The sequence below is a fragment of the Helicoverpa armigera genome, chromosome 4 (assembly GCF_030705265.1).
Source record: "Helicoverpa armigera isolate CAAS_96S chromosome 4, ASM3070526v1, whole genome shotgun sequence".
NCBI lineage: Eukaryota > Metazoa > Arthropoda > Insecta > Lepidoptera > Noctuidae > Helicoverpa > Helicoverpa armigera.
The window spans coordinates 3,851,076-4,063,107 of record NC_087123.1 but is presented as its reverse complement, the minus strand read 5'-3'; the positions used below and the strand labels follow the sequence as shown (position 1 = coordinate 4,063,107).

Here is a 212,032-nt window from a genome sequence, read left to right as displayed (position 1 = left end):
TTAGCTACGTTCCTTTTCACGCTTGTGAAACATCGATTTCTCAACGCTGTCAAAAAAGTTGCAAAACAGTGCGCCAAGTTTGAATTTAATTTACATATCGCACTAGTTACAACAGTGATTTGGCGATAAAGAAAAATACAACAAACCTACACAATTACAGTTTTCAAGGTTTGTGAATGGTAATGAGTGGTAATGTAAATTATCATTACAGCTTAATGAAATGAATTGAAAAATAAATGCAATTTAATTGCAGACAGAGCATTTAATTTTGTTATACAAAAATAAAAATACCTGTTCTGATGCATCATTTCAGGTTAGTATAGTTTTCTTTCAATTTTGGTAGTGTTTATCAACTGTTTAGTTGTCAATGTCGGGTACCAAGTAGAATTGCAATTTTCTCCATAATCATTTTCATTCGCGATGGTAGAGCCTATAAGTTTCATTAACATCCGTTCCGTCATTGAAACATGATTGAGGGACAAACATCCGAAGCCAGAAACTTTCAGTTTCGTGGGATCTATGGATAGAAACGCTAATTGATTGCCATCTGCTAATCAAAGCTATCAGTCCCGAATATGTATATACCCATTATATACCAGTACCGGGCTTATTAGCGATAACTGGCGATATCCGTTTTTGTTTTGTCAAATGAAATCCTTGTCAATTATTAGAATTAGCATTTCATGCTGTTATCTATTCTGAGAATGTGCTGTTTGTAGATAATCCATTTCCTGAAATAGGTACTCCAATTAAAATTCCCCTATCGATTGTTCAACTGATATGATTGGTAATAAGGCTGAAGCTAAGGCTCAGTATAAATAAGAAACACAACATTATTATTAAATAAAAATTTAATAGATCATTTATAATACATAGGCATATTGTCTTTAGATGTAAACAAAACAAATATAAATCGCGAACAATCATTAAACGCGACAAGAGCAGGCGTGGAATGGTTATAAATACTAAAAGCATATTACTATAAAGAAAAAATAAAATATAAATCACATAGCTCAACAAATATACAAAAAAAATGGGCCATATATTACTAACATGAGAATGAAAGAAGTTGTTATAAAATGCGGTTTTGTTCTTAGTTGTACAATTTATATTAAGAACGAAATAGCGCGGCACCCACTCAACAGCGAGTGAAATGCAGCTGCATTACAAACGGTCTATCTATTAATTTAAAAGATCACGTGCATGTCATTGACTTGACTGCAGCCTAGCGAGACACTATGACATCTATGAGCGTTACGGTACATAATATTACTGTAAAATATTGACGAGTCGCTGACACGAGCGTATGCGCACTACGTGTGCATGCGTGTGATTCACAAAATCAGATACAACACAAAATAATCAACTGATATTAGAGCCATGGTGACAATTCTAATAAGTCTTTAACTAAATTCTATACTCCATAAAAACGATGTAAGTTCATTGGCATTACCAAGTAAAGAATAGCTGTAAAATATTTATTTTAAAGTGTTATTCTAATTTTAATTGTTTATCTAGTTGTGTGTAGGCACGCACACAGTTTATACGAGTATATTGTGCGGAAATATTATTGGCAGATGTCCAGATCACTAGACAGTTGTCAGTTAGTGTTTACGCTCAGCGAGCCGTGCTGATATGTATTATAATTATACTCGCCGTGGACCGCGATCGACGTATTAAATGTCGCACAGGATTTGATAGCTATTTAAAATGTCGGTCAAAAGATATATGCAATCAAGTATGTATATGAATGTTACAAGTTAACGTTTGACTATTTTTAAAATCTCAGTTTGTATTCTAAAAAATCCATGGTTAGCATAAACATAGAAGCTATATAGGAATGTACAAAACGGATGGCTATGTATTTTATTTATCAGTCCCAAATTGATTTGAATTTTTCTGCTCTAATTTTTTATACATAGAAGATATTTTCTTTAATATATATCAAAATATACAAACGATATCTAAAACTATATGTACACAAAAAGTTACAAAAATAAACAAAACAACGAACATAAATAATAATAAATCAGATTGCACGCACCTGACGAGATTAATAAAATTATCTAAATACTTAAAAGTAAAACTTGTATTCTAAATAGTAAATAGAGACTGTTATTACCTGTTGATGGACGAGATATGCTCTTATTTCAATTAGAAAAGGTCGAAATGTGCAGCGTGTCAGATGGTATCAGCTGTCGCATTCCGCGCGGCGTCATAAATCACGTTCAACCCGATTTCAGTTTAGCAGCTTTACTTGTTGGCAGCTTGACAATATTTAATGTCCGATTTGTTTGTGTTTAGCGTACGTGAAGACTTATGACATCAAAGGGGTGTTTATCGCACCATCCATCAATATCTCGGTATTAACAGTTTTGTGCATTACACATAAATGTCATCAGGCATATTGTTCTAGCTAGATGGTTTAATTAACTAAGCCTGATCAAGTCAAATTGATATAAATCTATAACCCAAATGAATAAATAGTTGAAGTTTCAGCTCCACATGGCATCGCTCGACACTCGCGGTACGAATGCTCGCGACTAGAGATCCAAACAGTCGACTAACTAATCTCCGACAACTATCGTTATCGACACACAAAAGCGACCGAGCGCAACTCTACGCGTAACTACTCCCTTACGAAATAAAAAGTAAGCACTGAGAATGACGGCGTAAAATAACGAATACTGTTATTGCCCAAGAGCTGGTACACATTTTTGGATAGGTAGTTGAGGCAAGATTTGAACTTATCCTGCTCTTATTCTGTACTCCAACACAAACCTCGCTGCCTAGGTTTAATCAACCAAAGACTTTCAAATTGCCTCAAATGCATTTTTTCATTATATTTTTCTTTTCAATCGACTTTTTTCAAGTACTAATAGACTAATTTAAATTTTACTTAAATTGCAAATGACATAAACGTTTAATTTTGAATTTTCCTTGAATTTTCTTTGAAAATAGACTTAAACTTTTTATTCAAGAGATACAGGACAAGTTTTCACCTCCCCTCAAAACCTACTCAAAAATGTGTGCCGTCTCTCTGGCTATTAATACTAAGTAGTGTAGGCCGTACTCGGTGGCGGTGAGCTGAGCTGCGTTCAGACAGGGGTGCCGAAGTCGGGGTCGCCGTCGCCGGCCAGCAGGCGCGGCGGGAACTTGCCGCGCTCTGCAGCCCCGTTCGTAAGCGCCGCGGTCTCCGTCACCCGCCGCGCTGACCCTATCCTGTAAATGTCGAATATGGTTACACGCCGTCCGAAATAACGTGAAGATTGAAGCTAGAAAATTAGTTATGGATCAAAGTCAGCTTCCATCTCCCGAGCCTTTTCCCAACTACATATGTTGGGGTCGGCCTCCAGTCTAACCAGATTCAGCTGAGAGCTATGGATCAAAGTGTATTATAGAATTTGGACCTGACCTTGGTTTTAAACATGGTGCTAATTCTCTACCTAAATGATATTCGGAAAGATCAAAGACTGACGATGTTAAATCTTCGTATAGATCAACACCCATGTTTCGGGAATGTTTGGTAGAGCACGCGGAGTTATAAACCTCATGTTTTAATCTATGGAGACCATACTGGAGTCTATAACTAATTTAGAGAAAGTAAACCCAAAACTATCAATCTTTTAGTTGGCAATATAGCAGGTCCGTCATACTTAATCATATATTTGATTATGATCCACAGCTTCATAAATCGCTGCAACACCCGCGTACTCTCCACTAATCATTTAACGGTCATATTTGTGTCACCGTTACGACCGGTCACCAACCCGTATGAACTACTTCGATGCATAGCGCCGATACAGTTTAAAATTATATTTACATGCATATGTAAATATGCTAATCATCTCTAAAATTTCCGGATTATTGTAATATGCAATTTTACACGCTGTAGTGCCGTTTTCTCTCAACTTTAAGGTTTTAAGAGAGACATAAATAACAATAAAAATAGATTTGATATTTCAACATTTGCGGTTCACAGTGGCATCGAGCACAGATCTTACCATTACTTAATAATGCGCTGTAATATTCAAGGTGCTATATTCATCATTTTTATGACATCAGCTTACTATTGTCACAGCAGTGGTATAATTACCTAAATCCTTTGGACTCTCTTCTGAGGGGTTTCACGTCTCCGTTCGGCTTGCTAGGCTTGGACTCCTTGGTATCGATATCGATAAGCGGCGCCTGTGCAATCTGCGGTATTTGCTGCGGCGCGGGAGTCGGCGCTAGAGGTGACTCGCCCGCTGAACATTACCATTTTTAGTTTAGAATAATAGGAAATAATTTCTATATAAAAAATAAACAAACGTAATAAGTCGAACCATTGAAAATCTGATATAAACTCACCAACACATTTTTTTCTGTCTAAAAACTACAAACACAAAAATAATTAAAATTACTAGTTCTGCATGCATTTTAAATAAAAAAAATATATATAATTATCTTCACACCAGAGGGCAGATTATCGCAGGGCGCCTCAGCAAGAGGTTCGTCGGACGAGGGAGCTTCCAGTTCCACGGGTCTGTATGCGCCCTTAGTGCGCCAGTCCTATAACAAATCACTACACTTAGGGCGATACCATAAATCCTGATTATGATTTCACCGATTAATACAGTAATTAATATAATTTACGGCTAGACGTGTGTGATATGAATATGAATGTATGCAAGATAACGTCACTGGCGATTCTCCAGATGACTGTAGCCAAGGCCTACGAGTAAACACGGGACCAACAAGATGCTGTTACTACCGACAAACCAGACGACTTACTTACCAAGGTTCTGAGTTTTCAATATTACAGTCTAATTAGGAGTAATGAAATTTACACAAATTCTTGCTTTCAAAATGCACCTTTGCCAATTCCGCGTTAAATCTTGCCAAAGGAAAATTTTGCGGATACGTAGCGTAATCATTTCACGGATATTAAATTAATAATTATTTATATGAATATGCATTTCATACCGTTTGCTTCAAGCCTATTTGTTTGTTATGAAATAATTGTCTATTTCTAAAGACAACCATTTCTGCACCCGCATTATAGTTTTTTGTTGGGAGGGGCAAAATTATTCGCCGCGACTCTGTAAACATTAGACGAGTAACTTTCAAACCTTCGCAATTTTCTAGTGTAAAATATTGGTTGGTTGGATGCACCGGTTGGTCTGAGTGTATTAAGCTGCGTCTACGCTGGAAGAGACGAGCACGAGCGGAGCGCGAGCCGAACACAATTCGTCTAGTGTGGACCAACTTACAAGCCTCTAACGAGCGCGCTGCGAGCATTTCGTTCGTGCTCGGCTGCGTTAGCCTATTGTCGGTTTTGCCCTTGTGACGCCCTTTATGAAAAGGGCTTGGTTGGCTGCAACAGCAGCAGCTACTGCAATATTATTAATATCGTCCATATTCGCCAAGAGCCGCGAACTCACTGCGGAAAACTACGTTTGAGAACAGTGATCGTTGTAGGTTCGTTGTACGTCCACACTTGACGCCGCGAACGACGACTCCGCTTGTGCTTCGCTCGTGCTCGGTTCGTCTAGCGTAGACCCGCCTTTATACGGCTAAAATAGGAAGAGTGGCAAGTTAGTAGTGCATGTATGTCCGCGGTGCGTACCTGCGGCTTGCGCTTCTTCTTGAGCGCGTTGGGACGCGCGTGCACGGGCGTGGAGGCGGCCGAGTCGCCCGACGACGCCTCGCGCGCCGCCCGCGCCGTCCGCGCGCTGCCCGACCACTACGCAACAGCGATACCATACCAACTTTATACCAATGCATTTTTAATATTTAGTTTACTTTTAAAGTATTTGTTATTATATGTAGATGCAAAAGAAAACCTAGGAATAAGTTCTTGGAACCAACAAATCTAAGTAACGCAATGTTTTCGATATGTATGACCTTTGAAAATGATGTGTCAATTTTAAAGATGAAACCTGATTGATGTGGACGGAAAATGGATGGAACCTAATTTATATGGATGTTTTGATTCTCTTAGGTAAAATATAATTTAACAAGGTAAATTATAAATGTCTGGAGGTACATCAAAATGTATGGATGTATGTAATGGATGGAAAGTAAAGTCTGTATAAAAATATTTTAACTTGATTAATGATTCTGAAGTTTTTGTGGGATAACATGAATGAGATACAACATAACAACATGAGAAAGGATACACCTGAATAAAATAATACCTACAGATAATATTAAATGATTATTACCTCAAGCCTTGCTTCGATCTTGATGGAGTCGTCGTCCATATCCAGTATGTTCAGGTTGTTGTTAATGTTGTTGTAGTCGGGATAGTTGGCGGGCGGCGGCGGTGCCACGCGGTATGGCTCCGACTCGCACTCGCTGCCCGAACCCGCTTCTGATGTGCGTCTGCGTAGAACAGTATAAGGATATCTTAAGTAAGACGTATAATTTTGTAGAAATAACTAAAAAAAAAGTATAAGGATTGGTCTCAATCTGGAATGTTCTATGAGAGCGATTTGTGGGATATAAGCCTATTTACGACATAATATACCGTTGTGGTCTTATTGATATATGTACTTAATGATGATTTATACATAATGATGGAATTGTTTCTGAACCGTTTTTGCAATTACCAACGTAAACTACATTTTCTGAAGTTAGAAAAGCCTCGGAATATTATGATCTGCTTTTCGTTAGATAATACAGATATGAAGGAAGAGTGACTTGCGAAAACAGTTCTCTATTTGCAACCTAAAATAGTCGATTATACGGTCGTTTTATAGCATAATAAAGACGAAGCCAGCTTCCTTCAGATGTTTTAAATATGTTACTGTCACAAATATCGAATGCCAAAGAGATGACTGTTATTCATTGTACCTATATATTTGACGTTCATAATGGTAGTCGTATTAAATTCGTGTCCTATGTGACGGGCGCCATTTTTTGGGCAACTTTCCAGTATTTCACGTGAGAAATGTAAGATGAAAAACAATCACAGTTTTTCATTATGTGGTGGGTCCACACGATACAGACTTTAGGTTGTGCTAATATCTGTACGAACTTAAAGCCTGAGTAACATGGAAAGTAAAGTCTGTAAAAATCTGAAGTCCGAAAGAAAATATGATGACAAGATGTTTGTGCAGACAAAACACTATGAAAGTCTGTGTGAAGTTGGTATCGTGTGGAACCACTATTAAGCTATGTTGTAACGTGACTTATCTTACTTACAAACCCTGTATGTATAGTAAAGATCATCTTCATTTACATACTGTTAGAGACTTCCTATCCTTTTCCTATTTGTATTTCTTTTAAATTTTCTTTTATAGTTGTCTATATAGCATGTAATTAGAGTGACGTCACACGTCACCAAGAATGGCGTCAAGTGTCGGTTACAAGAGCCGCTATCGACGAGTGTCGGCAGACGACGTGTCAAACTTGTTACGTTGCCAAAAATATAGGCGGACAACTGTTCAACATAGCTACTATGATTATTATCAGTGGGCGCTTCTAGTGTTGCTTCTAATCTGTAATGTTACTCGTGGATACACTGTATTTTATTACGTAGTTTAGGGTATTTGTTTTAAATATTTCGTTCTCATAATTACTTCGAAAAACTTTGCCTAGCCTAAATAGCCAGTTTCTTATTATGACAGAAAGGTTTCTGCTGGCCCAATTTTAACAAAATTGAGCTTACAGTTTTAGCGTGAGGAGGTGACAAATAGTTTACTACTGTGTCTCTAAATAAAATGGGATAAACGCTAAGAAGAAGAAGTGTCTCTACCTGACCATGGGGTTTTGGTGACATGTAACATATTATTTCAAATACTTAGCAAGTTAAATGAGACGGGTATCACACAAATTAATATATAAAGCACCTTCTCATTTATTGCAACCACAGTCAAAGCACCAGTAATTTAATTTATATTTATTTGGATTCATATTGAACTTTACCGCTAATTTTCTGAGACTAATCGCAAACTGAGATTTATTGCCCATAAGCAGGAACTAATCCTTTCATCTTACAAGATTCATTGCCTTTTCCCTGAAACTTAGCCAACAACTAAATAGTAACCAAATATTTAAAACCTTGTCGCAACGTTACGTTATTGCTACAATTTTATGATATTCCGTTGTTAGTAATATGTTATTTCATTTACTTCATATTTAGTTGTAATGTATTTTAACGGTTAGTCCATAAGTACAATTAGGAACGCCTACTAAAGCGTCGATTGCAATGTGTTCCGGCAGTTTTAGGGAGACATATTGATATTAGATTTTGTTTGTGTGAAATATAACACATGTTTATCATTTTTGGTTAGTCATCATTTAATACAGGCGGGAAGTAAGTACCTACATAAGGGTCACTGAGGTAGGAAAGACGAGCGGGGATGTCATAAGGCAGGCAGGAGGAGTAACGTACGGTAGGCGTGATCGGTTACTTAAACTAACGCGACGTTCGCGTTCCTTATCAAATCAAGACGAATCTGTCAAAGATCTTGACAGATTGATGATTTCGTTTTAAAAAAAAATGGGCGGATTTTGAAGACGGCGTATGAGGACGGAGCTGGTAACGTTCTTCGGCCCCCGAACACCCGCATTTTACCGTGCTGCTTTCTTAGTATTTTTGCGTTATGACATCTGCTATGAGGGAGTATATAGCGTAGTAAATAAGGTAGTGTAAAGGGGAGTACTTACGGGTAGTACATGAGGAGAACATAGAGGCATCTATAGGGGAAGTACATAAGGGTGTAGGTATACAGCGACACAAGAAAGAAAAACATCGAAGACATACCTGTTGTAGTCAGGCGTACGCGGCGCGGTGGGCGTGGCGCCCGAGCCGTCGCCCTCCGCGCCGAACACAGACCCGTCCTCAGGATACAGCGGGAACCTAACCGAACATACATTCTTTACTGTATCTTGGTATACATAGTGTTAGGAAAATTATTTATGCACACACACACGCTCACATCACTGCACATGCGCGCATCGCACGGATCATCAATTGTGTTTTGCTTAGACAACTGCCCTAGAGGTTGCCGGGTGTATACGTGCTCAAAATATAGCTCATGCGAAAATAATGCGCAATTGCTTCTTTACGTGCGACCATACTTATATTACACATTTCTATGTGTAGGAGGAGGTTTTTTGCAATTTTGTTTGCTGTCGATACTACTAAGATATTATTTACGTTAACTCCGAATTCTCAATAAACACATTCGAAAGTTCATTATTCGAGTAAATGGCAAGGCATGGATACCAACCAAGAGTTAATCTCCTCTATTCCATTCTACTTGTTCCAGTTGCAGTATTCTCACCTATAATTGTCTTCAGACAGCCTGTCGTCGTCGTCGGTGGCGATGAACTGCACACACAGCGCGCAGTCGCCCTTCACGCTCTGCAGCGCCTGCACGGCTTCCTTGTGACAAGCCTGGAACAAAGTATAATCAGACTAGTCACTAATGTATCACCGGTGAGGTTAATGAGATTGGCGTGATGATAGCTTAGATGTTTTTTTTTGTAAATCATAGCGATTGACTGTTGAAAAATCTTGTACAAGCCGGATTTTAGAGTTCATAAGTAGGTGTAAGAATATACATCTAAAACTTTAAAACTTTCTTTGAGAACATTGATAAGTTTCTGAAAATCTTACACAGTAGTCTAATCTTACGTCTTCAGTTAATTTGCAGGCAGTTAAAAAGACGTGCTTTGAATTAATCAATTTTTATGTAACAACAACCATTCACATGTACTGACCACTTTGTCTAAAAACTGTTGCTTTACAGTACATGCCGAATTTCAACCTTATTGTATTTGTCTCTCAGAAAACTAGCTTAAGGAATGTGAGTCGTACATGGCATTGGTACATCTTCAAAAATCGTATACATGTATGTACTTCCTAAGTTAAGCCTTATATTGCTGGCTATTATTTAACGATGGTTATGGATCATATCAAGCTAGTAGTAAAAGCAACAATTACCTGTGTGAGATCAACATCATTGATGGCGAGTATGGCATCACCGACATACAGCTCGCCGGTGAGCGCGGCCGGCCCGCCCGCCTCTAGCTCAGAGATCAGGATCGGGACCCCGTGCTCGCGACCACCCTGAGGATAATAGTACATGTATTTATTATAGGATTTGTACAAGAACTAATAATAATAGTTAAATTTCAGAACTTTGCCACTATGTTACAAAAAGAACAGGACCTCTGACAAGAATGAGTAATGTCAAGTTATGCTGTGGGGAACTTGTCTGTGGCAAATAAATAAATAGTGGGAGAAGCCCTCATACGTACAATGGGGCCGAATAGGCTATGAAAAAATATTACCTACTTAATGTCATGGCACACATGAACAACACGGCAAAGCGTAGATGCAGCATGACACTTGTTAGGTAACTGCAAGCTCACCAAGCCGTTATTTTTTTATGTTGACAATAGTTGACATTATAAAATGTTTATTTTTTATTATTTTTATTCAAAATCAAGTAACAAGTTAATCGCTGTTTTGGAGCAGCACCGTGCCGTGGCGTCTACGTTTGCCTCAATCTTTATTCATAAAACTTACAGTAACAGAAATCCCGAGCCCCAAATGCGGTGATCGTCGCACGCGCACCGTCCGTGCCAGCGCGCAGTTGGGCGCGGCGGGCGCGGCGGCCGGCGCCGGGCGCCCGCAGCCCCGCGCTGCGCCCGCGCCGCGACACACGCGAACCAACGTCTTGTGGCGCTGTACTAAGATCTCTGCCTCCACCTGGGAATTAATATAATTTACGTTTATTTAATGAGCACTTCCAAGTTTGTAGGTATGTACTTTCTAAGTATATCTCAGACACCAATGACTGTGTTTCGAATGGCATGTTAAACTGTAGGTCCTGGTTGTCATTGAACATCCTTGGCATTCGTTTCGGGTAGTCAGAAGCCAGTAAGTCTGACGCCAGTCTAACCAAGGGGTATCATGTTACCCGGGTAACTGGGTTGAGCAGATCAAATAGGCAGTCGCTCTGTGTAAAATACTGGTACTCAGCTGAATCCGGATAGTCTGGAAGCCGACCCCAACATAGTTGGAAAAGGCGCGGGAGATGATGAAGTTTATTTAATAAGCACTCATACTATCTCTAGTTTACTTCATGATGGCTGACAGAAAGAAATGGAAGCGAAAAACGTATTGCGCGAACCCCAACTAACTTGAGAACAAGACAGGAAAAAAATACGTTGTCCTAATACATATACTGTCATGAAGGTTTTACTTTTACATAGAAACTGTCCTGCATCCAGTTAGTCTTGCTTGAGGGAACAATTTCCTCATGACACAAGTTATAAAATATACAAGTTATAAATAATATTATGCGAAATAATCATACAAGTATGCTCAACGTAGCCAGCCACAGATGAGACGAATACATCCACTACAGACAAAATTGCGAGAAATATGTCGCGACGCAAACACAGCGTCTTTGTAACATGCTTGCGTGTTGAAGTAGTTATTCTTACTAATTTTATATATTCGAAATGTATGTACTCTCTTTCGTTGTTTCGCCGTCGCGTTTTTTATATGTCCTTTGTCTTAAAATTATATCTCTAGTCAAAATAACGATAAATCGGAGACGGCCCAAAATTAAAAACGGCTTGGGTCGGCTCTACCTGTGAGAGAGATAAGGCCAAAATATCAAATGACCAAACAGTAATCCCTACAAAATGTATATTTCAAATCTTTGTTTTGCTAGAGTAGACGTAATTAAGTATGAAACTGTACCTGAGCCCAGAGTGAATCTCTCAGTTCAGCGCGCATATCTCTGCCGAGTAGCTGCAACTGCTGTATCCTGCCGGCCAGCTCTTTGTCCAAGTACTTTGTGGCCAATCTGGAAAATACACATTTTTATTGTTACACGCTTTTTATTAGCTTCACCTGTATGTTTGTTTGTAACCGACTTCTTTGGGCGCGATTTTGACCCACTTTAAACGGCCAGATTTCGTTCAAACTTTGTAGATTTATTGAGGACCGATGACAATACACTAATTTAATAAAATTATTCCATTTTTAACCGACTTCCCAAAAAGGAGGAGGTTACACATACACATCGATTACTCCGAGGTTTATAGACCGATTTACGTGATTCTTTTTTTGTTCGACTAGGAATAGCTGGCAGTTGGTCCCATATTCATCAGGTCAGGATCTGATGATGGAAACCCTGAGAAATCGAGGGCAACCTTCAAAACTTGTAGGCATACATAGGGTAAAAACTTGACACTTAGGTGTACGCCTAAAAGCACTATTCAACTGTGAAGATTTAGAGCTGACCTGATGATGGAGACCAGAGAGGGTCGAGGGAACTCGACAACTGAATATGTAAACTACCTCGTGTTTGGGCTTAGATTATTCGTATTGACAAGACCTATGCAACAGTGAAGGTTTGGAGCTGACCTGATGATGGAGACCAGAGAAAGTCGAGGGAACTCGACAACTGAATATGTAAACTACCTCGTGTTTGGGCTTAGATTATTCGTATTGACAAGACCTATGCAACAGTGAAGGTTTGGAGCTGACCTGATGATGGAGACCAGATAAAGTCGAGGGAACTCGACAACTGAACATGTAAAATACCTCGTTTGGACTTATATTCTTTGTATTGATGAGAACTTCCCACTTGTATGGATAGTGACAACTATTCGTATCACTGAAAAGCTTTAAATAAATAACCTTTTTACAAAAAAATTAAACCGACTTCCCAAAACACTAAAAAGCAAAAAAAAAACTAATTTAGGTGCACCGGCCTAGAAGTCGGTGGCAAAATTAACTTAGTAACATCCATTAGACACCGACTTCTAGGCTTTTCAATTTGCAAAATATGATTTTTGTTAATTTATATAATTTTCATCTATAGTCGATAAGGTAAGAAAATTAATTAAAATTTTCTAGAATTTTTCTCTACAGTCGATAAGGCAGGACTCGATGTTAATTTTTATTTCCAATAATTATCTTTAGCCGTTTTCTCTAATATTGACAATTTTTTGTATACTAAAGAGAATTTTAATTCTACAAAACAAATAATAGTTTTGAAACAAACTAAAAAGTAGAAAATAAATAATAGTTTTAAAAACTAAAAACGCTTTTTATAGAAAGCGAACTAAAATTAGAAAATAATTGTAATGGATTTAAATTAAGAAAACAGTGTTTAAAATTTCAATGAATATAAATTAATAATAGTGTGAATACAAAAAAAAATATTTAAAAAAAGCGTGGGGTGCTTTTTAAGATATTATCGAAATGACAATCACTGTACTCATATCTGTCAATAAAATATTTAGAACTATTGACACCATGCACCCCACGCTTTTTTTTAAATATATTTTTTTGTATTCACACTATTATTAATTTATATTCATTGAAATTTTTAACACTGTTTTCTTAATTTAAATCCATTACAATTTATTTTCTAATTTTTAGTTCGCTTTTCTATAAAAAGCGTGTTTTTTAGTTTTTTTTAAACTATTATTTATTAATTAATCCATTTGTAAAGCAGTGGAAAATACGACTTCCCTTTTTAAAGATCTGTAAGATATGAACCTAATTGCCTTATTAGGAAACGTTTATAATAAGCCTTTGTTCTCCATAAGCTCCCATAATGTATTTGATGTGACTACAGTTACATTTTGGGTAAAGGGCTCATAACACTGGACATCTATAAGTTGTTTATAAAACTGACTGATAGTTTCAGTTGCCCACTGCTAAACTGTTTTATCATACTGTGCCATTCCACGACTCGCTATACTCTTCACGTTAAACCATAAAAGCAAGGTAATTGACACTGACCCTGCGGACACTCGTAAAGTTGTTGTTGTTGGTTATTCTCCGTTATAGTACCTTTTATTAACATTCACGGTATAGGACCTCTGAACATGACCTGTATGGATTTAGCTGGCGGATGAGTTCGAAAGACTTCTTGTCCAATGTGTAAATCATCAAATGACTCCTCCCGCTGTGGGTTAGCAGCGGTGAGGGAGTGTCAAGGTGCGTACGGATAGCGCGTTCCTGTGTTACGCGTAGTTGGGAAACACTGTCCACGCGTACATTGGATACGCGTACAGCTCCTGTACGGACCGCCGCGAACCTGTACGCGAGGTCAATCGATCCTGAGCGCTCCGCGAGCCCCAGTCATTCGCCATGACTCCGACAAGAACACGCGTGTTTATTCATTTTGCCGTCCAAATATAGCGTAGCCGGCCGCGTGCGTCCTCTTTGACGCGCGACCAAAAACCGACTGACGGTGGCTCGCGCTGCGAGTTAGCTCGCGCGGTACGCGTACCCCAAGAGTGAACGCGTAGCTGCAGGTATGGACTAGGCGTTCCGGATACGCGTAAACTGAGTACGCGTACCAGGGTACGCGCAATCCGTACGCACCTTTATACTTTTACTGACTAAAACCCATCGTGTTCCTTTGTGGGCCTTTTATGTACCAGGGCCGCGGTAACTCTTTCGGAAAATCCCGCAGCCCTGTCTGTCCTTGGCCCTGATGGGCCAAATGAAGCACTAAAGTAATGCTTACCTAGCTCCAAAGAGTTCGGAGTGTAACGCGAGCACAGTTTCCCGGAGCGCGGCGTTCTCTCTGGCTAGCTGTGCGGCTTCGGACCGCGCTCGCGCCGTGTCCGTCACGTTGCCGGCCGCGTCGCCGCCCTCCTGGCATCCCCCTGCACATTCACACACTGCTTTCAACTTTACAACTTCACACACAGCCAATTACTTGTATCTTACTGAAATTTTGGGAGCTAGAACGGGGCATATCTCAGTTTGAGATTTTTCATTTGGCGCGTTTGAGATAGAATCAATTTAAAATTTTGCCATATCTTGCAATCAATACTTTACAAATATCATGACTTGTACAGGAACAGTCATACTGAAAAATTGAAAGATTAATAATTCAAAATAGTATTAATGACGTTACATACATAGAGCATTAAGCAGAGGCACGACATCGCCGTATCAGTGTCGCAAGAGAATATTATTATCAAGCAGTAATAGTATTTCAATCTAGGACGATGCACCACTCTAATCAATATCTGCAATTGTTCGCCGATTGCACGTAAGTATGATGTAAGCCATTTCCGTAATTGATGACTCTAATACGAGTCTATTGGGTAACCGAAAATTCTTCCACTGCGACCGGTGACATTTATTATTACATGGTCTAAAACCTTTGTTTCAAAGAACCTTCATTCATATCTGAGTTACAAATGCCAACACATCTTACCAGCTGACGCAGCTCGTGCTTGCACCAGTTCTGCCCTCATGTCAACGAGCTCAGCCTGCAAATAGAGAAAAAAAATCATTAAATCCCCGACGGTTAAAGCTCCCAAACAAATGGACGGCATCGTATATCAACAATAAGTAGTGTCGAATGTCATGGAAGTGATTCAGCACAATAGAATTTAATCTCCAGCCGAAATCAATGGCGGCGTAAATCCGAATTAGAGGAACACAGGGTGATGTCCTCGAGTCGACACGGGCACATAAATCGTTTGACTTGTGCACCCTCGCAGCGCGTGCCCTGCGGTTGCCTACCCTCATACACAGTTTACATGTCATCTGCCCGCCAATTCCACAATGATTTATTTTATTACTAACGTTGAACATAACATTTAAGTATTTAGGTCGTGGACTCGTGGTACACTTTATGATCTCATTGCTATTTCGAAGAATAGTTCACGATTCTTGATTATTCAATTGAACAACTCATCTATCTCTAGGTACGTGGTTGCGCACTTAAGGTGTCGATCATATTTATATTAAACGGTAAACAAGATCGGCAGATAGCAGCAAAAAGAATACAAACTACACAGAGTACACGACACGTGGGATTATAAATGGAGCTTGATTAGACCCGCCCCAACGCTTAACAAGGCCCTTACAAGGAAATATCTATTTAACTACATCATTTTATGTAAATGCAATGCTATTCAATTGTATCTATACAAATTATTCTAGTTAATTTTAGAAGTAAATTGAATCAAGGAATGCGGTTCCCAACATTACGAAGAATTGTCGCTCAGTTTTCTTTAAGAATATTAAAGAGTTTACTCTTTATCTCCGTAGTGCTGAATACTAATAAGAATGAGTGCTTACTAAGCCGGAAATGTATATCGTTGTACTGTTTTAGATAGTTGAGTACACGAGAGTCAAGATGATCTTGAGTGGATGTTGGGAGTTAGCGCCGAACTGCGCAAACGCAGCGCACCGTCAAGCCGCGCCACCTATGTAGAAGTCGACTTCATCAGACTAGCAAATATGAACAGAATATGCTCGTCCTAATCTAGAACTTATAATACCGTTACAATCGTAAAATGCCTATGACCTAAAAGCCGTGAGCCTATTACCTAATACCAAAGATATGTTATTAATTTGCCCTTGAATAGTTCACGACTTTACTATTATCTAAAAGTCTGAGCTTAAGCTTTAGTAGTTAATTTAAATCACGTCAATTGTAAATCCTGGACCTTGATTTATTATCGAGTCATTATCAAAAGGGTACCATTACACGAACGGGACTCAAAGCGGCCCACCTGTAAAATAATAATAGCGAAGGCGGTCATTAGCTCTCAAGATAATCAACAGAACGCAAGTAGGGAATTTATATCATTTTATGATCGATAACATAATTAATGTAATAATTGCCATCACTTTCCGATTTCGATATGTTAATTATAAAGTAAAATTTGAATTTTATTGAAATGTTACTTGATTTGGAAGAAGTGTTCAAAGAAATTGGAACTGTTACATAAAACTTCGGACCAGCAGAGGGACACATTTTGCGTTTTTTACTTCTTGTGGCTTGTTTTAACCTTTTCATACAAATGAAGCTTACTTTTCTTTGAAATATAATTTTGAATAAATTGACGTGGTTATTAAACTATCCTTCTTTCTTTCCTTCGTATTTATGCAGAATCAAAAAAATACTTGAAACTGATTGCAGGCTCTAAGCTAATATCTGAATGGTTCTATATTGAAAGCTATAACAATACATCTTGATGTCAGCTAACACAGGAAAACGGTAAGAGTAGCGACTATTTAATCACAACTATAAAATTTCAACTCCTCTCTTGCAAAATTGTTATTTCAAAACACAGTTGTCAAAACATAAAGTTTCTAGTCATACGCGCAGTCTTGGTAGTTTTACGTGTCCTATCGACAACGGTTCTCATCGAGACTTTCAGCACCACACCCTTTGCAATTATCCTTGGCACACAAAGATATTGTGACGTCGTTATATGCACATACATGCAACAACCATAAACAACCTACTTGAATGCCTATGTGAAGGAACAGCCGTAGTAAATGCACAACAAAATATGCAGGCTTGCACTCTCAATATTTAACCGACATTGTTTGGGATGAGTATGTCTCGCACTATACACCAATAAACACGACCTACGCTGATTTCAAGATCATTATCGCCTGAACATTAAGTGGGCGTTTGTTGATGTTAAAAGCGATCGTGAATATTATAACACCAATGAGAATTCTAACGTCTTTAACATATACGATATAGTATAAAAACCATTATACTAAATGCACAGTTAAGTTGTATTGCGAGACAATGAATACGATTCATTAGGGCCGCAATAAAACGCGAGTATCTAAGAACGGATGGCCCTCGGCAATTTAAATACCAACTTCAACGACAACGTACCCAACTACTTTCATCTCTTCCCTAATTAAGTTGCGAGTTATTGCGATATGTCTGGTCTCTGGCAATAAAGCGTTTCCAGCGGCAGAGTTGTGAGCAGCATAAACTCGGATAGTTTAAGGTGCAATGCAAGTAAAGCGATTGACGCTGCGTTTGAGTAGACTGTTTTACGCGGTGTGGGCGCCGATCTCAGATAACGACTAACAAACGAAAGATTGATTCACCGCTGTTTGATATCATTGCACGCATCTCAGAGATACACGAATGATTTGATCGCGGTGCGCACGCGCCTGCCGCCGGCGCTCCACGAAAAGCGACACATACAAGTAGATCTGACAATTCATGCAAAGCAAGTACAATAAATCTCCCAATCTGTGTGTCGACACATTTACGTCTGTGGAGATGAAATCTGAGTCTCATGAATAACAGCACATGCCATCGCATTTTAGTACTATACGAGTTAACATGAAAGTTCTCGTATCTTGTCTGACATGTTTAGGGGACCACACGAGTTGATATACAACTATGATTGAATTAGCCTCGCAATGCGATCGCGTCTTGCTCTGCTACATTGCGTATGGGCAGATACTTAAATTCAATTAGAACATTATAAAGGACGATACTAACAACTAGGAAATGTATATATAAATAAATTAGATTTTATTTTGTTAGCGACATTAGAGTACTGAAGGACGACGTATGTATAGGAAAGATTTGGAAAAGATAACACATTATTTCAACTTCAAATAAAAATTGCGTTACATATTAAATTCATAGATACAAAAATCAAAATCGATATTTTTTAATTCTACAAAAGCATGAGAATGTATGGATGGAAATAATTTGGAATACAATCCAGTTTGAACTGCACAATAGCTCTTTCCTGTAAGTCTACATGAGGTCATTGTTTCGTCTGTCTTGAGCGCCCTACATGCATTGTTTATGTGTCTGACAAATACTTGCACCGTGTGCAACTCTTCATTTACATGCGTCCCGGTCGTGCTTGCAGTCGCATCACGCCGGGACACAACTGTCCTCTAACTTTTCACTCATTGTCAGTCAATATGCAAATTCCCCCACTACCGTTCGATTGTACAAACTACAGGCTGGAATCTGGAATTACCAGAGAATAAACATTCTAAGCAGGTAAAAATGTCACGCTTGTTCAAATTTAATGCTTGTTCAAGTTTATGTAAAATTTTCATGTGGGTTAGCATAGGCACCCATAGTTCACACATAGGCTAAGGCGAACAAGATCACCCGATAGCGGTACACACGCCCACACTGCAATGATACTTGATGCTTGTGCAACTGATCTCCAAACTTACATTAGAATCTTAACTTGTAATGCAGCATCGAGTGCATTACCATAAAAATTATTCTAAACCGATCGATTAGAGGGCTTTATGAATGATACAAGATCAACCAGATGTGCTTACATTTGAACAATGGTGAGAGTACGAGGTGCAAAGGTGATGGATCGCCACCCAGGAAATGGATGTTATCAAGCATGAGTAGTGGATGAGTGCGCGGCGGGGAGCTCGCTTCGACCCATTTGCTCTATCTCCACCAAAGAGTTATTACCGCTTTTCACTTTGTCCTATTGACGGTTTCCAATAGCCAACGGCGGAAAAAAAAAACAAATTCATCTATATCTATCAATAAAGTGGAAGCTCCATCAAGACAACAAAAAAATGACACAAGATGTAGTTACACAAACATTCAGGTCGTATTGGCGAATTGTCCAACGCATGTCGTAGTAGCAATGTTGAGACACAAGGAGTCACAAATCAACATACGGGTAATGACAATGGAGACAGTGAAGTAACAGTTCGTAGCGCTTAACAAATGATCCTCGGTGTAATCACAGTGACAAGTGTTGGCCTCGGCTGTTGGAGGCTGTCCAAACCATTTTATCTTATTTCACATTACAGTTTAGATACGCAGGTAATTACTGAACTAGGATAAATGAACAGGTTAACTATTTCTTTTTATTTTTGTTAACTATCTTGTTGACGAATGAATTGAATCCCGGAATGAGTGCATGGTGAAGCCATTTTAAGTGTTTAATTTTACTCCTACATCGTTGGAAACTAATGATATCAGAAAAAGCAGAAGATAAAGAACGTGAAGATGCCTAATACATTTCCTATTAAAGAATTGAAGAACAGTACATAAACATTAATTCTCACTATCTAAATAATTATACGTGTACACGATGGTTGTAATCGCATCCAGATATTTTATTCTCAGAGTACACTGATAGGTATGTAAAATTAAATGAAACAATATGCAATATGCATGCTGAAGCTCATTCGTGTGATTTGATCGTGATCGCACCTGGCGAGCAAGCGCAGGCATTCATTTCCCGCGCGCCAGGCGCGTCGTGTTGTCTACGACAATTTCGCGACACACGTTTCTCAGAAACGAATCAATGCACCTCATGCGCTGCAACCCAATGGCGATATGCTAATCCCAATGTTCTTATCATGTCCGGTCTACTATTACTTTTGTATGACACCAGCATTACGATTGCGTAAATTTCAATTAAAATAATCATCACCATAACTTTTCATAAACTAAATTAAAAATCTCTATTACTTAAGATTGATTAACAAGTGACATAAGAGAATAATATTCTTGTTTGTAACCATGTCTAATAGCACATGAAATTGAATATCCCATAAAACAAGTTATGAATTGCATAAGGTGCTTAGCACATATAATATGCCGTATGCACATTAATGTTAATACAAATGAATTAATAACCGAAAACAGTTATCAAGAGTCGTAGCAAAGACGTACATAATATTATAATATAATATTCAGGTGATTAAGACAAAAGTAGTGATTTAAGAGATAATCATAATGACAAATTGTAGGTTGTATACGCACATACGTACGTGGTATTAAATATCCAAATGGTTGAATGCAATTTGTTTTGGATAGAGTAAGTCATGACCATGAGTAATAATGAGTATGTTATAAAGTCACATATTTCAAGATACAAGACACCTGAGCGCAGCTATTTAAGGCTTTAGTAATTTTGTATCTGTTAAAATAAACCGCACTGATAGTGACTACAAGTGAGATAATATTTAATGTTTTACTAAAAGATAAACATTTTTGTGTAATTCACACACAATTTCGAGCTGATTAAGAATTCAATGACAAGGTCATGAGATTCCTGAAGAGTTCAGTTTCCAACGTCATTATGAAAGCGGATACGGTAATATAATATTATACTACATCGTATGTTTTGTAAAGCATTATACTTACAACACGAAATTTTGTATGACTCCTTACGCGATGTTTAATTAATAACGGGTTCCAATTGAGAATTTCAAATAAAGTTACCTCAGAAACTGCAATAGCCTAAAATACAAAAAAAAACCCTCAAACAAAAAAAAATGCTTAATTACAGGCAACACAGATAGATTCATAAGAAAATGCGTAAGACAAAAAGCTTTTATACTATATTCTCTTTACTTCCCTTAAGGAGTGCGCCTATGAGGTCAATATTTTACAATGGCTATATTATTGAACGAGACGACAACAAGTGTACCAATAGTAGATTGTTAATAAAATTTATTATGTTAATAAACAAGACTCCCAGACCCATAAAAACAACAAACAATAAAAGCGATTTTAAGCTATAAACGTATGCAGTGGTTTATGAGTGTTCCACTGAGCAGTAAAATTGGCATCAAGTCATCGACGAAGGGTGCATAAGCTAAAGGGCATGAATCATGCGACTTGGATTCGAAGAATGCATTGCGATCTAGTACACTGGGCTATTTGTGTAACATCTATTTATATATACTGCAATTTGAACTGCAATCCTTTAGATACTTTTATTAGTTTTGAATGACTTTCCCATCGCAAGCAATTTTGTAGCGCAATACTCAACCACATCAAGGGCGACGAGAGTAATGTTCAATGAATCTATTGAAGGCTAGGGAACAGGTTTGCGAGGCTAGCCCCGTGTTTGCGGTCACGACGTCCGCCGAGGATGGTGGCACGCTCGAGCGGACCACAAAGTGGACCGCAGGAGCATCCCGCCGCGCGGCCTCATAGGATTGCCCTGCCCGCATCACCACCATTAAACCTCAAAACATGGAAACTTAAAGCTGCATAAGTTGTGCATCGTATCAAGTAACGACCTGAATAGGGAGAGGAAACACAATAGCATTTATGAATGACGCGACGCTTTCGAGATAAGCATCCGAGAACAAAGCTGCCGAGGACGTTACGCCAGACGATTTAAGTCTATTGAATAGTCACGAACGCTACACATAATAAATTCCAGTAAAAGCTTTGGATTTGCGAAAACATTTAGCAATATGTTAAAATGCACGAAAACCCCACGATTTCATTAGCGTGGGGCAAATGGTAACTCTGAGAACGGATGATATGTTCCAAATTAATATTCTCTTTCACACGAAGGCGTTGGCGCGACAACAGATTACAAAATAAATAGAAATAACAATAAACACCTTTCTGTAGAGACAAAAATGCAAATCATATGCGGTTTAGTACGTATAGCGATGCTCAAGCTAACTTACCAATAAATTACAGTTCCAGTCACGACATTTATTCAAATGAATCTATCTTTAGATAACGAATCGTTTTTGTATCGTATTATTTATTTTATTGCTGCATTGCTTTTTGTATAATTTGATGTGTTATTTTACAAGTGGTTAGCATGCGAACGATAACACATATTTATTACGACGTCGTGTGAAAGAAACAAATTATTTAAAGTTCATTTGCTGGTAAACGAAATATTGCTTCACGCTAATCAAACAGCCATTTCTCTGAGTGAGGTAATTGTGAAAATAATAGTGATTGCCATTGACCTGTGTGGGACGATGTGTGCGAAGTCATTACTCATTTACGTCCCTCATACTAATTGCGTTGTGTTTCACATCGACGCCAATAATCACTTATGAAAAATAATTTATTACATAGACTTGAGGATTGATTGAATATCCTTGAAAGTATCTATCATGAACATAAGAGAAAACGGCAACTTGCTGTGTAATTAATCTCATTAATTATTGTAGGCCCACAGTGAATCTTCGCCAGCGCAGATTTATAAAATGCAAAATTGTGAAGTCGGGTTGTATAAGGTTTTCCACAAGACATGAAAATCTGAACGAAGTCTAAATTCTATAATGAAATAAAATATTTTAAGATTACGAGCCCATTCGCGTTCCTTTGATTTTAATGAGAATTGTTCATACTACTGTTAAAAATCGCATAAAAATCGAATTAAAATTGTTAGCGAATAGGTACAGAAACACACACCCAAGTAATTTGCGAGACAGAGCTTCCAACATTATGAGGTAATAAAAGAGCATAAAAGCCCATTAGCTGTTAACGTAAAGCGATGTAGAGGAAGCACACGCTCGCTGACACATGCGTGCAGTGCGCGGAGTGCGCCCAATGTTTACGTTTGCCACTTATACTCAGCCAATATATTGTCATAATTTACACCTAAGCCCAAAAATCAATAGGTTCCAACCACATCAAATAACGATGGTTCCCAGTCCATTTATTTCATACACTACAGTAATTTAAATACATATATTCACTTTAACGTGAAACTTCAAAAGTTTATAATAAACATTTTATAGCATGGCATAAATCACCAGCGAAGTTAAAACTAATAAACATGAAATATTTAACGAAGTAGTACAAACACGTCAATCAAAGAGATAGTCGCATAGACGGTGCCACTGGAGCAGTAACAAAAGGAAAGCTTCGAGATTTCCTTTTTACAGCCGGATGCCCCATCTCAGGGAATTGAGATTGCCAATAGCACAATCCCTGCTAGTTGTGGAGATCTGTAAGACTAGGGCTTGTAATTGCTTGGTGTCGTTAAATTTTGCATTTACGTTTAACGTCGATAGTTATTACTCGATCGAGAATTATTACGACGAGTTACTAGAACTCGTCAACCCGCTGCACGTGTGTAGGTAAGTAGGCATTGGAACCTAATTAAACGTTGGTTATAGTTTATTCTCCGGCCTGCGGCGAGCGATTCCCACGAACCGCAGAAAGGCAGACCTGTCGCATTATCATATTAAAGGTAAATCGTGTACAGGCGTGACGGAATACCCATTTCTGCAAAACTCGTACGCTACTGCGACGCGTTCAAGTGATGTTTTATGTGAAGTCGGACCTTGGCCAGCTTACTTCATGTCCGATGTCATCCTTTCAATGTAAGCAAATAGTCATGTTTATTTTTCATCTGCAACACTATAAATTGCAACTTATTAACATATCGTTTCTAAGGTAGACACTAACAACTATGTTATAAACTTGAACGTCTGAAGTAACCATGATTGAGACTGTACTAAGTATATTGAACGTGTGAAACGACGATTTCATTGAACAGTATGAACAGCAGTACATTACATCAACACCCCATAAGATGCCTGTTGCTTCCTAGTGAGTATCAAAGGATAACGAATGTGAGAAAGTAATGTTAAACATTGTAACTATATCCTGAAGCAATAAAGTGAAGTGCAGTATCAGTCAGGAATTCCATCACATTTTATGGGAACGATAAAATCATAGCATTTTAATAACATTATGGTTATTGCGAGGTATTATATTGACTCTTTATTGTATTAGATCAGGTTGTAACTTCAAGTGCAGTGCTATCATAAAACCGTAATCACATATGTGTGCTTTAAATACAGAATTCGACGTGAAGTCTTCTCTATCTTCTATTTATATCGCCATTTGTTACGGTCAGCGGTCATTTTCTTCACATTTAATTTGATTAACATCATTTTTAGTCATTGACAACTTCTGGGACTTCTGGGCAATCTGTCCATCTTTCATTCGATCTACCTCTTCATTCCCATCAAGAACATATAGGTACACTTAGCACATACCACGCCCAATGCTTTCTTAAACTTCTCATTTTTTCTGTTACATAATTCAATAACGATCCAGCTGCATCGACTGCATTGCTTGTTTAATAGAGTTATTGCAAAATGTGTTAGGTATAAAATCATCATAACGAACTTGTTCAACGCATTGAAAATAAGTATTATCTTGTAAAATCACATCTACGTCGAGATACCACCAATAAATCAGTGCTGATTGAAATAAATGGCTAGCTAACTATGAAGCATTAAATCTGTTCGATGTATTCGCAGTCAACAAGTACGAGTATATTCTCATTTTGGCAGTGGCGGCCCTAGGGGTGTGCGAACTGTGCCTTCGCACAGGGCCTCGCGCTTGGGGGGGCCTCGCGCTACAACCCACACTAATATAAAAAAAAATAATGAAAAAATATATATCTGGTCCAAGAAGGTCTTTATTTCTAATTCATTCTGCATTTACTTAAACAATCAATTTTAAAAAATTCGCGCTCGCTGCGCTCGCGCCTGTTCACTTGGTATTACCTTTCCTTCTATCTTGATTAAAGTACTTTTATGTCCCAAAATTCAAAAATTTTCGCGCTCGCTACGCTCGCGACTTCACCTTCCACTGTTGTTTGTTATACAACTTTAGGTGCTTTAGTGACCCAAAGGTCAAAATTTTTGCTCGCTACTACGCTCGGGTGCTTTACTTTCCATTTGTTTTATTTTTTTCATCCTTTTTTAGCCGAACCTAGAAGGTAGCGCCGCTTTTAAGTCCTTGAAGCGGGACTGAGAGGGGTGTCACCCCTCTCTTGTATTTTTGTCTTTACCTGATTACCTAATTCCTCAAAGTTAAAAAGAAATCCGCTCGCGGTTTTTTATTCATTTCTAATTTATTCTGCGCTTACTTTTTTAGTCCTCAATCTAACAAAAAGCTAGAGCACCGAAGTAGCAAAATAACTGACGCTCGCTTCAGTCACGGTTTCTTTTTATTTGTGCTTAATTCTGAGTTTTTGAGAGTCCTCAAACAAATAATTAGAAAATGCACTTTACGGTGCATATTTCTAAGCTGTTTAGGCGCTATTTGCAAGCGTTGGACTTTTGTATCCCAAAACTCAAAAAATTTCGCGCTCGCTGCGCTCGCAGCTGGTTCACTTTATAGTGGTTTTTTTTCGAACTTGTTTGAGTACTGTTGTGGTGAAAAACTCAAAAATTTCGCGCTTGCGCCTTTCACTTTGCATTGTTTTATTTTCTTATTTTTTTTGGAATCTTTGCGTCCCAAAAATCTAAAATTTCGCGCTCGCTACACTCGCGGCTCCTTCACTTTACGGTCATTTTTTTTCAAACTTGTTTGGGTACTGTTGTGTTCCAAAACTCAAAAATTTCACGCTCGCTACGCTCGCGGCCTAATTAACCGGTTTTTGAAGACATGTTTGGGTTAATTTGTGTCCCAAACTTCTACACGATTTTTTTTACTCTGTGACGATATTTTGTCGTTTTTTTGGGGGGTGCTCAATAGGTAGTTCGCCCCGGGTGCCACCCGATGCTACGCCGCCACTGGTTGGGGTCGGCTTCCAGAATAACCGGATTCAGCTGAGTACCAGTGCTTTACAAGAAGCGACTGCCCTATCTAACCTCCTCAACCCAGTTACCCGGGCAACCCGATACCCCTTGGTGAGACTGGTGTCAGACTTACTGGATTCTGACTACCCGTAACGACTGCCAAGGATGATTGATGATCCTTTAAATATAAACTGTAGTAAAAATAAAATTTTATTAATTTGTTTAACTTGAGCTTTTCTCCTCAAACATGACGTTTAGCTAAATCAAAACACCAGCCTACTCTCGCAACACATACTTTTCACGTAGGACAAAGGGCCTCGCATAGACCTGCCGCACGTAGCCTCGCAATGGCTAGGGCCGCCGCTGCATTTTGGAATAGACAACTTAATGTGGTGTCAGTTGTCGACAGCCGACATTACAGTCCTGATTTTCATAATACATTATACAAGAACCTTGTTTAAATTTAACGTGACCCTATTATAAAGGACAAGCAAAAAGATTTATAAGCGGTTACAGAAAAGGAGATGAAGTTTGATCAAAGTAATAATTTACGCGTGTATTACCAATCGGGGTAGGTAAGCAAAGCACCAGCTTTCTAGAGCGTGACTTGTAAATCTACAAAACAGAATCGCTGCAAGCTAGGTAGGTAGGAAACATCGATACATTTCGCCAATGAGGAGCAAGTGGAGTGGCGATGACCGCAGCTTCTATGTACTTACAGTGATTCACATCATCACTGCGTTTCGTTTGCTTTATATTAAATACAAATAACGAGAATGATTTTCGGAACGAAAACAGCCTATACAATTTAATTGGCTCGTTAAGCTTAGTTGTTCCTTCCCGCCTATGTGTCAACGGAGCAATTTAGGATTGCACAAATCTACTAATTGGACATATGAATGAACATGATTATTATAGGCCTACAGTATCACACTTCAAAAACAAGGACTAGTACTAATAAAGCAAACTGTTAAACGTGAGTCACTTGGTTACAGACAATGCAACTCTACGATGGTATCATGAAAAGTAATTTAGCGGTTAAGTACATATATCGGCCTTTACTGTATGGCATGTATTCAATTTGAACGATGAATTAAGGGGCGTGCTATGCAAGTCTCCACAATTTCAAAGACATAATGAGTAATGAATAAAGATATGTATACAATCGCCTGTAAAGGACAGTTGACCACCCGTGTAGCTTCCCCCTCTTGCCTCCCGAGAGCAGACGGCTCAAAACCCACATAACCTGTCACGAGCCGGCTGTGGTCAGCAGTGGATGGACACGCTTCGCGGTAATCGAAAATTATTAATGCTTAATTACTGTATGAGCACAATCGCGCCACTCGCACTCCGGCGCCGCTTGTTATCATTTATTGAGTCCTAACCCGTTTTCTTCGCATATTGATTTAATGTAATGACTTTATATGGCAACACGGGTGTTCTGTTACGAGGTATCTTTAATGTATTCGCAATTATATGTCGCCACCGCGGCGTTATTTAAACCCTAATGTAAATGATATAAAGAATGGCAAACCTCTTATCAGCTTTTTATTAAAGCAAACAAGTTGCGATATTTCGGTGCGGTAAAACGGTTTCCTTAAAGCAATTCTGTTCGCAAAATATGATGGTGCACTTGATATCAATATACATATTCAAACAATTTCACGACTGTTTACAAAGTAAAATATAGATGTCCCACCCAAAGCTTCAATAAATGTAAGTACCAGAATTCCAGTAAATTCAAAATGAATATGAAAAGACACATTTCTCTGTAAAGTACCGCTTCCTACCAGAATATTTTGTTAGACTATTGGTATTCATGAATATGCTAATTTCTATAGAAAATACTGTTGGTTTGAAAATGCAGCTAAGGACCAGATAATCCAACACTTTGTAAACGCAGTCTCCGCAGGATTCAGTATTGCCAAGATATAATGATTTACATAGGTAAGGTACACCTATAATAAAACAATGTATTTTCTTTCGTAGTAATACAGAATATGTAGAAAATTAATGAAACAAGATAGCTTCGATAATGTCATACTCGTAAATATTGAAATAATAATTTATGAAACGCAATCGGGAAAAGAGTCATGGAGTGGGGATTTATTTTTGCTATTATTTATAATTACTAGGAAATATTTATTGAACCAAGCGCCCAACACTTTAGCCACTGATATGGCGCCTGCGCAGTTAAAATGAAACACCTGCGGCCTGCGGGTACATAGTGCGTGTAACCTACTATGTTCGCTATCACACGGGCTGATAGCAAACATTAATCGACTCGACACCCATTCAAGGGAAAGTCTATTTATGTAACTAAACGTAGCAATAGAACCAATATTGATTAAGATGATCGATGAAGATTTGGATTCCTCGAGTACACGGCGTGACGCAATGTAGACAAGTGTTTAAAACACACGAGTAGTGTGCGTACTTACAACATGCGACATAATTTCTCTATAAAGCGCCGATCATAAAGAGCGTCTTCTTCTTTTAATTAACTTCGTATCAATGGGTTCATTTACAAGTATTTAATAATACAAGATTTATGAGCGGTGGGAGATGAACTTTCTCACGCATTTTGCCGACCAGATTCAGCGCACCTTATTTTATGGCAGCTGATCATTTCAACTTAATTCTTAGAAAGCTCTTTTCTCGTGTAATTTATGTTTGTAGGTTGTTCCATATAATTGTATAGCATCTGCAACTAGCGTCGCATACCTGGCGGTTAATGATGTTGTCATGATTGGATAGATTTCATCAATTAACTTTTCATTCTAGTTCACTAATTCATTGGTAATTTTCGCCATTAAATTATAGATTAACACATCCTTTTAAATCCACAATATCAGTTATTGCTGTCCACAACTATGGTTACAATCCGTATGAAGAACAAAAGATTGTTTAACAACACGATTGACATTGTGGAAAGTCGCTGAAAACTGTAATAATGAAAGGCTTTAGTGTGAGGGCGGGCGGGGAGGTGCGCGTACGCACGAGGCGTGTTCGGCGGCTCGGCGCGGGAGCCGTCCGCCAGAGTCGTTGCGGAAGCTGCGGCAAGCGCACCTGTTGCACGAGGCGCTTGCTCGCGACAACACACGCTCAGCATACGCAAAATACACGTGTGCAAACTCGCGGCTCCATGCCCTGTGACATGACTATCAGTGAGAGTTCAGTGACAGTGCCCACAGTAACGCCCTAGAGGACGCGTCTACAATCTGGAGCAACCCTAGGTCGGTAGCGCAACGTTTTATCTTTCTTATCACATTATCGCTTGTTTTGATTGCACACGCAATATCCTGTGCGAATATCTTGTTCGCGTTAGTTTTATAGTGCATCCTTTTAATTATAACTCAACATCTGTCTTTGGGAATGTTGCGTGTTTAATTCATGTTTTGCTTTTATCGGTGTTTCGCTTATATGACAGTAATTAACTTACAATAAATATTTATAGAACAACCATAAAATAAGCACTAAAGGCTTATTTAGAGCCTTTCGCTATCAAAATTACATAAGAAAGTACTATAACAGGAATTATTGTTGTTGGATAATCAGTTTTTCCGTTCGAAAGCTCATACATTTTCGAGAACCCGAAAAAGTTTACGAATTAATATAAAATAATATTATTTTCTCATTATGAGTATTATCAATATGGATAGATCACAAAAGCACTCTTTTTCTAGTTTCAATAACATTTTCAATTCATAATAGTCGCTCAAACATAAATTTTGTAGAATGAAAATAATAATTTGATGCAGACGCGAGTTGAGGTCAATTCCCTTAAGATTAGTAATTAAGAATTTGTAATTTATTTACCTAATTTGAAATCACAATTCACAACAGTCGAACAATAGAATCGGAGCATGCAATTGGTATCGAGCCAGACATGAATAATAATTTAGTACAAACAAGTCAACGAAACGTATGTTTAGGTTCGGTAGGAGGTCCGCCGAACCTAGGCGCAGAGACATAACGCGCGTTATCATCAATATCGCCATCGGAGACTGGTTCCTACGACCGCTACACGCTGTTATGCCGTGTGCGAACATCGCTCTGGTCACATTTCGTTCATTTATATGTTTCCTAGTTGATACATCGACCTACATAAAACAACATAAAATTGAACGTGCACCGAGCCCGTAAATAAGATTCAAAGAAGCCAACTTTTTTCATTAACAGCTTTTTAATGTAAAACTTGATGCGATTAAAATGTTTTCACGCTTCTTCATCGTTAGGATTGATCACGTAAATCGTTGAGCTTATTAAGTGACATTAGCATTTAAAGGACCTTTAGAGCCCAGAAGCGATTATATAAAAGTAGTTTATTCCCTTGTGGGGTAATGTGAACGAACCTACAGGAGGAACGGCAGCATAAATCAAAGCATTACAACCTCGACTTTAGTTAACTAGCAAGGCGCTGTACTTGGATATCATAATCGTTGGCCAGACATAACTAACGTTAATTACTAGGAGATGTAGCCACTGGCTCCTGAAAGCTACTCGGGCGCCTGAGGCTATCATTGCATAACGACGTGGGAAGAGCGATCAAGTGAAGGGCACCATAAGAGTAAATATTGCACCGATGATTTCATATCGGTCAAGGAAACTTTAAGGAAAACCGCAAAAATAACAAAAAATATTTTTGCATTAATTCAATCAGAGAAACGTATTAAGATTTGTTTAAAAAAAATATCGTTTGAATATTATAATTTTGATTTTGATCAGAATGTTGTATGCTAATTTTAGACTCCTCATTAAAATGTTGTCCTGCTAAGCGAGTAGCCGAGGGATTCACAATATGATTTAGAAATGTCAGGGTAATTGGATTTATCGTACCGACGGACGGGTTTCGCCTTAACCTTTTAGCGATAAAGCAGCTGCTTTTATTCATATTGATTCGCTGGTAAATGTCGAATCAGAGTGTACCTGCAGGCAATTAAGTGATCATCAAGGGCTTGCCTTGAGTGACCGTTAGGCAAGCCCTTTCGTTGGAGAGTGCGCATGAGTCGCTCATCTGTTACTATTTAGAACTACTCGGTCAAATATCCGCATCTACAATAACTTTCAATGCGATCGATACAGTTCTTAACGTAGGTATATGTCCAAGAGATTAGAAACCAAATATCAGGCAATCAGGAATGAGATTTACAACCATTCTTAATTATCAATTATCATATTTTATCGATCATAACTTTTCAAAAACCATTATGTTTTCAGTTTGTATAAATAAATTCAATGTAAGTACTCGGTACTGAACATAATTAAAGACTATAAAATTATCATTTTCATACGCGAAACGTATTCGTGTCAAGAGCCGAGAACTTAATGGACTTTCGCTTGTGAATAACAATAAGCAAAACCTACTAAAAGGACGTCAACTTTTCATTTTATACTGTTCAGACACTTTCGTCTTTCACTATCAAAACATCAATATATTTTTTTGCTTAACTTCAAAAACACTTTTTCAAATGAATAATTTTGACAAGGTCAATCAACTTTGCCACTCAGGTGTGTCCTCTTTGAAGAATTGATATATGTTTTCTGATAAGATTCAGACAATTAGGTAAACCCCTTTTTTTCAGGAAACATTTTAGTCTCTGAGGAAAACCAATTGAGTATACAGTAATCCATTTAGTAACTTGTATGTCATGTAACACTTTTCTTATCAGGACATCCTAAATATACCGGTCATATTTTTTACTCGTTTGGGAATGATAAAGATCTGACGTAACGTTTCTGAAAACTGCCTGTCCTGACCTAGGACAAATTAATACCTACAACTCTACAGACCCAATGAGGGTTTTCTAAAATGGCGTCCACCAGGTGGCGCACTGAGTCGTCAGGTCCAGGTAACTGTCAAAGTGCTTATATTTACTATGAATAGTGAACGATTTTAGTGGTTTTTTTATTTTATAATTAAAGCACTGCATTATTGTTTTACTATTGAGGTTGAGTAAATAAAAAAAACTAAATCATATTGTGTTAACAAATTTTTCAACTACCAGTGACTTTTGCACCCTCTCTCTTAGCTCAATTTTTAGTTCGGAAACCTTATTCTGACCGTAGTCCATAATAAAATCAATAACACTTCCAATATAACAGAATTTCAATAAACAATAAGTTCGGCACCTACAATTCCATACTATTTGACAGCTGTTTGGACCAGACGCATACGTGGCGCCACCCGGTGGCAGAAAAAATTTCAAAAACCCTCATTAGCAATAAAACATTGGTAATTACTTATTTTTACTATGCAAAACACCGTTGGTTAGTTATCGTTATTATCAGTGCAACTGTGGCTGGAGCATATAACTTATAAATAATAGGCATTAACTCAGAAGTCATTACACAAATTACATAACCTATCCTAAGTTGTTCGTTAGTACGCGCACTCGGCAGCGGCTATTTATTGTTAATGAATGCAGCAGAGCGCGTTAGTAGGGTGTACAATTAAATCGGGAGGTATGCATATCAACGTAAGCAAACAAGACAGAAGTCGGCGGTGCTCCCGGCCTCCCGACTCCCGAGCACCTTGTATTTGTTCCAAACAAATAAACCTCCCGGCACGTCCCCGACAAGTGTGCGATACATTAACACAAATAGGGACAAACGCCTACTTGTTACTTATACCTTAAACACTTCTAATATCGAAGCGGCAAAATCTATCATTTAAACCAGAAATCTTAACAGCACTCATCTCAATCAGATACTAAACAGACTAGTTGCGAAACAAAACAGTTTATTCCATGGAAACTAGAACTATGACGCGTATGTAAAGTTGTAGATAAATGATGACATGTTATAGGTATAGTTTTGCATCCTATATCTATGTGAAGACGAAACTTTGTTTTCTTAACCTCCATCCATACTTCCCGCGTGTATCAGTTGCGAGACGAGAGAGAAAGTACCAACGAAGATTTCGTAACTTCTGCTTTTGAAATAAGTAAGAAAAATCGAAAACTAAGTGTTATTTTGTTAAACAACAGTATATCCACAAAAGATATCAATACAGCCATCAATAAAAATGCTAACGCAATTTAGGCGCGATGTATAATGTATTACGTGAGAAGAGCATGAGTGAGTATTACATAAGACTGGAAAACATAATCATTGTGAATGGATATTTGAGAACTTGGAAATAGATTTGTAACGGCTGTAAACCAGCGATACATTTGAAGCATCATATTTTCTTCAATCTGAACAGATCGTATAATCAAGACAATATTGAACATTCAGACTGGTCGAGGGAGGTCCCGCTGTGCGAGTATCCTCATTTATTTGCATGTAGAGCGCAAAATGTCGCCGCGAGATAATTTCGCATAATATGTATTCAAAGCGAATCATCACCATGCTAATGTTGTAATTAAGATAGTATCGCGGCCAAGCCGGTTTGCAAACGCATAACTAACAAGACATGGATTAAGAAGTCGCTGTTTTTTTACTATTCATAATCTTGGCTTAACGGAAAATTGGCCTGGTAATCAGTTTTTTACCATTTTAAAGACTTATGAACATCTAAAACATCATCATCATCATTTTGTTTCCGTTTGTATTTCCATAAAGTTCATAAGAACCTAAAAGGATCCCGTTAATATTTTTGAAACCCATGATGATATTTTCCGACAGCAAAGTGGATAGCACATTCCAACAACATTAATCATAAAACTATCCTGATGGAAGCACTTACATTTAGAGCATTTTATCAGTTTCTAGTATCTTCAAAAGTTTATGGGGCATTGTTAAAGTTGTCTTCACCACAAAGCATTACCGTAAAGACATTGAACCGGGTTGAGTGCTGACCTTCTTGACATGCCTTACGCATACTAGCTACAACCTATGATTCAACATTTCTAAACAATTCGTTTTTGTTTGCATGAGCCATGTATCAGACTAACACTGTACCGTTTTTAAGTCTTTAGATTATTTTTTTATATAATATAATCCTTTTTCAGAAATGGTAGAAATGGTACATAAAAGATCAATCATGAATGTAACAATGCAGGAAAGGGAATTGATATTGTATTGATTAGGAAGACCTGTTTTACTAGACTGGTCAAGATAATATATCAAAGATTCTGGTTCAAGTCACGGTCCTATTAGGCAATGTGTATTGTCTCGGACAGAATACAGATACAGCTGATTGGAATCAGAGCTGGGAGCGGCACGCGCTCCGCCATGCGCCCGCCGCTGCCACTCGCTGGCGTGGCTACACTTGCGCCTGGGCACAGCGGCTTAAATATGCAGTCCCGATGTTGCACAAGACATTTGTAAGCCGCTCTCCCGGGACATTTAGCGGTATTAAACAATTTGATAACTAGATAAATTACACGCGCGCCTCAACTAAAATTATATCTCTTTCGTTTTATTTGTACTCAAAGATAAAACTTGATGAAACAAACACGGAATAAGGTGTCTAGAAAGTTAACTTTATCGCTGTTTTGAATATGTATGGCATTAAAACAAACACTAACTAACTATAAAACATCTGAATAATACGTCTACAATCATAAAATATGTGAGATACCTCTCGGCAGCTAAACTTGGAGGTATTTTTTTAAACTTCATTACCATGTCATGTCATTTAGATATCATATTAAAACAAAACAATTTCAACATCAATGATTATATCGTTAATATCGCCATAAAAAACAAGTAAACGGTAGCGGTCACGCAACAACATCGTTTTTCAATTTAACATCAGGTAAAATTTGAATAATTATGAAATTATCCAACAGCACCGCGGCGCCGCCACTTCAAAATGTATCTGTATAAAATAAAACAAAGATAAGAGCGGAACATTAGAGATAAATTGTACCGAAATTCCTGATAGGTTCGGAAAACGTGGACTGTGCCACCGATTGATTGGCAGCCGGTTTGCGCGAGTGGTCGCCGCGCCGTCTGCTGCGTCAGTAACCCACTTACGAACAACAGAAGCAGATGACACACTACACTCTAAGGACTTGCTGTAATGCGCACTACAAACGAACACCTACATCGTAAACTTTCCCAACTTTCTTCGTGTAGGCCTGTCAGGCTAGGTCAGCTATTTGTCATAATCTTTAAACCGCAACCAATGTTAGCACAAAGATTTCAAAATGACATCCATTTAGATACGGTGTCTGTAAACGACGCAACAATGTCAAGCCCAAGCTTCTTTAATTTTTGGAATGATTCACCAATGGGCAAGATTCTCGAATTGAGGACAGTGAAACGACCTAATGCGAGCTGATAACGTGCTCTAGGAGCACTCGTTGCTATCTCTAGGCACGTAAGCACAGTTATCCGTTGTTTCTGCAAGAGAACAAACATCGTGCTAAGGGCTCGGGGCTACCAACCGACAATGAAGACCAAATTATTTTAAGTTCATAGGTAAATAAACACATATCTCTCAATTCTTAAAGCAATGGACATTGTTTAAAATTGATACAAGCACCTATCATAATAAATCCTTATAATAACTATCACGGTTCTCCATGAGGAAGGGCCTTGCCTTCATAAAGCTATCATTTAATAATCTGTTTAATTAATTGAAACTACATAATTGGGACAGGCATAATTTAATGGTCAGAAGTAGTTATTATGTTGTTAAAATTGAATGACGAAGGAAATTTAACTGCAACAGCTCTCATTGAGGCATTTTTTGGTTCTTTAGTCTGTGATGATTCGGGCACAGAGGTTATTTATTTTAAATGGTGACTCATATGAAATTGCAACATAAAGGCAAATTTATAATGAGCTACCCGACGACATTCCACGAAGGCCGCGTAGTCGCAGACAGGTAAAGTTTGCTTGAGTAAGTCTGCGGGTCCGCGCCCAACAATGTGATCACGACGCGGTCGCAACCAGTAGTCACAGCTACTTTCGTAATGAATCGTATTGATAGAGTCATTTAACTGAATATTTATTATATGTAAATGCTAACAAGTCCGAAATGATTTATATCAATTAACATGCGTACTTATTTACCATCTGACATAAAGAATATAATTTATTAACACCTCGGGCAACCTAATCGGTACGCCCATTTCCTATTTAAACTAGAGGAAACTTGTCTTTAACTATAGTCTGATTTTTAATTCGAGTCAGTAAAATGACAGGGGCAACTGTCACTTTCACAAAAAAGGGTGACCCACTACAATAGTGATGTTCCACAATCGATCGACTTAGAAGTTTAGTCATGATTTTAGTCCTGCCAATAACAAAAAAAATATATAACAACAGTATTTTATGTAATATTTAATTACATGTTTTCAGTTTAATTTCCGTAAATTACATATTTATGTTAATATAAAGCCAATTTGATATTAATAAAAAAAATTAATGTATGTACAAATAAATAAATGAATGTAATCTAGACTAACTTTTAATTCTCGATTTAAAAATCTCGATTTTCCACATGACTATTTATTTGGGAGCCTATTTTTTTAAAACTGTGCAACACTGGAAATGTCATTTTACTGACTCGAATTAAAAATCAGACTATAAGTATGTTTTTGTTGCTTTGTTACTTTAGTTGGAATTTGATCTTTCTTAAAATGTTCATTTGTGTGGTTCCAATAAATTCTGAGGATTTAACTGTGTCTACTGATCTGTCATATATCTTGATTAATTTACCGACATTTATAAGATGAATATCATGGCGGCTTGGGCCTGTGTGAAAATTTACACATGTGATGCAACTATGTTATAAATAGAGCATTTAGTTTCTACAAAACTAATAACCCAGATTCAAGTCAATCGTTACTCATGTATTTGGCGGGGAGAACATTTAATTTACTAACACAGAATTGTAATGACAGAAAGCCAAAATAAAGTCGACAGTCATCGAGCAATCTCAGGTGGTCCACGAATTCATTATGACGTCCAACAACAAGCACGTATCACGGCGTACCAGATAAAAAGTAATAGGACATCCCCTTTCCCTACATTTTAAATTAAAAACGGAAGCAACGTGACTCGGCAAGAAAAGAATCAGATTAATTTCACCGCTCTCCCGCTTGACGCGGCCGATCCGTTCAAATGAATTGTTCCAAAACATGGGCGCGATTAAAGCATGGACACAAAAGGGGTAGAGAACGTTTCAACGAAATAAACGTGATCTCACCAGGAAGCTCGTCCACAATAGGACGAGAGAAGGACGAAAAGGCCAATGACTTTGTGAAAACAAATATATCTCTATTAATCCCATCTCACACGGTATTCTGTAAGCTTAAAAGCTAATTATGTCTGATACAAACCAGTATTTACATAAGAACATATCAGAAATAAGCATATAGGTACCTAATGTATTAACTTCTACTAAGAATATTTTTAGGAAATGACATTTATGAAATTTCATCAAAACTTAATATGTACCAATAAAAGCAATGAAAGCGTGTAGCACCTGGAAGTGCGTGCTGTAGCCGCGTTGGCTCGCCTCCAGTTCTACTGAACTTTGACAACGAGCTGCGGCGGTAAATTGCTGTAACACATCCGTCTGCCGCACTTATATACGCTACACAAAACTCTACTAACTGAAAATGCATTTCAGGAAATGTCATAAAACGACTCGCACGACTTTGAACGCCTTTTCGTCAACAGGATATCAACAATAAGCTTCGTATAATTAGGTAAACGAAATAATTTTCGTAATGTTTCTGCATTCTCAAGTCGCATGTTTCAAGTACTGCGAGGTCGTCGCACTCCACAAACGTGCATTCCTTTTCCCTTTCTGAATTTTGATTGCCACCAGGTATGTAACAGGAACAAAAATTTAATGACTGGGTTCCGTCAATCGGGATCTCATACAACAATGTTCTCATTCCAAGTTGTCGTGACAAGCTCAACAAGTATTGTGTTCATTTCGGGTGCGTGTGATTTCTTTATCGATTTTTAATCATGCGGGACGCCCTTTCATGAAGCTTCATTAAAAGAAATTGGTGTGTCGTCATTCACTCCATCATGATTTAGCTGTCATTGATCACGTCAGAATGAATACCCGATGCGCCACTAAATCTAGATAACCGTTAGGTGCAATTGCTTCGACATATGATCTAAAGTCAATTAATAACGATGCCGATCTATTTCTTTACTATGTTAGCCCATGACGAATTTGGACGGTTACCGAAAGTAATGTGTGAAAAATCGTGACGCTGTTTGGCATGATTTTATCGTATAAAAATATGAAATTAAGACATGATCGAATAAAAAATAGCCTCAAAGGTTTGTCGTTAAGTAATCCAACCACAACTCCATTCAACGTTTCTTCGATTCATTCAAACAAGACACATTCAAATGAGTGAACATCCTCTTTGCGCTACATATTATAAAGATACAATCGCATAGAACACATAAGTCAGACGTTATAATAGCGGACGTATAATGATTACGTAAGCACATCATGGTGCATACGGGAGGGCTGAGGCTGATGAAAGGCTGACCTTCGCAGTGTGGGCGTAGCTAGACAATGATAATCCGACAGACCGGGGTCCACGAACTATACCGGAATGCAAATAAATAGATGCACATGAACAGGACGAGCCGTACACCTGTCGCTGATCAGACAAATAAACAATGCACGTCATGCCGCGACCTACGGTAGCACGGATCTAACATTACACTACCATCAGCATAGGACACTTGCTAATGTTTAATACATCTCCACACATTGTCTTCGAAAAGCTTAATGCAAAGTTATAAAACTTCTATCATTCACATATATTTACAATGGTGTACGTAGCTTGAGTTATGAGTATGTTAGAGGTTACTGAACAAATAGACAAAACATTAATAAAATACCTCATTTGGCTTTGCAGTTGTCACAACAATGCATCTGGTTAACACTTAAACGTAAGTTACTGAGGACAATGCCTGCTTAGCAAAGTATAATGGATCTTGCTCCTTGGCAAAGAGCAATCTACAGTTGTTGCACAAGTTACTATTTATTAAGTTGATTCATAAAATGCATAAACAAGCAGAAATCAAAATAAGGATGTAATGAAATGGAGTGAAAAACTAAATGAACGAAAGGTGCTTCCTACAAGGTGGAAAAAGGAGTTACATAATTTCCAGGAGGAAATAATTTGTAAGAATCCAATAAAGAATCATTGTATACCTATAAAATGTTAACGACTTCTGTGATCATCTTGCGCGTGTCATAAAATAGATAAGTCTTAGTTCAATTTATTTTATTACTGCTACATACGCTACACAACATGAAGATAATTGCTTCTCAAGAATAACGAACTTACTGTAATTAAAGGATAATACACGTTTATCGATTAAGGTTTAGGGTAATCACGGTCCCTGGTTTAATCGATTCGTGTGCAGTTATAAGGTAAATAAACGTACCTTTGGGAAATTACTTTAGCGAAGTCGTAAGGTTATAAAGAACCGCTTTACTGATATCAATGACCCCGGCATGCGAGTGCCGCGGTGTTTGTTTAGCATTACAGAACATTTTCATACAAAGCCTTCACGACGGTATCTTAACGAGACAAGTTAAACAGATGTGAAATCGTAAATCATCTATGTTTTTATTTTCGCATATAAACTATGTCGAAATTACTTATATGAATATTTTTTACGCAATCATTTTACACAACTTATGAAATCCCACAAATGATGAACTTAGTTTCAAAACAAAAAGTCCTCCTACGCATGATTAAGTTTGTTGATGTAGTCCGTGTTACATCTGAGGGGCCATTTAATGGATTATCATCTCATTTGTAAAAACTTGGTGAAAGGTTTATGACATTCATAACTTTAAATTTGACGTATTTGGAATTTGTAGAATATGATAATTGAGAGAAATCTATAAAATCGCCTATTGTTACTTGCCTATTGAACACTATCGCAGGATTCAATTATAGAGGCCCCGAGACACACGTGACACGAGGCTACATAAAAAAACATGTCATGGTCTTTCACACAGCAATTCTCATACTCACTCACTCACTCTCTCATATTATCCTAATTGTAAAAAATCACATGATCATCATTCATTTTTAACTTTAGAAGTCCACTGCACGATAAAAGGCTGCATGTAGTGGTGTGCAAAGCAGCTAACGCAAAGTTCAGTCTATTTTCATTAACGGTTCCCTGTATTCCCAGTCGTTCCTCCAAATATTGACAAAGTCAACCAAAATCATTGTGTTCCGCAGACGGGGCGATGTTAAGAGTGGCAGTGGCGGCACTAGCGTGCCTCAGCATGGCGCGCACTTCGCCCAACGAGCACAGCTTGCGAGCGTACGCGTTAAGCACACAGAACCCCAAGGTAAATACAACCCTGTAAATACTAAACTACTTTACACAAAACATACTGACAGCAGAAGTCTCGTATCAAATAACGCAGGACCTAACAGGCAACTCAAAAGAAGACCCGCTTTTCGAATTTAGGAAGTTAGGGTATTCATCATCATCATAATTGCATCTTTATCGACCCATGGAGAGAAGAAATTTTTATCAATATAACTTTTCATTTCTTGTTTCAAATTCATTGCATGCATTGAAGAGAACTAACTCAAATTAACGTTGCTGATATTTAATGATTACACTATCTGTGGATCTTCTGCAGAAAATATTTCTGTTGGGCTATCTCGTTCGTTGCATTATCAAACATTACGTCTTTACAATAATAGAGCAAACGGAACATGACATTTGTCACCGCTACCTATTTAAATAAAAGCCCGGTATTTGTCTGTCGGTTGTACGAAACGTGGAAGTTGTGGATCAAATAAATTAATACTGTCAGGTTACTTAACTAGGCTAAACTTGTTAGGACTTTAGAAATAATTATAAGCATCAAGGAATTGAGCAAATTATGTGCTTGAATAAATAAAACATACAATCCGAAATTATCCCAACCACGACATTCTCTTTCTGCTATTCAATGCTTTAGAATTCTTGATCGAAGAAGAACGTAAGACAAAATTAACTAGTGAAATGGAACATCTAAAATAAAAGTATAGCGATACGCTAGCAAAACACAAAACAATGACACTGCGTGTCTGATATAATTAGGCGATCTGATTGATTCATGTCAGTCACAGAATCAGAGTTCAAACAACGAGCATGGAAAAATCGAGTCAGATTGAGCCATTGAAGGACTGGATGACGATGGTCGAATTCTGTTACGGAAATCAAAGATCCTATATACATCAAAGATACATATATGGAGTCCTTTTCAAGGCAGATCACATATCATAAGTGACCATTGAGACACATTTTAGTTCTTGATAATAATATGTTTTCCGACAGACATCAAAACTTATGGCGAGGGCTGCCGGAAATATCATGACGTTCTCGTAGATAACTTTCGATAAACTAGTTTATAAATAAATGTATGCCCATTAGAAGCTAAGCATTTATTTCGGTATTGCTTTTAGAGTAACATATTATGCAGACGTAGCTGAGAATATGCGTATAAATATACTCTTTCTTTGCAGGACATCACCAGTATACTATCTAGCATAGAAGAGAGACTGCGGGTTTTAGACACAATAACTGCTGTTCAAACTAAACAAGCACGAAGGCTTGATATCATACAGGATAAGCTCGGTGAATATGTTTTCTCTTTATCATTGATAATTTAGGATATTCTAATGGATAAGATTTTTTTTAAGAACTGTAATAAAACCTCTTTAATATCAACCCAATAATCGAATATTTGAAAAGGTTCGATACAATGCTTTCTAAAATGAACAAGTAAATTGCAACTGGTAACAAAGATACTGTACAACTAATTGTCTTCGGCCAGCACGAACAGTCTGAACTAGAACGGAGTATCACAACAATACATAGGTATTCTGTTCCGGGAAATTACTGAGTCACGTACTCGTACGTTAGTCTTATTATGTCATATCCTATTTACTACGGGCCAACTTTTGTATTATCTGCTGACCAACATTGCTCGCAATTGAATGAACAAGAGTTACGTACAATTAACTGCTAAAGGAACCGCTTTTGGATGCAACGGTATGAATAAATTAGCAAATGGACGTCGTACGCAGGCTGAATAGGATATTGCTAATATTCATGTATTTGCTTTCAGACCGCGTGGAAAATACATTGACTTTAAAATTAGAAAGAGCTCAATTAACAGCAGAAAGGCTTGAGCATAGGTTACATTTGCTGCAAACTAATGTCCAGGTTGGTTCGTTACTCCATAAGTTTTTTTTATATAATATGCTGTACTGTAATTATACAATTAACATATTTTTACCATTTCAGGCTACTATAAAAGAAAGCAGTGAAAAACTAGAACGTAGCCAAGCGAAAATGGCAGAATTAGCTCGTAATCTTACTAACCATATTATTACCCATAAGCATTTATTAGAAAAGGTATGTTTTACAGTTTTATAGTTCATGATTGTTTTATTATTTACGTAAACCCTGAATTAATTTATTTAAATTAATTTATCGATGGTGGAATTACGAGGTTATCAAAGTCATATATGTAAATTATTATTCTGAGCTATGCTAATAAATATTTTGCCATAATAGGGGAAGTCCCCGTAAGCATTTTAAATAACAATAAAACTGGCTTATTTTCCTTGAATTTTATTATTATTTAAATAATGATTTGCATTTTCCAGGTGAACGGTGCATACGCAGACACGTGGCACCGAAGCTTAGTGCTGGAGTCCTTAATGAGAGACGGGTTATCCCTCGTCAACGTAACGAGAAGGGAACTAGCTGACGGACTGAGATCCTTAGCTAGAAGACAACGTGAATCTAGAATCAGCACCGTGGACTTGGATGCAATCGTGACCAAACGTCTTAACGACAACTCCTATAAAATCGACCTCAAGGTATTTTTTCATACATTTTTAACACCTTGAACAACAAAAGCGCTATTCAGGCAGTTAATCCTTGACCGATATGCTCGTTGAACGTTCAAGGAAACCGAAACTAATAAGTACCTTTTTTCAGATGCAAGAACTTTTGGACGCACAAAAGCGTTTCGTGGATTCATGTCAGCAAGTACAACAAGACGACCCCAGGCAGGTGACGGATGTACTGAACAAACTAATCGATTCGTTAATTAAAATGTAAGTACGCCATGAATTATTTTCTAAGTTGACATGCCTTTGAGTACCTATGTCAATAACGGGATTTACTTATACAAAACTACTTCAAATATGTATTTTTTGATAAAAAATATCCAGAATTTTACAGACCTTCATAACTTTAACACTTATAAATGGATTCACTAAGATCATCTCTTATGTTTGTGTAGGAACTTTCTGAACTTCATTAGAACTATTGTCAGGTGTGTCTCGCAGTTTCACCCGCGTCCCGGGGTAACTTCTTCCCGTACCCGGATACTAGTCTTCTTCGCCTAGCCTACTGATATAATATATTTTATTAATTTTCAGAACATCATCAACATTCCATGAACTTAAAAAGATTCAGGATGACGTTAACAAGTATGACAACAGAGTCGTTAAAATCTTGAATGCCACACGAGTACCACAGGTATTATGTATTATTTTATGCAAAAATCATTTTAATTATGCTCAGAATTTATTATCGTCATAATAGGTAGTATTACTTATTATCATGCTAACATTACCTATAAACTATTAACAATGAAGTACCTACATGCTATTTAAACTTATTATACATCTGATTTACTATCAGGTTAGCTATCTTTAAAATAATAGGCATATGCACTTCTATTTCCTTTTTTTTCAATATTTCTTTTGCTATAAAAAAAAACGAGATTATTTCTAGATTAGTTTATAATAATATGTTTAATACTTTCAGACGGATTTGACCTGCCGACGTTTAGAGAGTGCTTTCCGCAATACGTCCCATACGATCCTAAAGGAGAACGAACTGAGGCAACTGACAGAAAAGTTCGTATCTCTGACCGACCGAGCTGATGCCACGCTGCAACGCTTGGAAGCTCATCTAAAGGACGACCCTGAGGAACCAGTGCCTCCTTCTGACGTCACTGCAGCTGCTGACAGGCTCCTGGAGAAACTTGCAGCCATAAAGTGAGCATGTCCAACAATATCGTTTAACTTATGTACTTTATATACGTACAATTAAACTTGTCAGTCATAAGCCGGTTTTTTGAAAGATTTTCAGCTTTTGGGTAAAATATAGCTAGTTCCACTAGACTCCTTACATTGTAACGTTTTTACGAATTACCAAAATAGGATATGTTTCTGATTGAGCAAGCGCAATATTTGAGCCTGAATATTTTCCCTGCATCTTGCAAAAGAAAAACAAATCAGTTAATGTAGAAACTGTTCATCTCGTATTCTGATGAGTAGCTAATCTTATTCACAATTCAGTAATGAAGAGTCTGACGAGGAGTACTGGGGAGAGGACGAGGCTTACTTCGACGACGGCGGAGGGGGCGACATCATGGGCGCAGACAAGGACATCCTGAGCGGCACCACCGCTCGCCGGGCGAGGACCACAACAGTGCGCACACCGCACCGGCGACATCCGCACAAACACCCGTACGACCGCGGCCCAGACATCGATAGCCCCAAACCCTCATTTTAAGTTTGATATATAAATTCCGTGAAAGCCTATCAGTCTTTTATTTATTAAACAAATCATGAGACCCGATCCTTCTGTATTTATTTGCATTTCAGATAATAATATTCTTGTTCTTCACTACCAATATGTTGATAATAAAGTAACAACTAAAAGAATCACCTACCACATATTATTATGCTTGTTTTACATCTTGTATTAACAATATTGCTCTGTAAACACAGGAGGTGTATAATGTAAAGCAATAAGATCTGTCATGGAGCTCAAATGTCATCAATAAAATGAATGTATGAATATTAAATGAAATGAATGTATGTAGGTATGTCAATCCTCATAAGTAAAATTCTGTAATTAAGACACCTTTGACATGCTCTAACTGGTGATAGACGAGTCATGGGAAAGGCATTGTCTTATTAGAGAATAATAGTTATTGACTTCAACTGTTATTCATAACAATAACTATGAGACAAGTTTCGTGGCAGATTGAGCTATGATGTCAACAATGCTGTGATGCAATAGAAGTGATATAGCATTTTTTTTGCACAATACTTACTAATTGGAAAATTCTCATATTGAAAGGTTCATGAATAATATTTATAGTTTTTTAATTAACTAGCTTCTGATAAAGCATTTGCAGAATAGTTTTTTGTTTCCAATATAATTATTATACATTACACAATATTAATATGTTGATAAGTAGTATTGTGTGATCAAATTTAACGTATCCAATTGGAAATACATGATGGACCTTTAGCCTGCCTAAGCCTGATATTTTTACCATTTTGATTTACTCTGTATCCCACGCTGTATAATAGTTAAAGAAGGTTTAGTTTTGTACAAACTTATTACAGGACATACCTCTATTTTGGCACTATTCTGAAATATTGTAAGTGCCTTGTGCGTGAGTTGTGCGAAGCATGAGCTGAGTGTGGCAATCTTCTGACGAGCACCAAACACCACTTCTGGCTCCTCCGCTTCCAGCTCTGCTGTAATTCAGATATACAAATCATTTACAAAAATCCCAAAATATATCTGGAATTAACTTTGGGTTAATACTCAATATTTATAATTTATTAGTCTATAGAAAAGACTGCATGTTTTATAATAGCATACAAGACAGCCCACCAACCTATATTTGTTTCTATCTTTGGTTTATACTAAGAAAAATCATTTCAACTTGAGAGATAGGTTAAATGATTCCTTCTAATCAGATTTAGCCAGAACCAAGTATTAAGGAACAATAGGTTTTGAGATAAAATATCAGTCATCTATTATCATTGTCATCACATTTTATACACAAGAAAACAAAGCAATGACAGAAATGCTGGCGAAGATCAAGTGGTACAGAAGAATTAACTTTAAAGTGCATTCTAAAATTGTGGATAATGATTGTCTTATAGTGCAAAGGGTGCAATTATTAATTACTGAGTTCGGGTGCTGCATAATTCCTGTGAAACTAATTAAATCTTCAACAGAAACAACAAATTAATAGCACCATTTAACCAATGGAAAAAAGACCAAGCCGGCACTACATAGGCGACAGAATATTTAAATAATATTGAACTTAGTTTAACTTACTTATAGAGGTGTCTAATTCCACACATGCTTTATCGAATTCCTTTTCTAATAAATCTAACCATCGAAAGCCTACTCCGGTAGTCGCCATTTTCACAATAATTTGTTGACATTTTACTGTCAGTTTGACACTTGCCCAAGCCAATCGTTCAGAAACCAAAAGAGTGATTTTTAGACATGAGTTAGTGAATGCCATAGACATAATATTAGTAAACAGGACTGCGCACCTATACCCAAAAAACGAGCCGAGTGAAACAGTTAGTACCGAGGCTGTTTGTCCCTTTCTAATAGGGTGACTATGAGATTAAGCTATGTGAGACTAATCCGAATTTGCTAAGATTATTAAACACAGATTGGTATTGAAGTTTTAACTTACTCAGTTTGTGACCTTAAGATACTAATATCTGCTTTTAAAAATTAGCGGGAATTAGCCGTATAAAAGCAGGGAGATTCGAAGTGAAGACTGATTTGTCTGTATTTTTGCTTCACATATAGACTGCTAAGCCATTTATGTCACCTTCCTTCATTTTTTGGGAAGCTATAACAATAGTACAACAGTTTTAAAATCCATCACCCATATTTTGACTCATTACAAGAATTCATGGGCACCCTAGTTGGTTGATTTACGAAAATGTTAATATTAGCTAACCTGTGCAACGATATACTGCAACCCCCATAGGATTCACTTTTACAAGTATAAACGCAACACTTTTCACTATTTTAATAGTTTAAATTGATTTAATACAAAAAATATAAACAAAATTTTAAATGCTGATTACGCGCCAAGAATGTTCAGGGTTACCGCTAGAAAATAAAAAAAAGCAAAATAAAAATTTATGTTGTTTATGTTTTAATAATAAATACGAATAAATTAATGCGATTGTTATTAATTTGTTGACTTACAATTGTTAAAATAAGATAAAAATATAAGTGATTCAATTGTTTTTTGGGAAGACAAAACTTTTGATCACAACATTTTTTTATGCTGGCAAGGTGTTAGAAAGAGACAAACAGCCTCCGTTCGAACTATCCCTCTTGGCTCGGATTTGCCTCTGTGTATTATGCAACCAATTTAGTACCTTATTGCGTTAGAATAGAGTTCATTTTCGTAAATATATATTTTGAGCGTGCGCAATCTTGTTTAGTAATATTATATCTATGGTGAATGCCCACTTGAGATCAAAACCGTATCTCAATCCTCCGAGCCTTTTTCCCAAATTATGTTGGGGTCGGCTTCCAGTCTAACCGGATGTAGCTGAGTACCAGTGCTTTACAAGAAGCGACTGCCCTGCCTGACCTCCTCAACCCAGTTACCCGGGCAACCCAATACCCTTTGGTTAGATCAAAACCGTATCTAAGACCTACAAATTCGTTAAATAAAGTCAAATCCCCGTCTACGACGACACGTTTCCTTTGGTAGAAGATGTGATTCCTTATAGATTACGATCACAGTCCCAATAATACCTATGTCATGTTTTAGCAGAAATGAATACCATCGTTTGCACGACCGCTAACCCGTCCCGGCTGCTAAGTGTTTCATTGATATAAGATAGATAAAAACAATACCTACTGGTTTCTGTTTTTTTTTTTTTCAGAATATATAGAAAATATTGATAATCTTGGCAGTAAAGTACGGTACACTTAACAGACACCGGAAAGTGCCCAAACCTGCTCAATACGTTCATCGGTTTTGTACACTCTCATAAGAAACAAACCCAGTTTAACTTGCCAAGAGCTCATTCATCACTTACATGTTATTCATTACCTGTACCTACGTCGTCACTTACCCCTTTCCAAATGAGCAAAAGACTTCATAAAAGCTTTTGAAGCAGTTAGGTACCTTATGATAGCTAAAGATAAATTAGGTAGGTACCTACCTACTTTATTTTCAGTAAAAGACCATAAGCTTTGTGGCAGTTTCTTTATTTTAATTATATCTATTTACAAATAAAAGAGTAGGTTCTTGCAATATTGTGCCACATAATAATCTTCCGCAGACTTCTGAATAGCAAAATAAATTAACTACTCATTAGGTACTTTAATACAGCAACATGGCAGAAAATATGTATCACTTGAATACGGATTTAGATACTTAAAAGCTAACATCAGTTGTAGCAGATACCTACCTAATAACACATAACGTGTTTCATTTTCTCACACTACATGATGAAAGCCTGTAAAATGACTAAAATCTTGGATATTTTACTATGTAAGGCCCTACGCACAATAATATTGTAGGTACCTACAATGTTACAAAAAACTGCATTTTTTTTTTCAACTTGCCCAATCTTTAACACACTTAACATGTATGTTGCACAATATAGTATTAGCACGCAATTTAACTGTCCGTCTAGAGTACTCTAAAGAAAGTAGGTATCCGCTGCGCATACGCGACGCGCCCGTAAAGTTTTCGTTGCACGCTTGCTCCGCCCCGCAGCCGCTCGCAATCCTGTAGGTCTATTTCTAGTGTGTTACAGGGCCCTTACTGATTACCTTTCAAATTCCAAATTCACGTTCACAAATCTATCTATCGAGGTATAATTATTAACTTAAAGGTATGTACTTAACATCAGCGATTATATTTGAACCTATTTACAAATAAGAATAAAGTTAAAATCCTACGGATCCCCTGAGGCTACTGAACACTGTATTTGGTTATGTACATTTATTACAAACTTCTAGGTAGGTAGGAAATGTGTTAAAGAAAAATAACCAGACTAACTATAGCTTAACAAAGTTAGTGACACTCATATGGACCCGTGGTGCGTGGGGGAGGTTACCGTCGATAGCGACGACACAGAGGGTTGTTCCCGATGCCTCCAAAATTTTGATCCAATGGGATCGATGTCAACTACTTATTATCTCCACTAACGTTGGTCGTCCCCCGCTAACGCATGCTATGAGAGTGTCACTTACGAATTTGCGAAACTATAATAAAAGTTAATTCCTAAAAAGTGTATTAGGTACCCTACTACCAAGCTACTAAAGAGATAAATGTCAGTACCTTAACATTTATGTGAATTCTGCTGTACGTGGCTATGCTGCTGATCACGCTAAATATCTCACTTGATGCTGTTATTAATTTTAAATTCTAGACAAGATTATTAAAATGCTTATAAAACAGTATAGGTACATCATTTTAATGATAATGTAGGTACCTATAGCCACTAGAAACTGGTAACTTTTCGAATAGGATCATTTAGCAAGTAATTAAAATAATTATAGATTTAGTTAGATGCACCCATACAGACAACGAGACTGAAATAGTGGCAACAAACATTATCTAATATGCACTTCATATAAAAACATATTTTGATACGATGTTCGCATCTATGATGACGTTTGTTAGAACATAGAGGTACCTACATATTTTTACGGGGCACTGACGAAGTAAACACATAACAATTATCTTAAAATTGTAATCTCCCATAATTACATACAAGTATGAATCCGAACAAATTGTCATGAGGCTATGACTCAGCAGTCAGCTACGAATATGATGATACTAGAAACATTTATGGATTGTGTAGAAGACGTAATCTAAGCTTTATACAAGGTAAAGGTTCTCCTTCTAGTTTGTAGCCGTCACCCGTATCGAAGCATCAGGGACCGCAGCCAAGTGCGGTGAAGCGAGAAGACGTAGCGCGATCTCGTACAATAATAATTAATATGCCCACATTGCCCACTACATTGAAGCATATGATTTTCTCACATACTTAGCTCTTGCAAGATTATAACGCATAAGCAGAATACACGTTTACATACCATATTATAGTATACAAATATTCTAACGCTTATAACTCGAGCCTCTAAAAATATAGTGACAGAGTACTAAATGCAATCCCACACAACATAAATTACAATATCTATATTTTTTACATTTTTACAATAATAAAATGGTTCAATGTTATCGTGTCTTTTACATTCTTTGTTAATCAAACACTAGGTGTTATGATCAAATACCAGTCAGGCCCAGCGTCCACCAAAGCGGTGGGCGACGGAGAAGTTTTTAAACAACCAATAGAATTTCGTTATCCAACCATCTTGTATTCCACTCAGAGTAGTTAACCCTGAGCGGAGAAAATCTTTCGATGTTTTGAGAACTTGTCAGCTCCACTCTGCTTTGGTGGAGTCTGGACCTTAAATTATACAATCAAAAGTTGTTGATTGTTGATTGAACTACCTTTAATTTTGAAAGTATATAAGCTTTTTAACAGAATTCGGTTAATAGTTGAATGCGTAAGTATAATTTCCACTTATTAAAATGTTTACAATGGAATAGAAACTGAAATCAGTCAGTTTTGCCTTAGTGTTTCGGTGCCATACGAAGCAAAACGACTATGGGCTCCTCTGTTTAGAAAGTTTTTGCGTTCTTCTTGGCTTAACACCATCAAGAGAAATAGGTATTGTTCGAGAAAAAATAATTGTCACTAGTAGATGAACCAGACTAGTTCTAGTGTTAAGCGAACTGTGTAATAAGAAGTACTTAACTTCTTACTTGCGTGACCACAGATCACCAAACTTGAAATATTTTATGACGGATACAATGTCCCACTGTTCATTGACAAACAATTAAGTACGCAAATGGTATCCTGCAGGTAAGTGGCACAACCTGAAAACTGCACATCAGTCAATCAATTTTGTATTTGTTGAATTAGAACACGAATAAGAGCGTTTTTATGTCGATGCAATGCGACAATCGAATTTGCTTTGGTCTCAGAACATAGTATAGTATATAGATTTATAAATTCTTCAATGATTCCAAAAAAGAATTCAGTTTTATATACAAAAATACAATAACATAATTTTATGTACTTTATACCCTTACAAAAATAATAAAATTTTACATTATTATGAACATATAAATAACTAAGTAGGCATAACATAAGTATGTAGTTATAAATACGTTCATTAAAACTATTTGAATTCAAGACGCCAAAAATTACATCAATGAACCTTTGCTGAACAACTCCAGTATGATACAGATAAATAAAATTAATCTAATCTATATATGTATTCAACTACAATAATAGCACAAGACGAAATATTTAATAAGTTTCAAAGTGCTGGAAATAATGATGAACAATAACAATATTATTTCAGCATATTGTTACATAATTAAAGAACAGAAAGCAGCTTTCCACCATATCTAATGTTTAGTTAATTATGTGTATTTACGAAGAATCATCTACAGCCTGGCAATCATTCAATCAGGATATTAGTAGTTGGGATTATAGTAGTTGGGAATAATTTTCGCATTGTGTAAGATTTAATTTAACAAGGAACAATAAAATTAGGCACATAGTTATGACCCACCACTGACAGTCTTGTCAACAATAATTACCTAATGCTTTGCTCCCGCGTGAACCATGGGAGTGTTTTTAAAGGGGCTTGCCAGGCTGTAGTAATAACTAATATTCTGTATGGCTTTCCTTTTTTTTGTAATTAATATATGTAGAAAGAAATTATAAATATAAAATTATACTAGTTTGTATAAACAAGTTTTTGTACTGTATTAATGATAGTGTTTAAATAAAGGTGTAGCTATTAGCTCTAAATTAGACTATTCCTGCCAAAACAATTTTAAATATTAGCTATGTGAACTTCGATGTTTACTTATAAAGGTGACACATTCAAAACAGAATTATTCTTTTGTCCTAGGCAGCTCATACAGTTTAAGTTAACAGTGGTTTCATATAAATTAAGTTGTAACTATTGGAACAGAGATTTAAGAAACCAAGCAGGCAATCCACTAGTCTGAAACCTAGGGCTGCCAGATGGCCGGGAAATCCGGGATTGTCCAGGAATTACTAGTCTTGTCCCGCATCCAGGAATTGCATCTTTTAGTCCCGGATTTTCGAATACCGTCATACACTAGCTTTCTTCATTTTGATAATAGTAGCAGGCCGCTTCCCTTCCTTTATTACCCCGCTGCATTACAATTCTTCGTTTTAAAGAGCCCAGATTTCGCAAGTCTTTTGAAAGGACTGCAAAAACAGTCTTCAAACATGCGAATATAAAGGCAAAAAATATAGATAGGTATTCTAATTTTTCATATTTTTTTCGTGATCCTCGAATTGTCCCGGAATCGAAATACCTGAATCTGGCAACCCTACTGAAACCACTCTTACTAAGCATTCAGAAATATATAATACATATAAAAATAATTACAAAAATCGAGTTTTATCGCGACAATTAGCTTGCGGTGCACATACAAACACTACATTTAAATCACTTCAGCTTAAGTAAAAAGCACTTTGTTCATAAATCATAACTTTTCATTAAGAAACAACGCACCCATTCTTGTCTGGTATATGTCCATCTGATCGCTCAATCTCTAATAATATAGCATGGAACATATCAGTTACCGACTGAAAAAGGAATTATGAATATTAATGCATAACACATGATTGCTAGATAGATACTGATTTAAAACAAAAAGTGATTAAAGGTTTAAGGGGTCACTTGAACTCTTGATAAGGGTACAAATTGCAAAGTTCTCACCTCATTCCTCTTAGCACTGGTCTCCACAAATGCAGCCTTCCACTTCTCGGCAAGTCTCTTGCCTTCCTCTGTACTAATTTTTCTTTCTAGATGAAGATCTGTTTTATTACCAACTAACACGATGGGGACACTGAAATTGCAAATTTTATATTTAAAAAATAATTCATTTTAAAATGAGGAAGTGCTAAAAAGCAAATCTACTCACTGTATTTTTCCAACCATGTCCAATAGTTTATCATAAATAATTTGTACTATTTGAAAACTTTTACTTGATGTAATGGAGTACACTAGTACATAACCATGAAAGTCCATACTGTATTGAAGAGGGAATATACTGTATTCATCTTGTCCAGCTGTGTCCACAAGCTTTACTTCATATTCAGTTGAATTCAGCCGGATAAACTTTGTGAATGCTTAAGGATAAAATACACATCATATTAATTGTAATACTTGCCTAAAGTAGGAACAGTTTGCTTAAAGTTTATTTCAATAAAAAAATAAATCAATTAAACGAATCCAACATCTCTTCCCTAACCTAAGTCTCAATATTGATATTTCTTAAGTCTAAATATCCAAGAACGAAATACCTATATGAACATTTTATCAAATAAGATTCATGAAAAAAAACATGTATAAATGCGACTTGACCATGTGGAGTATCGAACTTTCAGTACACAAAGATTGATCGTACAACGACCGTAGCGTGACAAAAACATGTTATCAATAAATGCTTTATAAATATACTTACTGTTTTCAATTGTAGGATCGTAGGAATCAACAAACTGACCTTCTACAAACTGTATAATTAAGGATGATTTACCTGAAAACGATATAATATTATTATAACGTCACTAACACTAAATAAGACGCACAAGTCTTTGAAACGATAACATTACCCACGGACCGGTATCCCATCATAGCAATCTTTCTTTGCTTAGACGGCATCTTTAAATTGTTGTGAATATGAACGTAATTGTTAAGATAGTTAGACGCAAGATATAATTAATAACACAATTTCAAGAAATTCATAATTCTCCTTCTCCAGGACTTTTTGCTTGACAGGAAGTCTGACATACAAACGTCAAATATCTTTTGGATTTGACATTTGTTGTCATGAGCAACCGAAGAAAAAAAAATTATACACCGAAAAAGAGAAAAGAAAAAATCTCTTTTCCTCGTTCTAGATTTCTTCGAAAGTAGTACCAAAATATTACAATCCATTTGATTATCTTTTTAAAAGTAATGTTCCATTTATTAAAATAACGATAAATCGCTGAGCTACCTCTCTCCCTCAATCTCAACAAGATTGATTTTGATTAAGATTTTGTTTGTTCTACTTCTTAGTATTTTAATGAAATTATGCGTTATTTTCGAAGATTTAGTCAACGTCAAGGTAGGAAATGTTCATTGTTTCAAGAGCGAGCGGTTTCAAGTTTTAAAGATTTAACTTTTCATTTTGCAGTCAAGTCACGTCAGTCAATGTCAAGTCAATTTCGTTGTGTTGTGATGTCATCAGATCAGTCATTGTTATTTTTGATCAAGTCCATAATATTTCTGTCTTCTTTCTATTTCTATTATCCATTACATTCTTTGCTGTCTATGGCAAAGATTTAGTGTGTTTTAAAACTTACATTAGAGGCGTATTGGTTGAAATTTTCAGTTTTTTGGCACTATCAAGTCAATGCAGGTATATAATGTTGTGAATCATTCATCCTGTGTTGAGTGACACTTGAAAGATAATAATTTTGTTGTCTTAATCACTGCTACTTACTTGTCTGATTCTTTGGTGTTGATTTAACTTTACAGTTTGCCTAAACATGTCTGTAAATATTCCTGAGTGCCCGCCGAGTCTAAAGTCAATCCAGCACTATTTAAAGACTGCTGCAGAGCATGATACTAGGGATCCAGTCGTAGCCTACTGGTGTAGACTCCATGCCTTGCAAGTAGGACTAAAAATCACAAACAAGAAGACACCTGAAGAGACAAAGCTGCTTATGGGTATGATATAATCTCTGTAATTGAATTGTATAAACTTATTTCTATTTTTTATACATAGTATAGAAAATCTTTTCTTATTGGATTATGTGTTGGATGTTTTACTTGTATTCCTTCCTTCAGCTTTAATGGACTGGTTAGAAGAATGCAAGAAAATCAATAAAGATAATGATGCAATCATAAATGAGGTAGCAGCACAGGCCCATCTTGAAAATTATGCACTCAAGCTGTTTTTGTATGCTGACAAACAAGACAGGGAACAAAATTACGGAAAGTATGTCACTTATTATTTTTTTAAACAAAATTTTTCCTCATCCAATTAACATGGTGATATTTTCCTGAATGAATTGAGGCAATTTGTTTAGTTAAACTAATTGGAACTAGTCTCATTTAATTCCAATACAATACCATTAATCTTAATTATACAATTGAATGATTGTTTATTATGATCAACAAATGTAATTTGAAGAAGTAATAAATGAGTTAAGTGAATTTATTGCTGTAATGTGAAGGGAACATTCTCTCAAAATGATTTTATGTTTCAGGAATATAGTAAAAGCTTTCTACACAGCTGGTATGATTTATGATGTTCTGACTACGTTTGGAGAGCTGACAGATGAAGCTGCTCAAAACAGGAAATATGCCAAGTGGAAGGCTGCTTACATTCATAACTGTCTCAAAAATGGAGAGACCCCAGTTCCAGGTGAAGATTTTTCTGTATTAAACAATACTTGGTGGGCTGTAATCCTTTCCGAAATGTAGAGATGATTGACAAGCTTGATTCTTGGAATGCTTTATCCATACATGTTGTTTTGTGCGATTGTATCAAGTGAACTAAAATATTACCAAGAGCGTCTATATTATCTGTGTGGGAAGTATATCCTGCTAATCAATATTATAAATGTGAAAGTTTCTGAGAATGTATGGATGTATGTTTGTTATTAGAGGCAAAAATCCCTGGATTGATTTGGTATGTAGTTAGGTGTTACCCTGGAATTAACACATAGGCTACTTTTTGTTGGTATCACACCCTGGATTAACAAATAGGCTACTTTTTATCAACACACGTTGCCAGCAGAAGTTAGTTATCTATTTGGGAAGTAGTTCACTATGTGGTGTAGCTAGAGCACTAAAATCTTTGTTCTCAATAATTGTCTATAGCAGGGGTGAGCAAGTTGATAAGACCCAAGATTTTCTGGTTATGAACATAACAAAATCTTGTGCTATCTACCAATTTCATACATCTTGAAATCTTAAATGAGTCACCATATTTCAGTGCCGTTCTATTCCACTGGCGTTTTATGAGCGTTGACGTCAATGTCTCTTTGTCGCTTGGCAAACATTAACCCTACGTCCACTGGACTGTTTACCGTTGTGCAGACACGACGTTGATATCGCGTTTAGTAGACCTTAATGCTTCACACCCGATGACACGACGTCGATGTAGACATTGGAGAGACACCGACTTTCGTCAAACTCCAGTGGTATAACAGCCTCATAGTGATAGGTCGTCTGTGATCAACCATTTGGCCACATCTCACATGGTTACAATCTAAATTGATAGTTATACATATTTGTCTCAATTTAACTATTTTATAATTTAACGATTTTAGGACCAATGCAATCAGAAGGTGATGAAAATGCAGAGGGCACTGCAAATGATGGTCAACCTGACGCCGCACCTGCGCCCACCGCTACGGATATGCCACAAGTGCCGGGATTCACTACAGTCACTCCAGCAACTCCACCTGTTGCGCCATCAAGTTTTAACAGTTTCCTACCTGATCCTAATGCGGCAATGAGAGCGGCATCGCAGCTTCCTCCAGTGCCATATACCCCAGATCCAAATCCTGGTGGCTTTGTGCCCTATGATCCATCTCAGCAACCACAGCCTGTGCAGCCCCCAGCCAACTTATATGGTGATAATAGAGTTGCACAGTTATCTCCAGATCAAATAGCTAAAGCTCAGAAATATTGTAAGTGGGCTAGCAGTGCCCTCAACTATGACGATATTAAAACAGCCATCGGCAATCTCAAGAATGCTCTAGAACTACTTCAAACTGGACGTGATCCTGCTTGAATTAGCAGTACATAATAATTATGTGATATTTACTGTATGTACATTTTTTATGTTTACTTTATGAAATAATGTTTATGGTGAATTTAAATGCTTATTATAGATAACATTATTTATATGTATACATCATATTATCATAATATTTTGTAGGCTTGCACGCGTTGATACCTGAATACAAGGCAGCTTTAAAAATTTGAATTTTTGTATTAATCCCGCTCCACAAAAAGATGCGGTAATATAACAGCAACAAAGCATTTGCATATAATGAATTTGAATTCGCTATTTTCGTATAAATTATTCAGGATCACAGTTGTGTAACACGCATTATGTTTCAGGATTATAGTTAGTTTAGTTTTAGTCACGTTTAGTTGGTATCGATTAGCATATCGATCCCAACAGTAAATCATTCGTGCATCCTTAATGTAATATCTGTCATGTGTCAAAGCTGTCATGCCAATGCAATGTAATGTCAGTTGTCAGTTTGGTGAACACCGTCGAACGTGCAAGAGTGTGAGTATTGATCTCTGTAATTTAATTGCTAATATATTGATTATAAAGTGTTTATTGTTTGATTTTTACCCTTTTCCCTTCTGAGTTCACATCTCAGAAGTGGGATAAAGGGTAAAAATCAAACAATAAACACTTTATAATCAATATATTAGCAATTAAATTACAGAGATCAATACTCACACTCTTGCACGTTCGACGGTGTTCACCAAACTGACAACTGACATTACATTGTATTGGCATGACAGCTTTGACACATGACAGATATTACATTAAGGATGCACGAATGATTTACTGTTGGGATCGATATGCTAATCGATACCAACTAAACGTGACTAAAACTAAACTAACTATAATCCTGAAACATAATGCGTGTTACAGTCGGCCATCCTCCGCAAGACGTGTCCTCACGTTAACTGACGTAAATATACAATTTGCTATGAAAGAACAGTTTAAACACTAAAGGGGAATCGATACATTATAATCGCAATTCTTTGACTATTGTATACATACGTCATCACTGCCGTAGTGCTGTGCAACAGTTGAATAAACGTAGATTAAATCTACGTTTGATTTACTACCGCGTTTGATGTCGTTCTTAGTGTGCAAGCATTAAAATTTCGAAAACACTTTCGATGTATATCACGCCCGTTAGTGGGACAAAACTGGTGTAGTGCTACCTGATACCTTGTTCACGAAATCCCAGTAGCAGTTCACAATACTGTTTCTGGGCCAGAAACCCGCGTGAAGTCCCATAAAGAACAAAGATTGGGGCTGACTTTACAACTCATAAAATAATAATTTACATTGGTTTTCGCTAATCAATTACATATTATATAGTCAAAGTAAGTATCAGGTGATAATAACTGGAACTCTCACTTGCATCCAGTTAGAATGAAAACCGACTCCAAAATCTCTTAATAGTTAAGGAAGATGATTTCCGATTCAAAAGTTACATAAACAAGAAGTTCAACATGTATGATGGATAAAATGAAATCAAATTAATTGGTTTTCTTTACTTAAAATGTATATTAGAAATAAGCACCAAGCAAGGTATAAAAAATACAAATAAAACCATGTTAATAAGTAATACTTTCCATTTATTCATTGACTATTACTCCACTTACATCACACTTCACGTAATAAATAGTAATAATTATCTATCTCATTTCTATTTTATGAACACAATATAAATAAATGTCGCATTTAAGTAACTTAGTTAAGAAGCTTTATTGTGTCACATGATTTTATAATAAATAAGTATACGTACTGCAGATATAATTATTAATTGAAACAAAATATTGTTATATATAAAAAAAGCTGTGTTATTGGTAGTGATTGAGCAAATAATATTAACCATGTATATTTTAAAGGTGCCTCATTAATTTTTATTTTTTTAAAGTGCATTAAATATTAACTATGAATATGCGCTGGCAGTTATTGTTATGAATCTACAAACATCACACACATACACACCACTCACACAATATAAAATGAACCTAGCATATATCGCTTAACTTAATATCACTTTTAGATACAAATTACACTCACTGAAGCCTATCTCACCTAGAAATAGAAATTAACTTGTTCAGGTTGGTTCTTCATGTGCATTGTCAGGGATTTATTACTAAAAGCTGATAAATTTAACGTAATTATTCGCAACTTTTGACTAGCATCATCACAGCTTAATTAATTACCCATCGAATTATATTTCTAAGATACCCAGTAAATTGATGAACGTCTCCTACCCTAAGACATTCGAAATTAATTCAGTAATAATTCAAAGTAAAATTAAAATTTTACTCTAAAATATGACGCTATTACAATACCTAAGCACAATGCCATTGCTTAGAAAAGAAACTTATTTCATAAAACTTATTCACGCTTGAGCCCATTCCCGTTCTGAGTAGCAGAAGCTCTCTCCAACTCTTCTCGGCGGCTAATTTGATACCTGTTGCAAAATTTACAGTTAATATCGGTGTTTAATTAAAGTCAAGTTCTTAATTGAGAATTGTACTATATTATCATTAAAACTAATTGATAAACATCACAGGTGGTTCGAACTAAAACGGAATTTAGCACATCTGAAAACTATGGGCCTTACCCTGCGATAAGATATTAATAGATAGCTTTGTGTGATTTTGAAATGTATCTTTGTTGGAGAGCAATCCTTTTACAGTTTTTTTTTAAATATGTTGTGAACCGATTCTAGATTTATGTGAATATCGTATGATGCTATCTCTAAAGCCATTTTGTAATTACAATATACCAATCGGCTGGAACGTGTTGGTATTATATGAGCGACACAACGGTTCGTCATCGCGGATTCCCTGGCCGATTGCCAATGTAATGCTAGTGTGCGAGAGCACTAATTTTATTTCGTAACTCTTGTTTATAACACATAAAAATTGGTCAAGGTGCACTACCCTTCGAGAAAATATTGAAGTAGATGGTACAGGCAAAATTTAAGATAGGTCTCCATAACAAGTTTAATCTAGTTAGCGAAAACTAGCTCATTCTTTTTTTATTGCCCGACATTGTTTGAACTGAAATTCTTTTATATTTCCAGGCAGTTCTTTGAAATTCATATGAATGTTTTATATCAATCGTACTATGCTATGACATGCATACGAAGAATATTCGGCTAAATTTGACCAGCATTGACGTCAATAATTACTACCCACGAGTATTGCTACAGCCAGATCTCAACGAATCTAGATTTTGTGAATGGGTTAGTTTTGAATCCAATCTTATTATCAAACAGCAATGACTTAGGCGTACGAGTAAATAATTGAAATATATTACCAAACAACAAGTCTTCCACTCAACATGAAGAAGAACACAAGTGCGGGGGCGCAGCGGTCGAAGGGATCGCCTACCATTACATGCGAATATGCTGCTAAAATCATCAATAAGACGAGGCCTATGTTAGCTGTATTCTTGATTTTATCTGAAATCATAAAACATTGTAAATATTCAAGTACCTATGGATGGAGGTCTTGAGGTATGTACCTATTTAATTTGATTAACTTTATTTGCGGTGGGACATTCGGCATTTAGCACAATAATTTTATTTGCTAGAAACGTGGTAACACAAGAAAGTTGAAGTTTTAAGCTTTGTCTGAAAAACTACTGATCAGGTTCATGCACATATTTTCACAAATACCTAGTTAGGGATGTTCTTTGAAGTAGAGCTACACATTGCTCTTTGTGTGCTGAAATACGGTATTGGGTCGCGTTATTTCTTTCAGCGTAGACGAGCTATAATTTAGACTATCTCTGGTTGTAAAAAATCTGAATTATGACATCTTTCAAATCGAAATATAAGTGATTGTTTAAACTTACGACTAGGTATAGCTGCTAGAGCTAATCCAAATAAGATTTCGAGGCCGCCGACAGCCCTCCTGTACCATTTCGAAGGTAGTTTGAAGTCTAATGTTTCCATCAATGGAAACACTTTTGCGTACCTCACATATTCTTTCCTCTGAAACAATAACATGGTTGTTAGATCAGATCAGTGCCTACGTGAAAACAAATTCCGTTAAACATACGCGAAAACGGAATGATTATAGCAGTCTTGATTCTTCGTTTGTGGTATGAACTACTTAACGCCTACGTCGGGGCACTAGAGGTAGTTCACTTGGGGAGGTGAAAATCAAGAAATGTCAAAAGTAAGATGGACTTACATAATACCTTATTCTCTTCAATTCATCTAACAAATAAAAATTCATGTTTCAAATAATAACTTTCAATATGACGTTAATTAGGTACCTTATCGCTATGTCAAGGCCAACATTTGTGATGCTGTACAATCCTGATCTTTTTACAATGTTGTTTAAATGTATCTGTCGACTACTGGATCGTTAATGTTTACATGATCACCAAAGCGAAAACTATTTCAAGGCAGTCTTTATTATAGATATCCCCGATATAACAAATTGCGTAAAATACGTAGGATATTGAATGAGTATGTCGATTCCAGACGGACGCTAGATCCGATCCACCAAGCTCATCTAGACATAAACATAGTTTTAACTATATTTTAGTGAGCTACATAGGCAGTCACCGACATTATTCTATTCTATGTGTCAACTCCACCTGCGCCGCGTTAATTAGACACCGCAAACTAGGTGATATGCAGATGTGGCCAACATTTTACAAAGATTTTTGGTTAAAGTGTAAGTTGGTAATGGAATATTATATTCATCAAGAACCGCACCAGAAATTAAGTTGAACAATATTTGGTGTGTACCTCATATGTGGGTACATAATGGGTAAATGGGCGTGTCCAATTTATTGATCTTTTGAGTGATAGGTATAGGTTGAAACTCCAGATAAGGCGTAAGTACCTAGGTATTTAGGTACCTACTCACAATAGGTACAGTTCAAGCCTGAACCTATCAAGCATTTATGTCCGGTAGTTCAGCAGTTTTGCAAAATTTAAATATTCTTAGTGTGGGAATTACAGGGCCTAGCATAAATTTTTACTTGGGTCACTATCTAAAAATTCACGAGAAGTGATTACCTATACCTATGTGCTGAAAAAAAATTGGAAGCGGAATGAATCTACATGGATTTTATGTTCTGTTCATAAAATTACTGCAGAACTCGCAGTACCTATGTATTCCTCAAAGAAGTTACATATTTATTCAATTGCCAACATTGTTGTAACAGGAGGATCGATTTGAAGGGATCTGAATACAAATTAGCAACATGCGCCAACAAATAATAAATAACAGATGATTAAGAATCGGCGCAGGGGGGATCCGCGGCTCGCGATCAAGTCACGCTGTGGGCTGTCGCAACGAGACGACTCTGTGGTGGTATTAGGCGGCAGGCCAAATACCAAAATAGCAAGCCACTCGCTCTGCTACAAAAATCTAAATGCACCTACCGACCTTATCGCCTGTTTGCTACAAAAAATAAAGCTATAAAATGCTTACCAAGTCTTTATGCAGTTCCTTCGATATAAATGGGGTTAGCTTTGTTATTCCAACAAATATAAAAAACACTCCCAAAAGGATTGACAAACTTCTTAACACGATAGAACCCATTTTTGACTAACACACTTCAGCGAATATATCAGCAGCACTTTTTAAATCACTAACATTATTATAAAATATGAAATATTCTAAAGATTTTTCGCACTTATATAATTATTTATAAGACATAATTTATATCTTTGTAACGAGTACTTTTGAAAATTATTATTCACAATATTCAATAGCGTACTTGCGTCGAAACCATAATTTAATTGAATTTTAAGTCAAGTATCAATAGGTCCAAAAATACAAGGAAGTTAGAAGCAAACACGTTTCGCGCCGGCGCGAAAAAATCCATACCGAACTTGGTTAATGTTACCAGAACTAAAAAATATCATTAGATCATTTATATTGCTTGTATCATTAAACCTGAATAGAGATTTTATTTTTATCAAGTAGGTACGTAATTTACGTTTATAACTAAATTATTATTGATTATATTTTAGGTGTTTAATTAATTCTTAAGTAAATGTTGATAAGCGGCGTTCAGAATATAGACGGATCGTGTCATGTCACAGCTCACGAATCACAAATCACGAATGAATGAGATCACTCACCACGCCTGAGATGAAGCTCATGGCTTGGTGAAAAAGCTTTGTAATGGGATTAAAGTCCAGTGAAAAATTCAGCTTTCAATATTTTTGAGATAAACTTAGGTACTTAATATGTATTTCATTGGAAGCATAGAGCAAAAACTTCCTAGTAGTCGAATAGCGCGACTGTTGTACCTACTCGGTTCCCGGGTCTGGCCGAAATAGCTTTGTGGGTTTTAAAAAACTTTCACAAAGCAGCCGGGTGGTGATTGATTAACCCATACATCCATCCGTGTGCACGTCGGTCATGCTCCTAATAGGCATCTCACCAGTCGTGTCAGATTGCTGTCCCAAGCGGTTAATAGAGATTACACCCATGTCTGCGCCAATAATTTACCTGGGGCCCGATTCTCCTAATTTTACTTAAGCGCCATTCGATTGACGTTCGACTCGATTCGACTGAGATCCAATCCCGACTCGATTACGATTGAAGCGTATGTGGCATTCCGCTATTTTTTCTTTGAAATAAACGTTTTTATCCTTTTTTGTCATTCAATAATGAATAATTTTGTCTGCAAATGATTTACGATTGCAAAATGATTGTACAGCAAACTACCGTATAGACCAAAATCATCAAAATAGCAGACCAATCGCACACCAATCAAATGTCAATCGAATACGATTGGTCTTTTATTAGTAGCAGAATGCCGGATATGGTTAAAACTGTTGCGATTTTGATTGCGATCATATTGCGATTCGATTTCTATTCGATTTTGACATTATTAACTTAGGAGAATCGGGGCCCTGTATCATCATTCATCTGCCTTATAATTTACCTGCCTTTTTTCAACTATATTAGCGTAGGCTTCCAGTACCTATAACCGGATGCTATTTAGTACCAGGGTTTGGCGCCTGACTACCCGCAATAACTGCCGAAGTTATTCAAATGACGATTACGATTAAATTTTGACATTATTAAGTTAGTAGAATCGGGCCCCTGCGCATTTTAAAATGCATGTAACCTGCACAGGTGCCTCAACATGTGCAAGCTACTTGCACCATGTAGATGCGCTCTAATTGCAAAAGTTCCCTTCCACTAGTGGAGCTAGTTTTTGATTGTGAAATTTTTATGGGATCAGGGAAACAAATGAAACATAACATCAAAACATAATTATATTTTCTTTATTCAATATTTCCCCCTCTAAATGAGTCTTGTAAGCCTCAATAAATGTAGGTGCTCCACATATAAGAACCTGATCATTCTGTAGAAAAGGTTTAAAATTAAATAAATATTCCTTGTTTAGTCTATGTTGTTTTATTGGTTCTTGATATTTACACTTAAAATTTGATGTACAACTAGTGCTTAAAAAAATATCATAGGTAAAATTCCAGTACGATTTGAAGGCATAAAGTGTATCTCTAAATAGGATAGAATTTTCACACTTGCAACAATATAATAATCTAATTTTTGTCATATTATCTTCATCATTTAAAATTTCATCTATAATTGTAATAAACGGAGCTATGCCAGTTCCTTGAGCAATCATGATAATTCGATCATATTTATTTGGTTCCATTTTGTAGTGCCCATAAGGGCCTCTCCATAAAGTAGTATCACCTTCTTTTAAATTACACAAGTATGTTGAAACTAAGCCACAGTCATATTTTTTTGCAAATATAGAAAAATCATAGTCTTCACTTAATTCATTCTTTACTTTTATGGGAGTGTATGCTCTCGTACATGAATTTTGATTAGAAGAATACTTAAGGAGGAAGTGGTCACCAGGTTTCCACCACACTGTTGTATCGTCTTGGGCTATTCTCTTAAATGTAACACAGTTATGAAAATCGCAGACAGGGAAGTTTTTAACAACAACAAATTCTGTGTATTTCCATTGAGAAATGCCATTCTGGATAACATTTAAATTGTCCCCATTGAATTTCTTTTTTCTAAATGCCTTCAGCTGCTGTTCGTATATATCAAAAATACAAGGATTACAGCCACTGTTACAACAATCTTCAGCATTTGGTTCTAAAGGCTCCATTTATTAAAAATACAGAATCTGAACCACAACACCAAAAACTTGAATAAGGGGCATTTATATTTTTTTTATACGTTTAAATTGCTATTTACTTCTATCTTCCACGATTCACTAATAAAATAACAATGAGTATTGAGTATTGTGAAACTTGTGAAAGCACTGATTGACAGACATGCATGACAAGAGACAATTTATAAAAGTTTTGACAGTTCACCGACCGACCAAGAAAGTCTGGGTCCTGGGTTGTTGTTACTCTGCCTGTACTCCGCATCGCTGTCAATGTGGTGAAGCCGTCCGTCGCCAGCCTCCGGCTCTTCCTGCCGACTACTGCACTGCAGACGGGACGGTGACGTACTACTAACCGCGTTAGAGCCTAATGGACTGGTACGTTACGTGACGATGGGAAGAGACGAAGTATTATACCCCCAATGAGAATGTCAGATAAATGGTTGAATATATGGATACTAGCTTCTGCCAGCGGTTTCATCCGCATCCCGTGGGAACTACTTCCCGTACCGGGATAAAAATATAGCCTATAGCCTTCCTCGATAAATGGGCTATCTCTGAATGAAATTTTCAAATCGGACTAGTACTTCCTGAGATTAGCGCGTTCAAACAAACAAACAAACTCTTCAGCTTTATAATATTAGTATAGATTGTACAGACACAGAGTCGCGAATAAACCGATTTTCTCCCTTAAACCGCCTTCCCCTCATTTCCCGACCCGCGAGATCGACAGATTGAGATAGTAAATTATTTTTTCTAGGTTTCATCTACTTCCATCCCCTTATAATTTCATTTTGTTTCAATCAATGGGTTCAAACTAACGTGGTTTAGTAATGCCCGATCATTTCATATAGTGAGCTTATCGAGTAGCGATCAGATCTACGACTTATTGCTGCTATGTTCAGTTCCGAATTTTAACGTTGTTTTAGCTATTTAGTCGATTCAGGCTGAAGTATACTCACTCTACCTTCACTTACATGGTTTTGAATTTGTCGGCTAGCAATCTAAACAATACAAGCGTTTTTTGTTTGTTTATTGATAGCTTCCTGTTGGCGGGAATTTAAAAATAAACTACATTATTTTACAAAAACATATTTGTTATATCATTGACAAGTACTTGCTAAGACTTTTTCTAATTTTAGTATTTTTTTTATATTTTGCAAGTCTTTAATTTTGAAGTTTTTGTAATATTTGATTCAGTAGTATTTATTTTTTGCCAACAATGACTACAGCGCCCTCTGCACAGACGCCAGATAAACACCGGTTTGCTGCCCGCCATAAATTCTCTTTGGCCCATTGCGTTAACGTTGCTGTAAACAAGTAGGTGAGTATTTTTAATATAATTAAAGTGCAAGAAATATATTTACTGGTGTATTTTACACGCTGAATTGATTGGCACAATTTTCCGTAAAAAATGATTATATTATCTCTTTGTAGTACCTGGAATTGTTCCGTGTTTAGTTAATGTAAGCAGACTCCATTATTATAGTCGCTTGGCGTTCCTGAATACACTTTGATGTTCAAGTACAGAGTCTCGCCGGAATTACGTTTTAATTATATTTCGTATAGAGATATTTTAGAATCTAGGCAATTTTTTCACGAATTAACTGCCGACGGTTGATTTTTGTGTAATGAGTAAATAATTAATTCGAGTGCTATCAATTAGCGTCTGCCAAACGATTTTATATTGTTGTCATTTGATGAATATTTGACTGGCTTCTGATCATAAATGTAAGATGTTTCTTATGTTTACATATCGGTTTTCTCTCGGTATATGGACTCTGAAGCGGCAGTGGCGTCACTTTTATTATTGGAATAGTTACATTCCAATTAATTACAAGATGCGATAATTTTCAATAAAATATTGTTTGTATTGTTTCAGATTTTGGTTTCTCTTTCTGATACATAATAACTTAAAATGTCTGATGACGGATCAACGGCTGTTGAGAAGAAAGGACGCGGTAGACCTAAATCCAATGGGACACAATCAGTCTGTATTTTTAATTAATTTAATGAGTTTGATACTAATCAAGTTTTGTATGTTACAATTGTGATTTATTTGTTCAGGAGGCTAAGGGTGATACCAAGAAAAGGGGGAGACCGCCAGCAGCTACCAGAACGAAGGAATCTACAAAATCATCTGATGATGAACAAGCTCCAGTAGCCAAAAGAGGGCGAGGCAGGCCCAAGGGGTCTAAGAAAAAGGCAGCGGCTAAAGGAAAGGTATATAAAAATACATTATATTTTTTCCTCCAATTTTTTTTCTTACATAATTTTGTATTGACTTATTGCTTTACTAATGTGATACTATTATTTCCAGAGTGCACCTGTTGAAGGAAGGGGCCGTGGCCGACCACGCAAGGACCCACCACCTAAAAAAGATGCTGCCTCCACTGAAGAGGAACAGGACGAAGATGATGAGGATGAAGGCTCTGAGGAGCAGTAAATTGTGTTCTGTTTTCTGACAAAACACTCACTTATAGTGTAATTTGTTTGTCACGATAACTCTTTTTGTGTGTGTTACTGCAATTCACTCATTTTGTTGTAGATCTTTACATTATTGCATATATTTGGTCTAAGCCTTTTGGATAATAAAGCACATAGGGTTATCATGACAGTACAAAATTCTCATCTGAGATTGTCCACCCAAATTTGAATCACGTGAGACAAAAGGAAGTTATTTCAAATCGAATAGCTGCTTAAGATATTCTTCTGTGTGTGATGACAATGCATTTACTTGAAATACTTTAGCAAATTAAAGATTTATCTCACTTGAATAAATTTGGGCTGACTTAGCTCTCCCTAGAAACGTACAACTTTTAAGAATTAATTTGTAAGATCCTTTTTTGTAGAGTTTATTCAAATAGGTATTTTGTAATCTCTTGATTTGTAATTCATACAATTATGTAGATTTATGATTTTGACTTTAAAGTCAAGTATTATTTTATAAATAAATAAATATTATGTTCACTTTTTGAAACTTTTTTTCCCTTATTGTATTTAATATTTAGTTACACTGGTAATATTTGTGAATGATGTTACTATCCATATTGTGTTCTTGATTGTCACTTGGCATGTAGCTGTTCCACAAACTAGCATCATTAGTGGTGTGAGTAGTGCCATTTGTATCAACTTTTTTTACATTTGGGCAGACTGAACTTGTTTTTATTGACATTGTGTGTATGTGCGTGAATGTACAAGTTTAGAACAAAATATAAATCTATGAAATCCATGATTGCTTTTCTCTTTCTTGGCATCGAAATTTATAAATGATGTAAAATATCCACATCTAAAGAAATTGTTGTGAGTTATATATTATGGTCAGCCAACTTCAGTTGAGGCTCAGTTTAGAACGACGGCGACGCGTTGCCAAATGGCATACAAGTTTTGCTGGCAACACCAATGCACTCGGTTAGAGCGCTCCTTATAAAATTTTACTAACCGGAGACGCCATTTGCATTGCCTTGACTTCCCTTTCTGCCAAAGGTGCAGTCAGGAGCAGCGTCGCCAATTCCAATCTTTCTCATAAATGAGTTTGTGTGTCCAGTTTATGCTTCTGTTTGATACATTTATCATATGCGTTCTTTATGCAATATGATTGAAAAAAATGCACAAAGTGATCTCTCACTTTGTTGCGTTGCCTTGCCCCGTGCGTATATTGGCTGAATTTTTCACATATTGTAAACTTCAGTGTTCTATTATGGTAGATTTATGGGTTATACCATGACTGGAAGCCTGCGTAAGACCTGGGGACATGACAAATTATTCAAACCTATGATGAATCTCATACCTACATCCTCTCTTGTGATTTCCAAGATCCTAGTGCGTATCTTCTTTCATAAACAGAGTCTTTTAAATTATTTACATTCGGGACTGGTAGGGATCACGGCACGGTAATGATTTCGTAAAATGCTGTAACAAAAGTATTTATTGATTGTGGCAACTATTTTTGAATCTGGGAAAATTAAAAAAAAAACTTTTGTGTTGTGGAGACGGTTGCTGACTCTGACTGTCAGCGTCATTCTCCGTGTTCTTGTTCTTACGTACGTTGTAAAACATTTTCGAGATTTCTTTAATCGTTGACAAGTTTTTCTTCAATTAGTGCAAATAAACATCAAGTAAATAGTATTAATTTATGTCCATGTGTGTTTTGTGTACTTATATCCAATATTTGATAACTTTTGTGAACTTTTAAAGTGTGTTCAATTCTATCGTACTACCGTGTGTCGCGCAGTACATTGAAAAGTTGTTGACCAATTTCAAACTTCTGAAGTGTAGTTGTTTTGGTGATGATAGATGATAATCATTTTGTTGTTATGTGTGGTAACTGGCGAATTGAAACATAAGCGTAGCAAAAGGTAAGTGTTTTACAACGCATGTAATTAATAAAAGTTTTGAAACGGCTTAGACAGCTCCTTCGGAATGCTGTGACACAGGTAGGTTAATCACGTAACGTTATCTGTCTGATTACATTACACATCCAAAAGCCCGACCATTTCTGTAAATAAAACCATTTTCTTTAATTTTGTAGTAATACTGGTACAAATACTTTTATTTTAAAGTTTTTCTAAAGTTTTGAACTTTCATATTTGAATGTTTTTACTACTGTGTTTGTCAATTTGTGTTCCTACTTTGTATAGTCTCATAATATAGTCAAGAAACGAAAAGTGCAAAATATTGAGACAGTGTTATGGGGTGACACCACAATAAAACAGCTTGGAATACATTTTTGAAAGACTCAATTTTAGTCCAGTAATTCTAGGCATTTTAAATATAACCCAGTCTGCAGATAATTCCTAGTGAGCTTAATTTGTGTTTACAACTTCACTACAGAAAAATCAACTGTGATATTGTGTTAGCTAAAAGTTAGTTATAAAGGTCATGAAAATCAGTTTTTCGTGAATATCTTGCAATCTATTGCCTGGCAATGGTTAAATTATAAAACTAGCTTGTTGTGAAATAATCTAAAGTGGCTTTTTTTTTCATTTCGTAGTTATCTCAATGATAACATAATAAATTCAACTTCATTGCAACATGCAGTTGAATGAGCATCATAATTTGAACAGCAATTTGTAACAAAAAAAATAAAGATAATTTTGTAATTTATTGTCTCGCTGAATTAATGCTACATATTTTTCCTAACATTTTATGTCATTGATTTCTCCAAAGTAATGCATTCCATAATTTATCTTATGTACAACTAATTACTTACCTGTATGGCAAGCTTACTCCCTGAATTCCGATACCCTGATAATTATTAAAAAGGATGTTGCATTCATTGAAACAATTTACCCATTGTGCCATCTCAAAACATCATCTTCCGAGACTTTTCCCAACTATGTTGGGGTCGGCTTCCATTTAAAAGAATTTATAAAATAGAAAATAATGCAACTCTTTCCTTTCCATGATATACATGAAGAGTACCTTAAGTTGTCAGAGTTTTCATATTTCATTTTAAAGAGAAAATGATTAACTAACAAAAGTTAAAACCGGCCCTAATTTATATTATCCGCAGGTAGGGCTGCCATCCGTCCGGGTTTCCCCGGATTTGTCCTCGTTTAGAGGTTGTCCGGGGTCCGCCCGGGGTCCGCCCGGGCGGGGTTTCAAAAAGTGTCAGACACTTTTCATGTTAGGAAGCACCTTATGGATTTTAAATGTGATGATGTCCTCCTAGCCGATTATCGGCTACGGCGGCTGCTCTCATGTAAGGAGATTAGCCAACTACGCAGGACACATTATAGTGCACGAGCATTTGCGCAGACACAGGTGCACTCACTATTCCTTCACTCTCATAACCCGATGGGACGGCAATCCGACACGACCGGTAAGAGATCAGGCGCAGGACCGACATTTACGTGCTCTCCGATGCACGGGTGTATCAATCACCAGCTTCCAGGCTCCGGGCTGCTTTGTGAAAGTCTTCTAAAACCCACAAAGCGATTTCGGCCCGACTCGGGAATCGAACCCGAGACCTCGTGCTCAGCAGCCGCACTTGCGACAGCTAGACCAACGAGGCAGTTGGCATTTTAAATGTATGGTAATAGTAAATGGATAAAAAATTGGGTCTTCTTTTGTTTTTTTTTTTCGACTTCGTCCGGGGAAAATATGCGATTTACGCCAAATGTCCGGGTTTTTATTAATGTTAGTCCAGATTTGGCGAAATTCGAGATGGCAGCCCTATCCGCAGGGAACCTGAGCAGAAATGTTCTGTAAAACGCTTTCAAGTGGAAAGCAGCATTAATGTTGAAAACATTGTTTTATTGGCTTAGTGATAGGCCAATTTATTCATGAATATTGTAATAAGTATTTGAAAAGCATGTCAATTAATTTGATATATTTTAACTAGATATATGTAATAGAAATATCAAAATATATATCGACAAAATGGGAAAATACATTTAACAAAATATATCTTTTCTTTTCTTTTTAATTTAATTTCTGAGTCAATGAAACATAAAACTACCATTTCACCATTGCTTGGGATTTTGATCTCCTCTACCCAGTCACCAACTGGGTTGAAAAGGCACTTGCTCCATGTAACTTACTGGTATCTAATGGCATCTGATTAGACTGGACGGCAAACACAATATTGTTGAAGATAAGAAAGACGAAGCAGATTTAAAAATCTGACAGGTCTGCTGGTGTTGGCACAATAATCATTCCTCAGGGATATCATGATCAAAACGACGGTTCGTGGTGAACAATCATGACACGTGCCTTGCGAGCACGTCTTTTGCCGCATAACATCGCCCCAAGTGTTGAGTTGTAGCTATTGACTATAATGCTTTGCATACGAGACTACCATTCTAATTAGCTTTGTATGGGTTTATGCGGTCGACACGTAGCTACTTACGTGTGGGACAACCTTCATATTTATAACCAGTAAAAAAAATATGATAATAACGGTATCACGTTGTTAAAAAGGTACCTTTGTGTTAGAACTTTTTACGCCAATGAAGTTTTTGGCAAAGCTCTTCGATTTACGAAGTACCTACCTACTTAAGTTTGTGAAGAATGGATGAACCATTCTGTACCACCCGGTCGTTGCCTCAATGACTCACTGATGCACGCGGTGAGTAGCTCCGTATTCAATACAATCGTTGCGAACCAATTCAGGTATTATGAATTAGATGCAAGTTTTTTGGGGTTCCGTAGTCAATAAAGTGTGTGAGTTACTCCATATACTTCTAAAATTAAGGAGTTCTTTATCAGGGCATCAAAATAGAATTCATGGCTTTCATCACGAAAATGCAGTACCTACAAAAAACATAATATATTTCATATAAAGACGAGAGGCTTGACACAGTTGCCCTTTTATTAATTTTATTCCGATCCAAATGCTTGGTAATGCAGATGGAAGTGTACATAACGCATATTATTTCATTTCGCACAACTTCCGCTTCCAATACAAATCCGTAAGTACCTAGGAATTTAAAAGAAAGAGACTTCGTTCCCGCAATTTTCTTTTTTGTACAAATTCATGAATGAAAGGGAAACTTACCCAGGTTCTTCGCGAATTTAGGTTGAACATAGTTCGAAATCACTCCAATTTATGAATGCTGGGTTAGAGATTTGATAAGAAATTAATATTCCCGAAGGTCAAAGATAGAAGCTTATTAGCATGAATTTGAGCAAGCGTTGACTCAGGCATTTGGAGCATGAAAGCCTGAAAGCACGTCGAAAGTCGTTGGTCTTCGGTCTCTCGCTAATGATTTGTGACTGACGATAATCGGGTGGTCAGAAGCCAGAAATTCTGATAGCTAGTCCTAGTCTTACCTCCGTATGTCTACACCCTCACAGTCCATAGGAGGACTGTCAATATAGCTTAGAAACTAGTTTTCTATTAAATAAGAAGTTATTGATGTACAATTAAGTATACAGTACAATACCCAAATAAAGTCGTTAACATTTTACGAGTACTATACCGAATTCCCGTTTATTTGCGCAAGATTTTCGCAACGGTTCCTAATGATGAGTTACCATACCTCTCTATGATATTGTGACTGTCACGCTATTATTTTGGTTTCGCTTCACAATTGTGGCAATTGATATCGTTACTGTGTAACTGTGCTGATGGACGGCCTCGCTGCACTTGTATAATTTTGACGAATAAAACAATTTTTATTCAACGTTTCTCTTGTTTCAGGTAGCATGGCGTAGAATACTCTTGCCTGCTAACTGCCCAGTCAATCGTCTTTCGAGTGCATTGTATCGAAGTAAGTTTCGCCGTATGGTCTTTACTTTAACCACATATTGCTTGTACTGCATTCTGTAGATAGAAAGCGTTAACCAGCTATGTTAAATACCATTGCGTTCGTCAGTAGGTCACAGCTATGGTCGACGTCCTGAATTTTTAAGTATTCCATTAAGGCGCTGCTTTTGCCTCTCTCAGTTTGTGCGCTTTTCTCTCGCTGATTGCGTCTTTATACGTTCTCCTGGCGATTTTCACCTCAAGAGGTCGTTACATCAACGTAGTAAATGCGCCAGTGCGCCCGCCCCGGAGCCTTGCTGTCTCGCTACAAACTTTGTGTTGGCTCATCACACATATACGTACCTAGTTGTAAAATGAAACGTTTTAATTGATTCCAAGATATGCTAACTGTGTTGGTTTCTACTCTCATTTGGAAATGTTCTCTAATTAAGCTAGTTTTCAAACGAATGGTACCTTTCATAACTTACTCAAATGTACCTGAACGTGTAAAATACATGCGCGAAGTAGGTACGCAATGCATTCATTTGGCCCAGTTCTGAATATATTTAGGTTCAATTATGTTTACAACTTTCCTTGCATCCGGTCCAGTGTTTCTTGTTTATCCAACGTATAACTCAGTTAGACACGACCACCTATGCAATTGAATGAAATGGAATTACCTACTTTATTACTCGGCAAAAATAGTCAGAAATCAATATGTAAACGTCTCAATAACAGGACTGGGATAATTTAGTATCTCGAATATCACAGATACCTCAGTGCAATTTTACTCAGTGGGTTGTCATTCATTTGATCCAATGCTGGCCAGCAACGTAGTCAGTTTTCTAAGCTCAGTTTAAACTTTCACGTCTACTCGCCGTATATGCCATTTAACTACTTAGAACCTGTTTTTTTTTCACCGTCCGCCACCGAGGCTTTCATTTGTTCCTTCGTATCATATTGCATTTTTTGTTACGGCGAGGTGACGCTTTGGTCAACAACTACTTGTGGTTTTCGAAGATTTTCGCGATCATCATTTTCAAGGACTATCAAAAGTTATATCAATATGCAACTGTTAGCTGTAAAATGCACCATTGAAATATGCGTTTGATTGTGTTGCACGTTAGTTAATTACATATTGGTGCGTCGTGTGGGAGGAACAATGACCTTAGGGCGCACGAGTAAGGGGGGCGGCACCGCACTAGGATTGGCGCAGCACCGCGTCAGCAACAGAGCCGATTGCTTCTAATTTAATTAGGTTGCAAGTGGAACGCGCCTGGCTCACGCAGCCTGACCGCTTTACACACTCTCACTGATCTGCTGTTTTACATAACACCAATATTTCATTAAACTCGTATATCGAAAACTTGCGTAAATTAAGAGCCTTCTTCGTGAGTATTTTGATCCCTGATATTCATAGGGTCTACGAATTTTCTCATTTTCCGTGAAATTATCTTTCAAGCATCTAAGCTATACATTGTTAAGATTGCAATCCATGTTTAATGTTTTCAGGAACATCTATTTCAAATCATAAGATGTCAAAATTAACATTGAATTCAGTTTCTTTTAGACCATTGCTTTTCATCATAATATCTCTAAAACAATTGAGGTATATCTCTGCAAGTACCTTTATGCACAGTACGTTTGATGTGTTAACGTTACGAACTCCGAAATTATACATACATTTAACGTTAGAATTGGTACTATTGACTTGCAAAACTGATTTAGTAAACAATAGCTTGTAATGGCATCTCGCTTTGTCTGAACATCAATGGTGCAACAGTAGTATTGTTGAAGTTTATCTTTTAAATCGGTTTACCTTTTCGACTGTTATGAAATTATAATTAAATAGCAGCAACTGCAACATTAACCCTCGAGTGAATCCAGAGATATACTTATACCTAAGTGTCAAACATTGAGTAGAAATACTAAACTGGCATAATAACTAAGTATACTGTAGTTGCGAGCTACATGACATTTTTCATGTCAGATTCGGTATTCGTAAGAGCCTGCGTGAGCTGAATCGGTTCCCTTCACAGGGCACACTCGGTGCCAGGCTCCACCGACCCCTGTACGTACTAGTGGCTGGTCGATATGACTGTATGTCAACTGGTTCCGTATACCGGAACAAACATTTTTCGTACGCAACAACTAGTTACCGTGACGTTTCACTAAACATCGATATCATACAATCGCATGGTCGGCGATCCCGTTTTCGTCGAGAGTGAACGCGTCGCCCGGTCACGGTCATTTGTTGAAGCGCGAATGCCGATAGTCTGTCGCGTCACACTTTTCTTTCTCGTCGGCTATGCTTGGCGTGGACGTGGCCCCAGAGGCCCCGCCAGCATGCTAACATAGCGAGCCCTCTCTCTGTCGCACTCTCCAAACTTTTGCCCTACTATCACTAAGCCAATGCACAACACCAATACTACGTTACTTGATACTTCCTCCTCAATGACAGATAGCATAGCGTTAGTTTTTTTTTCTTTTTAGCTAAGGAATATAATTTTACTCCGATTGCTGTTCAAAGGCTTTGCGTCTTTGTGAAAACATCATATTGAATATTTTTTTTCAGATGGTTGAAAACGCGCGAAGTAAATATGCTTTATATGGTCTACATTACATAAGTACCATAAAATATAACATAGGTACCTATATTATGTCAATCTTTGGAGTTGTAACTTGATTCTAGAATTAAGTCACGTATCGTTATTAAGGAATGCTCGTGTATGGAACAGGTGTACGTAGACGTGCGCTTAACCACTAACGGAGCGTCAGTCAATGCCCAATAATATAGTCTTTACATTCATATAACTCCAAAGGAAATATAGCTTGATAAGTCAAAGATACCAGTTCTGTTTACCATTTAAAATGTAGGACTGGTTGTAAATGAACAATGATGAAGTTATAATTATAATCCTTAGTTAAAAGGTCTTCAGGGTAGAGCTTAGCTACACTCGCCGGTACTTGACAAGTCTCGCGTGCCTTCTGTGTGAGTCATACTAATGCCTTAGCTTGGTGCTTTCGCATTCCGATTATTAAATACAATAACACACAGTCATTCATTATTCTAGAGTTCTTATAGTGGATTTTGGTGTTCAATTTAAGCTTTTTAAATTAAGTGATTTGCAAAGGTTGTATTTATAAAATATTAGTGTACCTATGAATGATAGTGCAAAGATACTTTCTTAGTTAGCTTCTTCTTGTAGGGTTAAGTTAAGTTTTATCGAATCATTCAAACGGCGTCTGAAGTGGAATAATAACAACGACTGATTCATTTGATTCCTTTCAGTCAAAATTTAATTTTAAAAGTTTGTATGTCAAAAAGGCATTGAGGCTTTTCTGCAAAAACATCAAGCGGTCATTATCAACAAATAAGTTTTCCTCACAAATTGGAGGATTGCGTTCGTTTCTTGACATAATTTGATTACATGCGTCATTGAGGAACGAGGGTGTGTTCGATAATTAAGTTTAAGTACCAGAGAGTCAAGTATGCTTCATAGAGTGGTCAATGATTTTGATTATAGCAGTACGAAATAAAGGTCCGATTTTTTTTGTGTTCACTGAATCGTCGGTAGTGTCCAGTAAATAATTGATAATAAATCTAAGTAGGTACATAGCTTAAGTAGCGGCTTGACATCAGTCACTCTTCGTTGATCTAAAAACTCGTTGTCCATTCGCAACGAGGGCAGCGATGATACAAAAGCCGGTTTTGAAATGTTTTGCCGTATTCAAGATAAGGAGCGTCGAGTGACGTCTGGGCACACCGAAGCGCGTAGCTCCGACTATGTGAATTGTAAAGATGAACTTAAATCGCCGTCAATTAGTATTGTTGCGTGACAGACTAACAGTACTGTCGCATTACATAACAGACATGGGAGCATTCACATAAGGGGGCCAAGTTCTCAGGCCCGCGTACAACGTCTCGATCATCAGCGAGTCGCGAACACTCAAGTTTCACGATTCCCGTAATCGGACTTACTTTGTGCACACAATTACACCGATAGCGCATCCTCATTTGTCAAATGATGACTTTACCGCTAGAGAAAAATGACAATACCCTCTGCAGTCAGGTCATAAACGATGTATCAAGTCGTTTTAGACATAAACCATGTCTATCATATTTTTTAACGATACTACGTGACATAGCGACGTTAATTTGGTAATTATATTTTTAATTATTCAAACACTTTATGGAAGAGAAACTGCGTATCAAAATCACGTATTTAAATAAGAGTTAAACCATGTATAAAAATTCGTCAAAAACAGTTTAATGTTATTATTACTGAACCGAAATTAACCCCTACGTATTCACCGTTAAGTAAGGCTAAGCAAGTGCACAGCGGTGCTTAACAAATACGTGGTGTCGCGTCGCGGATAGGTCCACTTGTTCCGCCCCTATGCACTTGCCGCGGGGGTCGATATGCCCATGGTTTTTGCACCCGCTTTTATTTTAACTCCACGCGTTCCCACGCTGCACTTAAACAGAATTAACCTGTTCAATGAAAACTAGAATGTTTATGTTTACTCATAAATTACGTTAGTGTGTTGCGTTCTTGCAGATTCTCATACCACATTGTTATATGTGGTTAGCTTCCTGGAATAATGTTTATGATATTATTTACGGGTTCTGTTCTACGCGGAGCAAAATTATTTTGCAATCATCCATGTCCTAAACAGAATCCGGTCATGTCAATAACCCATGAACAGTCATCGTCGGAGAGTGAAACAGACATTTCGGCAGATCACCTCCTGGTGAGCCACAGGAAGAGGCAAGGTCGGCGTCCAAGCGTGAAGTTCCGGCACACACTATAGACGCTGTGGCACTTAATCATGGACTGTTTCAATACAGTCGGTTATATTTGAGGTTTCTTTTCGCGTGACATCATGACAGGAATCAACCGACCCCGTTGGTCTTTAATTGATAATGTAAACGTTTCTTGTTATTTTGAATTTTACTCTCGGGCTATTATTATAGATTCAGAGTCATGCGTTCCGTCAGTTACAGTATCGATGCGTGTTTATGTTTTTAGTGAACGATCTGTGTTTTGAATGGGTCGGAGTTCCTCGCTCTGCCCAAGTGCAGTACCACGTAAGCTGCATTCAGGCAAAGCGGAAGCGAGCTCAACCATAACAACGTTGACGGCTGTTTCGTTTTCTGACAGTTAACACTAATAAACTGGTTCAGATGAAAACTGAGATGAAATAGGAACATGTTTCTGTGTAATTCTAAACTTAAGAGAACACCGGTTACGTTGTTAGTTACTGATGTAGGGCTGCCAGTAACTGTTTTAAAATACCTCCGTCAGTACACTTTTATGAAACTTTGATATTTAACCTTTTTCATGTTTAGTTGTTATTCCTTCTAATGGTCCAATGTCATCAACGCTAACCGCAGCAGAATCCTGTTGTTGAAGGTGTACCTGTATAACATTGATAACTTCAATCCTAAATTCGAATGCTCGCCGCGCGAGTATAGAATCAGAGTTTGTTTGTTTAAAATCACACGTCTGCTTACCTTTTTAGAAGAGAGAAAATTTACGGTCATTGGTGGTCGACCGTTTCATGATCGCTGGGGCCATATGTTTACGATATAAATAGGTACCTACAGTAATGCGCGCGTGTGCACATGATGAATGCCAGAAACCGCCCACAGAGACTTACCTAACGTTTTTAATGAAATTGAATAAATGCAATAGAGATTTTTTGCTAAATTCTGGTGCAATTAAAAGTTATCGCCAATTATACGATATTGTAATAGAAAGTTACCTGACAACCTTAGCCGCTTGACCTAGATTCATGATCACATTCATGGTTACCATAGTCACTGTGTTTGTTTGATTCAATACTAATGTTTACTATACATAAGCGAAATACTTTCTTTCCCGAAATAGTCGGCGTGCATTGTGAACGTTGTAACATGAATGTTACATCAATCAAAACGGCGGAAATACTATGAACGCCTGATCGGAACTCAGCTATTTTCCGAATCATCGCGCTTTTCGCATAGCATTTAGTTTACGTATAAAATTATTCTCTCGATTGTATCAGTCTCTAGAATTATTTGTTGTTGGTTCTTGTATAAGTGTTCTAGGTGTATCTAAAGTGACATAATTATTTAACAAATTATCGCTATTGCCACATTGATAAGGGCGACTTGTTTAGGTGCGGCTGATTGTTACCATACCTTTTTGTGGCTCGGGCAAACTAAATAAGTAAATATCTACACAATTTTTCTTACGATTTTTGAGTTTGATTTATGATTTAATTTTTAGAGCGGTACCCTGCAATTATGTCGATCTGGGGTCATCGTGATAAGTTTAGGTCATTAAAATTACGATGACATTAGGTCACACACTCTGAGCTGTAATATGAACAAGATAACTGTGTACTTAATTGTTGGTGTAGTGATAATTAATAAATAATAACGATGTGAGAGTGGCAATTATCGGAAACAATAAAACATCTATTATAGCGAGCGATTTATTTTGACGCTGGTAGTAGAGACGGAAAAACAAAATTGAGGAACTAGTAATTAAATAAACTAGTGTTTGGGTATGTGATAGTGAAATTACTTGATTAATACCCAATTTTGATCAGAGCACAAACTGACATTATATTCATACAGATCGATTCCTTTATTGATCCGCGCACCTGCCCCTAGTTGTTGCTGATTAATTTACCCTTGATTATCCAGAGCACTGTGTCCTTAGTAACGAGCTAATGATGTGGCGTGACGTTCCAGGCTGACTGATGCGGTGACACAATGGACGCGGCGGACAAGCGAATGCTGGAGCGAGAGGCGCTCCGCAACATGATCCAGCAGTGGAACGCCAATCGCCTTGATCTGTTCGCGCTCAGTGAACCCAATGAGGTAACCTTGCATTATACACCTTATCACCATCCACATAGGTTCCATTTCCCTTTTTGTTCAGCTAGTTAACATACGACATGACATAAATACGGTAACTTCAACATTAATAACTATGTTATTATCAAACATGATACTTATTTTCTGCATGTCTGCCTGGTCATACTCAAATTAGTCACAGCTCATCAAGTTTTTGTTAAACACACTCTAAGATGCATTATTGTAACAGACGTTAAGTGACTCATGAAAAAGTATCGAGCATGTATATTGACGTAAATAAAGGGTATACAATTTTATCAATGATAAACCCATTGATAAACAACGAAATCTTAAGAACCTGTTAAGTTTTTTGAAACTCGGATGGAGTGTCTTAAGTGTCACACTGATTTGATTTTCTACTATAAACAGATACGGTTGAAAATTTAAAGAGGAACATGTGTGTAACTCATGTCATAAATAAAACCAACAGGTACTTCACTATGTCAATTTTATTGATGTGTCACATCTGTTTTGGGAACCAAACGTTACATTTAGTAGAAGATCTAAGTTCCATAGCTGAAAATTAGGAACCTCCCAAGCACACAGATACAACCTATAACAATATCCGGAGAAAATATCGTGTGGTGCAGTGTTATATTCTCCCACTTTACGCAGATATCACCAATTAACTCATTCAGTTAGCCTCGCTAAGGAACTTGGTACCCATAAAGTGTTATGGCGGATGGACGTAAAGACTATCTAATATGGCATGTAAAGACAAAGAGAAGCAGTTATAAAAAAAGTTATCAGACGAACAAAAATAAACTGTTACTTTTAAAAAGATTATTATGAGATGCCATTTTTAACAAATCATTTCTTCTTATCTGGATTTCTGTCGACCTCTTTTTCTTGGCTAATTGCCAAGACATGTGTTGTAAAAGAATGTATGTAGGTAGTGTTCATAATGAATTACCACTTTCAAGTCATGTCCTATTTTTGATAATTTCCTACCAATACTGTTTAGGTCGGCAATAATTGCGGTCATTGATATTGTAATTTCAGACTTATCTAAGCTGGTTTCGGTGTATCGCTATACGATGTGTACATTCAACAGCTTCAGCCTGTAAATTGGTGTTATCCTTTCCTTGCCCTTAATCTAGGCCAGTGGTTCTTAACCGGTGGTCCGCGGACCACTGGTGGTCCCTGGAGGCATTCCGAGTGGTCCGCGAAGCTTAGCTTCGCGACGTTGCTATATGTTATCTAACTTAGTTTTTATCGACTTAAAATTGCGAGCGGGGATTTTCGCATGGACGTATATCGGGTGTGTCGTACCTAGTCCCCCCATTCATGAAAATGTATGTTTGGGCTACAGTTTACGTAATTTTGGTTTTGAGTTTTAAAAAATAATTAAAATTTCGCGCTCGCTTCGCTCGCGTATTCAGAAACTGTATGCCCTTTTTTTGGCATTTGTCAACAAACAAAAATTTAAGTACGTTTGGGCTAAATTTTACATAATATTTGGTTTAAGTCCGATAAAATTTCGCGCTCGCTTCGCTCGCGTATTCAGAAACTATATTATGGCCCTTAATTTTCCATTTGTCAGCAAACAAAAAGTTAAGTACGTTTGGGCTAAATTTTACGTAATATTTGGTTTAAGTCCGAAAAAATTTCGCGCTCGCTTCGCTCGCGTATTCAGAAACGACATAATATTTTGCCCTTTTTTGCATTTGTCAACAGACCAAAAATATTCGATTTAGGTCCGATAAAAATTTCGCGCTCGCTTCGCTCGCGCATTTGGAAACTACATAGACAAGTTTTTCTTTATTTGCATTTGCTTACCTACACAACTGACGACATGCGTTTAGCTTTGAGTATAACTGACCCAAAAATTCAGTTTTTTTTTTTATAAATAATAAAGAAATGAGTGCTAATTTAGGTAAACCGATGAGGTGGTCCCCGGCAAGCCAACTGTAGTTAAAGTGGTCCCTCATGTCAAAAAGGTTAAGAACCACTGATCTAGGCAAATAACACATTAGAATTACTGAGCTAAAGCTAACTACAGAGCTAATAAACTCGCCTTTGTTCCTAACATCGCAAGGCGTTTATCATGCAAATATTATACTTGATAAATATTAATATTTTGCGAAGATAACATCGCTGTATACTTAACTAAGGTTTATCGTTCAAAGAACCCACTAAGATAATTTTGATTCTATGTTATTTAAAACATCTCGCTAGTCTTTCTTGTAGAAGTATCAGACAGATGTATCCTTTAATTTTGATTCTATGGTATTTAAAACATCTCGCTAGTCTTTCTTGTAGAAGTATCAGACAGATGTATCCTTTAAATTTTTAAATAAGTCCTCATCCTTGCCATCAATTGGCCATCACGGCAATAGTAATTGGGGAATCACACATAGGAATATTATTAACACTGGAATGGAAATCGAACCCATGTCTCCATTTCACTGGTTAATTAATTCCAGACTAATATTGTTTAATTTTCTTATTTTCAGAATCTGGAGTTCCACGGTGTTATGCGGTTCTATTTCCAAGATTCGGGTCAGAAGATAGCAACGAAATGTATTCGTGTCGCCTCCGACGCCACTGTGAGCGATGTCATAGGTGAGACCTGAGTTATAATGACACTTTACGACCTAAAGCCGTTTCCACTGAACACACGAAGTACCGTAGTAACCCGCTTAGGCAATTTACTGCTGACTTTTCACTCAAGTGTCATTATATTTGTTTGCCATTTTTACTAGAGAGTTACTGAGAGGGTTTTAAGGACTAATTTGCCCACGAGATTATGTATGAAGGAAGAGTGTTGTTAGCTAATGTAGTCTACATTGCTTTTGTTATTACTATTGTTCTTCTGCTGAGTCCGTATTGTAGAATAAATAAAAAGTACATTTAAGCTAAGAATTGTGCAAGACTTTTTGCATACTTTATATCTCTTTGTGGTTATCGATCGCCGTTCAATCCACAGTATAAATAAACGGAAATTCTGTTTACTTTTCTTTATACTATTCCTGTCTCCGTCTTTTACATTTTTATATCTTACGTGACTGTCCGAGATATTAATATTATACATATATGTAACATAAGCTGGTGATTATTTTTTAAACAAAATATGTACTATGTGATTTTCTTTAAATGTAACTATCAATTTTCTTTGCGAGTTATGAGTGTCCAATTAATAGACATGTGTGTAGGTTGTATTAATATTTTGACGTCATCATAAGGTAGTAATTATGATGGAGTAGAGTCAACTAGTCACCTCCTTACATACCGACATACTTGTAAAATTAACGAGTCTGTACAACCGGATAACGCAGTTGATAACTTGCTATTACAAAATATAAACAACTTGGGAGTATATTACTAACCTACATCTGTGGAATGCAAGTTTCTGCACGGCAGCTTCACGCCAGATAACTATGTAGCGAAGTAAATATGGAATTCTTTGACTCTTCTGACTTACCATTCGATCATATTTATCCGTACCACTACTGCCTACACGCAAAGCCAAAAAAAGACAACTCAAACTGACATTACCCGAATGTCGGAAAATAAAGCAATAGTTTAAAAATGTTTAGCTATTCTATAAGACGTATGACCATCTGAGTATCTTCGCAGAAGACCATAAAGATATTTTTTTTTATTTGTCCGTAGGGCAGGCTTCAAGTCTTTCGACCAAATAGCCTAGTCTTTCGACCATACTGCCTTATCTTACGTAGTATTTATTTCATTCATGAAAGCTTTTTTTTAACTTGCAATGTATGTATGTAACTATGTGTGTTCGGGTGGAATTTTACAACTCAATTTTAAGGCACTTGCCCTCAACCGATTGAGCTGAAATTTTGTTTTACAATATTGTTATTTTTTTTGTGTACTCAACAGAGACGCTAATAGAGAAGTTCCGTCCAGACATGCGCATGTTGTCCCTGGGCTCGTACTCTCTGTGGGAGACGCACGGGCCGGACGACGAGCGCAAGCTGGAGCCGCACGAGAAGCCGCTGCTGGTGCAGCTCAACTGGCATGCCGATGATAGGGAGGGGAGGTTCCTGCTTAAGTGCCTTAGCAACAATGAGGTAGACTGCATTGCATTTTACAACGTTAAATATCAACTGTACCTTTACTGGGTGAAAAGTAGTTTCTAGGCTCAGTCCTATTGATACCATTTGTCTGTATCCAAAATTCATCTACATCGATGCAGCCTTTTTATCATGAATGCGTAAGTAATGAAAGCCCAAGCGCATTTACAATGTCTACGAAATTGAAATATATAACTTTATGGACTGCAGTCTCTAATGTATTACATTGGTAAATCTCTAATGTAATAAAGTTATGCTTTATACTTAGTCTTATTAATGATTTATAAGCTAGATAATGCAATTTACTGTATAAATATTATGCCTAGTTTCAATATTCTTTATCCTTATGTTATTGTTTCAGGTCCCGTTGTCGGCTGTGAACGACAAAGGAGATCAAAACTTCAAACGAAAATTATCGAAACGAGAGAAGAAAGAACTGAAGAAAAAAGAAAAACTATCGAGACTCAAATCCGACACTAACGATGAAAACAGACCAGTCGCCGAAAAACTTTACACAGGTGAACAATTACTTTTATTATTACGGACGCCGAGGAGCTTTGCTTGTCCGAAGTTGGCTACCAGTATGTCTGAAGTAGTGTTTTGTTTTACATATGGATGCGCGAGGCGTCAAATTCCGCAAACGCTTCCGAGAAGCAAAGATATTTGATAATAAACTGTACCTATTTGAAAACAATTGTAACACAATTCTATAAAATCTTACTCTATTGTATTTACAATCTTTCACAATACTTTGTGAATCCCAGCAAACAAATTAACAGAATAATATTGTATCGTGCAGCGGTGATTTACTTGTTAGTGATTCAAGCAGTAACTTCCTTTTTCTTTTGTCCTTCAAGGACAGTAATGTCGTGACACACTGTCCTTTAGATCTAGGTGAATACGTTATCTTATCTAGGTTTATTGCACGACTCGTATCTGTATTCTTCTTTCCTCTGATGCAAGATCAAAAATAACTTTTTTTTTGCTTATTGTGTCTAATCATATCACATTGAATCTTTAAGTCATTCAAGGAGAGCTAAATTATTGATATTGTCAATACCACATAAAGTTTGGTGAACCGTTCATTCCAATTGCTGAACAAATACCGTTTGTAGACTTGAGTTGAACAAACAAAATTGTTAAACAATCTAATTTTATTGCATGTCGTATTTGACTTTTGATACACGATGTAAAGGTATATAATATAATCATATCATCTGCCTAGTCTTTTCCCAACCTATCGGGTTCCAGTCTTAACCAGATGCAGCTGAGTACCAGTACATATTTTATTTGAAGCAAATACCATTCCTTATGACCAATCGACACGTGTGGCTGTTAGGTATTTGGCCACGAGCTCCTTCTCCATTATAAAGCTTGCCATTAATAAAATATTTATATTCTATTCATCAGAGTTGCCCGAGACGTCGTTTATGCGCAGCATCAGTAACCCCGAGGCGGTGATGCGTCGCCGACGGCAGCAGAAACTCGGCCGCAAGTTACAGCAGTTCAAGTCTAAGGACGGGGGACCTGATACAGGTAATAGGGCCATGTGCAAAGCGTACGCCTTTCTGCAACAATTTTCATTTGATTCCTGAAAAAAAAAGAAAGCACGAATAAGGACATAGATATAACTTTTAGTTGGGCGTAAAACACCTGCCAATTGACAATGCCTTGAGAAGGTTGAAGGTTCCGACCACCCGACTGCTTGAACTGAGAGAAACATCTTAGTAGTAGTGGTATACCAGTGCGCATCAATATAATCTTTATTCTTTGAAGCTAAATACATAAAATTTCTGTCTGTGCCCTCTTATTTCGGCCATTGCAATGAGTATTAATATTCATCGTTATTGCTATACCGTAGTGTCGCAGTGAACTTGACATTATGAACTTATGATGACGAAAGTGTTTCAAACATCTGCTCCTAACAATAAGTAGTTACAATAGTTACAATTTGTCTGATGAATCACCAGCACGGATGCGCGAACAATAGATAGAATGTTTTCAATTAGAATCGTGCACTTTACACTTCTAACGCCTAGACTTCACCAATTGGGGATACCACTGGGTGGTCAAGTTTGGATATCGAAATTCTTTTGGTTGTTTAAAAACGTCTTCGTTGGGTGGGTCTAGGCCTAATACTGCAGAAATTGTTTCCTCAACTTTAAACATATGTAAACCTTTGTAATTTATAAATATTCTCATATTCAACAAAATTTCATTAAATAAGTTCAAAATCAAGGAACTCGTCTTCTATAAATAACGTACAGTTGCTATCTACAGTTACTGTAAAACAAAGAAAAATTCCGAAAGCAATCACCATGGTGATTTCAGTAACTTGTTTACAAGCAAATAGGTTAGGCCTCATTTCAGTTCGTAAATACTTTTCAGTGAAGACAGTTGCTCTTCTAAAACTATATTTCTTTTGTATATGCAGGTGGAACATTAAGGGTGTATGGTTCAATACTCCGTCCAGACGTGTCGTATGTCACGCTACTGTTATCAGTCAACGATTCAGCAGCCACCGTGCTTCGGGAGACGCTTGACAAGTATGGCATGTCATACCAAGACCCACAGCAGTTCTGTATAGTACAGGTAATGTTGTTTTTTAATCACTTAAAAATAGCAAAAAATCCTCATGAATTAAATTGGAGGAAATGTGGGACAAATTTATTGCATTGTCTCACTTGAAACTTTGTTGCACACTTGCGAGTTACTGCACTTCTTGAAACTTATAATATGGTGTTCTAAAAGCAGCCATTTCTCTACTGTATTTAAAATAAATACCTATTTCTTAAAAAAAGAACACATTGCACTTTTGTAGATTGAAGCTTTTTATTAATGACACTTCATATAGAATATACATTGATTAATTGGCCGGGATGTCGTGACATACATTCAGTCACGCCATTCTTTATTGCTTTGCATGGGGAAGTTGTATTTACTCTTCACCCTTGTATTATAAAGGTAACCTACTACAGATAACTTGAGCTTTTCTTTTCAGTAGTCTGAAGATTCATTGCTTACAATTAATTTATCTCATCTTTTTTGCACGTCAGAATAGTTGGAGTTCACTTTTTTTCTCATAAAATAACTATGCCGATCCGAAGTTTAATTTTCATTTCTTCAAGTGGAGCTTAGGAGGGGAAAAGTGATAAGAACTGTTGTTTAGTATATTACGGTAGAATACAGATATATTAGTCACATAATTCATTACGGCAGAATAATAGATATATTAGTCGCATTATTTATATAGTGTATAACACTTTTGTTGTCTCTGTAGGAGGACAAAACCGACAATTCAGAGTACATACTAGAAGACGACGAGTGCCCGCTTGCTCTGATGAATATGACAAGAAGTGAGTATTGCATGTCCCTTACAATATAAAATGTTAACCCTGTTATACGATTGTCAATAGAAACTAACAATGTTTACAAACATACATCACATCATTCGAAATCAAGAATTGGTAATATTATATGACGTCAATGTGGTCTAAATCCATCTCATATTTTAATAAATATTAATTAACAGTTTCAAAAAAGAAGTTTCCATACCAAGCGCTCTAAAAGTTAGACGTGTGTTAAAGTTTCAAACGACCCACTTTTAAACATTGCATTTTAAAATAACGTAAGTGTAAGTATATCAAATGCATTTTGTGTAACTAATTTGCAAGTTTTATGTTTGTTCGTGATTTTATAACTTCCGCTTGCAAACTATGCAACTCTGCCATCGCGTGCCTGATTATTTTGTGCCCATAAATGATGGTAACGTCGACTATCGATTAGGAGAAATTGTTTTTTTATGTGGATTCAGAAACTTTGATAAATTGGTTTATTGGGTGGTTCATGTTTAAGGCAAGCTGCTTCGTTACCTAATGTATTAGCTTAGCTTAAACCTAGAAAACTGATGCGGACTTTTTGGCTCTCAAAGCCATCCACTAGCCTAACAAGATCTTCGTTGCAAAATCGAGATCATACGAAGTTGCAAAAATGATTGAAGAAATTGGCTATTTCAATAAAAGTTTTACGTATTTAAAAAGACGTTCATAAATATGAAAGAATAAATTAAATATTGTGAAAATGAATCAGTATTTTAGGAGGTATAAAAAGATTTACTTATTTTCGCAAGAAAAAGCTGAGAAAAATATTTCATTTTGCGAACCAACAACAGATGAAATTAGTAGGCCACACGTCTTGAAGTGTATGCTAGCTGCAGAGAACAACGTTGTTTAGTTTTCGTGTAAAGTGAAAATGAGATGGCAGCGCATGAGCCACTTGACCCATATGGACGGCATTGGAGTACGAGACGCTAGATATTCTAGAAAAATACAATGTAAAAATATCTGCTTCCCGCGTTTTGTTTAGTTAGGGTATCGTTAAGTGGCGTTCTGCAGAAAAGTTCACGGATCTTTCCGTATTTCTCATGAGTTTCTTCAGTTTTGTAGCTATTATCTTAGTTGGTTGCAAGATATTGTGCTTATTTTAGATTGCTCTTGGTAAATCCGTTGGTTGATATTTCAGCAGAGCGTTATCTGACAATGTTCATTCATGTTGCTTGTCGATGCACAACAGATATTGAGTTGCCCGTGAACGCTGATATTTAAATGTCACGGCTGAAATAATTCCGAAATGGTATGAATTCATAAGAAGTATATCAATCCCGAAAGGTTTTTATTATTTCAGCTATATTCTGACATTTCAAATGATCGTTCTATTTTGAAATTTCCGCCAATATCGTAGTAAAGCTTCCATATAGGAATTCGTAATACATAGTCTCATGAAAAAAGTTCCTTGAACCACTTTGATATCATGTGAAGGTAATGCAGGGTCGGATCACGCGCCTGTTTTATAGTTATATCGAACCCGAACTTTGAAGGAGTCACGGTTATTGAAAGTATTTGGGATATTAAACAACGGTGCTAGGGTAGGAAAAGTAGCGAGATGAATTATTTATCTAAAGTGCTCCATTATTGTTGTACATACTTCGGCTGCTTTTCTCTTTCCCTAAATTGATATTTCGTACTATTCTGCTACAGTCCAGTGAAATATGGAGGAGATTTAAATCCAATCAAACTTAAATGTGCCTTGAAAGTGAAAGGGGAGCTTTGTGTATTAGGTAATTAAACTAAAGTTAAATTGGAACTTAGACGTATCTGTTTAATTCCTGGTCATTAATATGTTTTAATTTAATTAAAACTACAATTTAACGCTACAATATTTTCGTGGAAAATGTAACTTTAAAGTCAATCTTTGCAGTAGATTCAAATCAGTTTTCAGAAACAAATAGCTTGTAGACAAAGACAGACAAAGAAAATTACATTTTGATATAAATTGATTTTGCGACATCCAATCCCGTCGTTTGCACCAGCGAATGACATTTCATCGGAGACGTGTTCGCGGCTATGAAATGGTTTAATCTCGCTGTGTGAAGAGATGCTCGCGACGTATTAATATGAGCAATTTGCTCATATCTGTCGTATGGTTAGTTTCCATTGCTTTTTTTCCTGAAAATATTATATGTTGAAAAGGAATGGTAGGTAAAGGAAGGTATTCCAATTAGTTAAATTTCTTCATTGCCAAAATCAATACTTTGGTACCATAATATGTAGTTGGTTAAGTAATGTATAACTAGGTTCCGCCTCCGGTAGGTCCTGCGTCCGAGAGGACTACTTTCCTCACGTGGGTAAAAAGTAGGTCCTTACTCAGGGTCTAGACTATCTTTGCACTAAAAAATCATTTAGGTAGTAGATTTGGCGTGAAAGGCGGCCAGACTGAGTTACTTTCGGATTTGTGATATAAGGAAAGATAGTAAGGATTATAGGTACATAGCTTCGCAATTTGTGATTCCAGTCAAACGTTATGTTCAACGTTCACGCATATTCGAATACCTTTTGAAGTTATTTCCCTATAGAATGTTCATCAGTAATTAATATGCAAATAAATATAATCTAATAACGCTGCCTATAGATTGGCTAACTTTAGTTAACTTCGATAGGAATCTCCGTGATAAAAAAATATTTTGGTAATACTCGAATATAATTTTTTGCAATTTCACATATTCTTAAAATGAAGCTCCAAACTCCTGCAGCAAGTTAGTTGGATATACTCTTTCTAGCTTAAAACTAGACCAATTAAACTTGAAAAGATCAACGAACTTATCTGTGTCACTTACTACAGTGATCAAAGAAAGTCCACACATTGTAGTCAGTCAGTTCGAGAAAGCATAACTTGGTTCATTACTTAGCGAACTTTTGTCTCACGGCAAATATCGAAATTGAATCTGGTTCGGCGTTCACTTTCGAGATGAACTTCGTCCCCAGTGTTGATTCGGGTTATTCCAGCTCTATCGGTCATGTCAACGCTAGTTCAGCTAGCATTGATGCATTGCGGCAAAGTTAATAAATAAAGGGCTGTTTCACATTAATCTATGCCTCATTAATTATGGAAATAGGTACATCACTTGCAGTTTCCCGCGATTCCGCTGGCGTTCTCAGGAAACCATTTCATATGAACAAATATCATCTCAATCTGTTCAGCCGCAGTTCTCTGTCAATTTAACAACTGTACTGTACACATTTTGTATTCATCTCATACGGTGCTTAGTACCTAAATATTATCATTCAATTAGCGTAATAGTCCTTTCTCTTGTAACACTCAAGGTTCACTAAACATTCATGCTAAAGTCAATCCCAATTTGAATTTCTGAGGACAAAGTTGCGCTTACATCTACATATTAGTTTATGAAGGTTGTTATTGAAGTTGATTTCAAAGTCAGCTTAGTTCATACTTTGCATTGTTTGGTGCAAAGATGCAAGATTGCCATAATAATATTAGTGAATTAGCTTCTGGGAATCTACAGAACACCCTCTTAATTTTGACAAAAAGCCCTATTCACTACAATGTTCTAAAATAAATGTGCCATTTATGGACGTATAAATCGAAATCGAATCTCCAACGGGAAATGAATGAGTAGGCCGTCGCGAATTGTCCGATAACGCTTTTTCATCAAGCCCGACCTACAAATTCTTTAGTAGAAGTTACGTTGCTGTATATAGATAGATGAAAGACGGAGCCCGAGATGCTTAAAGAGGAACAGTACCTACTTACTAAATTAAATTATTGGCCGTAAAGAGGGTTTTTGCTTAAGACCTCTCGTTGAAACTTCGTTACTCTCAACAGTATTGCATTTATTCAAATAATTTAGCTAGAAAGCTATTCCGGTTTAGGTTAAAAAATCTAGATCGAGTATCGAAAACTACACACACCGGTCTAATAAACACAAGTTTGGCACACAAGCACTCTCGAAAAACACCATTTTCAACCGACTTCCCAAAAAGTTAAAAGGTTCCCTACTTAGATTTTCATAATGTTTTATTTCGGTGCTTTTTGAGGAAAACTGATCTTCAGAACACCATCACGTAAGTAATCTCCACTTCTCAACTCAATGTCTGGCTTGTCAATCTTGCCGAATCGATTCTTGGTGAAAGTGTATGCAGTAATGTTATCAGTTGGTAGAAATAGTTTAACATGTTCGGTGGTTGCATTGTACCGGCGTGTCCAGTATTTCCGCGAGAAGGTCCCTCTCTTGGTCGGACAATGCTCGCCGTGGCTCACAATGGGAATACATGAGAGGGAGCGTGCGGGCGCAGGACGCGGCAGTCGCCTCGCAGACGCCGCGCCACGCGCCTCACTTACCGCGCGCCTCGACATGGATTGGGGCCTCCGCCGTAAGTTCGCACGAAAAAACTTTTTGTTCAAAATTTGCAATGTGATCGCCGGCTAGGCCCTCCGCGGCCACCGCCGGCGCCGCAGCCGCGATCGAAGCAGATAGTAAACAAACGCATGTGGCCGACAGAGTAGTCTGACCGGTGTGCCCACAGATGCCGGTCGACCGGCCGCCGGTGCCGGTATTTTTAACTCGTTTCGCGGTTCGATGTCCGTTCCTTCGAGGAATCGATATGCATAATACCGTCCTTGAAAGTCTCAACTTTTGCAAGAGTTGAATAGAGTTTATAGTTTCTCAAGAACCCAACAATCGATGTCTTACATATATTCTGGTGCACGACTGTAAGTTGCAAACTTGTTTTGTCATTATCTTGTAGTACTCGCTGCGTTTCCGTGTCATGCGGAAGTCCCAAACTTTCTAAATCATTTTGTGTCGTCACTCGTCACCGATCAAAGCTTGTTAGTGCTTCTTTTGTCTTAAGTTCCACCAGTTTTATTTCGCCAAGAATGTCACGATTAAGAGCACTTTTTATAGCTGAGCCATAAAGTGGTGTCTTTCTTTCTTCTAGTTACTATTTGACCTTTAGCATTATTTGTTATCGAGATAGATCCCTGAAGGCGACTTGTTAGTAAAGATAAACGATTGAGTGTACGTGCTGAGAGAAATTGTTGAGTTATGACGCGCGGGTATCTTGCATGAATTTATGGCATATAAGAAATAACAACCTCAAGAAATGGCTATCAAAGCAACATTTTAACATTATACGGTGATATGAAAATATTCATTGTAAATGAACCAGTAACTCACTTATGGATTAAATTAAAGGATTGTAGATAAGAAAGCCATTGTTTGTCTTTGATCTCATTAATTGGCGCTTCCGTATAAAATTTTTGAGTAACTGAAAAAAAAAAACTTAACCGTTTAATCGTAAACAATTGCAAATTGGCATAAATCCGTTGGAGGTTAAAGATATTGTGAAAGGGATGCAGAGCTTTCAAGCCTTTTCATTAAGAATACGAACTGATTCAATGTGATAGTTTTCATTAGTTCAACTATTGTTATGTACTTCTTTACGTAAATATCAAGTTTTCATAAACATAAGACGCCACTAGCATGAAAACGCTTCGGTTTAAATAGTCTACTGCACAATATCAGTTGCATACATGCGCTTATTTTTTAGAACCAGATCATGTTTTCTGCTCGATGGAATAGAATACAAAGCGCATTAGAGTATTATCACTACCTTCGGCGTATCACGGTGAAGTAGGTCGCGAATAATGGCATCCAATATCTTCGTGCAGAACCTAATACAGGGTGTGACACGGTGTATTCCCATAGCACTTGGTTTTTACTTTATTTGCGACATCAAGTTGTAAATGTCAAGGCAAGAGGCACTTATCCTACACCTGCTCTATTAACCCAATAGAAACTGTGTGGAAGACGAATAGCTTGTGTATTTAGCTAGGGAACAAACTGGCGGATAATGTATGTGCTTGACCCTTCGCTCCGCGCGGGCTTGTATACTTATACTTGGCTATATCCTGCCACAAATACCATACACATAGGTACACCTACATTGTGCAAATGCATACTTTGCTACTTGCTTGTTCAATTTATTATTAGACTTCGCCAGTTAATAACTCTTGCCATTCTTTAGTTTCTTCATTGTTGTTCTTATGACCCGACACAATATTGTGTCCCTGCAGCTTTTTGTAATTTACCGCGAGAACCCTTGTTACTTAACAAAGACAGTATATTAAGTTGTTTCTATCCTATCTTAACTTGGACTTTGAGGTTCGTAATTTAATAAAAGTTTTATCAGGCGCCCAACTTTCCTCAGTTAGATTTGGACAATCATCTCAATTTCTTTTGCGTATTTCTTGTAGAAACGGACACAAAATATTATTGCCCATAGCGTAAAACGTAACTGCTTAAAATAAGTAAATCGGAAAGTATTTTTAACTAACTTCAGTTTAGAACTGTGTGTGATGGTGTTGATTGACGTGGCAGGAAACTAGCTACTAATACCGGCACCAAGACTAATTAGGATGCTGTATTTTAAGCCAAGTTTGTTTACAAAGTTCTTGCTCTATGGGCTGCATAATCTGATGTTTTGCTACGTTATAGGTACAAATACAGGCATACCCGCATAAATAGAAGTCTTCTTAATCTGGAAACTGTTTCGAACCGAGAAACACTTTTACAAGTAATATAGCTTGTATCCCCGAGAGAATTCGGCGACTAGACGGTTCCCCTGAGGGTTTACCTAAGCCATTTCGACGTTTCTCACAAGAGCCTACACAAAGCGGACCAATAAAGTTTGAAGTGCGCAACAATACATATACAAACTACATGAAAAGAAAATACGTTTAGTTAAAGATAAAGACGAATACTACGTGTGTCAGTAGACATCAGTAAATAAAGTCTTCATAAGGATAACAGGAAGAATTTAGGTCACTATTTACCACCACCATAATGATACAACCAATTATATCCGTATGAACTTAACACGATGTGACTTCAACCGTACAAGAAGTTTCATAGAAATCGTTCAATATTTATGCCCCGGTGCGTTGACTTTATTTGCAATTCAAAGGTCACGGCAAAGCATTGTTTACAAGTTTAGAAACTCGTAGACCAAGCGACTAATTAGAAATTTACCCTCGTCCAAAATCCCAGGTCCCTTAACTTCATCAAATTCTTTCATGCATAATAAAATCGACAGTCTAACGAGCGACCGCAGATTTTTTCAATTGTCGTTATCCGAATAATTATTTCGTCGGAAACGTAATTACAGTGCCCTACTCACAACACCGTTTCCCCGCATTTTTCGTACATTATAAGGACACTTAAAGCTCGTAATATGTACCTAAAAGCAATTTTCTGCGTTCACTCGACACGTCACATTATTTTCGTATTATCATAGGCTAGACATCAACGCTCTACAAACTACATGATAGCGTTTAAATAATCTAGTTGCCACAGGAAAAATAAACAAGAATATTTTTCTTCGTGTCAATAATACCGTTTGTAACAAAAAGTATGACACTGGATTTCCCTAAAGAATTCGAATGAAGTGGATTACCGACTTCCTGCTGACAGTGTAAAGTCTCCTGGGGCCTAGCCGAGCCCTCACCCATAAAGCTACTTGCCTAGAAATAGTATGCTATGACATTGTATTGACATCCATATCTGTACGAAGTAGATCTAGTGACTGCTTCATAGTTATAGGATACATCCATGTTATGGCCATGAACCGTAACAATAGACACGGGAAATCTGTACTGAACGCCACGCTTCATCACAAATACATATAAGCCGTACAATATTATGTTGTTGATGGTATTATTTTAATAGATATCATAATCTAAAACTTACGACAACAGGTTACATGTTCAGATATTTTGATCTATAAGTTAAACGAGAACAGCCTACACGACGTTCGCACATTATTAAGGCTCTATCTTTATTTTGTTACTTCAGTTTTATGCACTCTGGGAGGTTAGTAACCCATAAAAATAATCAATACTTATGCAATAAGTTGCTGGTGGTAACTATGGCACATTGATAAGTCGTTAGTCTTAATATCATCAATTTTAACTAAAATCATAATTATGAATGAATTTAATCATAATTATGATTTTATTCAAATCTTTAGAAAAGTTTTAGAAATAGCCGAAATTATAACAAGTAGAAGGATTTTCTATAGATTGAAGATTACCAGAGCTGAAAGGATCTGAACAATTATAACAAAAAGAACTTTAAAAGAAAGGTTTGTAACAACTCTGAAAGCAACGCAACAAGGCGGCTAGTTACTCGCACAAAGTATCCTCAACAAGCCTCCATTCAAATTTTAATTTCACGACATTCGCTTCAAAGGAATACATTCTGGGATGATCTGGAAAATCAAAGGTATACCAGTTGAAATTCAAATTTATTAAAATGTTTCAGCGTGGCTGATTTTTAAAAGCCTTACGTTTAATATTTTGAATTGAGATCAGAAGTCACGAAAATTGGGTATATTAAAATATTACTTCCATGTCATTCTTGCACACAAACATATATGAATAAAACATTAAAAGAACCTCCGCTTTTCCTCGCTTCCAGAATGAAAATAGAAATGAAAACAGTTTCGTTTGTTCCCAATGCAACAAGGAATAAAATACCCGTCATCTTTTATGTCCACATCTATACAAATGCGTATAATTTTAAGAGTGCTAATTATGCAGAAGTTCAGAACTTCAGTCTCCACTGAGAAAATCTTTTTGTTTTTTTTTACGTCTTAACTAGGACAAGGCCCATTTCTTGGATGAATTCAAGTGCTGAAAATGTATTCTTAAAGTTATAGCGGATGTGGTGGATGGATTGATATCTAGCGAGGTTCAACCATATGTTGTGTATTGTACCTACTAGGTACTTCTATACTTGAATAGTATAATTCTCCTTAGATGTATTGTTGATTGTCGATCCCACATTGTCGGTCGTCGATACACAGGAACATGTGTCCGCCCGCCCTGCCCCGGCCATACGTTCATTGTTATGTTTACGCAAGGTTCGACTAGCTGCCGCGACCTAGCGTGCCGGCGACATCGTTCATCGTCAGCATGTCATATGTTGCTGCACCCACCTTCCGTTGATGTTATCGCAGCATTCATACACACGCATACTCTATAAGAGTGTACTGCGCATTGTTACGACTTCAATTACGCAAATTTTTCCATGCATAATGTCCATGTGAACGACGTACCTATTTGCATGTGGTAATGGTATCTCTGTGCTTTGATTTTTTTCTAATGTTTATTTGATAGGTCTCTTTCGTGAATATTTTAAGATCTTCATAATTACTTCGTTGCAAAGGTCGCAGTTCAAAATGACAGCAGTAATTACTGGATTTCGATAGTTTAACTTACAGGCGGATATATTGACATTAGGTATTTGTTTGTTGCTCATATATTATTTTCTGAACTTTTATAACTAAGTAGAAAAGTCGGAAATTAGATACCCTCTTGTATGTACCGACGATATGATGATCGCTAAATTGCTATAAGAACTGTACTTACTGATTAAGCTTTTACCCTTCAATATTGCCATCCAAAATAACCTCTAAAAGAAAAAAAAAAGCGTTACTCAAAATAAAGTGTAATTTCAGAATCATTTTCGCCAATGAAAGGAAAAGGGTGTGGAATGGATTATGTTATAGAGATGTAGATTCGTGACCTTTTAGAAAATGAGGTTTTCTCCTATATGAACCCGACGGTCCCATATCATTTAGTGTGTAATGTTGAGTGGCGTTTGGACGGAGCGATCGCTATCGGGCCGCTTTACAACACTTGTATGCCAAACGCTTTTAACAGTATTATGCCTACATCTGGATATAATACAGAGCGTACATCTCAAAACGGAAATGCCCATTGTTATGGCTCCGATAAATACAACTTAGACGTTGGCACAATAGATAAACTGGTTCAACTGTCGGCTGTTAGATCCAATCGACACTAATCTGAAATAGTATTAAACTAAAAACAGCAGTTCAAGTCCAACTAAATGTCAAAGCTGTAAATGTAGTAATTATTCAGTTCGACACGTGAAATAAAATGGTTTCGATGGTATCGGGGTAAGTTTGTCGTTGTTGGATATTATTTGTGAACCAGCAACAGGTGAGGCAAAGTGATTATACAAATTCGGCAGGTCACGCAGGCACGCGACCGCAACGTGGACGTTACTCTACCGCGCGCCGCCATGCTGTTGGCTCGTCTACAACCTATCTTGAGAACTGTCATTTCCTTTCATCGTTGACCACCCTCGTCAAACTGTGCCATTTCTTGTTAATTAGTTTTGGGGACATGTAGGTCATCACCCAGTTACATGACATGATCTGTCCATTCTGACATATCAATTTTAGTTAATTACACCCTATGAAGATGTATTTGGGAACTATCAAAATGTGTGTTCCGTCGTGAGGTTAAATCATACTCTATGACATCTATCGCATACGAACCGAACAGGGAAAAGCTTTCTCAGATTTGATTTTAGTATTAAGACTTCTGATATCATATTCTACATAAACACCACCAGACCTCACGCCTTACAATAATAATAAGGACAAACGTAGGTAATCCGACATGTATTATGTAGCGGCGTTTAGTGGTCATATAAAATTAAAGTGGACAAAACCAATAAAGTAGTCCTTAACCTGTATTGCATTATGAGTTGAGTGGCGGCCGGCTGGCACCGGTGGTACGTTACGTGTGACGTAGTGGTGGTGTGGTGTGCCACTCCGTCCAGTTACAATTAGACCGCCGGTCGGTTTGAACTTACTACGCGCTACGCTTTTATACTATTCGGCCGGCAATGGCTACAGAAAATACTTATAGCGCTCACAATCATGCTTTTCAGTAGATCCTTTAGTTCTCGGTTACGAAATGATAAAAAGGAAGTCGTGCTAGGTAATCGTTCCTCAGGTTATACAGTGGTTATACTTATACGTTTTGTATAAAGTGTTCTTGTCCTGTGTTCAGTGTTGTTTGTGTTATTCTTGAGTGCAATATTAAATTCTTTCTCTAAAAATATTAAATCCAAAGAAGTAAAGATATGAGGGATCAGAAGTATCAATTCCCTATTTACGCGACATGATTGCAATTTATGAAGCATCTTTTTCATTATCATAGTGATGCGAGTTGTATACACGATAATAAAGCATGTAGACCATTAGAGGATGCGACCAGGTCCCAGGCGGACGTTCCGCACACATGCGGCAATAGCCGTCTTGAAGCGGACGAATATGTCTATGTGCAGTATACTAAACGTAACAAGCACCTATTCCATGAAATACGATTAATGTTAATATTTCATTGCCTGTTGGGTTTAAGTATTGATTTTGCCATTCTGCTGAACCCATGTGCATTGTTTATGTATGTGTATTATATTCCACAAACGGCTCCATAAACCACATTTCCATTGTATATTTGAGCTCAAACAAGGCTTACATTGCCAATTTTGTGACTATTGACCCGGTTTCCAATTCAGATATCCATGTAAAGCAGGTACGTAAGTTCTGTGTTGTGCGTGTCTTGTTATTAGTTGCTAATATGCTGAAACTAGTTCTGAATATAGACTGAACTTAAACAACAACTTCCATGGTAAACAAACACTATAGATTTTCTTGAAAAAAGTCAATAAGTGGCTGATTTATTTTGTTCCAATATCGACAGAGTGGCGCCCTCGATTAATCACGAATTATTTCTTTGTTTCCATCGATCATTACGATCAAAGGCGTCTACAGTATGATTGATACTGTTTAATATTGTGTGTATTGCGAATGACTGATCGTGACGAGGCTGCTTGTCGCTAAGGTGAAAATTTCCTTTTCTTTGTGTGTCGCTGCCATTAATTACCTGGCTTAATTACTCAACTCTATAGTGCTGTTTTAGTGTCCACCTTTGTTCTTGTTGGGTAGTTTGCACTATAAACTCTTTCTCTATGTATGATATTTCTACCTTCATGTTTGATATTTCGACGAAATATTGTTGTCTCCAGAGATTCTCATTGCCGCAAGGAAATCAGGTGTTATGCCTACGAAAGTTGTAGCTCGTAGCAACTCTCGTAGCTCCAGTAGAGCAACGGGACAATGTAGACACTAATGATGTTGACACTAGAGGCGGCTTGTCTCACTCGTAGCACGTCCCCCCTTCCTCCCCCCTCTCTGCGCACGAGCCAACACGCCTTCGAGTGCACTTACCTAAACACGGAGCCACTAAATGTAATAGCACTTCCGAATATCCTCAAATTGTGTTAAGCTATCTCATCGTCAGTTTGTAAGTGGCATTATGTATATGCGGCGTGAGTGCTTAGCTGCCAACGAAATCATGTGATCTTAGCTGCTGAAGAAAAGTACGTAAATTTCGTTTCGTGGAAACTACCAAGTTTTCTCTTTGTTACTATAGTTTAATTATGTTTACCACCCCACGTAATGAGTCCGTCTCACCGTCCCAGTTGGGTTAATTATTTCTTTATTCATTAAGCTAATGTGTGTTCTGTCTCGTGGGTCAGCTTTCTGTTTACAGCGAGTGTAACAGGAACTGGTAAATACTATAAAATTACGGTTTCCGACAAATATATTTTTGGTATTAGCGATTATTAAATAGCCGCAGAAAAACCTGGAAGAACTAAATACAGGTTTAGTTTTCACAAAATAATTAAACGGTTTCATTTATCCTACTGTACATAGTGAACACGCGTCAGGCATATTAGGGCAATGTCCCCTAGGATCCATTGTGGTACCAGCTTATACATTATGTACATGTAGATATACAAACTACAACAACTACTATTGGTCCCCGAATAAGTTGTGGTCAAGTTAATTAAGTAGGTCCGTAGTTAAATGTAATTCGTGACAGTAATCTGCACGGTCTTAATTACTATTAGGTACTAACGACCGTGTGAAGAGTGCCTCATTAATGTAGTTGTTGCAGTGTCACCGCTGAACGTGAGGTCCCGGGTTTGACTTACCATGAATATCCACTGTCATAACTTATAAAAGTATAAAAGTCTAGCTGTGCCCAAAGCGAACTAAATAACGAGTTTTGAACCTCTAAAAATTTCGATTAGACATGATGTTCACTAGCCAATATGGGCATTGTTCAAGAGCAAAAACATTTCAGTTTACAAACACAAAAAAATGCTTTCAGAATTTTCGCCCCATATAAGTTTGCAGAAAATGTTCCAATGAGTTTTTCGTCAGGAGCTAATCCATTATGGATTCGCGTTTGGGTTACACATTTATTCGTAAAGGCATTCCTTTGTAATACAGACGTGCTCGCCTTATTATCCCGTAACAATACAATTGAAATCTGGATTTCGTTAAATCCAACAATGAACGAGAGGTTTTAAAATAATAACAATGTTTATTTATACCAACTTTATGTTCATGAGATGTCATTCTGATAAAATGTTAACTTCCCAGATTGCTATGGATGCTGACATTTTACTCCCAGGACTGTATACTGCGTAGTCGATTACAGATTCAACAACGAACACGCATTATTATTCAGCCCGTACCCCAGAGTGGAGTAGAAGTTTCCTTAACTATGTAATTTTACAGAAAACTTGAAGGGCATCGGCTGTCGATGTTGTTTAACTGTACATTACAACATACACGCTTTACTTAGTTTAAAGTATGAAAAATATATTTGATATTTTATTTAGTTACCCAGTAAACTAGGTCGTTGATGTAGAAGTTGGGAACTTTTAATTACCGATGTTGGAGCCGTAGAATGACGAACATAGAGTCACGGTTGCGATTTGGAAACGTACCGGAACCGAGCTGCACGACGGCGGCGACGGACGGTTTATTTTATACACCTGGATGAACTAATTCTCACAGTACAATATTCTACTACCTACATGAGATTTTTCGAGGATTTCTTAAGCAAACGGTCAGGATTCAGATGAAAATAACCTTTGCACACAGAACTAAATGGCAAATAAAACTAGAGATATATATAGACCGACTTTGTTGTTATGTTAGTAGGGATTTCGGCAATTGCTTCATTATACCATTCCGTTGTCAAGTAAATATACCTAGTACAAAACGCAATTACCAGCGCCTGTCGACACATTCGATCGTCATTTGATTATATTGTTAATACGCCTGTGACCTGCCGTTAAGGCGTCGACCCAAATAAAACCATGTTATTTATGTCTTACTTTGAATAGTATTGCGCTGAACTTATGTGGGAACATGTATGTCAATGAGGAATTAATGCATATAAAGTTGACCAGTTTCAGTTGATTAATAACGGATAAGTGCTGAAAATAAGTATGCGAAACCTTCCTATTATTAAAGACGGTTGCAGCTAACCTTTATTAAAATCACGACGGATGACGTCAATTTCTAAATTCAGATGATGAAAAAACTGACATATTTTTTATAAGACGATGCGGAATAAATTTTCCTTGTGAAAAACAGAAGAACAGAAGGAATGAATCGTCTTGTGGCACGGTCCGCAACTTTACTTAGGTATAGCGTGAAAGTGTCATGGCTTTAACATTTACATTTGGCATACATTATTACAGTCCACTATCTCGGCCCTCCACGGCCACCCTGTCACAAAGACCAACTTTCCTCGGTTGCTTTCCATAAATTATGCAATTTAAAAATCACCGCTGTGCTTTTCCACTTCCACCGTTGAAACTATTACAACGTTTACATAACTAAAAGCTTGTCATGCCATGACTGAATTTTAGATTAGTTTTATCATGTTGTTTTTTATTGTACAATAAAACAAAACATAAGATACTACTGGAAACATGTAAATTACTTCTGTTTCATTAATTCACTTTTTGATATTTTGTTCCAAAAAGTTAAATACCGATCCATAAAGATCAGTTGACACTTTGGTTTTATAGTTTTCCGCATGTGTTATTGTGATAAAGTTCAACAATATTACATATGCTTCTCGATTAACGGACAGTCTGGTCCGTGTACTCATGGTGAAAGGTTGATTCAGCCTTTCGAATATTTGGTGACTAAGTAGAAATGTATTGAACTTTACCTAAACTAAATACATAAGTTATTGCCAGTATGGTTTGTGAACTTATTTTAACCATTGACGTAACACGAGAAAGGGCGCTTTCTTGGAAAAAGTGACTATGCTTTAATTACTTGCCGCACTGTGTCTTCTCTTTACTATACCGGCTTTACTGTACTCAGAGCCTGTTGTTCCTTCTAATACTTCTAAATGTACGTGTGATTGTTGTGTTTTATGTGCATTTAATGATGTATTGAGTGAATATGTTTGTGCGTTGTCGTAGGCTCCATCATGTTCCACGTGCGGCGGCGGCCAGCGGACGTGCAGCCGCGGCGGCGCAAGAAGAAGGTGGGCGCGGGCACCGGAGCCGCTGGCGGTCGGCCCGGCAACGAGCCCATGCTGGTGGAAATGTCACCAGATGCCACGCCACTGGAAAACGGACGACGACTCAGAATCACGGACGTGGTCGAGGTTCGTACTCAATTAATGCTAGGACTCCCAATAACCAATTCCAAGCGGAAAGAAAATGTGTTTTTTTTTTGTTTTAGTTTTTATCTGTGTTCCATCCAAATCCGTCAAAGCATGATTGATAGACACACATCCAAACTACAACATTTATATTCTAGTAGGACAAGTTGGTTTGTCTGCGACCTTTTTCCAACTATGTACATGTACGAGAGTCTGATTGCGGCAAACTTTCAAAAGTTTGTTTAACATGTTAGACTTCAAGAGTAGTTGAGGCGAGCCATGCATAGATGAACGATCACGATTGACTTTTCAAAAATATACTGCGTGGAACAAAAAAGACCAGTTCACCCTTCCAATATGAAATCATCCCGTAATTTTCCTTCTGATACGAATTTACTAATTCCTAGCCTTGTTTCTGAAGTACATTGCTTACACGTTTACTATCACAATGCTCACCATGGATCACCTATAACGACTCGGTACGCGATCCCCAGACGATGATCACCGCTAGACAGAATGGAGGCTATACCATTTTAATTATTTACTCTCCAATTTATGGCTGAGAGTTGTAATAGACAAGCGGATAGACGTCTCGGTCCGACAAAATTATAGTTAATGTAGCCTGGCTCTACGTTTATTTAGAAAAATGATAAGAGTATTAAGGAGACAAACGTTGTAGTGGCATTTTGCTTTTAGCGCTTCTGGTATTAAAACTTATGGTTTAATTTAAAATGGCAAATGGTATCCATAAAACTGACTACAAATAGTGTATATTATTACGAAATAGATTGCATTTCTAAAGTTCAGAATTGGTGATCTAACGCTTTCTATGACTAATACTTTATACTTTCATAAACAAAGAATAGCTGTTCAAAAATAAACGTTCACCTGTCCTCTGGGAGCCTATATTGCCAGTGGGAACAAATAAATTTTAAACATGCATGGAGCAGTTTGTATTAACTCTTTGATGTTCAGTAGAGCCACTCGCAATATAATCCCGTAGTGATTTCATTCATACCGTATACAATGTAAGAATAGACAATAGCATTCAACTGACAAATGCCTACAATAAACAATTTAGAGTAGTTTCTTGTTCAGTTTGTAGTTTCGCGAGGGAACAGTCAGGTGTGCTGGCGATCGATGAAAGATATCAATGTCGTTCGGTCAAACACATCATGTTTTATATTCCGACAACATCCACTTAAAAAGGCATTACTCGCCCACTGGGCGCAGCGTCACGCTGAAAATTGTTTAATTGTACTGAGTTATGTTTTATGCATCAATTAAAAAGAAAAGCGATGTATTTTTATAATTTCATGAAGCTTACGAGCCACGAACATGCTGACATTTAGACATGAAGGACTGCGGTGAGTTTCAACGTTAGCTATTTTCAGTGATGTCCGTCTAGTTAAAATTGCATTTTATTGAAAACTTCATTTCTTCAACAATATACTTACTGCTGAAAATATTATTCGATTTGATTGTACCTATTTTTTAGTTTTTGAGCTTGTTAAAAAATCAAAGTACGATACTACTTCGTAAACATTTTCTTTTATCTGATATGAGAAATTGAAATAAATAAAAGACACAATATAAAAGGGCCCACGCTTCACCCAATTACTTGATAATTTTTAAATTAACATCGAATATATTTTTTGTTTTCTCTAAAATTAATTTCCTTGGCTTACAGGGAATTAATTTTCTTAGGCAAGAAACATTCCCCTTCATAGAAATAAAACAATAATTTCGTCACATTTCTCCCATAATTCTGAACACGGACTCACAGTTTTCTGTACAAGAATAATTCAATTACGTTGTTAACGCTGCTCAAGTCTCGAGCTTTATGAATTTAATAAACACCGCTTTCGCGTCAAAGTCAATCCGTACTAACATGCTCAGAGTTCCCTGGCATATTTAAATTACGACTTCGAGCTAATTTGTTGCCAAGGTAATATTTATTTAATCAAAGGATCAATATATTTAACCTTGTAGCATCTGTTACATTTTCAAAGAATTCGCCCTGTAGCATTTCATGACGGTTAAGTTTTTCACACAAACTCATTGCATTTTATAGTTGAAATTCCTAGAATTCACCTTGACAACCTTGCACTACTATGTTACTGAAAATCAATGCCAAATCGACACGTGATCGTTATGAAGCTGCAAAAGTTTGCTTTTACCTTGGATCGCACTCATCCTTGAATATATCCCCTTTCCTTAAATTTGGAAAACAGAACTATAACGTTACCAATACGTATATGTTGTCGGTGAACCTGGGCCTAAATACACAGATAGAATCTATCAGCCTCATGATAATCATAATGTTTGTTGGTAGGTGGGTTCTGGCAACGGTACGAGTCTCCAGCTATACGGGCCGTCCATACAGCCGCGGCACTGCGTGGTCGCGCCCGCGGAGGGCGGCGGTTACTCCGTCACGCCGTTGCACGCCGATGCTCATGTCTACGTCAACGGTCGCAGGATCATGCACTCGCAGCGGTTACAAGTAAGTTATTACTATCGGCTTCAATATTTTGGTAAAAAGACTTGTCATGATTAGACCCAGTCAAACGACTGCCTTCAATAAAAATATGCTCCGAAAAGACATATGAACATTTTAATATTTTCATGGAATTCCTTAAAATAGTTCAAGGCATGACATGCGTGCACTGAATAAGTAAGAGAAATGCTGAAAAACTTTTTAATAAATTATATTCCGTGCTTGGTTCTCGTTCATACTTTTGCACACATTGAAACATGCCGTCACAGTCACGGTATAATAGAAATACAAGTCGAATTACAATGTTAATATGATTGATGATGTCGTTTCTATTGTTGTTAAGTGTTAAACGCTTCAGTTCTATTAAACGATACCGTTAACAAAGACCAAAATACAAAGAAATTTTCACAATTGCATTTTCCTTCTAGACAATCCCCTTAAATTCCTATAGGGCCAATTAACTTTAATGAAATGTCAAAGCAAAGTATTCCTCCGAGCCAAGTTTCAGATACCGAAACATAAATCAATGGTCCCGATAAATCCTTATTTTCATTGGAAACAAAAGTATTGCCAATACATTCTTCTATTTCTCAGAAAAATACAGTAACATAAATCTTAAACTTTATTAGAAATTTAGCTTTTAAGACTGAAAGCTTTTCTATTTTCATTGGTCCGTTATAGAGTTTACTGTGCACTTAACATAAAGACGATCGTTTCCGACGTCTCGAATGTCGGTGTGTCTCGCCAAACGTTCCATGTATTACTGCCAACCCATTTAACTAGTCGTACTTCGAAAATATCGAACCGCAACGTAGCGCCTCATATACATCGACGAACACATTGTTTGCATTGCTTAATGAAGCCATCGCTTGTGTAAATGAACGCGCTTTCATTAAGTTTTTGGCTTTTATATTTAACTTCAACATGTTTAAATATACAAGTATTCTTAAAGGAGATCTCCGCACTTATAACATATTTAAAAATATTATTCTAATAAATATATCAAAAACACATGCAAATAAAATTCAAGAAAATACTGTTACGGAAAATTGGATACATTTGTTTATTATAAGATATTAAAATACCTGTTTGTTTATGGTAACCTGCAAATATACGACTCTGTTAATATATTCCAGGAACGCGTCGAACTTATAGATCAAGGTCGGATACTTGCTCCTAGGCTCTAAATATGTTCGGTCGAGTTTTATTTGCAATACATTCATCAAAACACCCACGCATTTAACAGATATCTACACTCGCGAACCAGTAAATGGGCATTCTTCTGCGATACAGTCTCGGTTAATAACGCTCCCAATATTTTATCTGCGGATTTCAGATGTACTTACCCATATTTTACCCCAAAGAGTCATCAAAATATTTGAGAAATCAATATCGTAATAAAAAGGCAACTTTCGAGCAACCGCAAAGTCGTTATACCGACGCTTAAATATTTTATTGAATTCCATGTGGTCAACGTTTTAAATGTATTGTTTTAATCCAAATAAGAGTTAATTGAATTTGTGAGTGATCGAGTGATTTCAGTATCGACTGGATTTAAATGAATGTACTGTTCTGTCGCAGCACGGTTGCCTACTTAAATTCGGGCGCGTTTCGACGTTCCGCTTCGTAGACCCGACACAGGAGAACCTCATTAACAGGAACCTAGCGCAATCACAGCACTTCGGCTCCGGCTCAATATACGACAGGTGAGATTATTGCACACAAAAGTTCGCTCGTTTCTCTATGTTGTGTATAGTTGGGCCCTATAGTTAAACTTAGACTGATCCGAACATTTATTTGGTCGATTAGCTGTCGAAAATCATCGCACAATTGCAACATTTTGTTATTATTTTTAATTTAAACTAATTCTACCAATGTAAGTAAACACAAATCAATCCCTTCGCTTTCTAATCACTATCAAAGCTGTGTATTTTATGTTTTTCATCTGTCATTGTTTGTTTTCTTTTGCATGTTTCTGTCACTGGCTCACGAATATCCGCTTGTGTACGTTACCCTTACGTTAGATCGCCCACTTCGCCCGGCGAGAATAGCGGTGCAATGTCGCCGACGTCGATGTCGTCGCACCAGCCCGACGCGCTCGACTCCAACGCCAACACTACCAACGACACAGAGTATCAGAGGACGATGAGTCCCGTGTCGCACGACACCTACTACCGGGACGCCAACGACACGATGCCGCCTTACAACAACAATAACAACTTGAAGCTCGACAACGAGTCGCTCATTATGTCGCAACACCTCAACGACACCAAAGACGACTACACGAAGGACGATCACTCGAGCTCGGTGTACAACGACCAAGATCAGAGCTCCAATGTGAACCGCACGTCCAACTCTGTGCAACAATACAAAGACAATTACGAAACTACGTTCGACTTAGACGGAAACGTTGAGACAAAGAGCATCTGCAGCGCGAAAAGCGGGGGCTCTGGACATGACAACAGGTATTTAGTTATAAATTGATTCAACCACCCTAACGGATTGCTGTGGAACTGACTTACCTTTTAACTTGATAATTAATGTACAAACTTGCCCGGGCACAGGTTTTGTTAATGAATTTACGTCTCTTTCATGTTGAATAATTATCGAACGAATTTACATCTTTTCAGAAATGTCCGTAAAGTTCAATTTTATGTTTAACGGAAAATAGTGTTCAGTAAAACTTTTTTATGCTTATTTATGTTTTATGTGAGGTTGTCGCTAATAACATATTAATAATTCTGCAGAAACATCTTGAATTTTGGCACAGTTTTACCACTTCCCTAGCAACAACACATCTTACAAACTTCTTTACAATTCAACAACAATTTATTGGTATGTTTAGAAACCCGTAGCCTTATACGGAACAAAAAGGGCCAGGTGTTACAAGTGGTAAAACAAGCTTGCACCATTCGAATTACATTAAAAAGCAATTAAATAAAAGAAGACACAATTTGTCGCCGCATTTTATTGATTCGCAGTAACGGTATGTGTTGATACAGGATGACGGCGGGTATGATAAGCGGTCGCGGGTGCCAGGAGGCGATCTTGCCCGCGGTGTTGGAGTTCCCCGAGGCAGGCCAGGCGCAGTTCCTAGCCGCCGTCATCACGCACCTCGATCCACACGCGCCCGCCTTCAAGCTCGCACCTGTCTACACCCTGTATCTATGCGCCAGGTGAAATACACGTTATGTTAATATGTACCCACTACTGATAATTGTCTGGCCTCTATACTAGTGCATCTATAATGTTTTATGCTGTTTAGAATTCAAATGTCACCCCCACCATAATAGAACTCCTAAACTTCTACTAATTTAAAATTAGAACTCCATTTTTTGTTTACTCTATCTTCTAAGTCAGGTGGTTCTCCTATTTGTTTTTCAACTAACCATCAGCGAGTTACTTTCTCAACTGTAAGTAAACAAAGCTGTGTACGAACTTGAACAAATAAACTTCATGGACAATGTTCTATTTAATAAATAATACAACCTTTACGAGCCACATAAATCGTGGCCCAACGACACGTACATAAAATGGTAGAACGACTCGAATTACGCATAAAAGAGAATCAATTCATTCTTCTGGAATAAATAGCTGTTCGGAAGGCGTTGGGTTAACTGGAGTAAAACATAAATACCCATTTTCATTCATTACCATTTCTCATACAAATCCTCTTGGTTTTGTAGCAAGATTAAGCCATTCACCTTAGCTCATGTAAACATAATAAACAAGAATGAAAATGTATACTCCCCCATTTATACCAATCCTACTTCATTATATTATGGATGTCTATGTTTGTTACTTTTTCACGCAAAAAGTATTGAATGGATTTTGATGAATCCTGGCAGTAATGTAGCTTATATATCAGAATAACATATAGGCTACATACGCCGCTAGAAGTTGGTAGCGTCATAAACCCAATTTATATAGCAGTAATAAACAATAATTCCTTGTGTTCAGGTATCGCGCGTCCACTCATTACCGGCCGGAGTTGACGCCGACGGAGCGCGCCCATAAACTGACGGCCTTCCTACACCACGTTGCTAAGCTCATACACGCTACTGTACAGGTAATTACTAACGCCGATTTCACCGATAACAAAAACGTCTGATTTTCTTATCCAATTAGTCTAGTTTTAATAAATCATAAGTTTTCATTTATTTATACAGATAAACTGTACATAACTTTAAAATGAACTAAAACTACATATGTATATGTACGTAAAAAAGAAAGTTTCAATAAATGATTTTGACTTTGACTTTTTGAAAATTAAACGTGCAACTTGATACTAAACATTGTTTTAAGAAAAGTGACGTTTATAATATTGTCGATGCACTTATCCCTACGTACTTTCATATCAGGATTTTGATAATGATATACATATAATTTAGGATATATTTGGGATTTTGATAATGATCATCTCTCTGAACTGACTTTCTTTGTTATTTAATATTCCGTTTCCAATATCCAGGAGCGTTGCAGCGATTCGGCGGCTCAAGCGTTTTGGATGACAAACGCGAGTGAGCTCCTACACTTCTTGAAATACGACCGGCACATATCGTCGTTCTCGACACAAGCGCAAGAAGTGCTCTCGCTGACTGTGCAGAATGCTTTTAGGTAGGGTTTATTTTGGTGTATATTATTGGTTTGTTAGCAATAGTATGAAATCGATTCTGATATCTACAATTGTCTTGGTACTTGAAAATACAAGGTTTGAAATCAGAGTAAATGGAACTTCATTCTGTTTTGTTTATATATAATTGTAGATCTTATAAACCATGCTGTATGAATCTTATTCAGTTCTATTAGAAACACTAATAAATTAACGCAACAAATAAATTAACACGCTTGTTTTATCCTCTAGATTATATACCTTTTAAAACACATTTTTTATTTAGCCTGTGCTGTCCCACTGCTGGGCAAAGGCCACCTCCGTAGCCTTTTCCACCTTTCTCTATCGGTCGCTATTAGTGGCCAGTCCTTGTGGAAGCTGTCTAAGTAAAATACTTATATGACCATTAAATGTTTATTTATTCTTCCAGTAACCTAGTAACGTGCTTCCAAGAGGAATTATCCCGCGGCCTCGCGACGCTCACAAGCGCGGCACCAGCTGACGCGAACGAGGCGACGGCGCCGGCGCTTCAAGCGTTAGCGGCCGCCATCGTGCTCTTGCGCCGGTGTCGCGTCAACGCGGCGCTAACTATACAGCTGTTCTCGCATCTCTTCCATTATATTAATGCTGTTTGTTTTAATAAGGTAATTTGAAATTCCAACTGTAAGGTGCTGTTTTACTGGTGACCGATAAAATGTCAGTTAGTTGTCTGATAGTCAATGCTTCATGCTAATTGCTAGATACATTATGCTTATTATTTCTGCTAGATATTACTATCGGAGACCTGGGACAACTAAAATTATAGTTTATCTGACAGATAGACTATCAGAAACTTTATCAACAACCGATGATACTGGCCATAAATCTTCTTGTAATGTTGTATTTGGCGATTTGTTTCCGAGTGCCTAATTTTTAGATATTACTTATCTTTGAGTGTTTTTGACGACTCCGAGCACAAGTTTAGTAGTTTTGGAACCTAACTAGCACTTCCTTCTATCTTTACCGTACATACAAACTTACAAATATAATAATTATTGTTAAAGTATGTCAAACTTACTGACTTGGAGTTAATTAACAAATATCCTCTTAACAGCTGGTAACAGAGCCGGGCATGGTGAGTGCTCGGTGGGGCGCGGCGCTGTCGGCGCGGCTGAAGGTGCTGGCCGCGTGGGCAGAGCGACAGGGGCTCGAGCTAGCTGCCGAGTGCCACTTCGCAAGGATGAATCAAGCTGGTATGTACACCCATAACCACTAATTGTTCATTTATTCGTCTGTTATCGTTACAGCCTTATTATCACCACTCTCACATGGAGAAGGATTGAGCGATGTGATTAACCATAATAACAAACTTAGAAAAGTTGCATTGATACTTGCCTGACCTGGAATCGAGGTTGAGATACTCTCATACTTGAGAAGTTGGCTCTTTACCCACTAGGCCACCACGACTTCCGTCACTTATATTTATTGTTTATCTGTCCTGCCTGTAAAGGCCCTAGTATAATCTAAGAAATTATTGATGTTACTAATGACCACTTCCTTTAAACAAGAAAGGATTCGTATTGCTTCGTCATCTTCCTGTCGTTATCCCAATTTTATGTGGTGTACCATAAAACTTACGGACGTTAAGTTTTTGATATAATCTTCATAGAATTAAATCAAATCCTACCATTCCTAAGTAAAACAAATTGTTTCTTATCTACATATATAACCTAAGAAAAAAATTATTGTCACTAAGTTCGTTATGTATTCATTTTAATATTCACCTGTTTATTACAGCACGCCTCATCCAAGGCGAATACCGAACGCCAGACGAGGCAGTAGGCGCATTAAAAGCCTGCTTTAAACTGAACTCAGTACAAACTCGCGCTTTACTGACTCCGCTCGCGCCGCCCGACGTCGTAGAAGCTGGAGTGGCGTATGTACGTGCGCATACGGACGAGTTGTACCGCGCAGATGGACGAGACATACGGCTCGAAGAGGCCGAGTGGCTTGGCGCTGGACTTCTGATACCTAGTGATGGGTTTAGTGCTGAGGTATGATTGGGCTTTTAATTATTGTGTTTTTGTAAGAAGCATACAAGAAGTCGCATATTTAAATAGAACAGATTTTGATGATGCTGAATATGTTACTTATCTTTGGATCGGCTTCTAGTTTTAACTAGATGCTGGATGGATGCAGCTAAAGTATCAGTGTTTTTCAATAAGCGGCTGCTTTTCTGACCCCCTCAATCCAACTATGTACCTGGGCAAGCCATTAAGATGGTGGTGGTGGTACAAAGAGGAACACGTTATTACAAAGTATAAGTAGGGCCGACTGCGCCCAACGTTGCTTTGCCCTGTGCATCTCTTGTTTAACTTCGAGTTTCTCCCATTATTTAGACTATAAAAAAATGTTCTATTATCAAGGTGGTGTGCGGCGTCCCTCCCGGTCTGGCGGAGTTCGTGGCACCACTCCAACGCGGGGGCCTCTGCAGATTGGCACACCAAGCGCAAGCCCTCGGCGTGTGGACGGTGTACTTGTGCGGACACGCGCCGCCGCAGGCACGCCGGCCCGACCCAAGGCTGCATATCATACAGCTGCATAAGAACTCTAATGGCATGGGACTCAGTATTGTTGCTGCTAAGGTGAGTAACCCCATTCTGTCGCGGTCAAATGTCTTAAGGTCGATGTCCTCTTACGTTCAGTTAAAAGTAAACCTTAGCTTGATCCCATAGATTTTTTTTTTGTGAAAAATGGTTAACTACTTTCTTGGCCAGGCGAACTCTATCGCCTCGTATGACCTCTTATAGTTTGAGCAAGACAATCCGTCATCAATCGCGTGACATACCATTTTTAACTCATTTATTTTCTTTTTAAATCTCTTCAATATTACTGGTAACTAAGCAACCACTTACAGACTTATTAGCCTCAGTAACGAGTTCGTTCACATAACTATGGCCCAACATCACCGACGTGAACATCCATACTGATCAGTTGTTTGAATAAAACTGTCGATGAACTTTGACTTGAGTGCACTATCGACTTTACTATGTCGGTGCACTTTGGCTTAAAATGTACTATGGTCGTTAGGGTGCGGGACAGACGAAACTGGGTATCTACATAAAGTCAGTGGTACCGGGTGGCGCGGCGGCGGCGGACGGACGGTTAGCGGCCGGTGATCAGCTGCTGTCGGTCGACGGACAGTCACTTGTCGGCATTACGCAGGAAAAGGTACGTTTAATAGGAATAAAGAAAATACTCATTTAATTTTATAATATATTTAATGTAATGAGATTAGTTCATGAAGTAGACAAGTACCAGTTACTTGCTAAGAAACAACGTCTGTGCCATTGCACAGGGGAGAGACGATACGAAAACTTAAGACTAGTTTGTATTGATAAATATCTTGGTATTTTCAACCTTTCATTTAACCTTTAATTTAGAGTATTTTGCTTGTGGTTACCATAGACTATTACTATATACCAAAAGGAACTATGTATTTTACTTACGGATGTATAGGAATTTCAAGCCAAAGTTTACAAAATTCGTATACACTCGTAGGCGGCCGAATACCTGGTGCGGACTGGGCCTACAGTGACGCTGGAAGTGGCGAAGCAAGGCGCCATGTTGCACGGCTTGGCGACGTTGCTACATCAGCCTGCGTATAACCAGCGACAAGGTATGTGCTTTAATATTTACTTAGTATTGTTCTGTGTTATATACGCAAAACATATGTAAAAAAACTTTATAATTATAAAGGTTTTTGAAGTACTTTTCAGCGTTAGTTTTACTAATCAGGAGATCACATACTCAACTTACAACAGACTCTTTGTTAGATTCTATTTCATGATCAATTTTGGTACATAATTTATTCAAATTGTCAAAAGATATAATTTACCTGTCGTGGCCGAACATCTATTGTCAGCCAATTTAACCACATTTTGCACCATGCTTCCTCAAGATGACATATTAAAGTAACAAATTATTAGGTCAAAGTGGTCATTAAGGTAAAAATCATCGCCACGCACAAGTTTCATTAATTTAGGCAATCCTAGCTAATAGCTAGGTTTATAATGAGGTGACGTTTATATATTATGTACCGTAACTGTAACGGGTGTTGGTTATGTCACGGGTGGCAGTGGAGGAGCTGCAGTGGGAGGACCGCGCGCGGCGCAACTCGGGCACGTTCACCAACCCCCACCCCGCGCTGCTGCGCCCCGCCTCGCCGCGCACCGAGCTCGCCACCGCAGGCAATGTGTTCCCTCCTCCCCCCCTGTCCTACCACGAGCTACTTGTCACACGCCACCGGTCGTAGACCTCTGCCTTTCCGTGCAGTGCAACCCACCTTACGCGACGCCTGTCACTTTTTATTTTGCAGTCTTCACATAATGACGCCGTACCGCTGATTATACTTTACGTTGCAGGCTTACTTGCGTTTTTTCTTTCGTTTCTTTTGGTTTTGGCTTCGTTAGAAGTATCTGTTCAAATGTCGAATTTAGGCTCATGTCAGTATCTATTGCAGGCTATGGTCGACGGCCGTGTCATAACCGGTGTCATTTCCTAAGAGATGAGTCTACGGAATCGAGTACGGACGAGAGCGAGGAGTGGCCTCAGCAGCCTCATTATCACGGTTCAATCCCTAGGTTGATAGTGACGCTAGACAGGGAAAATAACCAGTTGCAGGAAGATTTATCCCCGGACACGCCAGGCTGTCCCATCGAACTGAGGAGCGAAGCGCCGCCACCGCGACCCATCCCTGTGTTCACGTTCACGTGTGAAGATTTTGATGAACTGCAGCAAAATAACGAGACCACGACTCAACCTGAAGAATCTCCGCTCCCCTCAAGATGCGAAACCCCTCCAGAGGAACCACCACCTGTACCCGAACCCCCTGCGAATTACGATCAGTCTAGCGACAATGGAGATTCCATTTGTTTGCCGCCACAGATGGAGCCCATAGACACTAAGCTAACCTTAGACTTGTTCAATGCACGTAGCAGAGAAAACGAGTTTTATAGACAACGATGTACTGGCATTGATGAGTGTGTGAGTGCATGCGAGTGCTGTCGTACGCCTCAACCCGAGACCCAGCAGATACCTTACATCGATGAACCGAACTCGGAACCGTTGATATTTGAAAACGAGGGCCCTCCTGATAAGGTCGCTACACCCAAAATACGACGAATATTGCCTTCTTTGTCTCTTGATCAGTCCGACTCTGATCGAAAGCCTGAAACTGTGGACGCTGTTTGTCAGACGCCCTCTTCACCTATAGACTGTGAAGTTAAAAGTATAGCTTCCACTCCGAAAAGAAAACTAGACCTTAATCTTGATATTAAGAAAGACTATGACCAAATAGAGAACATTCAGTGCCGGCTAAAGAGAGCCTTATTTAGTATGTCGACATCTAATTCAGGTAAATCTGAAGATACCGAATTTCCGTCCACTTATTCAACGTCTGATTCTTTTGATGAGACGAGTAATTTAATGAAATGTGATATCGGCACTGTTAAGGCACAGGCTCCTGTAGAGCCCGGCGCTAAACAAATATTAGATAGCGTTGATCGAAAGTCTTGGAAATCTCCGGATGAATATAGGCCTTCATTCGGTAAAGTGAAAGAGTTGACAAAACATTTCAATGATATCAATCTGAAATATTGTGTTAAAACATACAAACGAAATTGTCAGTCAAGTCCAAACCTAAGCGTTCGTGATAAAACTACTAAAGTCATTGAAAACATCCCCACTAGCGCCAGCCTTGCCGATATACAATACGAGTGCAACAAAACTGATACAAGCGACACCAAGTGTGAAAAAATGTCTGACGACGAAGTGAAAAGTATTCTCATTCAATTAGAAGACTGGTCTAAGTACGGGTCGCGCGGCAGCGAGGACACGCTTGCGCATGGCAATGAATTCGAAATCCCTAACTTGCCTTCTGAGGAGCACACTGAGAATACATCAAACGGATATGTGTTTACCGAAATAATAGACAAAAAGCCTAGAAGGATTACTTTGGACAATATAAAATTGAAGTCTAATCAGTCTAGTATGAACTCTGATCAGACGAAACAGAGTAAGGAGTCGCTTGATGTGAGCGGGTGTTCGGGGAAGGGGTCTGAGGAGCGTTTGCCGCGGGTGGTGGCGGTCCTGCCGCTGTCGCAGGCGTCGCTGGCGGCGTCCTGCCCCGACATCAGCGCCGCACACACCACGTGTAAGGCTCCCACACACGCATGACGATAGGTGTGTTATAGCTGGACGCACAACATTCTTTTCGTTGTCCCACTAGACTATTTTATTTCGTTTACGCACACATTACGTTAAACAGATACTCTACTTCCTAAAAGGTCATCAATGCATATTTTTATTATGCTGATGAATCTGAAATAAATAATTGGAATGAGATTAGCTCCAGACCAAGTGCAAAATTTCATGGAAGTCTATTATTTGGTCAGAATGTAATTTGTGTCGAATGCATGGAAAACATTACGTTTATGATTTTTGGTATATGATTTGGTCATCGTTTATTTGTCGTTCTTTTTTGTCACGTGCACTCGTTATAATTTTCCTTTTTTTTTTCAGATATATTTTTGTTATTTATTTTATTATTGATGTAGTTTTATCATTTATATTTAGCAGTGCCGGATTAACGATACAATAACAGTAACAATTGCTTCCGGGCTCGCATGTTATGAGGTACCACACCTCTAAAGTCTCCATCATTCAAATTAAGTCTCTTACCCCACTCGGAATGATTACTTAAGTCACTTCCTGGTGACGGATAGTCAATTACTCACTTTATTGGAAAGTTTTCTTCCTTCTCTTAGCTTGAAAATTTTGCTATATTAATCCGGCACTATTTACTAGTAATGACGTCATAATGTCATAGATATTACAGTGAGTTTGTTGTATTGTAGCGGGCGGTGCTGGTCAGGGCGCGGGCGGCGCGGTGCGGCGCGCGTCGGAGCGCGACCTGCCGGCGCGGCTGGCGGCGGAGGCGGGCGTCAAGTCCAGCAAGAGCACGCCCGCGCTGCACCACGTGGCCAGCCCGCCGCCGCACCACCATCCGACTGTCAGGTAATAACTCCAAGCATAGTAGGAAAGAGATCTTAGTTTTTCTCGCCATTAAAAACCCATTAGTGCAATTTGATTCAAACTGGATGACTCCAGTGTAGTTTTGAAACGATTTAAGATTCTGGTACTCTTTGTATAAAAAAATATATTATTAAACGTAAAGTATATAAAAAAAACAAATACGGGCCACGATAATATCGCAATACGCTTGCAAATAACATCTTTATAAAAAATAAATTTTCATGGCGAGGTGTAAGAAACTTCAAATTTTTTCAAAGTCAAATTAGTCATTTAAATAATAAAAATAAGAAATAAGTTTGATCCCATTTTATTCACTCATAAAAACTATATAATACAACTATCTACCCACATCATCAGCGTGCCAGTAAGCTCGCCGGCAGCGAGTGGGTCTCCGAGCGCTTGGCCGAGCAAGTCGCGCAGCAGCCACAACCTGTCGGCGCCGCAGCACGACGCCTTCTACCAGAACCTGTCCACCGTGCAGTCGCAGCAGCATGCTCTGCAAGACAGGTATTATATTATTAGCTCTTTTTGTTCTATAAAATATGATGAATTTAAATGTATTTACAAATTACATCTACCATTTATTTTACCTAAGACTTTTAAGGTCATTCCCAATTTAAATAAAACTACTTTTACGGATTTTATCGCGGTTATATTATATTATTTAATCCCGACGTTTCGGATCCTTTACAGCATCCATGGTCACGGGCAGACTAAGGTGTTGGTCGTCTTGATATATTAGTTACAAACAGCTACCCTACATTTTGTTAATTATTATTGACAATCCGATTCACGCAAAACGAGCTCACTGTATCCTTAGGTCGAGCAGTTGTAGGCTTGGATTTTGATTTGACCCCGTGACCATGGATGCTGTAAAGGATCCGAAACGTCGGGAATAAATAATATAATATAACCGCGATAAAATCCGTAAAAGTAGTTTTATTTAAATGTCTAATATTCGCGTAAGTGTCAGAAATCAATATGTCATTCCCAATGTTTTATCTATCTGTTATTTTGCTTACTACGGATATAATTTTGACATCAGCCTCATACAAGTTATGTATGTCCATTATTGTCCATAGACGCATCCACGTATCCACCCGTGTCGGGTCGTAAAAACTCCTATCTCTCGTAAGCAAATCAAAAGATTGATAGAATATTGGGAGCGGCCGTTAATGGACAGCTTCCCTCATTTGTATACTACGCACCCTTTGTATGCTATTTCTTAGTTATACATATTAGTACATAATTTCAATAATATCCAAATGTAACATCATAGATGGTCATCGCTGCGCAGTTCGACGGGCAGCAATCGGCCGCAGTCAGCGCATTTCGCAGCGGGCGGACACGCTGAGGCGCCGGACTCACCGTTACATCACCAGGTACTGTACAAAAAATCCTACAATAAAAAGATAATTGAGATCAGCACAGATATAGCAGCAATGTTAAAATTTACCTCACATTGGTGATTTATAGTTCATTAATTTGCTTACACATGCAATGCAAGCCTCGAAAGTTTTACCTAAGCTTTTTTTTTTATTAGATACCCTAACAATTGTAGAACATCATTATTACCGCTCTCTCCAAACAACTTTGCCACTCTGAAGACACGGTGTCAGTGGGACAGTCAAAATGTGTCTTGTTATTTTTTTACAAATTGCCAACTTCAGACCTACAAAATTATTTGACGAGAGCTGTAAATATCGACATTACAAAAAGATACGACATGTTGAAGTGGCTCATTAGAATATTTTGGAATGAATTCTCAGTTGTATTCATTTAATCATAATTACATTTTAATTAAAAACTATTCTATTAAAAAACCTAAAACTAAATTGCTTGTTATGCAGCATGGCGCAGCGATGGCTCGCGCGGCGAAGCTGGCGGAGATGTCTGAGGAGGTGTCGCGACGACAAATGGCGTATCAGCAGCATCATCATCTCATGGGTAAGTACATCACTTATTTCTTTCAGTGTACCTCAATATACACTCTTTTGCAAAAAAAACGGGCACCTATGCGAAATCTTAGTTTTAAGGACTTTACGTGTATTTCAAAGGGTTTTAATGATTGTAGTATGTTTCTAGCATCAAAAGAGTTAGCCGAGCATGCGTGAGACTGTATTCTAAATTTGAATTTTGTACAATTGCTAAGAAATTGGTTGAACCTTGTTTTGTACTAATTGCTGGCAGAAAGTTCGTCGGTGTTTTGAAAAGTTTTTGAAGTGATTTTCAGGAAAATGATAATGCAGTTTTAATTAATGATTAATGTACTTTTTTGTTAGATCAAAACATTTTTGAAAAACTATGCGTATTTGATAAAATTTTCACCTGCTCTAAATGGGCTATACTGATGAATGATGGCAATGTTAAGAGTTTCGGTATTTTAGTGTAAAGCGTTCTATTGTTTAGATATTGTACCCACGTGTTTTAAAATATGGCTTTTTCATAAATAAACACTATTTAGAAGAGTATCAGTACCGTTGGCTGCGATAAAACCAATTTAAAGTAAGCAGTGCCCATCACAACTCGTCTCCTATAGGACTTTGACATTTTTAAAAGTCTTGAAATTCTTTAAAATACAGAAAATAGCGCATAGACTGTGAGCACGAGGTCTTAAGGTCTCGTAATTACTGATTTTTAAACAACCCCGTCTCTTGGGAAACTCCGTAGACCTCTGAAGATCTATGAGTCTGAGCGTTCAAATAGCGTGTTTTCATCCCACGGATATTTTATTAAATAAACTTGCCTACACCGAGATTTTCTGGCATCTGCAGCACTTTCCTGCTTAAATCATAACAATAATTGGCTAGCTGCTCATTTCTTAAGAAACATACGTTTGGCCAATAATTTTGAATTCTTGACTCCCTTTCAGCGAAATCGTTGTTAAGTAACCCGATACCTATGGAGTTATCGAGAGCTTCAACGAGGCAATAATTTGACTTTTTAGAGAGCTTTAACCCTCCTCATCATTTTTTATGTGGTTAATTTAAACATTTATCACAAAATTTGGTATTTTTTAAATGTCAAAGTCCGATAGGAGACGGGTTGTGATCGGCACTGCTTACTTTAATTTTGTTTTGTCGCAGCCAAAGGTACTGATACTCTTCTAAATAGTGTTTATTTATGAAAAAGCCATATTTTAAAACACGTGGGTACAATATCTAAACAATAGAACGCTTTACACTAAAATACCGAAACTCTTAACATTGCCATCATTCATCAGTATAGCCCATTTAGAGCAGGTGAAAATTTTATCAAATACGCATAGTTTTTCAAAAATGTTTTGATCTAACAAAAAAGTACATTAATCATTAATTAAAACTGCATTATCATTTTCCTGAAAATCAATTCAAAAACTTTTCAAAACACCGACGAACTTTCTGCCAGCAATTAGTCCAAAACAAGGTTTAACCAATTTCTTAGCAATTGTACAAAATTCAAATTTAGAATACACTCTCATACATGCTCGGCTAACTCTTTTGATGCTAGAAACATACAACAATCATTAAAACCCTTTGAAATACACGTAAAGTCCTTAAAACTAAGATTTCGCATAGGTGCCCGTTTTTTTTGCAAAAGAGTTTAGTTCATCTGATAAGATGGAAGCTGGAAGTTATGTTTAGCTTTGTATTCAAGGCGGAATCTGTCGATTTTGTAAAAGACTAGCCGTTTCCCGTGCTTTCACGTTAACCTCAATATAATTCACCTGACAAGATGGAAGCCGGAGGTCATCTATTTATTGCAGGAGAGATCTTTCCGTTTTATAAAAGACTAGCATTTCCCTGTGGGTTCGTCCGCGACCCAGGGGAACTTCCTTGTGTATCTATACAAAAAATAGCTTTTGGTTACTCGGGGATAGTCTAGGTTTCGAATAGTAAAACAATTTTCCAAATCGGTTCAGTAGGTTTTGTGTTAGTACCCTACTTTTGTTTATTAAAAACAAAGGAAATATTTCCTCTTTATATCTATTGTTATTTTTTATATGAATTTGTTTATAAGTATTGTAATGTAAATTATTTATGTATTGTATTTTACGGCCCTATTTGCCGGATGTAAAGGTACAAATAACATAGGTTCATTGTATCCTCAGGCCAGCCTCAGATGCAGCTGGCAAGTCCGTACGGCGGCCCCGCGCCGGGCGCGCCGCAGCACCCGCACAGCCCGCACCAGATCTACCACAACCAACATCATCCGCCGCAGAGGTATGTATAGACATTTACAATAACTTCATAAATGTGACTTATGTAAGGTCATAATGAGTTACTCCGTGTTACGGAAGGCGCGTTAAGTTTGAGTCTCGGCTGTCATTTGAACGTCTTTGGCCGACAACCCGCCTTACCTATTGCATCTTGTTGATAGGCAGTCGCATGAGCATCAATTTTTTGTTCCAATGTTTTTGTAAGTTACGTGGAAATAAGTTTTCACCTTTGGACATTACAAAAAATGATTGATTGGTACAATGTATAAACATCATAGTGCTATATGAGTATCGTTGGCAGGTACGAATGGATGCCACCAGGCCCACCTTCACCGCAGAGATCACAACCTCCCGTCGCTCCCAAGCCTCAGGTAAATAAACCATCTAACATTTACATGGTGAGGATGATTATTGAACGTTCACTAACGAAATATTGTTCATTGTCAGGGTACGAGACGAATGGAAATGGATATGGAAGAGCAACATTCACATCCGCAACCACAACAACCGCCTGCAACTGTACAGCCTGAAGACGGTATGGAATTCATATTAGTTTTCATTTTGAAACCTATAATTCTTCGTAACGCATGATTGAATTCTAACTCATGATTCGTTCGGTCTAACATATAACTACATTTGAAGCACTCTCACTTCCTAACTGGTATAAAAGTAGTATAGTATAACAGTTTTGCGGTTGTCACTACAAAGTTGTACGATATGCTTTTTGCATACGACATTCCACATTTGAATGATAAAAACTTTACATTTGTCATTGAACACAGAGCGGTACGTAGCAAGTGCGTTAGAGCCACCAGCAGTATCAGTGTACCCGGCGGGCGGGGCTGCCGGGGCGGGCGGCGCGGGGCGGGGAGCTCCGCCTCACAACCCGTGGCAGCGGGAGGAGCGAGAGCGACAGCACGAGGCTAGGAGGGCAGCTGCACGCGCTAGGAGGTAAGTCTACTGTCCATCTAATGACAATGAATATAACGAATATATATTTTTCCCATTTATGTAGTTTACAATATACAATTTTTAATTAAAATAATTTATTAAATAAACACAACGAATATTATTGTTAGTGCGATGAGCGGCAATGTCTATTCTATAAGTAGCTTAGCACCGCGACGGGTAAATGTGATGTAGTTTTTTGACGCTTCGAAACATAAAAATAGCCCCCATCGTGAAGGTCGAGGTCTGGCCATAACATTTTCTTACAGAACCTAACGATTCTTTATCATATAAATTACTTTTGTCACTAAAAAGTCTATTTTTTCAGGGACGCGACAATCGCCCAACTGTTATCGCTGGGCGCGGCGCGAACGCCCGTACAGAACCAACAGCTGCGTGCATTACAACTGGAGAGAGACTTCGAACTGAGAGCCACGCAGCATGATCAGGTGAGATATATTGTTTTTAAATCATACATTTTACGGACCAACTTTGTAAACAGTTGCATCTACCTTAGTAGGTACTGTGGCCATGCCCTCAACCTAGTTTACTTGTGACGTCACACTTGTCTTTTTTTTACGTATTCCCCCTGTGCACTGCCTTATCTACTCTCTTTGTACCCCCTCATGTACTCCCTAATGTACTACCTCATGTATAATTTAAAGCATGTGAATTTTCAACGATATCTGAGGAATGTGCTTCTCAAAATACCAATATTTTTGCTACTGCAGGAAGAAGGCGCGGCAGCCGAAGGTTCAGAGGACACAGAGGAACAACTTGACGAGACGCCGGCGTCCCCTCCTCCCGCGTCCCCCGCGCCGCCTCCTCACGCGCTGGCGCCGCCCCATCCGCCCAAGTCTATACTCAAGACTAATACCCGCACTGAGATTACTAATGGCTATGCTAGTGAACAGGTATGGTACTTAAATAAATACAGTTTTTTTTATTTAAGAAATTATTATGTAATTCTTTTCTATTGTGGTCATTATTTTCTCTCTGTTCTTTATGACAATTTTATTTCGTGTTTTCCCAGATGTATTTTTCTTCCTGCTTTTTGGTTATGGTTTTATTGGATAAAATCCACTCATGTTTTACTTCTGTAGAAATAATGATAAGTATTATAATATAAATAATGACAAGTACTGATTTACTAATATAATAAAAAGAGGAAACATGACGTTTGTTTGTAAAAGGCTCTGAAACTATTGAACCGATTTGAAAAATTCTCTTACTGTTGGAAGCTATACTCTTTGCGAGTAACATAGGCCACATTTATTCCGGTCAGGAAAACGCCTAGTAAGACTGGTAATACACGGACCACTTCAAGCTGTCGGCTGCACAGTGCACTACAGAGTTCTATGGATGCACATACACAAACTGCTCGAGCAGTTGCAAATGATTTGAGCTTGAAGCTAGCCTCTAACTGGTGTATTGGTGTCATGTTCATAAATGTGTTGTGCAGGTGACTTACGAGGAGAGCAGAGTGTCGGAGGTGAGCGCGGCAGTGAGCGCGCTGAGCGTGGGCAGTGCCGGACCCGGGGCTGGGGTCGGGGCTCCGGCGCCGCCGGCGCGCGGCTCGTCGTTCGCGGTGATGGCGGAGCGCGCGCGCACGCTGTCGCCGCCGCGCCACGACGCGCTGCAGCTCGCGCAACCCAAGCACGCGCAGCCGCAGTACGTATACTATACATACATTACATCATACAGCTTTATCGACCTTCTCTTAGGGTGTCTTTACACGGTGCATGTAGCTGGAACAAGTTAACATGCATAAGTAACGAGCATGTGGCTGAGTATTGTGCTTTGGTACATGCGCGAGTCGCCAGACCCGCACGTATTTAACCTGCTCATGTGCCTTAACATGTGCAAGCTACTTGCACCATGTACCCTTACACCATGAAGATAAAACCTACCTGCTGGTCGCTTACTACGGTCGCATTAAAAAGAAGAATTTAAAGTTATTTAAGACCATAGCTACATTTATCACATTATTAACATTTGTTAGCACACAACTCACATATAAACTAATCTGTTTGCCATTACCAGGTCCCCAGTAGGCAGCGGTCGCGACAAGCGCGTGTCGTTCCACGAGCGAGCCGCTCCCCCCGCGCCGCCCTCCACCTCCCCGCCGCCGCTGCACGAGCCGCCGCCACCGCCCGCGCAGGCACCCAGAGAGGACCCAGACGTATGTAGCACTTATTCTTGTCTGAGTAAAATATGTAGGTACTTAATTATCCTCTTGTATGTCGCTAATAATAGAAAATCCATTGTGTCTCGCATGGATCCGCGCACCAGTATACAAGGGTTATAAGATAACTTAATCAAACCTTTAGGTATTCCAAAACTCTGTTTCGCCACCACATTATTACAGTAACACCACACTATGGATTTGGACTGCTGCCGTCAACTCGGATAATAAAGTTGTTTTCAGTTGTTGGCCTATTTTTTTCTGCTTAATTTCTTCGCTATTCGTTAAACAGTAAAGTAATGAGTATTATGTCTTGCAGCGGTTCATCGAGGAAGCTGCAAGCATGTTGTCGGGCGGCGTGTCGCCGGCCGCGTCGGGCGCAGCACCCGCGCACACGCCCGGCGTCATCGGCGCGCAGGAGGTCTACAGGTACGCACTAACCCCGGGGGAACAATATCACTAGTGGAGTTGCCTTCACAATAAATCTCCTAAGTAGTTCCCCAAAGTGCGGGTGTTTGGGGGACAGGGAACTTCTTCAGACCCGCCATTTTTTTTAAATACCAAGAATCGTTGACAGATGTCTCAAAGAACCCGAACGCCTCGTCAGTTCTGTCCTATCTGATCGTCTTGGTCATTGTCACCACATATAGGTATTTGACGTAGAAGAAGGCGTCTAACCTACCTACATTATATTACCACCGCTCATCTTTCCTTACTACTGTCGACCTCAACATAGTTGGGATAAGGCTCGAAAGATGACATTATACTAGTGTAAATCAAACTATACGTCTGTATTCAGGGACCCTCGTGCCCGTCGCCTGGCGGAGCAGCAGGCGCGGGCGAGCGCGGCGCCGGTGCCGGAGCAGCTCTCCTTCAAGGAGAAGATGAAGATGTTCGCGCTCGAGTCCGGCGAGGCCTCCACGCCCAAGGACAAGGTAACGCACTGACCGCGACGACAAACCTCGCAGACTATTATTATACTATACTACACGACGGCCCAAGCTCATAGATAACCATTTTGAAAATTAAACGTTAAAATTCATAGTAAATAGTCAAGAAATTTACCATTATATTGTCGGTGAACTTGGGCTTAGATAGATTGGCAATTGGTGACTCGCACGAAACGAAGCCGTAAACTAACGTGAGCATGAGATGTTCTTTTGTAAGTAAATACTTTAGTCTTATGTTATGTGTAACTTCTAAAATTATTACTGTGATACTTCGTCGCACTTAATGTATGCATTTTGTTTGCAATTATAAAATTGCAAAAGTCCTAACAGTCTATCAATAACATTTTGACATTACATATTCTTTGTTCAGATTGATAAAAATACTTTCCTCAAAACCAAAATAAGGAACGCCCCTTAAACAAGGGCTCAAATCATATCAATTAGTTTCTTTGGACTTTACACAATATTAATTTTGTTTTGTTTTCATTTATGCTAGGACATTACAGATACGATAGCGTATTAGTGAATGGTTTTCTATACATCTCAGTCTATCATATGCATAACTCCATATATCTCTTTCGCATTGCCAATCTATGAAACGTATGTGAATGCTATGTGTATGACCTACTAACACTAGTATTATTTCAACTACATAGTGTACCTCATCCGTTCAGTCGTAGGCACTTTCAAATTAGCCGCTGTTTACAGCGACTATTTTGAAACAGCCTTTCTTTTAATTTGGAATGAATTATCTAGCTTTGCATGGGTAAAATAGACACCCTATATAAACGAGTCGACGTTATTTGCAGGTCAAAATATCACGCGCGCAACGAGACATCGATGCGGTACATTAAATCTATATGATTACTTTTAAATTATACTTATATTACATTATAAATATCTACATTTTGCGTGTACATAATGTTTATGTCTAGAGGAATATAATTACTCCTTAAAATGATTTTTATAGTACCTAATATAACAAAGTTGTGACGTTACGTTACAATTTTGTGTTACAGTATTAAAGTAACATATTTATTTTCTGATCTTATTACACAATTGTGTAAGCGAAAATTATGTAATCGTTATTCAAACCAATGTGTAGCTTTTCGGCAGCTTGTTTATACACGTGTTAAAACACATTACTAAGAAGAAAAACTATAAAAGTCAGCATTTTCGCTTTCACATCATGTATGAAATAAATATTGGGAAAATAATCCAAAAATGTATCTGTAAACGTGACGTGCGCGCGACGTACTACCATGCGACCAACAGTAGCACCAATTTTGTATGTCAATCATAGTATCTAAGAGAGTTTTCTTTCTCAAATAGGTATATTTTTATTGTTATAGAAATTTTGAATGATGTTTACAAGATATCGCTTTAGCAGCTAGTGCAATGATATTAAATATAAATATACATTACAATTTATCAGACCATATCTTATTATTATAGAGAATAGTTGGTTATGTATTCAAAATTTTTAATAGTATTCATATTTTGGGAATATGTAGTATATATTAACAGTGGGCACATTCTATGTATGAATTAGAGTCGGAACTATTGTGCCATTGTATTATTATGTAAAATTGGTTATTGCCGATGATGGTAAAAGTATTCATTCTCTGGGAGGACCAATATAATAAACGACATTGGAGGGTGCCTTTACGTGTACCTTAAAGTAAATTTACATATCAATAATATTTCACAACACGCCGTTATGTTTATATGCATTGCCATACATACTTTTGTAACTTCGTTACATTCCAAAGAACATTTGTTTCTTTTCTATTTTATATGTATGTTATAAAAGCATTCCTATGAAACATGAATGTATTATGTGTTTACCGCTATAGCGGTTGTTATCTTTTCAATATTTTTTCAAAGATTGACCTGTTATTACAATTCGAATTTTAACAAAAAGCAATAAGATATTGTGAAGACTTTGTTGTAAATACAATTTTAAAGTATATAGGCTAATTGCACGTGTTTGTGCCAAAAAATATGTTCCATATTGTGGCAAAACTCGCCTGAAGTGGCGGATTATTTTATTCTGAAGCAACCCGGTATTGGATGATTGGAAGTAACTTGATTACTTTTGAATTTGTAGTGTAGGCGGCCAGTAGTCCATAGCTGTTTCAAATCGCTGAACATCACAAAATAAATAGTGAATTTGCAATTACATAAAAAACCACGGAGCATCTTAACATCAGCTCAACTCGTTACAGACCACCCCACTGATATCAAGGCCAGCTAAAGCTTGACTCGTCACTGGTAAATCTCGCGTCCTACTTATTGAACAACAAAAATCTATAAAGAATAAATGATGGCCCGTGTAATAAATTGACCGACTATTTGCTTTGGAATGTTCAGAGAATGAAAAAATATTACTGCGCACCTTTGCTAGTATTTACTCGAGTTATATGTAGAGAGGTGAACGAATATTGAGCAACATGACGTGAAATATAAGCTTATCTGATAATCTTCAGACTTTCTTAATTTTATGGTCATTCTTATTTGCTTCCCCACAATTCATATATCATAGCTGTTTATCGTAGCTTTTCAAATATTGCCTAATCGCATCTGCGTGTATTCGAAAAAAAAGTGCAACCATATAAATATACTTCCATCTCTGCCTAGATTTTCTTCGGTCACAAAGTGATAGTCCACGTCTGTACTTCATTTTAAGTTCTGAAATAATCGATAGGTTTTCTCACACACCAGGTTGCTACTCGTTACATAATTCTGGTTAAAATTTTATAGCACCAATTTACTGTATATAATGTAGGTAGTGAAATCCTTGTGATTATATTAGGGTTTTTGTACACCTGTTTGTATTATGTAAATGTTTATTGGATGAGAGCGGCGGCAACAATCTGACGACAAGTCGAGACGACAGGCCTACGAGAGGGTAGAGGTAGATTAGTTCCTGGGGATTCAGTTCGCAATACCCAGTATTCACCCAACGATAGTCAATTAGAGAAAGATTGAGATTAATTTTAGAAAGGAGTTTTAATGATTTTAATAGCTATACTGTATATAATTACGCTTGAAAATGTCAACATAGATATCATTATGAATATTTAAGTAACATATTTCGAATAATTATTATTATGCAAACTAATAATTATATTTGTTATTAACGGTAGCTATTGTACTTCCTTTCTTTTGAAAATAAATAAAATAACATGGCCCCAATGTTTTATTTTAATATCTATTGCTGTCCCTGACATATTTTATCATGTTTCTTGTCTTTTACCAACTATATCGGGATTGTCTTCCTGTCTAATCGGACGCAGGTAATCAGGTATGGAGCGACTGCCTATCTCTTTAACCCAGTTTCCCAAGAAATCTGACACCTCATGGTAAGACTAGTTGTCAGACTTTGAAATGACGGCCAGGACCCACCAATTTATCGTGCGTTCCGGAACACGAAAGATCTCGCGTCATGACGAGGTCACCCATCCACAAACCGAACGCGCCAACAACAAAATGTTTTGACCTCGAACAAAGAAAGTGACGAGTTGTAAGCATATTTGGAATAGAAGGCAAAATAAATAAAAGAAAACTTATAATAGATTAACAGTGTTTATATTTGTTTTGAGGTTAATATTACGTGTGCCATGTGGCTTTAGGTACCTTTAGGAAAAAGCACTAAAAGATTTTCTAAAACATTATCAACATCATCTTCATCAGTTAACATGAGTTTTATACCATAACAGAAATGATACAATTCTATATACATTTGTTTACGTTTCCATCCGGATCGACTCGCACAATGGCATCGTTAACGTGGACCAGACATTAGTTTGTGCACTACAATAATAATATTACGTTATACCTAGAAATATAAAACTTTACAATGTATAGTGCAATTAGAAACATTCAGAATGTAAAGGCGGTTTGTACAAAACAACTAAAATTATATTGTTTTAACTAAATTAACAAGTTTAGTTCGTTACGGTGGATATTTTGTAATTCCATATTTTCTGTGACGTAATTTTATATGACAGTGAACTTTGGCATAATCTTCCACCTTACTAATTTGGAAATGTGACTTAAAATTACAACGTCGCTAAAACTTGTGATCTATATGTTCGTTTGTGGAAGATATAAATCTAAAAATAAATGATCTCAACACTTTTGTTACAAAAGTAAGTAACAAAGTTGATAGCTAATAATAATTTGGTTTTAGGACCAAACCTACTCAATAAATTGGCATTCATTGTTATGGAAGCTAAACTCAATTAAGTCTTAATCTATAACAAATTTACATTGTAACAATTTTTCTACTTTCTCGTAATCATAATTAACATACTTAATATTAAAGCTTGCCTTGTATTTATATACTATGTTAAAACTCATGAAACTATGCAACGTATAGAAAAATATATAATTATAGTTTAAGTCAGTAAATGATAAATGCCAATGGAAACGTCAATATATTTAAATAAAAATATCACGTATTCAGTGTCTTTGCCCGGCTGCGAGGCGGAGGATTTGTACGCTGCGGCTGAACACCGAACTCGTTACATCTACTTACTAACTAGGTACTTAATGGCATGGACAATGTATTTTATTAATCCACGACAAACTGCAATGTATTCATCGCTCATTCATCATTCAAATTGAAAAGGCTGCCGAATAAAGTTGAATTAATAATTTAGGCGATTCTCACATAAAAAAATGGTAACTCGTAAATTATATTTTTTAAGCAAACTAATTTGAAGTGAATCCAAAAAAAATATTGCATTTGGTCTCGACAATACAATTTATTAGAAAACTTTGTGATAATAAGAAACTTTTGCTTTGATATTTTTTTTTAATATTTGAAAAACTTTTGCTTTTTAGTAATCGATATAAATCATTTTATGGATATACATATTTTTGATTTGATGGCACTTCATACGCCAATACGTTCTTCATCCATTAAGTATAGCGTGAAATTAAAATACGACATAAAAATAAAATTTGAACGAGTTCGGGTTTCAACGGCAAAGTTAATGTTTGATTGTTATGGCATATTCTATATGCACCTATATAGCTAGAGTACATACACTGTGTATTATATTCCATATAAAAATAGTCATATCAAGACCTTATTAATCGAACTGTTATAGTAGGTGTGAATTATATTAATAGATCCCACACTAATTGTTTTTGACCACTAATGTACAACATTTGTTGCTTGATTGCTGCTATTCGATTCTAAGACTGATTTCAGTAAACTAATACAAAAATAAATTGAAATCGTCATTCATCCGAAATACTTATTTGTTTCCGTATAAAACATAGGTTTATGTATTTGCGGAATTCCTCGGCCGGTCGTGGCGGCCGGCGGCAGCAGTGGTCGCTAGTGTGGCGTTAAAAAATTGTAAATATAGTATTCATATGACCAATAGTTACAACTATACAATAATATCACACGCACGTTCGCGCACTCACTCTCATACTAATACAATATACATATATCAACAACAATGGAAGAGTTATCAGAAGCCCCGTGTCATTACAATTTTCTACGAAAAACTGGACTTATTAATAAAAATATGAATAGAACAATCATTCATCCAATCTCAAGAAATAATACCATGTATTACATTTTGGGATTGTATGGAGTGGCACTAGTGACACGGAGTCACCTCCTTCACGGCGCGTAACCCTCACAGAGGTTAAACATTCATGGACAACACAATCATTAAACGGTCCAACAATTCCTGAGAACCAAATAAAAATACACTTTAATGCGCTCACTAGTTTTAAATAACATTGAACTGACGTAAAATGCGTAGCATAATGGAAGAATACTCGGGAATGCATCTCAAGTCGTACATCCAGATTTATGTCGAACTTATAAAATTGACTTAAAAATATGTATAAAGTATATATTGTACACTAATCCGATTCACTTAAGACTAACAGATAAAACCACAGCCGGCACTGCGGCGCAGGGCTCCTCTAACGTACTACGACTGTCGCTACCGACGGTGAGAAAGTTCGCAGCGTGCTCGACCAAGTATACATGTTACGAAACGTGCTATCAAACAAGGACGTACGGGGGCGGTGCTCAGGCAGGCGACGGGCCGGGCGGGCCTAGCGGGCCTGGCGGGCCTGGCTGGCCTGGCGGGCCCGGCTGGCCCGGGTCGGGGGGCGGGCCCGACGGGCCGGGCCGGGGCGGCGGGCCGCAGTGGGGCTGGCGCGGCGTGAAGAACTGTCATTGCGGCGTGTCCCTGGCGGCGCTCCAGCGGTCGAACTCGATGCCGGAGTCGGGCGACACGCCGTGCGGCGCGCAGGCGCAGGCGGCGGCGGCCGGCGCCGGCTCAGGCGCGCCCAGCGCCTGCAGCACCTGCGCAGGGAGCAGCGTTGTAGCGCGGGCCAGCGGCGTGGCGGCGCGGGCGGCGGCGGCAGTGCGGACCTTACTCAGACTGGCGCTGTGCTCGTGCAGGCCCAGGTCCCGCTCGAAGGAGTGCAGCTGGCGCATGAAGTGGAAGTTGGGCGCTATGTCGGTCTTGCGCGAGCGCACGAGCTCGAAGGCGTCGCGCAGACACAGGCGGTGGCGCTGCATGAGGTAGGCCAGCGTGACGGTGACGGAGCGCGACACGCCGGCCACGCAGTGCACCAGCACGCCGCAGCGCGCAGACATCGCCTCCTCTGCGGACAACCACGCTCGTCAGTACACGCGATCCAACATCACTTTCGCTTACCGTTCGCCGAGAAACCTTCCGCTTCTCACCTCTCGGTCATGGCACAAATAATTTAACCCTAGGGTCTGTTTATAGAAGATCGTTACCAATAAATCTTATGGCCTGTGGAAAATGTACGGAGAGGTTTTGACTCCAGTGATCAGCGATGGGTATCTTCAAGTAATTTATTCCGCAGCCCTCCGCTTCGAAGGTGTTGGGCAGGTCTGGGGTCACGTTCAGCACGTACTGGAAACACAAACATTACCGTTACTTTAATATTTAGCCGTAAAATGTCGAGAAGCTGGCTAAGGCAAGGCTGCTCGGTCTGTGGATGGGTGTCCATCTATGTCATAATTTTGAGGCACCATTTTGATGTACGTTTAGTCTATTTCTCGGGTAAGATAGTATATCTACCGTGGTGAGTATTGAGGCTATACTCACAACAGTCACAACTCAATTCGCTCGTGCAGTCACACTTATTTCTTCTTCTTATATACTCTCCCTATAAACTCACTTATAAACTCTTTTGCAAAAAAAGCGGGCACCTATGCGAAATCTTAGTTTTAAGGACTTAACGAGTATTTAAAAGGGTTTTAATGATTGTAGTATGTTTCTAGCATCAAAAGAGTTAGCCGAGCATGCGTGAGAGTGTATTCTAAATTTGAATTTTGTACAATTGCTAAGAAATTGGTTAAACCTTGTTTTGGACTAATTGCTATCAGAAAGTTCGTCGGTGTTTTGAAAAGTTTTTGAAATGATTTTCAGAAAAATGATAATGCAGTTTTAATTAATGATTAATGTACTTTTTTGTAGGATCAAAACATTTTTGAAAAACTATGCGTATTTGATAAAATTTTCACCTGCTCTAAATGGGCTAAACTGATGATTGATGGCAATGTTAAGAGTTTCGGTATTTTAGTGTAAAGCGTTCTATTGTTTAGATATTGTACCCACGTGTTTTAAAATATCGCTTTTTCATAAATAAACAATATTTAGAAGAGTATCAGTACCTTTAGCTGCGACAAAACCAATTTAAAGTAAGCAGTGCCGATCACAACTTGTCTCCTATCGAACTTTGACATTTAAAAAATACCAAATTTTGTGATAAATGTTAAAATTAACCACATGAAAACTGATGAGGAGGGTTAAAGCTATCTAAAAAGTCAAATTATTGCCGCGTTGAAGCTCTCGATAACTCCATAGGTATCGGGTTACTAAACGACGATTTAGCTGAAAGGGAGTCAAGAATTTAAAATTATTGGCCAAACGCATGGTTCTTAAGAAATGTGCAGATAGCCAATTATTGTTATGATTTAAGCAAGAAAGTACTGTAGATGCTAGAAAATTTCATTGCAGGCAAGTCTATTTAATAAAATGTCCGTGAGATGAAAACACGCTATTTGAACGCTCAGACTCATAGATCTTCAGAGGTCTACGGAGTTTCCCAAGAGACGAGGTTGTTTAAAAATCAGTAATTACGAGACCTTAAGACCTCGTGCTCACAGTCTATGCGCTATTTTCTGTATTTTGTAGAATTTCAAGACTTTTAAAAATGTCAAAGTCTGATAGGAGACGAGTTGTGATCGGCACTGCTTACTTTAAATTGGTTTTGTCGCAGCTCAAAGTACTGATACTCTTCTAAATAGTGTTTATTTATGAAAAAGCGATATTTTAAAACACGTGGGTACAATATCTAAACAATAGAACGCTTTACACTAAAATACCGAAACTCTTAACATTGCCATCAATCATCAGTATAGCCCATTTAGAGCAGGTGAAAATTTTATCAAATACGCATAGTTTTTCAAAAATGTTTTGATCTAACAAAAAAGTACATTAATCATTAATTAAAAGTGCATTATCATTTTCCTGAAAATCACTTCAAACACTTTTCAAAACACCGACGAACTTTCTGCCAGCAATTAGTCCAAAACAAGGTTTAACAAATTTCTGAGCAATTGTACAAAATTCAAATTTAGAATACACTCTCACGCATGCTCGGCTAACTCTTTTGACGTTAGAAACATAGTACAATCATTAAAACCCTTTGAAATACACGTTAAGTCCTTAAAAATAAGATTTCGCATAGGTGCCCGTTTTTTTTGCAAAAGAGTGTATATACTGCCGCTATCTACTCCCTATAATTATGCTCTCTTATGTAGTAGTCCTATGTACTCTCCCACTCCCTTATTAACTCTCTTCATAATACTCACCCATGTACGTGAATATCATGTATGTAAATTTTCAGCCATATCGGATGGATGTCGAGGACTTTTTAGAGGACTGGATGCGACCCTGCTTAGTTGTGATATAAAGGTACAGTTACCTTAATGTTATGCCTGGCGAGCGCGTCGCAGTCCTCGCTGTTGGTGGAGTTGCCGAGGTACAGGTTGGGCAGGATCTCGATGGGGAAGTCCTGCGGCGCGTGGCCGTGCGCGTCCTCGCACTCCGACGACGAGCCCGACGACAGCGCCTCCTCGCACCCCGACCCTGAGATGCGCAGCGATCTGAAACGTACCACCCTTCATGTTATTACACCATCAAACTTCTCCCACTGCGCTCTTCAACTGTTTTGCCCAACGACAACAACGAAACCGATTGACATTGAGATAACTGAAGCATTACAGATTCGCGATATCCTCCACATTGTAATATTATTTGTGGCTGAACACTATTGTGTAGTTTGCTAACAATGACTCGTGTATTGTCACAAAAGTTTTGTGCAATACAATCTAACCGTGTATTAAAATTAAGTAGATGCTCGTTTTTTATTCATTTATTCTTTTACGCCTATGTGTAGAGGTATATGGAGAACTTATACTAGCATCCTACCATAAAGCGTACAAAACTTAGATAGAAGTTAAACTCATCAGTTCTGATCACAGAATATTTCATGGTCACTATATAAATACATTATTATGATGGCATAATTGCTCTGAACGTAAGCGACTAAAAATAATATCTATTACGTAAACAAAACAAGGGTAGCCGTGGGTAGCCCTGGGTAGCCCTCGTCCCTCGAGAGACACTCCTGTCCTGCACCCAATTATCGCTATAATTAGCGTTAATCATCAATCAAACAAAGCTTTTCCATTAGAGTGAATACAGTTTAAAACATTTTAGCATAGAAGAAATGATGAGCTGTTGCGAATGTTATGTAATACAAGTGAATGGGTGTCGTGCCGTTCATCAGTTTCATTAATCTTCAGTAAAACTAACTGATATCGACCTTCAGGAGTGCGGTATAAGCATAGCGAGTTATGTTGGTGGGGGCATCCAAGCGAGCGTATCTGCGAGGCTGCTCAGGGCGGCGGCGGCGCGGGCGGTTCACCGCGAGGCTGCTCAATGTCAATGGCCGCCCACCGGGCGTTCACCATTCACCCCCCCGCCTGCACCTCTGCCCGCGGCTCCAACGCGTCTCCTCCCACGCGACATTTTTCCAAATTCGCCCTCTGAATCGTCTCGCCGCCATTCAGTTTGCTGTTTTGAAAGCAATCAAATTAGGCGAATGTGCGCCCGTCGCCGTTGCCTCGTACATCGCACTGTTGATAGCCTGCCACCTACGCTACAATGCCAGATTCGCAGAGATATCACCGGCTTTATTGCCATATCAAGAAGTTATTGTCCTTCAAATCGCTCTTGCTCTCTAATTTCTACGTCATAATATCTGAAGGTCAATAAAATCTACGCAGATTTTGCCTTTTTTGTTACTCTTACTTAACATTGAAAGAGAATAATAACCGTAAACACAAAACTATGAATGAAAGCCAAATACAACTTTTGTCTACGAACCGAAACCGCTTTGCTTGAAGCTATAAAAAGAATTAAGAACTCATAACTAATCAACTCACAATACAAGCAGACATGTCAATTTTTTTTTGGTTAGGCAAGTCCAGAAAGAATGTGAGGCTTCCAGTCGTCGAAACAATGCAGTGTTTTTGCGTTTGGACCTCGTTTGAGGAATGCGGGCTACGCGACCACTCTTTTTGTGAAATGTCAAAGCTTTATAATCGTTTTGTACCCTTGCAATGAGAAAAAAGAACCGCCTATTCGAAAATGAAAATTCTCATTCTGTGATATTTTGGATTTTAGTGCTAAGAGCCGTTTCACTAAATCAATTCGGCAACATATCTTCTCTTCACAATCAAGATGAATAAATCGATTAATAACAGAATCAGCTTAATAGACAATCTGGGTGCTAAGGTACGGTTGAACTTACATGAGATCCTATCCTGCGATTTTGGCAAATCCGTTGTTTGTTTGATTGAATTGTTTGATATACACAAATTCCCAAAATCACAACCCTTCCCCTACAAAAAGAGTCTAACAATCAGAATTAATACTGTACGTGTCTTATTTTAGAATATTTCTTAGTTTGAAAGATAAATTATATAAATGTTTTTGCTTTCAATCAGAATGTGCGTCAGCGTCAAACAGGCGCATGGCATGAGCCAAATTGGATCAGTGTCGCGTGAGTGGTCATCAAGATAATTATTTACAGTCGGCAGCCAGTGGGCAGCATGTACTAGGCATTAGTAGGCTCATAGTAGGTAGTGAGTGGCGTGGGCAGCGCGTGGGCGACGACCAGCCGACACGTCCATTCAGGGGAGCTGGCGCGCCCACGCACCCGACGCCATTCCGTCCGATCCCGACATGTTAACGATACACTTACACCAATTTTACCTACATGTGGGTGAACGGGGCCCCGTCCGTTACGCAAGTGCCGATTGTGAACTCAATATTCCCGATACACAGGTGTAACAAGGCTGCGGAGAATGTCACTCTGTAAAACAATGAATGTGAGCTGCTCATTTAAATGCGCGCATACTAGCTACTTGTAGTAGTGCATTGTGTAAGTGACGGCGGCGTCGGCTCCATGCGATTTCATGCGAATACAATTCGTATTTGAATGGCGGTGGCGTGTGCAAGGCGGACGCCGGAAGCCGTGACACGGTCGGCCGTGTTATTAATGAACGACTCCGATACGTATGGGCGGCCGGTGCCTCCGCGAGCCGACTCAATAACGAGTACGGCCCAACTTATAGGCACGGGATGTAGTCGCCGGCCTCCGCGACTCGGTCGGGTAACTGTGTGCACACTGGAGCGCCGGTGCGTGTGGGCGTAGGAGTGCGTGCGGTGCGCTGGCGCACAGGAATGCGGCTCGACCCACCCGCTGCCAATGACCGCCTGCAAGGGACGGTTTTTTAATGGCGGACTCGCTAGTTCCCATCCTTGCAACGGCTTTAACGATACTTGTCCGGACAAAGCAGATCACTCGCTATGTTAGGTTGGTGTATGTCGTCTAAAATAAGTATGTTTGTATGTATTCTCATATAATAGGCATGTAACTGTGGATGTGTGTTTGTTTGGTATTGTATTTTAGCAAGTGTGTCGAGGTCGTAGGCCACTCTAGCATCTACACTTCACAAGAGTGATGTCGTGTAAAATTAACACGGCATTCTATTTTTATCAAGCTTTGCAGTAAGTATAGGCTTTATGAGGTCGTACATAATGTAGTATATGTATTTGAAATTGACGCCATTATTTTAAATTAATAGGTATCTTATTGAGATATGAAGAAAGGGAAGGGCCACATTCAGTAGTGAACAGCAAAAGGCAGAAATAATGATGATGAGATCATATCTCATCTCATCTCAGAAGAGCAAAATGCTCTTCTCTCTTGAATGTAACCAATAAAGTAACCATAACCACAGGCACAGAAAAACATCTTTAACTTATTGCGTGGGATTCCTTCTAATAAAATTGAATTGGGACATAAAAAATGTGTTGAACTAAAGACGACATCCTTGCTGCTTCTAACTAACTAATTAGCTGACTGGTTCCGACGCTACTGCAAAGATACATAAAGGCACAGAAGTCCGTTGCACCAAGTTATTTCTTGAAGAGCTAGTAACTCGAAACAAGTCAGCATAGACAAGACATGGATCCATCATTACAAACTACCGACTTAATAACTTGTGGTGCAGTTATTGCTATTTACTAATATGGACTTAAGTCTGTTAACAGGTATTCATGCTGCACCTACTAATCATGTAATCATTATGGTCGTGCATTTATGATTTAATGAGAAAATACGGTATTTGTGTTCAAGTCTAAGTCAAAGAATAATTAAAAAAAAGAGAAAGATAGTGTAACAAGGATGCTCAAAAGGGATCTTTGACTTCAATATGTTTAACAAAAAATATCTCTTCTCAAAAGAAAGAAAAGTCACTAATGAATGCATTCCAAGCTGTGGCCGATCGCTGACGCAATAGTGGTGATTCACTACAGAGGGTAGTCTACTATGTATAAAGAATCTCTACATTTCAAGCTATACTAGCAGCAGATAATAAAATCAGGCAATTTTGGAAAATTTATATCAAAAGCATAATTGTAAATTGAAATAGTTTTCAAACACTGACAAAGTGTGAAGTTAATAGCACAATAAATAAAGATAAATTAATTTCTATAATGAGCTAAACAAATGATTTGCGGTAAATAGAACTCGAAAATACAGATAGTGACATTTGTAAATAAATAAAGTTCATTGATAATAAATGTGTCTCCATTATTTATGTATGACCTATTACGTAAACTGATTATGATAATAATTATGTTTCTTATTATTAAGCATGGTATTTCTTAAATTACTAGTAGTATTTATTGTTGTATATGAGTTGTACGAGTCTCCATATGTTGTGGTACATAGTAGTACCGATTTATAACTGGCAATATGAAAATATCCCCGTCACCGACCGTGACCGTGTGCGGATTAATTTGTGAATGAACTCACGCAGCGCGAGGATCGCCTTGACGTCAACACTGACGTCACGTCAGCGATAACCTGCTCGCAGCCGCGGTCGCGTCAACCAGGATCTGTGCTTGTCATCACCACAACACGTTGACATCACCACAAGTGCCCAGTAAATAACAATACTCCACAGGTATCATCAACCCACCAATTTTGTCTCATTCTCTTTTTCAGTTCCGGATAATTTTGCGTCAGCACCTAAAGTACTATTATCTTCAAACAGATTATCCATCGATAAGATATCAAATAATCAAACGGGGATCAATTGACGTCAGTCCCTAACGATAATAAAGCGTGTATTTCATCTTCCATTTGGTAACATTAGCAAAACATTGTATGAAGATTTAATTAAATAACCATGGCATTTCTAAGATTTCTATTTATAAACTTACGTAGGCGGTATTGTAATTATATTTCGTCCTGTTGTTCACGAACGTACAATGTGTAACAAATTCGTTTTAAAATAGAATGTTGTTATAAGTTTCACGAACAGGGTTATGATATCAGGCAGCCATCAGTCGTTTGCTGAGCAATTCTTGCGTGTTTAGTCCCGGCGCGGGGCTCTCGCTAGCAGCGCTTGCCCTGGGCCAGTGGTAGCCACGTCAACGTGGGGTTTGTTATTCCATTCATTTAAATAATTCTATTTATAGTTCTTTTGAGTTAATATATCCGAAAAAGTTACCAGTCAAACATCCCACGCGTCCAGAAGCGGATGCTTGTAAATCAGTGAAGGAAAAATTATTTGGGAAATGCTAAATATGTATTACATTAACATCCTTTATATTATTCATACGTTCGGATTTAGAGGGTAACTCATTAATAGCCTTGCCTACGCAGAATGTTGTAAGAATCATGTTGTATTTATTATTATTGCTCCAAGAACATTGGAGTGTGTTAAATCTCTGACGGAATGACGTTACTGTCGGATATATTCAAATATTAAATGTTGTTTAGTGATTCATAAGTGGCCATTCAACAGCGTCGGTTCATTAACATCATGAGCACAAAGTGTTTTGCGCAGGAAAAACGGAGCAGTGAACAACGCTGACCGCATGCGCGCTGGCTGCATGAATGGCGCGCACTCCATTGAGCGCAAGCCTTCACCGCTTCTAATGCAATACGCCAATTACGTGTTTAGGTAACTGCACACTTACAGCCGGCGCACACGGCGCTCGTCACCATTCCAAATGATGAATGAGTTTATTAACCAACTCTTTTTATTCAACCGACTGCAATGCGCCAATGTGGCGCAAGTGTTTTGCACTGAAATGTTGAGCGATCGATTTAGTAACTAGCCTTCAGAAGGTTATTTTTTTAGAATCTAAGTTTGTAAATCTCCCAAATTTTTGCAGATTAAGATCTGATTGATCAAATTATACTTTTGAAGGGACAATAAAGATGAAAGCTGAAACTTGCGTTGTAAACCATACGCTAAATAAACGTCGCTAAGCCTGCTACAGACTCATGTATCTAGTAGGTAGATGAAGGCCATGCTATAAGCTGAACTTAGCCGCAACGTGTAAATAAGTCTAATTAACAATGTAGTACTAAGCGATACGGTTCCAGTTGAACAAGTCACTCATTCTCATGAATGGAATATTTGACATTGAGTTGTTCGCACGTGCAGAACTCAATCACGGCTACGTGTGATAGGTAACTATTAACAAGTATATTCATATTTATTATCACATACTGGCTGAGTAACAAAGAGCGGTAGGAAGGAACCAGTGTTTGCACTTTATGACTAACATCCTCTGTCATCGTCACCGATACCGAGAATCCGTTTTTTATGATTCGATCTGCTTGCATATGCGGCCCACGCGTTAAACAAACTTCAGGTGAAGGTGAATCGAAGTACATAAGTGTAATTTAACTCCAGTAGCAGGATAAAGCGCTGATTTTATTAAACTACCATACCACTCACATTTTAACGTTATCAATGTACTTAAATAGATAATACAGCGCTACACTTTCCTAAGCCATTAAAACGGTGCTGTAATAGATATCGAGCCAGCATAGTACAATCACTTCTCACGGAGTCCGCTCATCTACAACATCGTATTGAGAAAGTCCGCCGTATCGTATCCAGTCTCGCCGGAATCGGTTCGGACACTTTTTCCATCGAAGTGAAAAACCTTCTCACGCGCAAATCTCGTTCCCACGAGTGAGTTTCCTCGTTCTCTCCAATTGAGTGAGGCAGCCACTTCAGAATTACAATTCTAATGATTTCCTCGATATACTTGTATTACACAATCGGGTTTAATTATAACTGTGATCTTAATAACCTTACACATTACGAAACGGCTTCGGCGTTAGTTAAGTTATAAAAGCAACGTGTTAGCTGAATGCGAGCGCGGAGAACTGTAATGAGTTGGAATTGTTAAAGTTTTCGGAAATCACTCCCGGTAGGGGAAGGTGTGTACATTTCACACATATACGCCACTTTTGGGCTGCCCTGTGAGAAAAAGCCCTTTAGACTAATCAGACTTCTCGCTAAACCTGAGCATAACACGAAAAATCCATTACCGGTCTAGGTAGCTATGTTTGCCCTCGAGTGGCTACGAGTCTCTGTTGATATTAGTGAAGCTTATAACTTCAAGATATTCGGAGTACCATTCATATAAAAAACAAGTATCTTTGAGAAATTTTGACAGTGACAGTGAATGCTGTACAAACTCTCATGAGGTTCATTTACAAGACAAGTATGTGATATCAATACTTGATATAAACAGAAGAAATCAGCGTTAGTACTGACCTCAGTCCCATTAGGGGTAGATGTGGAACGTGCTGCGCGCCCGCCTCGCTGCACCACTCGGGGTACGCGCGCCGGAACTCTTCGAAGTCGCCTGGTGACAAACAACAGCAAACATAAGCATCTTCTTCGTCACTATTCTTGTTATTTGGGAACTACAGAAAATAATATTGCCACAAAGGTAAAAAAATACTTAAATTATTGTTAAGACGCATTTTTAGCACTTTATGGTATATCTTCTTCGGGATAATTCTCTTATCTTATTTATCTTATTCGGGCAATTTTTTGTTCTGTATCTCAATTCAGTGTCAAAATATGTTTAAGAAAGGGTGTGTGTTAACCGAATGGAAAAATTGTTGACCCTTAAACCTAGGTTGTGATTGAAATTGCAAGCAGCGTGCAAATAATTCAATACATTTATTCTATTCGCCCCAGCAACATTTACTATAATACCCATAACCAGTCAGCATGCAATTAACTTAATCAAGTTACAGGAATAATTCAGTGTGAGAACAAGGCTACAGTCATTAAAATGCCTGCCGATTGACGCTACCAACCAGATATATACGGTTTTTTATCCGGAATAGAATTGTATAGTATGCACAATTAATTTAAAGTTATGCTAAGTTATGTAATGCAGAATGACGCTCGAAATACCTAAATGTAATAAATTATTCTGAATTGTAGACCGCAACAATTTGAACAGATTTAATTATTTTGTGTTGCCTAGATATCAAAGGCTACGTTGACGTCAGACGGTCTGATCCGATCGTCTCGTGCACAAGAATAAGTTGACGAGGAGAAAAGATCACTAAGTTTCAGTTATTTATTCCCGATAAGGAGAGCTTTGCCATCGTTAATTGTTTAATGAAATACTCTCTAAAATGTCCCACTATAGAACATATTAGATCACGTGCATACGTTTTCCCCTCAAGTATTTCTTTATTCCCCATTGGACACGTCATTGAATATCAATTTATATAATTTCCGAGTATGACTAAAGACTAAACTTTGTGCTGATGCTGATGCACAATAATTTCATGGTATTTTCCTCATAACGCGTTACACCACAGAATACGCGGAAACCCACAAATAACTTGTATTTGATCAACTAATACTTCTTGTGAATCATTTAACTATAAAAGTTAACCTGTAATTCTACGTATCACAATTACTTGAAATTGGTATATTTTCTAAATAAGTATTAATTTACAATCGAACCAAAGCTTTTTATGCCCACTAGGCCACCTAGCCCGTTAGCCATAATAGAAAACTTTGTTTGTATAATATATGCTTATTCATTTCTCTCCAGCAAGATTAGGGCCGGTTGCACCCTTCAACCAGTTCACATTTTTTTTTTATTTGGCATGAAAGTTATTACATTGACTGTGTATATTATATTAAATACAGGGTGTTGTTCGCTTTATATGCATGTAAATATTGTAAGAACGTAGACGGAGAACGATCATGACCCGCTACCGTAACGTATCGTATGATATCTTAGTCATTCTTGGTCAGTTAAGATAATAAATATGGATTTATCTTTATGTACATTACGTCCGGAATATCTTGCTATTATGAAAATTAAAGATTTTATTTATGTTGTCCTTTGATGTAATTCTCAAAATCAAATATTAACTTTTTTGTCGATCTATAGCTGAATTAATTTATATTTATGCATGCCCTTTTATATTATAATGACATTTACAGCTAAGCCCGCAGATATCTTTCGAGTTACAAAGACTAAAATTTTAATGAGCGAACCCCAGTTGTTGAATATTTTGGTATGACGTATTTTGTGAACATCTTGACTTTTAGAAATCTTCAGAATATTTTAAGGTAAAGGTCATGCTATTATTTGTCGGAGTTGTACTGTTATTCCACCTACACGTTTTATGCCCACAATCTGTTACCCTTTTAGACATAAACTAAGGACAATCAAGTCCCCGCAGTAATACAAAATATAGACGATAGCAAGTCGTCGTTGTGTTCGACAGGTGCGGGAATGCGACGACAACGCAGCGTTTCCGTCGAGTCGAGCCGCTTCCTGTCGTCCGCTACTCAGCCCACAATTGTGATGCTAATATCGCTCCCATTATGTCCATCACATTACTATAAGAGGTATATCCAATAGTCACGACAGGCCATTACTGACGCCCATTCAATATCCTTCGCACTTATTGAGACTGAAGCAAAACAGGAAAGAAAATCATCGTGGCATACCTAAATCGATGTTATAATAAATATAAACCATTACTTTATAAACCGAATAGTGAGATCATTTTGTTCCAAGTAGACAATAGCGTATATGATTGTTACTTATTGTATCCAATTAAACAAATTCCCTGAGCACAGGCCCGGTGGCGTGCTATTAATTTTATTTCCTGAATATCGCTCCAGCTTAAGAATATGGTCCAGCTATCGCGGTGGCGTTGAATAATCAGCCAGGGACATGTGTGCCGATTTGCCACTTTCATATTAAATATGGGCCATTAGGTAGCTGCAAGCCTGGCAGGCTGGCATCACGCAGCCGCGCGGCTGAGCGGGGGAGAGGGGCAGGCGGCGGCTCGGCATCGATCCGATGACTCATCGCGGCCCATTCATCCGCCGCACTCAATGAACCCGTCGTACCCTCCTCCACGTCTCTGACACCCCCCTCCCCCACTTTCCACGCGCGTCCTCGGTAGCAAGGACTCCATAAAACTCGCCCCTCACCGCGCAAACCCAATCCTTCAGCCTGCTACACCCACATAATATAAACGTGATCACTTCGCACACATTTAGCGCCCACTCTCGACCGCCCACCGATAGCCATACAATAAACAAGCTGTGCCTAATTTTTTTAGTTAGAGCTGATTACAAATTTAAAATGTTGAGGGAGTCGCAGAAGAAAAATACTAATCCTGAAGATAAACATGTAAAAACATTTCAGTATAAATATGCTGAAAATACGCATAGCACACAAGGCAGAGTAAGCATGCATGGTGTGGGCACCGCGGCACGCAGGGAGGCGGTGGCGTGGTGTGGGAGGCAGGTGCGGACTGCGGGAGGCCTTGGTCCGGCGGCCCGCGTCCTTCCAGCTACGTTTATCAACAACCTTGTGCGATTTTAACCACCTAATACAAGATTACACTAAGCAGACTTACATGATCAACTGTTTGTTCTGTTTCAATTTGAGGGCTCTGTTTTAAGAGGTTTTGACTGACATTTTAACAGACTCTATTGCAACTTTAATAAAATTGTTCAATACATTCCGAGTGGCAGGAAATATGTATTCTAAATCGTCTCGATTTAAATGAGCACAAAAATGTTAACAGTCTTAAGAGTGGTAGTTTCAATTTAATGAGCAATATTGAGCAAGGGAAACATAAAACTGCAAGCAACAAGGAAACATTTGCATTAAACGAAACTGTTACTATAATAAATAGGCTGAAGCGAAAGCATTTGTCATTGGTAATATGTGGCATCTTTAAATAGACTTTAATCAAGCCTGTTGGAACAATTTAAACCAATTTAGTAAGGTTGGTGGGCGACTTATAAATATGATTGCACATCGGCCTCTATTGACTGTTCTTCGAGCTGGGTCAATTAAATCCATTCACAATGATCGTGACAACAATTCTCGTTAAATGAATGACATAAACATTTTAACCTTCTGGCATCGCAGGCACTAGTGCTGCCTGCTTCTACATTTAATATCATTTTCAAAATGTGGGAATCATGTTACCTGTGCAAGTCTTGCTATAAATTTAGAAGCTTGCGTTAAGAAAACAATAGAGAAATAACAGTGTAATAAATAAATAATAACGTTCGCCCAGATTCTGGGAATGTAGCAGATTGACGTCACTCTAAACGATTTGATTCAGGTTCCTAGAATCGACGGGATGGAAGTTTTGGATTTCAAGGCGATATCACGAAAATAGATGTACTGACTGTACTTAGAAAAGTGTATCTGTAATATGCCTATTAACTACACATCTTAAAAGACTATGTTAGGATAATAAATAGAAAAACTGAGTTCTCAGTAGCTTTTACAGCTGAAAGTTAAATTACCAGGGTGACAATGTGAGACAACCACGAAGCATAAACAAACCCAGTTCATCTTCGAGTCGAAGAGCAAAGTCCGTGAGCATTGAAGGATATAAAGACGCAAAACTTACAGTTGTCATATGTGTCATTTTAATAATGATTCATAATACAGATGATGTCGTCAAAATAATGTAGATGACCAACCGCAAAATGTTCAATTTCCTGTTTCTGCATATGGATACGTAGATGTATTTATTTGCCAGCGAATTGAATTATAAATGGTCAGGACATGTTGCACTAATTGACTGTCGGCTCGATTTCAAGCCGATAATGAGTGTGGCGCCGATGTCGGCGGCCCGGCAGATACCGCTCCTGATTATCGTATCAGTACAGCAGAGTTACATCGCGATGCACCTCGACCTCTCTCGTTACATCATGTACTCTTGCTGATGATATTTGAGTACGACTATATTCAAATGTACCAGAGCGTTAGTAAATTGGTGACCTCTACGTGCTTTTATGGCGTAACAAGCTGCCTATTTTTTATTCAGGATCACTGTAGCGTAACCGTATAAATAAAATCAGAATACAATACGCAGCACAAAATAGTAATCCGCGGATTGGACATTACATCAGCACATAAAAACTGTCAATGCCAATGTTACGCCTTCCGATGTACTTGTTTATTTATACACACTGTGCTCCATTCAATGTTTTACGCTTCAGATTTATCAATGATATATATTGATTAGGTAGTATTATGTCCGTCCTCTAGCTTATCATGAGACCAGAGTCCTGACACATCTGGATATGAATAGAGGACGCAGTACGTATAATTATTGTTTCCATGCGGTTGTTTAATTCCAACGCTATCCTGTTTTATGAGATCCTGCTTCCCGTTCCCATTTGCTTTTCCTCTATGCTGCCATATTATCATATTTATTCGCGCGAGTCATCCACTCCGACCAGATGCACACGATTTCCTCTACGATTATAAATGTTAAGCCCAAAGAGTTTACATTCAAAGCGGAGCTCACAACATCCTGTTGTTCGCAAGCACGTGCCATTTATTTTACGATCGAGCTGCTCCGAACTCAAGACACTTCAAATGGGAATTTTACTGTCTAATATCTAGATCAATGTAATAAAATGATTTGCAATTAATTTAACAAATGAGTTAATTTTCCAATTTGGTTCTTAATAATTAGTGTCAGCTTGTTCGGAATAATTTTTACAACAATTTAAAGTTGATTTAAGTCCTTTCTCAAAAGGGTGTTTATTGAGTACATTGTTAAATTACTTTTAAAACAATTGTGATTTGTTTTATTCTAGCTTTTGGTAAAAAAACCTCATAAATTGAAATATTTTAAAAATCACCCTGTATAGATTACACGGACACCACGCAATGTTGAAATTGACAGGACGTGAGTGAAACGGGAACTTATTAATAAAATTGCGGCGCTCTTCCGTCGGACGAAGACCGAAGCAGTAGCACCGCGCATCCGGTCTGTTTGATCATCCAGTCTATATCTGATAAATTATACGATCCTCTCAACATTCTTACTAATGTACACGTTGGGACTGACAAATATCATATCATTAGAAAATATACTTGTGTTTGAATTTAGCATGCAGGTTGATACCGTTCTATGAAAAGATTGGGGTGCCAGTAACTTTAATCGTCGCATTATAGAACATTACATAATTTATAAGCACCTATATCAATTCAAATAAGTAAAGAATTTATCATGCGCTCCACAACATTAAGATTTTCCAGTACGGAAAATTATATAGTTGGTAAGCGTATTCGAGACTGTGAGGTGATTATAATCTAACGTCTCGCATTGAGGAGCACAATAAGTAGTCGACTTCCTCTCCCACGTTTGGAGGAGCGGATGCCTCGACTTGCGACCTCCGGCTTGCCCCTTACGCCCCTCACACATATTTAAACTAAAACAGATTGAATCGAAGATGTTACGTACGTACCTCGCATCTGATATTATACTAATACTGTTAACTACCGGTTGTACAGTGTCGTAACTTCGTAAGTCTACAAAATCTGTATTTTTTTCTTCTATTCACTGTTGCAAATAAATCTATACAATCGATCTTAATTAGTGCCGAAGACTGCGGCTTTTATTCCGGTTTACAAAATCTAGATTACACAAACTCTAAGGAGAAAAAAGGGGTACAGCTTTTCCTCTCGTTTATTTTATTAAAGAATCTAGGCAGTATGTGCTACCTGCCTGTAGACTAGGTTATTGTTTACATTTGGGTCACAGAGGAAAAAAACTATTTACTCTTTTATTTTGCATGATGAGTCTTTCATAATTGAATAGGTATCGTAGCTTTCAAATTCGAAGATAGATAAGTATCGAGTTTTTGTCAATGAATGTTATGAAACGGTTCTTCGTCGTGGCAACCGGTATTACGTGTATACCACTGAGTTAGGTAATAATTTACTGAATGAATACAGTCGTGAGAATAACACACAGCTATTTATTTGATATACATTAATGTTACAACTGAAATGTAAAACTACGTAATATCAGAAAGACTTTTAGAAAGCAGGATATAGGTATTTGTTTCAACTGTCATCTTTTATTTAATGAATGACAATTTTTTTATTTTTTATTAAAGATTTTTTCTATTCTACAAAGACTATAGCAGGTGTCCTGTACAGACAAGAAATATGTATTTTTTTAAACTTAGTTTTCTAAAGAAATAAATGCACATATTATGCATCTAGCTCAGTGGTTCTTAACCGGTGGTCCGCGGACCACTGGTGGTCCCTGGAGACATTCCAAGTGGTCCGCGAAGCAAAGCTTCGCGACGTTGCTGTAAGTTATCTAACTTTATTTTTATCGACTTATCTATGCGCGTGCGGGTTTTCGCAACATTTTACGTAATTTTGGTTTTGAGTCTTAAAAAATAATTAAAATTTCGCGCTCGCTTCGCTCGCGTATTCAGAAACTATATGCCCTTATTTTTGCATTTGTCAACAAACAAAAAGTTAAGTACATTTGGGCTAAATTTTACGTAATATTTGATTTAAGTCCGATAAAAATTTCGCGCTCGCTTCGCTCGCGCATTTATCAAAGGACTCTCAGTTCAGGTAAACCGATGGGATGGTCCCCGGCAAGACAAACTTTAGTTAAAGTGGTCCCTCGTGTCAAAAAGGTTAAGAACCACTGATCTAGCTGAATATCAGTTGTACTGCAAGAGGTTTGTAGTTCGTTGCATCATATAGTTGAAGTCCTTAATTAATAAAGTGGTTTGTGACTAATGAATTAAAGGATGGCTCAGCTGTTAAAGAATGTAGGGTCCAAACGAAGATTTGCACAAATTCGTAATACAGTGAAATTCAACACTATTTACTCCAACTTCATCTTCATTCAGTCAACTTATTTATTATTCAGAACAATTTAAAAGTTTATTAATTATGCCACAGGAATGGTATCTTTGTAGTACTTTTAAGAGGATCTAATTTGCTGCACACAAATATAGCGTAAGCTTATGGCCTCTTACACAGACCTGTTATTTATAATTCTCTTTGATTCCCGAGTTTAAATGTTGTTTTTTCATTAACCATGTAACAAATGGTTTTTACAACAATAGAGCATGATGAATATTTATAAATATATTGTGTGTGTGTACTATTTTTATGGTTTTATGGGATTTACCTCTAAGTAGTTATTTTCAATAACTGGACAAACCAAAGAAATCCATCACAATGTAATGTCATACATTGTGTACGACATTACATATGGTTAAAGTTATCAATGATACTGTTGATGGACATTATAATTCATCCTGCATTTTGGTGGATATTTATCACCAAATGTACTATTTATACTCTCTATTCATGATAATTACCATATAGTATTTCAGGCGTATACCTAATATAAGTCATTGAGGCTTGTGTGTGAGGTGAACAACTAGTTTGGTATAGAATCAAAACAATACATTTTAAGGGTACTGAGCCAACCAAGTTATTAAAAGCTTTTATTTAACTTGCTTTTTACTTTATGAAAGTTGATGAAGCAGAAATGTATTTATTGTAGATCATTTCAGTAATTTTTTGTGTAGGTCTAAATGAGCTAATGTATTAAAAATTTGAATTTTTAAGAAGATTGAGAATGTCTTCTGTATCATTTTCAGTTTATGGGAATGCAGGATATATTTAAATTAATTTCCTAGTGCGAAAAATGATCTTCATAAGCATCAATGAAAAGAGATTTTTGTTGATTTTGCAAACACTTAGGTAAATAAGTGTATTTGTAATGTTTGTAATATTTACAGCAAAATTCCAATATTGTGGTATCGCAACCTAGCCAGGCTTTATTTATTTATAACTACAAATGATACAAATTGGTAAAAACAATCCATCTTTTATGAAATTTCTATTATTTGGTTGCAATTTTAAGCAGGTTTAATTACAAAATCGTGTCACAACAATTTATTTTAGGTTTGTAAACAAGTTTTAACTTTCAATTCTACAGTTGAAGTATGTATCTAAACAAAGCCAAGTAGCATGCAGGATACTTGCATAATCCAAATGAGGCACTATATGGAGTCAGTATCATGCATATCAAGAATTTATCATGAAAGCTTCAATCAGTTTCCGTTGGTGGTTAGTATGACTACAAGCAAAACAAACTGGTTCTGCACAAGGATAAAGGACCTACTGCTCTACAGGCGTAGGGGACACGGCCCACTAATGTAATGAGGTGATACATGGAGTTTCTCGTACCTTCAAGGCAGACAACCTGCACGCCATCTTGCTTTAGCCTCCGCAGCAGGATTCCATGCACCGAGTCGGGGTCCCGAGGAACTCCTTCCCCGTACAACACAAAGATGCCCCGCGTACTACAGTGCGAGATCCTCGCCTTAAGCTCTTTACACTGCACAGTTGATACTAGCTCGATCTTGCCCGCGGCCAAGCGCCGCAGCATTATACTCGGTATTGAAAAGTTCACTGCGGAGCGGATGTGGGATATTGCATATTCGTTGGAACCGCGACAGTCTATCAGCACAGTATCTCTCTCGTCGGAGCGTAACTTCGCCAACAACCACTCCTTCGACACCAGGTCGCACTCGCATTCAGAATCCGTAGGCATGTTGTAATTACAACGTTCTCCTATGTTTACACGAGCCCTTTGCGACTTACAATCGCCTGTTGCACTAATTCATGTAAACCTTTTATATCGAGTTCCTAAACACCATCATTCTTATTACCACTAATTATTAACGAATACCAAAAAACTCAATCTAATTTAAACTGAAGCAAGCCATTTATGATAAACACAACAGTAACGTAACGTCCACCGATTCCGCGAGCGAGCCAGGCGCCAGACGGCGAAGCAAAACGCAACAACGACCGAACGACGAACGATTTCATTTCATCCGACATGGCCATGGGGCAAGGGGAGGGCAGGAAGGGTTGAGGGGAGAGGTAAGAAGCTAAAGTTGCCAAACGTGAGACCAATAGCGCTCTTTGTGAACGTGGGGACAAGTGGAACTAAAATGATGCGCGCTATCGGCGCCATCTTGAAACAACACCTTTCCGATAACAGGAAAGTCAGGAAACTAAAATACATAGTTTTTATTATATTTTTACAGTTAATTGATGGTTATTCATTACAGATCAATTCAAAATTTTGAGAATCACAAACTTTATCTGCTGTACGAAAGATTGGATGTGCCTGATGCCTGCCAGCGCTAGCAACAATTTTTATCACGCGAAATGCTTATTTAGTCGATTGGACACGTCTCTATTTAAAAAAATCGACAATGTTAGTCACTTCACGAATCGTTTGTGTCTGTCACTGTCATACTGTCAAGTGTCATTGTCAAACGAGCGGAGATCTATCTAGGCACTTGACGAGCGAAACGGAATAGCTTTTATATAAAAAACTGCGTTAATAAATCAGTTAATTGTTTTCGTATCTTGTTAAAAACTACCTGTTATTCTTATAGCCCATTTCTAATTACATAGTACTTCGCAATGGAGGGCATTTATGACGATTTGAGCAATTACGAAGACGTAAACGCTGTTCATGAGGTACCGTGGTTTAGCGCCAAAATTTCATGTCATATAATTTTTCAGATTTTGCACCTTGTTACTCAATTATTGTCTCATAATAATACAATTATTTCTTAATGTATCTTGTTTACTCTCAGTTAAACATAAAATTGCAGAAACTTGCATTAATTTACGTATACTTTTTTCAGCTGCGTAATGAAAACAAAGAATTGAAAGTGAAGCTTGAGGAACATGCTGCAGCCATGCAAAAGCTTCAAAGAGTAAGTGTCTCATCAATGCTACTTTTACAGTCATGGGATTTTAGTTCAGTGGGGATTTTTAAGTTGAACTAAACATTCATATCAACTAAACATAATACTGTACTCACTCAATTTCCTATGCCTGCCACAAGCTTAATAACTGACGATATTGAAGTTCAGCTGTTGCTTCCATGTGATATCATTACTGTTTTCCCTACCCTTTGCATTATGGCAAAGTAAGAAAACAACACATGAATGGATAGCACATTGATATTGTAGCAAATATTACAGGATTATGACACCTTGGAGATGGAATTCAAGAAACTGGAGAACAACTACTCTTCATTGTTGAAAACTGCTCGGTCAGAGATTGAGAGGAAGAACCAAAGGATTACACAACTTAATTTGGAGTTAGTATTCATTTCTATCTGTATTTATAAAAATTGAGGACACTTTTCATTGTAATTTTATGACTCAAAAACGGGCACACCTATCCAAACCAAATGTTTAGGCTTTGTTTGGATTATTTAGTAAATGGTTTATGTAAAATTGGCACAAAATTGGTTCTTCATTTATATATGTACAGCCACTAGTTATATACAAAATATTTTTATAGTAGTATACATATTTTTATTTGCTTAAGAAACTTTTGAGCACACAACATCAGTATAAACAATTTATCTTTGTTTTAGAAAAGACACAATGGTATTAGAAGCTTTAAAGAAAGGACAAACTATAAGAAGGCACTTCAACAAAGGTGTACCAAATAATCAGAGATACAATGAGAAACCTAATTTTCCTGATAATAGGAAAGAAAGGTAAGAATATTTTTTTGTTAAATTATGTCCAAGTCATCTTTAATATAATGTTATTTTTTTAATGGCTCTCATTAACCCCTTGTATGCCGCTGCGTAGATATACGCGAGACATAATTTATTTTCTATTGTTCTCTAATTAGTGGCATTCAAGAGGCTAAGGATCTTTTTTATGCATATAAAAGATACCATCAAGCATTTATAGTAAAAATCAGACTAGACTCAGATTTCAATGCAAAACTTTTAGATATTGCATTTTAAGGTTATATGGTTTCTAGGCATGCAAGTGTTTGTTGAATAAGCTTATTGTATTACAGCAAATCATGCATGTATCTTCAAATACTATGAATTTTGGAACTGTATAGAATTATATTGTTAATCTATACTAATATTATGAAGCTGAAGAGTTTGTTTGTTTGAACGCGCTAATCTCAGGAACTACTGGTCCGATTTGAAAATTTCTTTCAGTGTTAGATAGCCCATTTATCGAGGAAGGCTATAGGCTACTTTTTATCCCGGTACGGGAAGTAGTTCCCACAGGATGCGGGTGAAACCGCTGGCAGAAGCTAGTATACAATATGCATTATCCAATCTTTGCTGTTTCAGATTTGAACCGACTCCAAGAGACACAAAGGACCTGATTACTGATACTCATAATAGGAATAAGTTTGAAAGTGCGGGTGCAAGAGATGTATGCACTAGTAGGAACACTAATGTGGTACATAAAAAGACTGAATTCAATGAAATGCCTAAAATGCAGGCAAGCAGCATCCGGGATAGAAGGAAGTCTACACCTGCTGCATGCAGGTATGTTTGATTGGCATTTTTTCTTTATTTCTTTAATACTTCATTCATATGTCAGTAACATTGATCATCAATATTTTAATTCCAGCATGCCGGGTGACTACTTTAGTTCAGACGAAGAAAACAAACAAAACTATCAAGCCAAAGATACAAGACCTGATTATCCACCGATGGATAAGTTTGACAAGAGATATATTAATAAACATTCTCTAGATAGACATAGCAATAAAACTTCAGAAACATCCAGTTTTGAAGACAGAGCTAATAATTACCATGAATACTCTTCGAGGGATTCAAGGGATAAAGTGAGATCTGGTAGAAATATGGCAAGCAGTTCATATAGGGCCCGAGACAAGTATGAATTGAAACCAAGGAAGCCATATAGCCCTGACAGAGGAATGAAGAGGAGTTACAGAGAACATCAAGATGACTATCGGAGACAAGAACGCGGGAGATATCAAGCAAGATCACTGGAAAGTCCGCCACCTGAACCTTACAGTCGTCACTCACGTCGCTATCCGGAGCCCCGGCCCTCGTCTGACTCCAGACATGGCCATGATTATGAAAAATATACATACCGCCATGAAGACAAGTACTCTTCTAAAAGTAAATTATCCATGGATCACGATGAGCCACAAAGTAAAAGACTGAGAAGGGAATCATTTGGCAATCCTGATGCACACTCCAGGGAAGACAGGACCAGGTATCACAATGAGAAAGAGTCCTCGGAAGGCTACCGCAACCCTGAATTTTCGCCACATGAATATGAAACGTATCGTTACTCCTGTCAGTCACCAGATTTAGAGCACGCCGACGCAGCTTCAGCCGAACCAATAGGTAATATTTACTGAAGACTCCATTTATAGACCAGACCACCAAACTACCATATACAATAAGGTCATCATGTCTGTGCAACTGAAACAGCTAATAACAACTATAGTTATAACAGCTACTTGTCAATCCGAAAGCCTTTATATTAAATTTAATGTTGAAATGCTTATTTGTTATTATTTATTTAAAAAATATAAGTTGAGTAAGTTCTACAAGTTAATCATTCGCTTTTGCAGAAATTAAGACTGCTACTACTACACCCATACAAGATCCCCGACTGACAGACAGTAAATATATTTTGAAGCAAGAACATGGAAAGGAGACAATATCCACCACAGTGGGCAGAGATATTGATCTCATACCAATTGACAAAGCTAAGTGGAATATGACTCCAGTTCAAGTCCCTTATGCTTTAATGCAGCAACCTTCTGAATATAGAGATGACATTGTTAAACAAATTTATATGGACATCGATAGTCCAAATGCCGATGCACATTCAGCAGCGGAATCAGTTCCCTATAGTTCTAATGATAGTTGTAACGAAAATTACCAAGGTAGTATAGATGTTGCAGTAAGGCTAGAAGAAACAGATTTTAATTCAAGACAGGGAACAGATGCTCATTTAAAAGATTCTCAACATATAAACAAATATCGGATTCCTAAAGTTGGGCAAGATAAAATAAACGCTCGAAGCCAAATGGATTTTCAACATATTGAATTAGGCTTTACTGAACCTCATATTGCGAACATTCATAATAAAGTTGAAACTGAGACTCGCGTTCGAAAAGAATTAGTACATAGCCAGGAACCTAGAGATTGGCGTGATGATCGACGTCATATGAATGAAGATTGCGGCACAATGGAAGATAAAGTTGGAATTCAAAAGCGAAAAGCTAATCTAGCTATTGTTGCAGATGATTTAGAACTAAGCGACGACAATAGCGACCATTTTGATATTAACCGCCACACAGTTTCGGAAAACAATCCGAAAAAATCGACAGCACAGCTAACTGCCATGGATGTTACATGTGAGGTTTCTGTTCAAAGAATAGATAAAGATTCATCCAAAACTTCTTCGGACATTGACCCATTTGAATTGCACAGTGTTGGGGAAGTCAGAAATGATGAAGCTGGCTCTACTGAGAGACATAAGACTAAACTTAACCCAAAGGAAGTAAGATGTGAGGATTCTGTTCATAAAATAGAAAAAGATCCATCTAATCCATACAATGCTGTCAAGGAACTCAAAAATAAATCTAATAGTAAACTTAATACTAAGAAAGTTAAAGGTGATGATTATGTTCATAAAGTAGAAAAAGATTCATCTAAACAATTTGTTGCTGATGAAGAAATCAGAAATAAAGAAGATGACTGTACTAGGAAGTCGAAGAGTAAACTTAATAACAAGGAAGTTAAATGTGATGAATCTGTTCTTAAAGTGGATAAAGATATATCTAAAACATCGCTGAGTTTTGACTTTGTTGATGACGTCAAAATTAAGGATGCTGACTGCGCTAGGAAGCATAGAAGTAAAGTTAACACCAAGGAAGCTAGAGGTGATGATTCTATTCATAAAACAGCAAAAGATTCATCTCCAACATCTTCTAGTTTAGAAACTGTTGAATCGAATGTTACCAGAGAAGTGAAAAATAAAGATACTGACAGTGGTAGAAAGCACAGGGGTAAACTTAATACCAAGGAAGTTAGAGGTGACGATTCTGTTCACAAAACGGCAAAAGATTCGTCTCAAACATCTCCGAGCTTAGAAACTATAGAATTGAATGATGCAGCAATAGAAAAAAATAAAGATGTTGAAAGCGCCAGGAAGCATAGGAGTGAACTTAATACTAAGGAAGTTAGAGGTAATGATTCTGTTCACAAAACTGCAAAAGATTCGTCTCAAACGTCTCCGAGCGTAGAAACTGTTGAATTTAATGACGCCGAAGAAGTAAAATATAAAGATGCTGATAGCGCCAGGAAGCATAAAAGCAAACTTAGAACCAAGGAAGTTAGAGAAGATTCTGTTCGTAAAACAGCAAAAGGTTCATCTAAAAGATCTCCGAGTCTTGATTTGACTGATGCTGAAAAAGCAAAAAATAAAGAACCTGACTGTACAAGAAAACAGAAGGGTAAAAGGAAAAAATCTCAATCCGTGGAGATTCCCAAAGATTTGATAGAAAGTATAGATGCCGTTCAATTTTCAGAAAAGAAGGTAAAAAACAAAAAGGAAAAGGAAGGTAAACCTAGAGAAACAAAGGAAACATTTTCTGCGCTCTTCGGAGATAGTAGCAGTTTGATGACTCCAGAGGATTTAGGAATACCTATGTATGTACCTATTTCAGAAGACGCGCAGGATGCAGTAGACATAAAAATAGACCGAATTATTGATGCTCCGACACAAGAAGACGAAGACTTTCCTGCCATTGTTCATAAAGTAAATGCCATAGAAATGACGGAAGAAGCAACAGCCGTAACCCATGACGATAAACCTACAGATGTTCCACAAAATTCTAACATGAAAGAAAAAGAAGGGTTTGAACAAATAGGAGGTAAAAAGGCCCCCAAAAAGAAAGGAGTTAACGAAAGTTTATTGGTGTCTATTAATATAGAACCCCATGAACTTCCATCGCCTGTTCTTTATGAAAATATGAACCCTGGGACTGATTCTAACGAACCGCCTGACATTGTTAAAACTGTTGTAATTTCAACAGGGAAACAGCCTGAAATAGAGTTCGATAATAGAGAACTCACAGTAACCCCTATCACGGATGTGGTAGGCGATGAAGAACAAACCGCTGCAGATGTTAGTCAGGTTCCAGCTTTCAAGGAATTTAAAAGACTGGACTCACTGAAAGCTTTAGCTACGTCTACACCACACAAAGATTTTCCGATATCAAACCCAATAGAAGCGGGTGTTATGAAACCTATTATTGTTTGTGACTCTAATAAACCTGTAGAACAAGGAGTCAAAGAAAATTGCGCGAATACTTTAGAAAGTCAAGACGCACCTGACGTGAGAATCTTTGTGAAAAGGCGCAGAAAACTTGCGAAGCGGCCAGCCACTTAGCAGCCGCTGACTGACTGTATTAGGCTTGTAATCTGTGAAGTGTGGAATGTGGAGCTGAGTAGGAAGATTCCGTGTGACTTGTATCCGCACTGGATGTGTGCAGCGGCCGGCAGAAACGTTGTAGTATTTCATTTAGATTGTATTTAAGTTACCACCGTATTTGAAATAAGTTCAATAATTTCTCTATTTATGTAAATACTAGTTACTTTACTCTCTAGATGGGATCCTTGTCTATTTTAGTGTATGGCTTATTTTTGTATTAAACATGACAATTCTTTTAGAATGTTGGATAAAAGTATGATTTTAATAGAAGCAATTTGTTGTTCCGGCAGACATGACCGTATCTAAATAGATAACGCAAGTTCCGTGATTTGTGGAAAATCAAGTGAGTCACGTTAGTTATACTTTCTGTGACTTCACATAAATATTTGATTGATTTTAATTACAGCATTATTTTTCTAGTTTTTTTGCACCTGGAACCAAAACAGTGGGTTCCTCCCAATGGTACACTGTCTAAAATGAACTCACGTCATTAATGTAGATATCTGTTGGTGTATTCTTGGATTATTTTGATTCAGACATGATTGATGGTGTGAAATTATTTCGGCTGTTCAGGTTTTATTCGTTTTAATTATCCAGACGTGAATTGTGATTAAATATATTTTAAGGAAAAGCTCTCATGTAAATACATATGTAGTTTCAGAAAAAGTAAATATGTACTTAATTGATTATAGTATAAACGTCAGAGTGATGCTAGAGTGTTCTATTGTTGTGTAGTTTATAAAAGAATACAAACTGGTTTTTGTTATATTCAGTACATAGCATAGTTTATTCAGTGTCATAACAAGCTACGATCATGAACATAGCGCTAGACGAGCAGTATTGAAGCAAATAAAAATACTTGTTATATTCCCATAACAGTCTTTATTTTTCCTTATGAATTACAGTAAATTATATTTACATTTTCAATAGTTTCTATCTATATGATACAATGGAAAGAAAGATTAACACCTAAGCTTATAGGAATTTGTACATAATTATAATTAATTAATTTAAAGATACATTTAATTTCCATATCAACTTAAAACTATTTACAGTAACCAGGAAGTCTTTTCAAATTAAAATATTTGATTGTTTTATTGATTCGCAAATTGGTAATTCTTTAGTGTCCGGAGAAGTAACACAACATTAATATTATCCTACGCCAATGTTTTAAAATTATATAAGATCGTCGATTTCAACAAGTCAGTAGTAAAACCTAAAATTTTGTTAGATATTTAACTTGGTGTATAATTCTTCCTGTTACTAACATTGGAAGATTACTTTTATTCATTACAACAAATAATATTTCTTATATTATTTGGGTCTGCTATCTGATAACTCGGAACTCAAAATCGATCGGTGATAACCGATTGTAAAAGATGACACTCATGTGCTCGACCGTGACTTTGATGGTCGCTCAATTTTGATATCGGCCGGTGCAAACATATTTCGATAACGGCGCGTTGAACTCCGTTAATTCGAAAAACATGTTTGTTTCAATTTGATTTAATAAATAGTATGTAGCTCTGAGAGCCCGATTGAAGCGATAATTGTAGCCGGATATCAATTTGAGATTACGGAAAGTGTACGTCCTTAGAGTCGCGCGACGTGGCCGCGGGCAGGCGTGGTGGTGCGGCGGCGGCGCCTACAGGTAGTCGCTGGGGGTGCGCGGGTTGCACAGCGTGCCGATGATGCTGTTGGCGGTGGGGATGTCGGGCGCGGCCTGCGGCGCGGGCGAGGGCCGGCGGGCGCGCTTCTTGATGACGGTGGGCAGCGCCTCGCTGGGCTCGGAGGGCGGCGCCACGTGCTGGTAGCACACCGCCGACGCGTGCCCCGACCGCACCGACGTCAGCGCCGTGCCGCTGCTCCAAGTGTTCGTCGAAGGGTCGTACACTTCTACTATGTCTAGGAACGACGTGCCGTCGTAACCACCTGTTGGAAATAATGACGTCATTAGAAAAATAAAACCCTTCAATATGAGAAACTGGGATGTTTTTGGGAGTTGTTATTTAATTGCGAGTCTGAAATCTATTGTAGGTTGATTCGTTACTTTTGGTTTTTGGTTAGGTACATGTTATGTTGATTCTAGGTTGATTGTCATGTATTTAACAAATATTGCAAAACAGTAAAGGTAACGTCATATTTAGGCCCTTATGCCTCAAAACCCATACATTCACCAAAACAATACTAACCTAATGCATATAACTTGTTATCGAGCACAGTGAGGGAGAGCGCGGATCGCGCGATATGTACAGGCGCCACCAGCTCCCACACATCACGTTCCGTATCATAGCGTTCCACAGAGGCGAGTTGCTGCGAACCGTCGTACCCGCCGACTACGTAGATGTATTGGTTCATTGCTGCTACACCTAGAACAAAGAAATAAATGGCTTAGTTTATTACGAATATTGTTTTTATGATATTGGCAAATGCTGTGAAAATTGCTATTTTTTGAGAGTCAAGTATTCATATATAAATTGTTATGGTTTGTCTATGACAAAATTTACTAATTGTCTATGGATTTGACGGGTACAAGAAACATTCCCTGATATTGAAAACAGCAGCGTTCCGACAATAATATCCACTACTTTTTCAACCGACACAAAGATTAGAAATTAATGCACGATTAGTTTCCGTGACTAATGGGTTTTCATGAAGAAAAGAAATAACTTGGGTACTGTTTCAGCGTGATTTGAACTTTAATGTTAAATAAGTGATTATAAAACTAAAAACTTCTGAAAAGTCATACGATATTTATTTACAGATAGAGTTATCATAAAATACACTACTGCCTGATAAAGGTCTAAAAATAAATGACTAATGAAAAAAATATATTTATTTACGAAATATTTAAACTGATATTAAAGGCTGATATTTGAAATGCCAAAACAGGCCAATCATTTTAGTATAAAAATTATGTAGGACCCAAGACCTGGTAATTGATAATATGGTATATGACCAGAACGAGATCCCAGAACGGGGATATAGTTACTTCTGGTCATACTTCGATTAGAGTTTTTTTTTTTGGAAATAAGTTCCGGGAATAAATTTCACGGAACGCTGGAAACAGCAAGTACATACATATCCTACTTATATTATAAATGTGAAAGTTTGTGAGAATGTATGGATGTATGTTTGTTATTTAATCACGCAAAAACGTCTGGACCGATTTGATTGAAATTGGGTCTGTAGATAGGTGATACCCTGGATTAACACATAGGCTACTTTTTATCAACGCGCCACGCGGGCGAAGCCGCTGGCGGAAGCTAGGATGTAAATAAATATAAACTCACCAGCCCCACTCCTAGCAATATTCATAGGTGCGACTTCATTCCAGCAATTATTTTCTGGATGGTAGCACTCCACGGACGCGATTCGTCTGGCGCCGTCGAACCCTCCTACTGCGTACAGCAGTCGGTTAACCACGGCCACGCCGACGCCTAGACGAGCGCAGCCCATTGATGCTACTGACGTCCACGTGTCACGCTCGGGGTCGTAACTGTGGGGAGAGAGAAATTCATTTAAAAACATGTTTTATTGCTATAATGTATGAAGAAGTGTTCAATAGTAGAGGTTGAGCAGTCAGTGTAACCAAGAAGTAGGCAGTCGCTCCTTGTAAAGCACTGATATTCAGAAGTATTTTTTTTTATAACGACGTCAAAAATCATCGAATGACCCCTCCCGCTGTGGGTTAGCAGCGGCGAGGGAATGTCAGACTCTTACTGACTAAAAACCGTCGTGTTCCGTCGTAGGCCTTTTTATATGCCAGGGCCGCGGTATCTCTTTCGAACAACCCGCAGCCCCGGCAGACTTAGAAGCATCAGGTTGGAGACCGGTTGCAAACCGACCCCAACATAGTTGGGAAAAGGCTCGGGATGATGATGTGTAGAGGTTGAGTAACTGGCCTAACAAGATTTTAATTGTTAGTTTACATAATATTCTAATTATCTCTTGATTTGCTTACTAGACATAGGACGTTTGCCGCTACTTGTATGGGATTAGAAGTCGTGCTAGCCTAATGGGTAAAGCATCAACCTCTCAAGAATGAGTGTTGGATCGATTGTAGATCAGGCAAGTACCAATGCAACTTTTCCTAGTTTGTACTTTCTTAGTATAGTCTGATTAAAAGGTGAAGGAAACCATCTCGAGGGAACCTGGATTATGAGGCCTGTGCTCAGCAGTGGGACGATAAAATGGCCGATGATGATATATGAGGCTAGTGACAAAATTCTAACCCTGATGGGGAAATTAGACAATATTGGGAACGGCCGTAAAATACCTATTCAAGTATCAAGATTGTATCAACCATAGAAACTATTAAAAGGCCTCGTGACTTTGCCGGCCGACCAAAGAAATCCTCATACAATTCCAATCTAATCTATTCCTTAATGTGCCATACATAAAACACGATTTTCGTTAAACTCGCTGTAAGTTATTTGAGTATCGAAGCACATCTGTTTAGGCATACGTACATTCGCGCACGTAATGTACACGTTGCAAAAAAACTAAAACCTATTTTGTTGGTAATTTTCCTTGGAAGCCAATATTCCGAGTCATGCTTATTGGGTATATCTTTGCGGCAAACTTTACCTGTATTTTGGTTTATTGCTCACAACATTTAGGTATATATTATATTTAATTGCAGAGCGGAAAGTGAATAAACAAACATTATTCGCGCGAAACAGGTTGTTATCATTTCTTTGTCCGAGGGGAAAACGCTATATCTTTAATAAACATCAGATAAAGTTGAGTTTTGTCTACTCATTGTTATCGCGTGCATTTGTTTGAACGGAAATTGTAATATCGCACACATAGCTGAACAATCACTCACTAGAACCCAATGTTGACCGAGATCAGTTTAATTGGCACTTAGGCCAACTAGGCCACTTAGGTAAGTTTACCGATAACATAAACGTCCGGTTTCTCTTAAAATAACTGTTACTTGAACTTGAAAATACATAATAGGTATACAGTTCTTTTAAGAAAAACTGACGTTTGTCCTAACTAACCGCAAAGCTGATACAGCTCTCAAAAACTTATGGCGGATCGGAACATCGCGCGAATTTGTCCATAAACCATTTTAGAGTATCAGGGGATAAGGGCCACGAGGTCGTTCTTGTGCTTTGAAGGCTAAATTTAGTTACTTAGTAAACTATGCTTACCATTCTACTGATTTGTGGTATTCAGATCCTGCACTACCGCCAACAGCGTATAATAGTCCATCCATTACAGCTACTCCTACCTGGAAAAATAAAATATTATTATTATTACATACATACAACGAAGGGTTACATTGAATGACAGATTGACCATAAACTGTCAGATAAAATTTTGGGCAAATAAGTTATGGCAATTCGCGATGACACGGCAAGACTTTTATCTATAAAAGCGATGGTTTTATGTATTAACTGTTGTACGCGAGGATTTTATAGTTAGAATACCCGTGTAAAATTTAATATTGGTCACAGTGAACTAGACATTTTTTTGTCGCTTCATCTTTCACCAGCAAAAAGTTCTAAGTCTTGTGTCAGTATGAGTATGATTGTTATTCACGATAAGAACTAATAGATCTAGTTCAAGATATAGTAACTATGACTCATTTTACTGCTGGGCAAAGGCCACTTCCGAAGTTCAAATGATTGTACTTTGGTCTGAGATTGCTATTACCGTTTCCGGGTAATTTCGCCTAGAAATTATAATACGACCGAGATAATGAATTATACAGCACTGTTTATAACAGTTTTCTTATTCTATTTCTAACTTTTATGCTGTGTCATTTTAACATGAGCAGTTTTTGCACACTAATTCAATAATATTATTATTCATTTATTCATCATAGAATATTATGCGAAACTATTTTTATCTGATTTCCCGCCATAAAAAAGAACAGTCCATTTTCAATTCAAATTAAGAACATTATCCAGCCAGAATGTACGTATGCTATAGACAAGCAAAGAGGTTACATACCCTGTGCCTGGGCGTAGACATAGGACTGCATGGTCTCCAGTGTTCCGTGGCGGGGTTGTAGACGTCGACCCAATCGCTGTCGTAAGATGAACCAGGTGATGTGTTGCGACCGCCGACAGCATAGAATAGACCCTGTAAAATTAATAAAACATTATTATTATACGAATATGTCTTTGAATGAGTAACTTTTTTAATAAACGGTTACATGACACTAGCTGTTTCACCAGCGTCCCGAGGAAATTACTTCTTGCACCCGGACAAAAAACGTAAGCTATGTCAGAGAAGTTCCTTCAAAGTCAGTTTTTGGCGTGAAAGAGCAACAAATATCCATCATCAACTTTGGGATTCTTAATATGTACTTTTGTAATACAACTGGTGTAATAAATACTCCTGACTGTTGACAGTTTACTCTTGAATGTACCTATATCAAAAAATCAACCTTAATGCCTCCGTGTTTACGGAGGCATTAAGGTTGATTTTTCTGGGTGTTAAGTTAAGCTACTTTTTCGTTTGTTTACAAACCCAATAGAGACCTTATGACAATTCGTCACATTCCTACAGGATCTCCAAATTACAATTTGAAAAGCAAATTAGGTATATGCGAAAATGATAAAATGCCGTGTGAGACTGATAAAACCAGCTAATACCTACATATTATTATTAACGATGACGTTAAAATGTAGCATTTTCGCCGTCGTCATAGTGACTTGTGAAACCGCGTATATTTGCGCAGTTCGGTGAACGTGCGAGCGCCACAAGCCGCGCACTTTGCCTTGTTTATTTTATTAATATACTAGCTATGACTGCGACTTCACTTTTTGGTAATCGTGAATCAAAAATTAGGCTATGACTGTGTTCGGATTATAAATAAACTGAGTTTAACTTACATGTCATGACTATAACAGAAAACTACGCTTTGAATTTGTCAGTTGACTCTTTTTTTAAGGTGGTAATAAGTTGAAACACGTTAATATGTACACGCTATATTTGTGGTCTTATAATCATAATCGTATCGTTTTGAGTCTAAGGAATCGAAGTGGTCCTAAGATCGAAAACTAGAAAAAAAAAATCGCGAGAATATTACAAGCCAGCATCCATGTCTTAAAAAATAATAATAGTAAAGTAACATGTTAATTATATCAAACTGACCTTTAAGAACGCAGCGCCCAGCCCTGACCGCGGCACGGTAAGCCTGGGCAGCGTTGTCCAACAGTTGTCGTCCAAGTTGAAGGCTTCGAACAAGTCTATCGAGTGTCGGAAGTAGCCGCCGGCCACGTATATGATGCGGGGTGTGTTCGGTCGCCGCTCTTTTACCACCGGCTTCTTGTGTAGCGTGAGATCCTGGTGAAATAAAAGTTACTTGATAATCGGGTCTTTGGCAATTTGAATCTATGCTACTATTATAAAAAGGAAACATTTGTTTGTGTACCCGAAAGGCTCCGAAACTATAGAACGGATTTAAAAAGGTTTTCACTCTTGGGAAGTTATCCCTGGGTGATATACCTAAGCTACATTTTATCTGGTTACGGAAGAAATTTCCTCGAGATGCGGGACAAACCGCAGAATATTCTATGTTGCCGTAACCACGGAATCTTTGAGTCAGATTGTATAGGTTACTTTTGGGCAAGTGGTATGCTCTACTCTTGGCCTACCATTAATAAGGTAAGTAATTTGTAATTTCACGATTGTATTAAATTGTGTTCAAGTTAAATTAAGAATTCAAAAGTTGTTGTTTGTAATCTTTTGTGGGACTCGAATTCTATGGTTCAAGCAAGCAAGTATGAGAAAGCCTACTTGAAAACTAATAAGTTTTGCAAATAATAATGTCATAAATTTTTCTTATCATTGTCTACCAAGAGTTGTAGGTAATGTATCTATAGAAGCCTGAGCGGATGTCATAAGAAATTTCACAACATTTTTCTTGTCTTATCGAGGATAACTTAAGATTATAAAGAGACAATCGAATTAATGGAAGTCCTGATAAGTAACTGGGAAAAACCAGTTCTCACATATCGTTTTGAGATAAAATCTTATAGGTATTAAAGCGCCATATGTGAAGAACATATTTTGCACGAGCTGTTTTCAGTAGACATATTATGGGGAACTGGGTAGTAAATAATAAAGTTCTTTGGACAAAAACTGAGGCATAATGTTGTACGCAGTGTCGCGAGACGTATAAGTGCATGTCATGTGAGGAAGGTCGGTTATACTGGCGGGGTTACTAGGGGTCAACTAATTTTTTATTCACGTTAAATTTCACTCTTATATACTTGCACATAAAGTCCAGTTTCCTATATCAGTTTATACATTGTAACTTTTTATGAAGGTGTCACAATAATGGATAAAACTTTTGCGAAATATGCGATGACTATGTATAAAATGTCTGCGAATTTACTACTGATAAAATCTCTATCCGCTTGTTTCGAGAACAAAATTTCGTGCACGTACTTGCTTAATATTAATAATTTATAACAATTAGGACCGAGCATTATTTACTACATATTTTCCCTTCTTATACAACTGTTTGACTTCCATTTACACTCAAAATAATACTTATAATACAGTATCAGTTACAGCTTTCATCAATAGTAGAAAACCTTTATACATAAACCTAGATATATTAATGAGTATTTACCTTAAATATTTTGGCGAGGTATTCCCGACAGGCGGGCACTTTCTTCAGTACTGCGCACGTGCTCATTTGCTCTTTGAGGAAACTTGGTGTAAGGTATTGACACCTCACAGCTTGTAAGATATGTTCCATGCGGGGATGCCTCCTGTCTTCATCATACTTCACCTGTGCAAATTATATTAATTTATCAGTATAATTGTGCTAAACATACTAATGAACGCTAAATTAGGGATCAAATATTGAAGGCGGATAGGATCTTGTAAGCAGGATGTTTGCTGTTCAATCTGCTGAATGAAATCAACGAAATGCTGAGAATTGGTGTTTAAGGAAAAATAAGTAAAATATTACAGATGAGGTATAATTTGATTGAGTTATCTATTTGTCAAATAGGATCTAATGCCTCATTCAGACGTTGTTGTGTCATCTATCATAACATAAGGCTATGTAGCCTAAGGCTATGAAAAATGTATGTACATTTCCCATATAAAAATCAATAACCTGAATCAATGAATAATTCAGTAAATGTAAAAACGTTACAGACTACATTATTTACTCATTAGTTATAAGATGACTGTACAGGTTATTGTGAATGTCATCGCACAATACGTACAACAATGAGAGCATGATTCTCATTTTCTTTATTTACTTAATCGCACTGAACTAACAACGCGTGTGGCTTCACTGAATATTATAATAATCACATAGATTCTCGTGAATGCCGACCTATTTGTGTTAAGAGTTAGATACCTTTAGGACGGACAAAACGTGCTAACAATTCTACGTTTCATAGTACATGTGACTGAACGATTTTTTCGCAAGTTTGTACGCAGTTCGCGTCGTCTGTTTACATGTACCTACCTACCCAATATATTTGAACATGTTATGTATTATGTAAATAAATTTTAGCCTACTAATGCGCAGACGGGAAAAAAGTTTGCGAGATGACGTCTTAATTTTCGCGCGATACTTAGATTACACTGCAAAATTCCCACAAACGTCATCGAAATTATAAAAACATTGGCGCGACGGTTAAAGATAAGTTATTACCGCTGTTTCTCTCACCCGTGCTTAATTATTCCTTTATTACGTGATGCGAAAATATTGTATTCGTAGAAAAAAAAATGGTAAGGTCTGATATCCTCAGAAGATAAGATGTCTGAGTTTTTTCCTGTCCTATTAGATCACCGATTTTGTTATCCATCAATTAGTACATTTTACGATATACTTTAATCACCCAATTAGTTTGTTATTGGTATTTCACAATTATGGCATTAGGTTACAAGCAAAAATTTTGTTTTTATAAATTTTAATTGAATAGCCATTATGTGTGGCTGGTTTCTAAAGTGGACTTTAAATCAAACTATAGTCGAACGTTGTTTTCAATGATAACAAAATTGAAAGTCATGGTATTATTTACCTAAATTGTCACTTCGTACCAGAGTTCAACGATATGTACTGCGATAAGATAGTCAGTCAGCAATCGCACCATTAGTGGGCTGCATTTGGCAGTCGACCGATCGGTCGTTGCTCTACAATCTTACAGGGAAAATCATAAGAACCCATAAACAGTATTAGTTGATTATTATCGTTATTAGCTCATCACGGGATGAAGAGTTTGTTATTGCGAGGTGACGCAACTGACCTCGGGTTATTGGCACAAATCGCTGTCTCTCAACACCAATACTCAATATTCCATGAAACATTAAAACGTCTGAACACGCAATAACAAACTGAATTGACAATTTACTTTGCGATATTAACGGATGTTGAGGAATTTACTTATCATGATAGCGGTTACACCATAATTTATTATTACCATCATAATGTAGTTATACATATTATATCAATATTATCAATGTTCTGATAATTTTTAAATGTTGTCAAGTAATGATGGGCTAGGTATGATATTTTGTACAACATTTTCGTACCACGTGGTGTAAAGAACTTAGAACTTTGTTAGATTTCCGCAAAAATCGCTTGGTCATTTATCATGCGCTGATCATAATGAAATAAAACATCCCACCAAAAACATTGAATGTAAAAAAAAAGCCAATCCTCTACGCAATTCCTCCACCGTAAAAAGTTTTGAGATCGCATAGAAGCCAAGTCCTGTTCAACATTATTTGTAATAATAAATCAATATTTTGTGACTATATCAATAGTTTCGTTCACTTTACAATAATATTGACTTGGCCATGAGCACAATAAACTATAAATATAATACAGCATATCTTGGAGAGGTGAAAGTCAAACATGAAGTTTAAAATCAAATAATTAAATACTTTTAGTTTATTCGATTGTTACTAAATGACCGACAGTGAGTATCATCCAACATCAATGAACTGCACATGTACTATGGCGCATGTTTAGTCCATGGTGATCTCAAATTCCAATCAGTCCAATCGTAAAATCATGTCCATAATATATATTTATCAATTCAACACATTATTTCAAGGAGCGACTTTTAACTTGTGCTCATGGCCAAGACAATATTATTGTAATGTGAACAAAACTATTGATATAGTCACAAAATATTGATTTATTATTACAAATAATGTTGAACAGGACTTGGCTTCTATGCGATCTCAAAACTTTTTACGGTGGAGGAATTGCGTAGAGGATTGGCTTTTTTTTTACATTCAATGTTTTTGGTGGGATCTAATTTATTTTTTGTAGGTCTCTTTCTTCTCTTAGTATATTACAAATTAAATTAACTTACATGCAAGTAACTAAATATATAACAAACTAAATATTTACACCTAAAGTAGCACGTAAACAACATTTTTTTTAACTAAAACATTTCGAATTCTTGAATCGAATATCTTTTAGAATAAAAGAGATCTATTTCAGAGGTAAATGGCGCTATCACATGAAATTATTTGTTTTTTTTAAGTACTACTTATACTAAGCTATGTAACGAAACCATAGCGCGATTTAGACCAGAACAAAGCCATCTATCGAGCGAGCATGCAGTATTTATTGCACTGCATTAATATGAAAGATTTATCTGGATTTTATGATTATTCATTTCATTTTAACCTAGCTTTTTTATTCATATGTATGTATATTTAATACATAATAACAATAGTGGTATATTTTATTACGTAACAATAAAACAAATAGTAACATTTTGTACATAAATAAATAACAAAGTTATCAATGCAGTCAAAATACATACACAATGTTCTTGAAAAACCGCAAATATAAATTTGTTTCCTATTTTTTTTTAAGTTTTAAGGTTTTTATAATTTTCCCTTTATATGTAGCTAATAACCTATCTTGGTGCCAAATTTGAAGGTTCTAAGTTTGCTAGAAGTACCTTAGACTTTTGATGATCGGTCAGTGAGTGAGTCAGTGACAAAATGGTGTAACTTTGATCGCTCATAACTCGTAAACTATTTATTCAAATGTCTTGTAATTTTGAGACTGAGCTTGTTCTAATACTTACTCTTGGTCATCGAAACCTTAAACTCTTAGCTTTGTTCACATGGAAGATACAGGGGGCTGAAATAGCCGCGAAACGCTTCGAGAAAAGATGGTACGGCCGTGCCCGTTTTGCTCGAGTCTTGGCTGGGGCACTGCCGTGCCCTCAGATACAACACCGTATGTCTCTGCTAGTGACATTTAACCTACTTATGGACCAATACAAGATTCAGTTTCAGCTTTTATAAAAAGTTATTTCAGCCTAGTGGTTATTAAGTTATTAATATGAAGTAATTGATTATTATTTACTATTTCAGTATCGATGTAACAACTTACCCAACTGAGTACTGCATTGTAGACTTCCCTCTCTTCTCTGACGTTGAGTTCGTCTCTGCGAATCATACATATTAACTCCTGCGGCGTCAACTGTAGGAACTCTTCTTCTTGACATACCTGGGAACAAATAAGAGATTTTATTTTATAGAATTTGTAAAGCATACCATTAATGAGGCAAAATATTTTGGACTCGAATCGTAAGGATCATTCCAAAAAACGATTTATTTGGGAGTACAGAAGTGCGTAGTTCGGAGATAAAATTAAAGAAGTAAAAAGGTAAAAAAATAATATTAGTATAAGTTAATACCTATATTGCTTGCTTATAGTGGTCTGAAATCTAAGATTTCCTATAGCAAAAGTAGATAAAGATGTATTCATAAGATTTCCAAAAACAAGGCAAACATTTCCACGGTAGGTACACAAAATGAATCATATAAAGCATACCTAAAGCCTATCGACCAGTGGTCGAAAATCTAATCAAAAACAGATAGATTAAAATCTAATATGATAAGGTTAGGCTCGGAGTCCGCGATGACAATGCGCGTTACAAGGGAAACCGTGCGCAAAACTTATAGAATTACATAATTCTACTGGATTTATGGGCCTAAATAAAATAAATATATCAGTAGGTGAAGACTGTAAATATCGAGGTGGTGATGATGATGAATTTCAGCAATCACGGGCCATACCCGTGACTCTCAAGTGGCGAGCGTCAGTTGTTTTCGCAATTTTCTTTATCAATACAATCCATTTAAAATTGGCGCGTCATGACGATATATTTCATCCCCAGCACTCTTTATACCAGTCACGTTCGCTTGTTGTTGCTAACGTTTTATTGTTTACTTTAGGTATCAAAGCTGCAGCTGTCACCCACGTCATGCGAGGCCAGCATGAAAATTGTAAATACTATTTCTGATAATATTAGGGAAGAACTTGTCAGTTATCACCTTTGTCGTAGGTATGACTAAGATATCTAAATTGATTTATTTTTACCGTTAGCTTGTATGACGCGGTACCTCTATTTTGATAAGGAATTTACAAGTTGCCATACGAAGCTTTTCACAAAGGCATTCGAGTCCTTAATATCCAAAGATAAAATGAAATTTGCGGTCCCGTCGGGCTATGAGAGTGAAGGAATAGAGAGTGCACCTGTGTCTGCGCAAATGATTGTGCATTGTAATTTATGTCCTGCAGCTGGCTGATCTCCTAAAAATATGCCAAGGTGTGTCCTCAAATGTTAATAGGGGGATTACATTAAGTATTTATTATATCTCACGTTTCTCAAATTGAAGTGGCGCTTAACTATCACGTTATCATATGAAATAAATTGTTTTGTAATGACATAAAGTTAAATAATACTTTTGGTTACGTCACCATCGTCTCGCAGTATTCAGGAATTTATTACACATATTTGTTTTAAGAAGTCGGGAGATAAGGCACTGAGTGGAGGTGTGTGTTCCTAGTAGACTAATATTAAATAGGCTGATGCAATTATGAAAGAATTCCTTCCGATCCGAGAGCCGACAATTGAAGATCAACTTCGTTTGGCGAAAGAAGAAGATTGCTGAGCCCAAGACCTCTGATAGTGGACTCACACATAATGAATAACAATTAGGCGATTATACACATAGGTACAATACAACAGCATAAGCATAAGACCTTACCTGAGTAAAATGCCTCTCAATGAACTGGTTAGCTTTCTTCTTAAGGTCGACGCAGCCGTGCTGTTCAGCGAAGTTAGCGATGCCGATGGCATTGGACGGGTCCAGTTGGCGCTCCAGGAAGGCACAGCACGCGTCGATCACGTTCGTTATCTGTCGGCACATAGCTAAAATAAGTGTAGATTGCTAAAGTTAACCAATCTATGTGGACTTATGAACGGGCTTTTGAATGATGAAGAAAGAATTAGAAGGATCTATGCTGTCCTAAGAAAATCATATGAATAATCTCTTGTGTATGAATGGCATCTTTGACAGGTTTTCAACCCTTGGAATTAAAACAGAAAGCAAACTTATGTAGTTCATAGCTGAGCTGGCTTAGCTGTAGGTACTTAGTTTTCATATTTTAGATACACTAAAGTTTAAAAAGAAAAACGATAAAATATTCCAAATCCAGACCGTTTACCGAGTGTGGGATTTTCTTAGTTAAATATATAAAGTCACAGTTACTTAGCATTTATTGCAATCATTAATTAGTCATTATCATTACAATAACTGAGGTAAACTACGCAGTAATGAATCAAACTATGTTACTGAAATTCAGGGCCAGAAGCCTATTTAGCAGGTTATTCATCACATAGAACAAAATGAGTCTAATGACCTCTATTTCAGTCTGCCAGACAAGAAAACTATTGTCCGTTGCTTTAGAAAACTATAATCGGTTCAATGATTTTAGACCTTGTTACGTCTTATGAAAATGGTGGTTGGATGAGCGAAGTTATGTAACATTCAGAAATACTCCGTTGTTATGTAATTTGGATTCTTTAGCAACAAAGAAAGGAAAAGAACTTGTCAACAAGACTATGTTGTTTAAGTTACTCAGTAATACTGTGTTTACGATTGTCCTACCAATTATCATCACGGTAGTATTGGACAAAAAACTTGTTTGTAAAATAAGTACGTTCACTGATATTTGGGGTTTCCCCATGTGTAAGTACCAGTCTCTTCCTTCCTTTTAGCAATTTAGATATTCAAACTAGTTTATTGACAGCAATGTTAGAATCAATTTTTTTTATTAAATTATTCCGAGTCAATTTGAATGACGGGTCTACTGTCTAAAATCTTTATATTCAAAAGTAATCTAGTCTATCTGTCTGTGTGTCAACATGATAAAAAGGCCGAAACACTACGCATAAGGCATGGAGACAGATTGATGTAGAGATATAGAGTAGGATAGAGGACCATATACGCGAAATAGTCTCCTCCTAAACAGCGTGACAAAGATGAACAAAAACTGATTTATGGTAACTTAACCTAATATCAAATAGTAACACAACGTATGACTTACTTGGAACATAGTAGCGGCAGGCAGGAGCTGACACACGGTGATCTCCGTAATCCTAATCTTCCCGGTGTAGAGGAAATACACGAGCCACGCGATGGCTGAGGGGCAAACTCCTTGTAGCCGCACCCGCGACATCTCGCACTCCTTCAGCCCGCTCGTGAACATGGCCTGAGGAACAAATGACGAATTGTTATTGATTTTTGAGCAGATATTCGTTAAATAAAAGCGCGTTGGTGACTCTAAAGGTAATATAAATTATTTGAAGGGATAAGAAACCAGACTAACTTTACCAAAAGGTCGTGTTATATGGTAGGGCTGTAGGGATTAAGAAAACAGCCACTTCATTCATACATGGTAGTAGCTAACATACATGGTAGCATCAGGTTAAGTTCGTGTAGATGACTTGTTGTGTAGTAGTGGATTGTACAATGATGATGTGTGACAATGCCCTTATGTTTCACAAAGCAAGGAGACAATAACGTTGAGGTATAGACCGAAATCACCCGGTATAATAACTTCTCAGATTTTAAGTTTTATTTATAGAATTCAATACCGATTGGGCAGACCTAAATAAAATCCCCGCTTTAATATCTTCTCAAATTTTAAGTGCTATTTATAGAATTAATATCATTGGTACTCTCAGACTCCGAGCCTCAGTTACCATCGGTGAGTCATCGTTAGGAACAATAGTAATTCTGACGAATCATGACTAGTTGATCTCAGACATTTTGACCTACACCGTTATGTAACCGTTCCAAGACAACCCCAGGCTGTAAAAATTTTCGTTTTTCCTAACATATATAAATACCGCAGGCTTCCCCCGAAGGGGAAGAGGTTGCGCCCCGCCATCCGCGCAACCCTGTAGAGCTCGTCTCCTTACTGGACGCTCTTCCACCTTAGAGGGCCATGCATTAACTTTACTATTAGTCCCGCCTAATAAAAACTAGGGACAGGGGTAGACGGGACGTCAGCAAATCAAATCAGACTTAACATGCAGGGTACAAATTGAATTACAGATACTAGTAGAGAGTGAGAGGAGTAGCAATCCTACCTAACATAAAATATACATAACGCTTGCGTACAACAATGTATGTTTCAATCTACACTTAAAACTACAATCCCCGATTAGTGACATGGGCTACCACAGGGCAGTTGGCATGTCGTACGTGTACCGCCAGGACTAACACAGAAGATTCTAGCGGTCACGTTCCCTATGATCTAAATGTCTTACCCAATCCTAAGGCAGGGTATTACGAAGTACAACTGCCATTGGGCAAGACAGTCTCCAGCCATGCTGGGCGCGTGCTCATATTAAGCCCCATCGCGAGCCTATTCACCCTTTACTGGTATATACAAATCTAACGCAAGCGCAGTGTATCGTCGGTCGGTGGCAACTTTCCTTAGAAGCGCTATTGGTATACACCGAAGTGGTATTTCGTCACTTCCTCTTCCTTTAATCTGCCCCGTTCTTGACAGGCATCGGCGATCCCCCAAACCTAGCCTGTCCCGTATGTGTGCCTTGTCATCTACCACCTTATATCCAAGCTGGGCCCTAAGGTATGGTGGCAGCTGACGCGACACACCCTAGCGTCCTTTGGGACGGGTCTATCGTTCAGTTCTAAGGTGCTTGGTGAAGCCTACCCTCCCTGGAAGAGTGCGTACAACAAATGCAAGACAAGGCCAGCTGCCGGTTTGTCAGTCCATGAGAAGTAGCTTTAACTAGCGTTTGGTTCAGTTGGATCTCGGTACCAGATAAAGCATAGTTATAAATAGCACACGGCATACGGCTAGTGCCGTATAGTAAATATATTGCGATCTGTCAATGCGGTTCTGCCTTCTAAATGTGTATTCGATATGATAGTATTCATGCCCTAGTCCACGACAATGTTGTGGGTGTGTAGATGTATTATTAATGCAAGTGTAGTAGAAGGCCTTCTCCGCCTCCCTATAACCAAACGCATGTCAGAGGTACCTCAATGTAGTCAAGAGAGAATATGCCAGACAGATACATATATTTAGAAGCGCAATACATAAATCAAAGCTCAGTTTCCTTACGCTTACGCCAGTGCACAGTATCATTACGCTTATTGCCAAGTCTCGTTTTACGCTTTGCTATAATTAAGTTCAAATATCAAAGTAATTAGAAATAACAGCCTTGGGATGCCAGTCACGGTCTTTGGTATACCTGGAGCCAATGTAATAATAGGGATCACTCACCAGATATCTGCTCATAGTAACTTGTATTCGTCTTACTCACCGGACCATCACCAAACACGATACTCACACATTCTTCCCGCATCACTTACTTGATAGAAACTATTATATCTTCAATATAGACTCCCTAATAGACTCGACTACAGTATTTGGTTACTAGTACACTTCGTGACTCAGCTCCGACTGTCCCCATTTCAGTTCCCTCAAAACCCTTGTGGCCTGCTATCCCTTCCTACATCCTCGCAAGTCCCACCTTCGGCGCTGACTCCACCCTGTTCTTAAGGTCCTGTTTCACGTATTCGTTTATTTGTTACGAGATAGATTTATTAGTCTTTTTGTACACATTCTCAATTGTTCTAAGTATCGTTGTCGGGGTCCATTTGGGATTTGGCACATGTGCACTTCTATTCAATACTGAGTCCTTTGTCTCAAGGTCCTAATTGCCTTAACGGTTGGCATCGCTTGTAAGTTCTGCTTAGCACATGTTTGATTGCTTTGCTGTGAGAAACTTTCAGACCCTTAAAATATTTTGTTAAGTTTTTATTGCACTCCATGTCAGCCGGCAAATATCCCTACCCATAAAATAGAAAGTTAATGTGTTCTTAAGAGGCCCGTCATCGTGGCGCCTTGTAAAATAAATTAATATTATTTGATAATATTTAGGGCTAGGTGACGACAGTCACATTCCCCCCTCTGAAAATCAGACGCGTGACGCAGTACAGCGTATGAGATTTCACAATAGGCCGGAGAGCTCCTAGCATCAGTCAGTTAAAACATAAGGCTTGTCTAACGGAATATGTCCACCAATAAGATTCTTACTAGATGAAACAACGTTTTGATGAAATCACTCTGGTTCTGGTCTAGTAGAAGAATCTGCGCATGCTTATAAGTTGAATATACATACCAGAGTTTCTTCTACTAGAGCTTTTCATTATGGCACCGCGTTACCTTCCCTTATCAACTCAGCCTACTACAGCTGCTGAACTTAGGCCTCTCCGTCGGCGTCGTGATAATTATTGCAGCATTTTTATCCTGGAATAGTTCGCACATGTACTAATTAGAAGTTGATTCTAATTGGAAGTTAATATAGTGATAGTTGTATAATTTATTTATAAGAAAATTCGTCCCAACTGGGTTTACCCCCCTCCGATTCTAAGAGGATAGAGCCGGTTGTAAATCAACTAATAAGACAGAACATTGAACAAACATTAATTCAGTTCCCTTTTTTTTTCCAACCGATTTAAATGGAAATGCCAATATATGTCTGTCATTAAAAGATACACTGTGCATTCCACACAACCGTGATAGCTCATGTCCACATTGATTCAATCATCACGAGCTGGAATATGATTCAGCACTATCGATTAACTTAAATTAATTAATTTAATTTTGGAAACTTAGCTTCGCAACTGCATCCACACTAGGGCTGCTAGTACGTAGGTACATCAGCCGACGAACGCACACGACGATTTTGATGAAACTTTGAACCCAAGCGACGCAAATTTATGCCGAAACTAAATAATATGTAGGCTCGTACATGAAGACTGTAGTGTCCTGGAATTTAAAACATAACCAGCCAAGTATCTATTTATAGAAGACAGAGGCTATATCAATAGCCACACAATATACTGTTTTCCTACGTGTGGAGGAATTACAAAGATAAGTATTTGAATCACACGTAAATACAATTTAGAGGAAGCTGTTGGTTCGTCAGTTAAACCAAAAGTAATTATATACGTCGTTATATACTTATATAGAAGCGGGGTTTACAGCCATGACGTTTATTTTCTTTAAAGTACGCTCAGTATTCTTACACTAATTCTATCCTTACGCTTATGCAATTACACTTTGTCATTACTGCCAGTTACTGTCAAGCCATCTGCCAATTTTTTTCTGTCCTAGTATTTCACATATTCATTTCTTTCATACTTAAAATCACATACATAAATACCTGTAGGCTGCACATTTTTGTTAGGGACTCGAACCCATAACTGTATTTCCATCCATAAGGATGTACGATTCACGCCCTTGGTAATCTATGGGAATCGAACCCATTACCGTAAATCATAATCGTAGTTATATTTCTCTTAATTCTTCCACCATCTTTCACCTCTAGCCAGAGTGTAGGTCTTCGTTAGGGAATCGAACCCATAACTAAAATACGTCGTTATTATGACTCGTTTTATACAACACTTCTGTTAGGGAGTCGAACCCGTAACCGTAATCATCGCCATATGAAATCATCACAGTTCATCACGTTGTACAAAAAATCACAGGGAATCGAACCCAATGCTGTTTTATTGCCGTAATGCCTCGTCTAGGACCATAAGTATGAAATCAAATCTACGTTGTGTTTTGTGTAGTAACCGATTTAGTTCTTTTATTCTCGTTGCACTGATGTGAATCAGTACATTTAATGACGAGAATCCTGGTCACGCAGCGCCAAATGTAACCGTTCCAAGACAACCCCAGGCTGTAAAAATTTTCGTTTTTCCTAACATATATAAATACCGCAGGCTTCCCCCGAAGGGGAAGAGGTTGCGCCCCGCCATCCGCGCAACCCTGTAGAGCTCGTCTCCTTACTGGACGCTCTTCCACCTTAGAGGGCCATGCATTAACTTTACTATTAGTCCCGCCTAATAAAAACTAGGGACAGGGGTAGACGGGACGTCAGCAAATCAAATCAGACTTAACATGCAGGGTACAAATTGAATTACAGATACTAGTAGAGAGTGAGAGGAGTAGCAATCCTACCTAACATAAAATATACATAACGCTTGCGTACAACAATGTATGTTTCAATCTACACTTAAAACTACAATCCCCGATTAGTGACATGGGCTACCACAGGGCAGTTGGCATGTCGTACGTGTACCGCCAGGACTAACACAGAAGATTCTAGCGGTCACGTTCCCTATGATCTAAATGTCTTACCCAATCCTAAGGCAGGGTATTACGAAGTACAACTGCCATTGGGCAAGACAGTCTCCAGCCATGCTGGGCGCGTGCTCATATTAAGCCCCATCGCGAGCCTATTCACCCTTTACTGGTATATACAAATCTAACGCAAGCGCAGTGTATCGTCGGTCGGTGGCAACTTTCCTTAGAAGCGCTATTGGTATACACCGAAGTGGTATTTCGTCACTTCCTCTTCCTTTAATCTGCCCCGTTCTTGACAGGCATCGGCGATCCCCCAAACCTAGCCTGTCCCGTATGTGTGCCTTGTCATCTACCACCTTATATCCAAGCTGGGCCCTAAGGTATGGTGGCAGCTGACGCGACACACCCTAGCGTCCTTTGGGACGGGTCTATCGTTCAGTTCTAAGGTGCTTGGTGAAGCCTACCCCCCTCCCTGGAAGAGTGCGTACAACAAATGCAAGACAAGGCCAGCTGCCGGTTTGTCAGTCCATGAGAAGTAGCTTTAACTAGCGTTTGGTTCAGTTGGATCTCGGTACCAGATAAAGCATAGTTATAAATAGCACACGGCATACGGCTAGTGCCGTATAGTAAATATATTGCGATCTGTCAATGCGGTTCTGCCTTCTAAATGTGTATTCGATATGATAGTATTCATGCCCTAGTCCACGACAATGTTGTGGGTGTGTAGATGTATTATTAATGCAAGTGTAGTAGAAGGCCTTCTCCGCCTCCCTATAACCAAACGCATGTCAGAGGTACCTCAATGTAGTCAAGAGAGAATATGCCAGACAGATACATATATTTAGAAGCGCAATACATAAATCAAAGCTCAGTTTCCTTACGCTTACGCCAGTGCACAGTATCATTACGCTTATTGCCAAGTCTCGTTTTACGCTTTGCTATAATTAAGTTCAAATATCAAAGTAATTAGAAATAACAGCCTTGGGATGCCAGTCACGGTCTTTGGTATACCTGGAGCCAATGTAATAATAGGGATCACTCACCAGATATCTGCTCATAGTAACTTGTATTCGTCTTACTCACCGGACCATCACCAAACACGATACTCACACATTCTTCCCGCATCACTTACTTGATAGAAACTATTATATCTTCAATATAGACTCCCTAATAGACTCGACTACAGTATTTGGTTACTAGTACACTTCGTGACTCAGCTCCGACTGTCCCCATTTCAGTTCCCTCAAAACCCTTGTGGCCTGCTATCCCTTCCTACATCCTCGCAAGTCCCACCTTCGGCGCTGACTCCACCCTGTTCTTAAGGTCCTGTTTCACGTATTCGTTTATTTGTTACGAGATAGATTTATTAGTCTTTTTGTACACATTCTCAATTGTTCTAAGTATCGTTGTCGGGGTCCATTTGGGATTTGGCACATGTGCACTTCTATTCAATACTGAGTCCTTTGTCTCAAGGTCCTAATTGCCTTAACGGTTGGCATCGCTTGTAAGTTCTGCTTAGCACATGTTTGATTGCTTTGCTGTGAGAAACTTTCAGACCCTTAAAATATTTTGTTAAGTTTTTATTGCACTCCATGTCAGCCGGCAAATATCCCTACCCATAAAATAGAAAGTTAATGTGTTCTTAAGAGGCCCGTCATCGTGGCGCCTTGTAAAATAAATTAATATTATTTGATAATATTTAGGGCTAGGTGACGACAGTCACAGTTACAATGATCATACTTTCACAGAGCCTTTAACCGGATATCGTTTTAAAATAATAATGATGCTCTGTGGTCGATTTGAAAAATATTCAACAAATAACGGGGACTAACCGCTTTATCGAGTCGACGATGACAACAAAATATACAAGTCATCGTACAAACGTGCATGTTTAATATACTTCGAAGAACTGTTGACTACAGCTCCTATCAATATTTAGTGAGCTTAGAGGCTCGCCTATGATAAGAACTCATTGTTTACCGAACATTTTCACAGGTAGATAGTTGCCTACTAATCAAACACGTGTGAATGAATGACTAATAGTTCTTACAGCATTAATTATGTGAACATAGTAGGCAAATCAATATAACTTTCAAATGCTGAAGTAGATATTTACTAAAATAAAATGAACTGTTACTAATTACAATATTCGTTGATGAATTAATTATGTCATGTATTTATGTAGGTACCTATTTCTAATAATATATCATTTGCATTAGTTACCTAAATGATTGTGTATATTTACATAACCATTTTTGAGTAACCTTCAAAGGATATTTTTGAAACAATAAGTTATGATAATGTGCGAGGAGGATGACTGGCAAGTATTTAATTAGCGTCATGTGATAACAATAATTTGTTATGGCAACATTAAGGCGTTGTCCTAATTGGCAGCGATCGCGCGATGGCGTTTTTCATCTCACTTGCGAGGTTCCGAGGTTCAAATAGGACACTCTGATGAAATCTGTATGTTTGAACTCATCGCATGACGAGAACGCATCGTGTCATCGTGCGATCGCTGTCAATTGGGACGACGTCTTAGATGAAAATCGCATCGCGCCATCGCGCGATCGCTGCCAATTAGGACGACGCCTTAGTAAGCGACATCGGCTCGAATATTTTAAACCCTATGAGCTGCAGACTGGTAGGTATATTAGATCTAAAGTGATGAAGTAAAATAAACATGTCAGATTTAATGATTCTGATGACAAATTACATCCGTCACACTTAATTGAAGTTGTAAGGATTTTACAGCAGAATTGGATAGTGACAGCCGGTTTTATCAATAGGCAGATACCTATATATTTTTTGTTCGACATTGCCAATCACGTCTACGCATATGACCGTACTGCCTAGTTTCGTTGCTGATCGACTAGTTTTAGACTACGATGATTAGCAGTATGCTAATGTTTGGGGCAGCCATAAAAACTTTCTCAAAATATTTTAGTTAGCCATTACTCTCGTATCTATTCGACTTTTACTCATATTTTGGGGGGTCAATAATCTGGCAGTCAATGCATCTATGAGGCTAACATCAGATGAGTACAAAATACGCCATAAAGACATAGATATACTTACTTTGAAGCATTTTACTTGTGAGATGACGGCAGATAGAAGACTAGGGAGGGAGAAAATATGCTGCGCCGACCCCAAATAAAATTAGGATAAGGGCAGGAGGATAATGATGACTTACTTTGAAGTAGGGGCTCCCCGCGGCCAGCACGACTTTGTGGACGTGGAAGAGCTCGTTGCCGACCTCCAACACGACGTCAGTCAACATGTGGTGTGACCGCATCGTGAACATCATCTGACAAAACAATACACTATTTATTGTCATATTATTTCCAAACTATTTACACGTTGTACATTTTCCAACAATGTAAAAATAACACAACTGAACAAGCGACATTGTTTGAAATCATTATTTATTCTTTGTAATTTATTAATAGGTATTACGTTATGGTATCATGTAAGTACGATTACATATTTATTTTTTGGAGAAGTAAAAGCAAAGATATTCCTAAATAGGCAGTTTCTAGGGATTTATCGAGGGAACTACTCCTCGTAGGTACCTATTCACTCAGATAAGCCGAGAACATCAGACAGAGTAAATTGTATTTTTGAGGAAAAGATAAGAATAAGGAAAACTAAATTACAAAAGAAATCGGTAGGTATATCATATATTTAGCATAGTGATTTGTAATTTTGTGCTTAGTTTAATACATTTATCTCTAAAATGCAGGTAATATTCCTATTATGACTAATTATTAAGTAATTACTAACAATATTTGATAAAAAGCATCACTAACATTTCGAAATCAGAATCCATCATATGGACGTGTATCTATTGTAGAATGTTTAGGAACTTGAGAAAAAAACCTACACGGCGCCTGATAGGTACATTGTTTCAATAAGATAACGTGTCATCATCAAATAAGTGACCTGTTAAACCACTTATCACGGATAATTACTTCTGAACGCTATATAATTAAACATCTTAGCATGATTCCATTTGTTTACTAGTCTCAATAACATCGATAGACGAACGCGTTCCCTTGAACGAGGCTCATAAATATACGTGAATAAATAACAAGTCATCAGCACAAAAACTGTTCCGTATAGATAATTAAATTGATGGTCACCATTGCGGCTCACGCCAAATTTCTGCCAATCGTAAACAGTAGACAACGAACCTGTTTGATAACAATTTAATAGCATAGGTTATTATGAAAACAATTAAAAGTAATATAAAAAAAAGGTTTAAAAAGTTTTGGATTCATGCAGCAAAACATGTTCTGACCGCCCGCCAGTGTGGATGATAGAACGGAATTTACAAACATGACTCAGCTAAAGTGCGAACATCGAATGTATTTTGAAATTAATCCGTTCGAAACCAATAATTAATATTCCTACACTATATGGAGTATAAAACCATGTATGTTTATAAAAATAAGTGTAAATGTATATGTGTGTATTATATAGCTTTATATGATAAAAATTTGCTTTGTCACGGCCGGCATAGCGCATTGCGAACCTGCGATAACAACGTAAGCAATATTATGTTTATTTATTGGCTATATACCTACCTATATGTAGGTAGATATACCGGTCGACGCGTACTCTACTATGTTCTGTTTGCTCGTACTGGCCTAGTCTCAAACAACAAGGCTTTGTAGACTGAAATATAACGCTTGTCTGCCTTTCACGGTACCAGAAATGAGGACGTGAAGCGACTACTATGTTTGCATGAGAAAACACATTTAAAGAACAAAACTCACGCAGTCATGTAATATTGAAAAGCCACATAAGGCCTAGGTAGGCGAAAATATCAACACCAGTCCACATTTTTTTTTGTATCAAGTTCCAAGACACTGCCAAGAAACTTTGTAAGTGACATGGGACTGTATAAGTAAAAGCAATACTTGAAAGACAGAGGTTCATACAAGTACAAACACACCATTCGTGAATTCATTAACAATCAGGTAAAGTTTTGGAAGTGTCGGAATGCATACAAATGCGCAAGTCAGTCGATGGAATGCATTTTGGTAGATAATTGGGCATAGGTTGGTATAAATATACCTGAAAACAACCTCTCGTTCGAGTCAAAAAAGAAAGTGTCATAAAGAACGAACAAAATGTATGTAAACTCGCAAAGAAACTTGAAAGGAAAAATTAACATAATTGACACAGTACCTCAACCGACAAGTTACGTAACGACCTTGAATAATGGACAGTAAATGATTATTTATAAATTCGAGATGCAAAGTCTTTGTAACCACGTGGTCGGAGTCGTGACTACTGAGCAAGCAATTACTTACTAGTTTTGTACATAACTTACGATACTTATATTCATTGGCAATTTTGCATTCATGAATAAGCAGTTTTCCGAAAACCGGTTCATTGTTAATTTACGACAACACACCAAAGGAAGATTTTAGAGGAAAAACTTAAAAAACCCACTGAAAGAATATTGTGAGTCTCAAAACACAGCAAATAACTGGGGTTAAACGTGACATTTCTTATTACAGATGCAGTTGTGCCAATATTTGCCTGTTCATAAATTGAACGCATACCTTGGGCCTGAGTAATTTTCGCAAGCGCAATATAAAATGTTAGTAAAATAATCAAAACCGGCGGCAATTGGCAACGACATGACATGAGGGATGCTACAATAAACAGCTCGGTTAATATACGAGGCATAAGTAGTACAGCAGTAGATATAAGAAGAGTAGACACATTACATACATCAGGCTCTTACGGATTATACAGATGAAAAGAAATAACTCGATAGATGATCTTTTAAGAGGGAAGTCCAAGGACGGTTAAAATACTATAGGATAGCTTTGATGACTATGACACAAGGAATAGAAAAATGCTGGTGAACCTAGTAGGAATGCTTCTGACTACTGTCTGTTATTCGAAACTACTACTGCGAAGCGGTTTCGTGAGCGTTGCGAGTTCATGGTCGATGTGCAATCGCTATACCACTGATTATATTGGTAGGAGCAAATGCCCGAATTAAATGTGCTGCCAAACAATGTAATGTTATCTGTCAGTTTAAAATAACTCGTTGATATCAAATCGTAGTGTGAAGTATGGGTAAATATTACCGGTAGAGAATGTCGAGATACTATGGTCTAGTAAAGTGGTGGGTTTGTGGATAAAGAATACACAAACATTGCCAGAAGATACCTCACGAGGATACGAAAATAATAGTTCGTAAAATCAGGTATATGATTCGGAGAAGCCAAGGAGGAAGCAAGAATAAGAAAAAAATATTATTTGAAGTAAATGTAGTTCAGCAAAACAGACAGGCATATGTAAACAATTTGTGAAAGGTGACGACAGATAACAGATAAGATACTGAATGTGTATCTACGTAGGGATGCCAAATAAACTGAATTAAAGGTGCCTAAATACATACTTATACTGCACATACGATTATGGTAGTCGTTTTTGAAAGAATTTTCATTGTAATGGAAAAGGGCAGTTACCTGGTTGAATATTAGAGGCACGGTTAGAAGAAGTTTCTATTACCGAGGTCAGCCCATAATTGGGTCCTAATTCTGACAGCCGTTACGAGTAATTACAAAAGATAATATCTGACAAACAATACTAAGAGGAAGTGTGTCCAGTAAGTAACTGGGTTATTGATTGCAGGCGGACACCCCATTACGTACAATGTCTATGCGATTAAACTGTTAGCCAATTTTTAATGCTACTTTTAATTAAAAACGTTAAAAAGTGCTAACGTCATCAGTTTTTATCTAACTAGCGTCAGCGATTGTCGTTGTCGGAAGTGTTGTTGACGTATCAAGTTTATTGTAAGTTGATTGAACCTCGGGTACCCTGTTTTCGACACCAAAGTCCAAATCTTTAAAATTATTATCTATACTACATCTATAAATACTTGAAATCTGTACAAAGTCCACGTACAAAGTTCAATAAATTATACGTCTTATATCTTTAAGATTCTTTTGATAACCGTGCACGGTCCAAACTATGATCGTTCAATTTTTAATTATGAAGTCACTGTGCAGATTTTGAAACTAAAGTTATTAAACTTGTGTTTTGCAATAATGCAAACGTAGCCACATAGTGAGGTTTTCTCCCAGACTCGTATGCAGTTGCGAAATCAGAATCTCAATAAAAAATCTATTCAAGGTAATACGATTTATTTTTCTTGTATAAAGTTAAATCTTGATGTCTGGTCAAACCTGGTCCTTTGGCCTATGTTTGGAGGATATTCTAAAGACCTTCAGAAGTAGTGAAAGGATATCGCAAAGGCATAACGAGGTAGCCTCTGGTTTTTGTAAACCTTGTCTATTGTTGTTCATAAAATCGTATTATTGTTGCTGTTTCAATTATGTATTGCCTTAATGATTCCAAAAAAACCTCAGTTCAAGATCAGTCTCTAGTTATGGTATCAGAGGATTTTCTATTCTTAGTAATAAATTATAAAATGACTGATGATTTACGAATATTGCGATGTAATGCTTAATCATCGGAATTTGGCAACTTGTAAAATATAAGTAGAAGGACAACTTGGTCGTCAAGACAGAAACCCACATTGAATTTTGAATTTGCAAGTGTTTTGACAATTTGATTTTCTTAGTTAGACCATGCTGGTATTTGTCCATAAGGAGAGGGCAGGGAATAGTATAACAGGAAAACAGAACATGTTCATTATTGTTCAATGTTTTCTTCAGAGTTGACTTACTTGCCAAAATATTTATATGTGAACTCTTCAGATTAGACCGAAAAATAAAATTCATGATGATGTGGTATTCTGAGTTGCTAAGTGACCAACCCAGGCTTCCAAAATATTGTCACCTTTATTGAGTTCGCAAGTCCTGCATATATTCATATCGTATAGGTCGCTGAACTATGTCAGCGATTAGGAATGCCGTTCCTTAGGTTTTGACCTCGATTTTAATTCGGCTACGATAAAGTTGGTACGTTGTAAACAAAGACGTTTAATAATATTTCCTTTTGAATTGGGAACGTTGGTTTAACAGTCCAAACAATACTTGGAAGTTACGTCTGAGATTGCTTCATATGTTAGGTATGACTATGGCGTTAAACAATTGTCTAAAGATCTAGAAGCAGTATTTCAGGAGATACTACTGGTTGAATGTTATGTCTGAATTTAACCGGAATCCCTCATTATGAAACGTTTCAAATGAGGAATGTTCATAAGAGCTACAAAGAAGATCTTTGGCAAGCTAGACTTCACGAAGCAAACACCAATGTAGGTAATCTTTTGGGTCTATAAGCACCAAACACTATTTCTGTAGCTGTAACTCCAGCAGAGAAAGAAGCCAAGCAGAGAATAGCCAAAGAACGACTCTTACCTTCATAAAGTCACTAATATAGTTTCCCATGCAGAATGTGAGGTCACCGATCTCATTGGAGCCGGTGCCCACCTCGCCTTCCAGCGTGACGTCACAGCTAATTGGAGGCATGTTGTCCAACATGTTGCCTCGGCCCACATCCTCGTCAGTCTCCATACCTGATGGACAAAGAAAATCAATGTACTAAGGTTCCACAAGCGGCAGATAGTTAAACCTAAGATAAGGGAGGATTTTGTGTAACCTCCATGACAAGAGGGCATCAGGGATTCAATCAAATCAAATCAATCAAAAGTCATTTATTCAAATTATGCTGCAACAGCACTTTTGAACATCATATGTGTTTTGCTGGGAAGAAGAAGTGGCGCAACAAACTCCCCAGCAAAAACAAGCAACAGCAGGATCATTCTGCTCAAATGAACATTCTTCTAAATAAATTTGGGAGGATATAATGATCAAATCAAAACTTTTGTAAAAGAAAGAAGCTTCCTTTTGCTTCTTTTAAAGTTGCTTTTGGACGCAGCAGTGTGAAGTAGCAGTGAAGTCACGTAGTGTCCGCATTTGCGGACGAGACATTTTTGCAACCACGCCTCGTTTAGACTCATAAGTTTAGATTTTTCGTCGTTGTTATTGCATCTGAGGTGGTTTTGCTTAAGAAATGTGTTGTAGTATGATCAGTCAAGTTTTTTTTCAATAAGTACTACGTTAACAGTATAAAAAAAAAAAAAAAATTCGCTGATAGACTTGTGGAGTTTTTGCAAAGTATATGCACTGGCTATTTGTTGATACATTTTAGATCTAATTCGAAGTATTTACCATCTTTAACAAATCTGTATTTAGTTCTACCAATAGTATCCACATTAATATAGTCAAGTTAGCTGAAAATTCAATCACAAAACATTGTTTCAAAAGTGAGACAACTACTCCTATACGGCAAACTTGACATGACTACAAAGCTGAAAGTTTTGCATATAAAAATTACCTATGAAAGGCGGGCAGCATTCTGGTCCTAAAATATTTGAATCAAGTTTCATAATCACTGCACAATCAATAAAAATTGACTTCAAACACCACAACTATATCACAATTTCAATTTGAGATCAACAAAACCACACTCTAAGCGATGCACACACTATTACACAATGCACTTATTTGATAAATATTTGAGTTAAAGCACTTTTGGGCCTCCACTCATCATGGCTTGTACTAAGTCCGGATGAGAAAGTGTTGTACCAGCCACAAGAGGCGCGCGAATACTGACTGAATAGGACGAACTACACCTTACACACTGAAAGTTTGGTAGTCTGAACCTCTGCCGCCAATCTGTTCCGAGTCATGGTGACTCGGCAAAAACCCATATCGCATTTTGAATTGCCGAATAAAAAATTCAAAGTCATTGTATACAATCATGTGCTTGCTTGAGTTACACCTGGGACGTATCTATTTGATTAATTTATTATTCATATTTTATTTATATATTAGAAGGTTAGGTTTCCAAATGATTTTTGATGTGCAATCCTGAAAAGGTGTTGCCTACCACCTATCTATGCAGTTGAGGAAAACAAACTAATACTCTCTGCAAACCTGAAAAATTCTCCCTGGATGTCTTTTTCAGTGCAGCAAAAACTTCCTTCCGAGCGAATCCCGTAAGACGACATGACTTTTTTCTAAAACCTTTGTTTTTTCAGGTTTACTACAGGTCAAGTATTTTGGGGTCGTTTTTTACTGCTAGACTGTCCATTCCAACAAAAGGAACCGGTTGACGCGAGATGACCTGCAGAATTTGGATTGACGCATGATCCTTTAAATTAGGATAAGCATCTAAGCTTTTTATATTGAGTCTATTCAAGGCTGAAAATTAAAAGCACCACGCCTGCTGATGAATACCAGCCCACGGGCCACATAAAATTATGCTGAAAAATGGAAGCATTAAAAAGCAGCATAGCGATTTTCTAGGACTTTGGAATATTTGTACGAAGTCCGGACTTATTGCTATTTCTATCATTCTTTATAATATGGTCCAGTTGTAAGAACCAATTTTGAGTTCTAGGTAAAAACTAAAGGTATGATATTGTTTTGTAATAAGATTGAAAACGAATTGGAGAGAATCTACAGCTGGTCTGTTTTGGGTTCTTATATTTATATTATTCCATTTTTTCGTAATGTATAATAGACGTAATATTTATATTGAGTCATTAGTAAAATTATGTGTTTGTTGTCCATACATTGACGTAAATACATACGTCATATAGCCAACAAGTATGATTTCTTAAAAGAGGTACCTGTCGCAAAAGTATAATAATATTACAAAATTATAATTTTAAAAACATTGCAAAACTTCTATTTTAAGGACAAGCAGGCTAATTGAATAACAAACTCATTAACACAGTGCCTTAATTTTGATGAAAAAAAGATCAACATTATATACCTGCCTACTCTGAATTAGCATTTTGTTTAAAGATAAATCTTAAACCTCAGAAAAGTCGAGATATTTTTATATCTATACTAATATTATAATGAGGAAAAAATATTTTTGTTTGTCTATACTTCTATACTAATATCATAAAGAGGGAAACTTTGCTTGTTTGTTTGTTTGGTTGTAATGGATAAACTCAAAAACTACTGGACCGATTTTAAATATTCTTTCACCATTAGAAAGCTATATTATCTGCGAGTAACATAGGCTATATTTTATCCCGGTGTGGGCAGTAGCTCCCACGGGACGCGGGTGAAACCGCGGGAAAACGGCTAGTAATGGCCACAACAAACGGCTAATAAACTCAAAAACTACTGGTCCGATTAAAAAATGTCTCTGTTGGAAAGCTACACTTTTCCCGAGTAACATAGGCTATATTTCATTCCGGTAAGGACAGTAATTTCCACGGGACGCGGGTGAAACCGCTGAAAAACAAAATACAGAGTGCCAGGCAAGATCAATTGTTTTTAAGATCGCGATCGAATGAGTTCTTTAACCGTGAGTCCGTGACTACGGGATTTCCGACGAATTGCTGATGAGCCCTTTGCGTTACCTGCTCATTTCTGAGCGGAAGTGAGGTCACAATCTGTTCAATGTAAATCGAGCTATTTGTTTACTTATCGTACGCGTCATTTGTAATCCCCACTTATAGTCGTAGGTATCTATCGTTATTGCGTAAATATGTTTGTTGTTTTGTTTTCCTTCAATAGATTAGATTTTCACTTAGATCATTGTATGTAATGTACCTTTTTAATACCAGAGATATATTACTAATAGGGTTGTTTCCTACTATTCATTTAGTTAAAAATAAATGAATGCACCGAAAGTTCATAAAACTAGAAACACGATAAGCTATATTATATTATTTATAACTGACCATATATTTTTTAAGGCTTATGTTTAACTGATCACCAGAAATAGTAACAAATAGCAGACAAAAATAGTAAATGATCACCAAAATGAAACTCGCATTTTAATGTAAAATGATAACCAAAGTTTTAACACTTTGCTATCCCATTTAAGTGAAATTACTCCAAAATAAATCATGCGCAAGCCAAAAATAGTAAATGATCACCAAAATTAAACCACCATTTTAAAGTAAAATGATAACCAAAGTTTTTACATTCTGCTATCCTATTTAAGCAAAATGAGTCCAAATAAATCATTGTTATCCCAAAAGTAGTAAATGATCACCAAAGTAGTGAATGATCATCAAAATTATACCAGCGTTTTAATATAAAATGATAATCAAAGTTTTACATCTTGCTATCCTGTTTAAGTAAACTGACTCCAAAAAAATAAGTTCGGCCTGATACAATAAATGTAATTACATTATGGGGACCCTTTTCCTGCACTAGGGTGGAAAATTGTCTATTGCATGCCTCTAAACAGTGCGATAAGAGTGTGTTTTCGAGGGAGTGTATTGAGAAACACATTCTTCTTCTTCTTTCTCCTGCCCTGTTCCCAATTTTACTTGGGGTCGGCGCAATATGTCATTTTCTTCCATTTTCCCCTGTCACTCGTCATACTGACACTCACGCATGCATTGCAAGCCGGACACATAACTTAATATGGCATCATAATACTTTATTTGATAATAAGCCTACATTTTATGGCAATCACAGTGACTTATTTAGGCAAAAATAATACATTAATTTGGTCGTCAAGAGTTGGTGATCATTTACTAAATTTGGTGGTCGAATACAATTTAAAGTGAAGTCGTGACTAAAATAGCTGGTACTATTACATTTTTAGACTTTATTTTTCTGGTGTTCAGTAGATTTTTCTGGTTGCAAAACTAAGGGTATCAAAGCATTTTATGGTGGTCGTTATATTTGTTCCCATTTTTTAATTCATTTATGAAATTTTAATTTAGAGCCTATGACGTCACGCCATTAAAAACGACGAGAAGAGACCGATGACGTCATCCTTTCTATATTTGACAATGACAAGTATTTGACAGTGACGTATGCATCGACATGGATTGCCATAAATAAAAATAGAATAGAATAGAACCTCAGAATTAATGTTTTGTTTATTTGCTTCTGTGAAGTTCTGTGTGTTAATTGCATTTAAGTGATACAACTGCTTAAGAATTATGGAGAAAGGATTTATGAAAGCTAATAGTTCCAATCTGCCAAGAGTAGACTCTTTACGGTCGCTCAATTCTTTGCCAATAACCAAGATTTTTATTCAGCGGAACGTGGATGAACAATTTATTTGGAGCACTAATGGTCGTATATCCACAGTCTCGCACAACACAAACCTCGTAGATATTCATTTAATTTAGTTTTTTGGAAAAGCATAAGTAAATGTTTTCGAACATGTTTCGAACGCTGACACAAACATAACCTCAATATAAATATACACAAACTTTACGTTTCTTTGCACCGTTTCATTTTTCCGCGTACACAACTCACAACATTTGAGGTATTTTATTTTGTGCTAAATGTATAAAAATAATTTACATGTATAAAATATTTTAGTTTTGTAGCTATTTTATTAAAATAAATTATTAAAATTAAGAAATTGATTAGTTATGTTTTAGTTTTTTTCTCGTTAGATGTGCTTTAAAATGTAAAGGAATGACATTAGATAATGACGTCAAAGTCACGTGATCTAGCGTTTTCTGAGCAATATTTTAAGAAAAATAGAAAAAGATGAAATACATAAAAAATAAAAAGATTTGAGACGAAAAATGAAAGAGAGGGTGATCTTAAAATTATTTAGAAGCTATCTAAACAGATTTCCGAAAATTGGAAACAACCCTATTGCATGTAAATGTTTGTGGTATCTCATATCTGTGATACAGGTTCAAAGCCAAAAGGCGAATTTACTAGCCTAAAAGTTCTCTCATAAACCCAACTTCTATAGGTAGGCGACAGCCAGCAGTCATATCTTACCAATCGAATATTAACAGTCCACTACTGTGATAAGGTTAAAAATCTATTGAAGGACAGATTGAGGTAGGTTGATATAATGTCGCCTGTACATAGGTACTGTACATAATGTGTTTTTAACCAATTTTGCTGTCTTAGGCTTGCTTTATACATAAGTAGACCTGACAGTTAAATGAAACTCCTTAACTTCCAAACTCCGATAGATGTAATAAAATTAGCCGACGGTTATAATGTCCCTTAACTTTCGCTATAATTGCTAGTTCACCAAGATTTATGGTTCATCTCTAGCACGAAAGTTGTTTTTTCTATTTCTAAAAAAGTAAAGATTGCATTTGGCATGACTCTGCAACTTGGCCCAAATTGACCGCAATTAGATGAAGAATTTTTAAACTTCGCGGTGATGGGAAATACCCGGTTACCGTTATGCCGTACGTAAGTGGGATAGGTATAGTCTGTACGTAAATGTACCTTTTATAATACGTACCTACTATTTTTTGTGTAGGTCAGTTACGTAGAGGAAAAATAACGTGAAAGGAAAGGAAAATATTCCGATTAACATAAAATGTTGAAAATAAACCGTTGAAAATAAAAGGAAATCAGGTAGCACCTATTTGCATTGTAATGATTATTTTGCATAGGACTCGCTTGAATGTGTTGCAATCTCACAGTTCATTTTGTCGAAGAAGAAATTGTGAAAGTAGAATTGTGGGATGTTTCAACCACTCTGAGAAATGTTTTCATTTTTTTTTTCTATAGCTTCCGCTAGCGATTTCACCCGCATCCCGTAGGAACTACTTCGTGTATTCGGTTAAAATAAAGCCTTCGTACGACACTCGAGATAGTAGCTTCGAGGCCTTTAGTTAAAATGTTTCTTCTTTATTATATAGGTATTTAGAAGACTAGAAATAGTGGGTTCTATTTTTATTCAAAGTGGTAAGCTGATAGACAGGATTAACACGAAAATCGTGATCCTTAGACATAAACATAGCAAAAAATCGTGATTAGCGTACACCTACGATAAGTTATATAACACAAACGTAAAAACATTAAGAAACATTTTATAAAATATATATTGGCAGTTTATTATTCTACAATGACAGAGCAGATTTTTTGTGAACAATTAAAATGACAATGTAGTTTCAATTTGAAACTTACTAAACTGGTCTAGTCAATACATATCTACTATTGAAACCATGGAGCAATTATTTTTAATGTATTTTCCCCAGCACGTATAACATATCCTTGGGGATAATCAGCTTCCCAACAGTGCAGGACTTTTTCAATTATTTTTTTTCTTTTTATTATATTAGTATAGATATAAATAGTATCGAAGTATAGATTATGAAGTATTGTTCAACGGATTCACCCAAGGCAGTTACATTGTGGAACATAAACTTCAAATTACTTTGTTATGATATAGCAAAGTTCTATAATTTCACCTACATACAACTCCTATGTAGTACGTACGTACCGGGAAGAAATTCTCTGTACAACTTGTTTTTTTATATATTTTTTTGTACAATGCGAACTGGTCCACAATATTCATATCAAAATAAGCAAATAATATGTATAAGCTACGAGATTGACAAATATATTATTATGCAATGTACGTGTGTGTTTTTAAGTCTCGTTTTTTTTTTTGGAATGATTTTTATTTTGTTTGGTTTAAAAACTGGTACTCTTATTATTAGTATTTTAACATTGAATAGCAATAATCAAATAAATTTGTTATACAATGAGTTGATTTTTTTCATTACCTAGAGGACATATTTCGTAATGTATCTTATCTCAATAATTGTATCATTAAAATTGATTGAGAACTGAATTCATAGAATTAATATGAGTCATCTCATTGTGATAATACAAGTAATGTATCTTAGCAGTACATTTGTGTTCCCAGTACATTCATAACTAGATTTTAATGATAGTATAATGATCACTTTTATTACAAGTTCACCATACAACACACCATATATTAAAAGTTATGTGTACTTAATCTTTTACTTTAGATAAACATAATAACGCTCATTTCAAATACAGTACAGTTTATTGTACATAGAGTGTAACAGGCACATGATTGAATACATTTATTTACCATCAAATGACTTGCATTTTATCATAGACTCAGTATACAGCAGTATTATTGCTAATTATTTATAACATTAATCTCTTGATCCAAGTAACGCTTCATGCAACCTTAACAAACATTTATCTAGTTGCTGTAACTATTATAAGTTATAGTTTTCCATAAACAATGGAATAAAGTTATTCAAAAGTAATTATCACTTTAATGGACAGTTGAATAATGCAATGCTGTCAGCTTCGGTTCAAGAAATATGCAAAAAATCTGCTACCATGATAAGATTGAACTCAGCAACAAGATAAGGCTAAATTCAGAGTTAAGTACAAGGAAAACCAACCAGATCAACATCATGCGATCCCAATAGATAATTTCACAATAATTATATTTAAACAACTTTAAAAAAAACTGGTTTTAACATAAATATTTTAATACTTTGCTTACCTGAGTTAATTTTGGTTAAGTAACGGAGCTTCGGTGGTTAATGCACTTTAAATATTCTTGCCGGACAATGCAAATCTGTAGTTTATAAAAATATACTCAAAGTAATCCAATTCATAATATTAATCGTAATTCCACACTAATTTGTTATGACACAGTTCTTGTATATCCGACTTCACAATTTCACTGCACGATATATCCTGTATTTGGAATGTTGTGACTGTTTATATTTAATATCTTAAGATTTAAAAAAATATTATACAATTTTCGTACAATAAAAATTACAATTTTAATTTTGCAATATACTTTGCTTCTTGATTGACATTTAAATGACATTAATGACAGACCTCTAAAAGGGTTACCATGTGCCAGCATTAAATTCCCATCTGGGGGAAGTTATCATTGAGATAGTTATCTCGATAATTTCAGACTAAAGCATCAATTTTGAGGTGATTGATGGCACAATGTCTCAAGAGGTTCACAATTATAACATCCTGTAATGGTTGAAGTCAGTGAATTAAAATTAAATTAATGATTAAGAAGAAAACTACAATCAAGAAAATTTCGCGTAGAACTATAGTGTCTGATTTTCATTGTTTAAAACTTAGTTTTAGCATAGATTAAAAATACCACAAAAAATGCAGGGCGATATCTGAAATGCTCCATAATATATTTATTTTATTTCGTAGACTAAACTTTAATTCATTACCCATGAAATAAATAAAAATATAGTGACTGGCAATACACAAAAAATCGTAGAGTTGTTCCTAGAATTATCGATAATAAACTAAGTAAATATTAAACACAAAAATAAACTTTTTTTAACGAAATCACAAAATAAAACGCGTTATATTAGTTTTTCAATGAATTTAATAAAGTTTTAAAATTACCTGAAATTGTGAAGTGCAGTAAAAGACAATATCACTAACATGTCCATGCCTCTCTTTCTTCTGTCCAGTTAAAAAAAAAACACCTACAAAATCGACAATGGCAGACGCAAAGCAAGGTAAGATTTTGCATTTTTCATAATTTTCGATGCCTCATAACATTTAATTCAAATGTTAAATAGAAATTCTATGCGAATTCTTCAGTATGCTTTCATGTCCAAGTGTTTTACACTGTTATATGGGTGCGTTTCACTGTGTCCATGCTGCATCATCAACGACATTCTTTTTAGTATCTTACACTTATTTATCTAGTACGTAGGGATAAATTATTGTTAATAGCCGTTTATAGTTACGTGTTTTTGCTAAAAATCTACAGTTTAAGCCTGCGTTAACTGGAAATTATAATGATTTTTGTTCCATTCACCAGACAATCCTTTTGTATGCAGTACTCGTTACTTTTTTTGCAAACATGCAACTGGACTTATGACTTTTTATACAACACTCGACTGAAAATTGTAATTTTATACCTAGATTTGAGGTTTAGCTTTATATTTGGTCAGTGGGTCATTCTTGTTCATGCAAATTGTGTCACAAAAGGCAATATGGATAATATATTTTTTGTGTTTTAAGGCTTATGTGGTATATTATGATTTTAAATTCTGTCTCTACGTTTATCCACAAGATATTTAGTCAATTCTGTTCTATTGCTGAAACAATAAAAGTGTAACTTTGTTTTCTCATAGGTAAATCTCCGATTGAAGATTTTTATAATGGGTCCTCCCAATCAAGAGTGGTTCTAGCAAAGCCTCGACTGGGTGGCTTTGGTTCCTCCAGTTTTGCATCAAGTTCCAATAAAGGATGTAATCCATTTGGTAGGTGCCTTACCATAACTTCATGAAATTTTGATTGACATAGAGTCATCATAATGTTTCGTTAATGATATTTGAATTGAGATAAGAAATAGCAACAAAGGTTTTTCTAGTTTCTTATTTGAATTACTTAGATGACGTGAACAATTATAAGTCAAGTCTTCTACTAATAACACCTTTTTTATTCAGGTTCGATTCTGCGTCCCTCTCAGCTCAAACCTGGTAATAATCCATTTTTAAAAGTTTCTGAGCCAACTGAAGATTCGGAAGCAGGAAAGGAAAAAGAAAAAGAAGAAACTCAAAACGAGGACAGACTCAAGGAAACCAAACCTGAAACGGAAGTACCTAAGTTTGTACCGTTAGGATCTGCAAATGTTACTCCACGGACCAATAACACAGTGCCGCCAGCGGCACAACCTGCCCCTAGCTCATCAGGATTCGTGTTTGGTCAAAATTTAAGTGAGAGAGTTGTAATAAAGGAGAGGCGTTAACAATGGAGAAGCATCTACGAGCACAGCTCGTCCAATGGAACTACAGAATTACTATTCACTAGCTGCTGCCTCTGTCAAGGAAAATCAGGTCAGTTACAATTTAAGTTATTTTAAATGTTAGCTAATTAGTCTGGTCATTAATGCAGATTAATGGTCAAAGCATTTGTTCCTAACAAATATTCATAGGTATTTTGTCCTTTGTACATTTAGTTTGTTTGTGTATCTAATGTAAACAATGCAGAACTGACCTGTGATGTTGTTTAAAAGTTAGAGCCTGATAAGATTTGTTCAATAGTGGGATTTATGAAGATAACTTGGGTTTTATGCGCACAATTATCATTGTTATGCTGTTATGGAAATTCTCCAGTGACAATAACTTGTATTACTTGTATCAGACTGTGCTAAGTATGCAATTCATTTACATATCTTTGTATTTTCTGCTTGACAACAAAATGTTTTTCATGAAAACTCTTCTACACACTGACAGTACAAAGTAAATCAAAGCAAATGAAATACAGACAAACTTGTCTCAAACAAATGACATCTTATCTTTTGCCTAATTACAAAGCCTGACTTAGTTTGGTGTTGTTTATTATCATCAACCCTTTTAACATCCTACTGCTGGGCACAGGTCTCCTTCCACAGTGTTAATCACCACACCTGTTCAATATGTGTTTGTATTACTGTTCGTCAGGAGGACAGCAATCAAGGCGAGGCGTCAAGTGGCGAGGGTCTGGCGGCCGCGGCGGCGGAGTACGAGCGTTCGCATGCTCGACCGCCTCCGCCCACCGCACATTACACTATCACTGGCGAGGAGGGCGAGATTAATGTTTTGCAGGTACATGTAACATGTGTAAATAATGTAAAACATATTTTGTTTGATAAGTTGGTTGTGAATGTTGTACTTATATCAGTTTTGGTATTTTGGAAGATCTGAATTAACTTTACAGATGCAGGTGTTTATTTACTGCAACAACAGTGTACTGAAGTGTGTTCAATTTAGGCTATTGTGTTGAAGGTCGCTACGTTTTCAGCTTATTAGCCCTTCATTTTATATACATTAGCTGTCCTGTTTACCTATATGCTGAGGGACATCCCAAACACTGCAAAAGGGTAATCTGTAACTCTAAGGAACTATTTCATTGTGAAATCTTAACAAAACACAAACTTTCTCTCTTACATATTTTATGTCCTCCACAGATATCATGTCGCCTATTCGCCTGGGAGGCAGGCAGTTGGCGCGAGCGGGGCCGCGGTGTCCTACGGCTGAACGACGCGCCCGCCAACAGCGGCGGTGCTGCGCGACTGGTGGCGCGAGTGTCGGGCAGCCTCCGCGTCGTGCTCAACACCAAGCTGTGGCCAGACATGGTGGTCGAGCGAGCCGGCACCAAGTCGCTCAGGATCACCGCCGTTGACTCTCAGCAGCAGATCAAATTGTTCCTCATTATGGTGAGTTCGAAAGTCTTAATTTTTTATGTTCATCATGGATGCCAATGAATAACTGTTTGATTGCATTGTTGAGGAGACCTGGACTGAAATATCAATTGACGGTTCTTGACTTTTACTACCGGTGCTGCTGACAAAATCATGTATGTGAATTTATTGTTCTCAATGCTAACGAGTGACTCTGGTGGCTAGTCCAATCACAGAGCCTTTTTAACTTAATCTTATTGCAAGCCATAAAAGTCTATATTCAAGGTTGTATTTCCTTTGCACAAACAGAAAAAAAATCTTTTGAATACTTGCTGCATTAAGGAGTTAAAGGTAAGTTATGTATTTACATAGAAATAAAATATTGCTTTTAACACGCTGCCTTTGTCATTTACAGGGAGCTCCTGGAGATATAATACAGCTACACAGAGCCCTCACGGCTAGAATTTCCGTGAGCAAAAGATCAGCTTCATCAAACACAGGCACACAGAATGCCACCTCTCAAAAAGCGGCTGAACGGTTGGAGGCAGCTGCCGACGATGATGATTATCTTGAGAAACCTGAGGATGAACAAGATGACGGCGCCGACGAAATCGCACTTGATGACGATGTTCCAGATAGTGAATCGCCTAAAAACGAAAGGCTAGAAGCTGACCTTGATCACAAGACTGAAGAACACGAGTCCAACGTAGACGGCATGACACAGGACAAGGATAGCAAGTCACTCAAGCGGAAAGAACCGGCGGACGACGAGACGTCTCCTAAGAGACAGTGCCCCGAAATATTAATAGAGTGATAACTTTTCAAATTAAGTTCATAATGATGTATAAACTTTGTGATGTAAATGTGGACATGGTTCATTTGTTCGACATCTGCTAAAAGCTCTGGGTTCAAATAGAAATCTTTATGTAAATGTAACTAATAGATAATGTGTAGAAATATTTATGATTAAATTAATATAGCATTTTACAACATTGTTGATTATTACTAATGGAGGTTCCATTTCTAATAATTATCGCGACACACGCATTTGAGTAATAATTTGAGTACAAAGTAAAGTGGCCGCAGTATTATGTGCTATGTAACGGCTCAAAATTTCTGTTCTCACATTCCAATCGCTGCATGCGAACACAAATGGTAAAGCATGTTCGGCCAGAGCTGAATACCAAATACAATACTGATGTGGTTTATTTTCGGATAGTATTTTAAATAAACTGTTTCACAATAGAATACACATTGTTATTAAACACCTGTGTCCTGATCCTGGATCCTTCATGTTCTTCCAAAAATATCACATTGTCAATATCGACTCAAATACCACTAACCTACATTACTCTCTGAATATTTTATAACAGCCGAGAGATCGCCTCATGGAAGTGCTGCAATAAAAAGTGATGTAAATATTGTTATATTTTTGTAAAAATATATGTATGTAAATAAACAAAGAAAGCAGTATAAAATATGCACTTCTGACTCGAAACATACATCTTTGCATCATACATCCTTACTTTTAATTTATACAAAATATCTAATATAATTAGTTCTACTAAACGAGGTGTGAATAAGCGTCATTTACATAAATTACCTTATAAATATTTCATGAAGTTTTCATTTTCGTCAAATCAGTTTGTGTACAGTGCTTATTATCCAAACAACTTAATTGTTTGATGGGTATTTTCTACGTCATTAACTTAATTGAAGTGTCGCAAAATTAACACCCTCATGGTCACATAGAATTCAGGATGTTGTTGGATATACCGACTTATTTCCATATTTCCGCACTGCTTTATAATTTCTTCAATAACTGAAATGTTTTAAATGGCGATTTCATCGCGTTCTAATTCTGATTCTGCTGACACTGCTTCCTCACTCTCATATTTTGAAGGAAATGGAGAAAGGTCACGACCTAAAAGTATTAATAGCTCTACAAGGTACGTTTCCGTAGCACCACCGCGACTCGAGAGTGTTAAAAACCCGCAAAGCATTTCGAAATCGAACCCGAAACCCCGTGCACAGTCACTTGTGAATACACGATCATGTGCTACAATACTACATGAACTCGGAAACTACCGACATTTACCGAGACAGCAGAGATTGATCAATTTCAGGTTTCAAAATGAACCACCCTATAGCTATTGGTCAATTATGCATATCAATGTGTAAATTGACACCCCAACAGAGATAATTAACACGACCCCTATGTACTTATAATGTGATTTATAAGCCTACTTGGTTTAGTAAAACATCCCCGAGTCCCCATACTTTATTCCTTCATCAGCTAGTTAGGCTACTATAATTTTGCAAAATGGGGGAAAATATGAAGTATTCTACGTTCCAAGGGTTTAGACCTCATTTCGATGCGTTGGCAAGAGTCGGCTATTTCAAAATAGTTTTGAAGCCTTTGTCTCCTCAGAAACAATTCTTGCACAACACTTATCGTTTTCTGTCGTGGACTTTTATTCTAACGTACAATTTGCAACATGTCATACGAGTTGTGCAGGTGAGCCATATTTGTGTAGGTAAACAGGTGCTAGGATCGTGAGTTCCTACAAAATAGTGTTCGGACAGGGCCCCGATTCTCCTAAGTTAATAATGTCAAAATCGAATAGAAATCGAATCGCAATATGATTGTAATAGCAGTTTTAACCATATCGGACATTCTGCTACTAATAAAAGACCAATCGTATTCGATTGACATTTGATTGGTGTGCGATTGGTCTGCTATTTTGATGATTTTGGTCTATACGGTAGTTTGCAATCATTTTGCCATCGTAAATCATTTGCAGACAAAATGATTCATTATTGAATGACAGAAAAATATAAAAACGTTTATTTCAAAGAAAAAATAGCGGAATGCCACATACGCTTCAATCGTAATCGAGTCGGGATTGGATCTCAGTCGAATCGAGTCGAACGTCAATCGAAGGTCGCTTAAGTAAAATTAGGAGAATCGGGCCCCTGGAAAGAATTTTATTGTCGTCAGAAGATATTCGCGATCTGGGAAATTGAAAGGGTTACCCTTAGACCCTTTTCTCAGATCACAGATAGTTACATCTACTGAAAAATTACAACCCCTATCAAAATCAGGGAGGGTTACAGGACTTTTATGAACAGTTTACTTCTTTAATATTTTCTTCTTTCTCCGTGTCAGGTCAGGCACAGCACCAATCTAATAGTTGACACGCTGTTCATATTGCTTACCACCCTGAATTCGTTGGGAAAACAAGTAGCCTTCAACATCAGGACTCGACGTATTGACAAACTCATCGACATCATTAATGGTTTGTGCCTGTTATTTCTCTGTGGATATGTAAAGAAAACTGTTCTTCCTCTACAGCCAGGAGTCAAACAAACAATATCAATAATTTTGCGCAGAAATCAAGTATTAGTGGTACACGACGAACGGTTCTAATTTATTGATGATGATGAGTGAAGTGAGATACTTGGTCAATATTTTTCTACAGGACCCGTTTTCGAAGCAACCAAGCCGTATCATGTAAAGGTGCTGAAAGAAAATGCACTGGTCATGTCCAAGCTTCTCACGTTATATCACGGAGCGATATTTACCTGTGGCACCATGTGGACCGTGTTTCCCATCGTGAACAGGGCTTTAGGCGAAGAAGTGCAGTTCACCGGGTACTTTCCTTTCGAGACCTCGAGCACGATTACGTAAGTTACCTTCTAAATCAAAAAGTCCGTTACACATCCTACACATTTTTGGTCGAAATATGGGTTTGGCCAAATGTGTTTTGTCTACGTTTCTGAATAACATTAGTCAAAGAGGCAATTTATATGCGTTTACTACAAAATCGGCTACTGATGGCTTTAATGATGCTGAATAAGTGCTTCCCGTTTGCCAGGTGTTTTCAAATCGTTTAAAACCTGTATGAAGCCACTTTTTAGTTACGAAGAATATGTGTGTATGTTACTAATGTTGAATGAATTTTAGATTTTCGCTGGCATTGGCCTACATGATTATTCTGATAACCTTCAAGCTTACGGCAACGTAACAATGGACTGTACGATCGTAGCATTTTACGCGCAGGCCAAAATACAAATACAGATGCTTCGCCACAACTTGGAACAGCTGGTGGAATTTGACGACTCTGCTAAAATAAATACACAGTTGAACAAGAGGACTGATCTCTACAGTACATCTTATAAAGATGAACAACAGGAGAGAGTGGCGATACAAGAGAGACTTAAGAAATGCGTGCAGCATTATTATCAGATTTTGCGGTAGGTTTAACTTTTGGGAAGATTTTCTAAGCGTGGTTAATTTGCTATAAAAATCAAGGGTTTCTGTCCGCTGATTGTTTCCAGGTTTGCTAAAGAAGTAGAGTCGATATTTGGCGAAGCAATGGTCGTGCAGTTCTTTGTGATGGCTTGGGTCATATGCATGACTATGTACAAGATCGTTGGGGTACGTTCAAGCTTGGGATATTAAATAGAGCACCTTATTTCAATTTTCTAATTAATATTCCTTAAAACTTGTTTGACATTTCAGTTAAGCATATATTCGGCCGAGTTTGTTTCCATGGCCGTGTATTTGGGTTGCATGCTAGCTCAGCTGTTTATTTACTGCTATTTCGGGACACAACTCAAAGTTGAGGTAACTGATTGAGACATAAAACGCACGTGTTACCAGTAGACGCCACTTCATCACGTATAAATTGGCTGCTAAATAATTGTAGCGGCTTCGTATGACTCCTAAACAAAGCGTAGTAAAAGTAATTCATCTAAATTTGGCAGGGCCTCGTGTAACATTTACCTACGTGTGTTTGCAGAGCGAGCTGGTAAATCAGTCGATATACTGCTGCGACTGGATGAAGCTGTCACCGCGGTTCCGAAGACAACTGCTGGTGATGATGCAATGCTGCGGCCGACCGATAGCGCCTCGCACCGCATATGTCATCCCTATGTCTTTGGATACGTACATTGCGGTAAAGGCTGATTATGAAGTGCCTACGATATGTTGATGCTTGAAAAACATCTAATGATAAGTATGTTTTCAGGTGTTGCGGTCTTCATACACTCTCTTCACGTTCTTGAACCGTTAAAAGTTTAACATCTGTATCACCACAAAATTCATGATAAAGAAACAAAAACTGTTAGAGGAAAATGCTTCGTCATCGTCATCAGCCGATTTGTCTCAATGCAGGACACAGGCTTCTTCTCGTACAGGAAAGGATATGCTTCTAAATAAATTATTCAATTTATTTTGCCTAATAGAATAAACTTCGTTTGTAATGGAAAATAACTTTTTCTTTCAGGATATGGGTTTTACTGTAATTTTACGGTATTTTTTAGATCGGTACATATCATAACAATATAGTGTTGGTGAGTTCTAGCGATATTTGTATACAGCAGAATCAGAGGTCGGTCGTAAAATTGACCACCGTTTGATTCATTGCGCCTATTTACTGCCGTTTTATGGCCAGCAGTACAGCCCACCGCCTGAAGTAAGCCGTTGTCGAAACCCAAGACTTGTATTGTTCTACAGCTCTGTCTCATAACGGTTGTGTACCTACGTAAACAAATATCTGCAAACTATTTATTAAGTCATTTCTTCAGTATTTTGTGGCTCAGTGACAGTGTAATGAGCACTTGATCATAATGTGTTGACGAAGTTATTTGGGCCAAAAAGAAAGCATCATTGTTTTCGTCTGCTGTCTGTGTCACTGAAAAATAAACATTAGAAGCAACTATAAATAAATATTTGTGTTTTATTTACTCGTCGGCGCGACCGCAACGTTTTCACAATCTTGTAATACAATTATTTTAAGCACTGTTTCTTGAGAGAACCGCTTAACTTCGGCGGGAAGATGCTTGCGCTGTGACTCACGCGGGCTTTGCCAGACAATTCAGGAGCCCAAACCGGCAAAACCCGCCTCTTCAGTGCTCCGTACGACGAGTGCTGAAAGTTGTATCCGGCCGCGAATAGAGCGTGTGGAATTCCGTTTATAAATACGCGAGTGCGGGCGCGGCGGGAGATCTCTGTGCACGGCGGCGGCGGCGCGAGGCGTGCGCAGCGCCGCGCGGCGCCCATGCGCGCGCCGATGATATTCACGGGCGGGGGCGCGCCGCCGCACTCGCCCGCGCCGCGCGTCCGCGGCCCCGCCCGCCCGCACCAGCGACTCCATGCTGACTATGTGAGTCTCGCCCAGCATTCATTTACTATTTACTAATAACGCCATCTAACCTTCTTGTCAATAACATACGTTTCAATAGACTTCTCATTGCCATTTAAAAGCAATATGTCTGATCGTGACAATGACAAATATCTAGATATAAGAATATCTTCACCCACCATTATGAGGAGTTACTACAACTCTTGCTTGTTGCTGTCATCACCAGCAATCATTGGCGACATTGAATAGCCAGAGAGAAACTTTTAAGATTTCGTGAAAATTGGTAGAGCAAGTTAATTCCAGGCTATTCGAGGTGGAGGCAATAAACGAGAGGGATATAAATTTTATTCCGCAATTAAACACACATAACGGATGTAACAAATATAATAAACGGAGAATGATCTTAACTATTAATCTCAATGCGTCAGACATACCGCATCTAATTGCTATCTACCCTAAAAAAATGTTCCAACGACCGATTTATTGTCGACTATTTGCAACAAGCTGAACATTCATCCTAGAAACGTGGGTACCTGTTCTAGAGACGTGAGACGCACGTTAGATACCAATTACAAATCCATTCAAAGCATAGGCCGGACTTACATGCCTTAACTTTCACAAATATGATCTTCAATAGAGTATTTAACTTTTCAATAAATTAAATCAAGTTATAAATAATTTATCAATAAACTGAGAAGTTCTTTATAGGCACTAGGCACCCGGGAGCGGTACCTTAACAGAAGAAAAAGTAGGTGCCAGTAGGTACTATAGGTCATGGTAGAATTTTCAGCCTGATTGTTACATTTGTGATAATGATGTTTTCCTTCGTCGGTCCACTTTCCATGGATCCTTATCCTTAACATGGGGGTTATTAAAACACGAACTTTCGATAGTTTGTTTTTTTTATTAGTGATCACAGAAATAAGACTTATTTAATTGCATCCAAGAACTTCTTCATGCCCTGTTCTCAACTTATTCTCAGTTCGCAAAATACATTTTCCTCTTCCATCCGTCCCTGTCAGCCGTCGGACTAATACTTCACTGCCTTATTCATGTCAACTTTTAGGAAATCCATCAATCTATTCTTTGATCTAGTATTTCTCCCTTTGCATCCACTCACATTCTTCTGTCTGCTACAACATGCTCCTTTTTGGTTCGACATCGAAAATATGATGACTGTTCCAACTTTTTTAGCAAAATAAGAAAACTGGAAACTGCCGCAGTCGGGTAAAAAGTTTGGCATTGTTTTCAAGATAAACTACAATTTCTAACGGGCTTCTTCCTTTACTTACAGTAACTGAAAAGATTTGTATAGAATTAGTGGGGACTTGCATCCGTACGTTTTTTTTATTAATATACACCTACCTGCGTAAACCACGATTAACTATTCAAGACTACTTATTTTCTTTTCTTAAACAAAACAAAATATTAAGACTGCTCCACATGTAAATATTCAAATGTTGTTAGTACAAGCTGTTGTTACTCTGAACTCGTTCGATACCCATTTCACGATGTTTATGTATCTTCGCTGTATTATGATATCTATTGTTAGACATTCAGTTTACAACTCACATCGCTTCATTTTAAATTGAAATCGATCGGAGAACATTCGATTTCGAAAATGGCTAACGTCTATTCTTTCGAATCATATCATAATCTTCGGAAAATACGCAAATTCAGCTTTATCTGACAGGGTTCCGTCCGACAGGGCTGTAGGGTTAATTCGTCAATTAAAATATCGTTAAATAATATGCTATTTAAAAATAAGACATTTTGAAAAATGTTACTGACAGTATCGAAAGTTTTTCTTGGAATACATTATTAACATAAGTAGGACTCTATGGGTATTAATCAAGCCATCATCAGAAAAGGGACCTCCACTCACTCTCATCTGCCAAAACCTTACCTATAATTGAGATAGAAATAACTTTACAAGCTGTTTACGAGCAAAAGTTAATGGGACATCACTAACAACGACAGCATACGTCATTCGGCCGTTTTTACACGTACTCAAAAATGAAGACTTGTCGTTATTCTGTTATGATAGCAAGCGAGTGATACCTGAATGAGCGCTGACGCAAACATTACAACGGAGCAGTACCATGAAACGTACCGTTGGGTTCCGTCTATTTTACTCCTGCATTTACCACGCAACCACTCAACCTTGATGCTCCTCGCACGATTTCAAGCCACGTTCAAGTTTACTTCAAACAAAAAGGTTGAGATTTAAAGATAAGACTTTTACTAATCAAAATGTCTCAGCCTTGTGTCTGGTCTGGCTAGAGTAGGTAATCCTCAGTGGTTAACTTTGGTATTCTATGTATACTAGACCTGATGGCAATCGAAACTGTTTGTGAGAATTCTAATAATATTATAATTATCAGTCTATCAAATGGCAAAAGATGCGGAAAACTAATCAGGCAGGCACGTCCTATTTTTCTCCCAATTATCTCTCCTATGAAGTTTATGTTTTTAATGGCGGAAGCTTGTTGTTAGCAAGTTAGAAATACATTAAGTTATTAAAACTGTCATTAGTCTGTAAGCTTTCCTAAGAATAAATAAATAAGTTTGGTGAAGGAGTTGTGGGAGGCAGATTACGGGGACAATCAAACAGGGTTAGGTATCCGAGTGAACCAAGGAGAAGAGACTTTTCCTCATCTCCAGAGAAGCTATCCTTCATAGCTGGCTGGGCAAGTTCCGCTATTTCTTTGAGAGTCCACGTTCCCTCTGGTGCGCAGTGCCTATTTTGTTCATTGTTCAAATATTATCACCATTAAACAAACGAGTCCAACGAACTTGTTTAAGGATAATTAACTGTTTGGCAAGCATGATGGTGCAAAATGTATTTCGTATGAAGTACCTATCCGAATTAAGTAGGTAGGTATATTGTACAAATTACCATAACGTTCTCAGCATCATCATGACTTTGCTCTTTGAAAATGACAGATAAAAGTAATAATACCCATATTTGTGACATCAAAAAAAATTGCATTCATTAATTTATTATGTGTGCATAAAGTTGCTTTTTATAAAACAAGATTTATAAGATAAGATAGTCAGGTGGCCAACAGTGAACCAGTGGGACACAGTCCCACCACTCATATCTCGTAAACGCGATTGTTAAAAGCATTCCGTGCTACGAACATGATTAAACCTGTTTGTAGCCACGATAGTTAAGTTATCTCAGTCGACGGCGTGCGTTTCCGCCGAAAACAGTCGCGCTGTGAGGTGTTTTGTGTTTTGCGCCAAAAAGTTGAAAGGTATGCAAGTACATTTTTTTCTAGATCATTCTCGTTGTTGTTTTGAATTTACTACTTCTATCACATTACTGTAAAGGAACTATTTATGCAACGTTTAGACATACCTGATATTATTTGTATTGAACCGGATTTACTTAAAAAATATATAACCTTAAAAGTATAAAACGTGTAAGTAGTACTACTGAAAAGTGGACCAAAACGGGTATTAATAGTGAACCATGGTTCACTGTACCTACAAGGAGGTTCAATTGCAGTACCTATGCTATTGAAGTATTTTGGTTGCTAATTCACCTTACTTTGTTTCTGTGAAATGGGTCGAACAAAGAAGCTAGAAAGAAAAAAAATTGGGAATATAGTGCACAAGATATGCAGAAAGCTATCCAACTTGTAAAGATGGTAGGAGCATTCACAAGGCTGCGGTTGAATGTAATTTTAAAATATTCTACACTCAGAAGATATGTGAAAAGGCAACGAATTAAATGACGAAGCAGGATTTGTTCCAAATTACGAAGTGAATGCGGTGTTCTACATAATACGAACAGGGAAACAATTTTAAAACTATATCAGCGAATGCGCCCTTATGTTCTATGGGCTTACTGCAAAAAGACACTCGGCGATTGGCATATCAAGTGGGACGGCCAATAACCTGTTCCGCCCTCTTGGGTGAAAACAAAATAGCTGGAGTTGATTGGTTGAGGTCTTTAAAAAACGACACAGTGAGTTGAGCTTAAGAAAGCCCGAAGCATGCAGCTTGGCACGGGCTACAGCGTTCAATAAATCGAATGTAAATCGATTTTTGAGAACTTAAAAAATAGCCATGGAGCGATATCCAGGATTTGGGAACGGAACTCGTCTTACAATCTCGACGAAACTTCAACTACAACGGTGCAACGCCCGCAAAAGTCTTAGCACCAAAGAGAAGCAATGTATGTAAAGTTACAAGTGGTGAAAGGGGCGTATTAGTAACCACGTGCTGTATAGTTTCCGCATCCGGCCAGGCTTTGCCTCCAGCCAAGTCTCAAAACTCGTTGATTGTTAAAGTTTATTTGATATTGTTATAAATAAAACTAATGTTGACTAAAAATCTAAATAAGAAGAAGTAAATAAAAATATGACTCTTTATACTTTTATAACGCCTACTTTGTATACATTTATAGTATTAGACACTTTGGTGAATAAAGTTCATTTCATATTGTCAATTTTTATTATTTTTTTAAACATCAAAATACAACTTATATGCGGTGGTTCACTGTATACCCTATGGTTCACTGTAGACCTACCCCTGGTTTAGTGTGTACTTAGATTGTACACAGTGAACCATTTCTCGAATTTAAAAAATATGAATTCTCGCTATTCTAATAAGTTTAATGCTCAATTTGATATACAGATTTAAAGTATATTTGACACAAAGTAATCTATCAAAAAAGATCTTTGTTACAGTCACATAGAATGGATTTCTGAGCGTCTAAACTTTTAGTGGTTCACTGTTGGCCACCTTACCCTAAATCAGGCTTTGCGACAACGGATATGGTTGAAAAAATAAAATAGTATGTGTGTTTGCTTTCTGTAAGAATGTATTTTTACCGCGGGAACTCGGCCTGGCTTCTTGTAACCCTTCTATGGAAGAACGGTTAATAAAGGAAATAGGTAATTAGGTCAAACCTGGGAAAGGACATAGGCGTCGTCCTAATTGGGAGCGATCGCACGATGGCGCGATGCGTTTTTCATCTCACGATCTCACTATCTCACTTGCGAGGTTCAAATAGGACACTCTGATGAAATCTGTATGTTTGAACTCATCGAACGACGAGAACGCATCGTGTCATAGCACAATCGCTGTCAATTAGGACGACGTCTTAGATGAAAAACGCATCGCACCATCACACGATCGCTCCCAATTAGGACGACGCCATAGGGTAAATTTTATCCTCGATACTCCTCGTTCAAACTGCAGAACTTAAAATATCGAATATCTTGCGAAAGAAAAAATATAATATTTGTGTGACCATTCATGAAAGAAAACCTTTCTATCAAATGCTATCTGCATCAGGAATTAGGTACCTACTAAGGTCTGAAGTGGAGGAGTGGGAGTGCCAAATATTTATTGCAACCAATGCTATGCTTGCTATGAGAAAGGCTAAGATGTGTGACAAAATTCTGCAGTGTCGAAGGGAGCTCTGTTGTAATTTAATGACTCTAAAGAAACTAGGTATAACAAGACTCGCGCATAATGCGCATACCAGTTGACGGTTAGTTTAAAACAATATAACATGTTGTGAGCATTTCGTTTCAAGCCGGCGTTAATTGAAACGGAATCACGGACTCGAGATTATAATCTTGCCAATCTAATTTCCTTTGATGTAGTAACGTCTGAATGGAAAATCAATTGGGAATTACCTCTGTCCGGTAGTCTCGAGCAGCAGCCCAATGCCACGTTGTGCTAACACATGTGCATGCGACTGCAAATCGAACGCATCGCGTACTGCGATCGGTCACGTGACCGCGCCGCATCTCAACATTATGACAAACGAATTCTCAATTTTGGCCATTTGACACTAGCCGTGTATTTCAACTGTAGCCACCCGGATCCATGCCAGGGAATTCGCAGGCCTTGAGCGCGACGCTTTCTATACAAATACCGGTGCATCTAGTTGTGTCCCTTCGGCTGTAGGGCACTACATCGGTATCACAGAATCCGATGTTTATTGGCGATGGCATTTTTGTGCATCCCGGCCAGTTGCTGTGACGTGTGACTTGGCGATGTGTCCACACACCGACATCAGTTACGTGCGATGTCATCTTGGTTTCGGGTATGTCCAATTTCTCGTTTCGAACGGCATCCAAATTCTTGGCTTTCAAAGAGCTTTACGTTGATACTGCTGAATAAGAAGCGTCGTAATGTAAATAACCGCGGGCTTCGTAGCGAGCGGCGCGACACGCATAGCGGGCCGCCGATGCACTCATTTATAAATTAACATGTGTTTATTAATCATGGTATCACACAAGGTTTATTTAGTTTTTTAAATAAGTATTTTTCTTTTTGCTGAGTTATGTAGAATCGTTTAAGTAAATATTTGTTTGAACTGTAACATCTGCGTGGGTCGATATAAAAGTCGTCGTAGAAACTAAATTTATTCAATGCTAATTCTGTTTTCCAGAACTAAATTTGTTTATTTTCGCTCTTAAAGTATTTTCTTTAATCTTGATGCGCTATTAGCAGATTAGCAGATTTAGATTATCGCTTTCGCTTCAAGGAAAACGTAAGAAAGTTATTTTGGAATTTCACCTCATTCCATAAAACTTTTTTATCGCTAAAATTAAATGATTTGTTACTGTCTCTGTCAGCGAGGGCTTATCTTTATTTTGGTTCATGAAGAAATAATTTGTCCGTTGGATATTAATAATGATATGTGTTCATCACTCCTAATAAGCGTTGAGGCTGCCTCTGACGGCTCTCGCTACGGTATGTTTTGTTTCGTGGTAGTCGCTGTTTCATGTCCAATGTGGGTGCGGATTGTTGGCAGGTTGTCAAGTCCCGTAATTAGCGTTGAGTGACATAAGTGCTCGAGCGCCTAAACAACAAATAGTTAATCGCTACTACAAATGTTTACAATCCGCTGTTATGGTCACGGTATGGTGATAACAAGAGGATGTCAACTTCAACACTCATTGGAATGGTATTTGGTGTGAAACTATGAATTAAATAAATAATAACTCTACATAAACTCTCTGCAAAATATATAGTATATAGTAAATATATAATTAGTGTAAATTGCCAAAGGCCCTAATTTACTGGCAACGTTACGTTTACTTTGAATTTTGAACATCAACATTCGGAGTAAACGGTTGCATTATAAAAACTGACGTTTATGATTTATGTGAACTTGGACGTCAGCATTATATTCCAATAACCAATTATTATTGATCAATTTAATAAATACGTACGCGGAAGCTCACAAACGAATTACTACGGCGTATGCGTCGCGAGTCGCGCTACATCACGCCCGCCGTAGCGCCATGCATACTCAACTGCGATTGTTTGTACTGAAATGTCGATGTAAACAACGCGCCACGCACCGCTGCTAACTGGATTGTTTTTCAGCGCATAATTAGATGTTTGAAAATTATTAACTTACAATTCTTAAATTATACTTTAACCACTGCACTGTCCACGATGCAGATACAATAGTTAAACAGTTGATATTCGTCAAATATGATTCATGGGACAGGAAGGTTATTAAGTTACTGCATACAGATATGACTGTAGGTACTTCTCATATTATGATTTGCAAATTAAAACATTTCACTTATTACAGAAATATCAAGATAAGGGTCTTTATCTGTCTGTTTATTTCTGTCGATTTTGATGTTACACATAATCTAGTTTTAATTAACCGACTTCCCAATAAGGAGGAGGTTCTCAATTCGGCCGGTATGTTTTTTTTTCTGTATGTACATCGATTACCCGAGGTTTATGGACCGATTTACGTGATTTTTTTTGTTCGACTCGGAATAGCTGCCAGTTGGTCCCATAGTCATCAGGTCAGGATCTGAAGATGGAAACCCTGAGAAATCGAGGGCAACTTTCGAAAGTTGTAAGCATACATAGGGTTCAACCTTGACACTCATATGTATGCCTGATAGCACTATTCAATAGTGAAGGTTTGGAGCTGACCTGATGATGGAGACCAGAGAAGGTCGAGGGAGCTCGATAACTGAAAATGAAAACTACCTCGTGTTTGGGCTTATATTATTCGTATTGACGAGACCTTTGCAGTTATGTGGATAGTGACCTATTCGTTTCACTGAAAGCTCAAAATTAAAACTTTTACAAAAATATAACCGATTTCCAAAACACTAAAGCAAAAAACTATTTGGTGCATCGGCCTAGAAGTCGGTGGCAAAATTAACTGATTGACATCCATTAGACACCGAATTCTAGGCCGATGCACCTAAA

The 212,032-nt window shown here is 37.6% G+C and overlaps 13 protein-coding genes across 22 annotated transcripts; 7 read left to right on the top strand and 6 right to left on the bottom strand.

Annotated features, from left to right (window-relative positions):
* Positions 1 to 2,416: 2,416 nt before the first annotated feature.
* On the bottom strand, positions 2,417 to 46,314 carry LOC110384098 (Golgi-associated PDZ and coiled-coil motif-containing protein). Its single transcript, XM_064034305.1, has 14 exons — positions 46,157 to 46,314; positions 45,437 to 45,564; positions 15,204 to 15,258; positions 14,502 to 14,643; positions 11,711 to 11,816; positions 10,526 to 10,708; positions 9,938 to 10,063; positions 9,276 to 9,388; positions 8,753 to 8,848; positions 6,207 to 6,366; positions 5,609 to 5,725; positions 4,422 to 4,551; positions 4,097 to 4,247; positions 2,417 to 3,222 (listed from the first exon to the last, which is right to left on the bottom strand). Exons 1-14 carry the CDS (start codon positions 46,242 to 46,244, stop codon positions 3,099 to 3,101), a joined length of 1,719 nt encoding a protein of 572 aa, XP_063890375.1. The 5' UTR covers positions 46,245 to 46,314; the 3' UTR covers positions 2,417 to 3,098.
* On the top strand, positions 29,040 to 44,611 carry LOC110384097 (uncharacterized). Its single transcript, XM_049847042.2, has 10 exons — positions 29,040 to 29,316; positions 40,225 to 40,337; positions 41,509 to 41,620; positions 42,114 to 42,211; positions 42,293 to 42,403; positions 42,658 to 42,873; positions 42,995 to 43,113; positions 43,441 to 43,540; positions 43,832 to 44,064; positions 44,368 to 44,611. Exons 2-10 carry the CDS (start codon positions 40,233 to 40,235, stop codon positions 44,582 to 44,584), a joined length of 1,311 nt encoding a protein of 436 aa, XP_049702999.2. The 5' UTR covers positions 29,040 to 29,316; positions 40,225 to 40,232; the 3' UTR covers positions 44,585 to 44,611.
* A 3,243-nt stretch (positions 46,315 to 49,557) lies between the features above and the next one.
* LOC110380558 (GTP-binding protein Rheb homolog) lies at positions 49,558 to 53,752 on the bottom strand. The gene is made up of 6 exons (XM_064034526.1): positions 53,554 to 53,752; positions 53,406 to 53,477; positions 52,863 to 53,070; positions 52,658 to 52,787; positions 52,276 to 52,524; positions 49,558 to 51,917 (listed from the first exon to the last, which is right to left on the bottom strand). Exons 1-5 carry the CDS (start codon positions 53,600 to 53,602, stop codon positions 52,435 to 52,437), a joined length of 549 nt encoding a protein of 182 aa, XP_063890596.1. The 5' UTR covers positions 53,603 to 53,752; the 3' UTR covers positions 49,558 to 51,917; positions 52,276 to 52,434.
* A 387-nt stretch (positions 53,753 to 54,139) lies between these two features.
* LOC110380556 (vacuolar protein sorting-associated protein VTA1 homolog) lies at positions 54,140 to 56,927 on the top strand. The gene is made up of 5 exons (XM_021340558.3): positions 54,140 to 54,344; positions 54,464 to 54,655; positions 54,776 to 54,926; positions 55,198 to 55,355; positions 56,266 to 56,927. Exons 2-5 carry the CDS (start codon positions 54,475 to 54,477, stop codon positions 56,730 to 56,732), a joined length of 957 nt encoding a protein of 318 aa, XP_021196233.2. The 5' UTR covers positions 54,140 to 54,344; positions 54,464 to 54,474; the 3' UTR covers positions 56,733 to 56,927.
* Positions 56,928 to 58,319: 1,392 nt separating this feature from the next.
* On the bottom strand, positions 58,320 to 63,205 carry LOC110380559 (novel acetylcholine receptor chaperone). The gene is made up of 4 exons (XM_021340562.3): positions 62,180 to 63,205; positions 60,582 to 60,720; positions 60,042 to 60,186; positions 58,320 to 59,187 (listed from the first exon to the last, which is right to left on the bottom strand). Exons 1-4 carry the CDS (start codon positions 62,288 to 62,290, stop codon positions 59,112 to 59,114), a joined length of 471 nt encoding a protein of 156 aa, XP_021196237.1. The 5' UTR covers positions 62,291 to 63,205; the 3' UTR covers positions 58,320 to 59,111.
* Positions 63,206 to 63,637: 432 nt separating this feature from the next.
* LOC110380557 (NADH-cytochrome b5 reductase-like) lies at positions 63,638 to 65,466 on the bottom strand. The gene has a single exon (XM_021340559.3). It carries the CDS (start codon positions 64,854 to 64,856, stop codon positions 63,972 to 63,974), a length of 885 nt encoding a protein of 294 aa, XP_021196234.3. The 5' UTR covers positions 64,857 to 65,466; the 3' UTR covers positions 63,638 to 63,971.
* A 625-nt stretch (positions 65,467 to 66,091) lies between these two features.
* On the top strand, positions 66,092 to 68,091 carry LOC110380560 (high mobility group protein I). 2 transcript variants are annotated; one of them, XM_021340563.3, is made up of 4 exons: positions 66,092 to 66,183; positions 66,742 to 66,849; positions 66,927 to 67,082; positions 67,180 to 68,091. In XM_021340563.3, exons 2-4 carry the CDS (start codon positions 66,778 to 66,780, stop codon positions 67,303 to 67,305), a joined length of 354 nt encoding a protein of 117 aa, XP_021196238.1. In that variant the 5' UTR covers positions 66,092 to 66,183; positions 66,742 to 66,777; the 3' UTR covers positions 67,306 to 68,091. The 2 variants fall into 2 exon arrangements, with proteins under 2 accessions (XP_021196238.1, XP_021196239.1); XM_021340564.3 differs by having other exon boundaries at positions 66,143 to 66,179.
* A 755-nt stretch (positions 68,092 to 68,846) lies between these two features.
* Positions 68,847 to 128,377, top strand: Cno (canoe). Of its 5 annotated transcripts, XM_064034517.1 has the most exons (37): positions 68,847 to 69,217; positions 73,006 to 73,075; positions 79,796 to 79,924; positions 82,417 to 82,525; positions 83,804 to 83,994; positions 84,359 to 84,515; positions 85,408 to 85,533; positions 86,432 to 86,589; positions 87,278 to 87,353; positions 102,536 to 102,723; positions 105,056 to 105,223; positions 106,799 to 106,923; positions 107,242 to 107,682; positions 108,220 to 108,393; positions 109,178 to 109,286; positions 109,689 to 109,834; positions 110,260 to 110,473; positions 110,923 to 111,061; positions 111,606 to 111,862; positions 112,235 to 112,453; positions 112,899 to 113,039; positions 113,370 to 113,487; positions 116,726 to 116,885; positions 117,261 to 117,410; positions 118,183 to 118,285; positions 118,754 to 118,850; positions 120,994 to 121,105; positions 121,403 to 121,472; positions 121,549 to 121,636; positions 121,884 to 122,052; positions 122,378 to 122,498; positions 122,781 to 122,963; positions 123,512 to 123,720; positions 124,093 to 124,231; positions 124,554 to 124,663; positions 125,034 to 125,169; positions 125,994 to 128,377. In XM_064034517.1, exons 3-37 carry the CDS (start codon positions 79,817 to 79,819, stop codon positions 126,036 to 126,038), a joined length of 5,256 nt encoding a protein of 1,751 aa, XP_063890587.1. In that variant the 5' UTR covers positions 68,847 to 69,217; positions 73,006 to 73,075; positions 79,796 to 79,816; the 3' UTR covers positions 126,039 to 128,377. The 5 variants fall into 5 exon arrangements, with proteins under 5 accessions (XP_063890587.1, XP_063890588.1, XP_063890589.1 ...); XM_064034518.1 differs by lacking the exon at positions 107,242 to 107,682; XM_064034519.1 differs by lacking the exons at positions 68,847 to 69,217; positions 73,006 to 73,075; positions 79,796 to 79,924; ... (4 more) ...; positions 86,432 to 86,589; positions 87,278 to 87,353 and adding an exon at positions 91,585 to 91,724.
* Positions 128,378 to 128,753: 376 nt separating this feature from the next.
* On the bottom strand, positions 128,754 to 150,879 carry LOC110380561 (dual specificity protein phosphatase Mpk3). Of its 2 annotated transcripts, none has more exons than XM_049847036.2 (6): positions 150,213 to 150,879; positions 141,434 to 141,524; positions 134,194 to 134,374; positions 131,975 to 132,113; positions 131,600 to 131,835; positions 128,754 to 131,530 (listed from the first exon to the last, which is right to left on the bottom strand). In XM_049847036.2, the coding sequence occupies exons 1-6, from the start codon at positions 150,577 to 150,579 to the stop codon at positions 131,399 to 131,401; spliced, it is 1,146 nt and encodes a 381-aa protein (XP_049702993.1). In that variant the 5' UTR covers positions 150,580 to 150,879; the 3' UTR covers positions 128,754 to 131,398. The 2 variants fall into 2 exon arrangements, with proteins under 2 accessions (XP_049702993.1, XP_049702994.1); XM_049847037.2 differs by having other exon boundaries at positions 131,605 to 131,835; positions 150,213 to 150,876.
* Positions 150,880 to 151,308: 429 nt separating this feature from the next.
* On the top strand, positions 151,309 to 157,610 carry LOC110380569 (zinc finger CCCH domain-containing protein 13). 2 transcript variants are annotated; one of them, XM_064034524.1, is made up of 7 exons: positions 151,309 to 151,523; positions 151,694 to 151,765; positions 152,036 to 152,154; positions 152,437 to 152,562; positions 153,166 to 153,366; positions 153,452 to 154,200; positions 154,431 to 157,610. In XM_064034524.1, exons 1-7 carry the CDS (start codon positions 151,467 to 151,469, stop codon positions 157,259 to 157,261), a joined length of 4,155 nt encoding a protein of 1,384 aa, XP_063890594.1. In that variant the 5' UTR covers positions 151,309 to 151,466; the 3' UTR covers positions 157,262 to 157,610. The 2 variants fall into 2 exon arrangements, with proteins under 2 accessions (XP_063890594.1, XP_063890593.1); XM_064034523.1 differs by having other exon boundaries at positions 152,024 to 152,154.
* Positions 157,611 to 158,162: 552 nt separating this feature from the next.
* LOC110380553 (kelch-like ECH-associated protein 1B) lies at positions 158,163 to 194,357 on the bottom strand. 3 transcript variants are annotated; one of them, XM_021340555.3, is made up of 13 exons: positions 194,010 to 194,357; positions 186,113 to 186,270; positions 180,952 to 181,065; positions 172,668 to 172,832; positions 171,326 to 171,475; positions 169,662 to 169,778; positions 165,906 to 166,067; positions 164,420 to 164,611; positions 163,271 to 163,402; positions 162,466 to 162,545; positions 160,597 to 160,802; positions 159,496 to 159,672; positions 158,163 to 159,235 (listed from the first exon to the last, which is right to left on the bottom strand). In XM_021340555.3, exons 2-13 carry the CDS (start codon positions 186,266 to 186,268, stop codon positions 158,949 to 158,951), a joined length of 1,938 nt encoding a protein of 645 aa, XP_021196230.3. In that variant the 5' UTR covers positions 186,269 to 186,270; positions 194,010 to 194,357; the 3' UTR covers positions 158,163 to 158,948. The 3 variants fall into 3 exon arrangements, with proteins under 3 accessions (XP_021196230.3, XP_049702988.2, XP_049702989.2); XM_049847031.2 differs by lacking the exon at positions 194,010 to 194,357 and adding an exon at positions 187,092 to 187,397; XM_049847032.2 differs by lacking the exons at positions 180,952 to 181,065; positions 186,113 to 186,270; positions 194,010 to 194,357 and adding an exon at positions 179,591 to 179,647.
* Positions 194,358 to 194,854: 497 nt separating this feature from the next.
* LOC110380563 (ran-binding protein 3) lies at positions 194,855 to 198,914 on the top strand. The gene is given in 7 exon segments (XM_021340569.3): positions 194,855 to 195,012; positions 195,637 to 195,765; positions 195,952 to 196,312; positions 196,314 to 196,341; positions 196,948 to 197,091; positions 197,454 to 197,702; positions 198,082 to 198,914. Coding segments are annotated over 7 exon segments (1,329 nt in total). The 5' UTR covers positions 194,855 to 194,993; the 3' UTR covers positions 198,481 to 198,914.
* Positions 198,915 to 199,956: 1,042 nt separating this feature from the next.
* On the top strand, positions 199,957 to 203,591 carry LOC110380573 (odorant receptor 46a). Its single transcript, XM_049847035.2, is given in 9 exon segments — positions 199,957 to 200,184; positions 200,836 to 200,965; positions 201,149 to 201,353; positions 201,634 to 201,677; positions 201,680 to 201,923; positions 202,008 to 202,107; positions 202,192 to 202,296; positions 202,472 to 202,627; positions 202,700 to 203,591. Coding segments are annotated over 9 exon segments (1,224 nt in total). The 5' UTR covers positions 199,957 to 199,989; the 3' UTR covers positions 202,745 to 203,591.
* The last annotated feature ends 8,441 nt before the right edge of the window (positions 203,592 to 212,032 follow it).

What these genes read in the sequence shown, in the direction of transcription:
- LOC110380553 (XM_049847031.2), bottom strand. Translation starts at nt 187,143, where the DNA reads ATGAAACTTGATTCAAATATTTTAGGACCAGAATGCTGCCCGCCTTTC. An exon ending in TTGAGAGGCATTTTACTCAG is followed by an intron (nt 169,779 to 171,325) that starts GTAAGGTCTTAT and finishes ATTTGTTCCCAG; the next exon opens with GTATGTCAAGAAGAAGAGTT. An exon ending in TGGGCGCTGCGTTCTTAAAG is followed by an intron (nt 163,403 to 164,419) that starts GTCAGTTTGATA and finishes TTAATTTTACAG; the next exon opens with GGTCTATTCTATGCTGTCGG.
- LOC110380561 (XM_049847036.2), bottom strand. Translation starts at nt 150,579, where the DNA reads ATGCCTACGGATTCTGAATGCGAGTGCGACCTGGTGTCGAAGGAGTGG. An exon ending in CTACCCCTAATGGGACTGAG is followed by an intron (nt 134,375 to 141,433) that starts GTCAGTACTAAC and finishes GGTACGTTTCAG; the next exon opens with ATCGCTGCGCATCTCAGGGT. An exon ending in TCGCCAGGCATAACATTAAG is followed by an intron (nt 132,114 to 134,193) that starts GTAACTGTACCT and finishes TTGTGTTTCCAG; the next exon opens with TACGTGCTGAACGTGACCCC.
- LOC110384098 (XM_064034305.1), bottom strand. Translation starts at nt 46,244, where the DNA reads ATGGCGACTACCGGAGTAGGCTTTCGATGGTTAGATTTATTAGAAAAG. An exon ending in GGAATTAGACACCTCTATAA is followed by an intron (nt 45,565 to 46,156) that starts GTAAGTTAAACT and finishes TCTGAATTACAG; the next exon opens with CAGAGCTGGAAGCGGAGGAG. An exon ending in TCCGAACTCTTTGGAGCTAG is followed by an intron (nt 11,817 to 14,501) that starts GTAAGCATTACT and finishes TGTATTTTCCAG; the next exon opens with ATTGGCCACAAAGTACTTGG.
- LOC110380556 (XM_021340558.3), top strand. Translation starts at nt 54,475, where the DNA reads ATGTCTGTAAATATTCCTGAGTGCCCGCCGAGTCTAAAGTCAATCCAG. An exon ending in AGGGAACAAAATTACGGAAA is followed by an intron (nt 54,927 to 55,197) that starts GTATGTCACTTA and finishes TTTATGTTTCAG; the next exon opens with GAATATAGTAAAAGCTTTCT. An exon ending in TGGAGAGACCCCAGTTCCAG is followed by an intron (nt 55,356 to 56,265) that starts GTGAAGATTTTT and finishes TAACGATTTTAG; the next exon opens with GACCAATGCAATCAGAAGGT.
- LOC110380557 (XM_021340559.3), bottom strand. Translation starts at nt 64,856, where the DNA reads ATGGAGCCTTTAGAACCAAATGCTGAAGATTGTTGTAACAGTGGCTGT.
- LOC110380559 (XM_021340562.3), bottom strand. Translation starts at nt 62,290, where the DNA reads ATGGGTTCTATCGTGTTAAGAAGTTTGTCAATCCTTTTGGGAGTGTTT. An exon ending in AGGAACTGCATAAAGACTTG is followed by an intron (nt 60,721 to 62,179) that starts GTAAGCATTTTA and finishes TTATTGTTTCAG; the next exon opens with AGGAAAGAATATGTGAGGTA. An exon ending in AGTGGAAGACTTGTTGTTTG is followed by an intron (nt 59,188 to 60,041) that starts GTAATATATTTC and finishes ATTTTGCAACAG; the next exon opens with GTATCAAATTAGCCGCCGAG.
- Cno (XM_064034517.1), top strand. Translation starts at nt 79,817, where the DNA reads ATGGACGCGGCGGACAAGCGAATGCTGGAGCGAGAGGCGCTCCGCAAC. An exon ending in CGCAAGGATGAATCAAGCTG is followed by an intron (nt 111,062 to 111,605) that starts GTATGTACACCC and finishes TGTTTATTACAG; the next exon opens with CACGCCTCATCCAAGGCGAA. An exon ending in ACTCACCGTTACATCACCAG is followed by an intron (nt 118,286 to 118,753) that starts GTACTGTACAAA and finishes CTTGTTATGCAG; the next exon opens with CATGGCGCAGCGATGGCTCG.
- LOC110380558 (XM_064034526.1), bottom strand. Translation starts at nt 53,602, where the DNA reads ATGCCGTCTAAGCAAAGAAAGATTGCTATGATGGGATACCGGTCCGTG. An exon ending in GATGGGATACCGGTCCGTGG is followed by an intron (nt 53,478 to 53,553) that starts GTAATGTTATCG and finishes TATCGTTTTCAG; the next exon opens with GTAAATCATCCTTAATTATA. An exon ending in GACATGGTTGGAAAAATACA is followed by an intron (nt 52,788 to 52,862) that starts GTGAGTAGATTT and finishes TTGCAATTTCAG; the next exon opens with TGTCCCCATCGTGTTAGTTG.
- LOC110384097 (XM_049847042.2), top strand. Translation starts at nt 40,233, where the DNA reads ATGTTAAGAGTGGCAGTGGCGGCACTAGCGTGCCTCAGCATGGCGCGC. An exon ending in TATCATACAGGATAAGCTCG is followed by an intron (nt 41,621 to 42,113) that starts GTGAATATGTTT and finishes ATTTGCTTTCAG; the next exon opens with ACCGCGTGGAAAATACATTG. An exon ending in ATAAGCATTTATTAGAAAAG is followed by an intron (nt 42,404 to 42,657) that starts GTATGTTTTACA and finishes TGCATTTTCCAG; the next exon opens with GTGAACGGTGCATACGCAGA.
- LOC110380569 (XM_064034523.1), top strand. Translation starts at nt 151,467, where the DNA reads ATGGAGGGCATTTATGACGATTTGAGCAATTACGAAGACGTAAACGCT. An exon ending in CCATGCAAAAGCTTCAAAGA is followed by an intron (nt 151,766 to 152,023) that starts GTAAGTGTCTCA and finishes TTGATATTGTAG; the next exon opens with CAAATATTACAGGATTATGA. An exon ending in TCTACACCTGCTGCATGCAG is followed by an intron (nt 153,367 to 153,451) that starts GTATGTTTGATT and finishes TTTTAATTCCAG; the next exon opens with CATGCCGGGTGACTACTTTA.
- LOC110380560 (XM_021340563.3), top strand. Translation starts at nt 66,778, where the DNA reads ATGTCTGATGACGGATCAACGGCTGTTGAGAAGAAAGGACGCGGTAGA. An exon ending in AATCCAATGGGACACAATCA is followed by an intron (nt 66,850 to 66,926) that starts GTCTGTATTTTT and finishes TTATTTGTTCAG; the next exon opens with GAGGCTAAGGGTGATACCAA. An exon ending in AGGCAGCGGCTAAAGGAAAG is followed by an intron (nt 67,083 to 67,179) that starts GTATATAAAAAT and finishes TATTATTTCCAG; the next exon opens with AGTGCACCTGTTGAAGGAAG.